This window comes from Macaca fascicularis, chromosome 16 (genome assembly GCF_037993035.2).
Source record: "Macaca fascicularis isolate 582-1 chromosome 16, T2T-MFA8v1.1".
In the NCBI taxonomy this organism is placed as follows: Eukaryota; Metazoa; Chordata; class Mammalia; order Primates; family Cercopithecidae; genus Macaca; species Macaca fascicularis.
This window is the reverse complement of record NC_088390.1, coordinates 70,745,039-71,005,650: the sequence shown is the minus strand read 5'-3', so window position 1 is coordinate 71,005,650 and position 260,612 is coordinate 70,745,039. Positions and strand designations below refer to the sequence as shown.

Below are 260,612 nucleotides of genomic sequence, written 5' to 3'. Positions count from 1 at the left end.
TTAAATCTTCTTAGGAGAAATAATCTGCTCAAATCCATTTTTTTTTTTTTAAGACGGAGTCCCATTCACTCTATCGCCCAGGCTGGAGTGCAGTGATGCGATCTTGGCTCACTGCAACCTCTGCCTCCTGGGAACAAGTGATTCTCCTGCCTCAGCCTCCTGAGTATCTGGGATTACAGGCATGTGCCACCGCCCAGCTAATTTTTTGTATTTTTAGTTGAGATGGAGTTTCACCATATTGGCCGGGCTGGTCTTGGAACTCCTGACCTTAAGTGATCCTCCTGCCTCAGCCTCCCCAAGTGCTGGGATTACAGGCGTGAGCCACCACGCCCGGCCCCTTTGCCAATTCTTTAAAGTGGTTGTGTTTTTGTTGTTGAGTTGTAACAGTTCTTTATATATTCAAGATCCTAGACCCTTATCAGATATTTGATTTCCAAATATTTTCTCCCATTCTGTGAATTACCTTTCACTTTCCTAATGCTATCCTTTGCAATAAAAACATTTTTAGTTTTAATAAAGTCCAATTTATCTATTTTTGTTACTTTGTTGCTTGTGCTTTTGTGGTTTTGAGAACAGAATGCACAAATACCTGTTTTGGCTTCAGTGCCTGGGAAATGGCAGTGCTCTTCCCCGATCAGCGGCCAGGCCACTCAGGGTGTAAGACAGTAGCTCCCCTAATCCCTTGGGCTGTTGTGTGCATGATCTGCTGTCAGGTCCTTCTTCATTAGATCTAGAAGATACAGTAATCAGAAGAATAAAAATACTGTCTAGGTAAAAGAAATTTTTAAATTTATAATGTGAATATATTTTTATTTATACCAGTACAGTTTCAAAACATAATTTTTATTTCTTTTTATGGAGGAAGAGGTCTACAAAGGCAAAAATGCCTATGGTTATGAGTCATAATACAACCATGTCAGCCAGGTGCAGTGGCTCATGCCTATAATTCCAGTACTTTGGGAGGCCGAGGCGTGCAGATTGCTTGAGCTCAGGAGTTTGAGACCAGCCTGGGCAATGTGGCGAGATCCCGTCTCTACAAGAATTACCAAAATTAGCCAGATGTGGCGGTGCATGCCTATAGTTTCAGCTACTCGAGAGGCTGAGGTGGGAGGATGGCATGAACCTGGGAGGCAGAGGTTGCAGTGAGCTGTGATCACGCCACTGTACTCCAGCATGCGCAACAGAACAAGAACCTGTCTCAAAAAAAAAACCCCAAAACCCAAAAACAAAACAACCATGTCCGTTGTAACTGGAGAAGGCCTCCTGCAGGGGATGGGATAGCACAGACTCCTCCACAATGTCCCTGCCTGCCTTTGCCCAGCTGCCCACCTTTGTGAGGGGCCAGACTGGGGTGGTGAGGGCAGCACATGGTGGGTGTGGAAGAAAAGGCACTGAGCGCTGGCCCTTGGGTTCATGAGTCAGCAGAGCTCCAGAGCAGTGATTCAGATGTGGCATGCCCAGCCAAACCAGACCAACAACTGTTGTTATTGTTCAATCATAACCATTGTTTTTTAAAAAAAATTTTAATTAATTATTATTACTTTTTGAGACAGGGTCTTGCCCTGTTGCCCAGGCTAGAGTACAGTGGTGTGATCGCGGCTCACTGTAGCCTCAAACTCCTGGGCTCAAGCGTTGCTCCTGCCTCAGCTTCACAAGTAGCTGGGACCACGGGCATGCACCACCGTACCCAGCTATTTTTAAAATTTTTTTTGTTGTTACTATGTTCTTATTGTGCTCTGTTGGTTAAACGTGCTTTCAAAGGCTAGCTCTTGTTTGATCTTCCTAACAAGCCTATTCAATGGATAGATGGGCATATTATTCCCATTATATAGGTGAGGAACCTGAGCCTCAGAGCATTTAAGCTATTAAATTACAGAGAACAGACAAGAACCTCAGGCTTCTGATTTACGCATTAGTGCATGTTCACTTCCAGGCTGGGGTGTGTCCCAAACCCAGTGGATGCGGGCTGTTGAGTCTGGCTCTTCAACTCTCCAAGACTAATGAGATCTGCAGCTACAGGTGGGGGAAATGGAATGGCCGGTGAATCTCATTTCCCATCACCATCGTCATGAAATAGGTGGTTGGCCTCCTGTGCCTGGTGCTGGTAGCCCTCTGACATGTCTGTTGCCCACCTGCCTCCACCTTCCTCCCCCCACCTCACCCCCAGCTGCTCAGAAAAACCACTTCCTGAAGTTTACTCCAGCAGGCAGCTTTTTTTTTGGTGCAGTTAATGAGTTGCTATGTTTCGGAACTGCGTTACTTACCTGGTATTTGAAGGCAGGAGCACTGCAGGTAGAAATGACTGTGTGTCTGTCCTCCTTCAATTCCACTTGGCTGAGGAGAAGAAGCGAACAACACCATGTGACAAGCAGAGTCCTGGGTGAGTTTGTTAAGCCTGGTGGGAACTCGTGGGGTCTCTTGGTTATGTAGGAGTCAGTCACTTGATCAGTTACAAGAAGCCAAAGCAGTGTGGGAATCTCTGCCCCCACCCAATCAAGGAATCCACCAAGGTCAAGGGGAAGAAGCAGGGAGAAAGGAGAGGCCCACAAACAAATAAAAACCCATTCAATTTACTATATTGAAAAAGGCCAGGCCAGGCATAGTGGCTCATGCCTATAATCCCAGCACTTTGGGAGGCTGAGGCTGGAGGATCTTTTGAAACAAGGAGCTGGAGACCAGCCTGGGCAAGACCCTGTCTCTACAAAAAGTAAAAAATTAGCTGTGTGTGGTGGCGCACACCTATAGTCCCAGCTACTTGGGAGGCTGAGGCAGGAGGATAGCTTGAGCCCAGGAGTTTGAGGCTGCAGTGAGCCATGATTGTGCCACTGCACTCCAGCCTAAGCAACAGAGTAAGACCCTGTCTAAAAAAAAAAGAAAAAAAATAAGATGTTGGCTGGGTGCAGTGGTTCACACCTGTAATCTCAGCACTTTGGGAGGTTGAGGTGGGCGGATTGCTTATGGTCAGGAGTTTGAGACCAGCCTGGCAAACATGGTGACACTCCGTCTCTACTAAAAATACAAAAATTAGCTGGGCATGGTGGTGCATGCCTGTGATCCCAGCTACTCGGGAGGCTGAGGAAGGAGAGTTGCTTGAACTCAGGAGGCAGAGGTTGCAGCAAGCCGAGATTGTGGCACTGCACTCTAGCCTGGGCAACAGGGCAAGACCCTGTCTCAAAAAAAAAAAAAAAAAAAAAGCTAACTGATACACAGATGACAAATAAGCATGTGAAAACATGCTCAATATTGTTAGTCAATAAGAAAATGCATATTGAAACCGTAATAAGATATTACTACACCCCCCACTAGGATGGCTAAAATTAAAGGCCTGCCAAGTGTTGGTGAGGGTGTGGAGCAACTGGGACTCAGGCACTGCTGATGGGAATGCAAAATGGCATAACCAGTTGGGAAAACAGTTTCTTAAAATATTAAACATACATACACCTATTGTATAATCTGGCTGCTTCATTCCTAGGTATTTACCCAAGAGAAATAAAAATATATGTCCGTACAAAGGTTTGTTCATAGCAGCTTTTTCTGTAACTGTGTAAGATTGGAAACAGCCTAAACGTCCATCAGTAGGTGAATGGAGAGGCTGGGTGCAGTAGCTCATGTCGTAATCCCAGGGTTTGGGGAAGCTGAGGCGGGGGGATGGCTTGAGACCAGGAGTTCAATACCAGCCTGGGTAACAAGAAAAACCTTGTCTCTAAAAAAAAAAAAAAAAAAATTAGAAAAAATAATAGATGAATAAATAAGTAAACTGTGGTGTGTTCATATAATGAACTGCTACTCAGCAGTAAAAAGGAATGAAATATTGATACATCCACCAACATGACAACATGGAGGAATCTCAGAATAATTACATTGATCGAAAGAAGACAGGCCAGGCTGGGCACGGTGGCTCACGCTTGTAATCCCAGCCCTTTGGGAGGTCAAGGCAGATGGATCACGAGGTCAGGAGTTCAAGATCAGCCTGGTCAAGATGGTGAAATCCTGTCTCTACTAAAAATAAGGAAATTAGCCAGGCGTGGTGGCAGGCGCCTGTAATCCCAGCTACTGGGGAGACTGAGGCAGAGAATTGCTTGAACCCGGAAGGTGGAGGTTGCAGTGAGCTGAGATTGTGCCATTGTACTCTAGCCTGGGCAACAGAGAGAGACTCCGTCTCAAAAAAAAAAAAAAAAAAAAGAGAAAAAAGACACACCAAAGATACTGATAATAATAATACAAGGTACATACTGTATGAATCTTTACAAAATTCCAGAACATGCAAACTCATCAGAAAGCAGATCAATCCTTGCAGCGGGGAGAGTGCAGAGGGCAAGGGAGACAAAGGGCACAGGAACCTTTTGGGGGTGGTGGATGTATCTGCTTCCTTGATTATAGAGGTTGTTTCATCGGTATACACATGTCAACACTTTTCTAAGTGTATACTTTAAACATTTGCAACTTATTGTATGTCAGTTATATAATACTTCATAAAGCTGAACAGAAATTCAATTTCTTAATTAAAATTTTAAAGGTAATACTGTCGGGCACGGTGACTCAAGCCTGTAATCCCAGCAGTTTGGGAGACCGAGGTGGGTGGATCACCTGAGGTCAGGAGTTCAAGACCAGTCTGGCCAACATGGTGAAAACTCATCTCTACTAAAAATACAAAAATTAGCCGGGTATGGTGGCGCATGCCTGTAGTCCCAGCTACTTGGGAGGCTGAGACATGAGAATCACTTGAACCCTGGAGGTGGAGGTTGCAGTGAGCTGAGACTGTGCCACAGCCTGGGCAACAGCGCAAGACTCCAACTCAAAAAAAAAAAAAAAAAAAAAAGGTTAAAGGGTAATACAGTCACATGATTTAAAAACCAAAGTACAGGCCGGGCGCGGTGGCTCAAGCCTGTAATCCCAGCACTTTGGGAGGCCGAGACGGGCGGATCACGAGGTCAGGAGATCGAGACCATCCTGGCTAACATGGTGAAACCCCGTCTCTAATAAAAAATACAAAAAAAAAACTAGCCGGGCGAGGTGGCGGGCGCCTGTAGTCCCAGCTACTCGGGAGGCTGAGGCAGGAGAATGGCGTGAACCCGGGAGGTGGAGCTTGCAGTGAGCCGAGATCTGGCCATTGCACTCCAGCCTGGGTGACACAGCAAGACTCCGTCTCAAAAAAAAAAAAAAAAAAAACCAAAGTACAGAAAGCTTTACAAAGAAAAGTCCCCCAATGCTCAGTTTCTGCCACCCACCCCTCTGCCACAGATAATAAGAATCCTTTGCATCCTTACTGACTTTCTACAAGTTGATGTTTACCCTCCCCTACTGATGGTAAAGTATCCTTGTCTACTGTAAATAGCAAGTCAGACAAAGGTTAATACCCTTAGAGAGGTAAACCCTGGGCAGGCATGCAGTAATCACTTTTGCCTATTTCCAATTTCAGATACTTTTTCTTACATTATGGAAACCGTCTGTTCATATTCTTTGCCCATTTTTCTATTGGATTGTTGGTCTTTTCTTTTTCTTCTTCTAGTTTCTTTTCTTTCTTTTAATCAGGCAGCCTCCCAAGCCGGAGTCGGCTTAGACAGACTCTCGATCTTTTTCTTCTTAATTTATGAGTGTTCTTCACATACTGGGGAGGTTAGCTCTTTGTCCATGATGTGAGTTGCAAACATTTTTTCCAGTTAGTAGTTTTTCTCTTGACTCTTTTTTTTTTTTTTTGGCAAAGCAGAACTTTTTTTTTTTCCATGAAGTATAATTTATCAATTAATTTTAGGGCTTCTGGATTTTAAGTTTTAGTTAAACCAGCCTCTGCCATTCAAGGTTGTAAGGACTTCTCTTGTGTTTTCTTCTAGAACTTTTTTTTTTTTTTTGTGAGACAGAGTCTTGCTTTGTCGCCCACGCTAAAGTGCAGTGGTATGATCTTGGCTCATTGCAACCTCTGGCTCCCAGGTTCAAGTGATTCTCTTGCCTCAGCTTCCCAAGTAGCTGGGACTACAGGCATGTGCCACCACGCCTAGTTAATTTTTGTATTTTTTAGTAGAGACGGGGTTTCACTATATGTGGGCCAGGCTGGCCTTGAACTCCTGACCTCAGGTGATCTGCCCGCCTCGGCCTCCCAAAGTGCTTGGATTACAAGCATGAGCCACTGTGCCTGGCCTCTTCTAGAACTTGTATGGGTTTATTTGTACATTCATTATCATTGGTCCATTTGGAATGTATTCTGGTACATAGTGTGAATTATGGGATAGAATTTTTCAATTTTCTAAAAAAAAAAGACATTTATTTTTGAAATAAAGCTTTATTTGATCATGGTATCCTAAAAGTATTAGAATCATTTTTGAAGCAATTGTCACATTTTAGAAATTTACTTTGGAACTTGGAGGCACGGGGTCTGGGGTCTCGGCATTTATCGCTATCATTTGAATGTTGCTCTGCAAAAGGTGCTTATTCTGCAATATCTAAAAGTTACCATTGAAGCCAAAATTTGTCTTATTACTCATGGTATTTCCTTTTTTGTTCCCACATCAAAATTTGGTAGATGGGTGAGGGTAATTTCCAGTAGGTTGCCAAAGAAGATAGCTTATAGTGGGAAATCGGGAGCACAAAACAACAGCAAATAACGCAATGGAAAACATTCCTTTAGAAATAAATGGGTAAAGTGTGTATTGCTGTTCAAGGCTCTTATCAAAACTTCCACTGAACCATAGGTCAGAGAGAGGAATTGTTTTCTAGCTAGAAGCCATTACTTCTTGATTATTGCCCTGAGGTAGAGGAATCTGGTTTCAATTGTGGCCAGTTTGTATCTGTCTTAGCTTTACCATGGGGAAGTCCTAGAGGGTGGCATTTCAGAAACAACATGGCATCCTAAAGGCAGTGATCATCTGATTCAGACAACACAGTAGCTTGTCTTCATCCATCCAGACAGTCATCCATTGCACTAATGCTTTTTCAACATCTACTAGGTTCCAGGCACTGTGCCTGTCATCACGGAGATTGCAGTCCATTTGGGGGAGGACAGGCCATTATGACACATCGTATAATAAAAGTGTCCAGCCAGGCGCGGTGGCTCACGCCTGTAATCCCAGCACTTTGGGAGGCCGAGGCAGGCAGATCACTAGGTCAGGGGATCGAGACCATCCTGGCTGACATGGTGAAACCACGTCTCTACTAAAAATACAAAAAATTAGCCGGGCGTGGTGGTGGGCGCCTGTAGTCCCAGCTACTCGGGAGGCTGAGGCAGGAGAATGGCGTGAACCTGGGAGGTGGAGCTTGCAGTGAGATAATATCGTGCCACAGCACTCCAGCCTGGGTAACAGAGCGAGACTCCATCTCAGAAAATAAAAATAAAAATAAAGTCCAACAGCCGGGCCCAGTGGCTCACACCTGTAATCCCAGCACTTTGGGAGGCCAAGGTGGGTGGATCACCTGAGGTCAGGAGTTCAAGACCAGCCTGGCTAACATGGTGAAACTCTGTCTCTACTAAAAATACAAAAATTATCCAGGCACGGTGGCGCATGCCTGTAATCCTAGCTACTCGGGAGGCTGAGGTAGGAGAATCGCCTGAACCCGTGAGGCGGAGGTTGCAGTGAGCCAAGATCACACCACTGCACTCCAGCCTGGGTGACAGAGCAAGACTCTGTCTCAAAAAAAAAAAAAAAGTGTCTGACAGAGGGAAAACCAGGGAGGTGAGGGGGGTGCAGAGGAAGGGCAGCTCAGTCTGGGGAAGACAAGGAAAAATTCTGCAGAAACGGATTCCTGAACTGAGTTAGGAAGGTTGGGTAGGAATTTGCTTAGAAAGAAGTGGGGAGGCATTCCAAGTAGGGGAGCAGCCCCAGCAAAGGCACAGACAGATGAAGAGTGCTGGGAACTAGAAATTCTAGCAGCCATAATGTAGGTGCAAGGAAGGAAGTGGTGAGACGAGGCTTGAAAGGTAAGCAAAGGCTTTTTATGGCGGACTGTAAATTGACTTTTTCCTGTCTCAAACAGAGGAATGAAAGGAAACAATGTACATCTTCTTTTTTTTTTTGAGATGGCGTTTTGCTCTTGTTGCCCAGGCTGGAGTGCAATAGCGTAATCTCGGTTTACCGCAACCTCCACCTCCCAGATTCAAGCGATTCTCCTGCCTCAGCCTCCCGAGTAGCTGGGATTACAGGCATGTGCCAACACGCCTGATTAATTTTTGTATTTTTAGTAAAGATGGGGTTTCTCCATGTTGGTCAGGCTGGTCTCAAACTCCTGACCTCAGGTGATCCGCCCGCCTTGGCCTCCCAAAGTGTTGGGATTATGGGCCTGAGCCACCGTGCCCGGCAGAAATGATGTATATCTTAGAAAGCTCCTGCGTAGTGGCCCAGTAAAGTACGCATTTGTTTAGGGGTGCAGGCTGGAGAGGGGCCTCTCACAGGGCTGCGTATGTCATCCACACCAAAGGCCAGGTAGAGCTTACTAGTTCTGTTACCAGATGGCGCCGTGCAGCTCCAGGCTGTTGGTACCATGAATGAAGAATTGGACATGACACACGTACAAACAGCAAAGCAGCAAATGACTGATTAAGCACAGCGCCACTCGGAGAGGGGTGAGTGGGCTGGCCTGCGAGTGGTTATCAGCACCGGTTTGTTACATTTCTTGGCCTTTTGCATGTTTTTCCTCACTTGCTTAACATCACTTGCCTTTCTCTTATTGCGCCTTAACCCTACTTTATTTCTTGTAAGCTCAACCTTGTTTACCCCCACTTTACCTCTTGTGACCAAATTGCCCATCTTTACTTTTATTTTTTGTGACCAAATAGCTACTGGAAGTCCTTCCAACTTACTTCTCTTACCTTGCATGTCCCAACTTACTGCTTACTCCCTTATCTATTATATTACTTTCTGTGGCAATATTTGATAGATGTTTTAAATTACAGACTATAAACACCATAAAATATTAGGACAGTCTGAGAGATTTTGATGTGCTATTAATATCCACCTGGTTTATTCTTTTCCAAAGCATCCCATAACTTTTGACTCTAACAAGTTAGATTTTTAGAAACTGATGCAAAGGGTCAGATTTCAGTAGTTTCTTTCTTTTTTTTTTTTTCTTTTTGAGATGGAGTTTTACTTCTGTCACCTAGGCTGGAGTGCAGTGGTGCAATCTCAGCTCACGGCAACCTCCGCCTTCTGAGTTCTCCTGCCTCAGCCTCCTGAGTAGCTGGGATTACAGGTGCACACCTTCATGCCCGGCTAAGGCTAATTTTTGTATTTTTAGTAGAGACGGGGTTTTTCCCTGTTGGCCAGGTTGGTCTTGAACTCCTGACCTCAAGTCATCTGCTTGCCTCAGCCTCCCAAAGTGCTGGGATTACAGGCATGAGCCACTGCGCCTTGGCCAGATTCTAGTATTTTCTACCATCAAAATATCTATTACCCAACGAAGAGTCCAAAGGCCAATTTTTTTTTTTTTTGAGACAAAGTCTTGCTCTGTCACCCTAGGCTGGAGTGCAGTGGTTTGATCTTGGCTCACTATAACCTCCACCTCCCGGGTTCAAGCGATTCTCCTGCCTCAGCCTCCTGGGTAGCTGGAATTATAGGCATGTGCCACCATACCCAGCTAATTTTTGTATTTTTATTGGAGACAGGATTTCACCATGTTGGCCCGGCTGGTCTGAAACTCCTGACCTCAGGCAATCCAAAGATTACAGGTATGAGCCACAATGCCTGGCCCCAAAGGTCAATCTAAAAACTACAAGGTATTTTCTTTTAAAAGGAGTAGGAATAGTGTATTTTGAGGCTTGAAGGAGTAAGAATAGTGTATTTTTAAGCTTGAAGTCATCTTCTAAAGGGTATGATATTGGGTGAACATGTCACTCCTTATTTCCATGGAAGAAGTTAATTCTATTCTTTTTTTTTGAGATGGAGTCTCACTCTGTTGCCCAGGCTGGAGTACAGTGGTGCAATCACAGCTCACTGCAACCTCTGCCTCCCAGGTTCAAGCGATTCTCCTGCCTCAGCCTCCCAGGTAGCTGGGATTACAGGCATGTGCCACCACACCTGGCTAATTTTTGTATTTTTTTTTTTTTTTTTTAGTAGAGGTGGGGTTTCACCATGTTGGTCAGGCTGGTCTCGAACCCCTAACCTCGTGATCCACTGCCTTGTCCTCCCAAAGTGCTGGGATTACAGGTGTGAGCCACCGTGCCCAGCTGTTAATTCTATTCTTACTGCTTACTTCCTTTCATATGTTCTTCTTCTACTATCTTACATCTTATGCTTTTGCTATTGCTTAAGCTAGCCTACGCCCAAGGGTCCTCTTTGTCCACTACTTCCTCTGCTATTCTCCCGCCTCAGTTCCGCTGTGCTCCAAGCTCAGCCTTCCCGAGCAGCAGGTCTCTTTGACAAACCTGCAATTTTGGGAAAAAGCCAGCCCAGGAAAGGCAGGGGGCCCAGACTTATGCTGTGTGGGAAAAGTCCTCTTTGATGGGGGAAGCGGAGGACCGGAAAAGCAGAGAGATCTTTCTGGACGTCCTGGGAGAGAAACCCTTTGGGTGGAGGCTGGAGGTAGGGAGGAATCCCCTCACTATGCCATGAGAAGGGCCCCCAAACCCAAGCGAGACAGAGGGAGGTTTAAGAATGCCGAGGCAAATGTCACTTGTGCCTTGTTTTTTCCCTAAAGAAACTAAACAAAGCGGCCGCGTTCGGTGGCCCTGCAGGAAGGCCGGTCATTTCCTGAGGAGATATCAGGCCAGCCCAGGCCCCATTGTTCCCGGTTTCCAGCCATGGCTGCCATTACCTGACCAGCGCCACAGCCGGTCTCCCTGCAGGCGCCGGGAGAAGTGACCAGAGTGGTTTGTGCTTTTCACAGGGCGGGTTTCTCAGCGGTGACTTGTGGGCAGTGCCTTCTGCTGAGTGAGCCATGGCCCGAAGGCAGAACTAACTGTGCCTGCAGTCTTCACTCTCAGGATGCAGCCGAGGTGGGCCCGAGGGGCCACGATGTGGCTTGGAGTCCTGCTGACCCTTCTGCTCTGTGAGTGTTTACTCTCTTTCCACATCACTTTAACTCCATGAGCATCGAAGCTTCTGGAATCAACATGTTTCTTCTGTTTCTTGCAGGTTCAAGCCTTGAGGGTCACAAAAACTGTAAGTCTGATGTTTCCACTGTAACAGGTGTTTCTATCTGGTTTCCTGCTTTCTCTTCTGTGATGCCTAAAATGCATGTCAAATTGTTGGGGTTTGTTTGACATTACTAACAATTAAGGAAAAGATTCCAATTGAGAACTAAAGTTTATCCCATGTGGGCATTTTTAGAAAGGCTTAGATCTAAGCCAAGTTCTGGTCAGTGTGCTTTAGAAGTAGCATACGTTTCCTTGGCTGGTCTGAAGGTAGTAGTTTATCTTGATGAATTGTTTAGTCAGTTACAGATCAAACTCCATGTTCTTTGTTCTTACTACTACACTTGACTAGTCTAAAAATATATTAGATTGTTGCAAAGTAATTGTGGTTTTTGCCGTTACTTTTATTAAAAAATGGCAAAAAGCACAATTATAAGTAGCATGCATTTTCTTTTTTTTTTTTTTTCTTTTTTTTTTTTCTGAGACAGAGTCTCTGTCACCCAGACTGGAGTGGAGTGGCGCAATCTTGGCTCACTGCACCCTCCACCTCCTGGGTTCAAGGGATTCTCCTGTCTCAGCCTCCTAAGTAGCTGGAATTACAGGCGTGCACCACCACGCCCAGTTAATTTTTGTATTTTTAGTAGAAATGGGGTTTCACCATGTTGGCCAGGCTGGTCTCGAACTCCTAACCTCAGGTGATCCGCCCGCCTCAACCTTCCAAAGTGCTGGGGATTACAGGTGTGAGCCACCGTGCCCGGCCTCACATTTTCTAGATTCCAGTGCATTGCTGTTTTTTGGGGATGGGGAGGTGATTTTTTTTTTTTAATGAGCAATTCCATAATTAGTTTTTTTTTTTAGCATAAAAATTATTTGAATATTGTAAACTATCCCCAATTGTTATTTGCAAATGAGATATAATTGATCTGTTAGACATATGAAGACAGATTCTAGTTTAAATTGTTGCTACATTTTTACTCCTAAATGATAAAAATCACACACTGGAGCTCATTTTCCATTCACCTGTGAGACTACAAGTGTATCTATAATATTTTGTGCTTGCACATAGGGAAGGGGGGTGCTGCCTATCTTTGAAGCCTGGCTTATCTTCCACTTTAGAGCTAATTTTGAACCTTTGTCTTGAGATGAGAGGGTTCTGTTCTGCTTCTTCTGGGACCACATGAATGAGGGGGCTCACTAGTATTCTGGGGCTGTGAATAGAGGGAGAGCCCACAGAACGCTATTTCCTTGTCAGAAGTCACTGCAATCAGCAAAGAATGGAGGTGACTGGGTTGCAGGCAAATTGCACAGCTCTTTGGAAGTGAAGTCCATGGGCAAGGCTAGCTGATGAGTCAAGCTTCAGAGCAGTGGCTCCAGGCTGGGGAGGGCTAGTTGGCCACCGGCAAAGAACTCTGCCAGGCTTCTCTGCTCAACTGTACAGTGCTTCTTTGGGCATTTGATCCCCGTGGCAACCCAGGGAGGCAGGATATCCATTATCTTCATAATTATCCTGCTGGACTGATGGTGTCACCAAGCCTCAGAAATAACCGATTTTACCAGCTGTGTTGGCTCACCCCTGTAATGCCAGCACTTTGGGAGACTGAGGTGGCCGAATCACTTGAAGCCAGGAGTTCAAAACCAGCCTGGCCAACATAGCGAAACCCCGTCTCTACTAAAAATACAAAAAATTAGCTGGACATGGTGGCACATGCCTGTAATCCCAGCTACTTGGGAGGCAGGGGCATGAGAATCGCTTGAACCTGGGAGGCACAGATTTGGTGAGCCAAGATCGTGCCACTGCACTGCAGCCTAGGCAATGAAGCAGGACTTTGTCTCAGAAAAAAGAAAGAAAGAAAGAAAGAAAGAACTGATTTGTCCATGAGAGAGGCAGTCGGCTGGGCACTGGCACTAGAACTTCTACTCTCTGAAGCCGCACCATTTGTCTGGAGCCATAAGCCTGACTCAAATCTTTCAGACCAGTTTTACTTAACCTCTTTGAGCTATTTTCCCAATCTGTAACATGGGGATGATAAGAGAACTTCATGGGCATGAAGTGGGTATGAGGTTGAGACTGGACAAAAGGAGGTGATTCATTGGCCCCTGTCACGCAGTGATTGGTAAATGACAGTGGTGTTTACTACACAGTCCTAGCCCACCTTTACAACTGTGGCTCCTGCCCCACCCACTCTCCCTTTGTCCACTCCAGCCCTGGTACCCTCCCAGACCACACCCTTTGGCCCAGACCCTGCCCTGCAGACACGCACGCTTTGGGGTTCCTCTTTTTCTCACCTGCAACATCCTGTTTCCCAAAACCTTGGTGCTCTCCCCTCTCCCCCTCCATCCCACATGGAAATCAATTGCTCCCTTCTTTGGGTTCCTAGAGAATGTTCTTTGTACCCTCAGGGAAGACACTGGAACTACAGAACGTGGTACAGGGAGCGACTCTCCCACTGCTTCCTGGGGCCTCTGCCTTGTTTTACACTCAAGGAAACAGATCTGGAGGCCACAAGGCACCAAGCGAGCAGGGTCAACACCGGGGGTGGACAGGGCGGGGGCTGGAACGAGGTCTCCATTCCTTAGGCCCCCCAAGGCCAGCATTTGCAGTGCGTGGCCTGCAGGCTTGCTCTGCATCTCCCGCTCTGTGGCTGGGGTCCTGGGACAGCCTCAGCCCTTTCCCTTCCTTTCATCTCAGGCCTCCTTGTACCCCTCCTCGCACCTCACTGCAGCTGCCTTGCCTCAGTGGGTGACTGTTGCTCCATCTTCACCTAGAAAACAGTCATCTGGAGGGAACTCCCTCAACTTCCCGCCTGGGCCTGGCTGTGGGCTTATCAGCCTCCCCACCCATCCTCTCGGCTTCCCTCCCGGCCTGGGAGGACACGTGCACTCCGCTCCTCAGCTGATCGGGGCCAGCCAGGCTGAGCCCCTCCATCACCCCCAGGACCCCACACCTACTTGCATTCATGTCCCTCTCCCCTACCACCACTTGTAGAATCTTTATTTCTGCTTCTGGCTCTGTTCTCTCCGTGTACAAACATGAATGAGAACTCTTTTTTTAGGAAAAAGAAAAAGCACATGCAGGCACCCAGCCCCGCCATTTATCTTGTGTCCCCCACATCTGGCCTTTCTAGTATCGTTTCTCAGTCAAACCTCTCTGAAAGTTAGTTTATGATCTGTCCCTACCCCCGTTACCTCTCAGACACTCCTTGCCTCCCAGCAGCCTGGCCTCAGGCCCCACTTCTCTGGCTGTTGGGTCTCCTCTGGCTGAGGGGTCACCAAGGACCACCTGATGCCAAATGCAACGGACACTTCCAGCCCTCAGCTCCCTGTACCCCTTTCCTGCCTTTGACTTTTGATCATGCCCCAAAGCCTCCCTCCTTGACCTTCTCCATCCTCTTCCCTGCTTTGTCTCCTCCCTCTCTAACAAACCCTCCTCCTGCTCCCCCAGGGCTGACTTTGAACTTACTTTGTCTTCTCCTGGAGTCTGAACCCGGTCCTGGTCTCTGCAGGCTCCTGGTCTTATCCTCCCTGGAGACCAGCTCCTCTCTCAACACCTCCACATTCCCCCCTCCCCTAAATCCACACGCCTCCCACCTTCACTGTCCAGCCCTGGCCTCTGCCTTGAACCTCCAGTTAACACAGGCTGACCTTTGATGTCTCCTCCCGGTCCTCCTACTGGCCCCTGGCACCCAGCTGTACCACCATCACTTCGTCTTCCTTCCTTATCTTTTTCTGTTTTTTTGTTTGTTTGTTTGTTCGTTTGTTTAGTTTTAGTTTGGTTTTGTTTTTGTAGAGACTAGGGTCTCATTTTGTTGCCCAGGCTGGTCTCGAACTCCTGGACTTAAGCCATCCTCCTGCTTGGCCTCCCAAAGTGCTGGGATAACAGACATGAGCCACCACACCCAGCTGCGTGTGGCATTTTCTATTTTAGTTTGGTGGCACATACATCCTCCTGGGAATCTAATCCAGGAAGTTTATCTTCCATTCTTTCAACCCCATAGCCAGTCAAACAAAATCTTTTTTGAATTGTGGTAAAATACAAAATCTTTTTTTAAATTGTGGTAAAATAATATGACATTTATTATTCACGACATTTAGTACATTCACAGTGTTGTGCAACCATCACCATTGTCTAGTTCTAGAACATATTCTTTCTTTTTTTTTTTGTCGCCCAGGCTGGAGTGCAGTGGTTGGATCTCAGCTCACTGCAACCTTCACCTCCCAGATTCAAGCAATTCTCCTGACTTAGCTTCCTGAGTAGCTGCAATTACAGGCACGCACCACCATGCTCAGCTAATTTTTGTAATTTTAGTAGAGACGAGGTTTCACCATGTTGGCCAGGCTGTTCTCAAACTCCTGACCTTAAGTGATCACCTGCCTCAGCCTCCCAAAGTGCTGGGATTCTTTCTAGAACATTTTCAACACCCTAGAAACAAGTCCTGTTGAGTCCACTCAAGAGATCCCCAGCCTATCCTTCCCTCATCCCCACTGCACCCACCTAGCTCAGGCCTCATCAGCTTTCACCTGGACCACTTCCAGGTTGTTTACTGGCCTCGGGTGCTGTCACACCCCTCCTGACACCTTCAGAACAGGGCCCAGCTTGTCGGCACAGCAGGCTGGCCCTCCATTCTGGCACCACCGACCCAGCCACCTGGCCTCTCTAGCCCCACACTCTGGTTTCTGTAATGGGCCATGCCCAGAATGCACTGATTTCTCACACCCCTGTGTCCTGGTACACGCTGTTCTCCTACCTGGAGCACCCCACTGCCTGTCCTTGGCCTGGCAGGTTCAGTTCAGTGGTCACTTCCTTCAGACTCCTTGACCTCTCCTGGGCAGCCCTTCCTCTTGGTGCTTACTGATATCACTGGAGTCCAGCTATGTGGGCCCTGCCAACCTTCGCTGTTTGGGACAGCAAGGATGATTTCTTATTTACTCTGTCAGCCCAGAACCTGGCACAGGTGCTCGACACATGTCTCATTGATGGAAACTTGAACTGAACTTGGAGATGCTTGAGATTCGGGTAGGAAGATGGCTCAGCGTGCTCTCAGATGAACACAGAAGTTCATCAGGGGCTCTATGCTTCATGGCTCCCAGTAATTTTCCTGAGGAGGGCGGGCAGCCCCTCCTTCTCCTGCACCCTCCACTTTCTCTCTGAGTCATTTCCAGGTTGAGGGCCAGGTGGCTGGCCGACTCATGGTGCCGCATGTTTCCAGGGAGCGCCACCATCTATTGATGAGTGGCCTTGAGGTCAAGGTCCCACTGTTTTAGCATTTTGGGGTTTGGCACTGTGGTCACTGGCTCTTCCGTGGTGACTTCACAACTTTGGATCCTTCTCTGTCAACCTTCATCTCTCCAGGTTGAAAAGATCTGACCTCTTTAGGCTGTCCCACAGCCCCACCCTTCATCACAATAGTCCTGAGCCCTTTGGGATTCAGTAAGGAAATCTGTGAGCCCTCTCTCCAGAAAAAGCACACATTTGCACACAATTGGAGGTGGTTGATGAGCCTCCTAACACCCACCCATGCACCTCCCAGGGCCTGTGTCCGTGTCCCCCGGTTGTGAACGGTCACTGTGTAAATAGTGAGACCTCCAGGCAGTAATTCAGTTTGGCTGGGCTTGGCTGGTTTATTTAGAAAGAAGATAATGTTTTCCATATCATCAAAACAAGAATGGAGTAGAGACTTTTGAAGTTTGGTTGTATAGCATATTTGTCACTTACTGCTGCTTAGCAATTGACCTAAAACTTACTGGCTTAAGATAACACAGATTTATTATCCCGAAGTTTCTGAGGGTCAGGAATGCAGGAGTGGCTGAGTTGGGTGGTGCTGGCACCGGGTCTCATTAGATCGCAGATAAATTGTTGGTCAGGGTTGAGGTTTATCTGAAGGCTTGACTGAGTCTGGAGAATCTGCTTCCGAGCTCACTCCCAAGGCTATGGGCTGGAGGCCTTAATTCCTCATCCTGGGGGCCGTCCACAGGGCTACTCATGACCTGACTGCTGGCTTTGCCCAGAATGAGGGATCCCAGACAGGAGAAGAGAGTGGCCGGGATAAAAGCTGCATTATCTTTTATTACCTGATGGAGTATTTTGTTGGTTGATGTTAATGTGGGAGGCGACCACATGTAAGTGTGATGAGCAGAGGGCAAGGATCATTGTGGAGGCATCTTGAAGAGCAGCTATAGCAAGGGAGGTGGTGGTTGTTGTGGCAGTAAAAACTAGGCCACTGTTTTTGTTGTTTTGTCAATGATATTTGTGTTAAGATGAAGGGCTGAGACTCATATCTTGATAGATTTTATAAAATGCTTTTCCTTTTTACATCCTGCCCTCTCTTCTCTTTTGTCTGTTCGAGCTAGCCATAGGAATGTGGTGTTCCTGCCAGTGCATACACTGAGTTCGTTTATTGTTAATTAATTTATTTTTTGAGATGGAGTTTTTGCTCTATTGCCCAGGCTGGAGTGCAGTGGCGCGATCTTGGCTCACTGCAACCTCCACCTCCTGGGTTCAAGTGATTCTCCTGCCTCAGCCTCCTGAGTAGCTGGGATTACAGGTGCCCGCTACCATGCCCGGCTAATTTTTGTATTTTTAGTAGAGGCGAGGTTTCACCATGTTGGCCAGTGGGTCTCAAACTCTTGACCTCAGGTGATCCACCCACCTAGGCCTCCCAAAGAGCTGGGATTACAGGTGTGAGCCACCACGCCTGGCTGAGTTTGTTTCTTTGAGCAGATGATGTGTGTTAGAGTTGCTTATAAAAGCAAGATGGTGGAAGTGCCCCGTGCTAGTGGGTACCAGCCCCACTAAAAAAACCACTGCTTGGTGCTTTAGTCAAATTTGCTTTAAAATTGTTTTTTAAAAAGGGAGGGCTTTTATTAAAATCAAATGAACTAGGACTGCTCAGTAGGAGGCTCAGGCAAGGATTGTGTTGAGGCTGGATGGCCCAGAGTAGGAAGAGCTGTGGAGTGCAGACCAAGCTCTCCAAGGGCAGACTGCCAGCCTCACTGTTCTCTGAACCCCCAGTGTGGGGGACAGTGCTTGGCATAGAAAAACCCCCTTAAATGTTTGCTATGAATGGTGCTAAGGAAGAAGGCAGAGGATGTCAACCAGGGGCCAGGCACTGGGCAGTATATACACGGCCCCTTCTGTGCCCTCAGCTACTTTGGTGCAGTCACTGTTTAGGTTAAAGTTACCGGAGAAGGCAGATATTCGTGTTCTTATTTTGTAGGTGGAGACATGGTGGCCCAGAGAGGTTAGATAACTCCCAAGATCACCCAGCTAAGGACTGTGGGATCAGGGGTTTGAACCTGGTGTGTCTGACTCCCTTCTGTATCCAGCACTGTCTGCTGGTCTAGGGCATGACCAGTCAGGGATGGGAGCTCGTTCAGTAAACAGGAGAGCAGATGAATGACTCGTGTGGAGAGCACGCAGTGGAGTGAGCAAAACTGGGAGGCTGGATAAGTCACTATAAATTAACCTGAAAATGTTAAATATGGTTTTTGTTTTGTTTTTGTTTTATTTATTTTTTTGAGATGGAGTCTAGCTTTGTCGCCCAGGTTGGAGTGCAGTGGTGCGATCTCGGCTCACTGCAATCTCTGCCTCCCGGGTTCAAGTGATTCTCCTGCCCCAGCCTCCTGAGTAGCTGGGATTACAGGCACCTGCCACCATGCCTGGCTAGTGTTTGTATCTTTAGTAGAGATGGGGTTTCACCATGTTAGCCAGGAGGCTGGTTTCGAACTCCTGACCTCAAGTGATCTGCCCACCTCAGCCTCCCAAAGTTCTGGGATTACAGGCATGAGCCACCACGCCCAGCCTTAAATATGGTTTTTACTTGAAAAAAAAGAAAAGCCCTAGAAACATGGAGTGGAGACACAGCTTTAAAGCTCTGAATAGTTGATTTTCAACTCATGCCTATAATAGCAGCACTTGGGGAGGCTGAGGCAGGACGATTGCTTGAGGCCAGGAGTTTAAGAATAGCCTGGACAACATAGTAAGACCCCAACTCTAAAAAATTAAAATTTAAAAAAAAAAAAGTGTTGACTTTATTTCTGTAACTGGAAGAATCTATCTAACATTTCTCAAGCACTTTATAGGTGCCAGGAACTCTAAGTACTTAAACTCAGGTTCTCATTTATACTTGAGTTCCTTGTGCCTATTGTATGGATAAGCAAACTGAGGCTCAGAGGAATTTAGGGACGTGCCAAAGGTCACACAGCTTTGTTAGTAGCAGAGATGAGATTTGGCCCAGGTCTGGCTCCATGCACTTGATTTCTGCTCTCCTGTTTGAGTCACTGGAATACACAGCATAGCTTAAAATGAAGGAGGAAGTACTGAAGAGGTCATGGAAGGAGACCTAATTGTCTCTGAGAGGGAAGAGATTGGATGGGAGGGAACTATATTATTTGAGGGGTGCAGAGAAATTAATATGGTCCAAAGAAAAAAATTTTTTTTGACATGGAGTTTTGCTCTTGTTGCCCAGGCTGGAGTGCAATGGCATGACCTTGACTCACTGCAACCTCTGCCTCCCAGGTTCAAGCAGTTCTCCTGCCTCAGCCTCCCGAGTAGCTGGGATTACAGGCGTCTACCACCACACCCAGCTAATTTTGTATTTTCAGTAGAGACAGGGTTTCGCCATGTTGGCCAGGCTGGTCTTGAACTCCTGACCTCAAGTGATCCACCTGCCTCGGCCTCCCAAAGTGCTGGGATTACAGGCATAAGCCACCGTGCCCGGCTGGTCCAAAGAAAATTTTGTGTCGAGAGCCCATCCAGCAGGCTCCTTAAATCAGGAGCTTGTAAGTTGCACATAAAGACAAAAAAGAGAGTTCCAAAGAGTAACGCTGGGGGAAATGACTTGAATTTAAACCATCACCTTGTTTTACCTCATGGACTGATCAGACACCATTTTTGTTGTTGTTGTTGTTGTTAAATTAATTGCTCAGAATATAGCAGCAGACACAAACTGTGGTACTCATTTTAAAATTGCAGATTAAATTTCAATTACCCAAAAAAGGCCTAACTTTGTTAAAAGAGAGGGAAAGGATAGGTTTTGCCAGTATCTCTGGCCAGCTAGCTAACTTTTTTCTTATTCCAAAAAAACGACTTGGGACCACTTATAAAAATTATGTACTGTTGTTTAACAAGATACAATTAATGAGGAAATCAGGATGAGAGAAAAATAAAGGCAGGGAAATAAAGCCATGGCCCATTTAGCACAAAATACATCCCAAAGATTGCTAGAAGCAGAGGTGAAATTTTGGTTGTGTGTTAGCAATCAAAGCAAAAAGGGGAACAAGGTCCATTAGAACATTCTCAGAATCCACAAGATAGAAATAAATCAGTTGTTCATCATAAACACAGTTTTTCCTGGTGCTGTTGGAACACTTTGTGAAATTAGGGACAATGTCTCATCAACATCCCAGACCAACATCCCAAAAGATCACTTCTTAATAGCTTGCATCTGTGCTTCTCCCTACCCATAGTCCCTCCCTCCAGAGATGACCACTATGCTGACTTGTAAAATATTGATCTTATATCCAGCCACCTTTCTTTTTTTGTTTGTTTGTTTGTGGTTTTGCAGACAGAGTATTGTTCTGTCACCCAGTGCAGTGTTGTGATCTCAGCTCACTGCAACCTCTGCCTTCCAGGTTCAAGTGATTCTCCTGCCTCAGCCTCCCAAGTAGCTGGGATTATGGGTGCATGCCACCATGTCTAGCTAATTTTTATATTTTTGGTAGAGATGGGGTTTCACCATGTTAGCCAGGCTGGTCTTGAACTCCTGGCCTCCCAAAATGCCGGGATTACAGGTGTGAGCTGCCATTCCTGGCCTTATCCAGCCACCTTTCTAAACTCACATTTATTTCAAATAATTTGTCTGTAGACTCTTTGAGGTTTTTACATATCATATCATCTGTCTTTGAGAGTTTTAAACATTTGACTGCTCCATTCACTCGCAAATTTAAATAAAAAATTTTAAATTCCATGATTGCATTATTCACACTTCATGGAGATAGATAGGGGGCTAACAAAGCATACCAGACATAGTCACTTTCAATACCAGGTCCAGATGCTGGATAGATAGCTTCCTTGAGAATGGGCATGTAGAAATTTCTGGGGGGACATGTAGGGATTTGGGAAAAACACCTGGTTTTATGGTCATGGGCTTTCAGTACATTTTTTTCCAAATCTCCTACAGATCAGTTACTTTTTATTTATTTATTTATTTTAGTTTTTTTTTTTAGATGGAGTTTTGCTCTTATTGCCCAGGCTGGAATGCAATGGCGCGATCTCAGCTCACTGCAACCTCTGCCTCCTGGGCTCAAGCGATTCTCCTGCCTCAGCGTACTAAGTAGCTGGGATTACAGGCATGTGCCACCACACCTGGCTAATTTTGTACTTTTAGTAGAGACAGGGTTTCATCATGTTAGTCAGGCTGGTCTCAAACTCCTGAGCTCAGGTGACTCATCCACCTTGGCCTCTCAAAGCGCTGGGAATACAGCTGTGAGCCACTGCACCCAGCCTCTTTTCTTTTCTTTTCTTTTCTTTTCTTTTTTTTGAGGCAGAATCTAACTCTGTCACCTAGGCTGGAGTGCACTGGCATGATCATGGCTCATTTCAGCCTCGACCTCCCAGGCTCAGGTGATCCTCCCACCTCAGCCTCCTGAGTAGCTGGGACTACAGATGCATGGCACTATGCCTGGCTGATTTTTTTGTATTTTTGTAGAGTCAGGGTTTTGCCATGTTGCCCAGGCTGGTCTCAAACTTCTGGGCTCAAGCGATCCTCCTGCCTCAGCCTCCCAAAATGCTGGGATTACAGGCATGAGCCACTGCATCTAGCTTCATCCATATTTTTTTAGCTGTGTATAGAACATGAGATGTTTGAAGTTATTTTCTGACAAGAATTTGGAGAGTGAATATTTTATGGTGCTGATTAAACCCGGATTCTTGTGCTTGGAAAAGAGAATCACAGGGAAGATAGTGAGTGCTTTGAGTCAAGGGGTATAACTAGGACCACAGGTGGGCTACAAAAGCACCTACAGGCATTGCCAAGAGGATCTTCAAAAAGCAGGCCACCCTGGTCTGGTCTGAAGTTTGGATACAAGTCCTGACCCATGGGCATGGTTCAGGATCTTCTAGCCTGGAAAATTTTCAGGGCAGTGGCTCACAACCAACCAACTGACAAAAACACGGCAATAGCTAGAGAGCACCCAGTTTTAAGCAATCCACCCTTCTGTCAGCCTGCTACCGTGAATGGGCCTCAACATGTGATCCGTAGTTAGCTAAATTCTATTGACAGCCTATGGTTGCTGGATATAAGCCAATTGTGTTCTGGGGACATCGGCCAGAAATGACACTATTGGCCAGTTGACCCAGAGCCTAGTTCCTGGCAGAGATTGGATAGCTGGTTGAGTGTTGTAGCTGTTTTGGGTTTTAACTGGAGATTCCTGTCGTGGGCAGAGGGGAATCTGTAGTCTTTGTTTCTTGGTAGCAGGTGAGGCCGAACATGCAAGTAGCAGCCTAAAAACTGGTTTCAAGTCCTCACCATCTGGTGAAACCTCAGAGCCCATCAGATAGAAAATGCCAGCTGGGACTGTGCTAATTCGGTAAGGCCTGGGTGGAGAAGGAGGGCCTGTGTATGACCATCTGGTTTTGGAATGGAGGTAGCGGTAATTTATTAGGCACTTAATGTATATAGGGCACTGTACAGGAGATGTTCTGGCTGTTCTCCTGTATGTTTCCTGCAAAGACCTAATGAGATATGACTACCCCATGCTACAGGTAAGGAAACTGAGCTCAGAGAAGTTAGCTGCCCAGGGTCACACAGTACATGATAAGCCAAGACTTGAACACTTGACTGCTTGAATCCTATGCTCCCTCCAGGGGTCAAGATGTGGCAGCTCACAGGATACCTACATCTTTTTTTTTTTTTTTTTTTTGAGGCAGAGTCTCACTCTGTCGCCCAGGCTGGAGTGCAGTGGTGCCATCTCGCCTCACTGCAACCCCCACCTCCCAGGTTCAAGTGATTCTTGTACCTCAGCCTCTCAAGTAGCTGGGATTACAGGCATGCACCACCACACCTGGCTAATTTTTGTATTTTTTAGTAGAGAGGGGGTTTCACGATGTTAGCCAGGCTGGTCTCGAACTGCTAACCTCAGGTGATCCACCCATGCCTCCCAAAGTGCTGGCATTGTAGGCGTGAGCCACCATGCCTAGCTCTACATCTTTATCATACTCTGCTCCTTTGCCTTGGTGGGAAAAGTTGCAGCTTAGTACCAACTGCCTCCTGCTTGAGCCACTATGCACCGTTACTACCAGCCTGGCCCTGCTGGCAGTTAGGACCCCTGGACTCAATACTGCATAGGATGGGATAAGATCACATCTGATGTGGTGAAGGTCACCGGGATGATGTTGTTTCTGAGATAACAGGTATGTCTGCCTTCCTTCCCTTTGCATTAGCTTTCACAATCAACAGTGTCGACATGAAGAGCCTGCCAGACTGGACGGTGCAAAATGGGAAGAACCTGACCCTGCAGTGCTGCGCGGACGTCAGCACCACCTCTCACGTCAAGCCTCAGCACCAGATGCTGTTCTATAAGGATGACGTGCTATTTTACAACATCTCCTCCATGAAGAGCACAGAGAGTTATTTTATTCCTGAAGCCCGGGTCTATGACTCAGGGACGTACAAATGTACTGTGATTGTGAACAACAAAGAGAAAACCACATCAGAGTACCAGGTGTTGGTGAGAGGTGAGTCCTTGGAACTAAGCACAGGCAAGCAGATGGAACATAACACAGTGGCGTGAATAACAGCTGTGAATGAATAGTGACGCTGGACTTAACTCTCCACCCATCACCCTCTCATTCATCTGCCTGGCATTTTCCTTACCTGAAAATGTAAGCACTAGATATATTTCCAATAGGCCAGGCTATTTCTTTTTTCTTTCTTTCTTTCTTTCTTTTTTGAGATGGAGTCTCACTCTGTCGCCCAGGCTGGAGTGCAGGGGCGTTATCTCCGCTCACTGCAACCTCCACCTCCCAGGTTCAAGTGATTCTCCTGCCTCAGTCTCCCAAGTAGTTGGGATTACAGGTGTGTGCCACCACGCCTGCCTAATTTTGTATTTTTAGTAGAGATGGGGTTTCACTAATTTGGTCAGGCTGGTCTCGAACCCCTGACCTCAAGTGATCCACCTACTTTGGCCTCCCAAAGTGCTTCTTCATCTCATCTCATAAATTACGATTTCTTCCTCAAGACTCAACTCAGGCCAGGCACAGTGGCTCACACTTGTAATCCCAGCACTTTGGGAGGCTGAGGCGGGTGAATCACGAGGTCAGGAGGTCGAGACCATCCTGGCTAACACAGTGAAACCCCGTCTCTACTAAAAATACAAAAAATTAGCCGGGCGAGGTGGCGGGCGCCTGTAGTCCCAACTAGTCAGGAGGCTGAGGCAGGAGAAGCGTGAACCCGGGAGGCGGAGCTTGCAGTGAGCCGAGATCGCGCCACTGCACTCCAGCCTGGGCGATAGAACGAGACTCTGTCTCAAAAAAAAAGACTTAACTCAATGATGTCTTCTCTTTTCAAAACAAAATTGATCTACCTGAGGGTGCCAGTCATTACAGCTCTGACGCTGTCTCTACATTCAATGGTATTTGTGTGTATAAAGGCCACAGCGGTGTGTTAAGACACTGCATTCAGCAGTCACTCTGCCTGGGTTACAAGCTGGGCAAGTCCCTTAACAGCTCTAAACTTCAAAATCCTCACCAGTAAAAGGAAGATAACAACAAGACCCAGTTCAGGCAATTATTGAGAGGGTTAAAAGCTGTCACGTGGGTAGAGTGCTTAGCAAAATTTCCAGCACCTAGTGAGTTCCTAATAAATGGAAATTTATTTATTTATTTTGAGACAGAGTCTTCCTCCGTCGCCCAGGCTAAAGTGTGATGGTGCAACCTTGGCTCACTGCAACCTTCGCCTCCTGGGTTCAAGCAATTCTCCTGTCTGAGCCTCCCAAGAAACTTGGATTTCAGGCACGCGCCACTGTGCCTGGATAATTTTTTGTATTTTTAGTAAAGACGGGATTTTACCATGTTGGCCAGGCTGGTCTCGAACTCCTGACCTCAAGTGATTTACCCGCCTTGGCCTCCCAGAGTGTTGGGATTACAGGCGTGAGCCACCATGCCCGGTCCACAAATTTCCTATTTCACTCAGTATTGCCATCCTTTCTTACACTTCTGTCTGCTCTTCTGGATAGTGAAATTGTAAAGACAGAGACGGTGGTTGGTTTATTTTTATATCTTGAACAATGAATCTGGCTCATAGTAGGCATTCAGTCAATGTTCATGGAATAAATTAAAGTCAGTCCTAGCCTGTGGCTGCATTCAATAAAGGGTAACAACAATCACAGTGACACTGACAAATACTGACTACCTTGCCCCTCTAAGCATCATCTGTTGGGAATCCGATTGTGTCCTCTTCCCAATGGGATTATAAACCATTGAAAACACCAACTACATCTTGACCATATTTTATTTTTTTAACTAATTTTTTTTTAATTTATTTAATTTCTTTTTTTTGCGACAGAGTCTCACTCTGTTGCACAGGCTGGAGTGCAGTGGCACGATCTCAGCTCACTGCAACCTCTGCCTTCGGGGTTCAAGCAGTTCTCCTGTCTCAGCCTCCCAAGTAGCTGGGATTACAGGTGCCTGCCACCATGCCCGGCTAAGTTTTTGTATTTTTAGTAGAGACAGGGTTTTGCCATGTTGGCCAGGCTGGTCTCGAACTCCTGACCTCAGGTGATCCCCCTGCCTCAGCCTCCCAAAGTGTTGGGATTACAGATGTGAGCCACCTTGTGTGGCCTTAGTGGTGATTTCTGTGATTTTGGTGCACCCATCACCTGATCAGTGTACACTGTACCCAATGTGTAGTCTTTTATCCCTCGCCCCACTCCCACTCTTTCCCCTGAGTCCCCAAAGTCCATTGTCTCATTCTTATGCCTTTGCTTCCCATAGCTTAACTCCCATTGAGCATATTTTATTTCTTTCCTCTCCTCTCCTCTCCTCTCCTTTCCTCCCCTTCCCTCCCCTTCCCTCCCCTCCCCTCCCCTCCCCTCCCCTCTCCTCTCCTCTTTTCTTTTCTTTTTTGAGACAGGGTCTCTGTTGCCCAGGCTGGAGTGCAGTGGTGGACTCGCTGATTACTGCCACCTCAACCTCCTGGACTGAAGCGATTCTCCCACCTCAGCCTCCCAAGTAGCTGGGACTACCAGTGCGCACCACTAACTACCACTGGCTAATTTTTTTTTTTTTGTAGATACGGCATTTCACTGTGTTGTCCAGGCTGGTCTCAAACTCCTGGGCTCAAGAGATCCACCCACCTCAGCCTCCAGATTTTATATTTTTCAAAGTACCTGGTACTGTGCTGGGTACATACCTGTTCAGTTATTACCTGGTAGGTCGCACTGGGTATTCAGAGAACAAAAAAGAGTCCTCTCATGGGTCAACTACAGTCACTCAGCAGAGGGAGGCTTGTGTCTCTCAATCAGGCTGATACTGACAGACTTTCTCTTTCCCCATAGGAGTGCCCAGTCCCAGGGTGACACTGGACAAGAAAGAGGCCATCCAAGGTGGGGTCGTGAGGGTCAACTGTTCCGTCCCAGAGGAAAAGGCCCCAATACACTTCACAATTGAAAAACTTGAACTAAATAAAAAAATGGCCAAGCAAAAAAGAGAGAAGACTTCTCGGGACCAGAATTTTGTGATGCTGGAATTCCCCATTGAGGAACAGGACAGCGTTTTATCCTTCCGATGTCAAGCTAGGATCATTGCTGGGATCCATGTGCAGACCTCAGAATCTACCAAGAGTGAACTGGTCACCGTAAGGGGTCAGAGTCCTGCTCCCTTTCTCATCGTTCTTTGCGGTTTCTGGTTTGGCATGGGGAGAAAGAACCCAGAACTGGAAAGGGGTTGGGCCTTCTGACTGGGCTGTTGTTCTCAGGACTTAAGACCTGTTCTTAATCATTTTAAGCCAGTATTTTTCAAGCTTTTTTGACTGTGATACAGTTAAATTGCATGTAATTTTTCAAACGAGAGTTTCTCCAACAACACTTTACTCTTAATATATGTGATGCTTTTTGTTTGGTTGGTTTGGTTTTTTGTGTGTGTGTGTTTTTTTTTTTTTTTTGAGATGGAGTCTCGCTCTGTTGCCCAGGCTGGAGTGCAGTGGCGCCATCTCGGCTCACTGCAAGCTCCGCCTCCCGGGTTCACGCCATTCTCCTGCCTCAGCCTCCCCAGTAGCTGGGACTACAGGTGCCCGCCACCTTGCCTGGCTAGTTTTTTGTATTTTTTTTTAGTAGAGACGGGGTTTCACTGTGTTAGCCAGGATGGTCTCGATCTCCTGACCTCGTGATCCGCCCGTCTCGGCCTCCCAAAGTGCTGGGATTACAGGCTTGAGCCACCGCGCCCGGCCGTTTTTTGTTTTTTTTTTGAGACAGAGTCTCGCTCTGTCGCCCAGGCTGGAGTGCAGTGGCGCGATCTCGGCTCAGTGCAGCCTCTGCCTCCCGGGTTCAAGCAATTCTTATGCCTCAGCCTCCAGAGAAGCTGGGATTACCGGTGTGCACCACCACGCCTGACTAATTTTTATATTTTTAGTAGAGATGGGGTTTCTCCATGTTGGTCAGGCTGGTCTCGAACTCCTGACCTCAGGTGATCCGCCTGCCTCAACCTCCCAAAGTGCTGGAATTACAGGCATGAACCACCACAGCTGGCCTGTGCATTTTCTTAAAAACTTCAGCATGAGGCCAGGCATGGTGGCTCACGTCTGTAATCCCAGCACTTTGGGAGGCCGAGGCAGGTGGATCACCTGAAGTCAGGAGTTTGAGACCAGCCTGGACAGCATGGTGAAACCCTGTCTCTACTAAAAATACAAAAATTAGCCAAGTGTGGTGGTGGGCACCTGTAGTCTCAGCTACTCTGGAGGCTGAGGCAGGAGGATCACTTGAACCTGGGAGGTGGAGGTTGCAGTGAGCCACCATGTCACTGTACTCCAGCCTGGGTGATTGAGTGAGACTCCATCTCAAAACAACAGCAACAACAAAAACTTCAGCATGAAAAACTTATCATAAAATAAAAAGACAAATGACAAACTGGAGAAAATATTTGCGTAGTACCTTTGACAAAGAGCTAATTCCTTTAATTTATAAAAGGTTTGGCTGACTGTGCCTGGCTCAATATTGCCAAAGTGCTAGATATTGCCAAAGTGCTCTTCAAGATGGTTGAACATTTTCATCAGAAGTGATGCTAGTGTTTGTTTTCCCACATCCTTACCAATAGAGTCTGTCTGTCTGTCTTTCTTTCTCTTTCTTTCTTTCTCTTTCTTTCTTTCTCTTTCTTTCTTTCTTTCTTCTTTCTTTCTTTGTTTCTTTCTTTCTTTCTTTCTTTCTTTCTTTCTTTCTTTCTTTCTTTCTCTCTCTCTCTCTTTCTCCTTCCTTCCTTCCTTCCTTCCTGCCTTCTTTTCTTTTCTTTTCTTTTCTTTTCTTTTCTTTTCTTTTTAAATAGAGATTAGGGTCTTGCTATGTTGACCAGGCTGTTCTCGAACTCCTGGCCTCAAGTGATCCTCCCATCTCGGCCTCCCAAAGTGCTAGGATTGCAGGCATGAGCCACTGCGCCTGGTCTCAACAGAATATTTCAATGTTTTATTATTTTTGCCCATCTAGTTGAGGTATAGTGATATATATCACTGTTGTGGTGATTTGTCTTTCTTTAGTTTTTAGTGAGGTTGAGTTTGTTTATTCATCTATTACATTTTTTTCCTGTAAACCACCTATTCATATATGCCTTGTCATTTTTATTATGAATCACAAAACTCCAGTGCCATAAAGAAACAGGATAGGTAAATTTGACTAAAAGCATTTTTATTGTTCCTGATTGGATTTGTTCAAGCCCTTTATTTTATTTTTATTTTTATTTATTTATTTTTTTGAGATGGAGTCTCACTCTGTCGCCCAGGCTGGGGTGCAGTGGCATGATCTCGGCTCACTGCAACCTCTGCCCACCAGGTTCAAGTGATTCTCCTGCCTCAGCCTCCTGAGTATCTGGGATTACAGGGGGCTGCCACCATGCCCAGCTAATTGTTGTATTTTTAGTAGAGACAGAGTTTCACCATCTTGGCCAGGCTGGTCTTAAACTCCTGACCTCGTGATCCATCCACCTCGGCCTTTCAAAGTGCTGGGATTACAGGTGTGAACCACTGCGACTGCCACCTTTATTTTATTTAAAAAAATATTTTATAATATGTTTTTTTGAGATGGAGGGTCTCACCATGTTTCCTAGGCTGGTCTTAAACTCCTTAGCTCAGGCAATTCTCCTGCCTCAGCTTCCCAAAGTGCTGCAGTTGCAGGCATGAGCCTCCACCCCCAGCTGAGTCTTGTATAAATTAATTAGTTATTTGTCAGTGATGTTATGCAAATATTTTCTCTAGTTTGTCATTTTTCTTTTAGTTTTATGATAAGTTTTCCGTGCTGAAGTTTTTAATCTTCAGTTAGTCAAACGTACCTGTTTTGTTTCTTTATAGCACCTCAGTTTTGTGATTCATACTTAAAAGTCTTGACATACATACTTCACATGTCAAGATTATTAAAGGAAAAAAAACGCATCTATGTTTTCTTTTCCTGTGCTTGTGGTTTCACTTCTTTTTCTCCTGCATTTACATATCTGGTGCATCTGGAGTTGATCTGGGTGAAAGAAAAACACCCTTCAGCTATTATTAAGGTTCCCCTGAAGACCTAAAATTTGAGAGTCCTAAAACATGAAAAGAATGCCTTCCCCTTTTTCACTTTTACTTGAGAAGTCATATGCTATTATTTTATGATAACTTCTTATTATGAATTGACTTTATAATGTTAAAAATCACTAATGAATATTAAAGTATTAGATTACTCTAAATTCACTATTGGCATTTTTTAAATATCCCTACTCTATATTTTATACAGTTGGAATCTGTGTATATATTCCAGTTTATGCGCTGGGCTTGTTTTTCTGTTGTAAGTGGAAACGAAAGCCTAGGACCTATCCCCACTTCCCTGAAGATCCTATGCCCTGGTTGGTATCTGACCTATACTTGATTAAAATTATTTTTCTTTTTTAATAGAGATAAGGTCTCACTATGTTGCCCAGAGGCTGTTCTAGAACTCTTGGGCTTCCTAAGTGTTAGGATTACAGGCGTAAGACCCCACGCCCAGGCAAAATTGTTTTTCAACTGTGTGAGTCATGAAATCGGTTTAGTGAATGATGGCCAGGATTTTAAAAAATGAAATAGAAAAGACTAGAAGCCACTTTTTTGGAGGCATGCGATTATTTAAATACGCATTTCCATGAAGCAGCCCATTTCACATAGCTGAACTTTTTTAAGCTATAGTATCTTCATGCTGAAATGCCAAGCTTCCATGAAGTGCTGACAAGAGCCTAGAAAATTCGTAGTGGGCAGGAGGAAGATCATTTCTAAATACAGTGGTTATCTCTGAAGTCATCCGAAGAAGGTTCTGCAGGCGAGATCTAGAGAAGGTGTTTGGCCTTTGGGAAGCTTCAGAAAGCCAGAGACTTGCAGTGAAGAAGCCTGAAGATGCAAGAGTGAGTGAGAAGGGAGGGGGTATGAGAGCAGCCCAGGCAAAAGTTTTAGAGAGGAAAGGTTGAATTTTTAAAGTTAGTTAGGAACAATAGAAGTTGGAAAAGGGGAAGCAGCAAAAAGAGCAGAAGAGGTTCCTCTTGCCCAGGTTTGCACCTGAGTCCAACCGGGTTGCCTTCCTCTCTTGCAGAATCCTTCTCTACACCCAAGTTCCACATCAGCCCCACTGGAATGATCACAGAAGGAGCTCAACTCCACATTAAGTGCACCATTCAAGTGACTCACCTGGCCCAGGAGTTTCCAGAAATCATAATTCAGAAGGACAAGGCGATTGTGGCCCACAGCAGACACGGCAACGAGGCTGTGTACTCAGTCATGGCCATGGTGGAGCACAATGGCAACTACACATGCAAAGTGGAGTCCAGCCGCATATCCAAGGTCAGCAGCATCATCGTCAACGTAACAGGTAGGGCTGCCGCTGCGGGAGGGTGTTGGCATATGGTGGGCTCAAGGAGCCAATATGCTGCAATCCAGCATGGCCAAAGAGAGCTGATACATTTTCTGCCCCTGCTTATCTGAATGGATGTGCTCAGGTGGGGCTTTGGTGCTCGTGGGAAGAAGCCAGTGCAGAGCAAGTTAACAGTCCACTGTGCTTGTTGAGGGTACAGGCTCTGGCACCAAAACTCAACCCTGCCGCTCACTGCTTCTGTGACCTTGGGTGAGTTATTGAACGTGCCGCAGCTCTGTGAGATGGTGATGATGACCGCACTCACCTTTTAGGACTGCTATAATGAGATAACTATGCTGTAAGCATGAGCTGAGAGACTTGTACAGAGTAAGACTCTATGAATACTGGTTAATGTTGTCTTTCCTCTCTCATATTTCTCCATCCCCTGTGACAAGCACTATGCTAGATCCCAGACATGGGTCCTGTGACAGGGCCACAAAGGAGAAAGCGTTAGTAAACTCAAAAATAATGATAACATGGTTGGGCATGGTGGCTCACGTCTGTAATCCCAGGACTTGGGAGGTCAAGGTGGGCAGATCACTTGAGGCCAGGAGTTCGAGACCAGCCTGGCCAATATGGTAAAACCCCACCTCTACTAAAAATACAAAAATTAGCTGGGCATGGCAGCATGCCTGTAATCTCACCTACTCGGTAGGCTGAGGCACAAGAACCTCTTGAACCTGGGAGGCAGAGGCTGCTGTGAGCTGAGATTGTGCCACTGTACTCCAGCCTGGGCCACAGAGTGAGACTCTGTCTCAAAAAAAAAAAAAAAAAAGAAAAAAATAACAACAATTACCCTTCGTCAAACACTGTATGATGGGTTTATATACGTTTTCTTTTCTTTTTTTCCAAAAAGGGTAGAGTATGTTTTTCCAAAAACATACTCTACCTTTCTTGTTTATTATGTGTATGCAGTCACTAGAATGTAAGCCACTGAGAGCAGGAACATTATTTTGTTCAGTGCTACATCCTTAACACCTAGAACAGTGCCTGGCACACAGTAGGAAGTCAATACATATTTGTTGGATGAAGGAATGAGTGTTGGATGACAATGTTTCAGGGGACAGAGAGAGTCAGCACTTCTTGATTGCACGGTGAAGGTGTTCTCGTGTGTCTGCGTTCATACATTCATTCATTCATTTGTTCTCTTATTTACTAAAAGCCTCCTATGTGACAAGCATTGAGTGTTCAGTGTCAGCAACAGTCCCCAGCACCATAGGTAGGCTGCCAACTACACAACTGGGATATTGGCATATACATTGGGTCCTGCTGGTCTATAGTGTGTGTTAGCAATTTAGTAAATATTGGTCATGACTTACATTTTGATGACTCATGGTATTTTTTTACTGATACAATTTATACTATCTCATTAAAGAAAAGTACCAGTTCAACACATATGGAGCATTTTCTGTATGCTGGGCAACTAACTGGGGATAAAGGGCTACCTAAGACTTGGTTTTACCTGTGAAGAATTCATAGACATAAATAGGCCCGTCTACAGCATTTTGTGATGGAAGCCCAGATGGACTGAGACATTCTGTCTCAGACACTTTCCCTGGATAACTTTCTCCAAGAGGCCTTTCCCTGATTCCCCAAGGCTACGTTCAGTGTTTTTTCTTTTCTTTTCTTTTTTTTTGAGACTGAGTTTTGTTCTTGTTGCCCAGGCTGGAGTGAGGTGGCGCGATCTCGGCTCACTGCAACCTCCACCTCCCGAGTTCAAGCGATTCTCCTGCCTCAGCCTCCTGAGTAGCTGGGATTATAGGCCCCTGCCACCACACCTAGATACTTTTTGTGTTTTTAGTAGAGACGGGGTTTCACCACATTGGCCAGGCTCGTCTTGATCTCCTGACCTTGTGATCCGCCCACCACAGCCTCCTAAAATGCTGGGATTATAGGCATGAGCCACCACGCCCTGCCAGTTCAGTGTTTTTTCTATGGGCTCTGCCACAAACAGTGCATCTAAATCAACCACTAAATGTAAGCACTTTGAAGTCAGAGACTGTTTCTTATTCACTGCTACTCTAGCAAGGGGCCCACCACAGAGAGAACCTGCAATAAATACTTGTGGGGTGAAATGAGTGAGTGAATAAATAAATGAGTGAATTCATGAATTAATATTTGCTGCATTACAAGCTGCAAAACTTTCCTTTCCTTTCCTTTTTTTTTTTTGAAACGGAGTTTCACTCTTGTTGCCTAGGCTGGAGTGCAGTGGAGCCATCTCAGCTCACTGCAACCTCTGCCTCCTGGGTTCAAAGGATTCTCTTGCTTCAGCCTCCTGAGTATCTGGGATTACAGGCACCACCATGCCTGGCTAATTTTATATTTTTATTAGAGATGGGGTTTCACCAAGTTGCTCAGGCTGGTCTCAACTCCTGACCTTGGGTGATCCACCCACCTCTGCCTCCCAAAGTGCTGAGATTACAGGTGTGAGCCACCACACCTGACCACAAGTGGCAAAACTTTTCTAATCCTTGTCATTGAAATACATTGGATTAACAAGAAAGGAAAACCTGCCATTGGAATCCTAGGCAAAGAATGAGCCCTAATTCCTTACTGGGGTGATCATTAGGTATATGAGAAGCAAAGGAAAACTTTTTGCTGGAAGTTGGAAGTTGGTTCTGCTAAGAGCACCCGACCCAAGGGCCTCTCCAGGAAGGGGCTTTTAGGGTGGTGGCCAGACACATCTCGCTCCATTCCCACTCACTGTGTTTCAGAACTATTTTCCAAGCCCGAACTGGAAACTTCCTTCACACGTCTGGACCAAGGTGAAAGACTGAACCTGTCCTGCTCCATCCCAGGAGCACCTCCAGCCAATTTCACCATCCAGAAGGGAGACACGATTGTGTCTCAGACTCAAAATTTCACCAAGATAGCCTCAAAGGGGGACAGTGGGACGTATATCTGCACTGCAGGTATTGACAAAGTGGTCAAGAAAAGCAACACAGTCCAGATAGTCGTATGTGGTGAGTATATCATTGCTGACTCAGAAGGCATCCGGGGTTGAATGGGAGAAAGGAAATTTATCTGCAGCTGCCGCCCTATCCGGTCTGAGCAGACTCAGGCAGGGTAAGAACTAGAGGGAGAGAAGGGTGAAATCAAAAGGCCAAAGAAACAAGGAGGTACTCCTGCTCAGAGCACTGATTCACTGACGATGATGTGACCTCTGACGTTCTAAGATTCTGGCAAGATTCTGCCTCCTGGAACAAGTACCCACCCAAAAGGTCAGGAAGGAAACACTACTTAGTCAATGTTAAACATTTTTTTTTTTTTTCTTTGAGACAGAGTCTCACTCTCTCTCCCAGGCTGGAGTGCAGTGGCACAATCTCAGCTCACTGCAACCTCTGCCTCCTGGGTTCAAGCGATTCTCCTGCCTCAGCGAGTAGCTGGGATTACAGGTGCCCACCACCATATCTGGCTAATTTTTGTATTTTTATTTTTCTTATTTTTATTTATTTATTTATTTATTTTTGAGATGCAGTCTTGCTCTGTAGCCCAGGCTGGAGTGCAGTGGCACGATCTGGGCTCACTGCAAGCTCCGCCTCCTGGGTTCACATGATTCTCCTGCCTCAGCCTCCCGACTAGCTGGGACTACAGGCACCCGCAACCACACCTGGTTAATTTTTTTTTGTATTTTTAGCAGAGACAGGGTTTCACCATGTTAGCTAGGATAGTCTCGATCTCCTGACCTCACGATCTGCCCGCCTTGGTCCCACAATGTCCTGGGATTACAGGCGTGGGCCACCACACCCAGCCAAGAATATCAAAATTCCATTTTTTCAATCTGTAACTTGGCTAACCCAACAGGGTAAGACTTCTAGTGGACAGAATGTAGGTGTTTGACCACCAGGAGCTGGGCTTCTCAGGCCTGAATGTGCACGTAAGACCTGGTTAAAATACAGGTTCTGATTCAGTAATTCAGGCCCAGATGGGGCCAGATTCTGCATCTCTAACTAGCATTTTGGTGACGTGGATGCTGTTGGTCTCTGGACCACACTTTGGGTGGTGAGATTCTAGATGATTATAGAACTCCAGTCGAGGCCGGGCGTGGTGGCTCAAGCCTGTAATCCCAGCACTTTGGGAGGCCGAGATGGGCGGGTCACGAGGTCAGGAGATCGAGACCATCCTGGTTAACACGGTGAAACCCTGTTTCTACTAAAAAATACAAAAAAATAGCCGGGCGAGATGACGGGCGCCTGTAGTCCCAGCTACTCGGGAGGCTGAGGCAGGAGAATGGCGTAAACCCAGAAGGCGGAGCTTGCAGTGAGCTGAGATCCGGCCACTGCACTCCAGCCTGGGAGACAAAGCGAGACTCCGCCTCAACAACAACAACAAAAAAAGAACTCCAGTTACGTTGTCACTGTCACTATATTGTTCAGTTATGATCCTTTCATTTAACCTGTGACTGTGTTTTATCAAGCTAAGATTCTATTATAGCTTCAACTGAAGCAGGATTTTTAGCCTATTTTCAGTGCTCTAACCACCTAACTCAAAAGGCAGGAATGCAAGAGACAAATGTGTGTTATTGCATTTTATTTTATTTTTTGTTCTTGGGAGGAGGAAATCTCATTGTATAAGGTTTAAATAACCTAATGCCTAAATAATGACCTAATATAATTCTTATCTGTTAAGAGACTGAAGCACTAAGAAGAGTTTTTTTTCTTTCTTTCTTTCTTTTTTTTTTTTTTTTTGAGATGGAGTTTTGCTCTTGTTGCCCAGGCTGGAGTGCAATGACATGATCTCGGCTCAACAAAACCTCTGCCTCCTGGGTTCAAGGGATTATCCTGCTTCAGCCTCCCTAGTAGCTAGGATTACAGGCATGCGCCACCATGCCCAGCTAGTTTTGTATTTTCAGTAGAGACAGGGTTTCTCCATGTTGGTCAGGCTGGTCTTGAACTCCTGACCTCAGGTGATCCACCCACCTCAGCCTCCCAAAGTGCTGGGATTATAGGCATGAGCCACCATGACTGACTGAGAAGAATTTAAAAACACATATATTGTCTGGACCTGGTGGATTATGCCTGTAATCCCAACACTTTGGGAGGCCAAGGTGGGTGGATCACCTGAGGTCAGGAGTTTGAGACCAGCCTGGCCAACATGGTGAAATCCCCTCTCTTCTAAAAATACAAAAGTTAGCAGGGTGTGGTGGCAGGCACCTGTAATCTCAGCTACTCGGGAGGCTGAGGCAGGAGAATCCCTTGGACCCAGGAGGTAGAGATTGCGGTGAGCCGAGATTGCACCATTGCACTCCAGCCTGGGTGACAGAGCAAGACTCTGTCTCAAAACACACACACACACACACACACACACACACACACACACACACATATATCTTCGGCCAGGTGTGGTGGCTCATACTTATAATCCCAGCACTTTGGGCAGCTGATGTGGGAGGATCACTTGAGTCCAAGAGTTCAAGACCCTGTCTCTACAAAAAATAAAGAATTAGCTAGGTGTGGTGTGCACCTATAGTCCCAGCTACTCGGGAGGCTGAGGTGGGAGGATTGCTTGATTCCGGGAGGTTGTAGTGAGCTGTGATTGCACCACTGCACTCCGGCCTGGGTAACAGAATGAGACTCTGTCTCAAATACACACACACACACACACACACACACACACACACACACACACACACACACACACAGACTGTCAGTCTCATAGGTGTCCTATAAAGGTAAATAAGGCAGGCAGGCATTTGAAATTACAGCAGGGACAGAAAGCAAAGCTCAGGCTTTGGAGGAGAAACTCTTGGGCTGGATGCTTTGCTTGTACCTTCAGTGCCTTTTGGATTGTTTCTCCCTCTGTTTTAGAAATGCTCTCCCAGCCCAGGATTTCTCATGACGCCCAGTTTGAGGTCATAAAAGGACAGACCATCGAAGTCAGTTGCCAATCAATCAATGGAACTTCACCTATTTCTTATCACCTATTAAAAACAAGCAAAATTTTGGAGAATAGTACCAAGAACTCAAGTGATCCTGCGGTATTCAAAGACAACCCCACTGAAGACGTAGAATACCAGTGTGTTGCGGATAACTGCCATTCCCATGCCGAAATGTTAAGTGAAGTTCTGAGGGTGAAGGTGATAGGTAAGTTGCTGTGCTATGAGAAGAAATCATGTGGGCTTGGGGCATTCGTTCATGCCCAGGGACTGTGGGAAAAACAGGAGAAGTAGGGGGCCAAGCACGGTGGCTCATGCCTGTAATCCCAGCAGTTTGGGAGGCCAAGGCAGGCAAATCATTGAAGTCAGGAGTTCAAGACCAGCCTGGCCAACATGGTGAAACCCCATCTCTACTAAAAATACAAAAATTAGCTGGGCGTAGTGGCGGGCCTGTAGTCCCAGCTACTTGGGAGGCTAAGGCATGAGAATTGCTTGAACCCAGGAAGCAGCAGTTGCACTGAGCCAAGATGCGCCGTTGCACTCCAGCCTGGGCAACAACAGCAAAACTCCATCTGGAAAAAAAAAGAGAGAGAGAGAGAGAGAAGTAGTGGGTGCTTATGCAAAGTCCATACACTAGATATGCACCAAAGCAGGACCAAGGCCCAGTAAAGGAGGCTGGAAAATATCTGGGAGCTATTGATGAAGACAATGTAATCTCTTTCCAGAACCTTTCAACGAACTGCTAAAATATGATAAGCATGAAAGTGTCCTGACTGCAGAGAGCACTGAAGTTTTGCATTTGGGCTCCCTTGGCACTTTCTCCTTTTCGGATATACTGTTCTGAGAATTATAGATCAGGTCTCTGCTGTTGTGACTCCTAGCCAGGCAACCCTGTCTTGTGTGAAATCCACAGCAATGAGAGCTACAGGCTGTGGTCTCATGGGAATTACTAACATTTGCCTGGAATTCTCATCATACTCAAGAGAAATATACCATTGTCTTGGGGGTGGACAGTTTACTTTAAGCCTCTATCTCATGCCTTTCAGAAGGCCTCAGGAGTGCCATTGCTTGCATGTCTTAGATATTTTGCATCCTGTCGTAAAAAGTTTCATAAGGATTCCTCCTCTTCGTCCTTCTTGTTTAGTAACTGCCTATCTATACGTGCTGCTGATGGATGTGAATAGGAGGGAGGGATTCCTGCTTCTATTCATGTAGAGTCTAACAGTAGCCATACCTTTTCAATTGATATTACCATAGGCTGGGTGAGGTAGCTCACACCTGTAATCCCAGCACTTTGGGAGGCTGAGGCAAGCGGATTACCTGAGGTCAGGAATTCAAGACCAGCCTGGCCAACATGGTGAAACCCTGTCTCTACTAAAAACACAAAAAATTAGCTGGGTGTGGTGGTGTGTGCCTGTAATCCCAGCTATTCAGGAGGCTGAGGCACAAGAATCATTTGAACCTGGGAGGCAGAGGTTGCAGTGAGCTGGTATCATTCCACTGCACTGCAGCCTGGGCGACAGAGCAAGACTCCATCTCAAAAAAAAAAAAAAAAAAAAGAAATTAACATTAACATAGACTAAGCACCTAATGGTGTGAGGCATACAAAAAAGAAGGCATATTCTTTGTTTCAAAGCTGTAATAAGAAACACAAGATCTCCTAATTAAATGATGGAGAAACATCTGAATCATAATACAAATAAGCATAGAAAAAATGTTAAAGGTAATGTTTGGTTAATTGTCACATGAACTATATCCCTACAGTGATGGATAGTAATTCAGGGTGTGTCAGACGTCATCTAGCTTCAGTGGGTAAACATTGTGAAAGAGCTGGGCGAGGAGTCAGGGCTTGAGAATGGGTGGGCAGAGAAGGCTGAAGATGGCTGAACATCTCCAGCAGACATATGAGCCAAAGGTTCCACGGGGCACTTCAAAAGACTGCGTGGCCAGGTGGCTCGTGCCTGTAATCCCAGCACTTTGGGAGGCCGAGTCAGGTGGATCACTTGAGCCCAGGAGTTTGAGACTAACTTGGCCAACATGGTGAAACCCCGTCTCTACTAAAAATACAAAAATTAGCCCAGTGTGGAGGTGGGTGCCTGTAGTCCCAGCTACTCAGGTGGCTGAGGCGGGAGAATCACTTGAATCCAGGAGGTGGAGGTTGCAGTAAGCCAATATCGTGCCACTGCACTCCAGCCTAGGTGACAGAGTGAGACTCTATCTAAAAAAAAAAAAAAAAAAAAAAAAAAAAAGGACTGTGGCCAAATCAGATGGCTGGAAACAAAGGCTGGACGTTGGCAATGGAGAATCACTGGATATGAGTTGAAAAAGTGGGTGAGCCTAAGTGTGAAGGGCATCAGGTGCCAGTCTCAGGAGTAGGGAACTGTCCTGCGTACAGTGAAAAGCCAAAAGATGGAAGGAAGGACAGGATGCAAATGAGTTCTCGGAAAGATCCACCTGGTGGCTGGGTCAGGGAGCAGACATGGGGACTTCAGACCTCATGGCACATTAGAGGCTAATGCAGAAGCCCATGTGAAGCTGTTGGTTTAAACTGGGTCGATATTAGTGGCTCACATTTACTGACCATGTGTGCAACCCTGTGTGAAGTACTGTAGTAAATTGCTCCAATGGAAACTCACAATAACCGCAGAAGACCAGTAATAGCATTGTCATTGTTCTATCATGACGCAGGTGAGGCTTAGGGCAGATAGCTGGTGGGTGGTAGGACTGGGATTTGAGCCCACTGGTGTCCCAGGCCCGGAGCGTGGCTTCTTCCGTTGTCTTACCACAGCCTGCACTCACAGCAGAGTGACTCATAAGTCACAATACCATCTGCTGACCATCTGCTCTCACACTAGAAGGAAAGTCTACTTGGGAAGACAATTTAGGATCTGAATTTTGGTAGTTGAGGATGGAGCTAGGAAAAGCAGATACAGGAGGTAGCCGAGTTCTGCTTGGACCTACAGGGAGGGAGGCTGGCTGGGCTTCCAGGTGGAAATGCCCAGGTGAAAAGGGAAACTTGGAGTTCAGGAAAGTAACTTGGACTGGAGCCATAGGTTTAGGCATCAGTGGCTTGGAGACAGAAGCTCTGCATGTAGATGAAATCACCCAGGAGGAGAATGGGGACGGAAAACGGAGGACTGAATTTTACAAAAAGTTCATACTTCAGGGCAAAACAAAGAATAACCAGTGAATAAGAAAGGGGTGCCAGGTAAGAAAGGAAGAGAATCAGAGTCATGAGGAAGCCCAGAAGCCCAGAAAAAGCTGAGTTCCACAGTAAAACCTGGGCAGCAGCAAAGCTGTGGAGAGCCCGAGGTTGGAAGCCTGGAGGAAGAGCATCTACCACTGAATTTAATCTGCAGGGGACTCAGGGACATTGGTTGGGGAATCAGGTGACCTTCCCAGTTTCTTCAAAACTTGAGATAAAGTGCAGTGTCACAAGATCATGACTACACAAGAGTGCAGTCAGATTTCAGGGGTAACAAGAAAGTGGGAAATAAGGGTGTCAAAGCATAAAGGAAAAAGGAGAAAAAATGGCCGATAGCTGGAGAAGGCAGTGGGTCAAGATTGTTTGTGGCCTGGCACGGTGTCTCATGCCTGTAATCCCAGCATTTTGGAAGGCCAAGGTGGGCAAATCACTTGAGGTCAGGAGTTCAAGACCAGCCTGGCCAACAGGGCAAAACCCCATCTCTAAAACAACAACAACAACAACAACAAAATCCAAAAAGTTAGCCGGGCCTGGTGGTGCGCACTTGTCATTCCAGCTATTTGGGAGGCTGAGGCAGGAGATTTGCTTGAACCCAGGAGGCAGAGGTTGCAGTAAGCCGAGATTACGTCACTGCACTCCAGCCTGGGTGACAAGAGTGGGACTCTGTCTCAGAGGAAAAAAAAAAAGTTGAGTGGTGGCTGTCTCATGTTCCTCTTCCTCTGCCCTTCTTTGCTCAGTGTGAATCCTTTTCCTGCTTTTTCAGCCCCAGTGGATGAGGTCCAGATTTCTATCCTGTCAAATAAGGTTGTGGAGTCTGGAGAGGACATTGTGCTGCAATGCGCTGTGAATGAAGGATCTGGTCCCATCACCTATAGGTTTTACAGGGAAAAGGAGGGCAAACCCTTCCACCAAACGACCTTGAATGCCACCCAGGAATTTTGGACCAAGCCGAAGGCTAGCAAGGAGCAGGAGGGGGAGTATTACTGCACAGCCTTCAACAGAGCCAACCATGCCTCCAGTGTCCCCAGAAGCAAAATACTGACAGTCAGAGGTGAGTCAGGGTCTCCACAGCAAGCTGTGCTGTGGGCTCCCAAGGGCAAGACCAGAAAACACACCCCTTGTAAGAGGGAGTTGGGGGGAGTTTAGCTCTTGTGACTGAAGGCTAGGAGACTTAACGTCCTCCAGGCTCTTGGTTGCAAGTGACAGAAACCCACTAGAATTAAGTAAAAAAGAGGAATTGATTATTATAAGGAATTGGAAGAATGTCACATTGTTCCAATTACAAATTCTTGGAAGACTCACCATTGAGTCACCTTGGGTCAGACATCTACCCACAGACCACCTGTGGCCAAGTGGATTGGGTCACGCAGAACAGACATGGTTGGGGAGCCCACTTATGTGGGTGGGGGTGGTTTCCTGGAGAGGAAGAGGACTGAACATACACGCCAAAAAGGAGTCTACTCCACTTGGGCCCTGGAGTTGGAGACCAGCCTGGGCAGCATGGTGAAACCCCGTCTCTACGAAAAGTACAAAAATAGGCTGGGCGCAGTGGCTGATACCTGTAATCCCAGCTACTCGGGAGGCTGAGACATGAGAAACACTTGAACCCAGAAGGCAGAGGTTGCAGTAAGCAGAGGTTGCCCCACTGCACTCCAGCCTGGGCAACAGAGCAAGACTCTGCCTCAAAAATCAAACCAACAAAAAATAGCCGAGTGTGGTGGTGTGCTCCTGTAGTCTCAGCTACTCGGGAGGCTGAGGTGGGAAGATTGCTCAAGCCCGGGAAGTTGAGGCTGCAGTGAGCTGTGATCAGCCTCTAGCCTGGGTGACAGAGTGAGACCCTGTTTCAAAAAAGAAAGAAAAAAAAGTCTACCCCAGCAAAGCTGGTTTGTTCCCTCCTTGAGGACCAGAGCTGACCTCTATTTGTAGCAGAAACAATCATTTCTGCACCAGCTCTGAGTGCAGAATCCCTCAGAGGTATTTGGCAAGCTGCCAGTTACAAGAGCTGTGAGAATCAGTCTGACTTTTGTTGCTTAAGCCTGATGTTATGTCTTCCTGGTAGAGGAAGAGCCTATATAAAAAAAAAAAAATTTTTTTTGTTTTGTTTTTCAGTCGTTCTTGCCGCATGGAAGAAAGGACTTATTGCAGTGGTTGTCATCGGAGTGATCATTGCTTTCTTGATCATTGGGGCCAAATGTTATTTTCTGAGGAAAGCCAAGGGTGAGCATAGTTCTTTCCTTCCATACTGACTGGTCGTCCTTGCCAGGAAACCAGCCAGGGATACGTGGTGCTTTTCCGACCCCTGGATTCAGCTAGGCAAAAACGAAAGCTATTACTTTCCTCGTTGGGCAAACCAGAAAAGATAAATTTGGGGGGAAATTGCATCTTCGTGTGGTTAGAAGAAGCCATTTCTGTAGATTTGTCCACACCTAGTCCTGTAATGCATGCAGAGTGGGATGCAAGTGTCTTGGAGACACATACATGCGCATAACACCCACATGTTACACACACACATTGATTGCTTAGTAATTAACCTGGCAGTTGTGCTATGACTTCTACCCTATGCTTGGGGTTAGCTAAGTAAGCCCAGCTGAGCAGCCAGGACCACTCAATAACCAGGAATCAGAGTCAGCTGTCCAAGACTCAAGGAAAAGGGCAGAGCATCAGTAAATTCTGCAAAAAATTTTTTGTGGGATAAGGTAGGTTCTTTTGGAGCCTCTGGTGCTGCTGCCTAGGATGGGAGGGGCAGATGGGATGAGGAGGGGCCCTGGGTTTTGTCAGGAAAGCTGCTACCCATCAGGGAAGACAGAGCAACACCCTCGCATTGGTCTCAGGCCAGCTTCGAGTTCCAAGTGCAGGGATTGATTTGGCCTTTACTTTTTGTAATTATCTGGAATCAAAGAGAGTGGTCAGGCACGGTGGCTCACACCTGTAATTCCAGCACTTTGGGAGCCAAGGCAGGTGGATCACTTGAGGTCAAGAGTTCAAGACTAGTTGGGACAACATGGCGAAACCCCGATCTCTACTAAAAGTACAAAAATTGGCCAGACGTGGTGATGGGCGCCTGTAATCGCAGCTACTCGGGAGGCTGAGGCAGGAGAATCCCTTGAACCCAGTGAGCCCAGATCATACCACTGTACTCCGGCCTGGGCAACAGAGCAAGACTCTGTCTCAAAAAGAGAGAGAGAGAGAAAGAGAGGGAGAGAGCTGCCTGCTTATCTGGCTGATCTGATTCCTGTGTCATTGTCTCTTTTTCCATCACATTTCACTAACAAAAATCACTTCTGGCTAAAATAGTCAAGAGATCATGTTTCTGGGGAAATATCTTGATATAAAACCAAGAGAATACCTCTTTCTTTTCTGTCTTTTGTAAAAGAGTGAATATGTTTGGCTTCCTTTTCTCTCTTTTTCTGGGTGTTCAATCTTCTGGAAAGTCAAATGTAGTTGAAAAGAGTGTTCCTTCACAGCTTACTAGGAGTAAAAGAAAGAAAAGAAAGTGTTTTCTATCTATTAGGTTAGTGCAAAGTAATTGGCGTTTTGGCCATTAGAGTAGTATGGAGGTGGGCACCATATACTGACTTTGATTTTTCTTTTTCTTTTTTAAAGCCAAGCAGATGCCAGTGGAAATGTCCAGGTGAGTGTAGTTGTAAGAAGGGGGCGGCTGCTCTGTGAGCACAGTGGACATGTCTGAAGCGAGGTTCTGGTCATTAGGAAGTTTTCAGTGGCTCTGGCAAACTCAGAAAAATATAGGCCTTCCTTGGGTGTGAGTTTTGTGTGTGTGTGTGTGTGTGTGTGTGTGTGTGTGTACGCACGCGCGCGCGCATATCTCAGTGGAAGGTTGCCAATTGTCCTTTCATGGGGAGGAATGGCTTTTATTCTGAGATCATGTCCTTCCTACATGATTATTTGTGAAATCTCCTTTTCCTTATGAAATTATAATGGCAGTAGATGATTTTTTTTAATTTGGCAAAATAGAGTTGGCATTTAAAAAACAGTTTTACTACCTTTACAGTTCCTGAAATCTGAAATCCAAAAGTATAGAAATGATTGCTCTGTTCCAGAGAGAAACAGTAGCACAGCATAAGGAATTCAGGGGCTTGGGAGTAGACTGTGAAGGACTCCCGGTATTCATGTCCCCTTTGGTCCTGATACTTATTTTAATAGGAAAAAGTTTTATCACTGCCAAGCATGGTGGCTCGCGCCTGTAATCCCAGCACCTTGGGATGCCAAGGCGGGCAGATCACCTGAGGTCAGGAGTTCAAGACCCGCCTGGCCAACATGGTGAAACCCCATCTCTACTAAAAATACAAAAAGTAACCAGGCATGGTGGTGCACTCCTGAAATCCCAGCTACTTGGGAGGCTGAGGCATGAGAATCGCTTGAACCCAGGAGGCAGAGGCTGCAGTGAGGCAAGATTGCACTGCTGCACTCCAGCCTGGACAACAGAGTGAGACTCTGTCTAAAAAAAAAAAAAGTTTTTTCACATAATCCTTGGAGCTACCAAAAAATATTAGTTTTCCAAATGAGAGAGTGAGTTAAGTTTTCCTTACCTTGGAAAACTCTTCCTGGTTTTCTCATGATCTTCCTTTGATTACTTCATTGGTTTGGGGTTAGAATAACAACAAGAAATATATCTATATGTTGTTTTCCCTTTTTATATTTCATTTTAAGGCCAGCAGTACCACTTCTGAACTCCAACAACGAGAAAATGTCAGATCCCAGTATGGAAGCTAACAGTCACTACGGTAAAGTCATGGTCTCCTGCCATTGCTAATTTTCCCCAGCTTGCTACACACTTCCTTATCCCTCTCAGAAGCAGAATTTGTAAGTAGTGGGAATGCAGTTGGAAGAGAAACCCTGGCTTCAACAGCGTACTTCATCTCATCAGCCACTGGGCCGTGAGCTAATATACAGGAACGTAAAAGGAAAGGTAGCACATTTTATTCTAACTTCGCCACCTTCTAAACTCCCCGTAGATGAAAGATGGAGAATAATCATAACGCCTTGTTACCTTCAAAGACTTTGACATTGTTCCAGCATAATATTATCATTCTCCATTTTCAAGACAGAGACCAGATATTGAATGAAAACACTGGTAAAACACCTTCTTAGATGGAAGTATTACAAGCACAAGACAGTTTTCCTTCAAATTTGCCACAAAGGGAAAGCAATTTCAATATTCTCTTAGTAGAGGCATAAAAAAAAAAGTGTTCCAATTAAGAAATATCTAGTCATAAGGCTCATCACTAGCATCAGGGTCAGCTCAGCTGAATGATAGCCAGTCCTAGGAGTTCTTAATCCCAGCTTAGTAAGAAAATTGCTCAAGCATTTCAGCAGGGATGCTACTTACTTCCCAGAGGGGGCTATAATTACATCACACAAAAAGTCCTGTCCCAGACCAAATTTGGAACACTCTTCCTCTTTTCTTTCTTCCTTCCTTCCTTCTTTCCTTCTTTCTTTCTTCCCTTCTTCTCTTTCCTTCCTTCCTTCCTTCCTTCCTTCCTTCCTTCCTTCCTTCCTTCCTCCCTCCCTCCCTCCCTCCCTCCCTTCTTCCCTTCCCTTCCCTTCCCTTCCCCTCCCCTCCCCTCCCCCTCCCCTGCCCTCCCCTCCCCTCCCCCTCCCCTCCCCTCCCCTCCCCTCCCCTCCCCCTCCCCTCCCCTCCCCTCCCCTCCCCTCTCCTTCCTTTCTTTCCTTTCACAGGGTCTTCCTAGGCCTGCAGTGGTGCAATCTCACCTCACTGCAGCCTCTACCTCCCAGGCTGAGGTGATCCTCCCATCTCAACCTCCTGAGTAGCTGGGATCACAGGCATGCACCACCATGCCCAGCTAATTTTTATTTTTTGTAGAGATGGCACTCTACAATCCACTAGTTTCAGACTCCTGGGCTTAAGCAATCCTTCTGCCTTGGCCTCCCAAAGTACTGGATTACGGGTGTGAGCCGCTGAGCCCAGCCACTTTTATTGCTTTATCAGCAGGTTTGGTCAGAGAATGCTCACGTTCTTTTCTAATTCTATAAGTATCTCACAAAATAAGAAATTTTTAGGATATACCTTTTACAGAGACATATTTTGCTTGAGAAATATGTTTTCAGAATTGAGTAATTCATATAGTACTGAGTCATAAACTTTAAAAAAGGAAAATAAAATATTTGTAGTAATAAAAGTAGTGTGTCAGTAAATAGAAAAGAGCAAATATATTGTTTAAGAAACTATATTCTAGGCTGTGCGTGGTGGCTCATGCCTGTAATTTCAACACTTTGGGAGGCCGAGGCAGGTGGATCACTTGAGGTCAGGAGTCTAAAACCACCCTGGCCAACATGGTGTAACCCTGTCTCTACTAGAAATGCAAAAAATTAGCCAGGCATGGTGTGCATGCTTGTAATCCCAGCTACTCAGGAGGCTGAGGCAGGAGAATCGCTTGAACCTGGGAGGCGGAGGTTGCAGTGACCTGAGATCACAACATTGCACTCCAGCCTGAGCAACAAGAGTGAAACTCCATCTCAAAGAAAGAAAGAAAAAGAAAGGAAGGAAGGAAGGAAGGAAGGAAGGAAGGAAGGAAGGAAGGAAGGAACTATATTCAGGCCAGGCATGGTAGTTTATGCCTATAATCCCAGCTCTTTGGGAAGCTGAGGTGGGAGGATCACTTGAGGCCAGGAGTTCAAGACCAGCCTGTGCAACAAAATGAGACCCCCCATCTCTTAAAAAAAAAAAAAAAAAAAGGTAAATATTTACCAAAAAGTAATCTACTGCTACAGAAAAAATAATACCTTTTTGGCATAAGGGGCTTCTGTCGGTGATTTGTATTATTTATATATAAGTACAACATTTAACTAAATTAAATGTTGATATAGGTTTATATGAAAATAAGATTTTTCTCCAAATTTCCAAATACTCCAATTCTTATTATATCATCTCTGCATAGATTATTTCAATTTATAAATATATTTTAATAATTATGATAGTAATTAATTCAAATACATGATGGAAAACCGTGTGTTCAAGAATAGTATTTGTGACATTTGTAAGAATTCTTTGTAATAAAGGACAACTTAATTAAAAAAAAAAGACAAAAGTGGTCTTTGTCCATGCCCACTGAGATGATAACCTGGAGATACTGCTATTTCTTTAAACTATGTTTTCATCAATCCAGTTCTCCAACTAGACAGGCTTAATTAACTAATGTCCTTCATGTTTATGAGTACTAGCTGGTCCCTTCCAGAATTTCTCATGAACTTGCTCACATTGAACAATTCTGAATTCCAAATAGTTCACAAACAGAAGTGCCTCTGCCATGGGATGGTAGACGTCCCACCAGTGTTAGAAAAAGACCACACAGGCCTGGCACGGTGGCTCACGACTGTAATCCCAGCACTTTGGGAGGCCAAGGCGGGCAGATCACATGAGGTCAGGAGTTTGAGACCAGCCTGGCCAACATGGTGAAATCCCGACTCTACTAAAAATACAAAAAGCAGCCGGGTGTGGTGGTGCACTCCTATAATCCCAGCTACCCAGGAGGCTGAGGCAGGAGAATTGCTGGAACCCAGGAGGAAGAGGCTGCAGTAAGCCAAGATCGCACCACTGCACTCCAGCCTGGGTAACAGAGCAAGACATCGTCTCAAAAAAAAAAAAAAAGAAAAAGAAAAAGACTACACAGTAGGTCAAATGGAGGCCACAGGGAGACCAACGAGGGGACCCAGGACTCAGAAACAATGCTGACTGTCACTACACTGAATAAATCAGACTTGACTTTGTTGGGGGCACTGAATTTTTAAAAGGTTTTAGAAAACTAGAATTTCCCTTGTCACTCATTCTACTTGTTATTTTTCAACTAGGTCACAATGATGATGTCGGAAACCATGCAATGAAACCAATAAATGATAATAAAGGTAATTATCTAATTACATGTTTTTATTAGAACCAACTTTTACATTAAAAAAAAAAAAGACTCACAGGAAAAGAAAACTAAAACCTGAAGGACTGTGGATAATTTCCCACCTCTCTTAATGGCCCTGTACCCAGCTGATGCGTCAAGGGAGGTGGCTAGTTGCTTTCACCAGAGATGCTATCTAGTGTCCTCAGTAGGAAAGTCACCTAAATCAAAGTAGGGAAGAACTGGGTTATATCCAAAAAACAACTTCCTGACTCATAATGGGCTACTGGGTAAGGCAGTGGGACCTCTTTTCTCTTGGGTATTGAGGTGGTGATTTTTAAAGACAATTGTACTGCTCTCTTCTGCCTGAAGCACTGAGGGATTGGACTAAATCATTTTTCAAAATTCCTTTTGCCCTGGGCTGCTGCCATGGGAGCTAAGGCTCCTAAGGAAGAGAAAGGATTCCGTTAAGATCTCTTCCTTTCTTTCTTTTTTTTTTTCTTGAGACAAGAGTCTTGTTCTGTCACCCAGGCTGGAGTGCAGTGGTGCGATCTCGACTCACTGCAACCTCCACCTCCCAGGTTCAAGCAATTCTCCTGCCTCAGCCTCCCAAGTAACCAGGACTACAGGCGCCCGCCACCACGCCCAGCTAATTTTTGTATTTTTAGTAGAGACAGGGTTTCACTGTTTTGGCCAGGCTGGTCTTGAACTCCTGACCTCGTTATCCGCCTGCCTCAGCCTCCCAAAATGCTGGAATTGCAGGTGTGAGCCACTGCGCCTGGCTCTTTTTTTTTTTTTTTTTTTTTTTTTTTTTTTTTTTTTATACAGAGTCTTACTCTGTCGCGCAAGCTGGAGTACAGTGGCACAATCTCGGCTCACTACAGCCTCTGCCTACTGGGTTCAAGCCATTCTTGTGCCTCAGCCTCCCAAGTAGCTGGGATGACAGGTGTGTGTCACCACCCCCAGTTAATTTTTGTATTTTTCGTATTGGTGAGTTTTTACCATGTTGGCCAGGCTGATGAACTCCTGACCTCAGGTGATCTGCCCGCCTCAGCCTCCCAAAGTACTGGGATTAGAGGCATGAGCCACCACACTCAGCCTGAAATGTATCTTTGACTGCAGAATCATTGTTTTGGTAGCTGATGAGAGTCCCCGTTCTTTAGGGCTTTAAAAACAAAACAGTAATATTTTTGACTTGAAGACAAACTACTTTTCTAGCTTTCACCTTGTACCCTGGGTGATTTCATTCACTTGTATGCCTCATACTTCCAAGTATTTTAGGCTAGTGACCCCTGTTCCCCATTTCCTGAAATCCTCTTGGTCTCGGAGGCAGCTTTGCCTGTGGCTGTGGAGAAGGCTTCCAGCATCTTGAGTGAGACTAAACTGGGAGAACTGCTGGGGCTGATACTGGGCTGTTTTCTGTCTCTACTGACCTGTTCCAAGTCTCCCCACTGTAGAAACAGGGACCTAGGCCAGGGGGTCCCTCCACATCTTGGTAACAGGAGTCAGGGAGGAAACCATGGGCCCCGAGGCCCTGTGTCTGTCTCCTGGACCAGTGCAGGGGTTTGTACTCCCTTCCTCATCCCGAATGGAATTAAGCCTGTGTCTGGCTGCCCCCTCAAAATACAGAATACTTTAATAACCTGAATGAAAATCTGGCCAGGCGCAGTGGCTCATGCCTGTAATCCCAGCACTTTGGGAGGCTGAGGTGGGCGGATCACTTGAGGTCAGGAGTTCAAAACCAGCCTGGCCAATATGGTGAAACCCTGTCTCTACTAAAAATACAAAAATTAACCCTGTCTCTACTACAAATACAAAAATTAACCCTGTCTCTACTACAAATACAAAAATTAACCCTGTCTCTACTAAAAATACAAAAATTAACCCTGTCTCTACTAAAAATACAAAAATTAGCTGGGCGTGGTGGTGCACACCTGTAATCCCAGCTACTCAGGAGGCTGAGGCAGGAGAATCACTTGAATCCAGAAGGTGGAGGCTGTAGTTAGCTAAGATCGCACCACTGCACTCCAGCCTGGGCAACACAGTGAGACTCTGTCTCAAAAAAAAAAAAAAACCAGAAAGGAAAGTCTCTACTTCTATGATCTGACGTGCCCACAAGAGACTCCACCTAAACAACAAGTTGCTGTGGTTTCTTTGAGCAGAGCCTCTGACCTCAGATGTGCAGTACACGGAAGTGCAAGTGTCCTTAGCTGAGCCTCACAAAGGTAAGTGCCACTCGAGTGAGTCCCCAGACATTGCCTTTGGCTTGGGTGTAAACCCCAGGGGTGGGGCGCTGCTGTGTTCAGTGAGAAGAGTCTGTGCACCCTCAGTCACTCCAAAGGAAGTGATTAGCAGACCTACCGGCCTGCTAAGACTGGAAGGAGCAAAGGCCCTGGCCCTGGACCTGTCTCTGAGCTATAAAATTTCAATAATTTAAAAGAAAAAAAAAAACAAGACCAGGCACAGTGGCTCACACCTGTAATCCTAGCACTTTGGGAGGCCAAGGTGCGTGGATCACGTGAGGTCAGGAGTTCGAGACCAGCCTGACCAACATGGTGAAACCCTGTCTCTACTAAAAATACAAAAATTAGCTGGCTCTGGTGGCGGGCACCTGTAATCCCAGCTACTCAGGAGGCTGAGGCAGGAGAATCGCTTGAACCTGGAAGGCAGAGGTTGCAGTGAGCTGAGATTGTACCACTGCATTCCAGACTGGGTGACAAAGCAAGACTCCATCTCAAAAAAAAAAAAAATATATATATATATATATGTTTTCTTTGTGTATATACAATATATTTTTATAATATATTTTATGTATTTTTATTTTAATATATTTTATGTATATTTATATTATTTATATATTTTTTATAATATATATATATTTTTTTCTTTGGTGAGACAGAGTCTCACTCTGTTGCCCAGGCTGGAGTGCAGTGATGCAATCTCAGCTCACTGCAACCTCTGCCTCCTGGGTTCAAGCGATTCTCCCGCCTCAGCCTCCTGAGTAGCTGGGATTACAGGTGTGCACCACCACAGCCGGCAAATTTTTTTTTTTTTTTGTATTTTTAGTGGAGATGGGGTTTCACCATGTTGGCCAGCGTGAATTCGAACTTCTGACCTCAAATGATCCACCCGCCTCAGCCTCCCAAAGTGCTGGGATTACAGGCATGAGCCACCATACCCAGCCTCAATAATTTTAAAACTTAATTAAAGAAAAATAGAGACAGAGTTTCGCCATGTTGCCCTGGCTGGTCTCAAATTCCTGGGTTCAAGCGATCTACCCACTTTTGTCTCCCAAAGTGCTGGGATTACAGGCAGAAGCCACCACACCTGGCCAATTTTTGATAATTATTAGTTATGATACTACTAATAATAGGTAAGATTTATTAAGCACTTACTAAGTGCCAGGGAATTAGGAAGTACTGAGCAATTTGTCCTTTCCAGAGGTAGACCCCTTGCCCACACCCAGTGTGTTCCTAAAGTTGCTTGTGCAGACTGAATATGTGTAAATCAAATGCATGTTTCAAGGTATCGAGTGCTTTGCCATTTAGAGGGACACTTAAGTAAAGGCTTTTGAAAGCACAAGATCCCTGTCCGTGTGAGCAGTGGCACTGATTTTACACCTTGGGTTTTGTTTTTGTGTATGTGGTTCTCTCAAGGGCAGGCTGGCCTGGAAGTCCCTGTCTCTGATTCTGTGCTGGGGAAATGGATGCAGAGTGGGCTGCTTCATAGCAAATGCTAGAACATCAATCTCATTTGCTTTGGGCACCATAAAAAACATGCATCTCCTGGCCAGGCACGGCGGCTCACACCTGTAATCCCAGTACTTTGGGGGGCCAAGGCAGGCGGATCACTTGAGGCCAGGAGTTTGAGACCAGCCTGGCCAACACGGTGAAACCCCATCTCTACTAAAAATACAAAAATTAGCTGGGTGTCGTGGCGCGTGCCTGTAATCCAAGCTACTGGGGAGGCTGAGGCAGAAGAATCGCTTGAACCCAGGAGGCAGAAGTTGCAGTGAGCCAAGATCACGCCCCTGCTTTCCAGCCTGGGCGGCAGAGCAAGACTGTGTCTAAAAAAAAATTAAAAATGCATCTCCTAACCCTCCTCTTCCTTTGCTAATCCAGATTGGGCAGTACACAGTCCCCGGGGGTCACTGCACACTCCTGCACGCTCAAAGGAAACAGTGGCTCCTGCACGTTCAAAGGAAGCAGTCTCAGAATCTTCCTGCCCAGCTGGGAAGCTCCCTGGGATCATTGCCATCTGTCTCCCTTCCTCTGAGGCTAACCCCAGGCTGCATCCACCTAGCCAGGCAGGCCTGGGGCAGTTTTCCAGACTGTGCAGGCTGAATGCGTGCAGTTTTCCAGGCTGTGCCAGCCAGACCACATGGCAATGGGGTCCTGAAATCACCCCTTGCTCCATGATCTGGGAGGAGTCTTGCACTTCTCCTTTTCTTCCCTTTTTGAGCCTGGGCTGAGTGTCAGCAGGTGTATGCACAGAACTTTCCTTACAGAGGAAAGTAAGGAAATGCCCCGCAGAGCCGCTGGGCTGTATGCTGCACCACTGGGGCACACTCCCATAGCCTACCAACAGAATGGCCCCCGGGGATTGTGTACTGCCCAATCTGCACAACTCACTTCCGAGTCTAGGCGGGACCTGAGAGGGGTGGGGAACATGGCAGGCCTGAAGCTCTCTTCCTCTTGTTTTTTTTTTTTTTTAAGACAGTCTTGCTCTTGTCGCCCAGGCTGAAGTGTAATGACACAATTTCGGCACACTGCTTCCTCTGCTTCCCGGGTTCAGGCTATTCTCCTGCCTCAGCCTCCCGAGTACCTGGGATTACAGGCATGCGCCACCATGCCTGGCTAATTTTTGTATTTTTAGTAGAGACAGGGTTTCACCATTTTGGCCAGGCTGGTCTCGAACTCCTGACCTTGGGTGATCCACCCGCCTTGGCCTCCCAAAGTGCTGGGATTACAGGCATGAACCACCATGCCTGGCCTCTTCCTCTTTATTTCACTGTAAAGTGATTCACTTGTTGAGATAACAAATTGTGATTAAGGCTCGTGATGGACCAGCCACTATGAAGGCAGCACAGGCACATACAGATCCTCCCTTGTGGAGGGACAGCCTGAGAGGGAGCCAGGAACACACTGCAGCAAAGGCTGGGTGGCGCTGGTTATCATAAGTGCCTGGAAGGGGAGGAACAGGGTGCGATGAGAAGGCATAAAAGGTGACATCTTTTCTGGCTTGGATGGCCCAAAGAGGCCTCTTCGAGGGGTGACATTTAAGCAGGGCCAGAAGGGTGCAAAGAAGGTAGCCCCACCAGGAGGGAGGGGTGTCCCTCCTGGAAATAGGAAGTCCCAGGAAATAGAAAGGGCAGTGTGAGGCAGTTCAGAGCTTGGCTCATCCAAGATTTGAAAGGAGGCCATTGCGTCTGCAGAGTGAGCAGGACAGAAGGCAGGCACAGGAAGCTGGGGAGAATGCAGGGCCTCCGAGGATTTCTTTGCATTCTATTCTAAGTGGATTCGAGAGCCTTTGGAAGGATTTAGACAAGGAAGTAACAGCTTTCAACTTTCTTCTTTAAAAAATGTCCTTGGCCGGGCACGGTGGCTCACACCTATAATCCCAACACTCTGGGAGGCCGAAGCAGGCGGATCACCTGAGGTCTGGAGTTTGAGACCAGCCTGGCCAACATGGTGAAACCCTGTCTCTACTAAAAATACAAAAATTAGCCTAGCATGGTGGCATGTGCCTGTAATCCTGGCTGCTTGGGAGTCTGAGGCAGGAGAATTGTTTGAACCCAGGAGGCATAGGTTGCAGTGAGCCGAGATTGTACCACTGCACTCCAGCCTCAGCGACAGAGTGATACTCCGTCTCAAAAAAAGAAAAAAAATGTCCTCGTGGTTGGCATGGAAAACAGACTGAAGGAGGGCAAGAACAGAAGCAGAGAGACTAGTATGTTATCACCAGGCAAGAGGGATGGGCAGGCACAGAGCTAGCAATGTATGGATTCTATTGTAGATATATCTTGGACTCAGATTGCAGCACCAGATGAAGAATTGAATGGCCAGGATGGGAGACCTAATTACGCCCTGCTGCTGCTGCTGCTGCTGTGTGTGTGTGCGTGTGTGTGTGTGAGTGTGTGGCAGGGTCTCGTGCTGTTGCCCAGACTGGAGTGCAATGGTGCGATCTTGGCTCACTGCAACCTCCACCTCCCGGGTTCAAGCAATTCTCCTGCCTCAGCCTCCCGAGTAGCTGGGATTACAAGTGCCTGCTACCACATCTGGCTAATTCTGTATTTTTAATAGAGACAGGGTTTCACCATGTTGGCCAGGCTGATCTCGAACTCCCAACTTTCACTGATCTGCCCACCTCAGCCTCCCAAAGTGCTGGGATTACAAGCATGAACCGCTGCACCTGGCCCTGGTTTTCTTTTTCTTACTCAAAGACGGGGAAGGGTTGAAAGGACAAGAAGGAGGTATTGTAATGCCAGCACTTTGGGAGACAGAGGCGAGAGGATCACTTGAGCCCAGGCGTTCAAGACCAGCCTGGGCAACAAAGCAAGAACTTATTTCTACAAAAAATTGTAAAATTAGGAGGTATCGAGACCCCCCAGGATTGGGTGAAGCGGAGGTGGTCAGCATGTGTCCTCCTTGCCACGCTGTGCAGCTGCAGGGGTGCCATCACCTAACTGGCCCCTCTTTCCCATTTGCACAAACACTGTGTGGGCTGCAGAGGTCCAGGTAGACCCGTAAGGAGGGTCACTTGGGGGCAATGGAGAGCTTTTTGGGAGTTCAATATGAGTTTTCTAGACCCATCCTCCTCCTTGGCAGCTAAGGAGCAGTGTGGGGGGAGGTCAGGCCTGAGCCTCAGGTGTTCCCTCTCTGCCTTCCTGTGGGTGGAGAGCCAGGTATTACCAGGTAAGAAAAGGGGCTTTGTGGGTACAAGGCCAGTGGTGAGTACATTTGACCTGGTCTTAACCAAGCCAGTTCCCTGTTCTCAAGGCTTCTTCCTCCTATGGAGGAGGGGATGGGAACCACATCCAGCTCTGACCCTAGTGGCAGCCAACCAAGTAGTCACTTGGGGTGGAGGAGGGGCAGGAAGGAACTCAGTAAATCCTGGTATGCTGCATGTTTGCTCTGAGACTAATTGCTGGGAAAACCCCATGACGTTGAAGCCATCTCCTTCTCTGTTAACACAGAGAAAAACAGAAGCCAAAATAAAGCCCCATCCGGAAACATCCCTGACAGCAGAGACAAACAGCCTGCCAGCCTGGTTTACTCATTAGCAGGCAGCTGCTGCCGTGGAGTGGGTGGGGAGGGGAGGTAGTGATAAGCTACAACTCTGCCTGCCCACCCATCACTAAGCTGGGCAGATTTGGGAGCAGCTGCAACTCTAGCAGCTCCACCAAGAAGCAGAAGCCTCCCCTGCCGCCCTGGCTGGATGAGTGTCACAGCATCCCCAAGGCCACCAGAGAGGTCTCCAGCTGCCCCTTGTGGGCCTGGGGACTGTGGGGTTCCTAAAGTGTGCAAGGTGTCTGGGCCCCCAGGCCCAAACACCAAGACCTCTCCCTCCATTTATTCCCCACCTGCCCCAGCCCCCACTGTAGGCCTGGGTCGGAGGGTGAGCTGGCCATGACTGCCCCCGCACCATGCACCTGGTACATGGCATTCGGCAGCATTTATTGCAGTGTCTGCGTTGTTTGTGCACCTGTCTGCCTTGCAGCCTGGAGCTCCTGAAACCTGGGACCAGGCCCGATCACCTTTCCTCTTCCACAGTGTGGGGTTCACACTAGGTGGCTAGGATTCTGCTGAGTGAGTGACTTGGCCAGGCCTGACATCAAGCAGACGGTGTCTTGGGGATGTGGAGGATCCCCCAATAGGGATGGGGATCCCTACAGCTTCCCTTGAGGCCCCCATATCTGGCGCCACAGAGAGTGAAGGGTGTGTGGGCATCTCTGCTGTCCCAGCAGTGGGGTACCCTGGTGGCTCAGTCACTCTACTGAGTTCCAAATCCTGTTTGGTGCCCTGGGGAAGTCAGTGTAAGGCCCTAGTCTCCCCAAATGCTCCAAGTTCAACTGTAGGGATCTGACCCACCCCCAGGCTTTCACCTCACAAATGGTTCCTAACACAGGAACCACCACCATTATTGTCACTTCAAACTTGGACAGGTGCCCCTGGGCAGCTGAGCAAGCCCAGGAATGGGACATGTCCAAGACCCCAGCTGTCGCCCCAGAGGAGGTGCCAGGGAGATGGTCTTGGGAATAAGTCATGTCAGTGTGTTGTAGACAAATGTCACCAACATGCTATGGAGCTCAGGGGGCCCTGTAACGTCCCAGGACACAGAGGGAGGGTAAGTGTGGGGGTGTTGGTACATGCGTGAAGCTCTACCAGGGTTGCAGGGAAATGGGGCAGGGAGAAAGGGCAGTGCTGGCTGTGGAGGAGTGTGTGTGGGGCCAGGAGGTGAGAGTGGGGTGTCCCTGGAGCATGGTGAGACGAGGGCATCTCAGTGCAGGTAGAGTCCAGGGTCATACCCCGGCCACCCACTCTGAGGAGGGAAATGCACTGACCGTGGCACAGGAATTCCCTTACCCTATCTGGGGCTCCCTTTCCCCATCTGTAAAAGGAGAATAATGGCCCACACGACATCAGGCTCTTTTCTACAGAGAGGCTTCCTGGGCCTCTGTGCAGGTGACAGGAGCTGGGAAGTGGCCAGGTTCCATCCTGTTTCCTCAGGGTTGGTGGGTATGTATGTGTGTGCACACCCTGTGTGCATGAGTGTGTGCACACCCAGCTTGCATATTTGTACATACAGTGTGTATGTACATGCTGTATGTGTATACAATGTGTGCAGACATACCCTACACACTGTATGAGAGTGTACATAGAATGTATATACATTGTGTGCATGAGTGTGCATGTGTGTACGCTGTGTATTTTTGTGTACACATCCTGTGCCCATACCCCAGTGTAAGGTAAACAGATGGCAGGAAGGGCACCCTTGAGTCTCCTCCAGGTGTACACCACACCCTGGGTCAGTCAACATGCTGCTCTATTGAGAGGGTCTAACCCAGAGGATCTCAGCTTTGTCTGCATAGTAGAGCCCCTGAGGAGCTGCTAAAAAAACCAGCACCAGGGACCCACCCCCCAGACCAATCCAACCAGAAACTGCAATGAGTTTCAGGAGCCAGCAGTGAAAACAGCCAGCCCAGCTGTCTAACCCTGTAAGAGTTCTCAGTCCTGGCTATTCCTGGGGTCACTGACAACCCCCAGGCTCTAACCCAGACCTTGGGATCTGGTTCTGGATCCCGGGGTCTGGGCTCTCAGGTGATGGGGAGGCCATAGCCCAACCCTGCATTGAGGGACCTGGCAGAGTGTCTGGACAAGGGTCACGGTGGCAGGGGAAGAGGAACGGGGCCACCAAGCTGGAGGCTGCAGGCCCTTGCTGGGGCCCCTCCATCTGTGGCCCCTCAGGTCCAGGATTCCTCTGGAGCATGTGGCCCTGCTCCACAATGACCTGCTGACCTCCTATTCCCAGACTAGGGGTGATGCTGGTTAAACGAAGATCTTCTTCTTCTTCTTCTTCTTCTTTTTTTTTTTTGAGATGGTGTCTCACTCTGTTGCTCAGGCTGGAATGCAATGGCGCAGTCTTGGCTTATTGCAACCTTGGCTCATTGCAACCTCTGCATCCTGGGTTCAAGCGATTCTCATCCCTTAGCTCCCGAAGAGCTAGGATCACAGGCACGCATCACCACGCCCGGCTAATTTTTTGAATTTTTAGTAGAGACAGGGTTTCGCCATGTTGGCCAGGATGGTCTCAAACTCCTGACCTCAGTGATCTGCCCGCCTCAGCCTCCCAAAGTGCTGGGATTACAGGCGTGAGCCACCGCGCCCAGCCAGGATCTTCTAATATCAGAAATGACAAGGTCTCCAGGTGCTTCTGGACCTGGTTCTAGTGGGGTGCAGTGGTGGGGTACAGCCTTGCCTGCAGAGCCTCAGACCTTTTCCTATGACTGCAGTGGACTGACCTGGTTCCCAGAGGCAGCTACTAACTTATGCCTTGTCCTTTTTCCAGATCTAGTAAAGAAGGGCACAGAGACAGTGTACACTGAAGTCCGGAAAGCTGTCCCTGGTGAGTGAGGTTCCCCAGTGCCCCAACCTGGGGAATGGATGCCCCTTAGAATCACTGATGGGGCCTTGGGAGTGGGCAGAGAAAAGAGGAAGCAAAGAAGGCCAAAAAAGGGGTGCCACCTCTTACACCAGTGCTCTGGGCTCCCTCTGTCCCACCCCCCTTAAAAAGTCACCTCGGATTACATTTACTATTCGTTTAGTCAACAAGCACTTCTTGAGTGCCTACTGACCCCAGCCAGTGACCCTTACCTGCTCCCCACACAGGCCCTGGTGGCTGGGGTTCCCCAAGGTCTTGGACGTCAAGCGTTTTGTTTTGGAGACTCCCAGTAGCTTCAGCCTTTCTTCTTTTTTCTTTTTTTTTTTTTTTTTTCTTTTGATATGGAGTCTTGCTCTGTCACTCAGGCTGGAGAGTGCAGTGGTACAATCTTGACTCACTGCAACCTCCACTTCCTGGATTCAAGTGATTCACCTGCCTCAGCCTCCTGAGTGGCTAGGCTTACAGGCGCCCACCACCATGCTCAGCAATTTTTTTTTTTTTTTTTTGAGACAGAGTTTCGCTCTTGATGCCCAGGCTGGAGTGCAACGGAGCGATCTCGGCTCATCACAACCTCTGCCTCCCGGGTTCAAGCAATTCTCCGGCCTTAGCCTCCTGAGTAGCTGGGATTACAGGCATGTGCCACCACACCCAGCTAATTTTGTATTTTTAGTAGAGACGGGGTTTCTCCCAGTTGGTCAGGCTGGTCTCGAACTCCCAACCTCAGGTGATCCGCATGCCTCGGCCTCCCAAAGTGCTGGGATTACAAGTGTGAGCCCCGTGCCCAGCAGCTTCAGCTTTTCTGACAATAGACTGACTTTGGGAGTGGGTGTGGGTTTGCAGGTCTGCTCTATTTCTTTTGGTTTGGCTGGCCCCACTTCACTTCCCATGATGACCCACTGCTTCCTCATGGACAGGCTTCCCCCAGAGCTGAGCACAGAGTTTAAGCAGACCCGGAATTGGGGGAGTTCAACAAGTCCTTTTTTTCGGGGGGGAGGTTATAATAACTGTATTCAATTCTGGTGAAATGAAATACACAATGACAACTTTTAAATTCTGAAAGTAAGTCAGCAATCTAAAAGACATAAACATTGTGGGGGAAATAGTGACTATGTAAGTATCTCGCTTTGTACAGCAGACCTCTATTTAAGTGGATTCTTGAAAAGAGAATCATTAAAATGGTCCAGGACATTTCTACAAAGGGTGGCTACTCCGGCTGGGAGCGGTGGTTCATTAAGCGCTCAGTAAGTGCTTTATTTATTTATTCAAAATAAATAAATAAACGTAAAAGGATGGCTCATCCGATTGCAGTCGGCGAACCAGCAGCAGCAATATCAGGCCCAGCCCAGACCCACAAAACTAGTCTCTGGAATCTGAACTTAGCCAGCCTCAGATGTTTCTGATGCTGCCAATATTTGAGATCACTGTTTGTGTTTTGTTTTGTTTTTTGTTTGAAACGGAGCCTCACTCTGTCACCCAGGTTGGAGTACAGTGGTCCCATCTCAGCTGACTGCAACCTCCATGCGACATCCCCTGGCCCCTAAGGCTTGTGATTCTCCCAAGTAGCTGGGACCACAGACACACACCACCATGCCCAGCTAAGTTTTTGTATTTTTGGTAGAGATGAGGTTTCACCATGTTGCCCAGACTGGTCTTGAATTCCTGAGCTCAAGCAATCCACCCGCTTCAGTGTCCTAAAGTACTGGGATTACAAGTGTGAGCCACTGCGCCAGGCAAAAAGCATTGTTTTAAAAGAACCATCCAATTCTCTGAAGACCCTGCTTTTTATCTGAAACACTGATCACTCCTTACTTCACTTTTAAAAGTTGGTATATTTGAAAGGAGAACAGAAACTCAACCCCTTGCGGAATTTGACCCTGAATAATTACTGAATAACAAATTCTCTGGGAAATTTTTAGCTCCAGTACCTCATTTCACAATCTCCATATATTCAGAGCTAACAAAGTGCAAATCTGACAATAAATAGGCGTTTTCTATTTGTCTAGTGTAAGGGAAAGTTATAAGTGAGGTAGGGTTCAAAGTTGCTCCCATTGTGCAATTGTACAAAAATGCCCCTTCTGCTTTCTTGGTGGTCCCTGAGATTGTTCACTTTCTTGGACAGAGCTGAAGAGTTCACTTTCAGTTGCTTTGGTTATGCAAAAGCTCCTATTTGAGCACTTACTGTATGTGCTAAGTGGTCTAAGTACATCGTCTCTTTCAATGGGATTTGTCAATGGGATTCACAACAAATCCCATTTTACAGTTGAGGATACTGAGGCATAGAGAGGTTAAGACCAAAAAAAAAAAAAAAAAAAAAAAAAAAAAAAGGCCGGGCGCGGTGGCTCAAGCCTGTAATCCCAGCACTTTGGGAGGCCGAGACGGGCGGATCACGAGGTCAGGAGATCGAGACCATCCTGGATAACCCAGTGAAACCCCGTCTCTACTAAAAAATACAAAAAATTAGCCGGGCGAGGTGGCGGGCGCCTGTAGTCCCAGCTACGCGGGAGGCTGAGGCAGGAGAATGGCGTGAACCCGGGAGGCGGAGCTTGCAGTGAGCTGAGATCGGGCCACTGTACTCCAGCCTGGGCGACAGAGCCAGACTCCGTCTCAAAAAAAAAAAAAAAAAAAGAGAGGTTAAGACGCTTGCCCAAGATCACACAGCAAGCAAGCCCCTGAGAATCGTTCCTCCCCGGCGTGGACTCCACGCTCTTGATCACTGAGGTGTACTGTCTTCGGTTTTGGGAAGTGGGATGGTAGAAGGTGAAAGCTGCAGGGATCCTCACTGCAGGAGGCCAGCTCCTTCCCACCTCTGCCTCGAGGCCTCCAGCGAGGTCTGTGATCATCTGAGGCTACTGGTTGGAGGCCCTTTTGTAGGTGGAGGGAGGCACCTTAGTGTGCGTTCTAGAGTCTATATAGGAAGGGAAAAACTTAACTTTTTTTTCTTTACTCTCCTAAGTGCTCCGACTGGGGCCCTGCGAATTGGACAAGCAGATTAACAAGAGAAAAACAGAGTTTATTAACATACATAATGCAAATCACACAGGAGAAACATCAATGATGAGTAACTCAAAGGGGCAGTTAGCACTTGGGGTCTATAAAGCATCTTAGGCTGATAACAGTGGCTCACGCCTGTAATCCCAGCACTTTGGGAGGCCGAGGCAGGTGGATCACCTGAGGTCAGGAGTTGGAGACCAGCCTGACCAACATGGTGAAACCCCATCTCTACTAAAAACACAAAAAATTATACAGGCCTGGTGGTACATGCCTGTACTGAGGCAGGAGAATTGCTTGAACCCGGGAGGCAGAGGTTGCAGTGAGCTGAGATCACGCCGTTACACTGCAGCCTGGGCAACAAGAATGAAACTCTGTCTCAAAAAAATAAAAATAAAAATAAATGTATAAAGCATCTTAACAAAGAGCAATAAATATGTAGAGAAATGACAAGACAAAGGAAAAATGGTTTTTGGCTTCCCAGGGTGGCAAACTGGGGAAGTGAATCAAGTGGCCACAAAGCTTCTATGGGGATATTTACAGCAGGCGTCTTTTCTTAGGAGTTTCTGCTTTTAGGGTTGGGCATGGTGGTTCATGCCTGTAATCTCAGCACTTTGGGTCTTTTCTTAGGAGTTTCTGCTTTTAGGGCTGGGCATGGTGGCTCATGCCTGTAATCTCAGCACTTTGGAAGGCTGAGGTGAGAGAATCGCTTGAGCCCAGGAATTTGAGACCAACTTGGGCAACATAGTGAGTCCCCATCTCTACAAAAAAAGTAAAAAAAAAAAAAAAAATTAAAAATCAATAGAAAAAAAAATTAGCTGGGTGTAGTGATACGTGCCTGTAGTCCCAGCTGCACAGGAGACTGAGGCAGGAGGATAGCTTGAGCCTGGGAGGTGGAGTCTGCAGTGACTGCACCACTGCCCTCCAGCCTGGGTGACAGAGTGAGACTGTGGGTTCCAAAAAACTTAACTTTTTCCCTTTACTCTCCTAGGTTTTCTGACTGGGGCCCTGCAAATTAGACAAGACAGATTAACAAGAGAAAAACAGAGGCCCTCTTTGTTTTTCTCTTGTTAATCTGTCTCAAAAAAAAAAAAAAAAGGAAGAAGTAGTTTCCACTTTTAGATGGAAGCAGCTCTGGGAAGACTTCTATCTACATCTGAACCAGCTCGAGATAATCATGCCAAAGGGCCATATTTCGTGGTGGCATATTCTGATTTCCTTCATCTGCGTTAGGGCAGCTGGCTGTTCGAGTGGGTTTTCTCGTGGTCTCCAGGTTGGTGTCTGGGCTGTTGGAACCTGACCCCTCCCTCAGGCTGAAACCACAGGCATCGTAGAACCCACTCTTGTAGGATTTGAAGCGGTGTAGGGCACAGGCTTTGCTGGGAGACATCGCAGTCCCCGTTCCGAGGCAGCCCCCAACCAGCTGTGTGACTGTGACCAAGATGTCTTACCCCTCAGAGACTCAGTTTCTTCAACTGTTAAATGCAAATGGGGTTAAATGAGATAGAATCATGGGAGATAGTACTGGTTATCCCCACAGTCACGGTGTTATCCCTGCCACAGAGTGAGCATTTAATCAATTTCAGTTTAAAAACACAGGAGGAACTTGAACCCTACAGAATTCAGTGTCTTGCCCAGAGTACTACTAGAGCAGTCCCCTGACTCCCAGGCCAGGACCCTCCCACAGCACCACCTGGGCCACCTGGACTCTGCAACCTGGTCTCTAAACTGGCAGACCATTAGGGAACCTGACAGGTCTCTAACCTGCCCAGGGGTGAAGGTAGAAAGAGCCCTGGGTCCTGCATGGCTGTAGCCCTTGGGGCCTGCAGCTGCCTGCAGCTGTGTCTCCAACCCACCTAGAAGCCTCTGGTCCTGGAAGCCAAGGGATTTCCTGTTTCTCAGTGCTTCCTTGAGGAGAGGATCCTGTAGGATATGACTGATTCTTTCTTTCTTTCTTTCTTTCTTTCTTTCTTTCTTTCTTTCTTTCTTTCTTTCTTTCTTTCTTTCTTTCTTTCTTTCTTTCTTTTCTTTTCTTTCTTCTTTTTCCTTTCTTTCCTTTTTCTTTCTTTCTCTCTTTCTCTCTCTCTGTCTCATTCCTTACTTCTTTCTTTTCTTTTCTTCTCTTTTCTTTCTTTTTCGTAAGACAGAGTCTCACTCTGTTACCCAGGCTGGAGTGCAGTGGCACAATCACGGTGCACAGCAGCCTCCACCTCCTGGGCTCAAGCGATCCTCCTGCCTCAGCCTCTGGAGAAGCTGGGATTACAGGCACACACCACCACACCTGGCTAATTTACCATGTTGCCCAGGCTGTTGTCCAATTCCTGGGCTCAAGCGATCCGCCCGCCTTGGCCTCCCAAAGTGCTGGGATTTAGGCGTGCGCCACCTGAAGGCTCGGCTTTGCTTTCTTTCTTTTCCTCTTACTGGTTTGCTAGAAAGCAGGCATCCATTGGAGGAATTTTTCTCCTAAATTCTCTGGGACTTCCTTAATATAAACCATCTTCTAAGTAATCTCTTTTCTTCCACTCCCTACGTGAAATCGGAGAGATTCCCTCCTCTCTGCCTGGGGGAAGTGAGATGATTCTCCAAGGAGCCAGATCCTTCAGCCAGCAATGACCCACCCACTTAGGCTTCTCCCACACTCATCCTCAACCTCTCTTTGTTCAAGTCCTCTCCAGAGCCCAGAGCTCATTAAGGATCATCATTTCTTTATTTATTTCTTTTTCTTTTGTTCTTTTCTTTCTTTTTTTTTTTTTTTTTTTTTTTTTTTTTTTTTTTTTTTTTTTTTGAGATGGGATCTTCACTCTGTTGCCCAGGCTGGAGTGCAGTGGCGTGATCTTGGCTCACTGCAAACTCCAGCTCCCAGGTTCAAATGATTCTCCTGCCTCAGCCTCCTGAGTAGCTGGTACCACAGCTACTGCCACCACGCCTAGCTAATTTTTTTTTTTTTTTTTTTTTTGTATTTTTAGTAGAGACAGAGTTTCACGATATTGGCCAGGCTGATCTTGAACTCTAGACCTCAGGTGATCCACCTGCCTCGAACTCCCAAAGGGCTGGGATGACAGGCATGAGCCAGCACGCCCAGCCAGATCATCATTTCTTATACATCATCATAACCATCCCCAGATTCTTCATCATTGCCAAATTCTTCAGCAACTCTTTCCTCTGGATATTATTCCACCTCTATAGACTGCAGATTTCTTTTGTTCCGTGTTGATTTTTTTCTCCCTATACTCTAATTCTCTTGTGGTTGGGAGAGTCCCTTCCTCCTCGGTCACAATTACAGCTAATATGTATTGAGCACTCCCTGTGTGTGAGACACTTGGAGTCCTACCTTAATCCTCAAGATCATCATACGGCTGATGGGGGTTCTATTATTATTCTTGCTCTGCAGATGGGGAAACGGGCCCAGAGGTTAACTAACTTGTCCTTGTTCCACAGCCAGTGGTAGAGCAGGGATTGAACCCAGGAAGCCTGGCTGAAGTCATGCTCTTCAAAGCCTTCCTGTTCCCTCTCTTTTTTTCTCTCAATTGGTTTGTTACCAATTGCTGTCAGTTGTTTGTTGCCAAACCAGTTGACTGCATTCTTCTCTGTTTTCCATCTTTCTTAGTCTAGTTTTCATGTTATCGGCATAATTGGAGAACTCTACTTTTTTTTTTTTTTCCAGACAGCATCTGGCTCTGTCACTCAGGCTGGAGTGCAGTGGCATGATCTTGGCTCACTGCAACCTCCATCCCCTGGCCTCAAGCATCCTCCCATCTCAGCCTCCTAAGTAGCTCCCATCTACTTTAGACATTAAGAGTAATATTCTACTGTGGCCTGGGTGACCCTGGGCAAGTCGTAGAGCCTCTTGAGACCTTGATCACCTTCTCTGTAAGGTGAGGGATGGGCTGGATGCAGGTCAGTGGTCCTCGGGCTTTATTAAAACATCAATTGTTTGGCAGCACCCCACTCCCTGTGAATTTCCCATTCACTGGGTCTGGAGTGGTGCCAAAAACCTGCATTTCTAACAAGTGCCCACGTGCAGCTGCTGCAGTCACACTGGGACCTGGGCTTTGAGACCCACTCTTGATGCTGCGTGTTCCTTTCCGGTTGTGCCACGCTAAGGCTCTGTTCTTGTTGGAAGGAGTAGGGTCTTTCTCACCCTCCAGAAATCCTGGAGGGATCTTGCAGCATTGGTGGGCAGGTAAAACCCAGAAACACTGTGCTTATTGGAGGGAAGGTGGTATTGAGTGACCCCCCTAAAACAGGGGGACCGGTGTGGGGTAGGTCTTGGACGGATCAGTGAGCCAGCTGGGTACAGAGCGGAGTCTTCGCTGACCTTTCCTCCTCTTGTTCGCCATCATCTTCTAGCCTGCAGTGCTTCAGGGTTGCCTATTTTGGGAAATGGCTTACAGGGCACAGTTCTGGCCCTTAAACCCCCTTTCAACCCCTGACTAATACAAAATAAACCCTCCCCTAGATAAGCAAAAGGGCATGGGGCAGGCCTGCCTCCAAGGAGCAGCCCCAGGGCCGAGGAGAGAGAGCTGGGCGCTGGCACAGGAGGCTGGAGTTTGATGGGAAAGCTTGCAGACAGCGGGGAGCTGCCTGGTCTTTCCAGTCTTGGCTTTTGGCTCTAAGCACGGCTTTTTTTTTTTTTTAATTGTATCATGAGGCCCCTTCTACTCAGCTGCCTCCCCGCTTTAGGGGATGGACACAGCACTGGCAGGGATCCTGTGTGTCTCAGTTTCCCTATTGACTTTCTACGGCCTAGAGATATACAGTAGAATTCTGCACTATGTTTTTTTCCCTTTTTTTTGAGAAAGGGTCTCTCTCTGTCACCCAGGCTGGAGTGCAGTGGCACAATCTTGGCTCACTGCAACCTCCGCCTCCGAAGGCAGGCCCCTCTGACTCAGCTGGGACTACAGGCATGCGCCACTGCACCCAGCAAATTTTTTTGTATTTTTAGTAGAGATGGGGTTTCGTTATGTTGACCAGGCTGGTCTTAAACTCCTGAGCTCAAGCAATCCGCCTGCCTCAGCCTCCCAAAGTGCTGGGATTACAGTGCCTGGCCCACTTTTTTTTTTTTACTTTTTACAATTTTATTCTTAAAATTGTAGTAAAATGCATATCACATAAAATTTACCATTCTAACTCTTAAGTGTCCAGTTCAGTGGCACTAAGTACTACACTTTTGGTTGTCACTGCGTGGTGGACAGAGAAGAGAATGCTACTGCATCTCACGGATAGAGGCCAGGGATACCGCTAACCATGCAACAATGCACAGGACAGCCCTCTCCCCACCACAAACCACCACCCAGCCCAAAATTTCAACAGGGCCACCATGGAGAAACCCTGGCTAGAGGAATTTACCTCCTGCAACTCCTCCAACAGGAGGGCTGGTTTTTCTCTCCAATGCCAGCTCTTGCCTGCCCTCTGTCTTGGGAGATGACTTGGGGCACATCCAACCTGATTACTGTGGCTCTGGATGGCTGCTGAACCTTGCTCTGGGCAGCAGCCATGCATATGGCGTCAGAGAGGCCCACCTCCCCATCACAGAATCTGTTCACTCAATGTCCAGCTTTTACTTTTTTGTTGCTGTTTTCTGTTTTTTTTTCTTTCTTTCTTTCTTTTTTTTTTTTTTTTCGAGACTGTGTCTTGCTGTGTCACCCAGGCTGGAATGCAGTGGCATGATCTTGGTTCACTGCAACGTTTGCCTCCTGGGTTCAAGTGATTCTCATGCCTCAGCCTTCCAAGTAGCTGGGATTGCAGGCAGGCACCACCACGCCCAGCTAATTTTTGTATTTTTAGTAGAGACGGAGTTTCACCATGTTGGCCAGGCTGGTCTCAAACTCGTGGCCACAAGTTATCTGCCCGTCTCAGCCTCCCAAAGTGCTGGGATGACAGGCATGAGCCACTGCACCCGGTCTACCTTCTACTTTCTATTTGCCTGGAATTCAGACTTCCAGGGTGTTGCTTAAGGAGGCAGAAACCCTAGTCCTCACCTCATCCCCTGCCAGCCAGTATACCAAGAGTGACTGGGCTGAGAGTAGCCGTGACAGGAAAAGGCTGAGAAAGAACCGAAGAAAAGGAGGCCTCTGTGCCAAGTCTCCCATGGGAGGAAGAGAAGAGCACTTGAGGATCAGTCCCCACCCATCCTGTGAGGCCCAGAGCCAGTGAGGCCAGAGGGCACTGCCAACCCTACCCCTAGGGAGCCATTTCCTACTTTGGCGTGCAAGATGGTAAAAGAGCATCCCATGAAAAAAATGGATGCTACCTCCAATTCTACTTTGGTGGTGACTGCTCTGTTACCAAAAAAACAAGAACTGCAAGTGTGCGTGGAGTGGGTGTTCCATCAGTATTTGAGATTTTAGCATTGTGTCTTTAGATTGCTTTAGAAAATGCTGACTTGAGGTTCTTTCCCTGTTGGGAAGGAGGTTCCAGAGCCCTTGGGAGACTAGGAGGTTCCAGGAATCACGGGATCCTTTGGGTCCTTGCAGGTCAGATTTGCGTTGGGGGTGCTGTCCCCAACCTCACTCAATGCATGGAAGTTGACACAATGGCTCAACATTACCATTGGGCTGATTCATCATTTGGCTATTGACGCCAGCCTCTGGCCCAGCCAGGACAGAAAAAGGGCCTCTGAGGAACTTCTGGCTCTGTTCCCTCTATGGGGGAGGGGCAAAGGACTTGTGATAAGACAGGGTGTTAGGGTGAGGTGGACTTGGGGAAACAGGATATTTCTAAATTAGAGAAACAGAAGGGTTGTGACCCCCGCTGTGACAGATGGGCCCTGAGCCTGCCCGAGGTCCAGGAGGAACTGTATGTGGGCTTGGGGCTGGCTCTATACCGAGGCCCCTTGGCATGCTTTTCTCGATAAGACTGAGGACCTATGGCCCTCCCACCATTCCCTCCACCACCTTTGAGAACAGCAACCATCCCCAATGCCCGCATCACCTCTTGGGGTCTCCCCCAGGCAGCAGGTGAGGTTCCCATGACTTCTCTGTCTTCAAGTCAGGGTCCACAGTCGGCTGTTTGGGGATCTGCCCCAACATATGGGCCGCTGACCATTGGGTAGGGCCCTGGTCCTTTCCAGAAGGGCAAGCCATACCCGTCACTTGCCTCTCATAGTGAAGACCATCTCTAATGAATGCAGGCAGGGATCACCCACCACCCATGCAGAGCTTCCTGCTCTCATTGGCTTTTCTCACCCTCACTGTCCTCTTGCTGACATCTGGTTGGGACCATTTGCACAACTGCAGACTGGCAGGGCCAGGCAAACACAGCATGTCACCTGCCAGGAAGGTGGTGTGAGGCCAGGCGCGGTGGCTTATGCCTTGTAATCCCAGCACTTTGGGAGACTGAGGCAGGTGGATCATCTGAGGTCAGGAGTTTGAGACCAGCCTGGCCAACATGGCTAAACCCCATCTTTACTAAAAATACAAAAATTACCCAGGTATGGTGGTGGGCACCTATAATCCCAGCTACTTGGGAGGCTGAGGCAGAAGAATCACTTGAACCCAGGAGATGGAGGTTGCAGTGAGCCACTGCACTCCAGCCTGGGCGACAGAACTAGACTCTGTCTCAAAAAAAAAAAAAAAAAAAAAGAAGGTGGTGTGGGCTTCTGGGCAGTTGAGAAGAGACTCCTGAGGGGAAGGGGAAAGAGTTGCCCAGATCTGCTAAGAGCATTGGCAATGCTTCTGCCTCCTGCTCTGTTGAGTCTGCTCCTGGAAGGGATTGACAAAATAGTGTGAAATCTAGAAATAGCTTTATTCCCAAAGAGGATACTGGTGGTATTATTGAAAAGAGCAAAAACTTGGAAAGAACCTATATTTTTAAAGTAAGGAATTGGTGAAGTCAATAGTTGCACATCCATTTAACAATTATTTAGTAGCTAATTGGACAATTATGCTTGAGAAGTTACCGGAAAAAGTTTATAAAGCCATGTTACATGAAAAAGTTAAGTTATAAAGTGGCATATACTGTATAATTATAACTGCTCCCCTGCCTCCCTGCCCCCCAAAAAGTCAAATCATAGTAGAAAATGACTAGAAAAAAAAAAAGCATCAACAGGGTTTGGAGAATGAGGCCAGAGATCATTTTTATCTGCTACTTCCTACTTTCCCATAGTTTTCATTTTTTTTTCTTAAAAAAATATGTGCTACTCTTTTTTTTTTTTTTTTTTTTTTTTTTTTAGATGGAGTCTTGCTCTGTCGCCCAGACTGGAGTGCAGTGGTGCAATCTCGGCTCACTACAACCTCTGCCTCCCAGGTTCAAGTGATTCTCCTGCCTCAGCCTCCCGAGTAACTGGGACTACAGGTGCCCACCACCACGCCTGGCTAATTTTGTATATTTAGTAGAGATGGGGTTTCGCCATGTTGGCCAGGCTGGTCTCCTGGCCTCAGATGATCCGCCCGCCTCAGCCTTCCCAAATGCTGGGATTACAGGCATGAGCCACCACGCCTGGCCATGATACTACATTTTTAAAAAACTGTTTAAAATATTAAATGAGGCCGGACATGGTGACATAGCCAGCACTTTGGGAGGCTGAGGTTGGCGGATCACCTGAGGCCAGGAGATCGAGACCAGCCTGGCCAACATGGTGAAACCCCATTTCTACTGAAAATACAAAAAAAAATTAGCCAGGCATGGTGGTGCTTGCCTGTAATCCCAGCGACTTGGAAGGCTGAGGCAGGAGAATTCCTTGAACCCGGGAGGCAGAGGGTGCAGTGAGCTGAGATGGTGCCACTGCACTCCAGCCTGGGTGACAAAGGGAGACTCTGTCTCAAAAAAAATAAAGAAAATTTTAAATGAAGTGCCAGGGACTTTATATGCATGTCATGTGGAGCTAGAGGGTCCCAGGGAACCTGTCTTTGCACACGGGAGCCAGAAACCTCTAAGGGCACCTGCAGGCTGATGTCTCCTGGCTCTTGCCTCCTCCCTCTTTTCTCGGCCTGCTCCTGCCCCTGTGACGTTGTTGGGGCAGTTGAACTGGGTTCTTTGCATTGCTCACTGCCATGTCATCCTTTGTTTTGCAGATGCCATGGAAAACAGATACTCTGTAAGTACACATTTCATATACATTATATTTAAAAGTACTCCACTAAACAGTGAAATATTTCCAGACTCACCCACGTCCTGCATTCCCACGAATTCTTCCCCACTCCCTAGTCTGTTTCAGACCAGGAGCCCTGGGCTTCTCTGACTAGCCTTGGCCAGTTCCGATTTTGAATATTGTCTCTTGCAATTTCCATCATTACATCTCAGCCCACATGTGAAGGGATTGGGACTCTAGGGTGCTTAGCACCAAACAAGCAAAGCACACATTTCAATTAATGGCAGAGTCTAGGCTCTGGAAGTGAGGCAGATCTAGGGCGTATGCTTGGAGGAGTGGAGAAGCTGACAGCTCAGTGCAATTTAGCCGATACCAATTACCCACTACACACCAGGCCATCAGCTGCAGGAGACACACAAGGTTCTCCTTCTCAGTTCACCTTCTGTTGAGGGAATCAGACATGTGATCACTTATCATAAAGCAAAGTGAGCTATGCCAGAGCCTGTGGGAACACAGAAGAGAGACCTGGCTAGTGGCCTCTTCCCCAGGGAATCATTTGGATGGGCCGTGAAGAATGAATGGAGTGATGGCAGCATCGACGGAGAAAGATCAGCAGGAGCACAGGGGTGAGGGATGACCAGCTTCAAGCAGCGTGGGATGGGAGAAGAAGAGTGTGACAGTGACAAGTGACGGGAGAAAGATAAGTCAGGGCTTAAATCCAAAGGACTTACATGCCTTGTCTTGTTAAGAAGTTTCATTCTGTAGGAAATAGAGTTAGGAATCTGCTATTTGGCAGATGGGAGGGTTTATGAAAGACACAGAGGCCCACGTTCAACTTTTGCAAAGACCTGTCTTCCACTCCCAACCTTTTTGTGAGCTACCCAGCAATGCAGGAGTTAACTGGGCAGCTAATATCTTAAGAAATGAGGCATTTGCCGTATAAACTTCTTTTAGGTCTGGGAAGAACCTTCGGCAAGATTTCTGGTAGCTCTTCCAGTGGGCCCCTGGCTTCCTTTGTTTTGCCCATGTCTGGACTCTTGTAAAACAGAGCTCGTTATGCCTTTGACAGACAGGAAGCCACTGATATTCCTTTTGTGGAAGAAAGCTATGAATTTAAGGAAAAGAGGAATGAAATGAATGGTTGTTTTTTTGTTTTGTTTTGTTTTGTTTTGTTTTTTTCTAGCCAAAACCCACTCAGACTCCTGAAATCAGAGACTCTTGTGTCACTGGGACAAGGAGCCCAATTGACAGATGAGGAAACTGAGGCCTGCATTGGTAGAACAGCGTGCCTGGGGCCACCTGGATAGCTAATAGAGTGAGGAATAGAGCCCGGGCCTCTATACTCTGTGGCCAGTCCTCTGTCGTGACAGAGACTCCTTCCAAGATGTGAAGTTGCTGTTCCAGCAATAATCTCTTTGAGAGAGTGGAAAATGAGGTCTTTGCTCCCTGGGCAGTGCGGGACACAGATGTGTTCTCCCGGAGCGATAAACATGGCTGGGTCCACCCAAAACACCCTGTAGGACCAACTTATTTACTTTGTCTTGGATCCAAAGGGTGTCTCTGGACAAAGGCTCTGAGCTCCAGGACAGACAGAACTTTCCCCAGAAGCTGGCCCTTGGGCATCAAAATCTGCTCCCAGGATGGTCCTGAGAGCTCACCCATGGCTGGTCCTGTCCCCCCAGAAAAAAGAATAAAGTCATCTGGTGGGAGCACAGGGTTTCCAGCCATTGGGAAAGGAATTTTGAACCTTTAAGCAAATGGGTTTTGTTTATAAAAGAAGCAGGTATAGCTTCCCTAATAATCAGCTGGTGTGGGTCAGGAGAAAATTAATTGAATTGCCTAGTGGGGAAATGGGAGGAGATTTCCTTCCTGAAATCAAACCTGGCGATCATTCCCAGTTGTTTAATGGCCGTTGCCTCTGAAAACATTGGAGGAAATATCTTAACAATGAGATAGCCACTTAGCCAAAGACTAATTTGGTATTGTTTGACTTGCTTCAATGGCACATTCTGACTTCATTTTTCCTCTGCCATTTTTACCTTGTTTATAAATTGTGTGTGTGGTCGACGCAGACAGATAGTGTGGAAGAGAACACCCTGTACTTAAATGAAAGGGGTGAATCTGGACCTACGACAGTCTTGGGATCTTGGAGAGAACCCTGCCTTCTTACAGAAAGAAAGGCAATTGCCAGCTATAGCTCGCCTCCCCACTTCCTGGAGGCCAGGAGGCAGCTGGGCTACAGTGGAAACTGCCCAGGTGATGGGATCAGGGGATGGGAGGGGAGCTCCAGTTTTCCAGCTGTCTTCTGGGTGATCCTGTCTTCCTCAGGCTCAAGCTTCCTATTATATAAAGTGGAGGAGATGATGATGACGATGATGATAAGAGTAACCTCTTAGGATTTTCTTAAGGATGAAATGAGCAACTGCAACCACTATATAAAAGCTGTAAGCTGCAAACCACCACATACAAGCTGGTTGGTTTCAAGCTCTTTTCATCACTTGGGCAATAGTAGGTGTGGATGGAGGAACTTAACTTAATTTGGCCATGAAATGACCCTGCCACATATGGAGAACGTAGCAGTTGCTTACCCAAGGCATAGGATTCAACCAAGGCCAGGCTTTGACTTAGGAATCGGAGACCCACATTAACACTTGACTTCCCGCTTCTTAGCCATGTCACCATGGGCGGATTTCTTGGTCTCTCAGGACCTCTGCTTCCTCATCTGTAAACTGGGAATCATAAACTCCCTCATCTGGTTGTTGTAAGGGTTGAATGCGCACCTGGCACAGACCTGGTCTATTGCAAATAGAAGCAGCATTGTGTAGAAGCAGGAACTAGAGATCCCAGAGTGTGTTGAAATCAAAATGACACAATATTCCGGGTACAAGGCAGGGCGATTTCACAGCCGCACTCGGGTGGCTGATGGCTGGCTTCTGATTTAAGCACAGCAAGCCCAGACCTTGGATGTGAGCGTGTTAACCTTTACTTCGAAACCCCTAAGGCCCTGCTGACTATGGCCCAGCCCTTCCTGTCTGTGGCTTTTGCTCTGCAATGGTGCCCCAGGCATTGACTGCCCCCACAGAGGGAGAGCGGAGGTGTCTGGGGAGGGACTTGGTCTGGGGCCCGCAGAAAGGCTGGACACCAGAGTCATGTCTCCCCCATCCAGGCGGAGCAGAGGAAACGGAGCAGGGTGGCTGCCAGCACTGGCAGACCTCCAGCCTCTGGGGCCAGCACAGCTTGCTTGGCCCACTCGCATGGGGCTCTCCTGGCAGAGGAGGGGCCAGAGCCTTGGCTTTCTAGTTGGGGTACCTCAGCCCTGCGTCCTGTTCCCCAAGGGTCCTCAGACCCAGCAAGGCTGGAACAAAATGGAGGCACTATCCCAGCTCACCTTGGGAAGGTCCCAAGACCCTGGGTCATCCTCCGGCTCCTGCTCCTGCTTTGCTGAGTTCCACCTGCAGCAGAGTGTCCTGTGCACATGGATTTCCAGAATAGCGGATTTAGATGCTGCCTGCTCTTCACGGCCCACTGTTGCCCAGGAGCCCCCTCTACTCTGGTATCTCCCAGCATGCCCTGCTCTTTTTCCCTGCAAGGGCTCCTTCCATTTGTCAAAATCCAATCTTTAGGCTGACTCCAGGGTTGCTTCTGTGAATCCCCTGCTGCCCAGCCCAGAGCCCTCTCGCTGCCTCTGAACCCCTTCCACAGTTTGGTGAGACCTCTTATACCTTCTACTTCATAGTGGTGTTATCAATAATTGGTACAATATAAAATTCTTGGGAACAGCTTCTTGCATCCCCAGCATAGAGAACAGCATATGGGTCAGATAACGGTCCAAGCACTAATAGGTGGATAGGTGACACAAATACCATTTGAAGCTGTTAGAGAGCACTACAGGATGGCAGAAGGAATCCAGGAATCCTTTTGTGGGTGTTTTTTGTTGTTGTTGTTTTGTTTCGTTTCGTTTTTGAGATGAAGTCTCACTCTGTCACCCAGGCTGGAGTGCAGTGGCACTATTTCAACTCACTGCAACGTCCACCTCCCAGGCCCAAGTGTTCCTCCCACCTTAGCCTCCTGAGTAGCTGGGACCACAGGTGCACACCACCATGCATGCCTAATTTTTGGCATTTTTTATAGAGACGGGGTTTCGCCATGTTGCCCACGCTGGTCTGGAACTCCTAAGCTCAGGGGATCCACCCACCTTGGCCTCCCAAAGTGCTGGGATTACAGGGGTGAGCTACCATGCCCAGCCAGGAATCCTTTTTGTTAAATTGTCATAAAATATACATAATATTAAATTTACCATTTTCTTTCTTTCTTTCTTTCTTTTTTTTTTGAGACGGAGTCTCACTCTGTCGCCCAGGCTGGAGTGCAGTGGCGCGATCTCAGCTCACTGCAAGCTCTGTCTCCCGGGTTCACACCATTCTCCTGCCTCAGCCTCCAGAGTAGCTGGGACTACAGGTGCCCACCACCACGCCTGGCTAATTTTTGTATTTTTTAGTAGAGATGGAGTTTCACTGTGTTGGCCAGGCTGGTCTTGAACTCCTGACCTCATGATCCACCCGCCTCGGCCTCCCAAAGTGCTGGGATTACAGGCGTGAACCACTGCGCCCAGCAAATTCACCATTTTCAAGTGTATACTTAACCATTTTCAAGTGTATAATTCAGTTGCCTTAGGTCCATTCACATTGCTGTGCAACCATCACCACTATCCATCTCCAGAGCTTTTGCTTTTTCTTTTTAAGTGAAAGCAAGTTTATCAGAGAAGTAAAGAAACAAAAGAATGGCTACTCCATAGGCAGAGCAGCCACTAAAACGCTGTAGCCATTAAACACTAACTCCCCATTGCCCCTCCACCAACCCCTAGCAACCGCTGTCTACTTTCTGTCTCTATGAATTTGACTATTCGAGGTACATCATATAAGTGGAATCATCTATTTGTCCTTTCATGTCTGCCTTATTTCATTTAGCATAATGTTTTCAAGGTTTTTCTGTGTTGAAATATATCAGAATTTCTTTCTCTTTTTAAGGTAGAATCATATCATTTTAAAACATTTAAGTTGGACCATCTAAGTTCAGTCCTTCATTTTTAAAATAAAAAAGCAGGCCTCAAACAGGTACATCTTATGTTAGTTAGAGGCAGAACTGGAGCTAGAAGCCAGATCTCTTACAAAATTTCCTTTCTTCTTCTGTGGGTAAATGGGGCACCCTCAGGACTCTGTGCTGGGTGTACATGGGTGCTTGATGAAGTTACTTGGTGGACTGATGTGATTGGTGTCCAACATGTATGCTGGGACAGAGGCTATGGTCCCTACAGAGCAGGCATGGAGAGAAGGAGACATGCATGTGGGCAGGAGCCAGGAGAGGGAGGGTGTCGTAAGCAGAGATCGCGCCACTGCACTCCAGCCTGAGTGACAGAGTGAGAATCCATCTAAAAAAAAAAATTGCTTGCTAAAGAAGTGGTCTCCTGAGGTCTTAAGACGTTCCTGACAGTGTCTTGAGTGGGTGGGAGAGAGGCTGCAGTCATTGTACTGTGGAATTTCACAACTGAGAACCACGCCTAACCAAAATCACGTTCCCTGTTTGCCTCAGTGACACAGCTACAGGGACCCTGGTGGGTGTTGTATTAAGTAAAATTTGACCTTTACTCTTTGCAGATCTGTGAAATGTTGCCTTCTGAGGGGCCACATGCATCTGTAGTGCTGAGGACTCCTTGGGCCTCTAAAGTCACAGAGAGAACCCTGCAGGGTGGGGGACCAGTGCGTGACAGCCCTGCTTTGCATTTTCTTCGAGAAATGCTGTCTGCCATTTTGTATTTCTCTCCATCAGGGCAATCTTCAATCTTGAGAGGTGTGATCATAACTTGCCTTGTTTCTTGTCGCTGCAGAGGACGGAAGGCTCCCTTGATGGAACTTAGACAGCGAGGCCAGATGCACATCCCTGGAAGGACATCTATGTGCCGAGAAGAGCAGATGATCCCTATATTTCAAGAGCTCTGTGCACTTATTTATGAACCTGCCCTGCTCCCACAGAACACAGCAATTCCTCAGGCTAAGCTGCCGGTTCTTAAATCCATCCTACTGAGTTAATGTTGGGTAGAAAGAGATACAGAGGGGCTGCTGAATTTCCCACATACCCTCCTTCCACCAAGTTGGAGCATCCTTGGCAATTGGAAGGGCAGAAGAGGAGATCCAGGGCAAACAGGCCATTGGGATATTCTGAAACTTGAATATTTTGTCTTGTGCAGAGATAAAGACCTTTTCCACGCACCATCATACACAGAAACCAATTTTCTTTTTTGTAGCCAATCACTTCTAGCACATGGCCTGGTTAGAGGCTAGTTTTTTCTCTTTTCCTTTGGTCCTTCAAAGGCTTGTAGTTTTGGGTAGTCCTTGTTCTTTGGAAGTACACCGTGCTGACCAGACAGCCTCCCCCTGTCCCCTCTATGACCCCGCCCTCCACAAACGGGAAAACCAGGCTACTTGGGAGCACCGCCTTTGAAATACCGACCTGAAGACACGGTTCATTCGGGCAAAGCACAGAACAGAAAATGAAGGTGGAACAAGCACAGATGTTCTTAAACTGTTTTTTTCTACACTCTTTTTCTTTTCTTCTACCATGCTGAAGGCTGAAAGACAGGAAGATGGTGCCTACAGCAAATATTATTCTTAATTGAAAAATTGAAATGTGTATGTTTCTTACTAATTTTTAAAGATTTATTCCTTGCCAGGGCAGGCGAGGTGGCTCACGCCCGTAATCCCAGCACTTCGGGAGGCTGAGGCGGGCAGATCACCCAAGGTCCAGAGTTTGAGACCAGCCTGGTGAAACCCTGTCTCTACTGAAAATACAAAAATTAGCCGGATGTGGTGGCGCATTCCTGTAGTATCAGCTACTCAAGAGGCTGAGGTGGGATAATCGCTTGAATCCAGGAAAGAGGGGTTGTAGTGAGTGGAGATTGCACCACTGCACTCCAGCCTGAGTGACAGAGCGAGAATCCATCTCAAAAAAAAAAACAAAAAAACAAAAAAACAAAAAAAACTGCTTGCTAAAGAAGTGGTCTCCTGAGGTCTTAAGACATTCCTGACAGTGTCTTGAGTGGGAGAGAGGCTGCTGTCATTGCACTGTGGAATTTCACAGGTGAGAACCACACCTAACCAAAATCACTTTTCCTGTTTGCCTCAGTGACACAGCTGCAGGGACCCTCGTGGGCGTTGTATTAAATAAATTTGACCTTTACTCTTTGCAGATCTGTGAAATGTTGTCTTCTGAGGGGCCACATGCATCTGTAGTGCTGAGGACTCCTTGGGCCTCTGAAGTCACAGAGAGAACCAAGCAGGTCTATGTTTTTGTTTTGTTTTGTTTTGAGATGGAGATTTGCTCTTGTTGCCCAGGCTGGAGTGCAGTGGCGCAATCTCGGCTCACTGCAACCTCCACCTCCTGGGTTCAAGTAATTCTCCTGTCCCAGCCTCCTGAGTAGCTGGGATTACAGGCTGGTGCCACCACGCCTGGCTAATTTTTGTATTTTTAGTAGAGACAGAATTTCACCATGTTGGCCAGGCTGGTCTCGAACTCCTGACCTTTGGTGTTCTGCCCACCTCAGCTTCCCAAAGGGCTGGGATTGCAGGCGTGAGCCACCATGCCCAGCCTAGACTCTTCTGACAACATGATGAAAGCTGTTGGTTCCTTTCCCCAACACACACACACACAGTTGTATCACGAAAATGTCATACAATTTCCAAGTTTTCAGAGTGGTGGGCTCAGATTGCGGTCAAAAGATCAGACGACCTCTCATGACCTTCACATCTCTGTTGATGATGTGGGGACAGCTGGAGCCCCTGTGTCCAGGGAGTTCCTTAGTCCCTTGCCCTTACCAGAGAAGGGCAATTGCCACGGGAGCTGCGAAGACCCTATTCCTACTCTCGGTGCCTTACTTATGCAGCACAACTGAATTTTTTGTTTTGTTTTTGTTGAGACAGGCTTGCTCTGTTGCCCAGGCTGAGCGCAGTGGTGTAACCACGGCTCACCGCAGCCTCGAACCCCTGGGCCCAAGCCATCCTCCCACATCAGTCTCCTGGGTAGCTGGGACCAGAGGCCTGAGCCGCCATAGCTGGCTAATTTTTTAATTTTTTTGCAGAGATGAGGTTTCATCATGGTGCCCAGGCTGGTCTCGAACTCCTGGGCCCAAGTGATCCTCCCTCCTTGGCCTCTCAAAGTGCCGGGATTGCAGGCATGAGCCACCACCTCCAGCCTGTGGAGCACACACGAGTTTAAAATTACTTTCTCTTCCGCCTGTATTTCCAAGGAGGAAACTTCATGCACAGGGATCTTTCTTAGTGGATTTAATGGCTAAAAGGTCTGTCTGAACCCAGGACGCTGGCTTCAGCCTTGCTATGCAGCTGCGGTAACCCCAGTGTCTAAGCCTGAGGCATCCCAGGAGCACCCACTCCACTTTTCTCGGCCGCGGAACTCATTAGTTAGAGCGCCCTCTTGTGTCCTCAGGTGGTAATCGGTCATTAAAGGACTTAAAATGGTCCTTAGCCAACACACAGAACTTTCCCTTTTCTGACCCCAAGAGGTCAGCCACCCATTTCGTGAGCATATACTGGTGGCCCCATCAGCGTTCTCTGATTGGCTAACTGAACTCACTCCCCAACCTAGACTCAAGAGAGGCCAAGTGACGCTAAGATCAACATTCACTCACTAAAGCAATGACTCTCGGGCGATTTTGTGTCCCGTTGGTTTTGGAATGGTGTCTGGAGACAAATTTTGGTTGTCACAGCTGGGTGGGTGTGCTCCTGGCATCTGGTGGGTAGAAACCAAGGATGCTCCTAAACATCCTACGGGCACAGAACCGTCTCCCATGACCAAGCATGATCAAGTCCCAAATGCCAATAATGGCCAGGTTGAGAAACTCTGCATAGAAGCATCCAGCTATTTGTCTGTTTGCTCAACAAGCTTGTGCTCATCGTGCTGTGTTCCTGACACTGTGCTGAGTGTTGGGGGTGGGACGATTACAAGAGTTACATGGCAGCTGTCCTCCTGGAAGGTACAACCCAGTAGAGATGCAGACGAACAGAGAGTCAATTACAAAGCAGTGTGACAAGTGTCATGCTGGAAAATTAAAAGCTCAAACAAGGGCACATGGGAGGGGCTTCCAACACAGACTTTGGGGAATCCAGGAAGGTCTAAGAGAAAGGTGAGTCTCACCAAAGCCTTGACCACAGGCAGAGGGTACCAGGTAGAAAAAGTGGGGTGAAGAGCATTGAGGACAAAAGGAGAAAGTGCAGGAAGGCCCTGAAGCAAGGGAGTGGGGGGTGCCCTAGAGGGATGGCAGCAGGGCAGTCTGTCAGACCGAAGTGGCCTCCAGCCCTAGAAGCCAATTAGTCTTCCTCAAAACGCTGCCACTGTCCCCTAAGAATTGCTGCCATGCTCCCAATGGCCTGACTCAGTCTTAGAGAGTCTTATGGAGAAGGTCTCTGAAAGGTACACAGCAAGAACTCTCCCCAGTACAGCTGTTTTTAAGACTCTCCACCAGCGTCATTAGCGTGTTGGGAAGAAACCCTCTGCCACAGAGGCTAGCTTCAGCTTTTGCCTAACACCGCAGGGGCAAATGGAAAGGTAAACGGGAAGGAGATGTCTCCCCAGCAGGTTATTTGCGAACAGTCTCCCCTGCAGAGGATCTCAATCTGGGGTCCACAGAGCGGACATGTTAGAGTAGGGAGCTAGGCAAACATGAGCAGGACAGGAGAGAGCCCCCACGAGAACGTCACGCGACCATCAGGTGATGGTCTCTGTAAAACTGTCTCTGTAAAATAATAATTGGTTGCAGCCAGTTCCAAGCAAGGACGGTCTCTCAATAGATACAAAACACCCGGATCTGGTGATCAGCCGCTTCCCGATCAGATGTCAGTAGCTGGGCAAGCAGGCTGGAGCATGCGCACCAAAAGGCAAAATGGCGGAATTTAACCAGTGTATGACCTCGCTCTGGGAACGCACGACTGGTAAGGGGAAAATGCCTCAAGTGAGCATGCGCTCAACTTCAGTACTCAGACTGCTTGCGACCCCTCCCAAGTGCTGGCAGGTCACCATATACGCGGACAGCCTGCTCCAAGGGAAGAATCAGGGGTGATGAGACGTAAATCCCAGAACCATGCCAAATATATAAAACCCCAAGTTAAGGGTCAGGCAGGGCACTCAGATCTCTTAAGTTGCCTGCCTGACCCAAGCGTACTGTACTTCCTTTTGTTCCTGCTCTAAAACCTTTTAATAAACTCTCACTCCTGCTCTAAAACTTGCCTTGGTCTCTCCCTGTGCCTTAAAAAATCACTTAAAACCACCTCTTCCCCTCAGCTGAGTTCTGTCTTTGAGAAGGCAAGCATCGAGTTAGCTGCAGACCCGTTGGATTTACCGCTGGTAACAGAAGTTGGGGTAAGGTGTGGGTCCTGACAATTCTCTAAGCGTAGGTGCAAAAGGTTATGAGGGTGTGCAGTTTTCTATGGGAGAGAATCCATAGCTTTTATCCATGTCTTTGTTTTGAGATAGAGTCTTGCTCTGTCACGCAGGCTGGAGTGCTCTGGTGTGAACATGACTCACTGCAGCCTTGACCTCCCGGGCTCAAGCAATCCTCCTGTCTCAGCTTCCCAAAGCTGAGACCACAGGCGCCCACAACCATGACCAGCTAATTTTTAATTTTTTTGTAGAGATGAGGGTGTTGCTATGTTGCCCAGGCTGGTCACAAACTCCTGGGCTCAAGTGATAGAACTCCTGCCTCAGCCTCCCAAAGTTCTGGGATCATAGGTGTGAGCCACCACGCCTGGCCTTTTATCAGTTTCTTAAAGGGAGATAGGGTCCAAAAAAGGGTTAGGAACTTCTAAATAATTAAAAACTCACGCCGGGCGTGGTGGCTCACGCCTGTAATCCCAGCACTTTGGGAGGCCGAGGCGGGTGGATCACAAGGTCAGGAGATCGAGACCACGGTGAAACCCCGTCTCTACTAAAAATACAAAAAATTAGCCGGGCGCGGTTGTGGGCGCCTGTAGTCCCAGCTACTCGGGAGGCTGAGGCAGGAGAATGGCGTGAACCCGGGAGGCGGAGCTTGCAGTGAGCCGAGATCGCGCCACTGCACTCCAGCCTGGGCAACAGAGCGAGACTCCGTCTCAAAAAAAAAAAAAAAAAAAAACTCACATATGCTTCATATTATTTGATGTCAGTTAAAACCCCAAAATAGTGATCAATACATTTCTTACCAAAGGATCTACTTTAAAGACAGTTTTACATCCAATATCCTCAGCAAGACTTGGCTTGCCTTCAGCAAATTGCTCAGAACAAGGAAACAAATGGTGATTTCAACATTTGAAGGGGGTAGCCCTCATCTCTCAAAAGTAATAAGCTATTAGAATGTTTTGGAATACCAGACCAGATGCAGTGACTCATGCCTGTAATCCCAGCACTTAGGGAGGCAGAGGCAGAAGGATTGCTTGAACCCAGGAGTTTAAGTCCTGCCTGGACAATATAGCGAGACCCCATTCTCCACAAAAAGAAATTTAAAAAAGAAAAAAAAAAAGAGAGAATGTTTTGGAATATCAAGGAACCAGCAGTAAATCTATTGAAAAAATTCATAGTCCAAAGTGTTTCTAAAGCCTAAATTGTCCCTTCATCTATATTTCATAATTCAATAAGAAGTGAACTCTTACTTCAAAATGAACTTTGACGATAGAAAAGAAACGTTATTTCCACATTCAGAAACGATGATGATGCTGGAAAGCAAATACACTTTTTTGTTTGTTTGTTTGTTTGTTTTTTAGTTTCACTCTTGTTGCCCAGGCTGCAGTGCAATGGCACCATCTTGGCTCACTGCAACCTCTGCCTCCTGGGTTCAAGCAATTCTCCTGCCTCAGCCTCCCAAGTAGCTAGGATTACAGGCATGTGCCACTACACCTGGCTAATTTTGTATTTTTTTTAGTGGTGATGGAGTTTCACCATATTGGTCAGGCTGGTCAAACTCCTAACCTCAAGTGATCCACCCACACCGGCCTCCCAAAGTGTTGGGATTATAGGCATGAGCCACCACGCCCGGCCGCAAATACAATTCTTAAAGAAAAATAAAAACTAAATTGGAATAGGGGATTGGCCACCAGTCAACTACATGACCTTGGATGTGTCACACATCCTAGGGTTCCTCTCCTGCAAAAGAAAATGTATTCATCATCTCCCAGGGATGCAATAACAAATTACCACAAACCAGGTGGCTTAAAACAACGGAAATCTATTCTTGCACAGTTCTGGAATCCAGAAGTCCAAAATCAAGGTGTCAGCAATGCCATGATCCTCCAAAGCTCTAGGAGAGACTCCTTCTCTGCCTCTCCTGGCCTCTGATGGTTCCTGGCATTCCTTGGGATTTTCTGGGTTGCAGCTGCACTGGGATTTTCTGGGTTACAGTGACTCCAGTCACTGCCTCTGTCATCACAGGGCATTCTTTCACATGCGTGTCTGTGCCTTCACATGGCCTTCTGAGAAGGACACTAGAGCTGGGTGTGGTGGCTCACACCTGTAATCCTAGCACTTTGGGAGGCTGAGGCAGGTGGATCACCTGCGGTCAGGAGTTCGAGACCAGTCTGGCCAACATGGTGAAATCCTGTCTCTACTAAAAATACAAAAACTTAGTCAGGCGTGTTAGCACCCACCTGTAATCCCAGCTACTCAGGAGGCTGAGGCAGGAGAATCGCTTGAACCCAGGAAGTGGAGGTTGCAGTGAGCCAAGATTGCACCACTGCGCTCCAGCCTGGGGGATAGAGCAAGACTCTGTCTCCAAAAAAAAAAAAAAGGAACACTAGTTATCGAATTTAGGGCCCACCCGAATCCAATACAACCCCATCTTCACTAACGTTATTTACAAAGACCCTGTCTCCAAATAAACTCACATTCTGAAGTTCCAAGCAGACATGATTTTGGGATTTTGGGGTGACGCTATTCAACCCAGTACAGAAAGGATTGGACTAGATGAGCTCAGGTCCTTGTAGCTCTGACTTTCCAGGTTTCTAAGATGCTCATGTAAATCGGAAGGCAGAAAGATGATGATTTGCCTTCAGATAACATCATCTTCTCAGCATCATCTTTTGAGCCTTCTCAGGCCAATATTCTCTCACTGTGCTCTGTTCTCTTGTGCTTTGTGTCTCTGTATCTCTGAAATATTATTGTTTTCTTTTCTATTTTATTTATTTATTATATAGAAATGAGGTCTCACTATGTTGCCCAGGCTGGTATCAAGCTCCTGAGCTCAAGCAATCCTACTGCCTCGGCCTCCCAAAGTTCTGGGATTACAGGCATGAGCCACCATGCCCGGCCTTTTTTAAAACTTTTTTTGAGACAGAGTCTTGCTCTGTCTCCCAGGCTGGAGTGCAGTGGTGCGATCTCCGTTCACTGCAACCCCGCCTCCCAGGTTCAAGTAGTTTTCGTGCCTCAGCCTCCCAAGTAGCTGGGATTACAGGCGTGTGCTACCATGCCGGCTAATTTTTGTATTTTTGGTAGAGATGGGGTTTCGCCATGTTGGCCAGGTTGGTCTCGAACTCCTGACCTCAGGTGATCCTCTCGCCTCAGCCTCGCAAAGTGCTGAGATTACAGGCGTGAGCCACTAGGGCACCTGGCCTATTGTTTTCTTTCTCTGATCTTCTTCAAAGTTCTCCCTTACTCTCCTCTCTCATTCTTTTTCTGCATCCTCCTTTCCCTTCCTTTTTCTCCTCTATTTCAGCTTTTCTCTTTGTCTCCCTCCCATTTATTGGCCAGAATACGTAACTGAAGTTTATAAACGGCTCTTTTAAAATTTAGTTGTATTTATTTTAGAGACGAGGTCTCCCTTTGCTGCCCAGGCTGGAGTGCAGTAGCTGTTCATTGGTGTGTATGATTGTAGCACACCACAGCCTCAAACTCCTGGGCTCAAACGATCCTCCTGAGTAGCTGGGACTACACGTGCATGTCATAGCACCTGGCCTTAAGTTTATATATTTCTTGTATATCCTGAAGAATTTTATATTCTCAGGGTTGTTCTTGTTGTGTTTTGTTTTGTTTGTTTGTTTTTGAAAGCCAATGCCTGGAATATTTTTTACTTTTCTCTCTTTTTAGGGAAAAAAAGGCTCCAAAAGCCTTCAAAGTTGTTTTCTACATATATTTGACCCTTGGTGGATTATTTTTCCAAGGATTTATTGGACTCATTAGGAAAAAGTCCCCAGTTGCTGCCTTACTTCCTCCCAATCCTGGGATGTGCTCGTTTTCCTGGAACCTCTTGGCACAGGAGGGTCTGGCATGATGCCGGGCACTGTTCCATCAGTTTCTGGTACACCAACACACCCTCCTCAGGGACTGGGTTGTTTGGGCCAGAATTTGTAGCATGAGGAAATATCCCACTCTCCTCCCAAGACTTCTACAGAGTCTGGGACTGGATTCTAGGAAAGGAAAAAGAGTGGATTTCAGTGCCTTCCAATGACAGACCCTAAAGCAGAACCTAACACAGTCTCTGGAAGCTCATCACACCAGCAGCCATTGATTAAAAGTGTGTATCCCTGGGCCAAGACAAGCTCAGTTTGCAGATGGTGTCTCTGGCAGGGTTAGTTTAAGATGAAATAGATAGCAAATTTTAAAGTTCTTTTCGGCTGGGCACAGTAGCTCACACCTGTAATCCAGCACTTTGGGAGGCTGAGGCGGGCAGTTCATTTGGAGTCAGGAGTTTGAGACCAGCCTGACCAACATGGCGAAACCCCGTCTCTACTAAAAATACCAAAAAAAAAAAAAAAGAATTAGCTGGGGTATGGTAGCACACGCCTGTAATCTCAGCCACTTGGGAGGCTGAGGCAGGAGAATCGCTTGAACCCAGGAGGTGGAGGTTGCAGTGAGTTGAGATGGCACCATTGCATTCCAGCCTGGGCAATGGAGTGAGACTCTGTCTCAAAAAGATAAAAATAAAAAATAGGCCGGCACAGTGGCTGATGCCTGTAATCTTAGCACTTTGAGAGGCTAAGGCGGGCGGATCATGAGGTCAGGAGTTTGAGACCAGCCTGACCAACATGGTAAAACCCTGTCTCTACTAAAAATACAAAAATTAGCCAGGCATGGTGGTGCACACCCGTAATCCAAGCTACTCAGGAGGCTGAGGCAGGAGAATTGCTTCAACCCAGGAGGCGGAGGTTGCAGTGAGCCCAGATCGCGCCACTGCACTCCAGCCTTGGTGACAGAGCGAGACTCTGTCTCAAAAAAAATAAAACTAAAAATAAAAAAATAAAAAGTTCTTTTCATCAGGAAGCTCTTGACTACAGTCATTTCAATAGACACTTTGGCATGTGCAGATTAAACATTTGAGGTTTTGATTATTTAGAGAATGACTACAATGATTTAGATTTGAGGCAGGCTGTCCTTCCATTGGGCCCTTGTGGCAGGGTCATTTGCAGAATTAATTTGTTGTTAATCTCCCTGGGCTCCTTCCTGTTCCTGCTGCCACACACACCTCTAGAAATCCCAATTTGTGTGCTTCTCACCCCAAGAGAGGTTGTAGAGCAGGAAGGGGCAGAGGTGGGGCAGCAGATAATAAACTGTCCCCAAAACTAGAAAGAGAAAGCTGCAGGGATCCACTCTCTGCCTCCAGGTGATGGAGAGTCTCTCAGGGAAATGGCTGATGCCCAGAGCACCCAGGAAGGCTAGACTACAGGCCCTGGGGTACCCAGGTAAGCTGGACCCCAGGCCCTGGGTCTTACAACCTTGGCAGGGATCCCATGCACCTCATGTGGCTGGGAGCCAGTGGACCACCTGCCTTCTGTGGACCTTGGAAGCCTGGACTTCAAGAAGCCTAAGCAGTGACCATAACCAGAGTCCCTTCCCCTTCCTCTGTTTTCTAGGAACCACAGGAGCCTTCCAGATTCCTGAGCCACCCTAGAGGGAAGAAGGGATTTTCCAGTTGAGACAAACATTAACTTTCCCAACAGTCTGACAGATTGGGAGCTCAGAGGCAGATTCTCTTTCATTTAATGACAATGAAGTAATGTGATGTTTGTTGCAAAACCAAGTTTGGGGTTGATAAGTCACGCCCTCTATATAAAACTTTCAATCATGTTCTTTGAGGCTGGCAAGCAGGAATGGAGAGCATAGCTGGTGAGTGAGCCTAACCAGCCACTCAGTGGCCTCATCTTATTCAGTATATTTGCAAGAATTTTTTTTTTTTTTTTTTTTTTTTTTTTGACAGAATCTTGCTCTGTCGCCCAGGCTGCAGTGCAGCAGTTCAATCTCAGCTTACTGCAACCTCCGCCTCTCGGGTTCAAGCAATTCTCCTGCCTCAGCCTCCCAAATAGCTGGGATTACAGGCGTGCACCACCATACCCAGCTAATTTTTGTATTTTTGGTAGAGACAGGGTTTCACCATGTTGGCCAGGCTGGTCTGAAACTCCTGACCTCATGATCCACCTGCTTCAGCCTCCCAAAGTGCTGGGATTATGGACATGAGCCACCAGGCCTGGCCCGTTTGCAAGAAATTCTTAAGTGCCTACTAAGGGTCTGGATCCTATGCTATGTAGAGGGGATACATCAGAGAACCAGACAGACATGGTCCCTGGAGCTTGCAAGGCTTTACTCAGAGAAGTCAGGTTTTCCGGTCATGCCTCTCGAGGGGAAAGTTGCTAGATTGTGAGATGTCTGTAGGAGTCTTCCCTTTCCGGGGTTACAGATCTACTCAGGAAGTGGATCTGACATCTAGAAGACCCCGTAGTCATCGCAAAAGGTCCTCAAGGGCATGAGGGCATATTCTTTACCAACTTACAGTGCTAAAAGGACACTTTTGTCCTTTTGCGAGGGTCTTTGCAATAGTTTTTTTGTTTGTTTTTTGAGATGGAGTCTCACTCTGTCACCCAGGCTAGAGTGCAGTGGCACAATCTTGGCTCACTGCAACCTCCACCTCCTGGGTTCAAGTGATTCTCCTGCCTCAGCCTCCTGAGTAGCTGAGATTACAGGTGCGCACCACCACACACAGCTAATTTTTGTATTTTTAGTAGAGATGGGGTTTTACCATGTTAGCCAGGCTGGTCTTGAACTCCTGACCTCGTGATCCGCCTGCCTTGCCCTCCCAAAGTGCTGGGATTATAGGCATGAGCCACCATGCCCAGCCTCGCAGCACCATCTCAAGGTTATGTGACTGTGAAAGACCTCAGTCCCCAAGTATACACAAGTAGATATGTGCATAAATACACATGTCCATGCACTCAGACACATGCACACACGCATGTGCACAGCACACTGGAGAACAAGGATGCCCCCATCCTGCCCTCGCAGCAGATCTTGTGCCAAGACTAACACAGGTGCTTCTCTCTGTTTTGTGGAGGTGTTGGCATATGGTCTGTGATAGCTGAATCAAAAAGTGAAAATTAAGACAGCATGACTCCACATAGTTGAACACGCCGCCTTTGCTTATCAGAGTTTATTCAACAAACAGCAAGCGTCTGGTTTGTGCTAAGCTCCACAATTCCATGGCTGTGGAAGATGCCAGGCAAGCAGATACCCCAAAGAACTGATACAGACTAAAAGCTCTTCTGCAAAGCCTACCATAGGCCTACCCAGGCCCTTCCCACAGTGCTTTCTTTGCACACAGCAAGATCATGGCAGCCCCCGACCAGTCCCTTTTTTCAAGATGGAACCAACTGATCCATGTGGTTGAAACAGACTAATCCAGGCCATTCAGGCAAAAGCCTGGGGTTTGACTGGAGCAGAACCCAGCCTGGGATTACAGGCATGCACCACCATGCCCAGCAAATTTTTGTATTTTTAGTAGAGACAGGGTTTCGCCATGTTGGCCAGGCTGGTCTTGAACTCCTGACTTCAAGTGATACTCCTGCATCAGTCTCCCAAAGTGCTGGGATCACAGACATGAGCCACTGCACCTGGCCTGTTTGCAAGAAATTCTTAAGTGCCTATGAAGGGTCTAGATCCTAGGCTAAATACAGGGGATACATCAGAGAACCAGACAGACATGGTCCCTGGAGTGTGTGAGGCTTTGCCCAGAGAAGTCAGGTTTTCCGGTCATGCCTGGCAAGGGGAAAGTTGCTCAGTTGGTAGCTGAGGCCACTTGGTATGTTGCAGATTCAAGTCCCTGGGCCCTCTCACTGCCAAGGATTGTCAAAATGGAAAACCAATGCCAGGTGGAGAAAAAATATTTCATGTGTGTGCCACATCTGTGACACAGAGAGGCAGAACTTGGCAGAGTGAGGTGGGGTGGAGGGGTTGGTGGGGAGTGACAGTTGAAGATGACCATGGTGACCTCTACTTGTAACAAGTGTACCAGACAGAAAAACATGCCCTAGAAAATCTTCAAATTGAAAAAATAATAAAAGATGAGAGGTCTAAAAGAAAAATTGCATTCACGTTTATTAAAATATATTAGTTAATATTCATAGGATGTCCTGAGGCTCTGTAAAAGAACTAGGTTTTTGGAAAGGCATCAGCAGAAGTCAGTAACTGTCCCTGCTGTGTAGTGGAGGACAACGTCCTAGTGGCCAGAAAAGGTGAATTTGCTGGATGTGTAGTCAGAGTTTAATGATAAACTCTGGTAAAGGCTTTATGCAACTTGGCCAGGCACGGTGGCTCACACCTGTAATCCCAGCACTTTGGGAGGCCGAGGTGGGAAGATCACTTGAGGTCAGGAGTTTGAGACCAGCTTGGCCAACATGGCAAAACCCAGTCTCTACGAAAAATACAAAAATTAGCCGGGCATGATGGTGCATGCCTGTAATCCCAGCTACTCAGGAGGCTGAGCGGGGAGAATCACTTGAACCCGGGAAGCAGAGTTTGCAGTGAGCCGAGATGACAACTACTGCACTCCAGCCTGGGTGACAGAGTGAGACTCTATCTCAGAAACACAAAAAAGACTTTAGGTAACTTGAAGAAACAGAGCTGGCTTTCCCTCTCATCTCTGTGCTCTTCCTCTCTGCCTTAGAGATAGCCGGGCCTGGGGAGTCCCAGGCAGAGAGTCGGCAAAGGAAAGAGAAGAAGGTTTGTAGTAGAAACTCAATAAACATTTGTTGATATATTCAACAAGTCCAAACCATGAGTTCCCTGTGGTTTAATGTTTATCAAAGATTTGAGATATTGGTGGATAATAATAGAAGATATTCCTACACAGGTTTATTCTAGATTCTTTAGTTTTCATCTTCATTTTCAGCTGGATCATCACAATATAATTCACCTGAACCACAAGAACTATAATGTGTTTTGTTTGTTTGTTTGTTTGTTTGTTTGAGATAGGGTCTCGTTCTGTTGCTCAGGCTGGAGTTCGGTGGTGTGATCTTGGCTCATCGCAATGTCTGCCTCCTGGGTTCAAGCGCTTCTCATGCCTCAGCTTTCCAGGTAGCTGGGATCACAGGCTCATGCTACCAGGCCTGGCTAGTTTTTGTTTTTTTTTTTTTTGAGACAGAGTCTCGCTCTGTCACCCAGGCTGAAGTGCAGTAGCGTGATCTCAGCTCACTGCGAGCTGCACCTCCCAGGTTCACGCCATTCTCCTGCCTCAGCCTCTCGAGTGGCTGGTACTACAGGCGCCCGCCACTATACCTGGCTTTTTTTTTTTTTTTTTTTTTTTTGTATTTTTAGTAGAGACAGGGTTTCACTGTGTTAGCCAGGATGGTCTCGATCTCCCAACCTTGTGATCTGCCCATCTCGGCCTCCCAAAGTGCTGGGATTACAGGAGTGAGCCACCGCACCCGGCCAGCCCTGGCTAATTTTTGTAATTTTAGCAGAGACGGGGTTTCACCATGTTGGCCAGGCTGGTCTTGAATTCCTGGCCTCAAATGATCCGCCTTCCTTGGCCTCCTAAAGTGCTGAGATTACAGGCATGAGCCACCATGCCCAGCCTATAATGTGATTTAATATTACACTCTTTGTCTTTGCAGATGAAACGACTATATTTTTCAACCATGACTTTGGGTTTTTTTGGTAAACATTGTCCAATGTGGGGCCAAAGGGACATTACACAGGGTTCTCCAGGACCAGGTTCCTTCTGGACGTGAGTCTCTGTGGAGTACTCAGTCTTCCTTAGCTCAGACAAGGAACGTTATGGAGTCCCACATGCTTCCCGTTTAACCTCAGCTGCCAGACGACTCAGAGCCAAATTCTGCCCCCCTTAGAGTAATTAACTACAATCTAGTGCCTGTTAGGCTGACTCCCTCTTCCTTTAGATGGTATCTCTTCCATTTGGACTCCTAACTGTTCCATTCTATATTGCTTCTCATCTTGTCCACTGCTTCAGATCCCTTGGGGAAAATACCTAACACAAATTAAAAAATAAAATAAAATTAGAGCTTAGAAAATTAACTGATAGAAACAAGTCCGGCTTTTAGATTATATTCATTTAGAAGAATAAGAATATTCCCACAGTCTATGTGACCCTGGGCAAATCTTCGTCTTGCCCAAAGACCTAGGGCTCCCTTCTTCATCAATTAAATGAGGGGATTGGATTCTGTTATCTTGAAGGTCCTATTAAGCTTCATTCATTCAGCAAATAGTTCTTGTGCACCTACTATGTGCAGACACCGTTCTAGGTGCTCAGAATATATCCGTGAAGACAACAGACAGACAAAGATCCCTTCCCTCGTGGAACTTAGATTCTAAAAGGGGGAGACAGAAATAAACAATAAACACGGGAGGTAGATTATATGGTATGTGAGAAGGTGGAGAAGGCTGGAGGAAACAAAGAATCAGGCAAGTTAAGGGAGGGGGTGAGGGGATGGGGGAGGCAGCAGTGTTTAATAAGGAGGTCTGGGTGAGCCTCATCAAAAAAGTGAAGTTTCACTTTGGGAGGCCAAGGTGGGTGGATCGCTTAAGACCAGCCTCGGCAACATGGCAAAACCCCGTCTCTACAAAAAATACAAAAATTAGCCGGGCGTGGTGATGCATGCCTGTAGTCCCAGCTAATGTGGAGACTTGGGAGGATCAATTGAGCCCAGGAGGTCGAGGCTACAGTGAGCCATGATCACGCCACTGCATGCCAGCCTGGGCAACAGAGCAAGACCCTGTCTCAAAAAAAAAAAAAAAAAAAAAAAAAGAGAAAGGTTTGAGCTAAGAACTTGCCGGAGACCAGGAAATTAGTCAAGCAGGAGGATATCTGGGGGAATGGCATGCAAGGCAGAGGGGAAAGCTAGGGTCGAGGCCCTCTGGGAAAGAAGCAAGGCCAAGGGGCTGGAGTAGAGGGAGGAAGAGGGGAAGTAGTGGAAAATGAGACTAGCTTTACTGCTGATTATGATATAAGAGTAGTGGCCAGTTTCCTTTCCAATGTGGGCCCAGCAGAATGGCTCCTGCAAAGAAGGGTGATGAGAAGAAGAAGGGCCATTCTGCCATCAATGAGATGGTGACCCGAGAATACCCCATCACATTCACAAGTGCATTCATGGAGTGGGCTTCAAGAAGCGTGCTCCTCAGGCACTCAAAGAGCTCCGGAAACTTGCCACGAAAGAGATGGGAACTCCAGATGCGCACTTTGATACCAGGCTTAACAAAGCTGTCTGGGCCAAAGGAATAAGGAATGTCTCATACTGCATCCACATTCGGTTGTCCAGAAAATGTAATGAAGATAAAGATTTACTAAACAAGCTCTATACTTCGGTTGCCTATGTACCTGTTACCACTTTTAAAAAATCTACAGTTGGTGTGAATGAGAACTAATTGCTAATCATCGAAAATCCCAAATAAAGTTATCAAATTTTTTTTCTTTTTCTTTCTTTTTTTTTTTTTTAGAGATGGAATCTTGCTCTGTCGCCCAGGCTGGACCACAGTGGCGTGATTTCGGCTCACTGCAACCTCCACCTCCCGGGTTCAAGCAATTCTCCTACCTCAGCCTCCCCGGTAGCTGGGACTACAGGCATGCACCAGCACGCCCAGCTAATTTTTGTATTTTTAGTACAGATGGGGTTTCGCCATGTTGGCCAGGCTGGCCTCAAACTCCTGACCTCAAGTGATCTCTCTGCCTCGGCCTCCCAAAGCACTGGGATTACAAGCATGAACCATTGTGGGGGCCAACATTGTTTAAATATAGATGGATGGATGGATGGATGGATAGATATAGATAGATAGATAGATAGATAGATAGATAGATAGATAGATAGATAGATAGATAGATAGATAGATAGATAGAGTGGCCAGGCATGATGGCTCATGCCTTAATCCTAGCACTTTGGGAGGGCAAGATAGGAGGATCCCTTGAGCCCAGGAGTTCAAGACCAGCCAGGGGAAGATACAGAGACCCTGTCTCCAAAATTTTTTTTTTTTTTTTTTTTGAGACGGAGTCTCGCTCTGCCGCCCAGGCTGGAGTGCAGTGGCCAGATCTCGGCTCACTGCAAGCTCCACCTCCCAGGTACACGCCATTCTCCTGCCTCAGCCTCCCGAGTAGCTGGGACTACAGGCGCCCGCCACCTCGCCCGGCTAGTTTTTTGTATTTTTTAGTAGAGACGGGGTTTCACCGTGTCAGCCAGGATGGTCTCGATCTCCTGACCTCATGATCCGCCCGTCTCAGCCTCCCAAAGTGCTGGGATTACAGGCTTGAGCCACCGCGCCCGGCAAAATATTTTTTTAAATTAGTAGTGGTGCATGCTTGTGGTCCCAGCTACTCAGGAGGCTGAAGCAGGAGGATCACCTGAGCCTCAGGGGTCAAGGCTGCAGTGAGCCGTGATGGCTCCACTGCACTCCAGCCTGGGCAACAGAGTGAGACTTTGTCTCAAGAATAGAAGCCACTAATTGTAAATAGATTATAATTCTTCATAGGCTTGTTCTAAACCCCTGCTACTCAAAGCGTGGTCTTCAAATCAGCAGCATCACAATCACTTGGCCATTGTTAGAAATGCAGAACCTTGGCCAGGACAATGGCTCATGCCTGTAATCCCAGCACTTTGGGAGGCTGAGGTGGGAGGATCGCTTGAACCCAGGAATTTGAGGCTGCAGTCAGCCGTGATCATGCCACAGCACTTCAGCCTGGGCAGCAGAGTGAGACCCTGTCTCCAAAAAAAAAAAAAAAGAAAGGTAGAATCTTGAGACCCATTACAGGTCTACCAAACTATAATCCTAATTAGCAAGATCCAAAGGTTATGGAAAAGACACCACATGCCTTTATAAACATGGGTACTGCCAACATCATATGCTTTACCAGATAACAGCGTTAGTTGATTGAGACAAGTTTGCTTGCCTTAAATTGACTGTCCTTTCACAAGGGTTTCTGAGGACCAGGACCTACCGAGTGCGCCACCTGGTGGCAGCATAGATAAAATTTACATCTCTAGGAACAAGATCACGTGTAGAATTCAAATAGCATAAAGTAATTGTAGTTTTAACACAATTGGCTTGGACTTTTCAAAAATGTCCGTGTCAGAAAAGATCAAAATGGTCTGGAAAACAGCTCTAGATTAAAAGATACCAAAGGGTCTGAACCACTAAATGCAATCTGCGATCCTGGATTGGACCTTAACAACAACAAAAAGCTATTCAAGGGCAGGCGGGGTGGCTCACGTCTGTAATCCCCGCACTTTGGGCGGCCGAGGTGGGTGGATCACCTGAGGTCAGGAGTTCGAGACCAGCCTGGCCAACATGGTGACACCCCATCTCTACTAAAAATACAAAAATTAGCCGGGCACGGTGACAGGTGCCTGTAATCTCAGCTACTCGGGAGTCTGAGGCAGGAGAAGCTCTTGAACCTGGAAGGCAGAGGTTATCGTGAGCCGAGATCTTGCCACTGCAATCCAGCCTGGGTGACACAGCAAGACTCTGTCTCAAAAAAAAAAAAAAAAAAAAAAAAGTCCGGGTGTGGTGGCTCACACCTGTAATCCCAGCACTTTGGGAGGCCAAGGTGGGTGGATCACCTGAGGTCAGGAGTTTGAGACCAGTCTGACCAACATGATGAAACCCCGTCTCTACTAAAAATATAAAAATTAGCCAGGCGTGGTGACAGGTGCCTATAATCCCAGCTACTCGGGAGGCTGAGGCAGGAGAATTGCTTGAACCCGTGAGGCAGAGGTTGCAGTGAGCCAAGATCACACCGTTGCATTCTAGCCTGGGTGACAGAGCAAGACTCCATCTCAAAAAAAAGCTAGTCAAGTACATAATTGGGCCAATTGGGAAAATTGAATATGGAATATATATATCACAATATAGTATTAATGTTAAATTTCTTTCTTTCTTTTTTTTTTTTTTTTTTTTTTTTGAAACAGTGTTTTGCTCTGTCACCCAGGCTGGAGTGCAGTGGCATGCTCATGGCTCACTGCAGCCTCAACCTCCTGGGCTCAAGCAATCTTTCCACCTCAGCCTCCGCGTAGCTGGGACCACAGGTATGCATCACCATGTCCGGCTGATTTTTTGTGATTTTTGTAGAGACTAAATTTTGTCATATTGCCCAGGCTGGTCTCAAACTCCTGCGTTCAAGTGATCCACCTGCCTCAGCCTCCCAAAGTGCTGGGATTACAGGCATGAGCCACTGTGCTCAGCCTAACGTTAAATTTCTCAAGTATGACAATATACTGTGGTTATATAGAATGTCCTCATTCTTAGGGGATACATGCTGAAGTAATATTAGAAATAAAATATCAATGATGCCTGCAACTAACTTTCAAAATGTTTAGCAAACATTGAAATAATTTTTCTTTTTTTTTTTAATTGAGACAGAGTCTCACTCTGTCGCACAGGCTGTTCTGCAGTGGTGTGTTCTCGGTTCACTGCAATCTCCGCCTCCTGGGTTCAAGCAATTCTCCTGCCTCAGCCTCCCGAGTAGCTGGGATTACAGGTGCACACCACCACACCTGGCTAAATTTGTACTTTTAGTAAAGATGGGGTTTCACTGTGTTGGTCAGGCTGATCTTGAACTCCTGACCTCAAGTGATCCACCTGCCTCGGCCTCCCAAAGTGCTGGGATTATAGGCGTGAGCCATCGTGGCTGGCCAGAATAATTTTTTTGAGACAGGATCTCACTCTGTTGCCCAGGCTGGAGCACAGTGGTGAGATCTTGGCTCACTGCAATTTCAACTTCCCAGGCTCGGGTGATCCTCCCACCTCAGCCTCCTGAGTAGCTGGGACCACAGGCACATACCACCACGCCCGGCTAATTTTTGTATTTTTTATAGAGATAAGGTTTCGCCCAGGCTGCCCAGGCTGGTCTCGAACTTCTGGCCTCAAGTGATCTGCCTACCTCGGGCTCCCAAAGTGTTGGAATTATAACCATGAGCCACCACACCCGGCCAAAAATTAAAATAATTTTTAAAAAATGTGTGTGTGTGTGTATACAAACACAGAGGGGGAGAGATAAAGCAAATGAGCAAAATGCTAGCAACAAATGAATCCAGGTGAAGAATATACAAGTGTTCATTGTCCTATTTCTTGTAATTTTTCTGAAAGCTTGAAATTTTCAAAATTAAAAAAAGGAGGCAGGCACAGTGGCTCACGCCTGTCATCCCAACACTTTGGGAGGCTGAGGTGGGTGGATTACCTAAGGTCAGGAGTTGGAGACCAGCCTGGCCAACATGGTGAAACCCCCATCTCTACTAAAAATACAAAAATTAGCAGAGTGTGGTGGCGGGCACCTGTAATCCCAGCTACTCGAGAGGCTGAGGCACGAGAATCACTTGAATCCAGGAGGCGGAGGTTGCAGTGAGCCGAGATCACGCCACTGCACTCCAGCCTGGGTGACAGAGAGAGACTCAGTCTCAAAAAAAAAAAAAAAAAAGAAAGAAAGGAGTATCACTTTTGGCTACACTTTAAGTTGCAAGGAACTACTTAAGAAGGAGCCCTGGGATGTGCGGATCAGGCAGCAACAGCTGAAGTAAACTTGAATCCCAACTCAACGCTTATCTCTGTTTCTCTGGCTTACTGTTCTTGAGAGGTTAAAGATCAAACCTGTGAGTAGATAGAAAACTGAAGAGATGACGTCCTACCTCTCTGGGCTGTGGAAGGAATGGAGGTGGGAAATCAGACACCTGTTTAAAAAAAGAAAGCGCCAGGTGTGGTGGCATTTGCCTGCAATCCCAGATGCTTGGGAGGCTGAGGGAGGACAATCACTGAGCTCAGGAGTTCAAGACCCTGTCTCAAAAAAAAGATAATTTTTTTTCTTTTCTTTTCTTTTTTTTTTTGAGAAGGAGTCTCACACTGTCACATGGGCTGGAGTACAGTGGCGTGATTTTGTCTCACTGCAACCTCCGCCTCCCGGGTTCAAATGATTCCCCTGCCTCAGCCTCCAGAGTAGCTAGGATTACAGGCATGAGCCACCACACCTGGCTAATTTTTGTATTTTTAGTAGAGACCATGTTGGCCAGGCTGGTCTCGAACTCCCGACTTCAGGTCATTCGCCTGCCTTGGCCGCCCAAAGTGCTGGGATTACAGGCGTGAGCCACCATGCCCAGCAAAAGATAATTTTTTTTAAGGAAAAAAAAAAAAGATGGCTTACACCTGTAATCCCAGCACTTTGGAAGGCCGAGGTGGGTGGGTTGCTTGAGCTCAGCAGTTTGAGACTAGCCTGGGCAACATGGCAAAATTTTGTCTCTACAAACAATACAAAAATTAGCTGGGCATGGTGGTGCGCACCTGTGGTCCCAGCTACTTGGGAGGCTGAGGATCACTTGAGCCTGGGAGGTGGAGGTTGCAGTGAGCCGAGATCATGTCACTGCACTCCAACCTGGGTGACAGAGTGAGACCCTGTCTCAAAAAAAAAAGAAACCTGTCATCATGAAATGTCAAGATCTATCAGCGAATGGAGCTCATTGCAAGTTAGGACTTTCTCAGTCACTCAACATGCATTACTGAGCACACTATGGAAGGACGAAGGTTGGTGGGTTGAAAGGGAAAGTCTGAGTAGAAGAGTTGAGGGCACTCGGCTGGAGGTCAACTGAGTCAGACAGAAGCATTTCCACTCTGCTCGCTGCTGCACAATTGTGTGTTGACCTCCTTACTCTAAGGGTGGGGGGGACGATGGTCTTTGTCAAGGAAGGGCAGGGAAAGTCCAGGCTCACAGCCCCCTTGGCCTCCTACCCCTTGGCCTCCTGACCAGGGCAGGCTCAGCCCCTCACAAAGTCTCCAGGGCAAGCAGCCTGGTCTGATGGTCCCATGTGTACAAGCCCAGGAGAATTTCTCACTCTTTAAGTTGCTGGTGAGGGTGACTCCAGGGAAGGGACCCTGTCTGGCTGAAAGTTTCCCAGCAGAGCCTGAAGAACCCCTTCAGCTCCTTCCCATCTGGTCATCAGACCTCTCACGCAGACAGTTGCCATCTCTGGCTCTTCATACTGGCAGTACCCAGTGAGAAAATAACAGAGCTTGGCCCGGCTTAATGGCTCACGTCTGTAATCTCAGCACTTTGGGAGGCCAAGACAGGTGGATTACTTGAGGCCAGGAGTTCAAGACCAGCCTGGCCAACATGGTGAAACCCTGTCTCTACCAAAATTACAGAAATTAGTTGAGCATGGTGGTGCGCGCCTCTAATTCCAGCGACTCAGAAGGCTGAGACACAAGAATAGCTTGAACCCAGGAGGCGGAGATTGGAGCAAGCTAAGACTGCACCACTACACTCCAGCCTGGGCAACCGAGCGAGACTCTGTCTCAAAAAAAAGACAGAAAATAACAGAGCTTTAGGAATAAGATGAAGACGTAACTTCGGGCCTTAGCATCACCCTGGAATCCTGCAGGGGTAGATCCTGCCTTAGTGCAAATGGTTTAGGGGACCCTTTGACCTTCTCTCTGCCCTTCCTATTCCAGTCAATTAGCTTCTTTTCTTTTCTCTCTGTTAACCATTAACTCAGCATTGCTCTGCCTGACCCCCAGCTCCACCTATTACTTCTTTCTGAGCTGATAACCAAGTCAGAAAATAAAATATCATCTTATATTTATATCATGCTTTACAATTGACTGAGCTCTTTCAGATAATGTTCTCAATAAGCCTCATTCTATCATGTGAAGAAGGTATGATCCCACTTTAGAGCAGGGAAAATAAAGTTCAGAGAGGTCAAGCAACTTGCCCATGATCACACAGCTGCTTGACAGAGGTTTCACAACTAGCCCACTTCCCCCTACTATCCAACCACTTAGAGCAGAGGTTTACAAATTTCAGCTGCATATTAGAATCACCTGGAGATCGTTAAAAAGCTGATGCCTGGGTCCCACCCCCAAAGATTCTCTTTAATTGGTCTGGGGTGAATTTGGACACTGGGAGGTTTTTTAAAGCTGCTCAGGTGATTCTAATATTTAGCCAGGGCCAAGAACCACTACTAAGCATGGTCCCTCCAAGACTGTCCAGACCTTTCATGGGAAACTGTTTAATACCAAAGCTCTTCAGGAATCAAAGGAACATTGAATAGTGAGTTTCTGTGTGCGTGTGTGTGTGTGTGTGTGTGTGTGTGTGTGTGTCCTTTCTTTTTTTTTTTTTTTTAGATGGAGTTTCACTATTGTTGCCCGGGCTGGAGTGCAACAGCATGGTCTCAGCTCACTGCAATCTCCACCTCCCGGGTTCAAGCTGTTCGCCTGCCTCAGCCTCCTGAGTAGCTGGGATTACAGGTGCCCACCACCATGCCCGGCTAATTTTTTGTATTTATAGTAGTGACAGGGGTTTCACCATGTTGGCCAGGCTGGTCTCGAACCCCTGACCTCATGTGATCCACCCGCCTTGGCCTCCCAAAATGATGGGATTACAGGCGTGAGCCACTGTGCCCAGCCTCAGTCTTTTTTCTATTTATTTATCCACCCTGGCTATGTGTGTTCCACGAGGGCAGGGGTTCTGTGTGGTTTGCCTTTTTATCCACAGTACCTGGCATGTAGTAGGTCCTCATTGAATATTGATTGAATAAATTATTTCCTTTTACAGAAACAGGATTGTTTTGTACAGGGATATTTTTTCTCCACTTGCTATTCTCATTTAACAGCAGATATTTACCTACTGTCTATACAGGTCTGTCTTATTGTTTTGTGTGTTTTGCGTCATTATTTTTAACTGCCTGGTATCCCACTGTATGGAAGGACCCTCAGTTACTTAACCAGTTGTCTGTTAGTAGGTGTTTGTTTGTTGTCTAACAGTACGGAAAGTCCTTGCAAATAGCATTATGCACATGTGTAAGCATTCTCTGGGATCGATTTCCAGAATGGTAGCTGTGGGTCAGAAGATGAGCATACTGAACAATTGAATGAACATTGTCCTCCTTTGGACTTGGTCATGGCACTCTTCCCTCCTGGAAACTTCTCTTTCCCAGCTACACTGTAGATCCTGGAGCACAGGGGAGGGAATAATGGCCTTTTCCATTCTAAGGCAGGAATGAGCTGTCTAGGCAAACTTCAAGAAACTCTGCCAGGGGTGCCCTTGCTTGCCACAGATGGATGGAGGAGGAAAGGGTGAAAACATGAAATATGACAGCTAAGAACATTGAGATTTGGGCAACATTCTGCGCGGTGGGCGGCCAGTCCCCTGCCCACACTGTAGGTGTAAGTATCTCGGGTGAGATGCTGTCAGCTGAGTGGACCTGCCCGTTAGCTGAGTGTCTGGGGACGATGAAATGCACAGGCTTCATCCTTCACACATAGAGAGAGCAAAGCTTTTCTAGGAAAATGAAGTGATGGGTGTTTACAGCGTTGGCAAAATTGCCAACCATGCATTGCAATTCTCAGTCTCTGCAAAAAGAAAATAATGAGCCTGTGTGTTCCTAGGCTGATTAAACAGTAATTAGGCTTCAAAAGCTTGCTAAATGCCCCTCTTTAAAAACCACCCAGCCAGGCAATTTTTCTTTCACATTTAATAGCAACTATTCTCGTATTCTTTCTTGTCAAAAGTGGCCATAATTGTGGGGGTTTGATGAGACAAGCACCCTGGGAGGCGCCAGTGGGAGAGGGAAGTGGTGCAATCTTTCTGCAGAGTAATTGATGATCTGTCCCGGGAGCCTTAAAAACCTGCTTGCCCTTTGGCTCAGTAACTCCACTTGTAGGAATCTGTTCTCAGGCAATAAATAGACCCAGAGACAAAGAATTATATACAAAGATATTTATCACAACTTTGTTTATAGTACAAAAATATTTGAATCACCAGACCCTTAATGATGGATGATGTTGTACTAAAAGTAAGTACAGGGATGGATGAGTTTTAGAATCAGCTGGAATTTCATGAAACACATGTATACACAGACGTATACACACACACACACACACTCTGAGACAGCAGCTGGGTGGCCTAGGTGCAGCGTGAGCATCTCTATTTTTAATAAGCTCACCCAGGTAATTATTATTATTATTATTATTATTTTTTTTTTTTTTTTAAGACAGGGTCTCGTTCTGTTGCCCAGGCTGGAGAGCAGTGGAGTGATCTTAGCTGACTGCAACCTCTGCCTCCTGGGTTCAAATGATTCTCATGCCTCAGCCTCCCAAGTAGCTGGGATTACAGGCATGCACCACCACACCTGGCTAATTTTTGTATATTTTAGTACAGACTGGGTTTTGCCATGCTGCCCAGGCTGGTCTTGAACTCCTGGCTTCAAGTGATCCTTCCGGCTCGGCCTCCCAAAGTGCTGGGATTATAGGCACGTAACACAGCACCTGGCCAGTTCTTGTGTTAACACCAGGTGGAAAATCATTTGCCTGATCCCTCCAGGATTATGCGTTTTTCTTCTTTGAGTGTATTTTTTTTAACATCCCACAATGGGCATGAATTGCTTTTTTTTTTTTTCTTTTTCTTTTTTAGAGACAGGGTCTCCCTCTGTCACCCAGGCTGGAGTGCAGTGGCATAGCATTCGAGCCTGGGAGCTCATAGCTCACTGCAGCCTCAAACTCTTGAGCTCAAGTGATCCTCCTGCCTCAGCCTCCTGAGTAGCTGGGACTATAGACATGCACCACCACACCTGGCTAATTTAATTTTTTTTTTTTTTATATAGAGATGAGGTCTCACTATGTTACCCAGGCTAGTCTCAAATTCCTGGCCTCAAGCAATGGTCTGGCCTCAGACTCCCAAAGTGCTGGGATTATAGGTATAAGCCAATGCACCTGTCATGAATTTTATTTATATATATATTAAGAAAATACACTGAAATACAATAGGAAGTTGAGCTGGCAAATACCTGTTGCATATCAGGCCGCTGTGCTTGGTGTTGAAGATTCTGAAATAAAGAAGACAGTCTGCCCTTTAAGAAGTTCACAGTCAGCCTGGCATGGTGGCTCATGCCCATAATCCCAGTACTTTGGGAGGTTGAGGTGGGCGAATTGCCTGAGGTGAGGAGTTCAAGACCAGCCTGGCCAATATGGCAAAACCCCATCTCTATTAAAAATAGAAGAAATTAGCTGGGCATGGTGGCGGGCGCCTGTAATCCCAGCTACTTGGGAAGCTGAGGCAAGGAGAATTGCTTGAACCCGGGTGTTGGAGGTTGCACTGAGCTGAGATTGTGCCTTTGCACTACAGCCTGGGCAACAGAGGGAGACTCTGTCTCAAAAAAAAAAAAAAAAAAAAAAAAAAAAAAAAAAAAAGAAGAAGTTCATGGTCTACAATAGAAGACAGCCACATAAAAATAAATATTATTCAATATACACAGAGAGCCAAGCTGTACTAAAAGTAAGTGCTAGGTACAGAGATGATGCAATCATGGGGGAGGTGATTAGCTCTGGTTAGAAGGCTTGGGAAAATGCAGGCCAGGCACGGTGGCTCACGCCTGTAATCCCAGCACTTTGGGAGGCCAAGGCAGGAGTATCACTTGAGGCCAGGAGTTCAAGACCAGCCTGGCCAACATGGTGAAACCCCGTCACTACTATAATTGCAAAAAAAAAAAAAAAAAAAGTAACCAGGTGTGGTGGAGTGCACCTGTAGTCCCAGCTACTTGGGGGGGCTGAAGAATGAGAATCACTTCAACCTGGGAGGCGGAGGTTGCAGTGAGCCGAGATTGCACGACTACACTCAAGCCTGGGCAACAGAGCAAGACTCTGTCTCAAAAACAAAAGGTTTGGGAAAATGCTTCTGAGCAGGGGACATTCCAGCTAGTACATGCCTGAAAGCACATAGAGGAGGCAGGGAGGAAACAGAATGCCAGGCAGAGGGAGACCCCCATGGAGGCATGAACACCCCCTCTTGCTGAAGGAATTATGAGCACTGAGCTGTGGCCAGAACAGAAGCTTGACCAGGGCACAAGAGGAAGTGAAAGCAGAGAAGCAGCACAGGGGCCTGTGTACCAACTGGGCTAAGGGCTCGCGACTTGAGCCAGAAGCCCAGTGGTTCCCACACTGTGTGCCGAGGAACACCAGTCCTCCTTCAGACTGACAGATGCTCTGTGCGAAAGGGTTCCATGGCAAAGTGCCCTTGGCAAACTCTGGGTTAAAGGGTTTTGGTTTTGTTCTTTAATTGCAGACGCATCAAAGCCTCTACTATACTAATATGAGAGGAATTCTCCAAGAAGGGGCAGCACAGGGAGCTAGTCCCAAATGGATTTAACCACAGGCCTCCCATGCCCACCACCACACACTTTGTTGTTTAGGGAAAATTTATGGCCAGGTACAGTGGCTCATGCCTGTAATCCCAGCACTCTGGGAGGCTCAGGCAGGAGGATCACTTGAGCCCAAGAGTTTGAGACCAGCCTCAGCAACAAGCAAAACTCCATCTCTACAAAAGATAAAAATAAATTAGTCGGGTGTGGTGGTGCACTCCTGTAGTCCCAGTTACTCGGGAGGCTGAGGTGGGAGAATTGTTTGAGTCCAGGGTGTTGAGGCTGCAGTGAGCTGTGATCATGACACTGGACTCCAGCGTGGGCGACAGAGACCCTGTCTCCAAAAAAAAGAAAAAGAAAACTTATTAACATCTTATACAGTGATGTCCCCAGGGCACAAGTTTCAGAAACTCAGCTGTTGGGCAATGGGAAGCCAGTGAAGGAAACTAGTGAAGTGAGAAGAACACAGACTTTGGAGTCCCACGGTCCTGAGTTCAAATGCGTTTCACTGTTTACCATCTCAGTGACCTCGACCAACCTTGGGCAAGTTGCCTCATCAGTAAAGTGGGACCCGCAGAAGCTACCCTGTAGGCTTTCGGAAATTAAATGAAAGAACCAAGCAATATGGTAGACACTCAATATGTTCTTGGTACATAACTGACAGTCACCTTTACAATCTTTTCGCCCTATGATCAGAAAGATCTCATGGCAGCTGGCTTGGGGGGTCGCTCTGCCCAGGTAAGACCTGGACACAGCGAGACTAGAGAACCGGCTATGCAACCGCCCCAGGAGGGAGGCAAAGGGGAATATCCCACAGCTGTGAGAGGCATGAAATCCACAGGACTGGGAGGCTGGATGGAGTCAAGAGTGAGATCAATATTGAGGACACCTGTGGGGCTAGGGCCAGTGGGTTGGGGAGTTGGAGGGGCTTTTAACCAGCACAGAAAGTCCAGACTGAGCAGCATTTCAGGGACAGAAACAAATTGTTGCATGTAGCCTCCTCTCTCTAACTCAGATCTTTCTGGCACGACTTAAGACTAGCTCTAAAAGCTACTCCTTGATTTGTTTACTTTTTTTTTTAGAATTGTTGACACAATGATTACTTCCAATGTTAAATCGCATTTCATGTTGCTTTCTTTGCCAGACTCAAAGGGTTTTTATTATGTCCTTTCTCCAGACTATAATAACAAAAGAAGGAAGAATCAATTTTAGGTGGGAAAATTAGTCACTCAGCCCTCAGCATGAAAATTACCATGGATGCGGGAGTCTAGGTGCTGTCTTAGAAGAAATATTCTATAGTTCCTCAGCAATGGGGCAGGGGTGGGGATGGTAGCGGTGCCCATTTCTTTTTTCTTTTTCTTTTTCTTTTTTTTTTTTGAGACAGAGTCTCACTCTGTTGCCCGGGCTGGAATGCAGTGGTGCAATCTCGGCTCACTGTAACCTCCACCTCCTGGGTTCAAGTGATTCTCGTGCCTCAGTCTCCCAAATAACTGGGATTACAGGCACCTGCCACCATGCCTGGCTAATTTTTGTATTTTTAGTAGAGACGGGGTTTCACCATGTTGGCCAGGCTGGTCTTGAACTCCTAACCTCTAGTGATCCACCCACCTCAGCCTCCCATAGTGCTGGGATTACAGGTGTGAGCCACCACACCGGGCCTGTACTGTTACCCTTTGAATGGATGTGGTAGCACTTAGATGGTTTTCTACCGAGAGACAACAGCACACCCGCCTTTGTGAACACCCCCCTTTGTGTGTTCAGGAATCCTAGTCACAAAGAACAGATGGTAGCAAGAGAACTGTGCCAGGCATTTTGCTCAAGGTAAACCTGATCCTCACAACATCCCAGGAAGATAGGCAAAGACAGAACCATTTTGTAAGTGAGGCTTATGATGCCCAGAGAGGTTGAGTCACTTGTCCAAGGTCACACAGCTAAATGTGGCAGATCTGAGACTCCAACTCAGGTCTTACTGATTCCAAGTGCAAACTCCACTAGCCTATTTCCATGCTATCTCTGGAGAACATGGAAACTCTGGAGAACAAGTCAACTGCTTAACACAGCACCTGGCACGCAGTAAAGGTTAGCCACTCCTGTTATCATTCTTGTTATTCCAAAAACTCAGAGCCGGGCGGCTGTCAGGGGATTGAATCTAAGGGTCCCACAGCCCCAAAGGCAAGGATAGACCATGTTTGTGCAGCATTCCCTTTAAGCTTAACAGCATTTGCAGCAGGAGGGAAGCCTCCTCTTCTACCCCATGTGGGAGTTTCACAGCCAGGGAAACCAAAGGCCTAGGATCACTCAGTGAGGAAGGCAGAACGGGACTTGAACCCAAATCTCCTGATTCCCACATCAACACATTGATTCCTTGGCTGGGCTGCCCGCCCATTCCCATGAAGCCTGCTTTGTGTTAAGGCAGAGGTACAGAAAGCCTCTTTAACCTAGCTCTGACCAGGCGCAGTGGCTCACGTCTGTAATCCCTACACTTTGGGAGGCTGAGGTGGGTGGATCACTTGAGGTCAGGAGTTCGAGATCAGCATGGCAAACATGGTGAAACCCCATCTCTACCAAAAAATACAAAAAAATTAGCCAGGCATGGTGGCATGGGCCCGTAGTCCCAATTACTTGGGAGGCTGAGGCACAAGAATCACTTGAACCTGGGAGGTAGAGGTTGCAGTGAGCCGAGATTGTGCCACTGTACACCAGCCTGGGTGACAGAGTGAGACCCTGTCTCAAAAAAAAAAAAAAAAAAAAAAAAAACCACTAGCTCTGAAAGCAGTATGGGGGAAGGTCATTTGACTATTGATGATTGCAGATAATTACTGTAGATAATTACTCAATGACTGTATTAGCTTCCTAGTGCTACTGCAACAAATTAGCACAGAATAGGTGGCTTAAAGAAATACACATTTTTTTCTCTCAGTTCTAGAGACCAGCAGTCCAAAATCAGTATCACTGCACTGAAGTCAAGGTGTAGTCAGGGACGTGCCCCCTCCAGAGGCTCTAGTGGAGAGTGGATTCCTTATCTCTTCCAACTTCTGGTGGCTGCTGGCATCCTTCACTCCAAGCATCAAGGCCAGCATCTTCAAACCATTCTCTGTTCTGTCTTCAGATAGCCCCTCCTGTGTGTCAAACCTTTCTCTGCTTCTCTCTTAAAAGAACACCTGTGATTGCATTGCGAGCCTAGCTGGATAATCTAGCATACTCTCCCCAATGCAAGATTCTCTCTCTCTCTTTTTTTTTTTTTTTTTTAGACAGAGTTTTTGCTCTTGTTGCCTAGGCTGGAGTGCAATGATACGATCTCAGCTCACTGCAACCTCCGCCTCCCAGGTTCAAGCGATTCTCCTGTCTCAGCCTCCCGAGTAGCTGGGATTACAGGTGCATGCCACCACGCCCGGCTAATTTTTTTTGTATTTTTAGTAGAGACGGGATTTCATCATATTGGTCGGGCTGGTCTCGAACTCCTGACCTCAGGTGATTCGCCCACTTTGGCCTCCCAAAGTGCCCAATGCAAGATTCTTAATCACATCTGCAAAGATTCCTTCCTTCCTTCCTTCCTTCTTTCCTTCCTTCCTTCCTTCCTTCCTTCCTTCTTCCCTCCCTCCCTCCCTTCCTTCTTCCCTCCCTCCCTTCCTCCTTCCCTTCCTTCCTTTCCTCCTCCTCCTTACTCTTCCTCTTCCTCTTCTCTCTTTCTCTCACACTCTCTTTTTCTTTATTCTTTCTTTTCTTTCTTGACAGGGTCTTACCATGTTGGCCTGGCTAATCTTTTTTTTTTTTTTGTAGAAGCAGGAACTCACTATGTTGCCTAGGCTGGTGTCAAACTCCTGGCCTCAAGCATTCCACCTGCCTCAGCCTCCCAAAGTACTGGGATTACAGATGTGAGCCACTGCTCCCAGCTCCTTTTTCCATATAAAGTAACAGCGAGTACGGTAGCTCATGCCTGTAATCCCAGCACTTTGGGAGGCCAAAGCAGGTAGATCACTTGAGCACAGAAGTTCGAGACCAGCCTAGGCAACATGGCAAACCCCTGTCTCTACAAAAATACGAAAAGTTAGCCAGGGGTGATGGTGCATACCTGTAGTCCCAGCTACTTGGGAGACTGAGGTGGGAGGATCACTTGAGCCTTGGAGGTGGAGGCTGCAGTGAGCTGAAATCGCACCACTGCACTCCAACCTGAATGACAGAGTGAGACCCTGTCTCAAAAAAGAAAAAAAAAAAAAAAAAAAAGCCAGTCCAGTTTCCAGGGATTAAGATGTGAATATCTTTCTGGGGAACCATATTTTAGCATACCACAAGTGCTAAATAGATTCACTTATCTACTAACTAACCTTCAAGGCCCTGGGGGAATGAAATCTGGATGGCGAATGCCAGTTAAATGGAGAGAAGAAGAGGAAGACAGGTCTGGGGCCTGGGGTGAGCTCTCATCTACCAGGCTTAGGTAGGCCCTCTGGGTTTTGGGGATGCTAAATAAGCACTCAGGGTACTCACTGGATGCTCTCGGGGAGAAACTGGCAAACAATAGACCACGGGTTGGCTGCCTGTTTTTATAAATAAAGTTTTACTGGAAGACAGTCATGCCCATTTGCTTATATATTGTCTATGATTGCTTCTGAGCAGAGTTAAATAGGCTGAGTTGAGAAGTTGCAATATAAACCATATAGCCCTGGCCAGGCGCGGTGACTCACGCCTATAATCCCAGCACTTTGGGAGGCCAAAGCAGGCAGATCACCTGAGGTTGGGAGTTCGAGACCACCCTGGAAAACATGGTGAAACCCTGTGGTGGTGAGCACCTGTAGTCCCAGCTACTTGCGAGGCTGAGGCAGGAGAATTGCTTGAACCCGGGAAGCGGAGGTTGCAGTGAGCCAAGATTGCGCCGCTGCACTCCAGCCCGGGCAACAGAGTGAGACTCCATCTCAAAAAAAGAAGAAAGAAAGGAACCATATGGCCCACAAGCCTAAAACCCCCACTATCTGTTCCTTTAAGTAAAAGTTTGCCTATCTCTACACTACAGAAATATGGGAACAGAAAGATAATGCTCTGTTTATTTCCCCCCTCCCCGACCAGGGACTATGTCCAAGTTCGTTTTTTTAGTCTTTTTCCCTTCATGTTTCATTTTGAATATTTGTAAAGGTTATGTCTTCAAGTTTGCTGGCATTTTCTTCTGTGATATCTAATCTGGAATTAGCCCATCCAGTGTATTTTCCCACCACAGGCATTATATTTTTCATTTCTAGAAGTTCAGTTTGGATCTTTTAAAAAATATTTTCAGCCGGCATGATGGCTCACGCCTGTAATCCCAGCACTTTGGAAGGCCGAGATGGGCGGATCATGAGGTCAGGAGATAGAGACCATCCTGGCTAACTCGGTAAAACCCCCTCTCTACTAAAAATACAAAAAAAAAATTAGGTGGACATGGTGGCGGGTGCTTGTAGTCCCAGTTACTTGGGAGGCTGAGGCAGGAGAATGGCGTGAACCCGGGAGACAGAGCTTGCAGCGAGCTGAGACCACACCACTGCCCTCCAGCCTGGGCGACAGAGCGAGACCCCATCTCAAAATAAATAAATAATATTTTCCATATCTCAATTAAACATGCTCAATCTTTCTTCTACCTTCTTGAATATAGGATATGTAATAGCTGTTATAATAACTGTTTTGTTTTGTCTACTAATTCTATCATCTGTGTTTTGTTTTTTTAAGAGACAGGGTCTCACTCCATCACCCAAGCTGGAGTACAGTGGCACCAGCATCGCTCACTGCAACCTCGAACTTTTTAGCTGAAGCCATCCTCTCACCTCAGCTTCACAAGTAGCTGGAACTACAGGTACATACCACAATGTCCAGCTAATTTTTAAATTTTTAGTAGAGACAATGTCTCATCATTGCCCAGGCTGGTCTCAAACTCCTGCCTCAAGCCATCCTCCCACCTCAGCCTCCCAAAGTGTTGGGATTACAGGCATGGACCACTGTACCCAGCCTCATCTGTGTACCTTTAAAGGTTATTTCTATTGATTGATGTTTCTCCTCATTATGAGTCATGTTTTGTCTTTGCATGACTGATCATTTTCTATTGAATGTCGAACTGTGTCTGTACCAGCTATCAATCTATTCTCTCTCAGCTTCAAATCTACCCTTCCTTGCCTGCCCTGTGATAACTGAGCTGGACCCTGTAAGAATTTCTCCCTTGCCATGAGCACGATGCTAAACTTTGTCAGGAGAGGGAGCTGGAGGAGCACTGTAGGTAAAAAGTTGCTTGCTTCTGTTTATTGTTTTCGTGTACTTTTATGGGTTTCTTGCTTTTAGTTCATGGCTGCCAGGGGAGTATGAGGAACATCCAGTGGTACTCACCCTCACCAAATTTTAGAAGTATCCCCACTGACAGCTTGCCATCAGGTTTCAGCAGTCCCCATGGGCAGATTCTCAGTGAGTCCCACAGGCCCCATGGCAGTTCACTTTCCAGCTTTAGCCCATCTGCACCCTGGTGGGGAGATTTCTTGCTTGCCAGTCTTAGCCATGGATCTGTGCCCCCCAGCCTCCACCTGCTTGCACCCCAGATGGGAGTTTCTGTTTGTCCAGCAACTGTGGACCAGCTGTGGCCTGGAACAACACAGTAAACTTCATTACCCAGTGGGCTGTAATTTCACTTTGCCCCATGAAGTCTGAATTCCAGCTGTGGGTCTTCTCCCTTAGCCGTAGGATATTCTTTATTTGTTTGTTTGTTTGTTTTTGAGATGGAGTCTTGCTCTGTTGCCCAGCTTGGAGTGCAGTGGCGTAATCTTGGCTCACTGCAACCTCTGTTGCCTCCCAGGTTCAAGTGATTCTCCTGCTTCAGCTTCCCAGGTAGCTAGGATTACAGGTATGTACCACCATGCCTGGCTAATTTTTGTATTTTTAGTAGAGACGGGGTTTCACCATGTTGGCCAGGCTGATATTGAACTCTTGACCTCAGGTGATCGATCCTCCCACCTCGGCCTCCCAAAGTGCTGGGATTATAGGTGTGAGCCACCGCACCCGGTCTATTTCTGCTCTCTCAAGGATTGTTGTCCTTGAGATCCGTTGCCTGACATCCAATGTCTTGAAAATCATTGTTTTATATTTTGTCCAGCTTTTTTTTTTTTTTTTTTTTTGATTCACTGAAATCTTTTGTCCAATTTTTTACTTGTTTCAGGCTGGTCCCTGTTATTCCATCTTCACCAGAGGTGGAAGTCAAGTCTAATTTTAAAATATTCATTTACTCAACATGTACACACAAAAAAATGTGGCACACCAGCCATGGGGATGCAGCAATGAAGAAAATAAACAGAAATCTCTGCCCTCCTGGAGCTCCCATTCTTATGACAACAGATTAAGAAAATGTCTAATGCTGTGTGTGCTCACCGCTCATGTCCTGGCCTGGACCAGCAGGCTGGGAATCCACAACCATATCCCCTTCCCCATCATCGCTACTGATCTGTCCTCTTTCCTTCCCTCCTTCCCCCACTCCACCATGCCCACCACTCTGGAGGTGCCCCCTCCTCCTCTTTTCCAAGGTAATTCATGGAATTATTCAAACCGCCTTGTCTGTGCAATGCCTCTGGAAAGCTACATGATAAATGTCTTCCAAGCCTGGAAAGTGTGATTTATATTTTTAATTATATCTGTCTGGCATCACAGGAGGAGTTTTCCTCTTCCCCATCTCCACAGCATCACAGTTGGCTCTTTAGTGAATAGATTGAGATCAAACTTTGCTCCTTGCAAGGTCACAGATAAGCAGCCCTCATCAGCACCTTGCATCTGACAACTACAAGCCAAGGTCTTATTTATAGGCCCTGTTACACACTCGCCCCACACCCCCAGCTCATCTTTTATTGTTCTATTTTAAATTGGGAAGACAGCCAACCCCACGTCCATCTCTTTCTGCCTTATCACCCTGCAGCACAGGTTGGATAATGGATACATATATATATTTTTTTAAATAACAGCTTGATTGAGATATAATTCATATGCCATAAAATTCATGCTTTTAAAGTGACAATTCAGAGGTTTTTGGTATATCCAGAGTCCTGCAACAACATCACAATCAATTTTAGAACGTTTTCGTCATCCCCAAAAAGAAACCCCTACTGGCTAGGCACAGTAGCTCACACCTATAATCCCAGCACTTTGGGGGTGGAGGTGGGAGGATCACTTGAGCCCAGGAGTTCAAGACCAGCCAAGACAACACAGCAAGAACCCATCTCTACTAAAATAAAAAATACAAAAATTAGCCAGGCATAGCAGGGTGCACCTGCAGTCCCAGCTATTCAGGAGGCTAATGTGTGAGGATTGCTCGAGCCCAGGAGGTCAAGGCTACAGTGAGCCATGATCACACCACTGCACTCCAGCCTGGGTGATAGAGCAAGACTCTGTCTTCCTCTAACTCTCATAGTCCTAGGAAACTATGTATCAGTCTTCTGCCTCTGTGGATTTGCCTCCACTGGACCTTCCATATAAATGCAATCATAATATGTGACCCTTCGTGACTGGCTTCTTCCACTTAGCATAATGTTTTTGAGGTTCAAACATGTTGCGGCATCCATCAGAACTTTATTCCCTTTTATTGCCAAATATTTCGTTGTATGGATACACCACATTTTATCCATTCATCAGTTGGTGGACGTTTGGGTTATTTTACCTTTTTTGCTATAATGAATACTGCTGCTAAAAACATTCATCAATTAGCCAGGCGTGGTGGCGCATGCCTATAGGCCCGGCTACTCGGGAGGCTGAGGCAGAAGAATTGCTTGAACCCGGGAGGCAGAGGTTGCAGCGAGCCAAGATCACACCACTGCACTCCAGCCTGGGCAACAAAGTGAGACTCTGTACAAAAAAACAAAAACAAAAACAAAAATTCATGTACACATTTCTGTGTGGTGGGCATAAATATTTAGCCTCAATTTCCAACAGCACTTTGGCTGAGGGTGGGCTTGGGACACAGAAAATGAAGGCGGCCACAAAACCCAGCCTGTCTTCTGACTGACACTGATCGAGCCCTCAAGGAAAAGGAAGACAGGAGAGCTGGCTTCCTCCTAGAAAACTGAGCCTAGGCCGGGCGCACTGGCTCATGCCTGTAATCCCAACACTTTGGGAGGCTGAGGCAGGCAGATCACTTGCGGTCAGGAGTTCGAGACCAGCCTGGCCAACATGACAAAACCCTGTCTCTACTAAAAAGAAGACACAAAAATTAGCCAGGCATGGTGATGGATGCCTGTAATCCCATCTACACAGGAGGCTGAGGCACAAGAATTACTTGAACTCTGGAGGAGGAAGTTGTAGGAGCCAAGATTGCACCACTGCACTCCAGCCTGGGTAACAGAGCAAGACTCTGTTTCAAAAAAGAAAAGAAAAGAAAAGAAAATTCAGCCTAATAAACAAGAGTTGAGGACTTGCTGTGTGCTTGGTTCTGAGATGGGAGCTGGAGGCTGTAGCCTCCCTCCCTCCTCCCTCTTCCTCCTTCCTTCTTTCCAGCATTCCTGTATTAGCATCTACTCTCTGTCAGACTCTCTGGGGGTACCCCCAAGGGTCTTAACCTAATTAAAAACGCAGGCAGTTGAATTCAGAATTGTAAGTGCCCCGGTAACTGATGTCGGGCCAGGACAGGAACTAGGGTTGCCCATGAGAGGGACACCCAACCCAGTTCTGGGGAATCAAGGAACGTCCCTCAGAGATGGTGACCTTTGTTCTTCCTACATTATATTATATCAATTTCCAAACATACAGAAAGCCTTACATGCTCACCACCCAGGCTTAACAGTTATTAGCATCTTGCTAGATTTATTTCTAACTTCCTTCTGAAGGATTTTAAAGTAAACTTCAGACATTTCAGCAGTTTACCCCCAAATACCTCAGTGTTCCTTTTTTTTTTTTGATACAGAGTCTCACTTTGTCATCAGGCTGGAGTGCAGTGGCACAATCTTGGCTCAGTGCAACTTCTGCCTCCGGAGTTCAAGGAATTCTCCTGCCTCAGCCTCCCAAGAACCTAGGATTACAGGAGTGCACCACCACGCCCGGCTAATTTTTGTATTTTTAGTAGAGACAGGGCTTCACCATGTTGGCCAGGATGGTCTCAGTCTCCTGATTTTGTGATCTGCCCGCCTCAGCCTCCCAAAGTGCTAGGATTATAGGCGTGAGCCACAACACCTGGCCTCCTTTTAAAAACAAAGACAGCCGGGCATGGTGGCTCATGCCTGTAATCCCAGCACTTTGGGAGGTGAAGGCAGGCAGATCACCTGAGGTCAGGAGTTTGAGGCCAGCCTGGCCCACATGGTGAAACCCAGTCTCTATTAAAAATACAAAAATTAGCCAGACATGGTGGCACATGCCTGTAATCCCAGCTACTCAGGAGGCTGAGGCAGGAGAATCGCTTGAACGCGGGAGGCGGAGGTTGGAACAAGCCGAGATCTCACCATTGCACTTTAGCCTGGGGGATAAGAGCGAGACTCCGTCTCAAAAAAAAAAAAAAAAAAAAAAAAAAAACAAAGATAATTTCCTACGTAGGATACCTTTATCACACCAAACGTAGGTCATCATATTTCTTTGATAATCCAACGCCCAGTTCATATTCAAATTTCCCCAGTTATTTCAAAGACGTTATGTGTAGTTCCTTTGTTTGAAAAAGGATCTAATTACGGTGGAGGTGACCTCTAATCTGCAACAAGAAGGCAGGGTGAGAAGGCTTTGTAGGCGAAGCAGCTCCTGGGCCAAGGCTCAGGGGGACAGTCAGGGCTGGGGGAAATCGACGAACTCAGAGCTTGAGGAAGATGCGCCGAGTCCGGAGGCCCTACTTGCCCTGCTGTGTTCCCGCTGGAGGAGAGAGAGGGAGCCCTCCTGGGCACAACTGTGACATGCCCAGAGAGTGGGGCTCTGATGAAAGGGCCTGCTGGTTCTCGCTATGATCCCCAAGGCCTGACTCAGCACACACCTTGGGCTTGAAGGCCTTCTTCGAACCTTCTTTCAGTCAGGGGAGCAGTCAGTCCAACAACCCATGGCTCCGGAAAGTTCCCCCTGAAGATTGGTTCCTTCCTGCTCACCCTGTGTTCCCTATGGGGACAGGCCCTGCCTTGGACTCCCAGGACAGTGTCTTTCTACTGTCTCTCAAGACAGGCAGGGTACTTGTATTAATCCATTTTCACACTGCTGATAAACACATACCCAAGGCCGGTCGTGGTGGTTCACGCCTGTAATCCCAGCATCTTGGGAGGTTGAGGCAGGCAGATCACCTGCAGTCAGGAGTTCGAGACCCGCCTGGCCAACATGGCACAACCCCGTCTCTACTAAAAATGCAAAAATTAGCCAGGCGTGGTGGCGGGCGCCTGTAATCCCAGCTACTTGGGACGCTGAGGCAGGAAAATTGCTTGAACCTGGGAGACAGAGGCTGCAGTGAGGCAAAATAGCACCACTGCACTCCAGCCCGGGCAATAGAGTGAGACTCTGTCTCAAAATAAATAAACAAATAAATAAAAATAAAAAACATACCAGACATACCCGAGACTAGGAAATTTACAAAAGAAAGAGATTTAATGGACTCGCAGTTCCACATGGCTGGGGAGGCCACACAATCATAGCAGAAAGTGAAAGGCACGTCTCACATGGCAGCAGACAAGGGAAGAGAGTTTGTGCAAGGAAACTGCCCTTTATAAAACCATCAGATCTCATGAGACTTATTCACTATCACATGAATAGCATGGGAAAGACCCGTTCCCATGATTCAATTACCTCCCACTGGGTCACTCCCAACACGTGGGAACTATGGGAGCTACAATTCAAGATGAGATCTGTGTGGGGACACAGCCACACCATATCAGGACCCTTCCTCCAGCCCCGTTAGGACATGTGGCAGATCCTGACTCTAACAGCCCAAGACGGTGCTGTCTCTCCCTCAGGGCCCCATCGTCCAGCCCTCTCAACTCCAGGATGGGCTGCCATGGTCCTCTGGGTGCCTTTGCCTGGTTCTAGTCATGGTGTTGAATGTCAGAGAAGGAAATAGCTGCAGTCTCTGTTTAAAGCCCTGTCCTTTGAGAACAGCAGGTACTCTCGATGTGGGCTGTAGATGACCTTTTGAAAGTCAGACCCTGCTTCCCAGGAGCCTTTCATCATGTTTCTGAGATATTGCTCTTCTCTCTTTGATGGAACTTCAGACAGAAGCCACTCTGCAGCCTGAGCCTGGCTGGGCTTTGAGTCCACTTAATAACCTAGGAGCCCTGTCGGATGTGCCAGAGGAGTATTTATAATCTGGAAGCAGAGATAGAGGAGTTAGGCAGGGGCAGCTGGCCCTCTACGACCTCCTGGCATGGCACCATGAAGCCCAGGGGTCTGGTCCCTGACTATTTGCTCCATGAAGCAAGGAGCAGGGTTGGGAGCGGTCTTTCTTATTCATCAGCCAGTCAATAAAGCATCTTTCCAGGCGGGGCTTTAGTTCAGGCCTTACGTTTCCCGAAACTTCTTTTGTTTGTTTGTTTTGAGATGGAGTTTCGCTCTTGTTGCCCAGGCTGGAGTGCAATGGCGCAATCTCGGCTCACTGCAACCTCCACCTCACGGGTCCAAGTGATTCTCCTCCTCAGCCTCCCAAGGAGCTGGAATTACAAGCGTGCACCACCAAGCCTGGCTAATTTTTGGTATTTTTAGTAGAGACTGGGTTTCACCATATTGGCCAGGATGGTTGAACTCCTGACCTCCAGTGATTCTCCCACCTTGGCCTCCCAAAGTGCTGAAATTACTGGAGTGAGCCACGGCCCTCAGCCTCTGGAACTTTTTTTTTTTTTTTTTTTTTTTTTTTTTTTTTTTTTGAGACAAGTCTTGCTCTGTCGCCCAGGCTAGAGTGCAGTGGCACAATCTTGGCTCACTGCAAGCTCTGCCTCCCGGGTTCACGCCATTCTCCTGCCTCAGCCTCCCGAGTAGCTGGGACTACAGGCGCCCGCCACCGTGCCTGGCTAATTTTTATGTATTTTTAATATAGATGGTTTCACCGTGTTAGCCAGGATGGTCTCGATCTCCTGACCTCGTGATCCACCCGCCTCAGCCTCCCAAAGTGCTGGGATTACAGGGAAACTTCTTTATCAGCTTACTTCATTAATCAAGCTGTCAGGAGTTGGGTAAATAATTCAGGAGGCTGATTTCATTCAGTCATTCATTTATTCACTCATTCAATATGCATTTTTGAGCACATACTGTTTTCCAGGCACAATTCTAGGGGCTGGGCATACAGTGGTGAAAAAGACAAAGTTCCCACCCTTGCAGGGCTGTAGTCTGGCAAATCCACCTGCGTTTAATTGGTTTCAGCGAGAAACTGAATGGCCAGACCACTGAGGGCTCAAGTCAGCTAACCCACCACAGATAGGATCAGCAGGAATGGTGTGGGCAGCAGACCTAACGACAGACTGATATAATTTGAATATATATCCCGGCCAAATCTCATGTTGAATTGTAAACCCCGGTGTTGGAGGTGGGGCCTGGTGGGAGATGTTTGGGTCATGGGGGGCGGATCCCTCATGGCTTGGTGCTGTCCTTGTGATAGTGAGTTCTCAAGAGATCTAGTTAAGTTTGTGGCACCCTTCACAACCACCACTCTCTCTCTTGCTCCTGCTCTGGCCACATGACATGCCTGCTCCCACTTCACCTTCAGCCAGGAATAAAAGCTCCCTGAGGCCTCCCCAGAAGCCAAGCAGGTGCTGGCACCACGCTTGGACAGCCTGCAAAACCATGACCCAATTAAACCTCTTTTGTAAATTACCCAGTCTCAGGTATTTATTTATAGCAATGCAAGAATGGCCTAATACACCAGCTTTGGTCCCTGGACTACTAGAAGCATCTGAGTACCACAGTGGTGCCCACTTTGGAAAACCCTATTCTATGTCATCACGTACTGGTCATAAACCTTGAGACATTGCCCTAGTCATTACAACCAGCCTTGGCTGTCCCTAAATCCCCCTCAGGCACCCACTACTCATCTTTCCCTAGACAGGTCACTTCTATAAATGACACAGATCATCCATGACATGGGGATTCCACCTGAATTTACTTAGGGGAACGGCTCAAACCCTGTATTTTAACTACACCAAGAGATTCTTCTTCAAGATTCCTTTAAGGCTTTGTCTTAGTCTGTTCCTGCTGCTATAACAAAATACCTTAGTCTGGGTGATTTATAAATAGTAGAAATTTATTCCTCACAGTTCTGGAGGCTGGAAAGTACAAGATCAAGGGACTGGCAGATCCAGTGTCTGGTGAGGGCTCCGTCTCTGCTTTCGAGACGGTGCCTTGTTGCTACACCCTCCAGAAGAGACGAATGCTGTGTCCTCACATGGTGGAAAGAGAGAAAGGGATGAAAAGGACAGACTCCCGTAAGCCCATTTATAAGAACCCTAATCCCATTCATGAGGGCAGGGCTCTCTGACCTAGTCATCTCCTAAAAGCCCCACCTCATGCATTGGGAATGAAATTTCAACACACATTTAGAAGAGACACACACATTCAAACCATAGTAGGGTTGTTCCTTTTAAACATTATTTAAAGGCACCCACATGTACGTAATAATTATAAGGGGGGCTGGGCACAGTGGCTCAGGTCTGTAATCCCAGTACTTTGGGAGGCTGAGGTGAGCAGATCACTTGAGGTCAGGAGTTCGAGACCAGCCTGGCTAATATGGTGAAACCCCATCTCTATTAAAAATACAAAAATTAGTTGGGTGTGGTGGCACGTGTGCCTGTAGTCCCAGCTACTTGGGAGACTGAGGCAGGAGAATTGCTTGAAACCGGGAGGTGGAGGTTGCTGTGAGCAGAGATCACACCACTGCACTCCAGCTTGGGCAAGAGAGCGAGACTCTGTCTCAAAAATAATAATAAGGGCTTTGGGCTTTACCTATATTAAATAATTATGACTAAATGTAAATATAAATGTAATTAAATTATTACATTAAATAATCTTCACAACAAGCTTGAGAGGTGGGTATGAAGAGTACCATGTTCTTTTCACAGATGAAGAAGCTGTGGCTCAGCAGGGTTGGGGGCAGAGCCAGGAGGAAATCTGCCACCTGCCTCCAGAGCCCTGCTTCGATGACATGTGTCACTCTTGAAACATTGCCACACTCTGAAGGAAGTTTTCCAGACTCCTCCGGAAGAGGACAGAGACTGGCAATTCCGGAAATGTCATCATCTTAGGAGTCCCAGGTCCCCAAACCCACTGAGTCTTTGTCAATTACAGATCCCCAGGGCCCCCCACCCCCGACCACCTGCGTCAGGATTTCTGGGCAGACACAACAAAATTATGTCAAAGCGCCCCAAACACTTCAGAGCCAAGTGGCCCCACAGCTGGTTTAGGGTCCTTTAGGCCTCTGGTCCTTTAAGGCCAGAACAGTTGGCGCCGGGGGAATTCGATGTGGGTGGAGGATGCGGGTGTGGGTTCCTCTCGGACCACCCTCTTTCAGGTGGGCTTCCAGCGGGCAGGGGCCAGGTTTTCTCTGCACTGGTGGGTGGGCTTGCTCCTCTCTGTACATTGGACACAGTGGAGACAAATTTCCAGAAAGGCTCAGGCTGAACAGAGGATAGCCCTAAGGGTGGGCTAGATTCATGGAGAATGTATCACGGACTAGTCAGTCATATAAAATACTTGAGCCTTATTTTTGTTCACCTGAGGTCAATTCCATGAGGCCCGTGGGATACCCACTGGGTCCATGAAAGCCCCGAGATAAAAGACCCAGCATAACATTTTTGCTACTTATGGAGCTATACCATTGCTCGTTTAATCCTTCCTTGGATTTTTTTTTTTTTTTTGTCTAAGAGTAGTTGCTTAGTTTGACCACGAGGTAGCGCTAACGGGCTTGGTAGCCAATGGGTGGGGGGGGTGGTAAGCCTTGTGGACTTAAAAGGAAAATCTCAACATTGCCCCCTTATTAATTAATCAAACCTTGGATTTTTTTCCCCCATTCTGCACTTTCCAAATTTTCTGTAATGAGTTTGCATTGTTTTTACAGAAGCAGAATAAGGGCAGGGGTGGGGGACGATAGGGAATCACTACGCAATGATAAACTGTTATTTTGACATATTAACTTTAGACACTATCTTTATGTGGCTGTAGTTATAGGATATGTGTATTTGTTTTATTGGAGTGCAGTGGCATGATCACAGCTGACTGCAGCCTCGATCTCCTGTGCTCAAGTGATCCTCCCATCTCAGCCTCCCAAGCAGCTGGGACTACCGGTGAGTGCCACCATGCCCAGGTAATTTTTTTGTTTTTCATTTTTTGTTTGTTTGTTTTGAGAGAGTCTTGCTCTATCACCCAGGCAGGAGTTGCAGTGATGCAATCTTGGCTCACTGCAACTTCTGCCTCTCAGGTTCAAGCGATTCTCATACCTCAGCCTCCCGAGTAGCTGGGACTACAGCTGCATGCCACCATGCCCGGTTAATTTTTGCATTTTTAGTAGAGACAGGGTTTCGCCATGTTGGCTAAGCTGGTCTCGAACTCCTGACCTCAAGTGATCCACCTATCTCGGCCTCCCAAAGTGCTGGGATTACAGGTGTGAGTCACCGCGCCCAGCCTGTTTTTATTTTTTTGTAGAGGTCTCCCTTTGTTGCCCAGGTTAGTCTCCAACTCTTGGGCTCAAGCAATCCTCCAGCCTCAGCCTCCCAAAGTGCTAGGATTATAGGTGTGAGCCATCAGGACTGGCCTGTTTTATCATTTTAAAACTTGACGTTATAATAATTTTTTATGTTACTACAGGTTCTTCATGAACATTTGTTACTGCACATTTTATAGTGACCATATATTGAGGGCTCACTTGCAACCATGCAAACACTTTGCTGTCTCAGGTGCATTTTTGTGTAGTCCTCACAATGGTAAGGCCTAACCTGTGAGGTGGGTATTATCATCACACATATTTTATCTGTAAAATGATGCTTCCAGAAGGCAGGTCACTTAATAGTAAATAAATGGTGGAGTAAGTCTTTCTAACGTCACTGCCTTTCTCTAACCACAGTGCTATTTCACTGGGTATGACCGCGACTTAATTTACCTAGTGTGCCCATTTAATTTGGCCACATTTCATTATCAATAGCACTGCAGAAAACAGCTCTATGTAGAAAGTTTATTCTGCATTCAGGAAATATTTATAGAACTGGACTTGATAGCCTAAACATTTTGAAGACTCTTGATAAATACTCAATGCCAAATATGAAGGAAAAAATCAGGAAAACTTAACTCTGCCTGGCTATTTTATGATATTAAGGAATTATTGTTACTTTTTCTAGGCATGCTAATGTTATTGTGGTCATGTATTTTTAAAGATACATAACGAAGTACTTACAAATGAAATAATATATTTGGAATTTGTTTGAAAACACAATTGAGAGAGGAGTAGGGGGTTGATGAGAAAAGATTAGGCATGTGTTGCTCATTGGGTTATGGGTACATAGGCGTTGATTCTGCTGCTATCTTCTCTGCTTTTGTATCTGTTTGAAATTTTCTTTCTCTTTCTTTTTTTTATTGTTTTATTTTTTTATTTTTGAGACAGAGTCTCGTTCTTTCACCGAGGCTGGAATGTAGTGACAGGATCTCTGCTCACGGCAATTTCCACATCCTGGGTTCAAGCGATTCTCGTGCCTCAGCCTCCCAAGTAGTTGGGATTACAGATGCATGCTACCATGCCCAGCTAATTTTTGTATTTTTAAGTAGAGACAGGATTTCGCCATGTTGGCCAGGCTGGTCTTGAACTCCTGACCTCAGGTGATCCACCACCTCGGCCTCCCAAAGTGCTAGGATTACAGGTGTGAGTGCCCAGCCTTTTTGTTTTGTTTTGTTTTGAGACAGAATCTTGCTCTGTTGCCCAGGCTAGCATGCAGTGAAGTGATCTCAGTTACTGCAACCTCCACCTCCCAGATTCAAGCAATTCTCCTGTCTTGCCCTCCCGTGTTTGAAATTTTCTATGATTAAAAAGCTTAAAATATACAGATGAGGAAACTACTGAAAGAAAAAAAAGCTTAAAATATAGCTATAAAACAAAAGATCCGACAGTCTGCAGGACAAGCCAGCCCCATGATTCCTCTTCTGCCTAATTAGTGAGAAACACAGAAGAAAGGGGTAGCTTTCTAGAATAGTTTTGTTCAACCTCCTCTCCCATCAAACAAAAGTTAAGGTTTCCCTAAAACCAAAACACATCACTCTATTTTGTTTTTCAAAAACTTGTATTTATTTATTTTATTTTATTTATTTCGAGACGAGTTTCACTCTTGTTGCCCAAGCTGGAGTACAGTGGTACAATCTTGGCTCACTGCAACCTCTGCCTCCTGGGTTAAAGTGATTCTCCTACCTCAGCCTCCCGAGTAGCTGGGATTACAGGCACCCACCACCACACCCAACTAATTTTTGTATTTTCAATAGAGATGGGGTTTCACCATGTTGGCCAGGCTGGCCTCGAACTTCTGACCTCACATGATCCGCCCGCCTCAGTCTCCCAAAGTGGTGGGATTACAGGTGTGAGCCACTGTGCCCAGCCAAAAACTTGCATTTATTTTAAAATAGGATTATAAAGTTGGACAGAAATTTTAAAGGTCTGGTCCTTATTCTTTTAAACCTCTGATTTTTTTTTTTTTTTAATGGAGTCTTGCTCTGTCATCTAGGCTGGAGTGCAATGGCACAACTTCGGCTCACTGCAGCCTCCACCTCCCTGGGTTCAAATGATCTTCTCACCTTAGTCTCCCAAGAAGCTGGGACTACAGGCATGCTACCAAGTCCAGCTGCTATTATTATTATTATTATTATTTTACTTTTTTTGTAGAGATGGAGTTTTACCATATTGCCCAGGCTGGTCTTGAACTCCTGAGCTCAAGCAATCCACCTGCCTTGCCCTCCCAAATTGCTGGGATTACAAGCATGAGCCATTGCGCCCAGCCATAATCAATAATCTTATGACAATTTTACACACACACTTCCCAACTGTAGTGTGATGCAGCCCTTGTTACATTTCTAGAAACATCTAGTGTTCCCCTTTACAGTGAGGAAACTCACCAACCATTATTGGACAAAGTCCCTTGGGGGAGGTCACAGCATCAAAAGGAAAGAGAGTTACACCTCTTGTCAGTTTGTAAACACACAGACACACAGACACACACACACACACACACACACGTGCGTGCACATCCTTGGTTTTACTCACATCCCTATCCTTCCCCCTACTCTGTCTGGGCAGGCACTTCCTGTCCACCCTCCCACATTGTTTTCCCAGGACACTCATGCCTCACCTGGCCAACTCTGCCAGAATCAGCAGCCAGGCTTGGGCCTGTCACACAGCACTCATGCAGCTGGTTCCCGGTGGGCTAGACTCAAAACCACATCCCTCTTAATAGATCTTGGCTTTTCAGTCTTCAGGAGTCCTTAAGAGAAAGCAAAATTTAGCATACCCCACTCACTCTTTTTTGTCCAGACTCAGCCACAGAATCAGGAATTTCCTCATGGAACTGCTCTGCTCCCTAGATGGGACTTGTCAGTTTGAAGCTTCTGGGGCCCAGGAAGAAGTGATGTCTGTCACACCTTGCAGAAGGAGAACAGAAACTCAGGGCCAGGCAGGTGGCTCACACATGTAATCCCAGCACTTTGGGGTCTGAGGTGGGAGGATTGCTTGAACCCAGAAGTTGGAGACTAGCCTGGGCAACCTAGTGAGACCCTATGTCTACAAAAAATGCAAAAATTAACTGGGTGTGGTAGTGCATGCCCGTAGTCCCAGCAACTCAGGAGGCTAAGGTGGGAGGATCACTTGAGCCCAGGAGGTGGAGGCTGCAGTGAGCCGAGATGGCACCACCGCACTCCAGCCTGGGTGGCAAAGCCAGACCCTGTCTCAAAAAAAAAAAAAAAAAAAAAAAAAAGAACAGAAACTCTGGTTCATCCCAGCAGCTGTTAGCCTAAAAATATCTCAACTCAGCACGCAGTAACTTTTTTCTCTCTCTCTTTCTGGCAGATGAGGCTGGAGTCAGACAGGACCTTTCCAAACGCTAGCTGGATAGAGTATGTTGTGTCTAGAAAAGCTGGGAGAAGGACAGAGAACTGAGAAGTGTTTCCTTGAGTTCAACAGGCCCAGAGAGGGTCTTTTATGGGCCCCTAGTGGATTTCACTCTTTCAGCAACCAAGTGTTTCTGAAGAGCCTCTAAAGGGCCTGGTCTTGGGAAAGGAGGGAGGGGACAAGGTCCAGTTTCTGCATTCCTGGAGTCCACAGTTCAGGAGCAGAGATGCTAATAATTATGTGTATGGCTCTTTTGATGTGTCACATGGGACATATGCAAGGGGCCTCAGGAGAGGACTGGAGGGACCTAGGCCATTCTTGATTTACAACCCCGGGCCAAAGGAAATGTGTTTTCAGGACAACAAGGCTTTGATTCCATCTTTAGAGGAAGGAGAACTGAAGCTTCTGAGTCCAATAAAGATGAAGAGGTCTGAGAAGGAGATCGGTATTGATACAAAAGATTGGGATTGAATATGGATTGATCTCCAGAAAGAGAGAAAAGGCAAAGTTTCAAGTGGTTCCCTGGGGCATTCTTTGTCAGCATAAAGGTTCAACAGAGTATATAGCAGGTGCATGGATTCTATAGCCAAGTTCTTGAAAAGGTCACTGAGACACAATCCCTGCTGCACAGGAATCCTGAGTGATGCCAGCTAGGCTCCAGCCGTCATATCCTTCCGAGCTGCCGCTGCCGTGAGCAGGTCTCCATGAATTGCTGCCTGTGGTGGGGATTCTTCCCTGGTCACCGCCCATAGGCTGGAGTACAGTGGCGCGATCTTGACTCACTACAACCTCTGTCTCCCGGGCTCAGGCAATCCTCCTGCCTCAGCCTCCCGAGTAGGTGGGACTACTGGCATGTGCCACCATGCCCAGCTAATTTTTTTGTGGTTTTGGTAGAGACAGGGTCTCACCATGTTGCCCAGGCTGGTCTTGAACTCCTGAGCTCAAGTGATCTGCCCACCTCAGCCTCCCAAAGTGCTGGGATTAGAGGCACAAGCCACCGTGCCCAGCCCCTAAACACCATTTTAAAAGCAATCATGGAAATTGAGAAGGGAAAAAGAAACACTAGTGATCCTGTCACTCCTTGTATCAACGTTTTATTTATGCATTTTTATTTTTATTTATTTAGATTGGTTGATTGACAGGATCTTACTCTGTTTGTCACCCAAGCTGGAGTGCAGTGGCACAATCATGGCACATTGCAGCCTTGACTTTCCAGGATCAAATGATCCCCCTGCCTTAGCCTCCCGAGTAGCTAGAATTACAGGCACATGCCACCATGCCTGGCTAATTTTGTTATTTTTTTATTTTGTAGAAATGAGGTCTTACTATGTTGCCCAGGCTGGTCTCAAACTCCTGGGTTCAAGCAATCCTCCTGCCTTGGCCTCCCAAAGTGCTGGAATTACAGGTATGAGCTGCTGTGCCTGGACTGTATCAATGTTTTACATTTTCTATTTTCAGCCCTGTGTAAAAGATAAAGAGAAAAGTTCACAGGGACATTGTCTGGTGATCCTAGTGGACATCTCATGGCCTACCCTGGCCAACATTCCACCCTTGCATTTTCCAGCACCAGTGGACGGATTGACGTCCTTTCTTAAGTCCGATCTGCTGGACCACCACAAATGTGTGACCTGAGTGCTTAGACTTGACATCTCTCCATCCCACCATGGCCTGGAGAGAACAGAAGAGCTCATTCTAAGTGAATCAGGCTTGGATAGACTGAGAGGTGGCCAATGGATGTTTTGATCTCTAATTTTTTTTTTTTTTCCTAGATGGAGTGCAGTGGCGTGATCTCGGCTCACTGCAACCTCCGCCTCTGGGGTTCAAGTGATTCTCCTGCCTCAGCCTCTCTAGTAGCTGGGATTGCAGGTATGCGCCAACACACCTGGCTAATTTTTGTATTTTTAGCAGAGACAAGGTTTCACCATGTTGGCCAGGCTAGTCTCGAACTCCTGACCTCAGGTAATCCACCTGCCTGGGCTTCCCAAAGTGCTGGGATTACAGGCGTGAGCCACTGCTCCTGGTCTCAATGGATGTTTTGAAAAGGATTGTATAAGGGCCAAGTAAGACAGAGACCCAGACGTGACCTCTGGATTTGGCAGAGTGGAGATCATCAGTGGTCTGACAAAAGCAGTTTTAGGGAGCAGAAGAGGCAGAAGCCACTTATCAGAAGCCACTTTGGAGCAGGTGAAAGAGGATGATAGGAGAGGAAGAGAACTGTTTGGAAAAGTTTTGCTGTAAAGGACAGCTGGGAATGGAGTAGCAGTGAGAGGGGTGATAGGCAAGAGGAAGGGAATTTTTCAGAAGGGAGATAGGAGAACATGTTTGGATGCTGATGGGAATAATCTGGTAGACAGGAAGAAACTGATTTTGCAGGAGAAAGGGGGAAATGGTTGCAATAGTAAAGTCTCAGGAAGCTAGAGAGGTTACGCCTTCTGTGGAAAGAGCGGTCACAGAGGTCTGAGAGTGGCAGAGTGAACTCACCCAGGTAATATAGGCTTGCCAGCCAGGGCCCAGTGCCCATTTGAGATTTGTGATGATTGTTTTGAAGTGGAATCATTGAGTAACAGCAGAGGCATGAGGTGAGAGAGGATGGTGGCTGTGGGGTTGGATTTGGGACAGAGTTTGGACATGCCCAGCCCAGGACTTGCTCATGGATTGATATGACTGGGAGAGGATGAAATCGAGGACAAGGATGAAACTGAGACAACTCATTGTTCTTGACTTGAGTAAGTGGATGGGTGGGTGCCATTGATGAAGAGAGGGTGGGCAGAGCCTAAGAGCTCTGTTTGATGCATGTTAACAGGAGATGATTTGAGATGATTATTAGCATCCAACAGGCGAGACCCAGCAGGCAGTTGGACAAGTCTGGGGTGTAAGGGGAAGGTTGCTGTTTTCTCTTCTGCTCTGCAATGTATGAAAACATCCCATGGGCTGGGCCAGGGTATGCGACATTCACCATCATAATGTGCACACAAGCAGAGGAAGCGCTTCTGAATTTCCCACTAGACTGCAAGCTCCTTGTGAGAAGGGCCTGGATTTTGTTCACTAGCACCTTGTAGGGCACCCCAGAACCCAGCAGGCATTCAATCAGTATTTTCTGCTGGATAGATGAATAATGTCATAGTCCTCCCAGCCTCTGGAAACCAGGTGGCTTTCTAAAGTCTGGGACAGGTACCTTCTTAGTTTAATGAGGTCTTACTAATTATAATGGTGACAATGATGCTTTGGGGATGACTTATAGTCAGGAAGGGCCAACTGGTCTTCTGAATAATGATTTAAGTAGGTCGCACCATGATGGCTCAGAGTGACACGGCAGGCCAGGTGAGTGTAGGAGGGTGAAGTGGGTGATTGGATATACAAAGAAGGCAGTTCCAATTCTGCCAGTAAGCTGGGTTTGTTTTGTGACCTTAGGCCAGACACTTGGCTTCTCCAGGCCTCAGTTTCCTTTTTTTTTTTTTTTTTGAGATGGAGTCTCGCTCTGTTGCCCAGTACACAGTGGCATGATCTCAGCTCACTGCAACCACTGCCTCCTAGGTTCAAACGATTCTTCTGTCTCAGCCTCCCGAGTAGCTGGGATTGCAGGTGCCCACCACTACGCCCGGCTAATTTTTGTATTTTGAGTAGAGATGGGTTTCACCATGTCGGCCAGGCTGGTCTCGAACTCCTGACCTTGTGATATGCCCGCCTCGGCCTCCCAAAGTGCTGAGATCGCAGGCATGAACTGCCACATCTGGCCCCTCAGTTGCCTTTTTACTTATTTATTGTTTTAATGGGAATGATAGGGATCTATCCCCTGCCCCCAGATGGCCGTAGGCACACTAGTAAAAGTGATCATCATCATGTTTCTTTCTTTTTTTTTTTTTTTTGAGATGGAGTCTTACTCTGTCACCCGGGCTGGAGTGCAGTGGCACTATCTTGGCTCACTGCAACCTCTGCCTCCCAGGTTCAGGTGATCCTGCCTCAGCCTCCTGAGTAGCTGGGATTAAACGTGCCTGGCACCACGCTAGGCTAATTTTTGTATTTTTAGTAGAGGCAGGGTTTCACCATGTTGCCCAGGCTGGTCTTGAACTCCTCAGGCGATCCACCCACCCTGGCCTTCCAAAATGTTGGGATTACAGGCACGAGCCACTGGGCCCAGCCGATCCTGGTGTTTCTGTGGCAAATAAGGGAACCTAATAAACCCAAGGCTGAGCATTCGTTCTCAGAAGCTGGCTTCTCATCTCTGCTCTAGGAAATGTAGCCCGGGCCCTGGACACTGTGAAAGAGGCCAGTCATGTTCTAGCAAAAAGACAACTCCAGGACTTGGCCTTGAGTAAGGGTAGATGGCAGACGGTCCGCATTTGTTCCTCTTGTCACCTGTGTGTCACAGGGCCCTGTTGGGAACGTTTGTAGTGTCCTCTAGCTGAACTGAGCAGGTGTAACCCAAAAGGCAGAGGGCCTGTACTGCTCTCCTCCTGCCAAATCGCACAGCCCCATGATCGAAACACCAGGAGAGTTTCAGGAGGAAGTGGGTGCCTGGGGTTTGTAAGCGCCTCAGAAAGAAGGGAGGAGGAACTAGCATGCGGCGGAGGACAGAGATGCCACAGATGCTGGAGTTCCTGCAAGAATAAAGTATGACCCTGCGGCAGGCAGCTGGGCTAGGAGACATAACACCACAGAGAGATGGAGACTAGTAGAATGTGTGGCATGGAATAGCCCAACCTCTGCGATGTTATAGAAGAGGAAGCTGAGACTCAACAAGGGTCACCCATGTGTTCACCAGATCTTTTGTTTTCTTTTTTTTCTTTTTGGAGACAGAGTCTCACTCTGTCGCTCAGGCTGGAGTGCAATGGCGCAATCTCGGCTCACTGCAACCTCCACCTCCCGGATTCAAGCAATTCTCCTGCCTCAGCCTCCCAAGTAGCTGGGATTACAGGCACATGCCACCACACCTGGCTAATTTTTTGTGTTTTAGTGGAGATGGAGTTTCACTGTGCTGCCCAGGCTGGTCTCGAACTCCTGAGCTCAGGCAATCTGCCTGCCTTGGCCTCCCAAAATGCTAGGATTACAGGTGTGAGCCACCACGCCCATCCCACCAGATATTTTTCTTTTTCTTTTTTTTTTTTTTGAGACGGAGTCTTGCTCTGTCACCCAGGCTGGAGTGCAGTGGCCGGATCTCAGCTCACTGCAAGCTCTGCCTCCCGGGTTTACGCCATTCTCCTGCCTCAGCCTCCCGAGTAGCTGGGACTACAGGCGCCCGCCACCGCGCCCGGCTAGTTTTTTGTATTTTTAGTAGAGACGGGGTTTCACCGTGTTAGCCAGGATGGTCTCGATCTCCTGACCTCGTGATCCGCCCGCCTCGGCCTCCCAAAGTGCTGGGATTACAGGCTTGAGCCACCGCGCCCAGCCCCACCAGATATTTTTCAAGAGTCAATTAGATGCCAGAAGCTGAGCCAGCTTATGATTAAATATTGCAGTACAACACATCACTCCAAAACTCGGGCTTAAAACAACTGCCATTTTATTATGTCACATTTCTGTGGGTTGACTGAGCTCAGATGTGTGTTTTGCTGTCTGTGGTGATAGATAAGGTGTCTAGGGCATGACATGGCTGGAACCTCCAAGATGGTCTATGCACAGAGATGGCAACCAGTGCTAACTCTTGGCTATGAGGTTCAGTGGGGCTTTCACCTGGAGTGCCTCAGTTCTCTTCTATGTGGTTTCTCCATGTGCCTGTGTTTCTTAAAGCATGGTGCCTGGATTCCTAAGGTCAAGAAGTGAAAGCTTCAGTTCTCTTAAAGCCTGAGCTTAGAAATCCCAGAATGTCACAGCTACTGCATTCTACTGGACAAAGCCAGTCATGGGGTGTTTTATTTATTGTTGCATAACAATCCCAAAATGTGGTTTAAAATGACGATAAACATTTATCTCTCACAGTTTCTGTGGGTCAGGAATTATGGAGCAGTTTTTCTGGGCAGTTCAGTTTGGGAGTGTCCATGAGATTGCAGGGAAAATGTTGGCCAAGGTTGTACTCATCTGAAGGCTTGACTGAGGCTGGAGGATCCATTTCCAAGGTGGCTTACTCATATAATTGACAAACTGGTGCTTGTCGTTAGTGGGTAGTCTCAGTTTTTCTGCACATCCAGCCTCTCCACAGGCTGCCTGAGTATCTTCACAACGTGATGGCTACTTTTCCCCAAGCAAGTAATCCAGGAAACTAAGGCAGCAGCCCAAATGCCCTTTATAAGCTAGCCTGATAAATCATACATTCTCATTTCCACCATGCTCTATCTATCATGACTCCTGACTCATGGTGGAAGGAGAGATTATGAAAGAGCAGGAATGACCAGGAAGTGAGAATTGTGGGGGCCATTCTGGAAGTTGGCTACCTCACAAGGCCAGCCCAAGATTCCAAGGGATGGAGAAAAAAGCTATAGCTGTGGATGGGAGAACAGTCACGACTAAGTGGCCATCTTTAACCAATCAGAGCCCAACTGTCAGGACGTAGCAGAGGACCAGTCAGAAGGGGCTCATTGCCCACAGAGCTGCCAGTCTAGAGGACCACACAGAAAACTAGCAGCAGAGAATGGATGTGTCTATAATCTTCATTATATATATGAGAAACCTGAGTCTAAGAAAAGGTAAATTGTATGTCGAAAGTCTTACGGTAAGTGTCAGAGCTGGGATTCACACTTAGACCCTCTGACTTCAAGCCAAGCCATTTCTGTCTTATGTTATATTGCTGCTTATTATGTGACCACATTGCATTTTAAATATAGAATATAAAATCATATATGTATAGCATAAAACAGCTACGAAAAACAAACAAACAAAAGAACAGGAGGAAACACAAAATGTTGACAGTTGTTATTAGGTTGTAAGAAAATGAGTTTTTGGCTGGGCACAGTGGCTCACGCCTGTAATCCCAACACTTTGGGAGTCTGAGGTGGGAGGATCACTTGAGGTCAGGAGTTCGAGACCAGCCTGGCCAACATGGTGAAACCCCTTTTCTACCAAAAATACAAAAATTAGTCGTGCATGGTGGTGCGTGTCTGTGTGATCCCAGCTACTCGGGAGGCTGAGGTGGGAGAATTGCTTGAGCCTGGGAGGCAGAAGTTGCAGTGAGCCGAGATCGTGCCACTGCACTCCAGCCTGGGTGACAGAGCCAGACTCTGTCTCAAAAAAAAAAAAAAAAAAAAAGTCTTTTCTTCCTTCTTCTATGTTCCTTTATTTAAAAAATATACTAAATGAGCTTCTATCATGTTCATAACAGAAAAAGCCAAACCATTTTCTTGCTGCGGTGGATCCCACAGGCTCAGCAGGGGAGGGCTGCGGGGACGGCGCGGAGGTTAAAGGTGGGGGATCCTCCACCTGCGGATTTTGGTTCCTCCTCTGCTGTAGGGTATCCATTGCGAGGCAAGTTTCTGGTTCTTCTGAAAGGCCCGTGGCTATTAATTAACTTACTTCTGCAAACAAAACTGCCTCTTCAGGCGAGGTGTTGGAGGAAGAATCTCAGAAAAGAAGGGTTATGCTTCTGACACTCCAGGAGTGAGTGGAATAAAGAAAACTAGAGGCTGATGTTTTCCCTCCTGGGTGGGATAGACCTATAATGCTGTTTTCTCGTTCAAGATCAAGGTGACTGCCTCTCAAATATGAGTTTATGTACTGGGACAACCAGAGAGAATATTTCAAATGGATGCTGTCTTGGAAATACCAGGATACGTAGTCATTGTAGATAGAAGCTGCTTGGTTGTTCGGAACATTTAGAAGTCTTTTTGGTTTCCTGCAACCATATGATATCTTCTTTCACTTCTATATTTGATTTTTGAGGCTTTAGCACCTCACCCCGTTGTCTTCCTGCATGCCTTACATTCAATGGTCAGTAATTTTCTCTATAGTAAAATACATCAGCTTCCATTAGTTGGGCAACTATTATGTAAAGATGCTATACTAAGCAATTTACATACACAATCTTTACAAAAACATATGATGTGGACTCAGCAATTTCTAGACGAGGGGCTCAGGGAAGTTCAATAACTTCTCCAAGGTCACACAACTCGGAAACAATAGAGGTGGACACTGAACCCAGGTCGAAATCTGAGCCCAGGTTGAAATGACCTCAAAGCCACTAGCCTAATGCTGCCTCCCTAAAAGAATACTGTAACATTAAAAGACATTTGATATCTTATATCCCTCCATCTTAACTTAAGATATCTTTTTTGGCTCCAAATTTATCCCTCTTTTTGAAAATAGTCTGTACCACACACCTCTTAAACACCCTCTGAGATCCTTCCAGCCACTGCTGTGGCAGTCAGGCCTGTGAATGTCCCCAGCAGCTCTGGCAGGTGTAAATGACAGTATCTTGCCTCAGGCCTGCAGCTGCCATCTCTCAGCCCCAGCCCAAGGCATCTCTTTTGACACTGCAGCTTAGAAAGCACTGGAACCCATTCAGTGCCAAGCCACTGCATTCTGGAAACTTGGCTCAGGCAGGTGTGCAGAGCCTTTTACCTTTGGAGAAGGGGCCAGTGGGTAAATGCCCTCCCCTTTACTCCAGGGACGGGTCCTGAGACACTTCTTACAGTCCTCAGACAGTCCCTCCAAATCAAGCAGCCAGGAATGTGGCCACCCCAGTGACACACACTCAAGTGCTTCTGCCTCCCTCCCTATGTCAGTTCCTGGAGCCTCAGTTATGCTCCCTGGGCTCACACCCCCCAATAGCGTATTCACATATAAGCTTTTGTCTCAAGCTCTGCTTTCTGGGCAACTCTCACAGATCCAAACATTTTTCTTGCCTAAACTCTCACCCAAATATCTTCGTTTTCTAAATCAGAAAATGGGTGCTAAGTAACCATATGGAAATGATGAAAGCTAGCAATTCCACCATTTCCACTCACAATTCTGTTGAACAACCCAGGAAGGAGCCGGCATCTCCCGCTTATTCCTAGGTACTCTATATCTGGGTATATAAATCACCTTTTCAAGGTTATGAACCAAAAAACACCCAACCTTCCTCTGTGTTTGGGTGGATGTATATGTCGTTAAATGGCCAGTTGAGCCCTTCCACTTCTGCTATTTTAGGTGTGGTGTGTTCTGGTGGGGCTGAGAGGTGTCCCAGCTGCAGGGCTGGGGCTGTCATCCATTGGCTGTGCTGCTGACCCTCTGTCCCTGGAGTTAGAATCGTGTTCGGGGGTGATTCCAGGCAAGCTCAAGATTGGATTTCCCATGCTGGAATGGAGGCAGGAGGACAGTAGTCACGAGCAGGGGACCTTGTGGTTGGAAGGCAACAAGGATGGTGGGCAATGTCAAGGTCATCAAAAGAGCAAGGGAGTATGTGCTGAAAGGCATATTCCTTCTCTGTGCAGAGTGTTGGGAAGGCCCTGAGAGATAACACACGGAATCAGGGCAGAAAAGGAGGAAAATGTCAGTCTTTCTCTTTAGAAATTCCACCCTGGCACTGCTCCACATCAGTTAGAAGCTGCCATTCCCCAGCGGGCCTTGGAATGACAGAGCTTTGCGCCATTTATATTTAATAACCTCAGGCCTCACATGCTAACTAGCAAAGTAAATAATGAGCATCACCACTGTCTGCTGCCCCATTATGGCAGGGAATTATTCTTGTGAGTGCATCCACCACTTGAGGTATCTCTAAAGCCCCTGATGACGTCCCTCAAGGAGCCCTTTCCACAAATGCTTGTATCTCAAAGGTGGTGGGAGTCCTGATTATAAACAAGTTTTCATTTCAGAAGGAAAACCAGTCATGAATGAGCCTCTGCCCCTGTGCCCGATCTTGCAGAGCCTTCCCAGTGCTGGTTCAGAGTGGAAAGAAAGTGCTGGAGCCTTGCCCAGTCCTCAGATTGATTATTTCCCATAAAGGAACCAGGGGAAGAGAAAACCCAGGAGTTGAGCATCTTTAGAAACTCCAATTCTGTGGCCACACCTGACCCTGTCATCACTTGGAATGGTTCACCAACGAACAAAGTCGGTTTCCTCTCATCTTTCCTGCCACCACATATTTCCTCCCATCTATCCCCTCTCCTTTAGATTTCCTATCCAGCATGGAACCCATGACCTATCTTTTCAACCACCCTGTTGTCAGTGTCCTCAACACTGTCCTGTCTGTCCATCCCTAACCCTGGGATTCTCCATACCTGGCTTCTGTGGCTAAGCCCCAGAGAGTCATCCACCCAACTCTGCAGACCTGGTGCCACCACAAACGCATGGGTTTCCCAGAATCCTCCCTCTCCATCGGGCAGCTCCCACTTTCATTCCTCTTGGTGGCTTTTCCAGACCCTCACGGTACCCCTCAAAGCCCTTCGTCATCCCCTCCCCACCCATTCTCGAGAGATGACTTTGCTTCCTACCTCGACCCAGGGCCATTCTCTTGTCCCCTTGGTCCTCCTTGAACCCTATCATGACAGTCTTCCACTGCACAGTCTCTTCATTCTTCTTTTTTTTTTCTTTTTTTTTGAGATGGAGTCTCACTCTGTTGCCCAGGCTGGAGTGCAATGGTGTGATCTCAGCTCACTGCAATCTCCACCTCCCAGTTTCAAGGGATTCTCCTGCTTCAGCCTCCCGAGTAGCTGGGATTACAGGCGTGCACCACCACATCTGGCTAATGTTTGTATTTTTAGTAGAGACAGGGTTTCACCATGTTGGCCATGCTGGTCTTGAACTCCTGACCTCAAGTGATCCACCCGCCTTGGCCTCCCAAAGTGTTGGGATTAAAGGCATGAGCCACTGCACCTGGCCAATTCTTCTTTTTCCTTAACTCTTCGCCTCAGCCCAGCTCTGGGGAGCCTCTACATTTCCAGCCACATCTATGCTGCATGTGTCAATGACCCTACTCTTCTAATTTTGAAATCCCAAAGCATACTTTCAGGCCTCTTCTAATTTGACCCTTCTGTGGCATCTGTTGCTGTTGCTGTAGCATCTGTTGCTCTCTCTTTCAATGTCTTCTCCCTTGGGTTTGGTGACTCTTACTTGGGTTTTTGTAAACTTTCTGGCTTCTCTTCATAATGACTTTCATCTGGCCACCCCTAAAAACATTATTGGGTTCCCCAGGGGTTCTAAGTGCCTATTCTGTGTCCCCATGGCTCCTGGGCTTCCCTCTAAGGAAGCCTATAATGGTCTATCAACGTGTCAGTTTCTCTACTAGATCTAGCATCTACAAGTGCCTTGATCTCTATCCCCAGTACTGAGCCCACCACTTGGTACTGAGTGCACAGTGATTGCTCATTAATGGTGTGGCTTGTGGCATAATGATCCCTAATCTTTGTTAGATGTACATATGGATCAACGTTTTGGTTTTCTGTACTTCTTAACCATTTCTATCTCTAAGAGTGCAATGTCAAAAACAGAATTAAAAATCTTAGGCTGGGCATAGTGGCTCATGCCTAACCCCAGCACTTTGGGATACTGAGGCAGGAGGATCATTTGAGCCCAGGGGTTCATGACCAGCTTGGAACAAGACAGCAAGACCTCATCTCTAGAAAAAGTAGAAAAAAATTAGCCGGGTATAGTGGCACATGCCTGTAGTCCCAGCTACTCAGGAGGTTGAGGTGGGAGGATCACTGGAACCCAGGAGGTCAAGGCTGCTGTGAGCCATGAGTGTGCCACTGCACTCTAGCCTGGGCAACAGAGAAAGACCCTGTTTCAAAACAACAACAACAAAAATCTTAGAGCATTCTTTGGTTTGTTTAGAGATTGGTGAGAAAAATAGGGATTCTCCTGAAATGCAATAATTGGGAATCTTTCAAGTATATCAGAACCCATGTGGGCTTAACCTGATAGTTGAAACCTGGGTTTCAAGAGAGCCTGGCATGAGGGTTGAGGGGGTGGGGGTAGAGAAAGAGGGCAGAGTATTAGCTTGGGCTCACATTCCTGTGACTTAAGATCCTACTCTAGGTGAAAAAATTTAGATCACTTTGTACATGCTATACATATAGAGTAGTTATTTGGGGGACAAAGTAAGGAATCTTGCTTGATATCTGAATTTAGCATCACAATCCCTAACCTTTTTCAGAGGTCACTACATTGAGTCACAGACGCCACGCTCTAAAATCACTCTTTTAAGCATGATTTGGGCCAGGCACAGTGGCTCACGCCTGTAATCTCAGCACTTTGGGAGGTTGAGGCAGGAATATCACTTGAGCCCAGGAGTTTGAGACCAGTCTGGGCAACATGGCGAGACTCCATCTCAAACAGAACAAAACAAAGCAAAACAAAATGTGATTTGTAAGTTCAAAGTTCATATGTATTCATACATATTTTTCATTTGATTTTATTTTCCTGTCAGTCCAAGCAGGCAGAATACGTTATTGTTCCCATTTTATAGATGAGTGATCTAAGACTCAAAGAGATTTAATTATTCAACCTGTTCAAGGTCAAACAGATGGTAAGTTAGAGCAATGGGACTTAAACTCCAAGTCAGTGCTCCTATATTATACTTCCTTTTGATGAAGATGAGTGATATTTGTTTCTTTTGCCTTTTGAAGTTATCCATCCTGTTTCTGGTAGCAAGACAGGGCATCTTGGCAGGCACTGGAGAAGCCTGGTGGTTAGGGTCATGAATGCTGGCTATTTCTTCAACTAGCCCTGCTATCTTGGACACATCACTAATCTGTGAACTTCAGTTTCTGCATCCATAAAATGGAGAAAATAATGGTCATATCTACCCTAAAGAGTTACTGTAAGGTTTCAGTGAATTACTATGTGCAAGGGACTTGGCATAGTACCTGGCACATGGTAACCTCTTAAGTTAGAAAACAGGCCGGACACAGCGGCTCATGCCTGTAATCCCAGCACTTTGGGAGGCCGAGGCGGGCAGATCACCTGAGGTCAAGAGTTCGAGACCAGCCAGGCCAACATGGTGAAACCTTGTCTCTACTAAAAATACAAAAACAAAATTAGCTGGGTGTGGTAGCACGTGCCTGTAGTCCCAGCTACTCGGGGAGGCTGAGGCAGGAGAATTACTTGAACTCAGGAGGCGGAGGTTACAAGTGAGCCAAGATCACGCCACTGCACTCCGGCCTGGGCGACATGACAGAGGCTGACTCCATCTCAAAAAGAAAAAAAAAAAAAAAGGTAGGAAGCGTTATTGTGTGATAATATGTTCACTTATTTTTCAATGCATCCAAATTCCTCACATTTCAAAAAGAAGGGATCCTTCTAAGTGTTCATGCTGAATCTTACTGGCTTCTAGCTTGAGATCTGGTTGGAATGTATTAATTAATTTAACACTTATGTGGAGCTTGGTAGGGAAAGGAGGTTGGTGGGCACTCTGAGAGGCACATTGCCAGCTTCCAAGGACCTTTGCAGGGGGCAGCTCCAGGGCTCCTACCCTTTCTCTCTCTCTCTCCCTGAGTTAGGGGGCTGAAGATGTGGCCAAGGAGAGTTTCAGGCTGTGTCTCTATTGATAACTGAATTTGTTGCACATTTCCAGATAACCACAACTGGAAACCTCTCCTGTTGGGACATGAATTCCTCTTCCTTTGGGAACAGCAATAGAAACAAGTGGTGATCCCAGGCAGTAATGCCTGCAGCCCAGAGACTGCACTCTGATAAGGCTGATCAATCCTTGTGCAGAGTCGCCCCTGGCAACACAACACCCATCAGTAATCACAGCACAAACAGAGTTATTGTGTGGAGGCCATTCCAAGAGCCTGAGATCTGTGTGGCAGACGGCTGACCTGCAAGATCTAGTGGGCGGGGGCTGACCTCCAAGTCTGAGGATAATGACTTCTGGGTCAGGCGGATGTCTAGACCTGCAAGATCTGACCTCCAAGTCTGAGGGCAGTGACTTCTGGGTCAGACAGGTGTCTGGGATACTAGGGAGAGGAATGTTGCCAGAATGGTGAGCAGGGCTTGATGGCATTGGAATGAGGCACCAGAGTAGCAGGGCATTCTTCTGGGATTATGATTGGGCCTGGTGGTGAGCAGGAGTGTGTCTGCCATTAAGATATTTTTAAGATATTTATGCACTGTCTCACGGGTCAGAGAACTAGCCTGGCTTCCCCTTGCTTCAGGCATCAAATCTTCTTCCTGCTTGAGGATTTCCAACTTTCAGCTGTTGTTTATCTGGGGCCAGTGCCCTTCTACACTCAGTTCTTGGCATGACTTATTCTGTTCTGAGTGTCTTAGTAGGTCACCTCCACCCTTACTAGCAAGTCTCCCAACCATATTACTAATTCTGAGGATGAAAGGAGTTTGGCTTTCATTTTGCCAGTTGAATTTGAATTTCATGACTATGATAAGACTCAAAATATGCACCTGAGTGTGGTCCTTGTACCACCTGCATTAGAATCACCTGGAGGGAGGGGTGTTGCAGGCCATCCCAGACTTAGTGAATTACAGGCTCTGGGGTGGGACTTAGAGATCTTCATGTTTAAACCCTCCAGGATGATCTGACGTTGAAGTTTGAGACCCACTAAGGCAGGAGACACACCGACAGGAAATGTGGATATGCAGAGGGAACTCTCCCTATATGCCAGTGCTTCTGCCAGCCAACCCAGGTTCACAGAAGATAAATGCACAATGGGCATTGCCATCCCAGGAAGCTCATTCTAAGTGAGAACTTACCTCTCTGAGCCTCAGCTATTGCCTCTGTAAAAATGAGTAGTTAATACCAGGTAAGTTCTAAGCTCTAAGAACTCGTGGCCGGGCGCGATGGCTCACGCCTGTAATCCCAGTACTTTGGGAGGCCGGGGCGGTGTATCACGAGGTCAAGAGATCGAGACCGTCCTGGCCAACATGGTGAAACCCCGTCTCTACTAAAAATACAAAAATTAGCCAGGCGTGGTGGCGTGCGCCTGTAGTCCCAGCTACTCGGCAGGCTGAGGCAGGAGAATCGCTTATAACCCGGGAGGCGGAGGTTGCAGTGGCGAGACAACGAACAAACAAAAAAACTAGTAACAGAGTTAGTTCAGGATAGGATGTGGTAGTGCGGTAGTTAGGTGGGGGAAGTACATAATGTTGAAAACTGGGAATTTGCCTTTTTAAATCAACTTCTGCAGTTGGACAGGGATAGATGTGTCTGATGGCCCTCTAAAATGCAAATCGAGTGAATCTGCCCAGGGGGATACCCCTGGTTCTCCGAGCCTCAGTCACCCCACCTCACCCCCTCAGCCCTAGTCTCAAGGGCACTTGTTGCTGCTGGACTGCACGAAGAGGAAATTAAGAAGTGTAAAGAGCTGGGGAGAGCCGTGCAGCCCCGTGTGGGGAGAGTGAAGCTCTTGTGCCTCTCACCTGGGGCTCTTCCAGGTAACCCTCCCCACCTCCTCTCCCTAGCTCCAAGGGCGGTGGCCCCTTTAACAGACCTGACAAATCGCTCGCCCATTTCCGCGGCCTCATCTCAGAGCGCGGTAGAACTGGATTGGTTGGGCCTGGCGTGCCGTTTGCTCCGCCCCCGCGCCCTCTGGTTGGCGGCGGCGGCCGCGAGCGCGGGGCGGGTCCGCCGGCGGGGCGGGGCGGCGTGCGCCCGGGGGCGGGCGGGCTGCAGGGCGGCAGGACCGCGGCCGGTGCCCCAGCCGAAGCCGGAGTCGCGGCGGCCGGGAGCACGGGCGCCGGCGCAGTACAATGAGGCAGCCAGCAGATCTGGGGTGAGCAGTCTCGGGGCCAGGTGAGGGCGGTGGAGGGAGCGCCCCGTGGAGAAGGCCCGGGCTGGGCGCGGATCGACCCCGCGGGCTTCAGAGTACCGGCCGGGTCCGGTGGCCCTTGGCGTGGCGGGGCTCGGCCCCCCACCCGCTGTCACTGTCCGGGTATTGACGGGGACGCCCACCCGCGACGCTCCTGGGCGATCCCTTCCTTCGGGGCCCCGCCGGATGGCTCGGGCTCGACTCCGGCCGGAGGAGCTGCCGGCCCGGTTCCCTCAGCTTGCGGTCCCCGGCGCCGGCAGGGAGGCACTGTCACGCGCAAACTAGAGGAAAACGGCTTGCAATTTTATGAATGGGGCCCCGGGTTCCTGCCGCCCCCCTCACCTGCGACGCGAAATGCTTGGAAGTCGAGAACCGCAGTTACTTTTACTCGAATCTGTCAAAGGTTGTCTGCGCCCCGGTTGTTTTTCTCCAACTCCTGGAGAACGCGGGTGGCGGTGGGGTGGTTTGAGTGCTTTAGCAGGGAGGCGTCGGCGTGCCGAAATCCGGGGGATCGGAAGGTTAACAAGTGACATTGGGCTGAGGCCTAGCGCCAGGTGCCCTGCGGGGAGGCGGTGTGGCGGTGGACGCCGTAGCCGCTGGCTGCTGAGCACGGAAACCATACGGTGGGACCGGGGAAGGCGGGGAACGGCTAGCCACATTGCACCACACGCTGCCCAGAGCGCACGGCTGCCATGGGAGTTGGTGCAGGGGAGTCTTCCCCTTTTGAAAACGATTTTTGGAAAACTTAGCCCCACAGTGGGTTGATAGTTACTTAAACCATCGGTTGTTATGGTTACTGGGCATCAAATGTAAGGGCAAAGTCTGTTTCCACCCTCGTTCTGTCTCCAGAGCTATGAAGTACTTTGTCACTGTGTTTTACAGACACTGCCCAGGGAGCACAGCCTGTTTTAGAGCTGAGGGAAAACTGTGGGCTCCTTGAGGGCAGGGCTCCTGCCATATTCACGTTTGAAGTGCCAGCGTCTTCACACCATCACCACTCTGCACATGCATTAAAAGGAATGAGTCTTTTACATGTTTTGAGGATTCTCAGAGGATTCAGAGGAGTCATTTCAGGAGCCAGGTATAAGCTGGAGAGGAAACAACGAGTGACTTTTATATGGAAAACAATAAGGAAAAATGGAGGGCAGGTTATCCTTGAACTCTGGAGTATGGGGAGTTTGAGGAGTCTAGGTTTGTGAGTTTTAGAGCTGGGTCACACAGAGACGCTTGTCTCATATTGGAAGAATGAAACTGCCATTTCTGTTAGCTCTTACCCAGACCATAAACAGTATTCTTTCAGAGACTCCCCAAACATGGTAGTTGGTCTAAAGTTATGGAAAACAAGCCTCCTGAGGTGATGTGGATAGAGTGGGATTTTGCCATAACATTTCTTCCTTTTTTTTCTGGGCCCCTTTGGGAGTGTGAAGGCTTGGAGGGAGAGGATGTGGAGGGCTCTGGGTGAACTGAACTTGCTTGCGTGTTTATCTCCAGTAAAAGGCACTGTGCCTGAGAGGAAGGAGATTAACAAATTGATTCACATCAGAAGATGGTGGTAATTGAGTCTACTGACAAGCAACCCAGGGGCTGGGATAGACGAGGAGGGAGGAAAAATTCAGGAGTTTGGTTTGGCCTGAGTGTTGGAGGTTTGAAGAGCGAGTTATGTCATCGTGTGAGAAGATTAGACACAGCATATAGCAAACATAATGTTCATTACTGAGATTATGTTAGAGTGCTTCTGGAGAAGAAGCAGGAAAGATTAGACTTTTAGATAGAATAAATGTGTAGCATGTTTTGGACAAAAAGCAGTTGCCTGGAGTCAGAAGAGAAATTATTTATTAATAATTTTGCTGTATGCCAGAAACTGCTAGCATTATAGATATGATGGAGGGTGTTTTTGTTTTTTGTTTTTTTTTAAAGGAGGAAGAGTTTGTTTCTGTATGCCATATTAGTTGCCTTTCCTTCAAGTCAAAAGCTCCTGTTTTCTGGAAGGTTTTCTGAATCCCTTGAGGAAAGAGAGGGGAGAACTGCACAGTTTATTACTTAATATGAGAACAGAGCAATGGGGAAATTCTCCTCACTGTAGATTACTTTCAGTATCAAACTGAATCTTCAAAGACCAGTTTTCTGTGTCAGGTTCAATATAAAATTATATTAATCCTCACGTCTGTTGACTGGTATCTTTTGATGGAAAATTCCTGTTCTTTCTTTTTTTCCATTTATCAATTCATTCTTTCAGAGTTAGGAAGTTCGTTAAACACACACTGTCTCTTGTCCTCTAGGTGTTTCTAGTTCATTTTCTTTGCCTGAATATCCCTCAGGGTCTGCTTTCTTCTGTCTGATCCTTATCTCCTGAAGGTCTCCTTGGGAATCACTGAGGTCACAGGGAATGATTATTCTTTGATTCTGTCCCAAGGCAGAAGACTAGTATAGAAAAGAGAGCATTGTTGAGTTCCTACTCAGCCGGGTACTGTTTTCTGCCCCTTGTGTATATATCCTCTCCAGTCCTAGAGCAGCCCTCTAAGGGAGGTGTGATAGCCTCATTTTACAGAAGAGGAAACCGAGGCTCAGAGCAAATCAGTAACTTGCCTAAGGTGACAAGCTGGTTAGATGGTGGAGCAAGAATGTCAGTCTAGGACATTGATTCAAAAAACGTGCTTTTTTGGGCCAGGCACAGTGGCTCACATCTTGTAATCCCAGTACTTTGGGAGGCCAAGGCAAGAGGATTACTTGAGGCCAGGAGTTTGAGACCACCCTAGATGACAGAGTGAGACCCTGTGTCCAAGCAAACAAAACATGCTTTTTCCATTGTACCACGTTGTTTTTCCCTGGAGAGAAATTACATTTTTTTTTTTTTTTTGAGACAGAGTCTCGCTCCGCCGCCCAGGCTGGAGTGCAGTGGCGTGATCTTGGCTCACTGCAAGCTCCGCCTCCCGGGTTTACGCCATTCTCCTGCCTCAGCCTCCCGAGTAGCTGGGACTACAGGCGCCCGCCACCTCGCCCGGCTAGTTTTTTTGTATTTTTTAGTAGAGACGGGGTTTCACTGTGTCAGCCAGGATGGTCTCGATCTCCTGACCTCGTGATCCGCCCGTCTCGGCCTCCCAAAGTGCTGGGATTACAGGCTTGAGCCACCGCGCCTGGCCGAGAAATTACATTTTATTAGAGATGTCTCTTGCAGTGCCCTCTTCAGTGGACATGTTCGGAGTGGTCAGGTTCAGAGATAGTCAGAGAATTGCTGCACTAATGAGCTCCTGTGCTCCTGCTGGAGCCAGAGTTAGATGCCAGTGTCTGTCTCTCTGCCCACTGCAGTGTTGAGTAATTCAGGAGGCTGTTGGGAAATCTTTTACTGCCATGGAAAGGTGACTGGCCTGACTGGGTCTGTATCCTTGTGCTCTGCTTACCAGCTCTGTGACCTTAAGGGTAAATTACTTTCTCTTTCTGTGTACCTCAGTTTCTTTGTCTGTAAAGTGGGAAAATATTCCCATTTCAACAATGCCAAGACAGTGTAATTTATGTAATCTTAACATTCCTGGGGAAAAAAAAGCATCTTGTAACGTATGGGGTCTTAGACTTGTAGTTGGCAGTGGCTTCCTTTTTTGGCACATAAAATAACAGTGTGTCTCATGGTCAATGTTCTCAGATGAACTAGGGGAGTATATTATGTATAGGTAGTTGTAAGAATTAAATGAGATCACTCATGTCCCTGGTTCTAGTGAGCACCCAATAACAGGTCATGCTGTCCACTGACAGGATGAAGGTTAACTGGGAAAAGCTGGGAAGCATCTGGTAAGATTTGCCACTCAGTGCCCAGAATAATCCATGATTTGTGGATGGGGGAACATTTTCCAGTTTGCCTAGAGCACTATCCTTTGGCTGACTCTTGTCCCTGTGAGAAGCATTAACTTCAGGAGCTAACGAGCCATGGACAGACAGCTCCCTTTGTCTTCCTATTCATTAAGGTCTTTGTCAACTTTAAATCCCAAGTTTAAAGTAAATATTGTTATAAGAAGACTGGAAGTCCATGCTGTTGTGAATATTCTTACATGTGAGTTTTAAAGCAACTCATAGGTTATACAAGATTTTGTGTTGCTCCTTTCCAAACTCCTTATAATGCTTAATTACACTGTGTGAAATGTCCATGAAGCACCATTAATGAGAGGGATGCTAGGAGGTCATAAAAGTTCAGAAGCCCTTGACTGGCATTGGTGGGGTGGACAGAACACTGGACTTGGAGTCGGGCGGCTACAGTCCTGACAGTTTCACCTGTCATCCCCACTTCATCATCAGATACATATTTCCCAGTGTTTTCGTGGATTACCCAAAATTGCAGTGCGTAGTGAGGAAGGTTACCAACTGCACATCACTTCACTAATTTGGACTTTTAAAAGTCTCTCTTCCAGGACAGGACGCAGTGGCTCACGCTTGTAATCCCAGCACTTTGGGAGGCCGAGGTGGGCGGATCACCTGAGGTCAGGAGTTCAAGACCAGCCTGGCCAACATGGTAAAAACCTGTCTCTATTAAAAATACAAAAATTAGCTGGGTGTGGTGGCATATGCCTGTAGTCCCAGCTACTTGGGAAGCTGAAGGAGGAGAATCGCTTGAACCCAGGAGGTGGAGTTGCAGTGAGCCGAGATCACACCACTGCACTCCAGCCTGGGTGACAGAGCGAGACTCTGTCTCAAAAAAAAAAAAAAAAGTCTCTCTTCAAAAAAGAAGAGTTGATTTCTTAGTGCCATCCCCCACTGCCAGCAGTCTCATAGATTATATGAGTTTATGAATCTAAGACTCTGAGAAATTAAATGATTGAAAGAAGATGATTGTATTCAGGACTTTTGAAGTCTCAGGTGTTTGTGATAGTGCTTTGAAAAACTAAAACAATAGGCAGGTGATAACAACAAAAAAACAATGAGTAACTCATTTACGGGGAATCGTGTGCTAGGCACTGTTCTTACCTTGAAACCTTACACCACTCTATGAGTAGTAGGTACTATTATGAATCTTATTTTAAGATGAGAAAACTGAGGCTCAGAAAGGTTAAATAACTTGTCCAAGATTACACAGCAAGGTCAAGGACTGGTAGCTGGGCCTAGGACGCTGACTTATGTTGCTCCCCAGTGGATGCCTGAAACCATTGATAGTACTGAACCCTATATACACCATGTTTTTTTCCTGTGCGTATATACCTATAATAAAGTTTAATTTATAAATTAGACCCAGTAAGAGATTAACAATAATAACTAATAAAATAGAACAGTTGGGCCGGGTGTGGTGGCTCACACCTGTAATCCCAGCACTTTGGGAGGCCAAGGTGGGTGGATTGCCTGAGCTCAGGAGTTCCAGACCAGCATGGGCAACACGGTGAAACCCCATCTCTACCAGCATACAAAAAATTAGCCAGGCAGGGCGGCGTGCACCTGTAGTTCCAGCTACTCAGGAGGCTGAGGCAGGAGAATCACTTGAACCTGGGAGGCGGAGGTTGCAGTGAGCCAAGATTGCGCCATTGCACTCCAGCCTGGGCGACAGAGCGAGACTCCATCTCAAAAAAAAAAAAAAGGAAAGAACAGTTATAACAACCACATATCGTTCACAATTTTGGAGATAGAAGATTCGTCCTTAACATACATCTTAGCAACCTCAGTACAAGATTTTTTTCCTTTCCTAAGTTTTGAAGTTTGACCTTTTCACTTAAAGGAAGCACTTTATAGCTTCACTTTGGCATACCCAAATTGCCAGCATCATTAATCTTGTGCTTTGGGGCTATTAAGTAAAACAAGGGTTACTTGAACACAAGAGCTGTAATATCGTGACAGTTGATCTGATAACTGAGACAGCTAAAGGTGACTAATGAGTAGGTGGCACCTACAGTGTGGATCTGCTGGACAAAGGGAGGATCCGCATCCTGGGCAGGATGGGATTGGACAGTGAGAAATTTTATCACAGCTATTCCTGCACCCAGGATGGCATGCAGTTTAAAACTTATGAATTGTTGATTTCTGCAATTTTCCATTTGATATTTTCAGAACTTGGTTGGCTATGGGTGACTGAAACTGCAGATAAGTGGGGGAATACTTGTATTGGGAGAACTTTGTTAAATTTAAAGAATTAACTCTTACGGGAGTTGCAGAAGACTTAAGTCCTTGAAAGGAAAGGCTTTTCTTTGGTGAACAAAAGCCATATGCCAGGTCACTGTGAGCATAAATGGGACTATTGAGAGAAGAATCTAAACTTTCTGTGTGGAAGCTGGGAGAATGGGAAATGTGGGTGGGCTTTGAAACAACCAGGTAACCTTTGTCTGCTGGATTTGCCTGGAATATTGGTTCTAAGGGCTTTTCCCTAAGAAGATTATTGCGACAAACGCATTAAGTGCCTCCCCAGCTTATTCTAACAGTTGAAAGCGGCACTGGGCAAGAGGAGCTGGCTTCAATCATAAGCTTATTTAGGATTTGAGATTAAAACCCACCCGTTGGATTGCTCCTGCAGATAACCTTTCGGAATCCCAATATGCATTTTATAAGTTTCATTTCTCTTGCTGTTCAAAGCTGACATAAGCTGGCTTGTTTTCTTATTCAATTTTCAGTCCTTTCTTGGACCTAATGCTGTCTTTCAGGCTGTATCCTTATAGATGGTTATATTTATTATTTTAGGCTCGAAATAGAGAATTCAAAAATCTTTTTACTGAAAGGATTGACTGAACAATGATCATCATTCATCAAATATTTGAGCATCTACCAGGGCCAGTCATTGTGCCTGGCATTGGAAATCTGATGGGGAGCAAAACAGATGTGGTTCCCTCCTGCACAAAGCGCATTATCTAGTCTAGACAACAAACAAGTCAGTAGACATATGCATCATATATATTGGATTGTAATATGTGTAAAATCTCCTTCCTCTGAAGGAAAAGAACAGGGCACCAAGAAAGAAAGAAAAAGAAGAAACCAGCAACTGGGGGTTTTGGGCAGAGCATTTCAAGAGAGGGAGCAACGTGGATGTCTGGCAGCTGTGAAGAGGGGCAGAGAGGGGAATACGGGAAGGGCAGGCTCAGAAGGTGCCAGGCTGCAGAGGACATGTCACAGGGCAGCATAGTGTAGCAGGGAGAGCAGGAGCTCGGGAACCAGACGCTGCTCAAGGGGCCTCGGGAAGTCTCTTAACCTCTTTTGCCTCCCTTTCCCACCTCCAAGAAGCTATGAGGGTTGGATGAGCCTTGAAAGCCATAACTGGCATGTACAGAAAGGACTGTCGGTGGGGTTTGCTGACTCTCAGGGCCGTGGGGAACTTGACTTGGAGTGGATGAGCTCCTCTTCTTAGTCAGCATTTCCCATGATTCTATGTGTAGTGTAACCATAGGGCAGAAGGTAAAACTAAGACAGCTGAGTAGGTGTATCCATGGAGGCATTCTAAGGTAGCTTGTGTTGGGCTTTCTGTGGTGTGCTAAGCATTCGGTACCCGTACCTGGAAGACTTGGCCCTACCTGTAGGCATCTCTGCAGTGGGTGCAGTGGTCAGTGTGGAGCAAGGTGGACCGGATGCAGCTGTTCCTCTGCTCCTGCCTGCAGTTGTCTGCTTTAGTGTTTGGATGCGGGCAGGAGATCTTTAGCCTTTTTTCCTGATGAGAGGAGACAGATACTACTGGCCTTATAGCCAGGTGGTCAAACATGACAACTCGGAGTTGCTGTGTGCAAAACCTGCCTGAACTCCATCTCCAATGAGATTTGATGTTTCCCCATTCAAAGGAACAACCACACTTCAGGACCATACAAGGAGAGGACTTCATATAACAGGTCACTGACTTGGGATAGTCAGTAAAGTGCTATGAACCCAGCCATGTTAAAGTTATAATTATCTTGTAAAGTATGTGTGAGGCCTCATCAGATTTGTATATAATTGACTAAGTTTTTCAAAAAATCTTGGCCGGGTGCAGTGGCTCACGCCTGTAATCCCAGCACTTTGGGAGGTGGAGACGGGCGGATCACGAGGTCAGGAGATTGAGACCATCCTGGCTAACATGATGAAACCCTGTCTCTACTAAAAATACAAAAAAACAAATTAGCTGGGCGTGGTGGCGGGTGCCTGTAGTCCCAGCTACCGGGGAGGCTGAGGCAGGAGAATGGCCTGAACCCGGGAGGCGGAGCTTGCAGTGAGCCGAGATGGCACCACTGCACTCCAGCCTGGGTGACAGAGCAAGACTCCGTCTCAAAAAAAAAAAAAAAAAGAAAAATCTTTTACTCTGGAACATTTTTTAAAAAAATACACAAAAGTAAAGAATAATATAATGGATCTCAGGCATCTATTACTCAATTTTGATAATTATCAACTTTTGCTAATCTCATTCCAAGATAGTTCCACAATGAAGCATTGTTGATGGATTTTCTGTCACAGTATAAATGTGTCTTTGGACTATAAAATCATTTGCTAGATATTCTAGAGAAAAAAATGCCTGCATACTGCATAATCATAGGACTGGTGTTAGGTAGTTGAAATTCAGAATCTGAAATGAACATTTAGTGGAAACCTCTTATAGACTTGTCTATGAGAAGTAGGCGTATAAAATTAAGAGTGCTTTCAAGATGACCAGTTAGTCTATGTATTTACTAAATGGCAACTGTATTGGGCAGTGTGCAAGGTACATTAAAAAAAAGAAAAAAAGGCCAGGTGCTGTGGTTTATGCCTGTAATCCCAGCACTTTGGTAGACTGAAGTGGAGGATCACTTGAGGCCAGGAGTTTGAGACCAGCCTAGGCAACATAGTGAGACCCTGCCTCTACAAAAAAAAAAAAAAAAAAAAAAAAAAAAAAAAGAAGCCAGACACAGTGGCACACACCTATAGTCCTAGCTACTTGGCAGGCTGAGCTGGGAGGAGGATCGCTTGAGCCCCAGAATTCAAGGCTGCTATGAGCCATGATGGCACCACTGCACCACAGCCTTGGTGACAGAGTGAGACTCTGTCTCTAGAAATCAAACAAACAAAAAAGGGCAGTCTTTGTCCACAGTGGCTTATAAAATTATGAGCCCATGATGAAGTCACAGATTATTTTCAAACATTCTTAGCAAATGAATTTTACACAAAGCCCAAACTGTGAAACTGATTAAGAAGCAGTATTTTAGTGGCGTATGTTACTTTAAGTTCAATTTATAGTATTCACTTGTAGCATGAAACAGGACACAAGTTAATATGTTGAAAGTTTCTATATGTTGAATTTCATTTTTATTTTTTAAAGGGGAAATTCAAATCAAACATGCAAACAACCCTGTAGCAGTGCCTCTGTGCACCATGGTACGTACAACAGACCATTAAACATTTGAAAGGTGGTTAGTGCAACTGAGAGCTGGAAGCTTTCATTTTAATTAAGCTGAAACCGAAACTTTAATTTTAATTTAAATAGTTCCATGTGCCCATATTGGACGGTATAGCTCCAGGGTTTATTAAACCACCATTCCCGGTCATGGGATAGAACCCAGCACAAACTAATCTGGGCTACAAATCAAAGGGCACAAGTCGCATGTAGGTTCCAAACTCAGTACATTTTACAGAAAAGGAGTTTGATTATGTAGTAGAAGGAATAACTGCCTGGTGGGACTCGTGATCTTCCTTCAAGAGCAAGGCTCAAAGACCTGGGGAGTTTTGATTTGATGCTATGATGTCTCCTGGGGCTCAGAATATTATGAAATGAGGAGTGAATCTCTGAGTGAAAAGAACTCAAGCTGCTTGTTGCATTGCGGAATGTCTCTAAGAGGTAGAGAGGCATCTGTTAAGTGGCTTGTATGAAGGTTTCAGAACGTAACTTGTATGAAGTTTCAGCTTTGGGAGTTGTGTTTGCTGCCAGGAGGGTTTAGAGGCCGCCTCTAGGCAACACCCAGGGGCTCAAAGAAGACAGATGCAGAGAGCATGAGCTGCTGGTCACCTGTCTATCCCCGGAGCATAGTAGATGCTTGATAAATGTGTTTAAAATGGATGACAGTTTCTGGAATAGATTTAGGAGTAAATAAGAGATGGGCTTGAACTTTTTCTAGAAATTCTGAAAAATAGGTGCCGAGGGAAGTGCAGTGCCAGTGAACTGCAGAGTTTGCTCAGCCTGTGCTTTCTGCCAGAGGTAACTGACATTTCTCCTCACTGCAAATGCAAGCTCGACCTCCCTCCACTCACCCTTATCCAGTCCTGCACCAAGTACTGCTGATTTTTATCTTATAAATGTCTCTTGGATGGTTCTTTTCTCTCAAGCTTCTCTGCCACTGTTCTAGTGTGGTCTAAACAACCATCTTTTTGCTTGGAATGCTCTGGCAGCCCCTCACTGACCTGCCCTCATCTACTTCTACTCCTTTCTAATCTCGTCACCACCTGGCAGTCAGCGTGGTCTTTTAAAAATTCCTAACATGGCTGGGCATGGTGGCTCACACCTGTAATCTCAACACTTGGGGAAGCTGAGGTGGGAGGATTGCCTGAGCCCAGGAGCTCAACACCAGCCTGGGCAACATAGTGAGACCCTGTCTACAAAATAAAAAAAAAAAAAAAGACAAAAGAAAAATTAACTGGGTGTGGTGGCCTGTGCCTGTAGTCCCAATTACTCAGGAGGCTAAGCTGGGAGGATTGTTCGAACCCAGGAGGTTGAGGCCGCTGTGATCTGTGATCACACAACTGCATCCAGCCTGGTTGACAGAGACCCTGTCTCAAATAAATAACAAATAGTTCTAACATGATCCTGTCACATCCTTGCTCAAATTCTCTGAAGGTTTCTTTGTTGCTTGTGGGATAAAATCTACATTCTGAACATGTTTAGGTGCTGTGTGATCTAGCCCCTCCTGCCTTCTCCAGCCTGGGCCTCTCTCTCTCTCCCGGTTTATTGTATTCCAGGCACACTGGCCACTTTTCTCTTCCCAGTTGGAAGGGAGCTAGACTTTTTAGGAGCTGAACCCTCTGCAGGAAACAGCTCTACTCCCCACCTCACCCCCACCCCCATTTTCTCTCTTCCTTTGTGGCACTCATCACAGTTTGTTACTACATAACTCTGTGGTAGACACCTGCTTTTCCCCTTCTTCCAGGAAGGCAGGGACCTTGTTGGTTTTGCTCCGCATTATCTACCCAGTACCTAGCTTCGTATCTGACCCACTAGACATGCTGCTTAAATATTTTCGGGGTGAATGAATGAAAGAGTGCAAACCACATTAGAAAACAAGGGAAACTCAACCTGAGGAATTCTTTTGAAAACTGGGTTATATGGCTGAGCACAGTGGGTCATGCCTGTAATCTCAGCACTTTGGGAGGCTAGGATGGGAGGATCACTTGAGCCCAGGATTCAAGACCAGCCTGGGCAACATAGGGAGACCCTCCCCATCTTTAAATTATTTACAAAAAATTTAAAAATTAGGCATGGCGGAGTGCAGCTGTAGTCCTACTCAGGGTGCTGAGGTGGGAGGATTGCTTGAGTCTGGGAGGTCCAGGCTGCAGTGAGCCATCATTGTACCACTGCACTCCAGCCTGGGTGACACCTCAAAAACAGATGAAAACACCTTGGGCTTATTGGAGAGGTTAAGTAGTTTTTAGAGAATAACCCAGGAAGGGAAATGGGGGGGAAAGAGTCCACAGGGATCTATCATAAAAACGGTACCGAGGGTTTAGAGCATCCTACAAAAACATGTTCTGAGAAAGCATATTCCATGCCCTTGTCCCAGACTTGAAAGGCATTTGCCCATCATGTTGCAAGGATGGGATTTGAGGCTGACCCTCTTGTCTGGATGGATTTTCTGCTCCCAGCCTCAGGAGGCACTGACATGAGGCTCCATTTTGAGACCTTAAGGTTGGAGTCTTCCATATACAGCCCACAGCTAGGGGTGCAGCAGTCTTCCTGTCTTCCTGGAGGGTAGGGGTTCTGCCCTGCTCGTATTTGCACCTTTCTCCTCCCTCTGACCTCCTTCACTGCCATCGGCAAGCTAGAGTACTTTGCCTGTGGGGGGTGTTTGCCAAGTGTTTCTGAGTAGGCCCCAGTACTACCTGGTGGACACTAAAAAGGGCTCTAGGCAGTAATAAGAGGGAATTCTGGTTGTGCCTTGCGCAGGGGAGGCTTCCTGCTGCTGCTAGATTCCCTGTTGGAAAGAAGCTGGACAGCTGTGTTTAGACCTGACCCTGCAGATGGGGAGACTTCCCCCTTCTCTCTCTTCCTGAGGGCTGCTTCCAGATGAGTGGGGGAGCCTGCCAGTGCCCATCAGGTCCACCTGACATGTCATAAGGAAAAAGGAGAAACCTAGGTCTTCCCCGGGAACTTTGAAGTTATGAATAGGAAATTGAAGGACTTGATGCGGAGATAATGTTCTTCTGGAACGAAGGGACTGGTTCCCCAGACCAGCACCACCGGTAACCAGAGAGATGTTTTGTGAAGACTAAAGCGATGTGTTTTCTGGGAGACTGCAAGTTAAGAAGGCTTTAAGCTTTATATTAATTAGAAATTTGTATTAATGTATAGTAATTAGAGAAAAGTCTACAGGAAAATCACAGAATCGGATAATGAGGAGACCTGTGTGACTTAGTAGCATTCTAGGTACCAAGGTGGTGCCTTGGAGCTCTGGAGTGGAAACTAGCACCAAAGCTGATTGGGAACACCATTAAGGAGGGGGCTCCCGTATCTGTAAGCTCATGCCTGAACGTGAGCAGCTCATGCCCCCATGTGCTGGAAACCTTAACAGCACAGGCAGGCAAATACAATCTGATGGTTGTTAGGATTGGAGTTAGAGCAAAGTACTATGGGGTACACCTAGCCCCAAAAGAAAATCCTGTAAGTGATTTACTCTGTGTGTCCTGATCATGGAAACCTGGTGGAAAGCATTTCCTTTTATGATGGAAAGGGGAAAGCTGGGCCTGGTGGCTCACGTCTGTAATCCCAGCACTTTGGGAGGCTGAGGCAGGTGGATCCCTTGAGTTCAGGAGTTCAAGACCAGCCTGGGAAACATGGTGAAACCCTGTCTCTACAAAATAAAAAACAAAAACAAAAATTAGTGGGGCATGGTGACGTGCACCTGTGGTCCCTGCTACTTAGGAGGCTGAGGTGGGAGGATCGCTTGAGCCTGGGAGGCAGAGGTTGCAGTGAGCTGAGATGGTGCCACTGCATTCTATCTAGCCCAGGCAACAGAGCGAGACCCTGCCAAAAAAAAAAAAAAAGTAGTGAGAGGGGAGCAAGTTATGTTGTTGTAGGATGCTGCTTGCCAGACCGAAACGACAGTGTTATTTTCCATAGACAGATTTTAAAGTAGGCCTCCGGCAAGTGTAGTAGACCGTGCAGATGTTTGTATAAGGTGGAAGTCTATTACAAGTGGACTATGCGGTAAACTCTAACCCTACCTTGCTGATAATTTTACATCTGAGAGCAGGTAGAGGGAAGTGTGTGTGTTGGACTTAATGATGACAAATGAGGAAAAGCCATCCAGAGGGCAAGGGACCTTGTGACTGAGGCAGGGAAGTAAGCACAGAGCTCTTGGTCAGGCAGGCCGGCTGGCACCTGCTCACTAAAGTTGCTCAGTAATGGCTGAGCATTTCCTACCTTCTATTAATGTTTCCTTAAATGCTTCCACTTAACCTGGAGCAGGAGCCATCTTGGTATCCTCAGTGCCTGGATGGGTGTTAGAAGTGACTGCTTGACGGTTAGTCCCTGACAGTGGCTGATCTGATGTGGCCATCCCAGTTTCCCATCCCCCTCACCTACAGTTAGGAGCAGAAACTGCTGTAGGAAGCCTGGCAGGAGCTGCCCTCAGGGATTGAGCCTCTTTGCCCGGCTAAGTTCAGGGGCAAAATTGAAATGGAAAATAAGTCAGTAGCTGAAAACCCGTGGGAAAGGAATTGCTTTTGTTTTAATTTCCCAGGGTAGGCTAATGTCTGTGGGGATACAGTGAGTGGTATTCGATCCTGATGGAGTAGGTTAATAGTGAAGCAGGAACATTAATTTTTTTTTTTTAAGGCTAAAACTCCCAGCAGAAATGGCTATTGATCATGCTCTGAGCCAGAAACCAAACTCATTTGGTCAGCCTAGCTTTCGTCTTAAGGCTGACCGTGATGGAGAGTGGTATTCAGAGGAGGCCTAATAGCCTGAAGTGAATTTTATTTCAGGAGGCACTAAAATCTTAGGGAAGGGAAAAAACACACATCTTGAGTTTAGTTTTCGAGTTAGGTGATAGAGTTGTTTTGGCAGCAAATGTAGCAAGTGCAGGGCCCAGAATTTTCTGGGGTGGATGGTTAAGAGGTCCTTCCAGAAGTCTGTATGATTTTTTTTATGCCGAAGTGTTAATCTCAAAAAATAAAATTGAAAACAAATTTAATATATATGTATATTTGTTGACCCACAGCTCCGAAGAAGCCTTCCAGAAATTTCTAATTTCACAATTTCTAAAACCTAGCTTATTATGGTCTGTAAGAATTTTAGCCATTTTGTGGGCTCTGCCACAGAACTGAACCATTAGCCTCCGTTTTCCCTCTCAGAACTGCCTTCCAGCTCCTCCTGAGCTCCTTCCCACAGTGCTCCAGTGGAATGTCCTAGCCTCTCACCCTACACACTGCTGAGTAAGCACAGAGCAGGCTGTACTGTCGATTGGTTAACGTTGAGTGAGATGGGTGCTTTATTCAAGCTAAGGAAAAAAGGAATTTTTTTAAAGGATGTTTTTCTGTTTTAGGAGCTGGTTTATACCAGTGCTTAAGTCGGTATTTAAAGTTGGAATGAGAGATTTTGGTTTCCTGTTCTTACAGCAGTAAACAGTAGGTAAGGGGGCAGGTGCCTGGGGTCAGCCCTTTAGATTTTTTCCTTTTTCTTTTTTCTTTTTTTTATTTGAGACAGAGTCTTGTCCTGTTGCCCAGTCTCAAGTGCAGTGGTGCGACAGTCTGACTGCAACCTCTACCTCCCAGGTTCAAGTGATCCTCCTTCCTCAGCCTCCCAAGTAGCTGGGATTACAGGCATGCGCCACCATACCCAGTTAATTTTTGTATTTTTAGTAGAGATGGTGTTTCGCCACGTTGGCCAGGCTCATCTCGAACTCCTGATCTCTAGCAATCCACCCTCTTTGGCCTCCTAAAGTGCTGGGATTACAGGGTTGAGCCCCGCCTGGCCAACCCTTTAGTTCTTATTTCTGTCTGTCAATGTGGGTACACGGGGGCATCTTTTCAAGTGTGATGCTATTGCTAAGAGAGGGAGGGTCCCTGACAGACAAGCAGGAAACCTAGAATTTGGCGTGGGAACCCTCATCTAACCACTGGGATGAGTTCAAGCCAAATTCTTTGAGGCCTGATGAAGGGCTTATAAAATAGGCTATACCTGCATTTAGTTAATATGGACTGGTTATCCAGTGATCCCTTCAGCATTCAGCAGATGACACTGCTTAGAAGGCAGTGGCTATGCTTGGGGACAGTCAGTGGGCAGTTCCAGACACTGGTGAGAGTCAGCCTCCTGTGAATCTTTAAAGTGAGATCCTTACCCATCTTGTGTTTCCTTTTAGGGAAGGTCTTTAAAGAATCTTAAAACAAGTATTTTAACTCTTTAAGTAGCATTAAGCATGGGAAATTCTTATAAAATAGATTATTTTCTCCCAAATTAATAGCTTATAAATTAGTGTACCAATTTTTCTTTTCTCTCTTTCTCTGTTGTTCTTTGATTATTTCTAATTCTTTCTCTCACTAACATAAAGCACTTAGGTATGTTTTGCAATTATAATTTGTTTTTCTTTTTCTTTTTTTTTTTTTTTTTTTGAGATAGTGCCCAGGCTGGAGTGCCGTGGCGTGATCTCGGCTCACTACAAGCTCCGCCTCCCGGGTTCTCGCCATTCTCCTGCCTCAGCCTCCCCAGTAGCTGGGACTACAGGTGCCGCCACCATGCCCGGCTAATTTTTTGTATTTTTAGTAGAGACGGGGTTTCACCGTGTTAGCCAGGATGGTCTCGATCTCCTGACCTCGTGATCCGTCCGCCTTGGCCTCCCAAAGTGCTGGGATTACAGGCGTGAGCCACTGCGCCCGGCCAATTTGTTTTTCAATAGATTGGTTATTTATTGACTAGAAAGTAACCAGCTGTTTTCCCACTACAGTCTTGGTTCCAGGAGTAAAATTGCTGGCAGAGCTTTGGGAGGCACCAGAAGGCTGTCCTCTTCCTGGAGTGAGACTTCACATGCTATCTTTGTCTTGCCCAAATGCCCTAGGACCATGCACTCACCATCCAAAGGGGTGTAGATTAAAACCCTACTCCTCCTATTCAAAACAGTGTAATGAATTCTGTACGTCTGGGTTTTTTAATCTTGGGGAGGGGGAAGAGAAATATCTGTGTCTCCTTGAAAATCGAGTGCAGAACTCTTGTGGATATTTGCGTATGTATATTTGTGTGGTGGGGAGGGGTCTTTGATGTTCATCAGGCTTTCAAAAAGCCCTCAACTGAGAAAGGTTAAGGAGGAACTTCAGGTCTAAATCTCTCATACCTCTCATCTAAAAAGCTCTAAAGCCAACTTTTTAGAACGGAGAGACCAGTTCACAGTAGAAGAACCTGGAGCACAGACAACACCGGTGAGCGAACTGCAGGCTCCCCACGCGGGGGTCCATGTGCAAGTCTGGCCGCCTCCTCACTGCTCAAACCAGATCATCCCTGGAGCCCCGAGATTCTCTTTCCTCACTGCTAGCCCCTCTCCCCTCAAATCCTAGGAGACCTTTGAGGGAGAGAATTGGAGATACATGTCTTCCTAGCCAGGTATCCTGTGCCAGGATATTTTATCCTTCAGTTCTCTTAGTCAATTTGTTCTGACCAGTACCCTACTGAGTTTTCACAGGGAGTCTCTTTTTTGCCTTTTTTATTCCTCTTCTTCCTCCTCTGCCTTCTTCTTTCTTTCTTTCTTTTCTTTTCTTTCCTTTTTTTTTTTTTTTTTTTTTTTGAGACAGGGTCTCGCTCTGTCGCCCAGGCTAGAGTACAATGGCCCGATCTCAGCTCACTGCAACCTCCACCTCCTCGGTTTAAGCGATTCTCTTGCCTCAGCCTCCCGAGTAGCTGGCGGCTGCCACCACGTCCAGCTGATTTTTGTAATTTTAGTAGAGATGGGGTTTCACCATATTGGTCAGGCTGGTCTCGAACTCCTGACCTCAGGTGATCTCCCCGCCTCGGCCTCCCAAAGTGTTGGGCTTACAGAATTACAGGCGTGAGCCACCACGCCCAGCTGCCGCCTTCTTTCTTTTTCTGTATTCTGAATAGTCTGTTCCCTGTCATCAGCTTTTCTGTTAGGTCTCATGATTCTTATCTGCAGCAAGAAAAGGGGGTCCCTGAGGTAGAGCACCAGGAGGCTGGTCCTCCCAGTACTGTGACTCTGGAAGGTGGATCCTGCCCTTCCCTGGAAGGCCTTAGGGCCTCAGCTCGCCCATTTTAGCCCAGAAGTCCAGCCTTCTCCTCGTGCAACCTCCAGCTGGCCGAGAACACACATCTGCTGTTGGCAGTTACTGACTCCTTCCTTTCCTCACGAACCTCATGCGTGTCCTGTGATGGTGGGCTCTGCTCATGAAAGTATGATTGTTTTATATACCTTTTTTTAAAGACAGAAGTTACTGCTTTCAGAAAGCATTCTTCCAGGGGGCGGCCCAATATTTAAGACAATGCTGGTAGGCTGGACGTGGTGGCTCATACCTGTAATCCCAGCACTTTGGGAGGCCGAGGTGGGCAGATCACGAGGTCAGGAGTTCGATACCTGACTGGCCAATATGGTGAAACCCCATCTCTACTAAAAAATGCAAAAATTAGCCAGCCGTGGTGGCGCACACCTGTAATCCCAGCTACTCAGGAGGCTGAGGCAGGAGAATTGCTGGAGCCTGGGAGGCAGAGGTTGCAGTGAGCCAAGATCATGCCTCTGCACTCCAGCCTAGGAGACAGAGCAAGACTCCGTCAAAAAAAAAACAGGACAACGCTGGTGACAAATATGCATGATTGCAGCAGATCCCTGTTAGCAGAAATTTAAATCAGAGTCAAGAATGGTCATCTTCTGCCTTTGGCCATTTAAGCTTCTTCCTTTCTCTGAATTTCAGCCTCTAGTGCTCAGGAGGAGGTCAGGGATCTGGCTCTTAAAGGGTGTTGGAGGAAGGCCTCCTTTCCGTATTGCTTCTGAGGACTCCTTAGACCATTGGCAGCACACATCTTCACATGAAGGTGGGCTTTTGATCTGGGAGACTCTGCTTAAGAAACCGGATCTCTTTATTGATAGAGCTGTCTCATGAGCAAGTAATGCAAGCTGTTGGTAATTACAGAAAACCTACTGTGGAATTTCATCTAAAATTAATGAAGAGTCAGCACTGTGGATTTTAAATACAGAGGCGGTGATGGCTTTAGCTCTCAGCTGTCTGCGGGCTTTCCTTTGCTGTCTGTTGTGCCTGGGGGCTCCCTTCCCTCTTGTCCAGTTGGTTTGTCTTCCTATGACACGGACCCATTTTAATGGAGCACCACCAAAATATGCAGTATATTCCAAAGTCAAAGGTTTAGGATCTGAAAAGTGAAAAAGGTTCATTGTATTAAAAAGAAAACAATAAAATATGTGGAGAACAAAAACTGGGCAGTGAAATCTAGCTAGATGACCATAATATAATATGTCTGCTTTTCTTGACTTTATTATTATTATCTTTAAAGGAGCATTGTTCAATCCTCGATTTTGTATCTATGGCAGCAGGTGAAGGTCTCTAGATGAGCATGCACATACACGATGATAAATGGTTAAGGAATTTTGAGGCTAAAATCTTTACTGCTTAGATGTCATGTACTTTATAGGCATAGCTTTTCTTGATTTAATAGGAAGGATCTCTGCTCTATATGTGCTTTTATGTGACTTGAAAAGGAACTAACTATTCCATTTAAGTAGATTTCAATTAGGATAATGGGTTTGAGACATTTTGCAATGATACATTTTCTAGACTCGTAAAATGGAATTGTCAAATTATAGCAAAGAGTTAGAAATTATTTTGCAGTTTTCTCAGCAGATTATAATTTCTCCTTCCATACATGTAGTCATTGTAAAAATAATAGTGTAAGGGTACCTTTTATAAAACTGATTATTTTCCAAATAGACTGGTACCTTTTGGTTTAGAAAAAAATGATGGAAGAAGATTGTAGTTTAGGACAGCAAGCAGAAAGCAGTCATTTTTCAGCCTTTCATTTTATTTTACCTTTGGCCACATTTTTTAAGAAAGGCCCAAAATTGCCATATGTCTGAAAGAATATTGGTAATGGGGTAGAGTTGTAATGAAAGTGAGATTTTTAGAGTAACAAGGTCACTTTCTTCTGTGGCTTGTAGAAACAGATATGTGATCACAACAGGTCCAGCAGGCAGGGTTATGGGGAGTAGAGAGTTCATGTAATTTAGATCATGCTTAAATTTCTATATTTGAAAAAGCACTCAGAGAACAGGATTTTGTCAAAAGAAAAAAAAATAATATTTTTTAAACGGGAGGGGGAAATGTGCGTGTTATTCTTACGAGATATTGAAAAATGTTTAAATAGCTGCGATACAGTTTGTTGAGGGGGCAGGGGACAGTGGGAACAGTGACTAAAGGATTACGTTTTAATGCAGAAATGCCCAGTTGAAGAAAAAAGCTTGCCTGGGAGGAAAGTTTCTGTGGAGATGTGCTCTGCATTTTGAGTGATGTACTGAAGCATCAAAGACTCAGCATTAATTTTGATCTTTCTTGGGAAACTGGAGAAAATAATGCATTTCTGAGAAAAAATAGTAGCTTATGAAATGTCAAAGCCTGCTCTGGACAATGTCAACATCCATGAGTGCGAGGCAAATTCAAGAATCCAAACCCTAAGTGAAGACTTTACTGACTTGCTGTCTAGATGTCAGGGGCTGTTTGAGCCATGAGGCCCAGCAGGTTGTTAGGCATTCCAGGGATATGAGAGGTCCACACCCACACAATTGTGTGTTAGTTCTCAAGCTTCCTAGGATTTTTCTTGGGAAAAGGTTTTTGACCCCGAGTAGCTCCCAGCTTGACAGAATTCTTTAGAGGCAGCTCAGAAAAACTTTGGTTTCCCAAAATAATCCAAAGGCTAAAGTTCTGCCACCCTTTAAAAGAGTAGTGTTTTGGCTGGGTGCAGTGGCTCATGCTTGTAATTGCAGCATTTTGGGAAGCCGAGGTGGGCAGATCACGAGGTTCAGGAGTTCGAGAGCAGCCTGGCCAACATAGTGAGACCCCATCTCTATTAAAAATACAAAAATTAGCCGAGCATGGTGGCGCACGCCTGTGGTCCCAGCTACTTGGGAGGCTGAGGCAGGAGAATCGCTTGAACCCGGGAGATGGAGGTTGTGGTGAGCCAAGATCCCACCATTGCACTCCAGCCTCGGCAACAGAGTGAGATTCCATCTCAAAAAAAAAAAAAGAGTGGTGTTTTAACTTCTTTTGGGACATAGTCGCCATTAGGACTCTGAACACTATGAACTCTCTCCGCAGAAATCCACACATGTACACACAGACCGAAACTTGCATGCATGCATATGTTAAGAACCCTTCATTTAAAGTAAGATGCAAAGTTTTGAAGAGAAAGTTTGCTGCTGTTACAGACACCATTTTCCCTTGAGTGTTAAAGCGTTTGTCTGGGAATGTCCTTTGTTGGTTGTTCCTCAGTAAGATTAGCAGAACGGGAACCTGCCAGCCAGGCCTCATTTTGAAACTCGTACAGCCTAACAGTAGTGCTTCCAAAAGATGCACCTTCCCACTCACATCAGGAACTGAGGCCCAGTGTTTCCCCCAAGGGTCTTTTTGAAGAAGACATTTTTGTCTAATAGCAGTTTTATTATTTTTATTGTTGAAAAAGCAGTACCAACTCTGTATTCATTTCCCTGGTTATTCATATGCTTTTTTCCCCTGAGAGTCAAAAGACTGGTTTAACCTTTGACCTTGTGGGTTTTTATAGCTTGAAATTAAATTTTTAGAGAAATTGCTTTATATTTAAAAAAATTTTTGGCCAGGCGTGGTGACTCACGCCTATAATCCAGCACTTTGGGAGGCTGAGGCAGGCAGATCACAAGGTCAGGAGTTCGAGACCAGCCTGGCCAATATGGTGAAATCCCGTCTCTACTAAAAATACAAAAATTAGCCGGGCGTGGTGGCGTGTGCCTGTAGTCCCAGCTACTCAGGAGGCTGAGGCAGAAGAATCGCTTGAACCCGGAGGGCAGAGGTTGCAGTGAGCTGAGATCATGCCACTGCACTCCAGCCTGGGTGACAGAGCAAGACTCTGTCTCAAAAAACAAAAACAAAAACAAAACAAAACAAAACAAAAAAAAAAACATTTAGAGATGGGATCTCGCTATGTTGCCCAGGCTAGTCTCAAACTCCTGGCCTCAAGTGATCCTCCCACCTTGGCTTCCCAACGTGTTGGGATTATAGGTATGAGCCACCACACCTGGCCAAATTGTTTTTTACATTAGTTATGAAGGAGGCATTGCATGCTTGTCTTATGTGTCACACAATTTGAGAATACATGTTTTGAGAATACATGTTTTTAACAAAGTACCTCATGAAAACTGCATATGTTTGATGTGTCCTGCTTTTAAGTCCTTTGCTGTACTTTCCCACAGGCTAGAAGGAGGATGATTCTGGTTCAGAGGCAGGCCCTGGCACCACAGGTCTGAAACTGCAGTCCTCTTGGTGGCAACAGCCCTTTGATTTCTACTTCCAAACCCCTGGTAGATTGCATCCTGCAGAGGAGCCTTTATTTGTATGATCAAGATATGAGAAGTTACCACCACCCAGAAGTAGTATTCCTCCCTTTTCTGGAAGGATCCTTTTCTTTGATACAGCAACTGGATTGGATTTTTCCCTTTCCTAAAATAAATGTATATTCCCAGCAGAAACAACGTTATACAAAGTGGTTCTATGGAAGAGAGAGTTACCATGTTACAGTCCTCAGTTAGAAAGGCTTTTGTTCCTGGAAAGGATACCATTGAGTAGTGACATCTGAGTTTTAAGTTAGATTTCACTTTCTCATAGCAACAGTGATGTAATGTTACATTATGGAAGCTAAAATCTGATGCTCAACTTGTAAAATATACTCAACTATAAATATTCCTCTTCTGAACTATATAGAATTTTCTAAAAAGGACACAAACAGGTTACTTAGGTATTATGTGCAGTGTTCATTCATTCATTCATTCATTAAACTAATAAATATTTCAGTGCCAGCATTGGGACATAGCAGTGAATAAACCTAACTTTCTGCCACGTACAGCATATTTTCTTATGGGGCAACAAGTAACAGGTAGGCAATGTCAGGCAGTACTATTCTCAAAAATAAAGAGAGGGCCAGGTTCAGTGGCTTACACCTGTAATCCCAGCTCTTTGGGAGGCTGAGGCAGGAAGATTGCATGAGCTGAGGAGTTTGAGACCAGTTTGGGCAACAGCGAGACCCTGTCTCTATTTAAAAAATTTAAAAACTAACTGGGTGTAGTGGTGTGTGCCTGTAGTCCTAGTTACTCAGAAGGCTGAGTAGGAGGATCGCTTGAGCCCAGGAGTTTGAGGCTGCAGCGAGCTATGATTGCACCAGTGCACTCTAGCCTGGGTGATAGAGTGAGATCCTGCTTTTAAAAAATAATAATAATTTTAAAAAGATAATAAGGGGATGGGGAGGCCCCACTTTTAGGATGAGGTAATCAGGAAGGTCTTTCTGAGGATGTAACACTTGAGCTGAGACCTGCTGTTATTTTTACTACAGTAAATTTTAGGAGTAACAATTATCTTTGGGATCTTGGAATTCAGTGAGGCCTCTTTGCAGAGATTTTGATAGATTTGTCTGAAGGACCTCTTGAGGAGTTAGGACTTTGGTGTCAGTGTCCCTTGGAGAGAGAGACCCAACCATATCTGTTTTTTCCTTATTGTCAGTTTTCCTGCGGCAAGACCTGGAGGAGAGATGAAGTTACCGCTTGGCCTTTTGGCCGCAGTTCAAAGCAGAACTGAGCATCTTCCTGCTCGCTGGGCAGCTTCTGAGCTCAGTGCTGAACCTGGCTGCCAGACATTAGACAGTAGTTCCCAACTGTTCCAGATGCACGAACCGACCCCTCAGCAGTCACTCCATGAGCTCTGACAACCCCGAATGCTTTCCCTGGAGTGGTCACTGCATCTGGAGGCCAGCTGGCTTCAGCTTGGCCCTGAATCCCAGACACGGGAGCCTGGGCGTAGGGTGAAGGATTGCAGCTGTAGGCCTGAGGCGATTTTTCTTCTGAATGTCATTTTAAACACTGAATCACAAAATCCTAAGTCTTTTAAGCAGCAGTATAATACTGCCAATGATGCTGCTGCTGTTCAAACATTTTTTTGCATGTGACCTGCTCAGCCCTGCAGTTATTCCTATTACTCCAGAGTCCCAGAGTACATTAATAATCGGTATTTGGATAGGGCTGCAGTTGACAGATCCATTGCCATACATCTTCCTTTAATCCCCACAATACCCTATTGTTACTCTTGCCTTGCTTTTCCCTTCACCGACCACGCAACTGACTCTAAACCGATCAAGGAAGGAGAGGGACTAGCCATCCAATGAGACACCTGTGCCAGGAATTTTGTAGAATTCCTTTCATTCCCCATGCAAATGCTAGGAGGTAGACTTTATTTTTCTCATTTTAAGCTCAGAAAGATTATGTAATTTGCCTGAGGTCACACAGCTGGTGAGGGGCAGAACTGGAGTTTGCAGTGGGTCAGTCTGAGTTGGAAGTGTATACTCTTTCTACTGCACCAGGCGCCTATCTGACCTGCCTGAGGACAGCCCCGCTTGCTCCCTCCTCTTCATAACTCCACCTCCACCCTCTTCCTCTTCAGTGTCTCCTCAGTTACCTTGCCCGGTGTCTGAGCCAGGACAGGGTGTCGTGGGCTGGCCCGTGGGTGGGCAGTGACAAGTGCTGTTATCTTAGGTTCCTGGAGAATGAATAGGCTTTTAAACATTTATTAACAAAGAGCTTTACACACACACACACACACACCCCTATACACCGGTACATACTTACATACATCTGTATATATAAAAATCATAGAGGAAAGTTAAGCTTTATATGACCCTACCATAGCAGGCATTCATTTACATTTTTAAACATTGTATAGTCAGTGTACTTACTCGTTTGCATTTTCCCCCTCATTTATCATGATTTCATTTACACATTTCTAGGCAGTGCACATACTTACCATCTGTAAGGACTTGTAATATTTCCTGTTAGCACACATGGAGTCCTTATTTAACAATTCAAGTTGTTAACCTTTTGTGGCCTGGTAAGTTCCTTACCAGATAGCATCTCATCCTCTCCTCTCTCCTCTCCTCTCCCCTCCCCTCCCCTCCCCTCCCCTCTCCTCCCCTTCTCTCTTTTTTTTTTTTTTTTGAGACAGAGTCTTACTCTGTTGCCCAGGCTGGAGTGCAGTGGCATGATCTTGGCTCACTGCAACCTCTGCCTCCCAAGTTCAAGCAATTCTCCTGCCTCAGCCTCCCGAGTAGCTGGGGTTACAGGCACCTGCCACCATGCCCGGCTAATTTTTGTATTTTTAGTGGAGACGGGGTTTCGCCATGTTGGCTAGCGTGGTCTTGAACTCCTGACCTCAGGTGATCTGCCTGCCTCTGCCTCCCAAAGTGCTGGGATTACAGGTGTGAGCCACCATGCCTGGCCAGCATTATTTCCTTAGGAAAATAAGTTGCTTTTGAAAAATGTTTTGTAAGTTAGGGTTAGTTTATTCATCATTGTTTTAGTGGATTTGGTGGATTTGGTTTGGAAACATGCAGTAGCATTTGATAGAAAAAAACATTTGTATTTTCCAGGTTTCAGTTTACATTTTGATCTAAATTCTGCGAATAGTTATAACCAGACTTACAAAGCTTTTTGGGGTATGATTATATGTCTAGGTAAAACTCTTTTAAGAAGATGAAGCAGAGAGGATTGAATTGACAAACACAGTTCTTTAAAAATTAAGGTTATTTTGAGACTAAGAACATAATTGCTTAATTGCAGGTAATAACAGAAAAAACCTGGAAGTAAACATCCCATAATCTGACCTCCAAGGCAGAAGACTGGCACCAAGGAAATGGCAGCTTCGTTCCTTTCCTGTCTTGGGCATTGGTAAAAGGAGTTGCCTAGATCTGTTTGATTTCCATTTCAGCCCTTATTAGTAGTTATGCCTTAGGCAAATTATTCAATTTCTCTGACTCAGTTTCTTTATTCAGAAAATGGAGGCATAATTCTTGCCTCATAGGGCCATGAAGATTAAATGAGGGGTGAGGGGTGTCTTGAAGTGTTTGGGACATAAATCTTCAATAAAATCTAATTCTTTTTTTTTTCTTTACAGTTAACTCAAACCTTTTAGTGAATTGGTGCACTTTTTAGGTGATGCTTTTTAGGTGATGCAAAGACCCTGCTTTGCTCATTTTAAGAAACAGTTATTTTTCTTTCTCCATTTTGAAGTTTCTTGTTTGCTGCCTAGTTGATATGATTTGGTTCTGTCCCCACCCAAATCTCATCTTGAATTGTAGTTCCCATAATCGCCACACGTCACGGGAGGGACCTGGTGGGAGGTAATTGAATCATGGGGTGGTTACCCTCATGCTGTTCTTGTGATCATGAGTTCTCACAAGAGCTGATGGTTTCATAAGGGGCTTCCCCCTTTGCCTGGCACTCATTCTCTCTCCTGCTGCCCTGTGAAGAGGTGCCTCCCGCCGTGATTGTAAGTTTCCTGAGGCCTCCCCAGCCATGTGAAACTGTGAGTCAGTTAAACCTCTTCTCTTTATAAATTACCAAGTCTTGTGTATTCCTTCATAGCAGCATGAGAACGGACTAATACACTGGTTTAAATTAGAATGCCAAAATTTAAAGAATTTTTATCTTGAATAGTAGATGGAATTAACTTTCTCTTGAAAGATATATTTTAAAAAGTTGAACTTACACAGATAGTTTTGAAATGGTCTTCTTTTATTATTTATTTATTTATTTATTTATTTTGAGACAGAGTCTCGCACTGTCACCCAGGCTGGAGTGCAGTGGCACAATCATGGCTCACTGCACCCTCCGCCTCCAGGGTCAAGCGATTCTTCTGCCTCAGCCTCCTGAGTAGCTGGGATTACAGGCACCTGCCACCATTCCCAGCTAATTTTTGTGTTTTTCGAAGAGACAGAGTTTCACCATGTTGACCAGGCTGGTCTTGAACTCCTGACGTCATGATTCTCCCACCTCGGCCTCCCAAAGTGTTAGGATTACAGGCATGAACCACCGCGCCTGGCCGAAATTGTTTTATTATAGATGTTGCTTATGCAGTTTTATTAGAAATTCATGACTTCTAACAATGATGAAAATACTTCATCGTTCAACAAGTTCTTTTTCTGCTGGTTGTAGATTATTTGTAAGGAACTGTTAGTCTTCTATCTGGGTGGACATGTAATAGTTTCAGTTACTGAACTAGAACTTTAAACACCTTTCTGATACTCACACTGGGAGGTCACCAAGTATCTCAGAATAAAATGTCCCAAACTGAACCTACCATGTTCTCTGAAACCCAGCCCTTCTCAAATTCCCAGACTTGGTGAATGGGAGCCTGTCCTCGCAGTCTTGTAGCCCAAAGCCTAGGGTTTAAGAACACCTTCCGTACTCCCATATGCAGCCTATCAAGTTCCATGCATTTCATCTCCTAATCTCAAATCCCTTCATCCATCTCCACAGCTCCACCCCTAGTCCTTGCTACCATTGTCTCTCACTTAAAATGTTGTTAGAGTCTAACTGACCTTCCTGAACCCCTTCTTGCCTCTTTCCAGTTTATTTTCCACACTACAGCCAGAATAAGCTTTTCAAAATACACATCTGGTCACCTTCATACCTGTCTCCAGACCACATACAATAAGCCTTCACTTGTTCCTCCTTGCCCTTAGGATAAAGACTAGATCTTCAATGTGGCCTTCAAGGCCCTGCACGACCCAGCCCTTGCCCCAGTCCTGTCTCATACTGTGTGTGTCATACTCACTCCCCAGAAGCTGCTTCAGATTCCCCCACGAGGCTCTGCGCCTGCCTCAGGCCCTTGCTCTTACCTTTCTCTTTTCTGGAATGCCCACGCTGCCATTACTTAGCCAGCTCGACTCATCCTGGAGATGTCAGCCCAATGCCCACTTGCTCAAGGGTCCCTTCTGTGATTAATACTGAAAACAGATCAGGTTTCCCTGCTGGCTGTGATCTCTTGATGCCCTTCACATCACTTCCTAGTTCTTGCATTGATTATATGATTTTCTTGCTCCTCACCCCTCTCTAAGCTCCCTGAGGTCAATCTGAGTACTGCACTACTTTGCAAATTATAAGACAGGAAACAAGTCCGGAATATTCAATCATTGCCTCCACTCTCAGAGCTCAAATTCCATGTGTCCAACTATCAAGATTTGGCTTACGTTAAAATGTTTGTGCAAACAGAGCTTTAACAGTGAATAAATTGTCAAATTAAGGGAGCCATAGATCTGTAGCTAACTCCAAATGTTTGTGTGCATAATAAATTGAGGGAAAAATAAGAGTTTATCTTTAGGTGTTATTTTAAAATTAATTCCTGTATTGTAGTGTAATTGTTCTTCGGTATCTATAGATTAGTTCTAGGATCCCCCATGGATACCAAAATCGGAGAATGCTCAAGTCTCTTGCATAAAATGGTGTTGTATTTGCATATAACCTATGCACATCCTCCCATATACTTTATTTTTAAGTTAATTAATTTTTTGAGACAGGGTCTTGCTCTGTTGCTCAGCCTGGAGTGCAGTGTCAACCTGGGCTCAGGTGATCCTTCCCACTCAGCCTCCAAGTAGCTGGGACTATAGGCGTGAGCCACCACACCCAGCTAATTTTTAAAACTTTTTTAGAGACGGGGTCTCACCGTGTTGCTCAGGCTGGTCTCAAACTCCTGGAGTTTAAGCAATCCTCCTGCCTCAGCCTCCCAAAGTGCTGGGATTACACTGGGCCCAGCCCTCATATATACTTTAAATAATCTCTAGATTACCTGTAATATCTAATATGACGTAAATACTGTGTAAATAGCTGTTATACTGTGTATTGTTTTTAAAATTTGTATTTTTTTTAGTTGTTTTTTTTTTCCCTGAATATTTTTGATCTGTAGTTAGTTGAATCTGTGGATGTGGAACCTGTGGGTATGGAGGGCTCAAAGCTGCACCTTGAGCCGTTTAGATTGCTATTTCAAGGAGGAGTTTGCATAGGGAGAAATCTGTGTAGCGGCTGCCTGAGGCGGCCAGTGTAAAGGGGAAGACAGAGTCATCAACAAAGTCCCCAGGTAACAGTGATGTGGATGAACATTTGCTACAGATGGAATTTCATAGGAAAGCTCATCTGATATAGCTTGTTTGTGTCTCGGTAAAGTCCTAGGCTAATGTAACCAACTTCCCTAAAGATGGAAATATGTTCCCATATCACTCAAAAAGGGATGTGCAGAATTTGGGAGTTGTTACGATTTTATTACTTATAGTAGAACATTTACTTACATACAGCAATGAATTAGAGGAGCAGAATAGAATGGGTCGTACTCAGGGATGACCTAGGCCTGCTGGGTTTCTTTTTGCTATAAACTGTGGTTTACTATCTTGTAAGAAAGTCTTCACACTATGGAACATGTGTATCCCTAATGTTTTTTACCCCAAACAAGTTTCTTACCCCAAACAAGTTTTGAGGGGCCTATCACGGTAGACAAAAGTGCTTTATAGCCTGGTCTGTGAATTACCGTGATTTTTTAAAAGCACCTCTCAGTGCTTGCCTGAGTTGTCTTTAGACTCAAGGTCCCCCAGAATTGAGTTCCCCCCGGGTAGATAGGGTGAAGGTCTTTGTCTTTCCAGTAAGTACTGAGTGGACGGAACACTTTCTTGGAGCACAGAGCACCTGCAGAAAGCTTCTGTTGGCTCCAGATTGGTTTGGCAATGGAAATATCCACATGAGGCAGTGCTGCCCAGTGGTTAAGAGGATGGCCTTGGAGCCTGAGTCCTAGCTTTGCTAGTTAGTAGCTTTGTTACCTTGGTGAGTTGCCTAAACCGCTTTCTTTTTGTGTATTAAATGTGGAAATGATGATAGTACCTACCTGGCAGAATTGTGAGGCTTAGGTGGGATAGTGTTAGGATGTTGGTAAAGTGCTTAGCTAGAGGGCTGGCAGTTGATGGTTGTTCTCGTTGGTTCAGGGTCCCTCTGATACATCTTCACAGATCAGGACTGCGTTTGACTTGGATCTCTATGGCCCTTTTTTCCAAGAAGAATTCCTGCCGCTTTACTGAACTGGGTCATGTGCTGCCCAGTACCTAAAGGTGTTCTTTACCACAGGAATTAAAATGGCAATCATAATGTTTTTGGAGAAAAAAGAATACCTGTATTTTCTGAAGAAATAAATAACCATTATATCTTTGTATTTAAATCAAGTAACTGCCAAATCAATAGAATCTTTTGAGAACAAGTAGTAATATTTCTTGGTGTAATTTACTCCATCATAAAGATCCATGGGGAGAGAGCAGTGTGGTTAATTATGATGTTCCTGTGCTGCCACTGCCTAAATTGACAGTGTATGAAGTGCCGTCCCATTCATTCTTTCTCCCAACAAGCTGAGGGGTGGAGTTTTACCATCATGGTCCTCGTTCAACAGATCCAGACCCAGTGAGGCTGCTCCTGAGCTGGTGTTTTTTCCCATTAGCCTCAGCTGTCAGCTGCACCGTGGAGGATGATTTTGGATGTTGAGTTATCTGAGTGGTATTTAATGGGCTCCTAATTGCACATGGATGGCCACAAAGTTCTGCTCCTGTTTTGGCGTTTTGCTTTGGCAGACAGTGCTCTCTGAGACTCCCATAAGCTGGAAGAAAAAAACCCAACAACAAACTCAACACTAATCATCTGGAAAGGGCAGGATACTGCTGTTAGGCAGTTATTAGACCTGTGAACAGAAAAACATCAAGATCACAATTTTACAGCGTTTGTTTCTTTGAAATGTGAAATGGAACCCCAATACAGCCATCAGGTTTATGGCACCTCCAGAATTAGATTAGACAGTTTGGTTCCATGCTATGTACTTGTATTTCTGGTTATGAAATGCTCCTTGTGCTTATTTTCCCCAATCTGCTGAGAAACACTTTTTTCTTGTTCCTTTATGCAATTCACGTTTCTTTTTGATTCCACTTGCCTTTCTTCCTTACCCCTCATTTCTGCCTTGTGCTCTGCTTTTGGCCTTTAGACAGCAATGGAACAGACCTTCAGGAATGGGCATCCATGGAGGCCCTGGCGGGGGCCAGCTCTATACCTAGGATCTGAGTTGGGGGGTTAGCACCAGGTCCCAGGAGGTAAGGCCACAACTCAAGGGCAAACAGTGCAGGCACATGCAGTGAAGATCGGGAGCAGGACACGGTCTGATTGTGCCCTGTGTCTGTGGAAGCAGCTGCCCATTTCTGATTCCTCATTTAAATATCTGAAGTAGTTGATTGACCTTGATAGAGACTTGCCCTTCTTTGATGTAGTTACATAGCAATAGCCTGTTAGAAAGCACTTGCCTCTAACATGGTGCCTTGTAAGGTAGGTGTAGACTATATTAACTAGTTATTGGTGCCAGGGAATAACTGATACTATATCTCCACCTGAGATCCTCGTGATTCCATTGTCTCTTTCTGCATATGCACTTGTTTTTTGTTGTTGTTGTTGTTGTTTTGAGATGGAGTCTCACTCTGTCACCCAGGCTGGAGTGCAGTGGTGCAATCTCTGCTCACTGCAACCTCCACCCTCCGAGTTCAAGCGATTCTCCTGCCTCAGCCTCCCAAGTAGCTGGGATTACAGGCACCTGCCACCGCGCCCGGCTAATTTTTGTATTTTTAGTAGAGATGGGATTTTACCATCTTGGCCAGGCTGGTCTTGAACTCCTGACCTCGTGATCCCCCTGCCTCGGCCTCCCAAAGTGCTAGGATTACAGGCGTGAGCCACCGCGCCCAGCCGCATGTATGTTTTTAAAGTAAATGTGATGCATTTCTAATGGTCCAAGTTGTTTTACACCAGTGAATCTCAGTTCCAGGATGGGCCCTAGGGCAGGGTGTCTGTGTGCGTTTGGGGGTGGGGGAGCTGTGGGTGTGGTTGTGCACATATAGGTTTATGATGACTGGGGAATTAAAAAAATGTCTTCCAATCCATCAGTTGTGAAACTCCTCAATCATGATAAGCCTGGAGATGGATGGGGTGGGCTGGGTCATTTGTGTGTTGAAGATGTTTCCTAGGATTTTCTGGTACACTAACCCTTCCCTCAATCCCAAATGCCTCTGCCCTTTTAGAACTGTGATTAAGAAGGTAATGATTAGGGATGATCACTTGTCTCACCAGCAGTCTGCTAGGTGGAGCTGACCTGGGCTCCTGTCATCTGCAAAGGAACCCATGGGAGCCAGGGGCCATTTTCAGCATTTGAAAAGGCTTAATAGAAACTATGCATTTACCCAGGATTAGAATACAAAAGCCACCCAAACCATCAAGTGTCCTTGCTTTTGTTTGGAATTGCAATTCTGTATGGAAGGTTTCATGCTGACTTAATGTTCTGATTGGCTGTGGGTGACATAATAGGAGTTTCTGACACAGGATTGGTCTAACTGTAGACACTGTTACTAGAGCTGGTACCAGGTCTCACTTTCCACTACCTTTAGAATGAGGTTGACCTTGAATGTGAGTGCCTTTGACGATCGAAATTAAGCCACTGATTGTTTCTTGCTTGTCAGCTATGCTTATTATCACACCTGTGGCAGTGACTTGATTTTTATAATGTCATTATGAACCCCTTATAAATATGGATTGTTGATTAAAATTTGGATGAGTAATGAAATGGAAGAATAATACACAGAATTAATCAGTTTACTGGTAAACAGTGTAAGAATGTTCAAAAACATGTGGCCAACATGGGGAGGGGACAGAAAAAAAGGAGGTTGATGAAACTACAGATCTTATCCACAGCTCTCATTTAAAAATGATCCTTTTAATCAGCTTTTCACTGAAATCTAACAACAATAACTCTTTCACCACGAAACACCAACTATTAATACTTAGTCTTTATAAGCCTCCTAGGATCCTATTGTGTTCATTTACCTAGGTGATGTACATCATCCTAAATTCTGCCTTTTCATTTTATATTACGATGTATATGTACAATACATATTTTTACATTGTCATTGTGTTTGTCATTCTTAATGGTCACAGCTGCCTGAACTAAACCTAAAGTCAGACAGTCAGGACAGTCTGGTGCTGGTGATTAGAGAAGGCTGGAAACAAGCTGTCTGTTTGATCCCAGATAACGTGCCGGTGAGTCCACAGGCCAAGTCGGCACAGATAAAAAGTTGTGCTCACATCTGCTGTGGATGCCGATAATAGTAACTTACATGTGTTAAGTGTTATGTCTTAATTCTCCCAGCAGCCCCTATGAGATAGGCACTATTGTCTGCATTATATGTGAGGAAAAAGAGGTCTTTTGCCGTAACTTGTCCAGGGTGACACACTGATAAGAGGCGGAACTGGAATCCAAAGCTGGGTCTGTTTAATTTCAGAGTTTGAGTTCTTAACCAGGTTTTCTATGCAATTGTGTTGCACCCCAGGACCTATTCAGTTCTCACCTCCCTTCAGAGATCTAACCACCTTCCACCTTAATAATGACAAATACATCTATTAATATGCATTAAAGTGACAGAAGCTTAATACTGAAACAAGATAGAGTGGATGCTGCCGGCGAACAGGAGCCCCAGAGACGGTCCTGTCCACATGGGGCTTTGTTAGTTTTCCTAGGGCAGAGTGGTGTGAAGGGCCAGCCTGCATTCAGTCTCTTCTTTGGTTCTGTCCTTTAGTCATCCTCAAAGTTTTTCAGACTTGAATGGGCACAACAGTGACCACACAGGGTCGCCTGAAGCACATATACGGTTCTTGGTGGGAGACTCAAGATTCTCAGTGAGGCTGAGAGGTGGTGCTTGGAGTGATGTTTGTACAGAGTGAGAACTAATGAAGCACTGGGATAGAGAGCCCCATGGAGTTCAGCCCCTCACAGCCAGAGCAGGAGCAGCCTCGGAGTCACCTTCTGTACTGCTTGGCAGTAGGTGGGGGAAGGATAGGGGCTGCTGAGGAGGACGGGTTGATGCCTGTCCTCTGTTGCCCGAGCACAGGCAGGTGTGGCTGATCTGCAGCTCATTCTCGTAGGTTGGAAACTCTCCACCTAATGGCCAGCAAACGTAAGGGATGTTTCTACAGCTGGGCTAAGCAAGACAAGTCTGGAAAGTCTAGAAGTATTTGTTAATGGGAGATGAGCTGTTTCAATACTATTTGAAAAATATTTTGACTTAATTGCCTTAGGCACATTAGTCAGCTGACATGCACTCTGGTTTCCTTTGCTTGACTTTAACAGTTGCCAAGAATTTCTCTTGTTGCAAAAGAGAAAAGTAGGACTCTAAGTATGTTCTGTTCCATGGAAATTGAGTCATAGACTCATAGAATTTAGAGCCTTCTGGGAAATTCCTTGAAGACAATGGAGGAAGGTTCCCTCAGTTTACAGCAGAACCCCAGGCTCAGGGAGGTGAAGTGGGGAGCTCCTTCACTGTCATTTGAGGGCCATTTGAGGGCTGTGGTCCTCCGTGGAGCTCCTCCCTCTGCTGCCTCATGGCCTCACATGGTCTGTATTTTCAATGACTGATTAACTACTAACTGAACAATTGTCTGAATCCCAATCATCTTATCACTGTGCAATCCTTTCTTGACAGAGGTAGAGTTGAGTGGGAAATGTTCCCCCTCAGGGCCTATAGGCAAGTGGTTCTCCTCAGGGAACCATGGGGTGGCCAGCCCAGCCGGCCAGCTCAGGACCATGCCTGTGCCGGGATCTGGTATCTCTTAACCTTGCCAGTTTTGAACATGGCTCTGGGTTTCTTGCCTCTGTTCCTTTTCTTCTGCTCTCTCTTCCACTTAGAATGTACTCTCTACTTTGTCTTGGCAGAGCACCTCACACGGGGCCCCTGGGAAACCTTCCACCATGCCTTCTCTTATTTCTCCCATCAATTCCTATTTTCCTCAGTCCCATTCTTTCCCCTGCACACATGTGTGCACACATACATGCACATATACACGTGCACACATGCATGCACACATCTTAAACCTGGTTTTTAAAAAATTATCTTCTTTGGGCCTCAGATGCCTTACCTATAAATAAAATTCTGATGTAAGATTACACTTGGCAAATTTACTGCCCTATATCAAGGTTAAGTCTGCTGATGCCTGTGTGAAAAGTAGTTTTTGGCTGGGGGAAATGGCTAATTTTTTTGAGTTTGCAAAGAGTTTTCTCAATTTTTGAAGAATTAATCTGAAGTACCTTCCTCACATGGAGAAGCTGAATGGCCAGTGATCAACCTAGATGGAAGCTAGGTTGTCTAACTTACTAATATGATTTGAAAGGAATAAATTCAATGCTTTACAGTTTATTATAGCTAGAAAATACAGAGAAATGATTGTCCATATCAGTCAGTTTTTCCAAAGTTAAAATTTAGATCCTTGTATGGGAAACAGAGCAATATGTGTGTTATATACACTTTGGTCAGTGTTTTCTAAAAATATTTCAAAGACAAATGTTTTTATGCTGATGGAATGGGAAGGCTTCCTCAGGAAGCTATAAAACCCAGAATCCATAAAGAAAAAGATAGAGAGCTTCAACATCTCAAAATGTAAAACTTCGCATATTAAAAAAACACAAAAACCCATACTATTAAAAGGCAAGTCAGTGATGGAAGGAAATATCTGGAACACACACAATGGACAAAGTATTAACTATCCTTGATAAAGAAGTGAATAACAAAAGTCCTTGGGCAAGAAATATGAATGACCAGTTAACAGGAGAAGCAAATGAAGGAAAAGTATGAAGTGACTATCAAAGCATTGAGATATCTTTTCCCTTGAACCTTGACCAGGGTTCAAGACTGGTCATTCATTCTTGACTACAGGTGCCCACCACCATGCCCAGCCAACTTTTTGTATTTTTAGTAGAGACAGGGTTTCACCGTGTTAGCCAGGATAGTCTCGATCTCCTGACCTCCTGATCGTCCGCCTCAGCCTTCCAAAGTACTGAGATTACAGATGTTAGTCACCGCGCCCGGCCCATTATTATGTTTTATAAACCTCCACAGGCCTTGTATGGTTGTGCTGAACGCATAACCTGGTTTTCAATGAGTTATTGTGAATTGAATTTGATTTTGTTATTTGAACCGTCTAGCAATCTATAAAGCAAAATTCTACTTGTTGTATTGGTGCTTTCAAACCCTTTTCCTCTGGGATGTGGCACCCTTCCCAGAGTGGGCTTTCTTCATGGCAGGTAAAAGGTCTATGCGGTGGTGGAAGAGAGTGGACATGCTAGTTTCTTAGTCTAAACCCTGTGCTGTGTTGGTGGTGGTGCAGGACCCTGCTGGGTTGGAAGAGATGGTGAGTAGGGGCCTGGGAACCTAACAACTAATTGCAAAGGATTTCGAAGTTTCTTGCTGGTACTGAAGATAGAGTCTTGTCTTTTTCTTTTCTTTAAATGAAACTAAGGCTAGAGCTAGTTCATTATCTACAATGTAATATTGATTTTTGTTTGTGAGGTGGAGTATTAACAGATTAAAATGGCTGCTGGCAATTCTCAGCTGCTTCATTGAATTTAAATGAATCCAGGGATAGCTATTAAGATGTACTTGAGATTTGTAGGCTAAATCAGACCTTCCTGCCCTGGTTGGTTTTGACCAGATTCACTGTTTGCTCTGTGGCATCAAGGCAGAAAAATACAGAATCTTGTAGCCTTTTCCCTCCTTTTTACAAAACCAACTCCTATTAAAAAACGCACAGGTAAGAGGTATGAAGACATCCTCTGCAATAGAATGCAGCTTGCCTTTTTTACTCTGCCAGGAGCTGTTGGATTGAAACTGTTGACTGACATAGCCCAAGCTAGCAGATGGTACTCATACATCAGATGTCCAAATGCAAGCTTGTTCAGAGGCAGCAAATGCCTAACAGGCTGAATTTTACAAAGACAAAGAATGTTAATAATGACCTTGAAGGATTAGGGATGGTCTCGAGAAAGGAAGCACACTCCACACCAGGCTTGCCCCTTCAGATGCTGTGTTACCTGCCTTGGCCTCCTGGCCAACATGGTGAAACCCCATCTCTACTAAAAATAGAAAACATTAGCCAGGTGTTGTGGCAGGCGCTTGTAATCCCGGCTACTCTGGAGGCTGAGGCAGGAGAATCGCTTCAACCTGGGAACTGGAGTTTGCAGTGAGCCGAGATCGCGCCATTGCCCTCCAGCCTGGGCAATAAGAGTGAAACTCCATCTAAAAACAAAAAAAAGATGCTGTGTTACCATGCTCACTGTATCTGGAGGCTAATTCCATTTTCAATGAAATTTGCTTTCTTCCCTCCTTGCCTTACCTTGTCTCTCATTCCTTCCTCCAGTACTTCCTCTAATCTAGTATATGAATTAGAAGTAAATAATATTAATGGCCACACTACTATTTGGCCTAGTGTGTTTGCTATGAACAAACAGGTGTTGTTGATAATTGAGTGGCCTGGGAGGAACCATCTTCTCTTTTTATGGCTCTGATTCTAGGACCCAAGGATTGAATTGTTTCAAGGACAGATAGAGCTAGGAAGGGCAGTTATTAGTAGAAAATGAGACCAAAGAAAAAAAGTTTAAAAAAAAGCCAGATTTGGTGAGATTATTATTATCTTGGAAGTAATAAATACTAATATTGTATCTTGAAATGGCTCTTCATTTTTTATTATACAGTCTGATTTATTGTCGATTGGTTTTTCACGGCCTAATTAATGATGATGACCTTTTTGGGTGACTAGAAAGCAAATCAACTTCATTGCTGTTTTGTATGCTCACTCTGACTCCACTGATACAGAGCGCATTTGGCTCCCGTTTGAGGCCTTTGTTTTGTATGAGTTAAGTTAGAAGGCAGCTACTCATTTGTAAACTAGGTGGAACAGAATCCTACATAAATTCTGGAGAGAGAAGCCCTTATTAGAGGCTTTCTCAGTCTTAGTGGGAGAGATGACCTTCTTCATAGGGATAGCAACCTTAAGGGAGGATTCTGGCAGAGTCCTTAGGAAGGACCCATCAGCAGAAGAGTTTGAGACATCCTGCTTTCTGGAAACATACCTGATCAAGGCTAAGGTTTAGAGAGCATTTGGCTCTAAATAGCCTCCCCCCCACCAGCTTCCTCTTCCCCACCAAATGTATGGGAGCATAAATACATTTACATCTATTATCTTAGAACTTAACCACACTGTAGTATAAACTCTAAAGAACAATGTGAGGTTTTTGGATAGAATTGTTTTAGTTGGCATAAGTAGTTCGGAGTATTATTTCTTTGTAGTTTTAAAGAGTGAAATCTTTTAAAATTTTATTTATTTTTTAAAAAATAGTGGTGGGTCTCCTGTGTTGACCAGGCTGGTCTCAAACTCCTAGCCTTAAGCAGTCCTCCTATCTTGACCTCAATTTTTGCCTTTTTTTTTTTTTTTTTTTTGAGTTGGAGTCTCGCTCTGTTGCCAGACTGGAGTGCAGTGGCGCGATCTCAGCTCACTGCAACCTATGACTCCCAGGTTCAAGCGATTCTCCTGCCTCAGCCTCCCGAGTAGCTGGGATTACAGGCCCCCACTACCACGCCCAGCTAATTTTTGTATTTTTAGTAGAGATGGGTTTCCCCATGTTGGCCAGGATGGTCTCAATCTCTTGACCTTGTGATCTGCCCACCTCAGCCTCCCAAAGTGCTAGGATTACAGGCGTGAGCTACTGCGCCCAGCCAGTTTTTGCTTTTTTGAATGTAACTAACCTGCACATATACTGGCCTTCAAATTTTATTTTTAATTATGGTAAAATGCATATAGCAAAATTTTACCATTTTAACCATTTATAAGTTCAGTAGTGTTAAGTATATTCACATTGCTGTACAACCAATCTCCAGAACTTTTTCATCTTACAAAACTGAAATTCTGTATCCATTAAAAAACATCTCCCCATTTCCTCCTCCACCAGCCCATGGTAATCTTCATTCCAGTTTCTGTTTCTATGAATTTGGCTACTTTAGATACCTCTTGTAAGTGGAATCATACAGTATTTGTCTTTATGTGACTAGTCAGCTTATTTCACTTAGCCTAATGTCCTCAAGGTTCATCCATGTAGTAGCATGTGACAGGATTTCCTTCCTTTTAAGGCTGAATAATACTCCCTTGTGTTTGTCCATTCATCTGTCAGTGGACACTTGGGTGGCTTCTACCTCTTGGCTATTGTCCAAAATGCCGCTGTGAACATGGGTGTGCAAATATCTTTTTGAGACCCTGCTTTCAATTCTTTTGGATATATAACAAACAACTTAACACCTTTAAATATACCCAGAAGTGGGATTGGAGGATTATATGGTAGTTCTATTTTTAACTTTTTGAGAAACTTCCATACCAGTTGTGCCATTTTACAGTCTTGTCAATAGTGCACAAATGCTCTAATCTCTGTACAACCTTGCCAACACTTCTTTTCTTCTTCTTTTTTAATTGTAGCCATCCTATTGGATGTGGGGTGATATCTCATTGTGGTTTTAATTGCATTTTCCTAATAACTAGTGATGTGGAGCATCTGTGCATGTGCTTGTTGGCCATTTGTATGTCTTTTTGGAGAATTGTCTCTTCAAGTCCTTTGCCCATTTATAAAAAAATGTAATTTAATTTTAAGTTCCAGGATACGTGTGCAGGACGTACCTATGTTAACAAACATAGATAAATGTGTGCCATGCTGGTTTGCCGCACCTGTCAACCTAGGTGTTAACCCCCACATGCATTAGCTATTTATCCTGATACTCTCTCCCTCTTCCTGCTCCCGTCCCCTGCCCCCTGACAGGCCCCAATATGTGTTATTCCTTTCTCTGTGTCCATGTGTTCTCATTGTTCAGGTCCTACTTATAAGTAAGAGCATGCGGTGTTTTGTTTTCTGTTCCTGTGTTTGCTGAGGATAATGGCTTCCAGCTCCATCTATGTCCCTGCAAAGGACATGATCTCATTTCCTTTTATGGCTGCATAGTATTCCGTGGTGTACATGTACCGCATTTTTTTAGTCCAGTCTATTATTGATGGGCATTTGGGTTGATTCTATGTCTTTGCTATTGTGAATAATGCTGCAGTGAACATTTGTGTGCATGTATCTTTATAAGAGAATGATTTATATTCCTTTGGGTATATACCTAGTAATGGCATTGCTGGGTCAACTGGTATTTCTGGTTCTAGGTCTTTGAGAAATTGCCACACTGTCTTCCACAATGGTTCAACTAATTTATATTCCCACCAACAGTGTATAAGTGTTCCTAGTTCTCCACAGTCTCACCAGCATCTGTTTTCTCTCGACTTTTTAATAACTGCCATCTGACTGGTGTGAGATGTATCTCATTGTGGTTTTGATTTGCATTTCTCTAATGATCAATGGTGTTTAGCTTTTTTCATCTGTTTCATAGTTTCTTGGCTGTATAAATGTCCTTTGAGAAGTGTCTCTTCATGTCCTTTGCCCATTTTTTAATTTTTTTTTTTTCTTGTACATTTGTCTAAGTTCCTTGTAGATTCTGGATATTAGACCTTTGTCAGATGGATAGATTACAAAAATTTTCTCCCATTCTGTAGGTTGCCTGTTCACTCTGATGATAGTTTCTTTTGCTGTGCAGAAGCTCTTTAGTTTAATTAGATTCCATTTGTCAGTTTTTGCTTTTGTTGCAATTGCTTTTGATGTTTTCATCATGAAATCTTTGTCTGTGCCTATGTCATGAATGGTATTGCCTAGATTTTCTTCTAGGGTTTTTATAGTTTTGGGGTTTTCCGTTTAAGTCTTTAATCCGTCTTGAGTTAGTTTTTGTATAAGGTGTCAAGTTGTTATTCGAGTTCTTTATATTTTTTGTAGATTAACCCCTTATCAGATAAATGATTTGCAGATATTTTCTTCCCCTCCATAGGCCACCCGCATTCCTTGGCTCATGCTCCTTCCTCTCATTACTCTGATGTCTGCTTCTGTTTCACATCGCCTTCTCTGAGTTTCTGCCTTCCTCTTATCTTTTAAGGGCACTTGTGATTACATTGGGCCCACCCAGGCAATCCAGGATAATCTTTCCATCTCAATCACATCTGCAAAATCTCTGTTGCCATGGGAAGTATCAGATTCACAGGTTTTAGGGACTAGGATGTGGACATCTCTGAGTGGGGGAGGGGAGGAGCATTACCTGCATACCACGTCCCTTATCTCCCCTGCCTGCCTTCATGGGAACTAGACTTATCTCTTTAGTGACTTAAGTCAATTTAGACTGTTCCTTATGTTTTCTTTTCCTTTCCAACCTTCCATCTGGTCCTGTTGTTTCGTTCTTTTCCTTCTCTTTCCATCTGCCTTTTCTTGCCAGCTCCACATCCACTCTTCTAGGTTAGGCATTTCTTACCTCCTGCTTAGGCTGCCAGAATAGCCTTAAAACTGGTCTGCTTGCCTGTGATTCTCCCTATAGATATGTTATGTTATGTTATGTTATGTTATGTTATGCTATGCTATGTTAGAGACAGAGTCTCACTGTTGCCCAGGCTGGAGTGCAGTGGCCCAATCTCAGTGTAACGCAACCTCCTTCTCCTGGTTTCAAGCGATTCTTGTGCCTCAGCCTCCTGAGTAGCTTGAATTACAGGCATGCGCCACCATGCCAAGCTAATTTTTGTATTTTTAGTAGAGATGAGGTTTTGCCATGTTGGCCAGGCTGGTCTCAAACTCCTGACCTCAAGGGATCCACCCACCGCAGCCTTCCAAAGTGCTAGGATTACAGACGTGAGCCACCATGCCTGGCCTCCCTGTAGATATTTTAAACTCATCTTGATGCATACTTGTAAAAACAAGTCTATGCCTGATAATTCCATTATCCGAAGTCCTTATTTTTCTGTCATGTTCTATTTCTGCTGGTCCTTATTCTTGTTTCCTCATCTGCTTGGTTACCTGTGGTTATGTTCTTACCATTCCTTGTATTTGAGAAAATATTTCTAGGAATAACTTGAGGCTTCAGATGAAAGTGCTTTGCTTTTGTGGGGAGATAATTTCTTCTGCCAGGTCCCTGGAGGTATTTCTGGTCCAAGATCACCTTGAAAGAAGCTCATGGTTGAGATTCCCTGGTTCTTTCAGAGGAGGCAAACCTAGGCCTCCAGTCTAAGTGAGGCCTGGTTTGCTCTGGTTCAGCTGTTACCAGGTAGTTGTAGTCCTTTGGAGTCCCGGCTCCTTGAGGAAGAGTCTCCAGTTGGTGTTCCACGCTGGCCAGCCCTGGATGTTGACTTCTGCTCAGAAGGCTGTTAAAGTGAAAGGCCGCCAGGTGTGGTGGCTCACACCTGTAATCCCAGCACTTTGGGAGGCCAAGATGGGTGGATCACAAGGTCAGGAGTTCAAGACCAGCCTGGCCAATACGGTGAAACCCCATTTCTACTAAAAATACAAAAATTAGCCAGGTGTGGTGGTGGGCGCCTGTAGTCCCAGCTACTTGGGAGCCCGAGGCAGGAGAATCACTTGAACCCGGAAGGCGGAGGTTGCAATGAGCCGAGATTGTGCCACTGCACTCTAGCCTGGGTGACAGAGCCAGACTCTGTCTTAAAAAAAAAAAAAAAAAAAGTGAAAGTGTCCTTTGCCAGGCTGGGCTGTGCTTGAGGGCAAGGTGGCTTCTCTAGAGCTCATCCCTTGGGGTTCCTGTTTTCTTTAGTTTCTGCACTGTTATTCCTTGCTCGGTTCTTGAAGCTCCAAAGCCTCACAGACATCTTTTTTTTTTCCTTGAGACAGAGTCTTACTCTGTCACCCAAGCTGGGGTGCAGTGTCACAATCTCAGCTCACTGAAACCTCTGCTTCATAGGTTCAAGCAATTCTTGTGCCTCAGCCTCCCTAGTAGCTGGAATTACAGGCGTGAGCCACCATGCCCAGCCATTCAGAATTTTTTTCAACGTATTCATTGTTAGTTGCGTTCAGCAGAATTGTGGGCCTGATAATGGAGCCTGCCTTCCCAGACACCAGACTCCAGACCTGTTTTTCCATGTTGTCTCCGCCACTCTCATCCAGTCTGGGACGGGACGGGATGTGATTAATTTTGCGTACCACTTTGATCATGTCAGACTTCTGCTTAAACACCTCTCCAGCAGGAAATGATACCTATGGGAGCCCGTCGACAACATGAGCTACAGCCCCCCTTCCCATCACAAGGCATGGGCGGTCAGTGTTAAAACCCGAGGGCTTTGTAGTCTGCTAGAACTATGGGAAAAAGAGACTGTTGAGAAGGAAGCTTTCTTTTTTGGCCTTTCAGTTCCTGAGGGCTGGAGAGAAGCTTGTCTCTTTTTTTGAGCCTGGGTATAATTGAGTTTCAGGAGTAGAGGGCAGGAGGCTAGCCATTTTATATGGTACCAGATTGTCAGATGGATAATGAGACCTTTCATTTCTCAGTGCGACCAGTCACATGCTGCTGGTTGAGAACTGAGGTCTTAGCTTGTAAGCGAGCTGTCCATGATGGAGCACAGAGGGCAGGTACAAAGGCTGGGACAAAGCAGGAATAAAGAGCGTGTGTGACATGTTTGAGAAGGCACCCTGCCACAGCAGAAGGGCATCGGGCTTCAGTGTTAGGAAGCCCAAGTTGTCAGTGCTGTGCCTTTGGACAAACCATGTAGTCTTCCTGGGCTCAGTCAGGTCCTTCCTCTTGGCCTCGGCTGTCCTGCATGGCTGTGGCTGTGGGAGGGTCGGCTCAGTTGGCCTTAGCAGCCAGCCATTGGGAGGACAGAGAGAAAAGGAAGCTTAGAGTGGTCCCCAGGAGGAGGCAGAGGCAGTGACCACTTGATAGGTTGTGTTGAGCCCAAACCATGGCCTCTGGTTCTAGTACACTCAGTTACCCAGCAGTATGGGGCCTGGAAGCAGTCTTCGTTTATCTAGCCTAATCCCTTCATTTTGCAGATGAGCAAACAGAAGCCTGGACATTTTCTCGTCTTTGAAGAGCAGTAGTAATGCTCCGGCCTTGTGTGGCTTATTTTAGTAAAAATCTAGAGAAGTGGAGCCAGGCTTTGGTCAGTGTGGGTTTAGGGGCATTTACTATGAACCTCTGAGGCCACTGTCTGAGTGAGCCCTGAAGGATAATAACAACAGTGAGCCAGAGCCTGCCCCCATCTGGCCACCTGACACCCAGCGCTCCCTGGGGCCCACCTTTGGCTCTGTCGGCCCAGTCTGATCAGAGGTCGCTTTACCTGGCCAGTCAGGGGGCCCAAATGTGTGGAGGATTAGGCAAGCAGGGCCCTGATGACCTCCACACAAAAAATAACTCTGCTTCCTGAGCAGGTGCCAGCCTTTTGTTCCCTGGGACCTGGCCTGACTGCTGAGACCGCAGGCTTCTGAACGCACTACTGTTTTCACCCTTTGGCGCTAGACTGGGCCTGACTTTGCCCTTGGATTCCCAGGCCTTCTTACCCTCAACTGCAGACAGGCCTCTCCACCCTTGCCTTGATTCCTGAAGGACCAACTCACTCTGTTCAACCTCAGAATCATGCACTTTGTACTTGGGCTTGTGCGCGCAGTTACCTTCATTTACAGCCACCGCTGCGGGTGAAGCAGCCTCAGAACAGCAGAGCCTGACATACCATCCTTTTATGTTATGAAAGCAACTTAAATGAGTTTGTTTTTCAGCCCACCGAGAATTATCAAATACCAAACTTTCTCTTTAAATTACCTCTATAATTTTCTTTTTAAATTGCCCTTATAAAACTAGGTGATAGTTAAATGAAAAACATATGTTGCTTCTGGTATTTTCCTTCTTACTAAGCCTACAAACTCCTTAGCTTAAGATAACAGGGAAGGGTTGTCCTGCACCCGAGACTGTGTTTTTCTGGCTGCTGCCAGTTCCTGGATTTAAATTGCTTTGTTGGTGGATAGAGTTCATTCCCTCTTCCTGGATTCAGGATAGGAAAGCCTGAGGGTCACAAATGAGCCTGGACAAAACTATGTATGAAAGTTTCTATGAGTAACTTCTCTCAAATATTTGATACTGAAAAATGTGTAGTTTCAGCTTGAGTCTATGTTGCACCTGGACCCTCGAATGTAATTCTTGTCATCCTTGGAATATTTCCTCCTCCTAGTGATCCAGGATCACTGTTTCCCAAACCCCCCTATTCCCCTACCCGTTTTATGATTTCTCTTGTTGGTAGTATCTGTTGCCAGCATTTTGAACCTGAATATTTAGCAGAAGGCTTAAATTAGGAGCTCTTCAAATTAAAGAAATAAGCAAGCCACATAATGTTGATTGCGGTAGATTACCTGTAAGTGTGTTGTGTTGGGTTGGATACAGTCACCTGTAAACATAAACATGTAGGGTTTTAAATTTGGAAAGGACTGTAGATCTAGCTCCATTTTACAGACGAAGATACTGGGACATCGAGAGGCCCTGGCTTGTTCAACGTCCCACAGAGTCAGCTGTAGAAAGACAAGTACTGGAGATCCTATGTCCTGGGTCTAAGCTGGCTGCTCTTTCCACTGCCCCACGATGCCCCTCTTGTCTCAGTGGCCTCCCACTGCTGCCCACATCCACACTGTGTCCTGGAAACAGGATAGAGCCAGGTGGCTGCACACACCATGCCCTTTGCCATCTTCATGCCCTTGTCCCTTCCCTCTGCCTAATCATGCTCATCCCACTACAACTCACCCATCAGTTCCAAAGACCTGTTGGGTGTCCCACCTCCCACACAGGTGTCATCCTCAGAACTCCTGAAGTGTGCTCTGTGTTTTGGCTCTTTTTACGTGGTCTCAGTCCAGGTGTGGTCTTAATTTTTACGTAATTAGGGCTCGTGCCCAGTAAATGGGCCATAAACGAATAAAGAGAGTTGGAATGTACCATGTCACAAGGTCGGCATGGCATCTCATTTTGCTGCCCAGCTTTTCAGGTGTCTGATTTTGTTCCAGCTAAGCTCCAGAAAGGAGCAATCAGCTATTAAGCTCCAGAAGGGCGGAAAGCATAGCTTCCATGTCTCTCACCAGGGTCCTTGGTAGAGTTCTTGGTTGGTGGTGGGTTATAGCAGTGATACTTCATTTTCCTGACACGGGAATCTTGCATTCAGTTTAAAATATGTTTGCTTTATCCTGAAGCCTCAGAATGTGGCCATGTCTTCATGGCTGCCTAAATACTCTGGTCTTATGGTACCTACCATTTGAGGAGGCCAACAGGTCATGGCAATTAGTTTACAGATTTCCACATTTGGATACTTTGCTACTTATTTGCCATAGCAGGAAGTTGGGAGATGCAAGCCAAATAATTGTTAGGATTGCTGTGAAAATTGCAGTGAAAGCAATACCCCTCCTGGGTTAGCTTGTTACTGCTAGAAGACTCCTAGTGAAATTTTTCTTCCAAGATCCTCAAACTCAACAGGATGCTACATTTTATCCTATTGGACTTCTGAAGCAATGCTGGTAACATCATATTGTTCAGGTATTTCAAGGCTTAAGATAGAGAATTGTTGGTAGGAATTAACCAGTTAAAAGGGAGGAAACGATTACTCAGGTATTGTGAAGTAAGACAGATTGTATGGCATTTATAACATTGGTTATGTCGTTTGCTTGTAAAAGAGTGCCTAACTGGAATGTAGTGAAGATTAAACCATTAAACCCATTGAAGTGAAAACCGGTGGACATCTGCCAAGTAAAAGCATAATGACCACTTAAACAGCTTCATCTGGGCTCCTATCTGCACATGACAGTGTCTCCTGTGGAGAAACTGCTCTCTGACTTCTGGCTTTCTCACTGTTTTCACAGAGCCTGAGCCCGTGTGAAGTCGGCAATGACAAGTCTGAATGGTCGCCATGCCGAGAAAACCACTGACATGCCAAAACCATCAGCCCCTAAAGTGCACGTGCAGAGGTCCGTGTCCCGAGATACCATCGCCATTCACTTCTCGGCATCCGGCGAGGAGGAGGAGGAAGAGGAGGAGGAGTTCAGGGAGTGGTTTGAGGAGGGGCTGGATGACCAAAGCATTGTAACAGGGCTGGAAGCCAAGGAAGACCTCTATCTTGAACCCCAGGTTGGCCATGACCCCACCGGCCCTGCTGCCTCGCCTATTCTGGCAGATGGACTGTCCGTGTCCCAGGCCCCTGCCATTTTGCCCGTCTCCAAGAACACTGTAAAGCTGTTGGAGTCCCCTCTTCCAGCAGCACAAGTATTAAGTACAGTGCCATTGGCTCTGTCCCCAGGGTCGTCTTTGTTGGGGCCCTTAGCTAGCTCTCCCAGTGTGTCATCCCTTTCTGAGCAGAAAACCAGTTCCTCCTCCCCATTGTCCTCTCCTTCTAAGTCTCCCATCCTCTCATCCAGTGCCTCAACCTCCACCCTTTCCAGTGCAAAACCCTTCATGAGCCTTGTGAAGTCCCTGTCGACCGAGGTGGAGCCAAAAGAATCCCCACACCCCCCAAGGCACAGGCACTTGATGAAGACATTAGTCAAGTCTCTGTCCACGGACACTTCCCGGCAGGAGTCGGATACAGTGTCCTATAAGCCACCTGATTCCAAACTAAACTTACACCTGTTCAAGCAGTTCACACAGCCCCGAAACACAGGTGGAGATTCCAAAACTGCACCTTCTTCCCCCCTGACTTCTCCCTCTGATACTCGTTCCTTTTTTAAAGTGCCCGAAATGGAGGCTAAAATTGAAGATACTAAACGACGCCTTTCAGAAGTCATCTATGAGCCTTTTCAGCTCCTTAGTAAAATTATAGGGGAAGAAAGTGGCAGCCATAGGCCCAAAGCCTTATCTTCAAGTGCTTCAGAACTCTCCAATCTGTCCAGCTTGAACGGGCACTTGGAAAGCAATAACAACTACAGCATCAAGGAGGAGGAGTGTGATTCTGAGGGGGATGGCTACGGAAGTGATTCCAACATCCCCAAAAGTGACCACCCAAAGTCCACTGATGAGCCTGCAAGAGAGATGGAACTGAAAAGTTCCCAGGGGAGCAGTCTGAAGGATTTAGGCCTGAAGACAAGTTCTCTAGTTCTGGAGAAATGTTCTTTGTCTGCCTTAGTGAGCAAAGAAGATGAAGAGTTTTGTGAACTGTACACTGAGGACTTCGATTTGGAAATGGAGGGGGAGAGTAAAGTTGATAAGCCCCCAGATGTTCCTCTCAAGCCAGAGGTGCTCGCGGAAGATGGTGTGGTCCTTGACAGTGAGGACGAGGCGGACTCGGCCGTGCAGCACCCGGAATTGCCAGTGAAGACGTTGGGCTTCTTTATAATGTGTGTCTATGTGTACCTCATCCTCCCCCTTCCCGACTATGTGAGTGGACTCTTTCTGGGAATTGGCCTTGGATTCATGACTGCAGTTTGCGTGATTTGGTTTTTTACACCACCAAGTGCTCATAAATATCACAAGTTACATAAAAATCTGCGACACTGGAACCCAAGATCTCTGGATATCAAAGAACCTGAAATACTGAAGGTAAGCCCCTCCCCGGGAGCTGGCTAATACACACACTTCTCACATACAGCCGTATTTTAGATCTGACTTGTTTTTTGGTTAGCTGTTAAAGATTTTTGCACAAGCCATGCTTTTTAAGACCTGGGGGCCACTTCAGTCTCCAGGCACCCAACGACTGATCTGGTAAACCTCATTCTAACCGAAGCTTTGCAGATTCACAGAGTAGTTGCTGAAAGATCTCTATGACTCTGGAGAGTAGTGTTTACATCAGTTCCTGTTCTGGTCTGTCTCTAAACTTGCTTGGAATGTGCTACTTGCTGAGCATTTGTAATGGCTGAATCTGTTAGGGTTCACTATTCTTGAGACCTTGAAGAAGGGTTAAATACTCTCTGAATTGCAAGAGGAGGGAAGGAAGAAGAGAAGGCAAATTAATGTCAGCTGTCGGCCCTTGCTAGTGCTCCTTCCTCTGCACAGTGGGGAATGGGATGGAGAAAGAGATGTCACCTTTCACTGCATATCAGATGTCAGGCTTTTGGGCCTCCTAAGGGGTACCTGGGACAATTCATTGGAAAGCAGGAAGAAAGTATTAAAACATTCATCTAGCTGTCTAATCTGTCGATTGAGACGGAGTCTCACTATGTTGCCCAGGCTGGTCTCAAACTTCTGGGCTCAAGTAATCCTCCTGCTTCAGCCCTCCAAAGTGCTGGGATTACAGGTATGAGCCACTGCGTCCAGCCTAGAACTTCTATTTTTTATTATTATTATTTTTTGCATATTAAAATTTCTGGTTGTGTATATACACACCATAAAAGTACACAATTAGAGCTTATATAGTTTGTAAGTTATATGCACACACACATTTATGTACAGTATCCAAGGGGGCATTGGTTTCAGGACCCCCCAAGGATACCAAACTCCATGAATGTATAAGTCCCTTATATAAAATGGCATAGTATTTGTATTAATATATAACCTATGTTCATTCTCCTGTATACTTTTAAATCATCTCTAGATTACTTATAATACCTAATATAATGTGAATGGTTATTATACTGTATTTTTAAATTTGTATCTTTTTTACTGTTGGATTATTTTTTATTTTATTTTATTTTATTTTTTTATTTCATTTTCAGTGCAAGGTTGATTGAATCCATGGATACAGAGGGCTGACTGTATATGTTTTTAGAGATAAGGTAGAGAGCCAGAAAAGTTTAGAGATCACTGCTTTATAACAGTTATCTAATTCAACTTCACAACCATCTAGGGGTTTGATGCTTCCAATTTTACACATGAGGAGATTCAGGCTCTGAGAGAGGTGGTCACTGTCCAAGGTTTCTTGATACTTAATAAGTAATAGAGGCCGGGCGCGGCGGCTCACGCCTGTAATTCCAGCACTTTTGGAGGCTGAGGCAGGCGGATCACTTGAGGTCAAGAGTTCAAGACCAGCCTGGCCATCATGGTGAAGCCATGTCTCTACTAAAAATACAAAAATTAGCTGGGCTTGGTGGCATGCACCTGTAATCCCAACTACTTGGGAGGCTGAGGCAGGAGAATTGCTTGAGCCTGGGGCTGAGGCTGCAGTGAGCTGAGATTTCGCCACTGTACTCCAGCCTGGGTGACAGAGTGAGACTCTGTCTCAAAAATAATAATAATAATAACAACAACAATAATAAAAGTAATAGAGGTAGGATTTGGAGATTTTGTATGTGCTCTTCCTGCTTTTCCCATGACACCTCTGTGGAAAGTTCATGCCTAGACCTGCCTGGAGAATCCCTTGTATTATAGGAGATGTATGAAAAGGAGAACTTGGTTTCTCCGGAGCAATTTTGAACCTTAATTATTGGTTTTAATCTTTAGCTTTTCAAGTTCAAAGCTTGTTTGGCTTCTTGGTTAGATTAAAGGTATTATTCTCCCATCTATTTAAGTGAGAATGCTCTAAAAATGGCAGCATGATCTCTCTTTATTGGGAAAAAAAAAAGCCAGGGGTTGGGGAGAACTCTTTTTTTTTTTTTTTGAGACGGAGTCTGGCTCTGTTGCCCAGGCTGGAGTGCAGTGGCCGGATCTCAGCTCACTGCAAGCCCCGCCTCCCGGGTTCACGCCATTCTCCTGCCTCAGCCTCCCAAGTAGCTGGGAGTACAGGCGCCCGCCACCTCGCCTGGCTAATTTTTTTTGTATTTTTAGTAGAGATGGGGTTTCACTGTGTTAGCCAGGATGGTCTCGATCTCCTGACCTCGTGATCCGCCCGTCTCAGCCTCCCAAAGTGCTGGGATTACAGGCTTGAGCCACCGCGCCCGGCCGGGGAGAACTCTTTTAGGATCCAAAATAATATTTGTTTTTAAATTTCATTGACTTTTTTCCTTGTTCAAAGGAAATACATGGTTAATGTTTTAAAAACACAGGAAATTCAAAGAAAAAAAATATTTTTTGATCACAGTAGTGGAAGGGACTTACAGTTAATGATTTGGTATATATCCTAGTTTTTTTGGGTTTTTAAAATTTCTGCATATCTGAAGATATACATCACATACGTGCATACTCACCCACTCTTTTTGTTTTGATTTAATAGGATCATATATTTTGCAGTCTGACCTTTTTTCTTTCTTTCACCTGGCAATATGTTATGACACTTTCTTCTTTGAGAGAAGCTGATGTTGAGTCTTGTGGATGTGACACCCTTAAGCTTAGCATTAATAAATGAAGTGGAGCAAAAATGACTCATGCGTGGTTACTAAGCTTTTTTTGATAGGGTGGTGCTGTGACTACCTGAAGTACATGCTCTCCGAGTAAGTTAGTGCTAACTTTAGCAAGGAAAAATTGCACTTATACTAAATTCCAGTACCTAATGACTGACTGTGGCATTCAGTTTAAACTGATTTGAGCACTGAGTTGTCTTAGGAAGACTTTAATTTTAATCCAGTCAATCTTTAGTGTTTTTTTTCCTACCCTCCTCTCACATGTAAATTCTTTAGTGTCAGTCCAATCACTGCAATATGTCAAGAGTTTACTAACTACACAGGGTGCTGATGGAATGGGATTTTAATGTTATGGCACAGCCTGGTTGCTTTGATCCAATCACTGGAAGAATAAAGGCAACACTATGATACTGAGTACTGCAGTGGGCTAAGTGTTGGGTGTATTATCTTATTCAATCCTCATCACAGCCCTATTCAGTTAGCGTATGTATATGTGCTCATGCAGATGGAGGCCCACGGAAGTTAAGTTATTGCCCAAGGTCACACAGCTAGTGAGTGGTGGAGCCATGTAGGACAGTGTTTTCTTTTAAGGAAGGTGTTTTGCCCACAGTGGCTGGGGTGAATGTATTTGCATTTTCCTTGTAGAGAACAAGTACTTTAATGCTTTCATAGACTGACACCCCTAATCCAAGCAAATTGTCGTAGACTGAGCATTTATTCTTCCTGATTGCTGTTTGGACAACTCTGATCACTTTGGTAATTCTTTTTTCATTCTTAGCCTTAACTTGTTTAGAATGGTTTCATTACTAAAGAGGAAAAGTATATTTTAGCCTGAAGTCTTGTTGGATATGCAGTGTTGTTTTTAGAAACTGGGCTGAATGCATTCTCTATTTAGAAAAGGGACACTACTCTGAATTAGAAGGGTATGCTGTCTGTTACAAGCTAATTTCAAATGCAAATGTTCTTCGGACTTAGTTAATTTTACTGAATGGGAGAATATACTCTTGGGAACCATTTTTAAACTATGGCACTTTAAAATATTTAGCAGCATTGACATTAACTTTAGGACCCAAGTTTATTGTTACCTGTCTTCCCTAGTATGCCATAAGCTTCATGAATGCATAGGCTGTGTCTATCTTGTTCATCTTGTATCCTCAGCACCTGCCATGTATTAGGTATGTGATAGGTAATTGTTGGCTGAATGAATGGGTAGATGAATGAAGGAGTGAGACTTTATCAGAAAATTTAAGCAGTGAGTTGGTTTTGACCCTGTCATCTCCTGGTGACATTGTTTTTTAAAATAAATCCCTGGCTGGGCACGGTGGCCCACACCTGTAATCCCAGAGCTTTGGGAGGCTGAGGCAGAAGGATCACCTGAAACCAGGAGTTTGAGACCAGCCTAGGCAACATAGCAAGATCCCATCTCTACAAAAAATTTAAAATAATTAGTCAGGTATGGTGGTGCATGCATGTGGTCCCAGCTACTCAGGAGGCTGAGGTGGGAGGATCACTTGAGTCCAGGAGTTTGAAGCTGCAGTGAGCCATGATATCACCACTGCACTCCAGCCTGGGTGACAGAATGAGACTCTGTCTCTAAAAAAATAAAATAAATCCTTGATACTTGCTTTAAAAAAAAAATTAGGGTTTGATAGGAATGTGATCTTTTAAGAAAATGAAAATAATGACTAAAAAGTAAAGCTTTTGACTGGGCGTGGTGGCTCATCCCTATAATCCCAGCACTTTGGAAGGCCAAGGCAGGCGGATTGCTTGAAGCCAGGAGTTCAAGACCAGCCTGGGCAACATAGTGGGACTACCATCTCGATAAAAATTTTGTTTAAAAAGCAAAGTGTAGTGGTGCAGCCTGCAGTCCCAGCCACTTGAGAGGCTGAGGCAGGACAATCGCTTGAGCTCAGGGGGTCAAGGCTGCATTGAGCTGTGATCATGCCACTATACCCCAGCCTGGGCAATAGAGTGTGACCCTGTCTCAAAAAAAAAAAAAAAAAAAAGCCAGTAAAGCTTTTCCTAGGCCTTTTTTCTGAAAATGGACAAGCCAAGACAGTCCATCTTTAACAGGATTTGAAGCTTGACATTTGTTGCTTAGAAATCGACTGGTGACAAGTCTGCTGTCCTGTCACCAGTGCTCATGCAGTGCTGCCCACCTGAATGCAAAGGGAGTAGTAGAAAGGCAAATACTGGCCAGGCACGGTGGCTCACACCTGTAATCCCAGCACTTTGGGAGGCCGAAGCGGGCAGATCATGAGGTCAGGAGATCGAGACCATCCTGGCTAACACAGTGAAACCCTGTCTCCACTAAAAATACAAAAAAATTAGCTGGGCATGGTGGCGGATGCCTGTAGTCCCAGCTACTCGCTGAGACAGGAGAATGGCTTGAACTCAGGAGACAGAGCTCGCAGTGAGCTGCGATCGCGCCACTGCCCTCCAGCCTGGGCTATAGAGTGAGATTCCGTCTCAAAAAAAAAAAAAAAAAAAAAGGCAAATACTAAGTGGAGGATTGGAGAAATGGGCAGTGATGAGTTCCAAATTTCCACTCTGCCTCCAGGTTGATGGCTTTAAAGTGATGCAGGAGATAGGCCTTGGTTTCTTTATAAAACAGGCCTGTGAACCTGTTTCTAGGGCAAGCCAAAAGAGCCACTTCTTGAAAATAGTTTGATTTCAGGAGATAAGTGAGCTGGTTTGAATTATTTTGTGTACATCTGATCCAATTTAGTTGGTATTTACAGAGGATGATGCAGTTCTTGAGGGAAGGTATAGAAGCCTTTTTAAAAAGCTCACTAAGGCTGGGTACAGTGGCTCACTCCTGTAATCCCAGCACTTTGGGAGGCTGAGGCGGGCGGATCACGAGGTCAGGAGATCGAGACCATCCTGGCTAACATGGTGAAACCCCGTCTCTACTAAAAATACAAAAAATTAGCCGGACGTGGTGGCGGGCACCTGTAGTCCCAGCTACTTGGGAGGCTGAGGCAGGAGAGTGGCGTGATCCCAGGAGGCGGAACTTGCAGTGAGCCGAGATCATGCCACTGCACTCCAGCCTAGGCAACACAGCGAGACTCCATCTCAAAAACGAAAACAAAAAACAGAAAAAACAACAACAACAAAAAAAGCTCACCAATATGGGAGACTATAATACCTTCCTGCGATCAAGATCTCTAAGACAGGCCCAGCCCAGGACTGAGATCCCACATACTTTATGCCCTAAGTGGACTCCATGTATGAGCCGTGAACCAGTCAGGCCGGGAACTGGGTGCTCAGGGACTGTTTTAGGAGACCATGTGGTTTTGAACCTCTGAGCCATGTAAGTTCTCACTGATGGGTCCAGGAACTGCTTGCAGCCAGACTGGACTAAGAGTCTTGCTCCTTTACTGGTTCCATGCACAGTTCAAGGAGCATTGCAGTTTTTCTTTTGTGTAACTTCACATGATAAGGAAAGACTGGAGAAAAGGAAAGCTTTTGTGTACTTTTTCAGTGCAATTTTTTATTCTATCCTCACTGCAGACATATGTATTTATATATGATGCTGCAGGAGTGATGCATTTATGGGATGATAAACCAAAAAGACCAATTTGCAGCCAAGTAGTAGCTAATCTCAAAGACTGTTGTGTTGTTGTCTAGGCCTTATGGTACTCCACCGTCTCCCCCTCTGAACCCAGCTGATCAGCAGCTGTACTGTCTGGAATATAAGTAAAAAAGAGGCTGGGTGTAGTGGCTCACACCTGTAATCTCAGCACTTTAGGAGGCCGAGGTGGGTGGATCACCTGAGGTCAGGAGTTCAAGACCAGCCTGGCCAACATGGTGGAACCCTCCCATCTGTACTAAAAATACAAAATTAGCCAAGCGTGGTGGCAGGCGCCTGTAATCCTAGCTACTTGGGAGGCTGAGGCAGGAGAATTGCTTGAACCTGGAAGGTGGAGGTTGCATGGAGCTGAGATCACACCACTGCACTCTTATTGCCTGGGCAACAAGAGTGAAACTCCATCTGAAAAAAAAAAAAAAGTAAGACCTCTATGTGGCCAAAGAGCTGTCACAAAGTCCACAGAAGAACTCTTAGGACCTCCTCCAAAGCTGTTCTTAATATATTGGAGTTCATAGCTGATGAGATCATGAGAAGCAGCAAATAGGAGAAAGGTTGCCACAGGCATTCAACAGGAAGTGGCATGTGAATGTGTGAAACCAAAGGCCAATACCAAAATGTGAGAAGAAGCTCACAGGACTTAGAGCACGGTAGGCTGGGCAGGTTAACTCAAGGTAGAGAGCCTCATGTGTGCCACAGACCAAGAGCATCCCTGTAGTGACACCCCCTGTGTGGTAGCCTTCTGGAATTCTTATGTTGGGTGACTGGCTAGATGCCCTAAGCTGGGGACCTTGGGAAAGGGTGGGTTTGGGCATGGGGAAAATGAGGCATTTAGAGTCAGCATACTGCACTTGGCATGTTTGCTTAGCCAAATCAGATGGTCCCTTGCCCAGGAGTATTTTTAATTCAGAGCCATTCCTGCTGCACACTAACTTTCTACATGTTTATAACGAAAAGCTTCCTGAAGATTTCATAAAGGTCTTGGATTTATGTTTGAGTATATGGCTCAGATGCAATTTTGAATTATATTCTTGAGCAAATTCTTTATCTCAGATTTTTAAACCAGCAGCAGCATACTGGTTTCCAGAGTGATAATCCGTCTCTTTTTTAAAGATAGGGCCTGCAAGTTTGACTAAAATTATATTAGGCCATTGCAGAGACTAATAGAAATGAATTTTGGAGAACATTTTTTTCTTTAGGTTGTGTCACATGTCGATAATTAATAAGAGGGATAGGTTTTAAAAATAATTAGGTTCCCTGAATGTAGGCTTTGGTTTTGATATATAAAAGAATAATTTTGGGGGGAGGACATGATCAATTTTGCGAAGAAATTCCAATTTGTAAATTTAATCTCAATTTCATGAAATTCTTTCACGAAATTAGAGTAAGCAAGTCTTTAGGAGAAAACGGCCAGTACATGCAGCCCAAAGAGGCTTGGATTGCTTTTTGTTGGTCTCTCATAACCCTCGGTAGAATAAGGACAAGAAATGTGAGTGCATTTCTTTCTACATTGTACTTTACTGAAAATATCCTGCCCCTATAATGAGTTACCTGAGTTTTTATGTATGGTTTTTATAAATATGGCTATTTCCCAGTGCCCCTTGTTGTAGAATAGTTTTCAGGTGAGACGTTTGTTTGTATGTTTGTTTTGCCTCGCTCTGTCGCTCAGGCTAGAGTGCAGTGGCACGATCTTGGCTCACTGCAGCCTCTGCCTCCTGGGTTCAAGCGGTTCTCCTGCCTCAGCCTCCAGAGTAGCTGGGATTACATGTGCGCACCACCATGCCTGGCTAGTCAGACGAGATGTTTTGATGCAGGCAGCCCTCACTTACTAGAAGGTACTCCTTGTGTTGAAGTTGGAGAGGCAGCTGTGTGGAACATGCTTCCTGAATCCCATAGGAACAATATGGTTAAGGATGTCAGGTAGTCCCAAAATGACTTTTTTGAACTTTCATTTTTAAACTTTTTATTGTAGAAAATATTAGATACAGACAAAAATAGAGGCAATAGTAAAATGAACTCCCCATGTGCCTGACACCCAATTTCAACTATTGTCAACATTTTGCCAGTTTTTCACTCAATTCATTAACTTACGTAAGCATAGCTAAATTGTAATTCTGGTTACCAATATATAAGTACAGTTTCTAGCATCCTGAAAATGCCTCTGAACTCTGTAAGAAAAGTACCAAAAACATCGAAGACTCTTATTGTAATTATTGTTCAATAATCAACTGTTAAGAAGAGGTTTGCTGTACTCCAAAGATGAGTTTGCCAGCAAGATGATTCTAGGGCATGAGCATGTTTTTGTGTGGGTGCCCAGGCCATAGTTGTTGACTCATTGTTCTCATTCCGTCGCTTCTTTCAGTGGCATTCAAATGGGTTGCAGAAGACATTAATCAAGAAGAAAATAGTAAAGTTTCTATCTGTATCAGTCTTTGCTCTTTCTAGCTAAGAAAGTAAATAAGCCTTGCTGATATTTAACATACAGATGACCACATATTGACTTTTGGCCAAAAACCTTGGAAATTATTAGTAAGACTCTGAAATATGGATTTACACTCAGGATCATCAACAGTGATCCTCAACTTGAGTGTATGTGTTGTGCCTTAAGGTGTCAGCTGAAGGTAGTACATAGCTGTCATACTGGAAAAACTAAAAATTATCAGAAGGATAATTATCTCATCTTTTGCTCTTTATTTCTATTCTGTATACTTTTTATAAAAGCTGTATATATTGGAACATGTGTATAACGTATAAGTAAAGGTATATATTTGTACATACCCAAAAAGTTGTTTGATAGAATGTGTGATCTGAAAAGTGGCAGAGGCTACTAATTTATTTGCTTGCTGATCTATTTATCTTACAATTTTAACCCTTGTTATTTTGATTTAACGTTTATCATGTATTAACATAACTCAGACCTTGGTCATTTCAGTGGTTCATCTGAGATCATTTTACCTTTCTAATTTGAGTCCACCTTATCTCCTGTGCTGTTACTGTCTGCCAGTGCATTATAATTTCACAAATGTTCTGTGGCCACCTCAGTTTGGGAGATTCTGCACTGGAGGATAGGACAGCAGGATAAAGTGGCTTTAGCCCCGACTCCAGTGCTTCTAGTGTCACTGCTGGGAAGGTGACCTTGAGGCAGGCAGTTGGAGCATGATGTGGACTGTATTTTTGGCACTTCCCTCCCCTAATGGGCTTTCTTTCTTTCTTTTTTTTTTTTTTTTTTTTTGATGTTCTTTATAGTGTCTTTGAGCAGCATTTATTTTCAATGCTGGCTCTCTGCTTAAGGCTATCATTTATAGTATGAATTCTGGATGTCTGTGGGTCTGCTTGTCTTTCATGGGTAAAATCAAATTTGTATCTCAAGACTTATAAGGTTTATTAGACTGTGCTGCCCCTGCCATATTCTCAAACTCCATGATCTATGATACTGTGTTTATAATACTGATGATGCCAGTTCTCAACCATTAATACATCAAAAAAGGTTTAGGCCTCGTAAAGACAAAATCCTGCTTATGTTTTAGTTTTGGAGACAGAGAGTAATTACCTTTTTATGTGCTTCAGAGATGATTTTCAACAGGAGTGTCCTCAGGCCCTGGCTCTGTTCTTGTGTATAGGATTTGCTCCTTCCCTGATACACTTGATGAAGGAATGATACAGGGATCTGAATGACAGGTGGCCTGAAATGCCAGCACAGCCACATGTCAGCAGGGGTGAAAACATGCTGCATTGTTACTGCTGTCAGCCAGGCATGCCGCGCCTGAATTCTCATCACTTCCTCGGGCTATAGGGCTGGCACTTTTCTCTGGTGAGCTCAGCATCAAGCTGAGCAGTAGAGCATTGGCCTTGAACTTCTGATTGGCCCTGTAACTGAAACCACGGTAGTAGTTCTTCCAGACTTTATTATTTGCAAAAGGTTAATTGTAGCTTTTAATCTTCTAAAATATTAAATGGGCCCCTTTATAGATTGTGGTTTTGTACTTGCAGCCATACATGGCTTCTAAATCCAGCAGAGAATTGAGAGAAACCCCTGACCTTTTACAAATGCCATCACAGGACCAGTCTGTGGGCCAGACAGCTGCAGCCTGGCTGACTGGGTCATTGTCCCCAGTGGGGTGCACTGTGTCCATTTTAACAGCTCCAGCTTCAGAAAGAAACAAAGCTTGTCTGAGTCGCTTTGGTGTGGGTTGAGAGCATCTCTGAGTGTTTTTGGTTGAGCTGTTGAAAGGGAATGTTGCTAACTATATGCTATATCTCTCTATACCCATTCCCATGTCTCATAACAAGGTGGGATAAATACTTTACTTGGGAAGAAATTCAGGGTTAAGAATTTTAGAACAGCTGAGCAGTGGAGAGTTGGGCACTATGTGGAGAACAGGGTGAAGACCTTGGAGTTGCTGTGCTGCTCTCAAGATTTGACAATTGCTGAAATCTGGAAATTTCATTTGTAGCTTAATCCAGGGGCTTGGTCAGATCCTGGGTGGGGGAAAATGGCTGATTAATGGTATCAAAAGGTGATTAGGTTTGCACTGGGAAATTGCTTTCTGCAAGAGCTACCTGGTTTCAGGCCCATAGGTGAGTGAGGGGGGCAGAATTAGGGAGGCTTGGAGGAAAGTTGTGCCTCAGCCTCTTGTCCTAAACCTCCCTAAGGCCAGTCTGCAACCTAGTTTCTGACAATGGGGTCAAGTAGCAACTCCTGTGATCCTCTCAAGATTTCCTATCAAAGCCTGTAATGTTCTGGAAAGAGCCTTAGACAGGGGGCAGGAAACATGGGCTCCAGTCACAATACCCCTCTCTGCTCTAGATAAGACTTAGCTCATCCCATTTCTGTCCGGAAAATCTTTGGTTTCTGGGGTTATTTTCTTGTTCTGTGCTATTTTGTGCATTTTTACCTCGGTTTTTCTTTTTGAGAATAATGACCAAGTCTTCTAAGTAACCTCTACAGCTCTTTGCACTTATTAGGGTGTCAGCCTTTGCTTGTTCGTCTCACGCAGCTAGCATGGTACTTACAGGCTCTGAGGGGCTCGCCAGCCTTCCTGCTTGCTCCTGCTTTCCATAGATTTCATTTAATCCTCACAGCCGTCTCTGAATTAGGCTTCCCTCATGTATTCAGTCAACAAACATTTGTTACAGTTGTGGTTGGCAGACATGATGATCCCTGCTCTTGTGGAGTTTGTAACTCAGTTTAGTAAACCAGGCAGTTAACAGATACAGTGATGGGAGAGTACCAGAGAACTGAGCCTAGGTGAGGAGGGAGGCTTCCTAGGAGAAGTGTCGCCTTTGCCATGACCTGAGGGGTGACTAGGCACAAGCCAGACTGCTGCACGTGGGGCCGTGCTGTGGAGCTGAGATAGCATCCCACACCTTAGAGTCAGGAACACTTGGTTTGAGTCCCAGATTTGCCACTCTCTAGATGTTGGAAGGCAAATCACATCCCCTCTCTCACCACTTTTCTTACTTGTAAAATCATAGGCAATTGACAGAAATAACAGGAGATAATGCACCTGGGGTACCTGGGCCATAAGATGAGCTTAAATGTCAGCCATTGTTATGAATAGTAATATTAGTGTTTAAAAAAACCATATGCTTACGATTTCTTTATAAACTGTAAACAAATTGTACCTTAATAAACTGTCAGTAGGGAAAAAATCATTATGGCTTGAGCAGAGGGTGAGGTGTAGGGGCCAGGGAGGCATGAAACTGGGCAGTAAGCCACCTGGACCCTTTTACAGGTGAGCAAAGCAAGTGTCTGAGGGATAAACATCACCTACCCTGGCAGGAGGTAAGTGGTGCAGGCGTGCTTGGAACCCAGGTCTGTCAGATTCTCAGTACTTCTGCTAAGGTGGGTGAGTTGGTTTCAGTGCATGTGTTTTGACCCGCAGTCTTTTGTGCCAGTGGATATGATCAGTGTAGGGTCTCATTTAGGCTAACAAATGATTGTTCACAATAAACGTGTAATTCAAATCCTGATTTGTGTGCTATGTTTATTTGTTTTTTAGTAGCTGTGGACTTTAGCGTCTGATGAATCTTTAACACAAAGGCAGGAACATGGTAGTTCAGGAAGGAGGAAATTTGAAGATAAAAGGGAAGGAGAAACCACAGCAGCTGGTGATTCTGAAAAGAAGGGGGTAGGGAGAAGAAGGGCCAAGCCAAGTCCAAGCAGAGTAAAGGAATCTGGGCCCCCTCCAGGCTTTCCCAAGAGAAGGAAAGCATCTCCTAGATTCTCTTTCTATGCCTACATACTTCTTGCCTCTCACCTCTGCCTCCTGTAGTACAGCAGGTAAGGTTTTGTGCTTTTGAACTGTGTAGGTAGGACTTGAAACTCCCTTCTGTCTCTCACATTCCTCTGAATCAGGTTGTTCTGGGATTCCTGAATTTGGCAAGTGGTAGAGGATGACCTTTATCTGTCAGAGCTGTCAGCAAAGAAGGTAATTGCATGCTCGTCTCAGAACTGTGCCCATGTGTGAGCACACAGGCTGCAGCCAGCAAGAACTCCATAGTGGCTGTTCTTCCGCTAGGGTGGTAGCTCAGGCTTCTGGGTTGAATGCCTGGCTTTGTGGCTAAAAACCAAATCCCTGAAGCACTGTGGAAATGGTTGCTCTTGTTATCCAGGGACAGGAATTTTCCTAGGAATAATAATTAAGCAGCAGTTGGTTAGACTGGGGCAGAGTAGTGGCTCAGCACCTGAAACTGTCTGACCTGTGAACAGATGAGCTGATGTATTTGTATCTCAGCACACATGCCTGTATGTCTTGTTCTGTTTTCTAAATCTAAAAATCAAAGGAGTAAACTAAAAAAATTGATACGTTTGTTTATAAATTGAGTATCTTAATTTTCATATAGAACTATGAGTTTTTCAAAAGCCTTTACGTAGAATACTCTTATTAATATTTCTGAGTTCTTAATACTGCAGGTTAGCTTTTAAAAGAGATTTTGAATTTCTACAATAGATGATTTCATTAGGTGATTACTTAGATTATCTTCTCTCATTTAATTATGCAAAGCATCTAATAAAATGGCAGAAAACTGCCATGTACTGAATGACTGTCTCTTATCACTAAGACTGCGTGTGTTGAAAGCATGCACAAGAAGAGAAAGGAAGGCTTTGCCCATTTCTATTCATAGTCGAGCCAAAGGTCTAGGGCTAAAAAGCTTGAACCCAAGAACTGGCCCTGTACTGTCTCTGATACACTAGTCCTAAGCCCTGTGTAGCTGTTAATCCCTTGAAAAGTGTAGCTAGTTGGAACCGAGATGTGTTCTAAGTGTAAAGTACACACTGGGTTCTGAAGACTTAGTATGAGACAGAATGTAAAATACCAGTAATAATTTTTAATATTGATTACATGTTGAAATCATAATTTTGATATGAATTTAAATAAAATACATTGTTTAAATTAATTTTACCTGCTTTTTCTATTTTAATGTGGCTCCTAGACCATTTAAAATTACACATTTTTGGCAAGGCACGGTGGCTTACGCCTGTAATCCCAGCTATTCAGGAGGCTGAGGCAGGAGAATCACTTGAACCCAGGAGGTGCAGGTTGCAGTGAGCTGAGATGACGCCACTGCACTCCAGCCTGGGCACAGAGCGAGACTCCATCTCAAAAAAATAAAATAAAAATAAAATTACATATTTTCATGACTCACATTTATGGCTCACATTATATTAATATTTCCGTTGTGCAGCACCTCCCTGGACAATTCTGCATTTTCTGACTTAGGAAAGACAAAATGAAAGCAATTGGAGAGAAACAACCTTTTATCCCTAAGTTTCTCTTATTCATAAATCAGATAATTTATCTGTACAATCCCAGTAGTTTCAAATAGGAAAAATCCCCACAGCTTATATTACTCTATTTCTCAGAGACTGTCCTTTTCTTGGAGAACAGTTACATATAATACAATACTTGTCTTTTTTTTCTCCTTTAGCCCTTTTAATATGGTGGTGAGTGGTTGATAAACATAATGCAGGGATTTTTGTCCAAAATTCCAGTATCATGTTAATCCTTTTTTTCTCTTTTGGGGCCAGTATCATGTTAATTCTACTGGCTTTTTTTACATGTATCTGTAATTTTATGTACCTGGAAATAACGAAAAATATTTTATATGGAGATTTGCTGCAGTAATGTCTATCTTAATTGTGATTATCACAATTCAAAAACAGTCATTAAATAAATGTTGAGCATCTCAGCTTAGGTATTAGGATGGACGAAAGTATCACACATAATCTGTATTCTCAAGTAGCCTCTACTCTAGACAGGAGACACATCCTCAGAGTGAAATGATTCAAGAAGAGCAATTGCATGCAGGGACTGTATGGCCAAATGGCTCATAAGTGACACTGATAGCAAGTGGCTGTTTTAATCTAACAGAGTTCTCATCAGCTCCGACTTCCCCCGCTTCATGGATTCTTCTTGGTTTTAATAGCTCTGCAAGCACAACCTCTGAAGTATCTTAGAAAAATGATTATATCTGCTTCAAGTTCTTTATTAATCTAGTTACCTTTAGAACTTTAGCCCTAGTAAACCTGTTATATATGTAAGACAGTATTTTCTGCAACCAAATTGGATAAGAAGAAAGCTGTGTATTCTGTGTCAGGAGATCTTTAGTGAAAATGGTTGTGCTTAAAAAGACAAATATATTTATAGAAAACCCCACTCAACAGCAGAATGCATTTTTTTTTTACTGCACTTGGAACCAAGATAGACCATATAACAAGCTTGAAAGAATTGAAATTACACAGAGCCGATTCTCTTTTATGAAACTACACTAAAAAACAGTAAGAAAGATATCTGAAAATTTCTCAAATATTTGGAAATTAAGCAAAATACTTCTAAACAGCCTGTGGGCCCAAAGATAAAGTCATAAGGGAAAATAGAAAATATTTTTAACTGAAGGAAACTGAAAATACAACCTATCAGAAATTACAGGTAATGCAGTGCCTAGAGGGAAATTAATAGTATTAAGTTAAAGGATGGGTGTGGTAGTTCGTGCATGTAATCCCAGCACTTTGGGAGGCCAAGCTGGGAGAATTGCTTGAGACCAAGAGTTCAAGACCAGCCTGGGCAACATAGCAAGACTCCATTTCTACAAAGAATGTTTTTAAAAAATTAGCTTGGTGTAGTGGCACATACCTGTAACCCTTGCTGCTTGGGAGGCTGAGGTGGAAGGATTAATTGAGCCCAGGAGTTTGAGGTTACAGTAAGTTATGATTGTGCCACTGCACTCCAGCCAGGATGACAGAGAAAGACCCTGTCTCAAATACATAGATGATAGATAGATACATACATACATATATACATACATACGTACATACATACGAAAAGAAAGATTTGAGAGAAGGACAAATTACCAGTGTCAGGACTGAAAGAGGGCATCACTATAGACACTACAGATATTCACAGGATTATAGGGAAATATTGCAGACAGCATTATGCCCAGAAATTGGACAACATAGATAAAATAGATAAACTCTTTGAAAGATACAAACCAAAGCTCACTCAAGAAGAAACAGATAACCTAAATAGTCCAATAGCAAGTAAAGAAATTGAATTCATAGTTTGGAACCTTTCTGCAAGGAAAACTCTAGGCTCAGACGGTTTCATGGGCAAATGTTATCAAACCTTTAAGGAAGAAATATTCATTCTACACAAACTTCCAGAAAATAGAGAAGAGGGAACACTTCCCAAATGCACTTACCTGCATTTTCTGAGGCTCATTAATACCAAAAAACACTGCAAGAAAACTATAGCCTATTTTCCCTCATGAACTTAGAGGGACAAATGAACAAAATATCAGCAAAGTGTTATGCTGGTAAACTGGCTCTCCAGAAAAAAGAGAAAAAAAAATCTTGATTTATACTATTCCCTGATTCCTGTGATATAGAAACTCCCACCGTTGCCAGTTGCAAGCTACCAACGTAAAGTCACTGAACATGGAGTTGGGAAGGGATGTGTAGAATATGTTCCTGTGAGCTGATACAGCCCAATTTCAGCACCTCATGACTCATACATCCTTAATCCTGAGAATGCAAGACTGGTTCAACATTTGAAAGTCAATGAATGTAATTTGCCATAAGAACAGACTAAAGAAAAAGACAAACTGTGAGCCAAAGAAAGTACTTAGTTCTACATTTAGCAAAAATACACCCACCCAAACGGATGCTCTGACAATACAGTCCACTTCAGGGCCCACTGTGATCTGTAATTGTCATCTTTTTCTCTTCATTGTTCTGATTGTTGCTGTTTCCTCACAAACACCTCTTCCCATGGCCACTGCTTGCTTACTCAATATTGTTGAATAGATGCTGCTCCTGTCCAGTGATTCACTGGGAGGAGGGAGAGATCCTCCCAGCTCAGGCCAAAACATCTACTGAGGTCTATGCATCCATATAATTGGCTCACAAGTTTCACACTCTTTTCCCCCATGACAAAGAGAGACGTTTGTCCATTTTTCCTTGCACTTCACACTTAGGTACTCTTTTTGTGACAACTTTTCTCTATTATGTTTACTCCAGTGGGGTCACAGGATAGGTAAATGAAGACCTAATTTTCTACTCTTTTGGAGGCACCTTTGGATCAAGAATCCCGTCCTTAGGCCGGGCGCGGTGGCTCAAGCCTGTAATCCCAGCACTTTGGGAGGCCGAGGCGGGCGGATCACAAGGTCAGGAGATCGAGACCACAGTGAAACCCCGTCTCTACTAAAAATACAAAAAGAAAATTAGCCGGGCGCGGTGGCGGGCGCCTGTAGTCCCAGCTACTCAGGAGGCTGAGGCAGGAGAATGGCGGGAACCCGGGAGGCGGAGCTTGCAGTGAGCCGAGATCGCGCCACTGCACTCCAGCCTGGGCAACAGCGTGAGACTCCGTCTCAAAAAAAAAAAAAAAAAAAGAATCCCGTCCTTTTAAAAAATCTTTGTCCCAATTCCTAACCTATTACTTTGCACATAGATTCAATGCGTGTTTTAATAAAAGGATGAATGAATAGAATTCTAAGGAGTCCTCATTTTCACAGGCTTTCAGTTCAAGACTTTAGTGTGAGACTCAAATACTTAGCATGGAAATGGCTATTGCTTGAAAAGAATGACAGTCCCAACTCCCATGTAGTGATCTTTAGCATCTCTCTGCTCATTACAAAGACATGTAGTTTTTAAAAGTTTGGGAGAGTAGGAACTTATCAATTAAAAATCCCCAGAGAACTTCTTTTGTGAGATCTGGGCTACTGATAACCTGAAAAAGTATTTGAGGCAGGAGAAGTGTTCAGTGATGAATGATGATGACAGCTGTGAGATTAGCTTTAACACAGTGTATAGTGTATTAGGCTTTTGTGTATGTATTTTTTGTCTGTACATTTCAATGTTTGCTCTTTTAAAAAAATCAACATATGTAACAAAAAATCACTTATGTCCAATTTGGCAGGGGGACCTGGAGCACAATTTTACCCATATAAGTTACTATGTATCTTTGAATTTTGATATATTATTGATTATATTTACGATTTATTTAATGCCTAATTCTCAAATCATCTGCTTTACTGTATGGTTTCAATGAGGTACATGTTGTAGTGCGATATAAGTAGAGAGGTAGTTGTTCTCTGAGTCCTGTGGTAACATGAATTAATACCTGAAATTTCAAAGATTGCAGCTGGGCTGGGAAGGGCATGTGTTTGACTAATTAAGAAGGCCAGACGGCGGGGGGAATTAATCACCCCCAAAGGAGGTCAGGCAGAGAAGATTGTTCATGTGACATGAACAAATCTTTTGAGTTTCCTGATGTGCTTATAGGCTTTAAAAAAAGAAAGAACCTTTTATTTAGGATAATAAACATTGCCATTTTTCCTCCAAATCCAGATTTTTGGTTATCAAGAACCTCCTCAGTCCCAGTTATCCTCCCAGCTAAGCACTTCTCTTTGCAACCTGTAGTCATTGGTGAGCTGCTATCTGCGTCATGGTCAAGTTTGGTTTCAGTGTCCCAAATACCAGTGTTCATCATTTCACACTAAATCAGATTTGTGTTTATTCTGAGTTTACTAATGGAAGTTTTTCTTCATCAGGGATGGATGAATGAGATTTACAACTATGATCCAGAAACCTACCATGCGACTTTGACACATTCAGTCTTTGTTCGACTTGAGGGTGGAACCTTAAGACTTTCAAAGCCCAATAAAAATATATCCAGGAGGGCCAGCTACAATGAAACCAAGCCAGAGGTCACCTACATCAGCCAGAAAATCTATGACCTCTCAGACAGCAAGGTGAGCCTGAGCAATTTTGGAAGGATAGCTTAGATGAATGAAAAGCATATGGCATCTCAGATGCTTAACTGCATTTTTTTAATTCCCTAAAAAGGTTAGTTGTCATTGAAGTATCAGTATACCTTAGGACAGTACCTCTCACACTTTAATGTTTATGCACGTCACCTGGGCATCTTGTTAAATGCAGATTCTGATTCAGTAGCTGTGGGTAGGGCCAAGGGCCTGCATTGTTATGAGTTCCCAGATGATACTCAGGCTGCTGGTCCACAGACTACAACTTGAGGAACAAGAGTGTTGTGCACTCAGAATTCTGACTGTAAAAGCTAATTATTTCAGTCAAACAAAAAGCCGTGTGGCTCTGTGTGGTGATTGTAGGGTACTTAACTATTGAAGACTTTGTGCATGTGAAAATGATAGATATGCAAAATAGCTACATTTTGATTAAGTATTATATACTTCTATTTTTGTGAGAAATGTAAATTATTTGTTCCACAAAGCTATCGTTTCTCTGTTCTTACAGTTCATCTGAATGATCTTTAGATTTCTCCAAAGGGAGAGAAGTACTTAAAATAGTTTTTATATAAGTTTATTCTTAACTTGAGTTTGATACTCAAGGTTGACTTGAGCTGCCCATCTAGATTTTAACTATCTTTTTTTTTCTTCTAACTTAAGTTTGGCCCAAGGTCATTAAATTTAGTTGACAGCCAAACGTAGTTGATGATAAGCAGCTAAACATTATTATCGAGCTACTGCCACCTGAAAATTACGGATATTTATAACTCTCACAAAATTATTAAACATCTATTTTCTGGAATGATTTTGAAGGATAACAAGACACTTCTAAAAATTCCAGTTTCTGTAGTCATGTTACGAACAAGTGTTAAAAGTTATTTCATATTCATCATCTTAGTCAAAAAGTCTATAAGGTTTGCACTTGTGCTATGCATAATATTAATGCATAGTGTAGCCAATCTTTAGTATATAAATCATCATTTTTCTTTCTCTGTAGATTTATCTTGTACCTAAAACTTTGGCTCGAAAGCGAATCTGGAATAAAAAGTACCCCATTTGTATCGAGCTTGGTCAACAAGATGACTTTATGTCTAAAGCTCAGACTGATAAGGAGACTTCAGAAGAGAAGCCGCCAGCTGAGGGAAGCGAGGACCCTAAGAAGCCACCCCGCCCTCAGGAGGGAACAAGATCTACCCAGCGAGATCAGATACTCTATCTCTTTGGGAGAACTGGCCGAGAAAAAGAGGAATGGTTTAGGAGATTTATTCTGGCATCTAAGCTAAAGTCGGAAATCAAGAAGCCATCGGGTGTCTCTGGAAGTAAACCAGGTAATGATGTTTGTGCTAAATGCTTATGCATTTTTAAAGGGCCACTAGGGAGAATAGAGAAAGAATGCCAAGTAGGAAGGCAGGAAGGAAGCCCACCCTGACTTGATGGTTGTCTGCCACCTAATGTGCATTCTCATGACTCATTTACCGTCTAGGCTGATCACTGCAACCCTCTGTCCCAAATCATTTAACCAACGGTGGATCCATTTGCAGATGCTGTTTATTAGCCTTTGCTGGTTATGTTTTCTTTGTATATGATGTGACTCCCCTGAGAGAAGCAGCAACAGAAGAACCCTAGTTCTGAGATGGCAGGTGAGTCAGGGAGATCCTTCAGGCTGGTGCTTTCAAAGGCCTGACCCTCAATATGTCCTCCAAGCGTGAGCTTGCCATAGAATGCAGAATCCTTGCACTTGCTGAGTATTCGGGTCAGATCATGGTCATTCGGATTGATAACCATGCAGCACCTCTTTGCTCAGCTTTGACTGGGCTTGGAGCTGCAAGAGACACAAAACCAGTAAAAAGCAGCAGCTCCCCTGTCCTTCAGGTGTTGTGCCTATTATGCAAAACTGGCATGTATGAGTCAGGTGTTCACAAATTGCCGTGCTATAATGAGCATGGTGTAACCAATAATTGGGACAAGACCAGTGTGGGTGTTATTAGGGAAAGCTTTCTTACATGGATCTGGAACAAAGACTAGGATGGAGCCACTCTGGGGCTTTCTCTAACAAGGCGTTTGTGTTGATCCGGGAGTTATGCTGGTCACATGAGTGTCACACATTTGCTTCAGAGTGCTTTGGTTCCTTCCCCTGGAACTTAATCTGAGCCTTTGCCCTAACTCCCTTGCTAACCTTCCATTCTGTCAGCTTCAACACCAGATTCCATCCCAATCCCAGCACTGAGATCCAAGAAGTCCCTTTTAAGAATCAAGATGAATGGGGAGATTACTAGATATATTTATTTCCTAGGGCTGCTGGGACAAAATACCACAAGCTGGGTGATTTACAACAGAAATGTATTCTCTCCCAGTACTGGAGGCTGGAAGTCTGAAATCAAGGTGTTAGCAGGGCCATGCTCCTTGTGAGACTCTGCATAGAATCCTTCCTTGCGTGTTTGCAGCTTCTGGTAGTGACCATCAATCCTTGGCCCGCAGCTGCATCACTCCACACTGGCCTATCATCACATGGCATTGTCTCTCAGTGGCTCTGTGTCTTCTTGGAAGGACACCAGTTATATGGGATTAAGAGCCCACCCTGTTTAATGAATGGCATCTACAATGACTCTATTTCCAAATAAGGTCACATTCTGAGATGCTGGGGTTAGGACTTTAACATATTTTTTGGAGAACACAATTCAACCCATAACACTGAGTAAAAGAAAATTCAAGTGGGTAAGAACTCCTCAGCACCAGGCACTGCCTAGCTGTCCTGGTAGGTCTAGACCTGTGCTGCTGCTTATGGTAGCCTCCCGCCCCATGTGGCTTTTGAACACTTGAAGTGTGGCCAGTCCAGATGGAGATGTGCTCTAAGTGTAAGATGCACATTGGATTTCAAAGTCTTAGTCCAATAAAAGAATGTAAAATATCTCATTAATAACTTCTTATATTGGTTACATGTTGAAATAATATTTTAGATATATTAGGTTAAAATATATTCAAAAATGTATTCAAATTAATTTTGTTATTTCTTTTTACCGTTTTTTTGTTTTTTGTTTTTTTTTTCTCCTGAGATGGAGCCTAGCTTTGTCGCCCAGGCTGGAGTGCAGTGGCACGATCTTGGCTCACTGCAACCTCCGCCTCCCAGGTTCAAGCAATTCTCCTGCCTCAGCCTCCTGAGTAGCTGGGATTACAGGCACCCGCCACCACACCCAGCTAATTTTTGTATTTTTGGTAGAGACGGGATTTCACTGTTGGTCAGGCTGATCTCAAACTCCCAACCTGAAGTGATCTGCCCGCCTCAGCCTCCCAAAGTGCTGGGATTACAGGCGTGAGCCACCAGGCCCAGCCTCTTTTTACCTTTTTAAATGTGACTACTAGAAAATTTAAAATTGTTTATGTGGCTCAGATTATATTCCTACTGGAAATATAAAGGTCTACTGGTCTAGGTACTGCAGCTCAGAATCAGGTAACCCACAGTGGTTTATGGGGCCACCAGGAAACACCACTTTAGGTACTCAGGGGCCCCCCAGAGCACCTTCAAAAGAGGCACGTTATTCATGGACTTAAATAAAGCATTTGATTATTTTTAATGAGTTCACATTTTTGGAAATCCTGCCAAAAGTTCCACTCACCACACAACAAACATAATGGTAAGAGTCAGAGATGTGGGAAAACCTTCAGTGCACTCACTTGTACTAAAATCAGGCAAGGCTTACACACCACTAATGTCTTTTTGTACATCTGTAAGTCTGGGTTGCCTTTGAAAGCTATGAATTGAGATTTTTATGGTAAGTTTAACCCACCAAAAGTGGGATTAAACTAGTTAGCAAGGTAAATTGGTGAGGACTGTGCTGTTCTTCAAACCCATCTCTGAATCAGTGACTGCATAGGTGGTCAGCCATGAAGGTATGACTGGTCTGATTCTCTAAGGCCAGGTACATCTGTCAATACCAAGAAGTTAGAAGTCTTCCTGCTCGACGACCTGCCCCTGTCCTCTCCCTCGGGGATGCTGTCACCAAAATCCTAGATTTCTCTAGCAACACGGATTGTGCTTCTCAGACTTGAATGTTTGAGGGATCTTAAGATGCAGGTTCTGACTCGAGGTCATGGGTGGGGCTGAGAGTCTGCATCTCCAGCCAGCAGTGCCCAGGCTGCAGGTCAGGAAAGGCCTCCAGGAGAAACAAGAGTCTGGAGACAGCAGGAAAGCCACATGGTCACTTGGCAGAATTCCAGTATGGTCTCTGCCCAGGAAGGTCCTTGACTTTATCAGGGGCTGTTGTCCATGAGACCCACAGTACAGTGACGACTTCTGTGCTTTGTCCCACTCAAGGGAAGGGTGAGGTGATGTGAAGAGGCTGTTCTGTGGGCAGTGAGCACCAGCCCAGCCTCGTAGGGGTCTCCATTCTTCCTCCATACATGGAGTGTGGCTCAGTCACAATGGGACCAGTTTGGTTTGAAGTGTCGGGTTCATGCTGCCCTGTTTATTTCATCTTTTTTCTCTTTTTTACTATTAACTAAACTCTAAAGTTTATTTGGATTTCACTGGTTTTTCTACTAATGTCCTTTTTCTTTTCCAGGATCCAATCCAGGATATTAAATGTAATATAAGTTTACATTTATTTTTTAATGTTTTTGGTGTAACTTTTATCCTAGCATTTAAAAAAATAATGCTAAACATGAAAATGGTATAAGGATAATAGAAGTTACAAAAAATATATTTTTATAGTTATGCAGTGTAAAATACTAAATATTGAAGTGCTGGAAATTATCAGGCTAAAATTTAAATTAAGAAATGGCTTGTATGACCTTTTGTGAGGCTCTGGGGAATTATGGTTCCGATGGTTGGAGCCTCTCAAGAAGAAAATGGTTTGAGTTTTTGATTTTTTTTTTTTTTTTTTTTTGAGACAGAGTCTTGCTCTGTTGCCTAAGCTAGAGTGCAGTGGTATGATCTTAACTCACTGCAACCTCCACCTCCCAGGTTCAAGCGATTCTCCTGCATCAGCCTCCCCAGTAACTGGGACTACAGGTACGGGCCAGCATGCCAGGCTAATGTTTTGTATTTTTAGTAGAGATGGGGTTTCACCATGTTGGCCAGGCTGGTCTCAAACTCCTGACCTCAAGTGATTCACCTGTCTTGGCCTCCCAACGTGCTGAGATTATAGGCTTGAGCCACTGTACCCAGCCTGGTTTGATTTTAACCACTCTACATTTCACCTGGCCATCAGAGTAAATCTAAATGAAATTGTTAGCATCAGGCACATCCCATGCTTAAAACCTTTGATTTTAACTACTCTACATTTCACCTGGCCATCAGAGTAAATCTAAATGAAATTGTTAGCATCAGGCACATCCCATGCTTAAAACCTCTCTGGTGCAACAAGGTCAATGTTAAATCCAAGGCTGGCTTTTGAGGCACTTTGCAGTCTGTTCCTGGCTAATCTCTCCATCCTTATTTCCTGTCCTCTGCCCGCTGTACTATGCTTAGAACTTCACTGAATCTCTCACTGGCCTCTAAACGTACTGTGCCCTGCCACTGCTTTTTGCATATGCTGTTTCCTCTACCTGGAATGCTCTTCCCCACCTGGGCCAGGAAAATGGCAACTATTCCCTCAAGATACAGCGTAGATGTCACTGCTATGAAAGTCAGCTAGGGTAAGCACCACTGCACTCTCTTGGGCAGAGGTAGTCACCCCCTTCTTTTCCGTAGAGAGTCCCTTAGTCATGTTGCAATTATGACACTTGTTACAGAAGATTGTGATTTATCTGCTTAGGTGCGTGAGTTCAAGGGCAGGGATTATGTCTTCTTTTTAGCATGGTTTGCTTGAAAGTGCTTGATGCATAATTTGTCAAATGAAAGGTGACATCTTTGGAATTGCTGTGAGCTTGTGGATAAACAATTAATTAGGTCTCTGCCCACTTTCCATTTACCCCTGATAGCACTGACAAGTTCACCGCTCCTTGGGATGTGTTGGTCCTATATTTGATCTTTTCCTAAAAGATCATCAGGAGAAAAGAGAATAGTACCTACCAACTGTATTTCTTTATTCTCATTACTCTAATTATCTTGGAGACGAATAAAAACTGTTCTTAAAAATTACCTTAGAGAAAAAGGTACTTTTCAGGGTGGGAAATAACCTTATAAACGTTGTTTTTTTTGTTTGTTTGTTTGTTTTTTGAGACAGAATCTCACTCTGTTGCCCAGGCTGGAGTGCAGTGGTGTGATCTCGGCTCACTACAAGCTCTGCCTTCTGGGTTCACGCCATTCTTCTGCCTCAGCCTCCCGAGCAGCTGAGACTACACGTGCCCGCCACCACGGCCGGCTAATTGTTTTGTATTTTTAGTAGAGACGGGGTTTCACCATGTTAGCCAGGATGGTCTTGATCTCCTGACCTTGCGATCCACCCACCTTGGACTCCCCAAGTGCTGGGATTACAGGCATTACAGGCGTGAGCCACTGCTATGGCCCCTTATAAATATTTTTAAACAGTCATTTGATAGCATTGTAGCTGTTTTCTTAGGAGTCCGCTTACTTTGCAGTGGTTTTCTTCATTGTGTGAATAGCCCCCTCTTCTTGGCTTCAGGGCTTTTGCCTGCACACAGCAGACACAACAGTCCCTCCGGGCACCTGACCCACAGCCGCAGCAGCAGCAAAGGCAGTGTGGAGGAGATCATGTCGCAGCCAAAGCAGAAGGAGTTGGTGGGCAGCGTGCGGCAGAAGATGCTTCTCGACTACAGCGTGTACATGGGCAGGTGTGTCCCCCAAGAAAGCCGAAGCCCCCAGAGGAGCCCCCTGCAGAGTGCAGAGAGCAGCCCCACAGCTGGAAAGAAGGTAAAGCTGGCTGCTGGGCCGGGCCTTTTTCACTTTTGGACTTAGACACATTTCTTCATGCCCCGAAGCCCTGTTCTGGGCACCGGGATAACAGTGGTACACGAGACAGAGAAGGACCCTGCCTTTGGGGAACTTGTAATCTACTCAGGAAGACAGCAAGAAACAAGCACCAGGTGGTGGGAAGAATGAAAATAAAGTCAGACAAGGGAGGAGGGAAAGTGGCCGGAACTGCTATTTTATTTATTTATGTATTTTTTTTTAATTTTAAAAAGTTTATACTGTTTTTCTCTGCTATTTTGGATGGGTAGTCAGGAAGGGCCTCTTTGAGAAGGTGACTTTTGGGCACAGACCTGTTGGTCATGGGGGAGTGAGCTGCGGTGATGGGTGTGGGAGGAGCATTCCCGGTGGGAAAAGCAGTAACCCAAGGGCCTGTGGCAGGCATGTGCTTGGAATATTCGAGGAACAGCAAGGAGGCCTGGTCTGACAGTGAACAAGGGAAAGGGGGAGGTAGGGAGGCTGGAGGATCAACAGGGACCTTGGCTTTGTTCTGAGGTGGGGGAGGGATGGGAGGCCATGGGAGGGTTTTGAGCAGGGTATGGTGTTGACTGATCTACATATAAAAAGATAAGTGACTCTTGGTGGAGAACTGGCTGTAGAGGGAAAGAAGGAGTGGGAGGTGACTGTCATAGTGAAGCCTGGACCAACGTGAAGGTCGTGACAGTAAGTGGTGAGGAGAGGCTGGGCTGGGGTGTGCGTGGCAGGAGACACTGGCTGGATTTGCTGTCGGGAGAGAACATGGAGGCCAAGATTTGCACTTTGACCTAAGCAACTGGATGATCACTAGGGGTTGTTACAGAATCACTGGTGATTCAGGTCTCATTCCTCCATAACCATTGCATTTTCAAATTCTCAGTCTCCTCGGCTATGCCCAGTGCTTTTGAAGATTTACCATGAACATTCTTTACAAAGTGTAATGGGACATGGACTTAGGATCATCTGTGGTAAGATAACTCCTGTAAGCTACCAGATGCCAGGCCCTGTTAGACACTTTAATAGAATTACTCTGCTCTCATGAACAGTCCTGCAAACTAGACAAGATTGTTTCCATTTTGTAAGTGAAGAAACTGAGGCTTGATGAAGTTAGGTAGCTTAGTCACACAGTTGCTGAGTGATGGAGTGTGCAAAACCTGACCAGAGACCCCAGGGCCCCTTGGCTCAAGGAGACTCTTTTGCTGGGTTATTCTGAAAGCCTGCTTGGCTTGAGGCCTCCTGCCTCTACTTTGCACACTATTCAGAGGCACAGTCTCTGCCTGGGGGACATAGCCTGTCTTTCACATCCAGGTGTTTGACTTCCCTTTTTTTTTTTTTTTTTTTTGAGACAAGCTTTCGCTGTGTCACCCAGGCTGGAGTGCAGTGTCGTGAACACGGCTCACTGCAGTCTCGACCTCCTGGGCTCAAGTGATCTTCTCACTCTCCTGGGCTCACCCTCCCAAGTAGCTGGAACTACAAATGTGTGCCACCAGGTCCAGCTAATTTGTGTATTTTTGTAGAGTTGGGGTTTCACCATATTGCCCAGTCTGGTCTTGAACTCCTGAGCTCAAGAGATCCACCTGCCTTGGCCTCCCAAAGTGCTGAGATTACAGGTGTGAGCCACCACCCTTGGCTGTGTTTGACCTCTTACAATGACCATGTGTATTTCTGTTCTTAATGAGAAGCAAGCCATTGCTCTTTATCCGTTGATCCTCTTCAGTGTGGAAGAGGTCACTCACCTGATCTGTTTGAATTTGTCAGGGCAATAAAAGACCATATGCTTCAAGCCTCCTGAGTAGCCAAGACTACAGTCACACGCTACCATGCCTGGCTAATTTTGTATTTTTAGTAGAGACGGAGTTTCACAATGTTGGCCAGGCTGGTCTTGAACTCGTGACCTCTGGTGATCCACTCTCATCGGCCTCCCAAAGTGGTGGGATTACAGCGTGAGCCGCTGCGCCTGGCCTCTGCTGAAGTTTTTGGTTTTTTTAGATGGAGTCTCACTCTGTCTCCCAGACTGGAGTGCAGTGGCACGATCTCGGCTCACTACAAGCTTCGCCTTATGGGTTCACGCCATTCTCCTGCTTCAGCCTCAGAGTAGCTGGGACCGCAGGCGCCCGCCACCATGCCCGGCTAATTTTTTTTTTTTAGTAGAGATGGAGTTTCACCGTGTTAGCCAGGATGATCTCTATCTCCTGACCTCGTGATCCGCCACCTCGGCCTCCCAAAGTGCTGGGATTACAGGCTTGAGCCGCTGCGCCTGGCCGAACATTTTTTAAAACCACATTGCACTTCCTGGCCCCCTGTGGCAGAGTAGGAAGGAATAATTTCATCTTTTCTTGATACTTTAAAGACTCAATACAACAAACAGAAACTTAGGCCTGTCGTCATACAGGGAGTATAGAGGTCAAAAGGCCTGTCACCCCCAGTCTGAGACTCTGTGATACTTTCTCCCAGTTGTCAGTTGGCTGGTGTTGCTGTGTTAGCTTTTCCTTGAGCCCTTGTCCCCATCTTCTACCCCCAACCCTAATGTTAATTTAATGACTGATAGCTGCCATGGGCTAGGAAACTGAGAGCCAGAATTGTGTGAATTCTGGCTCTCAGTTTGAGAGAGCCAGAGAGAGAAATGTCTTCGAAAGGGCCTTTGAAGAAAGAAAGTACATGAGCTCTAGTGCTGGCCCCCCACAACCCCTTAGCCTTCCTGGAGCGTGCGTGAGCTGTATCCTGGCTCTCCGGGATGGTCTGGCAGTGGAGACGGTCTTGACTTTTGTTCCAGTTACCTATTGGTGCAGAACAAGCAACCCCCAAAGTAGTGGCTTCAAGCAATAACAACTATTTATTTTCCTCCTGAATTTGTGATTCAGACAAGGCCTAGCGGACGGCTTCTGTCTGCTGCATGCAGACTCACCTGGGGAGGCTGGGCTGGGGGCTGGAGGATCTGCTTCTGGGATGGCTCACCCCCATGGAGGGTATGTAGATGCTGGTTGTTGACTGGAGCTCATCTGGGGCTGAGTGCTAGGGGGGCCTCAGTTTTCCATGTAGCCTGGCCTTCTTCAGCACAGAAACTGGGTTCCCAGGGCAAACACCCCAAGAAGGAGCTGGGCTGAAACTGTGTTACCTACTGTCATAAGTAAGGTGCCACTTCCATCACGCTCCATTAGTCAAGGCAGCCACAGAGCCCTCCCAGGTTCAAGGAGAGGGGCATAGATTTTACTTCTTGCCATGAGAGTAACAGATTCCCGGAAGAGCCTGTGGGATGGGAAATGTCATTGCACCATTTTGGGAAAGTGGGGTCTGCTCCGGTGTTCTTATACTACATTTATTCCTTCCTTTACAAGTCAGTGGAGATTATTCTTTGCCAGTTTCTTTATTTTGTGATTTGAGCTAATGAAGGCCCTCTTCCCAATCCCTGTTGGTTTTCTTTTCTGTGCATGTGAAACATTAATATGGTTCCAAAAATCAGAGCTGTACAACGGCATATTCAGAAAAAACTTACTTCCCGGCCTTATTCCTTCTGTCTCTCCATGCCATTCCGACTCACCCCCTGTAATGAACCAGCCTCCTTAGTCTCTGGCTTATAGTTTCTGTATTTCTTATTTCCCGTTCTGTCTTATTAAGAGGCTGGCATGCTATGGATATTCTTTTGTGTGTTGTTTTTTTCACTTACCAATACATTCTGGAAATCACTCCCCATCGGCTCATAGGCCCCCCCCACCCCCTTTCTTTTTAAACAGCTGCAAAGTGCTTCACTGTGAGGATGTTCCATAGTTTATTCAGCCTCTCTCCTTTATGGGCATATAAGTTTACAATATTTTGCAATTATAAACAATGCTGCAGAATACCTTGGTGACTGTATTTTTGTGCTGTTTGGGGTATGTCTTCAGTGTGAAACCTTAGAAGTAGGATTGCTAGGTCAGATGACGAGTACACACATAGTTTTGTCATATATTTCCAAATTCCATTCTATAAGGGTGGCAGCAATGTTTATTCCCAGCAGGAAGGTATGGCAGTGCCCATTTCCCCACAGTCTTGCCAAATGCAGACCATTTGGAAGTCATTAGCACTCATCTCCCTTGCCAAAGCCAAGTTATTTTTTAGGGTCCATATCGCCTCTGATATAATGAGTCCAGGAAGGACTCAGAGGGGTGAGGGATACACAGGGGCCTTTGGCATCTCTTCAAGTTGTACCATCACATCTTCAATGTCAGCCACCCACCACCCCCGAGACTCTTGCCTGAGTGGCCTATTCCCTTCTCTTTCAGAGGTGGGGCTTAGAATGCAGCTCTAGCCTTTGCCGCAACCTCTTTCTAACCCCCACCCTTACCTTACTTCTGCCTCTTATAGGTCATGGCTAAAGCATCTCTTACCCTGAAGACTCTAGGGCCTGATGGCCACTTGTACATACTTGGTCTCCTTTTTCTCGTGTTGCTCAATGCTAAACGAGTTCGACTACTGTTCAGGAAGTGAATGGAGCATTGTGAGATCACTGGTACTCAGGATCCAAAGCAATGTTAAACATACGCAGTGATAAAATTAGTAAATATAGACTAGATTTGTATTAAACGATGCTAAACATTACTGGCAATTACTCCTTTTTTTTGAGACAGGATTTCACTCTGTCACCCAGGCTGGAGTGCAGTGGCACAATCACAGCTCACTGCAGTCTTGACTTCCCACGCTCAAGCGATCTTCCCACTTCAGCGCCCCAAGTACCTGGGACTGCAGGTGCACCCCACTACCCTTGGCTAATTTTTGTATTTTTTGTAGAGATGAGGTTTCGCCATGTTGCTCAGGCTAGTCTCGAACTCCTGAGCTCAAACCCGCCTCAGCCTCCTAAAGTGCTAGGATTACAGGCATGAGCCATTGCACCCAGCCTTTTGGCAGTTATTCTTACCTATGATAATTAAAAATGTTTAGGGGATTCTTCATATTGAAATAACAGCTTTGGAGCTATTAAGCTCAAAATTTGAATTAGAAAATATCACTATTTTGGGGGCCAAGGGCCTAGTTTTCTAAATGTTTAGTGCCTGGTTTGGGAGGGATTTAATTCAGGAAACAAGGAAACTCTCTTTTTAAAAACATCTACAAGTACAATAGTACTACTTCCAGCATGGGTACATCAGGAAGAGAGACCCCACAGGCCGGCTGCAGATTTGCTCAGGGGTGTGAGTCCAAGGAAGCTGCTGGTTCTGTGTGCCCTGTATTGCCTGCCTGGGAGAGAGGCCATGGTGCCTGTCCTCCAGTAGTGAGGCTCTGGTGTTCAGGTTGCATAAGGCACTTCCACTCTCCATTTCAACAGACGGCTTTAAAAAATGTTAGAGATAATATTAACATATGCCACCCGGTATGGACAGTCCTGTCCTCATTATTACTAGTTGTGCTCATCATCTCATGTCTATAAACTGGATTACTCATGTTATCAGAAGATGAAAATGTTACAAAGCAAATAGGAGTCGATAGAAACCAGGAAGTCTGTAACTGGCAGAATAGTTTTGCAGGACTTCCCTTGCTGCCCCCACAAAGTAGGCTTTTTAAACACCTAGAAGTGGAATAGGAAAATGTTTATGGTATACTAAGTAAAAAAATGAAGCTATATATCCAATTTAAAAATAAACTTTAAAAAGAATACAGACAAGAGTGCTAAAAAAAATCAGTGGAAAGCAAGAATAGTCTCTTCAACAAATGGTGCGGGAACAACTGGATATCTACGGGCAAGAGAATGGAGTTGGCCCTCTACCTCACACCATACACAAAAATTAACTCAAAATGGATCATAGACCTCAATATAAGAGCTGAAACTATAAAACGCTCAAAACAGAAGTGAATCTTTGTGACTTTCAGTTCGGTAAACCTTCTTAGCTAAGATACTAAAAGCATAAGCAACCAAAGAAGAGATAGATAAATTGGACTTCATCAAAATTAAAAACTTTTGTGCTGCCAACAATACCATCAAGAAAGTGAAAAGATAACCCACAGGATGGGAGAAAATGTTTACAAGTCATTTATCTGATAAGGGTCTGGTACCTAGAAATATAAAGGACTGGTACCTAGAAATATAAAGGACTCTTATAACTAAATAACAAAGAGATAAATAACCAGATTAAGAAATGGGGCTGGGTGCAGTGGCTCACGCCTGTAATCTGAGCACTTTGGGAGGCCAAGGCAGGAGGATCACTTGAGCTTAGGAGTTCAAGACCAGTCTGGGCAACATCTTGAGACTGCATCTCTACAAAAAAGAAGAAAAAAAATTAGCCAGACATAATGGCATGTACCTGCAATCCCAGCTACTCAGAAGGCTGAATCAGGAGAATTGCTTGAGTCAGGGAGGTCAGAGTGTCAGTGATTAGTGATTGCACCACTGCACTCCAACCTGAGCAACAGAGCAAGACCCTGTCTCAACAAAAAAGGGCAAAGGATCTGAATAGACATTTCTCCAAAGAAAATACACTAACGGCCAAATAAGCAGGCACATGAAAAGATGCTCAGTATCATTAGTCATCAAGGAAATGTGAATCAAAACCACAGTCAGATGTCACTTCACACCCACCCAGATGGCCACAATGAAAAAGACAGATGATGACCAGGCATGGTGGTGGCTCACACTTGTAATCCCAACACTTTGGGAGGCTGAGGCGAATGGACCACTTGAGGTCAGGAGTTCGAGACTAGCCTGAGCAAGATGACAAAACTTCATCTCTACCAAATAAATAAATAAATAAATAATAAAATTTTTGAAAAGATAGATGATAACAAGTATTAGTGAGGATGTAGAGAAATTGGAGTCCTCGGCTGTGGGCGGTGGCTCACGCCTATAATCCTAGCACTTTGGGAGGCCGAGGTGGGAGGATTGCCTGAGCTCAGGAGTTCGAGATCAGCCTGGGCAACATGGCAAAATCCCATCTCTACTAAAAATACAAAAAATTAGCCAGGCATGATGGCGCATGCCTGTAATCCCAACTACTGGGGAGGCTGAGGCACAAGAATCACTTGAACCTGGGAGGCAGAGGTTGCAGAGAGCTGCAATCACGCCACTTCACTCCAGCCTGGGTGACAGAGTGAGACTCTACCTCAAAAAAAAAAAAAAAAAAAAAAAAGAGAAAAGGAAAGGAAGGGAAGGAAGGAACTGGAGTCCTCATACGTTGCTGTCAGGAATGTAAAATGGTCCGGCCACTGTGGGAAATAGTTTGGTATTTCCTCAAAAAGTTAAAGAGAGTCACCATATGAGCCAGCAGTTCTGCTCCTAAATATATATCCAGGAGAAATGAAAATACATGTTTACACAAACACTTGTACACAAATATTTATAGTAGCATTATTCACAATAGCCAAAAATGAAAAATGGTGGGGCACAGTGGCTCACGCCTGTAATCCCAGCACTTTGGAAGGCTGCGTTGGGTGGATCCCTTGAGGCCAGGAGTTTGAGACCAGTAGGATGGCCAATATGGCAAAACCCCATCTCTCAGGCATAGTAGTGCATGCCTGTAGTCCCAGCTACTCAGGAGATTGAGGCACAAGAATGGCTTGGACTCAGGAGGCATAGATTGCAGTGAGCCGAGATCACGCCACTGCACTCCAGCCTGGATGACACAGCAAGACTCTGTTTAAAAAAACAAAACAAAAGTGGTAAACAACCCACATTTCCATTAACTGGTGAGTGGATAAAGTATGGTATAGCATAGACGATAATATTATTATGCAATAAAAATAAGTTTGTTATGCAATAAAAAGGAGGCACTGCTACAACATGGATACACCTTGAAAATGTTAGTGAAGGGAGTCAGTCACAAAAGAACACATTGTATGACTTCATTTACAGGAAATGTCTAGAATAGGCAAATTCATATAGACAAACTAGTTGTTTCCTAGACTGGTGGGCAGGGGGATGGGGAGGAGTTGGGGAGGAATAGGGAGTGACTGCTAATGGGTGCAGGGTTTCTTTGGGGGGTGATGAAAATGTTCTAAAATTGACTGTGGTGATAGCTATACAACTCTCAATATACGGAAAACTGCTGAATTGTACTCTATTTTTAAAAATTATTTTTGTGGTAAAATACATAAAGTTTGCCATCTTAATCATTTTAAAATGTATAGTTCAGTAGAATTAAATACATTCATAATGTTATGCATTGACCACCACCATTCTCTTCAACTTGTATAACTGAAACTCTATACTCATTAAACAGTAACTCCCCATGTTCCCCTCTTCCCAGCCCCTAGCAACCACCATTCCCTCCCTGTCTCTCGGATTTTGACTATCCTAAGTACCTCATATAAGTAGAATTATACAGTATTTGTCTTTTTGTGACTGACTTATTTCACTTAGCCTAATGCCCTCAAGATTCACCCATGTGGTAGCATAAGTCAGAATCGCCTTCCCTTTTGAGACTGAATCATGCTCCATGTGTGTACCCCATTTTGCTTATCCATTCCTCTGTCGGTGGGTGCTTGGCTTGCTTGCACATTTTAGCTATTGTGAATGATGCTGCTCTGAACATCAGTGTACACATATCTCGTCTTGAGACCCTGCTTTCAGTTTGTTGGGGTATATAGCCAGAAGTGAAATTAGTGCATCTTAAGGGTAATTCTGTTTAAATTGTTTAAGGAACCATAATACTGTTTTCCACAGAAGCTATGGAAGGGTGCTCTTTAGATGGACGAATTGTATAATCTGTGAATTACATCTAAGTAAAACTGAAAAAAGAAAAAGAAAAAACCAGTCAGGCGCGGTGGCTCACGCCTGTAATCCCAGCACTTTGGGAGGTCAAGGCTGGCGGATCACATGAGGTTGGGAGTTTGAGACCAGCCTGACCACCATGGAGAAACCTGTCTCTACTAAAAATACGAAAAATTAGCCGGGTGTGGTGGTGAATGCCTGTAATACCAGCTACTTGGGAGGCTGAGGGAGGAGAATCCTTGAACCCGGGAGGTGGAGCTTGCAGTGAGCCAAAATCGCGCCACTGCACTCCAGCCTGGGCGACAGAGCAAGACTCCTTCTCAAAAAAAAAAGAATACAAAACCATGTAGCTAGATCTAATTTTGCTTTTTTTTTTTTTTTTTGAGACAGAGTCTTGCTCTGTCGCCAGGGTAGAGTGCAGTGGCACGGTCTTGGCTCACTGCAACCTCTACCTCCCGGGCTCAAGCGATTCTCCTGTCTCAGCCTACTGAGTAGCTGGGACTATAGGCATGCACCACCATGTCCAGCTAATTTTTGTGTTTTTGGTAGAGACAAGATTTCACCATGTTGGCCAGGATGGTCTCAATCTCTTGCCTCCATGGTTTGCCCGCCTCGGCCTCCCAAAGTGCTGGGATTACAGGCATGAGCCACCACGCCCGGCCTAATTTTGCTTTTTAAAAGTTCTATATTCTTAAATGTTTATATACACTGAAAAGAGACTGAAAGAAAATATAGTAAAAATGTTTTAAATAATGTTTAAAATGTTTTAAATCTGAGTAGCGGGATTATGGATGTTTTCTACAGTACATATGCATTTTTTTTTAATCAAGGGAAACAAACAAACACAGGGGTAGGGTCCTCCGCTGTGTCATCTCCTGGACCACACTGTGCCTTATGCAACCCCCCCTGGCAGTACACTGGGTGTGGCCAAAGAGGACTGGGGGCACTACACACTCTTTGTAACAGAAAAGCTGGGCTGGCCTCCTGGCCGTTTTTAATAGGAAATGTTACACCACAGACTTCAGTAAATCTGTCCTACTTTAGTTTGAGAGGTTAGTTTTAAATAACGTATATCCCAAGAGCTACGCAGTTTTGATGGGCTTGCTTCAGCTTCAAACCATTGAATTTTCTCTACACTTATTTGGAAGCCATTTTTGGAAAGTTACCATTTCATATACAGTTGAGATGGTGAAATGAATATCCTCCACACATTTCATCCTATAGCCAAATGGTGATATTAGGAAATGTATGCACATTGATTCTTTAAGCTCTTAAATTTTTATGACATTCGTTGAGACTTCCTAGCAGGCTGTCGAATCCAGGTTTCCCTCACAAAGCTTCTTTGATGCGTTATCGATATTCTGCTCTGGAATTTTTCTTTGTTCCCAGTGTGTCTGTGGAGAGAAGCTTGCATTGGAAAAAGGAACTATTGAAAAAAAAAACCTGCGTGTCGGTTATTTCAGAAATTTGTTTACCACATCATACGCCATTGGCTTGGACATACATTGTGAAATAGCCTTTGTTTCTTGCTATTTTGTGCTAAAACTGTTTCCCTGTGAGTAACTAGGGTTGTAAAGAAAGGCTAATAAAGGGTAGATGCTCCCTCTAGGGAAGGGAAAAGGTAACTTATTCTCTTGTGTAACCTACACATCTAAAGTAAGACATGTGGTGTCTTACGTGGGCAGCAACTTAGTACTGTCTGAGGGGCCAGGTGGGCATTGCCCTTGGATGAGTGTTTATGCAGAAGTCTGTATAAATAATCGGATGGGATTCAAAGACAGTAACCTCAGAAAAGCTGAACGAGTTACCCTGGGGGCTGGGAAGGGACTGTTCAGTCAGAGAGAAAAGGGATTCAAAAAAACATGTACAAGTTGTGGCATGGCCAAGCATTCACCGCTGCAGACTCTTGCCCTTCCATCCAGGACGTAGTGATGGAAAATGTCTTGGTTAAAGACAGAAAACGTCACAGTACTAGAAAAGCCCAGATAGAATCCGTGTCCATTAAGAAGAGTGAGGCAGATCCATGTCTTCTGAAATGGGCTGACCAGCATGCCTTCTTTTTTAAACCTTTTTTTTTTTTTTTTTAATGAGACTCACCAACGTTCATAAGGGAGACCTTTGAAAACTCAAATTTGAAGGACTCCTGTAGAATATAAAGTCCTGCAGTGACATGTGATTGAAAAATGTAAGCGAACCCTAGGCCCCCAGAAAGAGAGGGCACAGGCTGTGGAAGTGTGTCCGGAGCTGTTTCCTGCCAGTAGGTTTGTGGTCTCGCTGACTTGAAGAATGAAGCCATGGACCTTAGTGGTAAGTGTTGCAGCTCTTAAAGGTGGCACAGACCCAAAGAGTGAGCAGTAGCAAGGTTTATTGTGAAGAACAAAAGGACAAAGCTTCCACAGCGTGGAAGGGGGCACAAGCGGGTTGCCATGGCTGCTGGCTGGGGTGGCCAGCTTTTATTCCCTTTTTGTCCCCACCTATGTTCCGTTTTTGTCCTATCAGAATGCCCTTTTTTCAATCCTCCCTGCGATTGGCTACTTTTAGGATCCTGCTGATTGGTGCGTTTTACACCAGAGTGCTGATTGGTGCATTTTACAGAGCACTGATTGGTGCATTTTTACAGAGCGCTCATTGATGCATTTTACAATCCTCTTGCTAGCTACAGAGTGCTGATTGGTGCGTTTTTACAACCCTCTTGTAAGAAAATTTCTCCAAGTCCCCACTGGACCCAGGAAGTCCAGCTGGCCTCACCTCTCAGCAAGACTAGCAGAGAGCTGGGATGAGCAGTGTGCTGGCTCAGGCACAGCTCAGTGACTGGTGAGCACCAAGCTTCAGAATGATTGCGTGGAGCTGTGTGCTTTAGGCCTTGGGAGTACTCACAATCAGATCGGCAGATTCAAATCCACGCACACCAAGCAACAACATGTGCACCATACCACTGACCCAGGCGCACAGCTGCCCAGAATGGATAGCACTGGCATGAATACACAAGCACAAAGCGTGAAAGCGTGGAGGTGATGAGAGTGTCTAGTGTGTGTTATAGCTGCAGCCAGCCCGTGAGGGCAGAACAGATGCACTTATAGACGCCATAGAGGGAGGGGAAAGGGGGAATAATTCACAGATTCTGCATTTCTAAATCTTAATATTTGCTTTCCAAAACTCATTGTTTCTGCAAGGCTACAGTCTAATTGGAGACCTCAGCACAGGAAAATGTCTGCTATATCAGGGGGCCAGCTACCCTTCCCCCACCCCCACCGCCACACACAGGACAGAGCAGATAGAGGACGGGAGTACAGGACTCTGTGTCAGGCGCTGCACTCATTTCTAAAATGGAAGTAAAGTTCCTGTCTTTCCAGGGTATTGTGAGACATGAGTGGACCTGAGACAGGAGTGTGCCCATAGGGCTGGCATGTGGTCAGTGGACAGCTGCTACATGACTGAGTTCTCAGCCCGTGCCTGCACCAACCGCATAAACCTTACAACACTGTCTGTGGGTGCTGCTCTTTACCCCTTCTTTATTTCCATCCCTGACCCCCTCCAGGCCAGAGTGCATAGTCTAATGATTAGCCAAGGAAATCAGAGACTCAGATTCGCTCTCTCCCCCACCTCACACATGGGCCACAGCAGATGCTTCAGATGGATCGTATCAAATGGAAGTAAGGATCGGGGTATTTCACTGGGCCTAGATTGGTGAGAACAGCTGTAGATGTTTCATGGAAGCCCTGAGAGCAGCTCTCTCTAATCCAGATCTGTGATTCTTTGTCTTGCCTGTTGATTACATTACCAAGGGAGTGTCTGAAACTCCTGATGCTCACTGAAATCAGTGACTCTGGGGGTAGGATCCAGGCATCAGGATTTTTAAGCATCCCGGGAGTATTTTGACCTCACAGGGTTCAGGCTGAACTTGAGTCCTGACCGTTGGGAAACTGTGGTGTCTGCCTGGATGAGCACCAGCTTGACAATTACACGTCCAAGCCTTAGCTTGAAGAAAGATGGGCAGGCATTTTATCAGATGTGTCGCTGATGCATAATGTTGATACCAAGCTAATTTGGAGGCAGAGCGGTTTGGCTAAGCTAATTGTATGAAATATTAACTGGTGTACAGGAAGACTGGTAGAAAAAGAAAACAAAGAGAAGGTTTTAGCTGTCATGGCAGCTTTCATTTCTCCCCTTTTCTAGTCACCAATATAATGTGCGACTTGTAATTTATAGGGAAGGAGAATGACTCCTGTGATCTCCTGTTTCTATAAGGAGGGACCTTCAGTGACTTTATAAAAGTAAGCACCTGTCTTATTCTGCAGTTGCTTTCTAGCTAATTTTGGTCCCTTTTCTTTTGCCAGTTGCCAGAGGCTCCACCCTCTGAGGAGGAAGAACAGGAAGCCTGGGTGAATGCCTTGCTTGGAAGAATATTTTGGGACTTCTTAGGAGAGAAATACTGGTCTGATCTGGTGTCTAAGAAGATCCAAATGAAACTCAGCAAAATAAAGGTATCACTTTCCACACAAGAGGCTCCTAATCCTCTATACTTCTTCATTTCTGGAAGTTTTGTACCCTTATGTCCTAAGTGAAAAATAACTTGGTTTAAGCATATAACATATGAGGGTAGTAAGTTCTCAAACAGCACATCTGACCTTGACCACAGACTGACCTTATGATTAACTGGGGGCTTAGTGAACATTAATGTTTACTCATTTTCTTGTGTTGCCCTCGTTGTTATCCACTCTAGGTGATAATCCAGAATTTGGTTTGGGAAAATGTGAGCTCTTGTAACCAATTTGTCTTATATAATTGTTATTTTTATGTTGGAAAAGAACTTAAATTGTACATCCAGAGCCCACCCAGCCCCACAGCAGTCTAGGCCACATGGTATATCCTCTGAGGAAAATACAGATTACTTAAGGCCTCTTAGTATACTCACTGAAGAAAACACGAGACTACTTAAGGCCTCTTAGTAAACTGACTGAGGAAAATACCAGACTACTTAAGCCCTCTTTCCCAGGCTGTGCTCCCTCTCAAGCTGGGAAAGTTAGCACTGCACTTTAAGTGTGTCTGTGTTTGACCTTTACTTTTTGGCCAGATGGTACTTTATTTTGGGCTCTCTTTGCTGAAGAAACACTCTGGTGCTAATCCAGGCCCAGTTGGAAGTGAGTTTGAACTGTGTAAGTATGGCTGTCATTAAATGACTCATTTGCCAACCAGGAGACCTTATTGAGGATCTTGAGGTTCTTTTAAATTAAGTTTTTGACCCAATGAAGACCCAGCCAAGGAAGAGTCACTTTGGATCCCAAATCCTCACCAAACACTGTCAGTAGCTTAAGTCAGTAGCTCTGAAGTTGTATGGATCAGAGATATTTTTGAGAAGCAGAAACCTATGAGATCCTTTCACTAGAAACACACGTTGACACAAAATTCTGCCCATTATCTCAGAAAGTTCAAGGACGCTAGACTAAGAAACGGTGAACTATGATAAACTAGATTAGAAGGAAGATATGGGCATAGAGGAGCTTCAGGTTGATTTCTGTTGTTCCTTTGGGTAAAGAACAGAGCTTTTCCTGCCTCATCAAACTCTGGCTGCTGTCTGTGGGCCAGTGTCCCTTCTTCCCTAGCTCCTGAGAAAGAGGAAGGAGGGGCTGCCCTCTGAGCCAGAAGGGTGGATTTCAAGACAGATTTTGGGGGAGGGCTCTGTTGACAAGTGTCAGCCGGTTTGTGTTCCTGAGGTAGTTTGAGGGTTGAACGTGCTTCTGCTAGCCAGTTCCATAGCAGGAGACAACAGGTAGCAGTAACCCTCTGTGTAGGGAGATGCAGTGTCAGTAGCTAATCTAGAGCTCACTCAGCCTCTCCGCGTTTTTGGAAATGATGGAGGGCTTGAGTTCCAGGTGAAGGCATATGGGTAGGGCTGGCCCTGCTCTTTTCCCAGAGTCTATCTCGAGCCCTTCCCTGAGCAGGAGGGCTGCAGTTCCTGGCAGTGTGCAAAAAGAAAGGAGGACATACTTGAACTCCAGATGGGATGCTGCTCCCCTGCTACAAGCATTCCAAAACCAACTTGAGCCAGGAGTGCTGGTGCGCACCTACAGTCCCATAAACTTGGGTTGCTGAGGCGAGAGGATGACTTGAACCCAGGAGTTCTGAGCTATGATCGCACCACCAAACTCCAGCCTGGGTGACAGAGCAAGACTCCCATCTGTAAAAACAACAGCAGCAACAACAAAACCAAACTGGTTTGAGAGGTCCCACCCTTCTCTCTTGAGCTGGAAGTCCACAGAGCCTCTGCCCTGTTTGTGAAGGTGCCCCCCTCATCCTGGAGAAAGTTGAGGGAAAGACTGTTTTCATTTTCTCCTGTTGATTATCATGGAGGCGTTTGTAGTTCACAGACTTAAACTTCCTTTTGTTTTTTGAGGTCAGAAGTACTAAAAGGTTAGAGTGGAGAAGTGTGGCCTAGATGCAGCAGTGCCAGAGGCTAGAGGTGGGCAGTGAGTTCCATCCATGCCCTCCACCCCCTCCTGATCTGCTTCACTGTGAAGTGCCTGCAGACCAGAGGAGCCACTGGTAACAGAAGAAACAGGAGAGCAGAAGGATATTACCAAATTCTGAAGCTGTCACCACCCCTACCAAAAGAACTGATTGCCACCAAATATCCAAGTACCCCTGGGAGGAACTAAGCCTTAAGCCTAGTAGTGAGTGGGTATTGGTTAATAGCCAGTCAAGAGCCAAAATGGGGATAGGGAAGTGGTGTCTAGAGGAGCGTGAGCTTTCCCCTGTGACACAGATCTCCCCGATCCCCTGGTTCCCTGGAAGGCCTGACATGGAGAACTCTTTGCTGGCCTTGCCCTCACTCCTGTGGCTCAGTGTCAGACTGATATTCCCATAGAAACACCGTTGGATGTCCAGGCATGGTAGCTCATGCCTGTAATCCAGCACTTCAGGAGGCCGAAGTGGAGGAAATCTTGAGCCCAGTAGTTTGAGACTAGACTAGGCAACATAGCGAGACCCTATCTCTACAAAAAATTAAAAAATTATCCAGGCGTGATAGTGGCATGTGCCTATAGTCCCAGCTACTCAGAAGGCTGAGGTGGGAGGATTGCTTCACCCCAAGAGGTTGTGGCTACAGTGAGCCATGATTGCACCACTGCACTCCAGCCCAAGTGACAGAGCAAAATCCTGTTTCAAAAAAAAAGAAAAGAAACACTGTTGGAGGTAACAGTATTCCCTGGCTCTCCCTTGGAAGTCTCTCTAACTTGGCATGCTCCCTGAAGCACGGCATTTGAATGACAACAGTGGACAAAAAGGACAGGGCAAGTGTGCAAGACTTTGGTTACATTCTTGGCCAAGTAGCATTTTGTAGGTTGATAGGCCAACACCACTTACAACATTAATGCTTTGGAAAAAGGTTTTCCAAATATAGCAAACACCAATTCAAAACTACGCCTTTGAACACTGTCTCTACTCACATTTTTTCATCATAGACATTATAACCTCTTTAACGTAATCCTTTCCCCCAACAAAAAATCACAGATTACATTCTATCAGAGATTACATTCTCTGATTGGTGAATCCTGAAAGTTTATGTTTCTCTGCAGAGAAACAGCTGAAGAGGTCCAGCCAAGTTAGGTATTAAATCCATGCCTGACTAGATGCTACCTCATTTTATGTGGAATATTTAGTTTACATTTAATTTTTAAAAACCTCTTAATTTTATTCTAAATTTTATAAAACTATTGTAACATTCAACTGGAAAAATACTTATGAAAATAATTAAGAGAATTCTGGGAGAAAAAAAAAGGAGAGGGACTTGCCAGATTTAAAAGTATATTGTAAAGCTGAAGTGTATTAGAAAGCTAAAGTAGTCAAGCAGTTTGATACTGGTGGAAATTCGGTACAGACTCCAGTGCAGTGGGAATTTAGTACTTCAAGGTGGCGGAACAGATTAGTAGGGCAAGTGTTCGTTGCTGAATAAATAGGTTGAGATTGCTGACCAACCATTTGGGGGAAAAATTAAGCTAGATCCCTAATTTACATCTTACACTAAAATTATGAATAGAATAAATATTTTTAAGAAATACATATACATCCACAAATGCAAGCAGAGAAAATATAGATGAATTAATTCTATAAGCTTGAGATGAAGTAAGAATTTTTAAGCATGATGCCAGTATTCTTACGTTATTTCCTGTAGAATAAATTCCTACGGATATATTTGGGCGTATTAGTCAGGGTCCCAGCAGGAAGCAGATGGCACACTCAGATAAGTAACTCTGGGGCGAGTTTGCTGAAGGAAATATTTATAAATGTGTGGGTAGATGGAGAAAAACCCATAGGGAGAGTGCTACACTCCAAAACTAGCAGAAGTGGGAGCTGTTACTCTCCCTGGAGTGGCAAAGACAAGGAGCAGTTTCCAGAACTTGGGCAGGGCAGCTGTGTGGAGAGGCTGCCTGTGTTACAGGAGCTGTGGCCTTCAGTAGATCGGGGGGACAAATGCCCAACAACACTCTTCTCCATGTGCCTCCCCATCCACTGCCCGTTGGTGTATCCCATTGCCATGCCCAACCAGAAGCTGGAGGGTAAGGGAGACCGTTGGCACAGTTCACACCGACCAACCACTGGGGGTAGTGTGTAGATCTGGCAGGGCACACAGAAAATGTCCAGCATGAGGTCAAAGGACGTGCTATTTTTCTTTTTTTTTTTTTTTTGAGACGGAGTCTCGCTCTGTCACCCAGGCTGGAGTACAGTGGCACGATCTCAGCTCGCTGCAACCTCCGCCTCTCGGGTTCAAGCAATTCTCCTGCCTTGGCCTCCTGAGTAGCTGGGACTGCAGGTGCGTGCCACCACACCCGGCTAATTTTTTGTATTTTTAGTAGAGATGGGGTTTCACCGTGTTAGCCAGGATGGTCTCAATCTCTTGACCTCATGATCCGCCTGCCTCGGCTTCCCAAAGTGCTGGGATTACAGGCATGAGCCACCACGCTCGGCCAGGATGTGCTGTTTTTCAAGGATTTTCATACACGTGTAAGTTTGCCTATCGGAAATGTAGCAATTTCTTTTCTTTTTTTTTTTTTTGACACAGAGTCTCGCTCTGTTGTCCAGGCTAGAGTGCAGTGGTGCAACCTCCGCCCCCAGGTTCAAGTGATCCTCCCACCTCAGCCTCTCTGACTAGCTGGGACTACAAGTGCATGTCACCACACCTGGCTGATTTTTGTATTTTTTGGTAGAGACGGGGTTTCACCATGTTGGCCAGGCTGGTCTTGAACTCCTGACCTCAACTGATCTGTCCACCTTGGCCTCCCAAAGTGCTGGGATTATAGACATGAGCCACTGTACCTGGCCTTGTGGTAGCAGTTTCTTACTCCCCACCGAGAATCTGAGAGAGGTCTGTTTTCCCTTACGTCAGCAAATGTAGGGTATTGTTAATGAGCATGACTGGCTTCTTCTCCATAGGTGGTCTCTGCTCAAATGCCACTCCTCAGGGAAGCTGTCCCTGACCTCCTCAGCCAAAACAGCCACCCCCATGTTCCCTCTGCCCATTACCTGCTTGATGTTCTTTGCAACACTAATCAGTCTCTGGAAGTATACTGTCTACATATTTACCTGTTTCTGCCTTTCTATTATAAACCCGTGAGAGCCAGGCCCTGGCCTGACCTCTTCATGGCTCTGTCTGGACTATGAAGCCTAGTACATGATGTGTGCACATTATGTTTTTGTCACATAAATGGTATGTCCCAAAACCTTGGCCACCATCCTCTCCGGAAGCATGTTGACTTCTAACAGCATGTTTTGTAGGTTGCTTATGGGTCTCACTCATTGTTTGCTTGTTTCCTCTAGCTCCCCTACTTTATGAATGAACTCACTCTGACGGAACTTGACATGGGCGTGGCTGTGCCAAAAATCCTCCAGGCCTTCAAGCCTTACGTTGATCACCAAGGTAACTCCGAACTGAGCATTCTATGAGTGTTAAAATATATCCTTTGCTGCAGATTCAGTACGATGATGGCTTTGTGTTTGGAGGGTGTTGAGGACTTTTTAAATCATCTGTTTCATGTTGAGTGTCTTTTTGTTCTTACCAATCATGGCCTTAAAACTGATTTGGGGCCGGGCATGGTGGCTCATGCCTGTAATCCCAGCATTTTGGGAGGCCAAGGCAGGATGATCACCTGAGGTCAGGAATTCGAGGCCAGCCTGGCCAACATGGTGAAACACCATTTCTACTAAAAAAGTACAAAAATTAGCCGGGCGTGGTGGCAGGTGCCTGTAATCCCAGCTACCCAGGAGGCTGAGGCCGGAGAATCGCTTGAACCCAGGAGATAGAGGTTGCAGTGAGCCGAGATCGTGCCACTGGACTCCAGCCTGGGTGACTAAAGTGAGACTCTCTCAAAAAAAAAAAAAAAAAAAAAAAAAAAAGATTTGGAATAGATCCAAGTTCCCATCCTAAGTCTTCTAGTCTCTTGGTTATTATAGGGTCTCCTCCAGCCCAATGATGCCCACATGCCAGCTGATGGGGGCTGTGCTTTTGTGGGGGTTGCAGCCCTTGCCAGAGCATGAGGCAGTGGCTGAATTTCACTTCCGCTCACCTCTCATGGTCCTCACAGGTGCAGCTGCCCCAGCCCCAGCCCCTTGCCAGGAGCTGCCTCTCCTCACTTGTGTTCACATCCTTACCTCCCCTGACTTGTAGGTTCCAGATTTTTTGAGTTTCTTGTCTTCTGTCTTTACGTTCCTTGTTACTTCTAGTAGGTGCTCAGTACATGTTTGAGAAATGAAGACATACAGTATATTCAAAGGCAATATTTTGAGAGTAGGGCTCCCTGCTGGAGGAAAGGTCTCAGATTTGAGTTTTTAAACATGTCACTAACACATTATTTATGTCTGCTTTTGTGAGTGGGGGGTTAAAGAGCTGATCAGATTGTAGACAGTTTGCGTAAAATGATGATGATGATGATGTGAAGATTTGTATCTCTTATGTCACATAAACCATAAATATGGTTTTAAAAGGATCTTGACAGGGAAAATTTAGTACACAGGAGTTTGGTAAAAAAGGAATGAGCCAGGTAGGCCAGAATAGCCCATTAGCATGCAGAGAGAATTCTCACTGACGTTTTTACTGTAGCCTCCCTTGGCAAGTAAGTCTCTTTCCACTTCAACCATATTTACATTTTTCCTAAAATGGCTTAGGAACAAGGTAGGAGAAAAAATAATTATAGCTTTTCAAGAGAGTGATAGTTGTTTTGAAGTAAATGTTTTATAAAATTTGTAGAGTATGGAAGCTACTTTTCTCTCTGGCTGTATCAGATGGTTCTTGAATTGTGTTTAGTGAAATCAGTTTTTCTGCTGTTGTATTTGATGTAAATATGAAGAGATTTTTCTAGCACTATAGTTAGCAGCTCTAGCATATCTCTCCAGCAATATTTCAGCTGACAACCCATCCAGGTTTTTAGCATTATGTCAATTTCAGAAAGATAGACCAGGGTAGTATTTGCACATCCAGAGAAGTCCATCTAATTCTTGCATGTTGAGCTCACCTGTAACGCCTCAATTATGTCTACACCTTGATGAATCTGGGTGTGTCTAGGTTTGGTAATTTCTGGTTCACTGAAAGTAAAAGTAGAAAACATTTCAATTCTTGGCAAATGGCTTAACTAGACTGTTTTTAACCCCATGCAAAATTGTAAAAGATGCATTGGCTGAGCACGATGGCTCATGCCTGCAATCCTAGCACTTTGAAAGACCGAGGCAGGTGGATCACTTGAGGCCAGGAGTTCGAGACCAGCCTGGCCAACATGGTGAAACCCCGTCTCTACTAAAAATACAAAAGTCAGCCGGGCATGGTGGTACATGCCTGTAATCCCAGCGACTTAGGAGGCTGAGGCACAAGAATAGCTTGAACCCAGGAGGCAGAGGTTGCAATGAGCTGAGATTGTGCCACTGCACTCCAGCCTGGGTAACAGAGCAAGACTCTGTCTTTCAAAAAAGAAAGAAAGAAAATAACAGAGCTTTAGAAATAAGATGAAGATGTAACCTTGGGCCCTAGCGTCATCCTGGTCTGTAATCCCAGCTACTCGGGAGTCTGAGGCCTGGGCACCAGAGCGAGACTGTCTCAAAAAAAAAAAAAAATCATGTATGTGTTCACTGCATAGCTAGCTAGCATCTTCACTCCATCAGTGTACAACTGCTACGTTTCTTCCTCTAACTCAGGTGGCCTCTCTATTCCGTTTTGCTCTTTGCCTCTTTAGAAATGTATAACAAGCTGGTGAATGATCAGCTAACACAAACCTCATGAGAGGCTTAAAGAAAGTGAATAATAAGTGTGCATGCTCTTTTTTCTAATGTGTTAGCAGCCTCTTATCTCAGGACTATCCTTTGCTGAATTTATAGAAATTTCCAAGGAGAGGGGAGCAGGGCCACAACCAGGCCCCTGTGGCTTTGAACTCTGCAGCCCCTCAGGGCAGCTTGGTCAGGCTTTGAGTAAAATTCACCAAACACCTAAGTGTCCAGCTTCTTAACTGTTCTTCTAGAGCAGGAGCTATGGTGAGACATTTCACTATATAGGTCAAAGCTTTGCCAGTTTTTAATCCATTTGAGGCTATTTAACTCCTTTCAGGGTATGTTTTTAGAGATTTGCCTGCTTGTGTAACAAGGGGGAAAATGGTATTAAAGAAACAATAAAGACATAAAGCCAGTAAGGTTTTCAAAGTCCACAAATGATACGTGTATGATGATAAAACAGAAATGACCATGAAAGAAATAAGCATTTTGGCCGGGCGTTGTGGCTCACGCCTGTAATCCCAGCACTTTGGGAGGCCGAGGCGGGCGGATCACGAGGTCAGGAGATCAAGACCATCCTGATTAACACAGTGAAACCCCGTCTCTACTAAAAATACAAAAAATTAGCCGGGCATGGTGGCAAGCGCCTGTAGTCCCAGTTCCTCGGGAGGCTGAGGCAGGAGAATGGCCTGAACCCAGGAGGTGGAGCTTGCAGTGAGCCGAGCTCACGCCACTGCACTCCAGCCTGGGCGATAGAGCAAGACTCTGTTTCAAAAAAAAAAAAAGAAAAGAAATAAGCATTTTGGATTCCAGTGCTCTAAGGGGGAATCTTTCCTTTTAGTGAAATTTGAATCTGGATGACAAGCAAACTGACTCTGAAAAGCAGAGCTCACCTTCCAGGGAAATGCGACCCAGGTGAAGGAGGCCTTCACAGCTCTAAGGAGCACCACCTCCTATGGGATCCCCTCATGTTCTTTTTAAAAATATTTCCTGACTTGTGCTTGTTTGTTGGAGGCACATGCTCAGAAGGGATATTTTGGACACAGCTGGTTGGATTATCCCGTCCTAGGGATGCTCTTCTTGAGGCAAGAGGTAGCACTGGTTTTGAGCACCAGCTCTGGACCCCTGACTGCCTGGTCCACAGCACCATGGCCTCAAGCAAGCCCCTGAACCTCTTCACTTCCTCATCTGTCAAATAGGGATTCTTTTTTTTTTTTTTTTTTTTTTTGAGATGGAGTTTCACTCTTGTCGTCCAGGCTGGAGTGCCATGGCACGATCTCAACTCACTGCAACCTCCATCTCCTGGGTTCAAGTGATTCTTCTGTCTCAGCCTCCCAAGTAGTGGGGATTACAGGCACCTACCACCATGACTGGCTAATTTTTATATTTTTTAGTAGAGAGGGGGTTTCTCCAGGTTGGCCAGGCTGGTCTTGAACTCCTGACCCCAGCTGATCCACCCACCTCAGCCTCTCAAAGTGCTGAGATTACAGGCATGAGCCACTGCGTCCGGTTCAAATAGGGATTCTTACAGCACCTACTCCATAAGCTTGTCGTGAGGATTAAATGAGTCAATACAAAAAAGGCACTAGAACAGCATCTGGAGCAAGGAGGAGCTCTATGAGTGCCAACTAAGAATTGTTATTATCATGGCTGCCTGGATGCTGCTGTTAGGGCGTTTAGCATGGAGGTGGCCATAGTGTCCAGTTGACCATCCTACAGATCAAAGCTGGCAGATCCTACTAGGATAAACAGGAAAAACAAAACAAAACACACACAAAAAATAGCATTCTTAGCTTTCATGGCCTTGCTGCTGTGAGAAGTAAAGTCTGTGGTTCTTCTGAATGAAACAGCACATGATGGCCATGTTGGCTTGTCCCTGTTCCAACACAGACAACCTGTCTCAAGTGAAGTGAATGAGGTTAAATGACCACCTTTCCCAGAGCAGCCTCACTTCCCACCAAAGGCAGATGGCTGGACGATAGACAAGCTCTGTCCCTTAGAAACTGACTGTGCTCCTCCTGCCTCAGCTCTGATGCCTCCTCACTCCACACACACCCTGGAACTAGCCCCTCTACCTGCGGGATATATATGGATTTCCTTTCTTTCCTTTAGGCCACACAGCAAAGTCCAGAAACCTGTGTATGTTACCCTTCCCCCACCAGACTGGCCTCCTCTACCCAGCGTTCATCCCTACCCTAGGCTGCCGCCTCCAGGGCCTGCCACTCAGCCAAACTCTTTCCAGTTATTTTATTAACTCCATTAGGGTAATGTTTGTTCATTCATTCAACAAATACTCATTGTGGGAAAAATGGAAATATTCAGGAAAGGTCAAAAGGAAAATATTACCCGTCATCCCGCCATTCAGAGAGGACCGGGGTTACCTTTTTAGTACATGTTTGGTGTATGCTCTCCAAATCTTTTTTCTTATGGCTAAACATTTAGAAAACATGGCTCTTTTTCAAAACCCTTGAAGAATTGGGCAGACTTGAAAGGGCAGTCAGCTTTGCCTTACTCCCCCCTGCCATGTTTGTATGAGCCAAAGCCCAGAGAGGGGTGACTTGCCCAGTTCAGCAGCAGCCTCACACTTCCAGCCTGTTCCATGGAGTCTAGGCCCGGTCAAAGGCTGCCCATGAGCACTGGCTGTACAGCCAGGTCACCTGTGTTTTGGGTCCTGCTCATACATACACCATTCAGTGGTACAACTGTGGGGAAGCCACTAACCACTCTATACCTCAGTTTCCCCATCTTTCAAGTGCTGGTGGCAGTGCTGCCCGCCTCGTTCGGGTGTGGTAGAGATGCAGTGTTACATGTAAAGCACTCGGAGCACGTGGCACATAGTAAGCATCAGCATTAGCTGCTGCCCTCCGGCCACTTTGTTAGTATTAATAAAATCATCCTGAAGAGGCTGGGTGGGGGCTGCTTCTGTCAGTAGCTTTTTATCTTCTGTGCCTGAGACCAGCGCTTTCAGAACAGGTGCCCACAGGTGTGTCAGCAGGGTCAGAATGAGCCAAGGATGCAGACCACAACCCCTCAGGCTTAGATGAATTCATTTCATCTTCGGGATGTTTGCAGCATGAATCTAAAACTGAAAATAGCCACTGAGTGTCCACATAGACAGAGGACCCTATTGGGTTTTGCCTTGTTTCAGGATACCCAAATAACAGCCCAAATTTAGACTGAATACATAGATTCTATGGAAATATTACCATGTCCCACAGAAATAGAAACCTTGTCTGTCTCCAGAGTTGCCCTTAGTCATCTGGACTGATGTTCCAGACCTTAACCTCTGTGCCTGGTGCCTTCACGTCCAGTGTTCCAGACTGGATCCTACTAGGATCCACTACCTACGTGCCTGGTGCCTTCACATCCAGTGTTAGGACTGATGCTACTTTGCCACCTGAGTAATAACAGAAAACTGGAGCCAGAGCCAGTCATGACTTGCCCACTCCTCCTGCCACACCTGCTTCAAGAGCGACATTAGAGGGCAGCTACAGCCACTGGGGCTGCCTGGGCCTGAGCACCAAGGCAGGGCCATACTCTAGTGCACGAGGCTGATAGGAGTGGCTCCGACCAGATCATGCTGCGGGAAGAAAAACACTTAGTGTGGAAAGGGCTTAGTGTGGGAAGGGGAAATCATACCTCTTGTGGAACATGGGTTGGCTGGGGGACAGGGGACCCTGATTTGCAGCTTGTCAACCTTGAAGGGGTGGAGCTCTATTTCAGAGGACAGTTACAGGTAGATAAAGCTAAAAATGATGTCTGTCATCAAAGACACATCCACACACAAGGAACTGCTAATTTTCTGTAGTATCTGAATGAGCAATATGGCACTGGTCTCTTTGCCAGGAGCACAACAGTAACTGGTGTGTTTTTCCCAGAGCTGAATAACTCCAACATCTGTTCTTGATAATATGTTATCAAATGTTCCATTTTAAGAAGTTTTGTTCTTTGGATGCCAAATATTGACTTTCATAGTGAAAGCAGCTATTAATAGTTACAGGTAGAAGGAAATGGAGGAGAAAATAATGTGAGGACCAAGCTCAGGTGTGCAGGGTTTGGGTTCCCTTAACTACTCCCAAGCAGCAGGTGCCCTGTCAAGCCTACTCCAGTGAGACAGATGCCTAAATAGTAATAAAACAGTGAACTGCTGTGTGAGATTATTAGATTCACCTGGCCATAGGAGGCCTGAGGCCATGGGGTCTGTTAACTAGAAAACCAGGCCGAAGGCAGAAGAGCATCTTGTAGTTGTGGCCACTCCTTGTCTGTGGGGACAAATGCAAAGGCATTTTATGATATCATCTGGCATCATGGTCTGAGCTGCACCAGCTGGCCTAGGCCACTTTGATTTTCCTTCAGACATACACTTCCTGAGGGCAGGGGTTCATCTCAGTGCTTTTGGCTGATATCGTACATTAAGAACGCATACACGCTTTTTGGTGGAATAAGCTGTAATTTTTGCCACAGTGTCTCTGCATAGCGGTGGTGGTGGTAATTGATCCTGCCCCCATGAAACTGAAGAGTGGAAAAACAGCATCTGAGCCCCTTCCAGGTCCTTGTACACATACTAAGTCTTACTTCATTGTCACTTGTGTTGTTGCATGAAGTGCCAGAGTTTTTTGTTTTGTTTTGTTTTTCTTCTTATGAGACAGAGGCTAGAGTGCAGTACAGCGATTGTGGCTCACTGCACCTCCGCCTCCCAGGCTCAAGCCATTCTCGTGCCTCAAGCCATTCTCGTGCCTCAGCGTCCCTAGCAGCTGGGACTACAGGTGCGCACCACCATGCCTAGCTAATTTGTGTAGTTTTAGTAGAGACAAGGTTTCACCATGATGGCCAGGCTGGTCTTGAACTCCTGGCCTCAAGTGATCCGCCTGCCTCAGCCTCCCAAAGTGCTGGGATTACAGGCGCAAGCCACTATACCCAGCCTGAAGTGCCAGTTTTATAGGGGCCCGTTAATAATTGGGTGCCACTGGTTACCACTGGACAACCTCTCAACATGATGTGGAAGAGACCTTTCGTATGCGTGCCTCCCGCCCCCTTTCCCAGAGAACCTCTCAGGACTGCCTGCCTTACTCCTGTTTAAAGGCATCAAAAATTGTCCCACTCCTCAATTTCTGGTTTTGTTCTTGAGCACCAGCCAGGGCACATGGTTATAGAAAGTATTTTCAGTGAAATGCCTATAGCTAAGTCTTACCATTTGTCAAGAGTACAAAAGAAAGGGCCGTGTAACTGCATTCCTCTAGATTAAGTAGCATTTAGCTGGGTTACAGGGGAAGATGCTGCTCATGGGGTCGAGTGTGTCCCCGTGTGCTCATTGTTGCTACATTAGTCCCCAGGGGGAGACGACCTTTCTATTAACTGTTAATTTCATCTTGCAGTCTTGCAAGGCAGGGGCCTCCTGACTCACCCACCACATAACCAGCTGGTCTTTGCTCCAAGTTTTGGGAGTTGCCCGTGTCTCCAGGTTTTCAGGTCAAGTTCTGCCTGCTGAGTCATTGTTACAAAAGCAAATTTTTCTTACACTTAATGCTAAAATAGTCTTCTTACCCTCATCGGAACGCAAGCACCTCATATTGGAGTCATTTGTTGGAATATTTATTTACCATTCATGTCTGCTTTTAAAAGTTCTTAAACCATTCCTAGGCCAGGTGCAGTGGCTCACACCTCCCAAAGTAATCCCAGCACTTTGGGAGGCCAAGGCAGGCGGATCACTTGAGCTCAGGAGTTTGAAATCATCCTGGGCAACGTGGCAAAACCCCATCTCTACCAAAAATAAAATATATATATATATATTAGCCGGGCATGGTGGCGCATCCGTGTGGTCCCAGCTACTCGAGAGGCTGTGGTGGGAGGATCACTTGAGCCTGAGAGGCGGAGGTTGCAGTGAGCCAAGATCTTACCAGGTGGCACTCACCCAGCCTGGGTGAGAGTGAGACCCCATCTCGGGGAAGAAAAAAGTTCTTAAAGCATTCTTGACTCCTTCATATTTTTATGAGTGCCAGGGCTGAGCAGGGCCCTGTGGGTGGGTCTCATGAGGCATATTCAGTGTTTAAAACAGACCACTCCCCCAGGCAGAGGCTCAGTCAGATGCCCAAGTCTCATCCTCAAATATCAGGCTCCGTGGCTGCCCAGTACAGTCTCTTCCCTGGCAACAGCAGCAAGGGAGACTGGAGCAAGAAGTAAAGGTGGGCTGGTGAAGGCAGAAAAAGGGAGGCTGCCTGGTCAGACTGTGCCAGGTGCCAGGGTGTACACAGCCCTCCCTGGAAGAGGCAGTATAGGTCTCCTTGGTGCAGACGAGGGGACTGATGCCACAGAAGTGAAGAAACTTCCAGTGAAACGTAAGCCCCAATCTATGTGACTGGGCTCCTTGCTCTTCCCTGGGCCTTCCTCCAGCCTCCCAGCTCCTGGCAGGGACACTGGACCACACATCATTGGGTGGAATGTCCCCGTGACTGGGGCGTGAGCCAGCAGTTTACCAAGCCTAAATCCATATCTCTTCATTTAAAAAACAGACTAGCAAAACTTTCCATTTTGTAAGAAGTATAATTCTGGTGCCTTTAATATGTCAGTTTGCAAAGGCAATGCATAATATTTATTGGAAACTTGACTAGAATTTTCAAAAGAAACTATTATGTTTGGATGTATATAGTAACTAGGTAGTTTGAATCTATTAATTCTCAAAGCTGGAAATACTATACAACAATAAATATCTTCTTGTTTTTTTACATTGAGTTTAAATCTATTAATATTAGCCTTTTGCTGTAATCCCCTTTCTCCTGAAGTGCTTAAAAACTAAAATTCCTTTATTAAAGCAGATATACCCTTTATTTCCAGTAATAGTACCTTTGAAGAGCAAGCTAATTAATTCTTTTTAACTGCTTAATGTAAACAAGAAATACAGCACTTTTGTGAGTGTTGCTACAAAGAAGATAATCACAGTTGATCTCCATATCACTTAATTAAACCAGGTCATTCATGGAAAATAATTACCTTCAATTATGGTAAAAAGAATTTGTTGAACACAAAATGGAAATCATCCTGCCTTTAGTGAGGAATGACGCTGTTAGTCCTGGTTGGGGTTAAGCAGTGCTTTTATCTGAGGTGGTGGCTGTGTAGGGGATGGGCTGTTTACTGTAATAGCTTGAAAACAACACTGTATGTGAACAGTGGTTTTAGATTAATTTCCTTTTAGATGTCATTTGTCATGTGAGGATCTATAAAAGTTTATTAACATTTAAACACCCACTTAAAGGATCACATTTTGATAGAAAGTCCATGAGGTCTTCTGGAGCCCTGAGTCTGAAAAATCACAGAAAAATACTTGACAAATCATAGAATCCTCAAGTAGAAGAGGGTCATGAGATAAACCCTGTTTGCATTTTAAACCGTTGATCAGCAGCCATCCCAGTAAAATTCCATGAAGCTACAAGCCTTTTAGATATGATCTCATTGGCGTAATATCTTTCCTAAGGAGCTGATTTTTAGCTTAAGGTACAAAGTGATTACCCAATTGTATCTGGATAATCCTGGGAATTGAAAGTTAATTCTTTGGTTCCCATTTGTCACTCTTCCTGTTAAATCTGAGCCAATTTCTATGTCCCACTCCCAATACTGGAGAATTTTAAGAAAGAGTGGTTCTTATATGTGTCTTTAAAGAACAACCCAGCTTACAGTGAAGTCTTAGCACTTCCCTTCTGCTTCGTAACTGGCTGGGCATCAGCATGCCTTGTCCTGGCTTTGCCCTAGGTCAAGCCATTTTCTTCTGCTGGGCATATATCTTCTTACTAAATACAAGGAGATTTTAGAAGCCAGAGCATGGGACCCTTCCAGTGCTGACTTGTGCACTGAATTCCCCAGGACTGTGTTAATGGGTCCTGAGATGCTGGCTGTTTACCAGGGGCTCGATCTATTCCATGACCTTTTCTCATGTGTGTCGATGACATAGTGCGCGCTCAGTCCTCTTCTCACCTAGATTAGTAGACAGACGATACATGGACTTTCAATATGGTGCCTACTTAGATATTTTTAAATGTAAGTTTTTATACTGTCATTTATAGTCATGTGTTTTTTGGGGGGAAAAAAACCTTCTGTTTTTTCACCATTTCTCCAGGACTCTGGATTGATTTGGAAATGTCCTACAATGGGTCCTTTCTGATGACTCTCGAGACCAAAATGAATTTGACCAAACTAGGTAAAGAGCCTCTTGTTGAAGCCCTGAAGGTTGGAGAAATTGGCAAAGAAGGGTAAGGGGCTATATATGAATTTACTAAATCAATCCTGGGGCACCAGCATTTCCCTCCAGCCTTTGAGAAGCAGGTTTGATGTGTAGTGGCCCCTGGATGTTGAGTGAGCTTCTGTGTAAGTGCTCCTGGACCAGAGCGTTACAGGGAATGGTTTCCTAGTCTCATCCCCAGCGGCCTGTGACTTCCCAACCCAGCTCAGCTGTGACAGTGCCTTTGACCTCAGTGCTGGTGGTGGTACACATGGAATTGGTTACCCAGAAAGCATCACTGACTCAGACAAGCAGGGCAGACTCATCCGAGCAATAAAATGATCCTCGAATGGAATCATTAAGATCCTTCCGGTCATAAACAGCAATATGTGGAGCAGGCTGAATCTACCTGCTTTAATCACAAAGTCAGAATTACTTATAATTAGATGATTGATTTTGTAGCACAGAGGGTGCTCCTAAAGTGTTTTGAGAAGCATTTTCCCTAAATAATACAAAGTTGACTTGCCTAGTAAATCCCTTTCTTTGTAGATAGCATATCTACTGCCTAGGGTTTGTCTGATTTAGTAAATATTCCAAAATTGTGAGGTAATTCATGAAGCTTAATTTCTTTTCCCTCTTAAATGCGTAGACTAGATAAGCTGGAACTTTTACATCCTACTCTCCTTAAAAATGACTGCTCTGACTATAAATTTAAATTATATTATTGTTTTTACCATATTAAAAATGTTGACTAGAGGCTGCTTCTCACATCTTTAGCCCTTTGCATAGAATCAATAGTATGATGACACGAAAATGTCACAAGGAGCTACCTCCTCGGGGTCTAAATATAAGATACTGGCTCTTAGACTTTTGCTTGGTTCTGGTACTGACCTAATGCTTATATTCATGCTTGTGGTAACAGCAGATTGGAGAGCTGGGTTATACATTTGAGAATATTCTTTTACTTATTCTGATTTATGCAAGTTACTTAATGAAATGTTTCTATTTTAATAATTGGAGAATTTTACCAGCTATATGCAATCTAACCTGTGTCTGTGCTATTTTCCTTTCATTTTTCTATTTGTTAAAATATGTTTGGATTCGGCAATCTGTGGATTTATATTTTCTGGTGAGTGTGGTATTTATCAACTCTCCACATAGCATTTCATACCCTGTAACTTCTGAGTCTTGTTTGATCCCATGTGAAACCATGAGGAAACCTGTCTTTTCATCATGTTCTTGGACATAAAGGCACAGTTCGTGAGCCTGAGAGAACCCAGACCAGGAGTAGTTAAGAGGCTTTCCTGACAGGGAAAGTCTTACAGACTTCCCCAGTTTGAATTGCCGGAGTCCTGATCTAGTCAGACTCAATTCCTGGTCCTGCTGTCCCCACCCCACCCCCACGCATAGCCGAGCACAGTAAATCCAGCTCATGACGAGAGTTGCAGTACCGGCTGCCTAGAACATGAAGCACCTGAGGCAGAAGCAGTCTTGAAAATGAGTTCTAATAAAAAGGGAGTGTGGCGAAGCAACCTCGGGCAGATGTGTTTGTGCAAGGAGCCCTTTCTAGAAACAGCCCCATGTAGGCACAGAGGTGCAGGGACTCCATTGCAAAGGGGGTCTTGGGCACCAGGGGTGGCAACCAGGCCGGTCCCTGATGTGCTTGCCACATAGGCGTCCACATTCACTGCTATTCATGCAGCCCTCACGGCCTAGTTTCAAGTTCATAAACTCTGGCCGATCAGAGGATGGACGTGTTTCTGGAAAGTTGTGCTTCTCTAGACTGAGTGAAAAAAAAATCCTCTGCTTTAGGAATGTGATGGTATTATATTTCACTTATATTTCTAAAGTACTTTTTTTTTTTCTTTGAGAGTCTGTTATAAAATGTTTTGCTTCTTCCTGTGAGGATGTTAAATTATATGTTGATGTGTAATTGGCTGTCATTTGGTTTTAAAAGTAAGGAGGAATACAATCCAAAAGCACTTCATTTGGGAGAAAAGGGTGGAAAAATGGACCCTTACCCCTTTTTTTCAGAAAGAATCCCTTCAGGAACCTGAGAGCACTGGGTGCTTCTTTCTGAAAATGCTTCCACATACACCATTTGGCTCACAGTTTCTAGGAGCATTGTGAACCTCTGAAAGCCCATCCGTGGTTAAGAACCTAATCCCAGAAGTGATTCCAGAATTCACTTCACTTCCTCAGTCGTGAGGTTTATGGAATCACCATGGGGCTTAGTAGCAGAGAAGGGACAGGAGTCAGCGTATGTAGTAGGTATTTGAAGCGCGTGATCTTTGGAACTGACATCTTCCTTAATATTAAACCTCCAAAGCGCAGAACGTCTGAAGAATTGGCCAGCAGCAGCCCTTTCCTCCAGGCCCTCACTTCAGCCTGTGGCCGCCTGTCCAGGGCCTCACTCCACATCAGGGTCTGCTTCCTGGTGTCCTGCCTGGCAGGGCCTCAGCTTCGTCTCACTGCTTTTTTCAGTCCCTGTTCAAGTGTGCAAATGATTGTGCTCTTGCGGAGTCTCTGAGGAGATGCTGCTCAACCTGTGAGATGTCCTCCTTACTGGTAGGAAGTTTGTTCACCTTTAGTTAGCACCCTGAGGGTGAGACTGAGATTGAAACCTGTGTAGCTTTGCCCTAGCAAAGTCTCTTCCCTTTGAAATGTATGTCTGCTGTATTTTCGTGGGCATTTTTCCTTTAGTCTTTTCATTTCCCAAATAGTCCTTTTGTCGCACACTGCAGGTAACATAACTTTTGGGCAGTACGGCATTCAGATGGCATTGAGATAGTGAGCTGAGCAGCATCTACTTTAGGAACTGCCCTGCAGAGGGCCAGAATGAGTTAGTAAAGGGAGCGCTCTGCCTCTTGGGTGGCCTTTAAATGAAAAGTGGCATGGGAATGAAGTGTTTCCTATAAGGCACTTGGCCTCTTACTGCTCCACCACTGCAGTCTGGGCCCTTTGTACAAGTCCCCAAGTCAGAAGTTGGCCCCATCTGACCCCTTTTGGGTCACTAGTCCACATCTACCCCAAACCACCCTTCTGCCCCCAGGCCCCTGGTGTTCTAGGCACTGAGTGCTTGCAGTTTACACTGTGACTGCCTAGTTTGTGGGTGTGTATGCACATGTGTGCCTGTGGCAGGTGTATGGAACTGATTTTCTCAAAAGAAAATTAGTACATTCTTAAGTGTGGTCCCCCTCAAAGCAAACATCTCACAGGCCTTCTTAATTTAATTATGCATCCTTCATTGAAAGCATTTTGGGGGCTGCTTTTTACAATTGCTTCCAGAGTCCGTGACATTCTTTTAGCTAACCTGAGTAACAGCAAATTGTCCTGCTTTGTAGATGGTTTGGACCTTTGAGAAATTGCTAGAAGTCCTCAGAGGTGATGGTGGTTATGAGACCAAGAAATAAAATATTTGGTCTAAGAGTATCAGTGATAAAATAATTCACTTTTTCTTATATATCTGACGTTTCCAAAAGATTTTTGGCAGAAGGAACATAGCTGGAATAAGCCTTTTAAGGTGTCTTTTTGAAAGGATATCACACTCATCTGGAATTCTGAGGTGTGTTTAAAACAAGTAGGCTGATTACATTCCAGCACATCTTCTACAAGGAAGTGTGGTATATCTCTCTCTGAAGTTCATGCTGAGATCATAAAATGCATGTTCAGTTATAAAAGTGAATATCAGGCAAACACTGGGCTACACTTACAATACCTAAGTATTGGATGCCACATAATACCACCCCCAGTGTGGAGAGCAGAGGTACCACTCAGTCAAAATCAGATTTCACATCATCTGATCTGCTTGAAGTGTACAGCGTTACCTAAAGTGTTCACTTCAAGCCACAAAATTTGTCCTGTTCTGTGACCTACAGAGGATTAACTTGGTAACCTGAGAGTTTGCCACAGCGCTCAGCCTCTGGCATCTTCTGCCCAGGGTTGGAGCTGCCAGATGATATGCCCCGGTGGGGACACAAGGAGCGGTGGCTCAGCAGATCTCACTGGGGTCCCAGAGCTTGCAGGCAGCCTTTTGTGCTTTGTGCGTGAGGAGCAGGCTCCTTGTGCTGTGGGGACAGATTCCACGCCTGGCAGCACGAGATCAGAGAGCCTCAGGCACTGCCATCCTGCTGATGGAGAACTCCGATGCTCTTCTGAGAGGGGTGTGTGATCTTTGGGGATTTACATCTCTGGCTTTCCCCACCCAAGACCCAGTTTAGGCTTTCATGGGAATCAAATTTTGCTATATACATTTTAAATATAAGATTCCTGTGAGGGCTGCCTAACCACAGCACACTCTGATATGACTCTGCAACCAGCGGATACACATAAGCATTTCCTGGACCAGCCAGGCCTTTGGTGGAAGGAAGAAGAGCCAGTTAGGTGCTGTCCCGTGGTCAGGGACAAGAGGCTTTTGTTTCTGCAGAGGGAGTTTCCCTTTAATGTGGAAGTTCAGCCTGTTGGCTGGAGCGCTGGCTCTAATGTTTCAGAGTGCTGTTGACGAGGAGCTGTGTGTCCTGCCAGGGAGGACACAGTCCGGGTCCTCTTACAGCCGGCTCCTGTTTCCAGGGTGGAGGTTTCAGTCCTGCCCTCCCAGTGCATAGTGCTGGGGCCATTGCTGGGCCTTCAGTTCCACACTGGCATGTGTGCTGTGCCCTTGGGTGCCTTTGGCTCCTGTTGGTTAGGAGATAACTGTCCCAGTGGGCCTCTGGTGGCCCAAGGACAGCGTCAGGAAAACCGAAGGACTGCAGCTGCAGGGAGATAGGCCCTGAGCCCCACTGCCTTCCCTTGTCCATGTAATTGTGTCGTCAAAAATCCAATGAGCAGCCTCTGCTTGGTGACCATTTGGCTGTGTAATAGTGTTCAGAGACTACTCTGTCCCTAGTTCATTTTGTCCCATTTAAGTCTCTGGACTCAGACACAGCCCTGCCAGTACTTTCTGAAGCAGAGACACAGTCCAGGGAGGAACCTGCTTTCTGTAGGCCCAAGGCTCAGCCCAGAAGCCCCCAGGTCCCCTCCGAGAGGAACTGGACCCCTCACCTCTGCGGGTAATCCAGCAACCCCACACCTCCGGAACTGAGCATCCGCCCTGGAGAGTTGAGTGAGGGACACAGCTCTCCCATGAGGCTTTCCCTTACTTCAGTCAAAGGAATGGTCTTTAGTTGTGTAATTTTCCAGGAAATTTCCTGGGTTCTCATGTCAGTTGCTTCCTAGAGTCTCCTGAGACTTTTGTGTGTGTGTGTGGTTGCTGGCTTTTTCTGTGACTTTCAGGAGATAGGGCAGGTGTGGAGTGAAATATGTAATTTCATTGGAAAGGACGCATGAGTCAAAACTAACTTGGAGGGGAACTAAGCCAGAAAGCATCAGAGTTGCTGAACTAAGCCAGAGCCAAGGGACTTACCTCAACATCCCATCATCAGTGAGAAGTGGCCATGTCACCAGTATAAGCTGTCACCTCACCCTTGCAACCATCTGCTCTTTCTGTTCATCCTCCCACGTGGCTCCCGCTGCACTGCTGATTGAAATCACTGCATTTTATGTGTGCATCACACTCCCACCACCTGTCCTCTGACGCATGCTCAAAAGCAACCTCTTCTGGGCCCAAGTCCTCTGTGGTCCTGTCAGAGGCCTTGGCATTGAAGAGTGTCCTGAGCATCTGCGCTGATCCAAGGATTCTTGGATTGGACCTCTTCTGTTTTGGGTGGGTTGGAGAGAATGACGAGGTATAGTAAGTTACATCCCAACTCTGTTGTGGTTGAGTGTGTGTGCATGGGTGTGTGTATTCTCTTTCTAAGCAGAGCTTGGGTGAGGGCAGGCAGTGGTGGTGACTCTCTCTCTGTCCAGTTGCAGGCCCCGGGCATTCTGTCTGGCAGACAGCGACGAGGAATCCTCCAGCGCTGGCTCCTCCGAGGAAGACGATGCCCCAGAGCCCAGCGGGGGAGACAAACAGCTCCTCCCAGGGACTGAAGGGTGAGTGGATCAGTGCTTCTGTGCCTCTGAGTCTCCAGGGATCAGGACAGCAAGTTAGGAGTGAGCCTTGTTTCCCTTCCTTCCTCTGTGATCTTCCTTCCGCTTTCATGTTGAGTAGATGGTTTTGTAATATCCCGGGTCAGTGGTCTGTTTAAATTCCAGGCCCCCACGTGAAAAGACCCATATAGCTTTCCTTACTAAAATGGCTTTCTGGTGCTGTTTGACTAAATAATAGAGAAGTTGAAGGGCGTGCTGATGATGAAAAGCATCGCCCTGAGCCTTTAGAAGGAGCGGAGCACACGCCCCCTCCCCCTGGAGCCAGCGGAGAGCCTCCCTCCCCTCAGCTTCAGCTGGAGTGCATTTGCTTCTGTTGAGCTGCAAGTTCCTGCAAAGCAGAAACGTTCAGATTATTTTCTTTGGCGAATTTTGAAAGCGCTGATAACTAAGCTGATCTTTTGGATCATGAACTTCATTTGGAGGGGGGCACTCTGCCTGTTATTTGGGCTGTGAAATGATCAAAGTGCTTAAACAGCCTATCCACAAGGATCTTTTAATTACGTAAAGTGACTTGAAGAAACTAAGATTATAAGGAACCAAATAATTCAGAAACTTTTATAAGAAAAAACCAACCTATTCACTTTTGAAATCCTACAGGAGATGAGAATTCAGATGTTTGAGGAGTTGGTGCCAACGTTTGTGTGTATTATTTAGTCGAGCTGCTTGACCTACTTAAGAATGATTGCTTTTCCCTGAACACATACTATTCCTCATATTCTGGAACTGTGGGGGATTTTAAAAAGCAAATATCCTTTCTTCTGAGGGCAGTCTCATGGTACATGTAACCTGATACCACAGCTTATTTTCTTGGCCTGTGAGCACGTCAGCTTGGTATAGCATTTTGTTTTCTTGAGATGGCGTCTCACTTTGTCACCCAGGCCTGGAGTGCAGTGGCACGATCATAGCTTACTGCAGCCTCAACCTTCTTGGCTCAAGTGATCCTCCCACTTTAGCCTCCCGAGGAACTGGGACTACAGGTGCACACCAGCACTCCTGGCTAATTTTCTGTTCGTTTTTTGTAGAGATGGGGGTCTCACTGTGTTGCCCAGGCTGCATTTTTCTTTAAGAAGTTCCAAGCCCTTTGAAAAGTAATTGCCACTCAGGGTAGCCATGTGACACCACCTAAAGACAGTCTGTTAATTACCGATTTGTTTCCTATTGATGCAGCATGATTTGTTACTTGCTGCATGGAGATTATGAGATTGATATGTCATTGGATTTCTGTCTGGTATTGGAGTAGTGTAAAAGAGGACAGGTGAGAAACCTCTGCATGAGGACTTTGTCCAGCTCTCCATTGTCAACATTTGGGCTGTTTCAGACATTTACACCTTCTCTAAAGTAGTAGTTCTCAACTGGGAGTGATTTGGCCCCCCAGAGGACATTTGCCGATGTCTGGCGACATTTTTTATTGTCATAACTAGGGGAAGTGCTACTGGCATCTGCTAGGTAGAGACCAGGGATGCTGCTGAACACCCTGCAACGCACAGGATGCCCCCCACCCCAACACAGAATCACCCTATCCAAAACATCGAGTAAGGGGAACAAAGAGCCACAGGTTTTTGTCTGTGAAAGAGTGAAGTTCATGCTAACCGCCCTTTGTGTTCCACATTTGAAGGTACGTTGGAGGTCATCGAACAAGTAAGATTATGAGGTTTGTTGATAAAATTACCAAGTCAAAATATTTCCAAAAAGCAACAGAAACAGAGTTTATTAAAAAGAAGATCGAAGAAGTCTCCAACACACCCCTGCTGCTCACTGTTGAAGTACAAGAATGTAGAGGAACCTTGGCGGTCAACATTCCACCACCCCCGACTGACCGAGTATGGTGCGTAGAGGGCCCTCAGGGACAACAAGTGATTCCTCTTATTGCATGGCCACAAAAGTCCCAGCCTGCTTAACCTTGAGATTATGGAAAGTACCGTCTCCCGGGCAGAAGCACTTCCAAACATTTTTCATGGGACCTTAATATTAGTTGCAAATCTGATGGTACTTTCTTCTGTGAGTGGTGAATTCACGTTCAAGAATTCATCTTCACATGGTAGGAAAAGTTAATACATGAAGTTTATGAGATAAGCTGTTTCTATTCTTGGTCTTCCTCCTCTGGAAAGCCAACTGTTCTGCCAGTAATAACAGCTGTCATTTGTAGATAGCGCCTTTATTCTCTGCCTGGCCCTGGTTGTAATTGCATTACCTGATTAGTCCTCATAGCATCCTGTTGAGGTCGATGCCATTGTTATCCCTACTTTAAAGATGGGGATCACACGTCCAACAGAGTCTGGGAAGTTAGGGAGACTTCCTGAGTTAGGCCTCGATGCTGAGGAGTCAGGAGCATGTGCCTCTGGTGTCTGAGGACTTGATTATCAGCACCAGCTGCATGTTAAAATCACCTGGGGAAGTGCTAAAAATATAGATATGCCTGGCCCATTCCCCGGGATTTCAGGGGTGGGGGGTGATGAAGCCAGGGTTGAGAGTCACTGAAATAAATTACTGATGAGTTCAGCATCACTGTCTGTGAGTCTCAATTTAAAATTGACATGCTAAATCCTAAAAAATGGGCATAAGTGTAAACAGTGATTGCATTAAGAGATCTCATTGTACCATAAACTACACTCATAACAAAAATATAGCTCTGTTCTATCATAGAATGAAACCAACGTGCTAGTACATATCATTGGTATTCAGAAGGATTTCTAGGAATGATCAGACGAGGGTTTTTGAATTGACTAACCATTTAACGATAATGCTGGTATTTCCCAATAAAACTTTAAAATGCCTTTTCATACTTTTTTTTTAAAGTAATATTTTCATTGTAAAAAAAAAAAGAGAGAGATTGGGAAAAGGTGAAAAATAAATAAATAAATAAATGTCCATAATCTCACCATCCAGAAATAACCGCTGTTAATATATTGTATGGTCTTTCAAACCTTAAAAAAAAAATGTAATAGTAAAAGTTGATACATTTCTTCTCCTCCCTGCCAGTTCTTTAGATTTATGTTTTAAATGCCTCTGCTCAGGGGGAGATAAAATAAAAGGGCTCTAGGATAGCGCTACCCAAGGCATGCTCAAATGCTGACCTATGTGTTATTGATCTATAAAGGTAAGTATAGATATTGAGAGTGTTTAGAAATACTTATGGCAACCTGACATTTTTACTGTATTTCCAAAAGCACTGGTCCATGACAGATGTAAGGTTTTAGTTGATAGCACACATGGTCTTGTCTGGATACTTTGCCAACAGTTCTGATTGCCAGTCTGCTCCCTCAGGAAGTCATAAAGAGCATATTGTTGGGGTGTAGGGTGAAAAAACAGGTTTAGAACCTTACCGATCGACATATGCACAGGAGAATGTAAGGGGAGTTGACCCCACTTCTGTCCGTGGTCCTCTCTTGGGGGTGACATTCAGAGAGAGGCAGTGTATCTTTCACTCTCTGCTTTATCTGCTTGAATGTATGTTTTGTTTTTGTAATGTACATATACTACTTTTATAAAAATTGAAAGAAAAAAGGTTATTGCCATTTTAGAAAAAAACAAAAACCAGTGCCCAGGTCATGGGTTTTTCCAGTGTGCTTCCTGGCTTTCCGTTTGTCAGAACTGTTCTAAATCCACCACAGCCCTAACACCATCTAGGGAACACAGGGGGTTCACAATTCATATTTTGTGTGTGGAATATTTTTAGAGGGCATTTTCAGAAGAAAATAACATTTTAAGTAGTGATAAAGCCCCATGTAAATGAGGAATGTGTGCTGTCAGTGCCTCATTCCTTGCTTTATTCTAAATGTGGTTATTACTTATCTTCAAAAAGGTATGGTTTCCGAAAGCCACCACATGTGGAGCTGAAAGCTCGGCCAAAACTTGGAGAGAGAGAAGTGACTTTAGTTCATGTGACAGACTGGATAGAGAAGAAACTGGAACAAGAGTTTCAGGTAAACCTCTGGTGTTATCTAGTATTTCACACCAAGTATAGAAGCTCTGGGTAGAACCGAGGTTCTGAACTTCAGCTGGGTCAGGATCCTCTTTGGAAAATCTGATGATGACCTTCATCCCGGAAGAGTATTACATTTGATCAAATATGGGAATAAAGTTTTAGGTACAGTGTCAAAGCCCTGAAACTTACCCACAGAACATTACTAAGTCATCTTCAGAGGAAACCCAAAAGATGTGGGTCAGAGCAAAATGATGATGTCTTTTCCCAGCAAGCCTGCTGGGACTCTCAAGCTTTGTTTTCTCTTATGCAAGGCCTGGCCTTGCCCAACTCTTAGCACCCCACCTGTGGGCAGGGAGGCTGCCCCCCTGTTCTTGTGTGTATTCACCTTGCTCAGTTTGATCAGTTCAACAGACTTTCCTGGAAACCCTTCTGTGTGCCAGGTACCACCTGCCCTGGGAGTCCAAAGATGAATCAGGCCTCTCCCTCCCCTGGGTAGCTTCTAGTGTAGTCTGGGAGTTGAAGCCAGAACTTACTCTCTCAGCTTGTTTTTCTGCATTTGGCCACCAAAGGTAATATCAGTATAGCTGAGGCCCTGGGATGAGCTATTTCCATCAAACTTTTATCAGATATTTGAAGCACAGTTGTCTGTCAGGGTTTTATGGATTAGCAAACTATTTACTTTTAATGAAATTCACCTTTTGAAGAAGACCTACGTTCTTTTTGCAGTGGTGTATTTTGAGTTACTGCCTTAAAAAAAATCCTCTTATTTAAAAACTAGAGATTAAACATAACTGAAACCAATTTCTGAAAAAGCTAACCAATTTCTGAAAAAGCTTAATGTCATCACCAAATAGAAAAGTACTTTGAACCTAGTGAGGGGAAAGAACATCATGCCTTATATTTTTCCCTTTTTCTTTTCTTTTTTTTTTTTTTTTTTTTGAGACGGAGTCTTGCTCTGTCGCCCAGGCTGGAGTGCAGTGGCCGCATCTCAGCTCACTGCAAGCTCCGCCTCCCGGGTCTACGCCATTCTCCTGCCTCAGCCTCCCGTGTAGCTGGGACTACAGGCGCCCGCCACCTCACCCGGCTAGTTTTTTGTATTTTTTAGTAGAGACGGGGTTTCACCATATTAGCCAGGCTGGTCTTGATCTCCTGACCTTGTGATCCGCCCGTCTCGGCCTCCCAAAGTGCTGGGATAACAGGCTTGAGCCACCGCGCCCGGCTTTCTTTTCTTTCTTTCTTTCTTTCTTTTTTTTTTTTTTTTTGACACAGAGTCTCGCTGTGTCGCCCAGGCTGGAGTGCAGTGGCGCCATCTCGGCTCACTGCAAACTCTGCCCCACTGGATTCACACCATTCTCCTGCCTCAGCCTCCCGAGTAGCTGGGACTACAGGCGTCCGGCACCACACCCAGCTAATTTTTTGTATTTTCAGTAAAGATGGGGTTTCACCGTGTTAGCCAGGATGGTCTCCATCTCCTAACCTTGTGATCTGCCCACCTCAGCCTCCCAAAGTGCTGGGATTACAGGCGTGAGCCACCGCGCCCAGCCTAATTTTTTTGTATTTTTAGTTGAGACAGGGTTTCACCATGTTGGCCAGGCTGGTCTTGAACTCTGGACCTCAGGTGATCCGCCTGCCTTGGCCTCCCAAAGTACTGGGATTGCAGGCGTGAGCCATTGCGCCTGGCCATTAGCTTACATTTTATTGCTAGGATTTATTAATAAAAGGATAATCCACATGGAATATGTGTTCTAGACATAGTAGCTGGGAACTGCTGGGAACAGCTTAAGCCAATTCTTTTAAATTGTTGGATAGGTATCAGTGCATATGGGCAGTCTTATTAAATGTACACCAAATCAAAGGCCACTTCTGCCTCCAAGCTGATATATTAGATGATTCTTGTATCCACGCACTGGTATGATTCCTCAGCTCTTTCTAAAGTATGTATGGTGGAAGAATTAGCTTGGAATGCGTAGAAAGTTTTTATATGTATTTAAAAAAATTTGTCTAAGGCCTAAAATTATCAGAACAAAGGAGGGTGACAGCCTGGCAAGGCATTCTTCCACATAGCTGTTCTTTAATGTCTTCCTACAGAAAGTTTTTGTTATGCCAAACATGGATGATGTTTATATCACTATAATGCACTCAGCCATGGACCCTCGCTCCACTTCCTGCCTCCTGAAAGACCCACCTGTGGAGGTTGCTGATCAGCCATGATGGGTGATGTCAGATGTTCCCCGTATTGTGACATCCAGCTGGATGTGTGGGGTTCTTGGCCGCCATCTGTACTGTAGCACTGGCCTCTGTGCCACAGCTACTCTTTCTTAAAGGACTGCTTCTGCCCTCTGCCTGCCAGTGCCCATTCCACTGTGAGGTGTCATTCCCCCATCCAGTGACAATTGTCTGGATTGCCTGCTGCAAAGCTTTGATTTGGCAAAGGAGACCATGGAAGAATCATGGTGGATCCAGAAGTTACAGGTGACCCACACCATGGCTTTTAAGTCTACCCAGTTTTGTGGCAGCAAATGAGCACAGTAAGAGCAAAGCTGAACAACTTGCCTCCTCTACTCCTCCAAAGCTTTTCTTCAGGCAGCCGGTGCACAGTGGGACTTTTTCACTTCTACACTTTGTATGCAGCCTTCCACACTTCCAGAGAATGTCAGTGTGCAATGTGTCTGGAGGGTGGGGAGAGGAATTCTGTGAGCCTTTTCATTTCGGTGACAGAAGAGATGGGCAGAGCAACTTACTTTTTTTCACATTAAATTGTGCATTTGGGAAGCAAGTAGCCATAGAATATACACACACTATCAGCTTGGGTAAGGACAGTGGAACTTATGTGAACATCTGGCAAAGCCATGAGATCAAACCATCCCAAGCCTTTTACCAATGAGGTACAACCACCTGGCTGCTAGCTAATCTTGAATGTTTTCCTGAGACAGGAGCGTATGTGAAAACATCAAACACTGCACAGAATGACAGGATGGGTCCTCTCATACAGATGGGTAGGGCCAGAAAGCCAGAACCACTTTTCCATCTGGTGTTTCCTGTATCCTCCAGGTTTTTATATGGGAATCGAAAGTTTGTTAATCTGATTGGGAGAGTTCCACAGGCAGATTTCCCTTCCTGAAGGCCAAAACGGAGAACTGCTCTCTTAAATTATTTCAAGAGTCAAGACCAAAAGTTTGCTCAGCATCACACTACATCTCAAAATTAATGTTGCCAACTTAATTTTGTGCATTTGTGTCAGAATGCTTAGTTTACAAGGTTGGGGCTCTCTTATTGTATAATTTGCTTCAAGAAGTAAACCTAACACCATTTTTTATTGTTTAAAGTTGCATTCAACGTCAAAATTACCTAGGGTAACTTTTGATAACTTACATCTGTGGACAAAGCTAATAGTGGTTTTTTAAACAGCACCTTGCCTGAACATGACTTTAAAGAAATTAATATATTGAAAACATGTTTGAATCCTTGATTATTTTAATTGCACCATTAAAACATTTGACTTAAATTGTTTGACCATTCCAGTTGGTGTACTGTTGATTTTTCATTGTGTAGGCCAATCTGCCTGTCACAGTCTGCGTGTCCTGGTCACTGGTCTTTATAATTGTTGTGCAATAACTAAAGGCTAAGGACTAGATGCACTATCGTGTAAAGAGATTACACATGACTGTACCATGTTGCACTTAATCAAATAGTATGTGGGGATTTAAAATCGCTTGCATTGTTTCACAAAATAAATATCTCATGTCAAATACTAGATAAGCATCTAAGTCATTTCTACTGAATCCTGTTCAGATAGGGGCACAAGTGAGTACCAAGCACCGGGGCCCTCACCTGGCAATGGCAGCTTTCACTTAACTGGTTTGGATCACTGCCCAGTCCTAAGGCTGCAAAGCCATCCTCACCACATCCCTTCAAATTATGTGCCATTATCTTCAGCCCACATTTAAAGAATCCAGTGAAAGTTCATAACTGAGGGGGTAGGGCAGTGGTGCTCCTGGGCTGCAGTTTATACCCTTCATCGTCTAGTTATCTTCATTCGGGACACGTTCATTCATCGAATGCCCATGTAGTGAGCGCATACGTGCATCCTTGCCCACCACTGCTGCCTCGTACTCAGAACTGATGCACATTTCACTGGAGCCCTTGTGTAAGATCTTTTACCAACCATAGAATCTGGACTGTAACTAGGTGTCTATGTTGTCCCCAACTATATTTAAAACCTAATTCATCTTCACAACTGCCCTATAATTTTTAACTGTTTAGGAGTGACAGATTAACCTAACCCGAAGCTTTAGTCCCATGCTTGTCACACATACTCCTGCATGGTGGTTGTTTGTAAACAGGTCGATTACCCTTTTAGTCAGGAGTTAACTCATGCAGTTCCACAGTGAATCCGTTTATGTCAAGTACACAGCAGCCCTGCAGACGCCATTCCAAGCTGCCTTCAACTAAATCTGCGCGTCTGATGGCAGACACGACAGCTTGGGACTTATGTCGAACTCATGGCAAAGGCACAATGCGCGCTGGGGAACGCATGGGAGCACAGAGGGGCACTCACTACGCAGCAGTCCGCGTATCCCCGTCAGACACCGTCCCCCTCACACGCCATTCCAGCCTTGGTATTACGGGTTGAGGCCTGTCGTGGCAAAATCCCTGGAAAATTGCCCAGCCTAGCAGCCGGACAGTCAGGTTACTAATTGTCGCTCGCGGTTAAAAGGGCCGCCCGCGGGGGGCCAAGCGGCCCCAGTTATGCGCAAGCACATGCTCTAGCGCTGCAGATTGACCCCCGGCGCCACGAGGAGGCTCGGCGGGGGCTCAAAGACAGCGCGCCGCCAACAACACACACCGACACCAGGGTTGGGTTCAAACCACTTTATTGAGAGGAATGGGGTGGCAAAACAGCAAGGACGATAAGACCCGACGTCCTCGGCTGGGAGCTACAAGAAAAGGAGAGTGATGGATGAGCCGGTGTGCGCTCGCCCGCCCGCCGGCCCCTCCCTGTTTTGCTCGGGCCGGCTCAGACTCCAGTTCGCATCACCAGCGTCAGCAGTCTAACACGTGCTTTAATTGGAATGTCATCACAGCAGGCCGGCCTCCCCCGCCTCCCTGCTCCCGGGCCCCGAGCCCCGGTGCCCACCCAGCCACACGGCCCGCCTGGCAAACAACCTCACCTCCCGGAATCTGTAGGCGGTGAAAGGCTGAAGAATGGCGATGGCTTTCTCTTAAAGGAGCCGACCAGAGCTGGTAGGCGGGCTTTACTGCCACTAACCAATAGCAAGTTCAACTTGCGAGCACGTGCAGTAAAGTTGTCTGGTGATTGGTAGTCCTTGCTGAATCCTCCAGAGGATAGATGGATCACATACCAACCATAGAGATGGGAGCCGCTCAGTCTCAAATCCTTTGCGTTTCAGCGTCTCGATCTCCACTTGCTAATGAGCGCATTTCTCTGCAGTCCGCAAAAGAAAACTTTACCAAGAGCAGGGGACAAGTGATGCCTAACTTGAATGACATGTTCTGTGCCAGGAGCTAGGATAGGAGTTGAGAATGTAAAGTTGAAAACTGTCCCCGAGTGCAAAGTAACCTGTTGTGGTAGAAAGAGCTTATATTGAAAGTGGACCGAAATGCACCACATCCTGACTTTGTGATGCGTTCGCTCTGTGACCTTGCTCAGTTAACCTTTCTGAGCTTCAATTTCTGGAAATTAGGAATACCCGGCTCCCTCCCCCCCACCCCCGCACACACACCGCGGGGGGGAAAAAAAAGTTGTAAGGATTAGGTGAATTAATTCCAATTGCCTGGCACGTTCTCAGTGGTAAACAAAGGTTTTCAAAGGGCAGGGTGATGTGGAAAACTTCCTGGGACTGCAAAACGTTAATAAATACTAAAATAGAGCTATGAACAGCCTACTGTAGAAGCCCAAAGGACAGAAAGGACAGAAACTTTGGGAAAGTTTCGCAGAGTTGATTGAGCCCATTCACTGGAAATACGGGTGGCTGAATGAGAGTTTGCTTAACTGGGTGGGGACACAGTACACCAGCAGTCACAGTCGCTGGTAATCTTTATTTCCTCCCTGTTTTCCTTGGAAATTCTTTTCCTTTTTTTCCTCTTAATACGGAACATTTATTGTTTTGTGTGTGTGTGTGTGTGATAGTGAAACCATTTCACCTTATGAGTTTGTAGTTGAATGGGCTCTTATTTTCCTTATTTTCTATATAGACTTTAAATTCAAACAATTCCTCTTTGGCGGGGAGTTGACTCACGCCTGTAATCCCAGCACTCTGGGAGACCAAGGCGGATGGATCACCTGGGGTCAGGAGTTCAAGAACAGCCTGGCCAACATGGCGAAACCCCGTCTCCACTAAAAATACAAAAATTAGCCGGGCGAGGTGGTGGGCGACTGTAATCCCAGCTACTCGGGAGGCTGAGGCAGGAGAATCGCTTGAACCTGGGAGGCGGAGGTTGCAGTGAGCTGAGATCGCGCCATTGCACTCTAACCTGAGCAACAGAGCAAGACTCCGTCTCAAAAAAAATCCTCTTTAATCCAAAGCAATAATGACTTTGACAAGTGTTTAGTACCCTCTAGATTATTTATTTTTGTTGCTGTTTTAACTTTTGTTATTCAACATTTATTACATTATGGTACAGTTTCTGCATTGGGCAGTGTATGAAAGTTTTCTTTGTGATCTAAAATATCAGTTTTTATAAGTGTTCCACAGATTGTTGAAATGAAGATGTTTTCACTATCAGGTACAAATATGGTATAAAATATTTATTTATTAATTCAACCTTAGTTGTGTTGTAATTACTTGGTCCACAGCTCTATTTTGTGTATTATGTACTTGCTTGGAAGTTGGCTGTTGGCTTTGATTGTGATGTGTTAAGATTATGCCTCAAATACCAAATGCCAGTGAGGATGTGGAGCAACAGAAGCTTTGCTCCATTACTTTTTTTGTTTTGTCTTGTTTTGTTTTTTGAGACAGTCTCACTCTGTCGCCCAGGCTGGAGTGCAGTGGCACAATCTTGGCTCACTGCAACTTCCGCCTCCCAACTTCAAGCGATTCTCCTGCCTCAGCCTCCCGAGTAGCTGGAATTACAGGTGTGCACAATCACGTCCAGCTAATTTTTGTATTTTTAGTAGAAACAGGGTTTCACTATATTAGCCAGGCTGGTCTCTAACTCCTGACCTCGTGATTCTCCCACCTCGGCTTCCCAAAGTGCTGGGATTACAGGCATAAGCCACCGCACCCGGCCTGCTTTCTTTTCTTTTCTTTTCTTTTTTCTTTTTTTGAGACAGTCTGGCTCTGTCGCCCAGGCTGGAGTGTAGTGGCAGTATCTCAGCTCACTGCAACCTCTGCCACCTGGGTTCAAGCGATTCTCCTGCCTTGGCCTCCCTAGTAGCTGGGACTACAGGCACGGACCACCATGCCTAATTTTTGTATTTTTAGTAGAGATGGGGTTTCACCATGTTGGCCAGGCTGGTCTTGAACTCCTGACCTCAAGTGATCCACCCGCCTCGGCCTCCCAAAGTGGGGATTACAGGCGTGAGCCACCGTGCCCAGACTGCTTTTTTGTTTTCTTGACAGTGTCTTTCAAAGAGGAGATGTTTTTAATTTTGATGAAAATCTAATTTATCAATTTTTTTATAGGTAGTGCTTCTGGTTTCATATCTAAGAAATCTTGGCCTAATATAGATTTTTCTTTTATATGGTTGCTTCTAGAAGTTTAATTTAATTTAATTTAATTTAATTTAATTTAATTTAATTTAATTTTTGAGACAAAGTCTCGCTCTGTCACCAGACTAGAGTGCAGTGGCGCGATCTCAGCTCACTACAACCTCCAACTCCTGGGTTCAAGTGATTCTCCTGCCTCAGCCTCCCAAGTAGCTGGGATTACAGGTGCATGCCACCATGCCCGGCTAATTTTTGTATTTTTGGTAGAGACAGGGTTTCACCATGTTAGTCAGGATGGTCTCAATCTCTTGACCTCATGTTACGCCCACCTCGGCCTCCCAAAGTGCTGGGATTACAGGCGTGTGCCACTGCGCCCACTCTTCTAGAAGTTTTATAGTGTTTGCTCTCGCATTCAGGTCTATTATCTTTTTCAAGTTAATTTTTGTGTCCAGTGTGAGACAAGAGTTAGGTTCATTTGTTTGTGTATGCATATTCACTTGTTCCAGCACCATTTGTTGAAGAGAATATCCTTTCACTTAAATTACCTTGTCATGTTTGTCAAAAAAAAAAAAAAAAAAAAAATTGCCCATATATGAGTTGGTTTGTTTCTAAACAGTATCTTCTTTTGCACTGTTATCTATCTAACCTTATGCCAATACTATACCCTTAATTACTGTTGCTTTATAGTACGTCTTAAAATCAGATATACAAGATCTCTAACTTTGTCCTTTCTCAAAATTATTTTGGCTATTTTAGGTTGTTTGTATTTCCAGAAACAGTTTAGAATCTGCTTGTCAATTTCTACAAAAGACCTGTTGGAATTTTGCCTGAAATTGTATTGAATCTGTAGGTCAATTTGGGAATAATTGACATCTTAATAACACTCAGTCTTTCATCCCATGAATACAGTCTATTTCTGCATTTATTTTAAGTCATTCATTTCCCTCAGCAATGTCATAGTTTTCATTGTACAATCTTGCATATATTTTGTGAAATTTATCCCTCAGGATTTCATTTATAATGCTATTATGAATGACACTATTTTTATTCTTTTTTTTTAGTCAAGCTTCTGAGATGAGAGACACTATTTTTAAATTTCAGTTTCTAAGAGTTCATTGCTGGTATATAGAAATGCAATTTATATTAATTTAAATCTAATTTTACTAAAATTATTTTAATAAAATTTTGTTATTTTGTAAATTTTTGTAAATTGATTCCATCTTCTAATAGGGTGGGTACAACCAAGGGTGAACTTGAGAACTGGCTTCTATTTTTTGCCCCACCTCATCACAAGCTTTTTCTCAGGTGCCCTGGAAGCAGTTGAGGCAGAAAAGGCCCATGGATTATTTAGAAGAATTATGTTTAATTTCCAAATAGCAACCAGGCGTGGTGGCTCATGCCTGTCATCCCAGCACTTTGGGAGGCCAAGGTGGGTGGACCACAAGGTCAGGAGTTCGAGACGAGCCTGGACAATATGGTGAAACCCCATCTCTACTAAAAATACAAAAAATTAGCAGAGCATGGTGACAGACACCTGTAATCCCAGCTACTCAGGAGGCTGAGACAGAAGAATCGCTTGAACCCAGGAGGCAGAGGTTGCAGTGAGCCCAGATCATGCCACTGCACTCCAGCCTGGGTGACAAAGCGAGACTCTGTCTCAAACAAACAAACAAACAAACAAACAAACAAAAATAGCCTGGGTATGGTGGCTCACGCCTGTAATCCCAGCACTTTTGAGAGGCCTAGGCAAGTGAATCAGGAGGTTAGGAGTTCAAGACCTGCCTGGCCAAGATGGTGAAACCCATCTCTACTAAAAATACAAACATTAGCTGAGTGTGGTGGCGGGTGCCTGTAATTCCACTACTCAGGAGGCTGAAGCAGAGAATTGCTTGAACCCAGGAGGTGGAGGTTGCAGTGAGCTGAGATCGCACCACTGCACTCCAGCCTGGTCAACAGAGCGAGACTTGGTCTCAAAAAATAAACAGAAATTAAAAATAGAATTTTCTAGTTCTAATGTTTTACTAATATCAATAGATATTAGAATTTTCTAGTTTCTAATGTTTTACTAGTATCAATAGAATGTTTTACTAATATCTAGTTTAATTCTGTTGTGGTCAGAGAATATGCTCTGTATAATTTCAGTCCTTTTAATTATTTTGTGTATTAACTTCTTTTTTTTTTTTTTTTTTTTTTTTTTTTTTTTTTTTTTTTGAGACGGAGTCTTGCTCTGTCCCCCTGGCTGGAGTGCAGTGGTGTGATCTCAGCTCACTGCAAGCTCCGCCTCCCAGATTCCCGCCATTCTCCTGCCTCAGCCTCCTAAGTAGCTGGGACTACAGGCGCCCGCAACCGCGCCCGGCTAATTTTTTGTATTTTTAGTAGAGACGGGGTTTCACCGTGGTCTCAATCTCCTGACCTTGTGATCCGCCCGCCTCGGCCTCCCAAAGTGCTGGGATTACAGGCGTGAGCCACCGCGCCCGGCCATGTATTAACTTCTTTATTACTGCATAACAAATTAATTACCCTGGAGCCTGGTGTGGTTTAAAACAACAGGCATTTATTATCTCACGGCTTCTGTGAGTCAGAAATTGGGGAGCATCTTAGTGCTGTGATTCTGGCTTAGGGTCTCTTATGAGGCTGTAATCAGGATGTCACCCAGGTCTGTAGGCTTGTCTGGAGCATCTACTTCCAGCCTCATTCAGATGCTGTTGGTAAGAGGTCCCCATCCCTCACCCTGTGGGCCTCGCCTTCACACCACTTGT

At 45.7% G+C, this 260,612-nt stretch overlaps 2 protein-coding genes and 2 non-coding genes across 28 annotated transcripts; 2 read left to right on the top strand and 2 right to left on the bottom strand.

Moving 5' to 3' along the window:
* The first annotated feature begins 2,225 nt into the window (after window positions 1–2,225).
* PECAM1 (platelet and endothelial cell adhesion molecule 1) lies at window positions 2,226–77,523 on the top strand. 11 transcript variants are annotated; one of them, XM_065531857.1, is made up of 19 exons: window positions 2,226–2,380; window positions 8,438–8,551; window positions 9,590–9,652; window positions 10,810–10,971; window positions 11,058–11,084; window positions 23,496–23,789; window positions 26,609–26,914; window positions 30,842–31,117; window positions 33,874–34,122; window positions 36,967–37,242; window positions 41,003–41,290; window positions 42,349–42,456; window positions 43,843–43,870; window positions 44,908–44,981; window positions 48,067–48,120; window positions 50,267–50,329; window positions 58,173–58,229; window positions 70,268–70,290; window positions 76,166–77,523. In XM_065531857.1, the coding sequence occupies exons 4-19, from the start codon at window positions 10,908–10,910 to the stop codon at window positions 76,193–76,195; spliced, it is 2,217 nt and encodes a 738-aa protein (XP_065387929.1). In that variant the 5' UTR covers window positions 2,226–2,380; window positions 8,438–8,551; window positions 9,590–9,652; window positions 10,810–10,907; the 3' UTR covers window positions 76,196–77,523. The 11 variants fall into 11 exon arrangements, with proteins under 11 accessions (XP_065387929.1, XP_045230520.2, XP_005584758.3 ...); XM_045374585.2 differs by lacking the exon at window positions 8,438–8,551; XM_005584701.4 differs by lacking the exons at window positions 8,438–8,551; window positions 9,590–9,652.
* Window positions 77,524–138,120: 60,597 nt separating this feature from the next.
* On the top strand, window positions 138,121–253,937 carry TEX2 (testis expressed 2). Of its 15 annotated transcripts, none has more exons than XM_074020109.1 (13): window positions 138,121–138,260; window positions 163,244–163,351; window positions 184,068–185,736; window positions 204,049–204,249; window positions 205,259–205,589; window positions 210,825–211,072; window positions 224,114–224,260; window positions 229,590–229,689; window positions 240,130–240,262; window positions 246,082–246,201; window positions 247,874–248,083; window positions 250,061–250,181; window positions 252,272–253,937. In XM_074020109.1, exons 3-13 carry the CDS (start codon window positions 184,093–184,095, stop codon window positions 252,392–252,394), a joined length of 3,378 nt encoding a protein of 1,125 aa, XP_073876210.1. In that variant the 5' UTR covers window positions 138,121–138,260; window positions 163,244–163,351; window positions 184,068–184,092; the 3' UTR covers window positions 252,395–253,937. The 15 variants fall into 15 exon arrangements, 12 of the variants coding, with proteins under 12 accessions (XP_073876210.1, XP_015294197.3, XP_073876212.1 ...); XM_015438711.4 differs by having other exon boundaries at window positions 246,076–246,201; XM_074020111.1 differs by lacking the exon at window positions 163,244–163,351 and adding an exon at window positions 142,694–142,794.
* Window positions 253,938–254,878: 941 nt separating this feature from the next.
* Window positions 254,879–255,011, bottom strand: LOC123572078 (small nucleolar RNA SNORA76). Its single transcript, XR_006696418.1, has one exon. It is a non-coding gene; the product is annotated as a small nucleolar RNA SNORA76 (small nucleolar RNA).
* Window positions 255,012–255,198: 187 nt separating this feature from the next.
* On the bottom strand, window positions 255,199–255,268 carry LOC123569620 (small nucleolar RNA SNORD104). The gene has a single exon (XR_006693435.1). It is a non-coding gene; the product is annotated as a small nucleolar RNA SNORD104 (small nucleolar RNA).
* Window positions 255,269–260,612: the final 5,344 nt, after the last annotated feature.

Coding starts and splice junctions, on each gene's coding strand:
- PECAM1 (XM_005584701.4), top strand. CDS start 10,908: ATGCAGCCGAGGTGGGCCCGAGGGGCCACGATGTGGCTTGGAGTCCTG. Junction 11,085..23,495: donor CCTTGAGGGTCACAAAAACT/GTAAGTCTGATG, acceptor CCTTTGCATTAG/CTTTCACAATCAACAGTGTC. Junction 58,230..70,267: donor AGTCCGGAAAGCTGTCCCTG/GTGAGTGAGGTT, acceptor TTTGTTTTGCAG/ATGCCATGGAAAACAGATAC.
- TEX2 (XM_005584698.5), top strand. CDS start 184,093: ATGACAAGTCTGAATGGTCGCCATGCCGAGAAAACCACTGACATGCCA. Junction 240,263..246,075: donor GGAGAAATTGGCAAAGAAGG/GTAAGGGGCTAT, acceptor CTCTCTGTCCAG/TTGCAGGCCCCGGGCATTCT. Junction 248,084..250,060: donor CCCCCGACTGACCGAGTATG/GTGCGTAGAGGG, acceptor ATCTTCAAAAAG/GTATGGTTTCCGAAAGCCAC.